At 39.2% G+C, this 288,358-nt stretch overlaps 1 protein-coding gene, 1 long non-coding RNA gene and 1 pseudogene across 6 annotated transcripts; 2 read left to right on the forward strand and 1 right to left on the reverse strand.

Annotated features, from left to right (window-relative positions):
• Nucleotides 1–35,100: 35,100 nt before the first annotated feature.
• On the reverse strand, nt 35,101–180,544 carry IRF2 (interferon regulatory factor 2). 5 transcript variants are annotated; one of them, XM_036763763.1, is made up of 10 exons: nt 180,264–180,448; nt 158,420–158,470; nt 101,455–101,547; nt 79,444–79,543; nt 78,566–78,742; nt 78,254–78,300; nt 70,018–70,135; nt 52,891–53,055; nt 38,603–38,649; nt 35,101–36,426 (listed from the first exon to the last, which is right to left on the reverse strand). In XM_036763763.1, the coding sequence occupies exons 3-10, from the start codon at nt 101,539–101,541 to the stop codon at nt 36,118–36,120; spliced, it is 1,050 nt and encodes a 349-aa protein (XP_036619658.1). In that variant the 5' UTR covers nt 101,542–101,547; nt 158,420–158,470; nt 180,264–180,448; the 3' UTR covers nt 35,101–36,117. The 5 variants fall into 5 exon arrangements, with proteins under 5 accessions (XP_036619658.1, XP_036619656.1, XP_036619655.1 ...); XM_036763761.1 differs by having other exon boundaries at nt 158,416–158,470; XM_036763760.1 differs by lacking the exon at nt 158,420–158,470 and having other exon boundaries at nt 180,264–180,544.
• Nucleotides 140,908–141,111, forward strand: LOC118853606 (annotated as a pseudogene).
• A 59-nt stretch (nt 180,545–180,603) lies between the features above and the next one.
• LOC118852869 lies at nt 180,604–183,902 on the forward strand. The gene is made up of 2 exons (XR_005010629.1): nt 180,604–180,862; nt 181,353–183,902. It is a non-coding gene; the product is annotated as an uncharacterized LOC118852869 (long non-coding RNA).
• Nucleotides 183,903–288,358: the final 104,456 nt, after the last annotated feature.

Here is a 288,358-nt window from a genome sequence, read left to right on the forward strand (position 1 = left end):
GATCAAGTGGGAAGATTCAAGGAGAATTCAAGGGTTCAAGGGGTTCCCAGAGACTGTGCCCTCATCAACCTTATGATAGGGAGATCATCTTGGACTAGTAGGAGAGTTGATACACATTTACGGACATGGCCAACGTGGGGATTTATCTTGTTTGATTATGTAACAATGGGTATGTCCAATTCATGTAACACTTATATGATGCAAGAGTTCTGTATTTTTTCTTTTTTTATTTTTCAAAAGGGGGGAAGGGTGAAATAGGAAGGAGAAAAAAAATCTTGATGATTGAAAAATATAAAACTATTTTAAAAAAGTTTTCATGGCTTCGCTGATTTTGATGGCTCTACCTGACAATCTTCTGGGCTCACAGACCCAGGATTCCCCTTGTTGCAGTCTGGTAGACCATATAAGACATGGCTTTTGCTTTCTCTTCACTGAGGGCTCCCTACAAACTCCTACCTCTCATGGCAGTACCACCTCCTCAGGGACTCATGTATGGCATACCTGCCCTTTTCTTTGTCCTTGTGAAATTTTTGTTTCAAAACATATCCACTTTTCCCTCTCTGTACTCACTAGTACTGCCTGAAAAATGTTTCCCAGATCCCTAGATTACAATTCTAATAGATGTGATTACCATGTGGCTGGCATTCACTAGCTGTACCCCTCCCCTTCCCTGGGACCATAGCTCTTCATACTGCTGCTAACGCAAGAGTTTAAGAGAACCAGGATTCCAAATGCTACCAATTCGCGTTTCTTTTCAGCTTTAGGGTTTCCAAAGCACTTTCCTCGCAACAACTCCACAAAGTACGCAATGTAAAATTGTATTAGTAGTCCCCTTTTCATAAGGATACTGTGTCTTAGATGAAGTGATCCACCCACAGTCACTGTGACATTTAAAAAAGTTAGTGAGACATAGTTTCTGGGTAATTAGCCATTTTATTAACAAAAGAGGTCATTAATAAAAAGAGGTCAGTGGCAGTACTGAATGCCAAAGACCCCTCATGGAGGTGGGCTCACAATTTATACGCCCTTAAAAGAGGAGGTATTCCCGAGGGTGGCAATCAACTTTGGTTGGTTAACAATTAATGAGAGAATGAATATTATAATGAGAGGTGGGTTATATTCCAATGAGGGTCTTGGCAGTATATGACTTGGATCACCCAAGTCTTGGTCAAAGCGACTTATCAATTTCCATGTCACCTGTCTGACAAAACAGAGAATCCACATTTTTCCAGACCTGTCTGAGTAAACTCAATGAGCAGGAATCCACCTATTCACCTAACTTAGAATTTCTTTTACTGTCTTTGATTAGATCTTATCCTGGGTAAGTCTTTGCCCAAGATTTCCCACGCTGGTTGATTTCTCAATGAGGAAGTAGAAAAGGGGAAAAACTTTGGTCCTATTGCAATAATAAATTATTAAATACAAGAGAGAAGTAATTATTTCTCTCAGTCACAAGGTTCATAAGGGGCAGAAAGGAGACTCAAACCCAGTTCTCCACTATTTACCAACAGGGTGAGCTTGGACAACTCAGTTCAAATCCTATCTTCTATAAGAGACATTTCCTAACACTACCACCTTCCCGCACCCCCACTCCCCAACCAGTCATCTAATTATACATATATATATATATATATGTGTGTGTGTGTGTGTGTGTGTGTGTGTATACATATATATGCATACAGAAATATGCATATACACACACATACACATATACAAACACATAAATTATATATATAATGTATAGTTATTTGCAAATTGTCTCCTCCATTTAATTCAAAATGTCTCCTCCATTCCTTGAGGACAGGGAAGATGGTTTTTGCCTTTCTTTCTAACACCAGCACTTGGCGCAATGCTTCGTATGCAGTAAGTCTTTAATAAATTCTTCTTCTTGATGTTATTGTGTAACCTCTCTGAGCCTCAGTTTCTGCATCAATAAGATGAGATGATATCTAAAGTCCATTCTCATCCCAAATATATGATCCTGTGAAAAACTTCCTAATAATTAAGCAGAGATGCCTAAAAGGAGAATGGGATGCCTTGGGTAGCAATAAGTCCCCTCCCACTAGACTTGATAATCACCAAGGGTCCTTTCAGCTCTAAGACTGTGATTCCATCTCTAAGACTCTGTGATTCTCTTCTCACCTCTGACACTGCCACCATCTTGGTATAGTTCCTCAGCACCTGACGTATGAATTATTCCAATAGATGGGTCTGACTGCCTCGAGTCTCTCGCCACTCCAATCCATCCTCTATTCAGCTACCAAAGTGATTTTCCTAAGTACAGGGTCCAACCATGTCAACCCCATACTTAATCAACTTCAGTGGCTCCCTCTCACCTCTAGTTTCAAATGTAAAATCCTCTGGCATTCATAGTCCTTCATAACCTAGCCTCCCCCATCTTTCCAATCTTCTTACGCTTTATACTCCCCAGCATGTGCTTTGGTCCAGTCACACTGGCTCCCTTACTATTCCACAAATAAGACTTCCCATTTCTCTGGCTGTCCTCCAGGCCTGAAATGCTTTTCCTCCTCCTCGCTACCTCCTGGCTTCCCTGGGTTCCTTCAAATCCCAACTAAAATCATACCTTCTTCAGGAAGCCTTTCCTGATACCACATACTCTAGTGCCTTCCTTCTGTTGATTAGTTCCTATTTTCCTGTATATAGCTTGTTTGTACATATTTGTTTGTTTGTTGTCTTCCCAAAGAGAACAGGGACTCTTTTGCCTTTCTTTGTAGCCTCAGGCTTAACACAGTGCCTGACACAATGCATGCTTAATACAGGCTTATTTACTGGCTGACTCTTTCCAGATTCAGGATCTCATCCCCATACCTTATAGCCTCTACAGGGGTAGCCAGGAGCAGCTAACTAAAGAGTTGGACTATATGACATTTCTTTGAAGCCCACTGACAAAATATCACCAACCCATCTGTCTAACCTTAATCAACGGTGCTGCCTAATTTTCTTCTTAACCTGGTATCTGTGAGCCTGTTTTTTATTTTTTTATATTTTGGTAAGTTGTATTTCAACATAATTGGTTTCCTTTGTAATCCTATATACATATATGTGTGTGCATATATATAGTATGCATTTAAAACCATTAGTAGGAAGGGCCAGATTAACTTGTTTTGAAGAGGAAAAAAAAGAAAGGATATTTATAGTATGATAGATAAGGAAGGAAAGAAGCATTTATGAAGCACCTACTACGCGACAGGCACATATGTTAAGCACTTTACAAATACAACTCATTTTATCCACACAGCAACACTGGGAGATAAGTGTTATTAGTATTTTCATTTGGCAGATGAGGAAATGAAAGACAGAGAGATGAGAGAAGGAGAGAGAGAGTAATCGATTTGCTCAAGGTCCCATGGCTAATGAGTGCCTGAGGCAAGATGAGAACCCAAGTCTTTCTTACTCCAAGTCCCAGCTCTACCCACTGTCCCATCCAACGCCATTAAACTCTTTTGATATAATTTATTATTGTGCAGTGGTGTTCTGAATTAAAACTCAGGCACTCAGCCACATTATCAGAGAGTAATACTGAAAATGCACTGCACCATCTTGCTATATTAAAAAAAATTACTGTGCTGCCTTAATGAGGGCAGGACTAATATTGATATCACTATAATTGGCAATGAATAAGGATTATTTATCAGAAAAAACTGGGTTAAGCACACAAATTTGAAGTGGACACTGTTCATATTTTAAATCATTGTATTGCTAAGAGTCATATACCCTGTAATAAAATCAATTAAAAATTTATAAAATTTATTAAAAACACAATTTTCTGAGAAGGAGCAGGGAAAGGAATAAGCATTTTTATATAGCATCTCCTGCGCAGGCACTGTGCTAAGGCACTTTAAAAATATTATCTCATTTTGCCTGTCTTTCAAAGGGATTCATGACACAAGAAATGTGGAGAACCCATGCTTTAGTTCAGTCTTATGTTTCTTTAAGTCTCTTGGGCTGGTCAGTACTTTCATGTCTAAACTAAGGGGGCTTACCTTACCCCAGGATGTGAATCTCTCACATTACTGTAACCTCAGAGTGAAACATAACCCCAGTAGCCTCCAGGATTGGAGGAGATTAACTCAATTTTTTAAAAAATTGTGTGGTTTGGTGTGGGGGTAGAGTATGTGGTTTGGAGGTGATTGTTTCTTCTTTTTCTAAACAGGGTGGAAGAGCAAACAGCATTTAAACGGCTGTAAAAGCTTTTTGAAAGCCAAGTCTCTCTGCTCTTCCTGCTTTCCCAGCAATGGTCTTACTTTGGTTTAGTCTGAATAAACAATGGCAGGTTCTTGAGGAGAGCAGCAAGTCCCCCAACTGGTTCCCCAGACCTAGGCTTGGCTGAGCTGAGAGCCCTGGGGAAAAATCACCCCAGCTGATCTTGGCTACAGTTGGCCTTCATGGCCAGGGTTGGCCCAAGAGCATAGGAAGACACCCAACAATGCCTTGGGAAGAAGAATCTATCTTCTCTTCCTCCCTTACTATTCAGTTCAATTCAACTGGACTCAATTCAGCCAGCAGTTATTAAACCTTGCTACGCACCAGGTACTGTGATAGATGATGGAGATACAAAGACCCTGCCCTCAGGGAACTTACACTCTACTGAAGAGAAACAACATATGCATACAAATAAATACAAACTATATGCAATGTGATTCCCCAAGGGAAGGTGCAGGTCTTACATGAAAAATAGTTTGTTAGTAATAGAACACAGGTACCACAGGACAAAATGGAAGGGCAGGAAGGAGTGGGATAGAGATGTTGGTAGAAGGGATTGGTCTGACTTGAACCGATGTCAGGGAATAGGGAATGATAATCAAAATATTACCTGTGCTTCTTTTGAAGGGTGTGACAATATATTACTTTTCATAGTAGCAAAAGGAATGTTGATTTGATTTTCATTACCAGAGAAAGAGGTAGGAATAGGGATGTGCTGGTTAATATTTAGCAGCCAGATATTCCAAAAGGCGGGCATTTTCTCCACCATTTTCTTAAGTCTAGAACCAACAAAATAATAAATCACACCCTGCTTTGTAGCATTTGCTGATTTAGTGAGGTCTAAATGCTCTCACTGAAAATTTAATGATCGGCTCCACATCTTTGGATAGGAGGCATACGCATGTTGGCAAGGAAGATACAGCCTCTTCCCCCAACCCCTCCAACTCCCTCCTCTCGCCTAATGGTCAAGGCAGGGATCGATGCAGTTTGGGGAGCAGACTAGTTATGAACGGTGAGGAGTGTTTGAGGTACTCACCCTAAGCTATGTCAGTTCTGCCCCAGGACTTACTCACTGGAGTCCCAAAGTAGACAGAAGTTTCCAGTTCAGCAGAACAAACATTAATGTACTCTGATATGTGCATCATTCCCCCAGAAATCCCTGTTGGGAAATGTGGCCATCCCCAAATGATGTGGTGGAAGCCCTGGAAGTAGAACACTTTATTGAGATGATTTTCCATGGAAAGTGAAAAATCCGAACCAAAACACCTTTTTAATTCTTCCTCAAGCACTGTTGATAAATTGTTGGAAGCATGACATAAGCAATACAGTACCCTCCCGAACGTAATAAATGAAGAAGCGCTAGGAACACTCAAAAACTCCTGACAGGTAAGTTGAGGTCCTTTGTCAGAGTAAGACAAGTAGTAACAAACCAAAGCCCCTATCCTACTGCACAAAATTTGAATATCGACTAGCCTCCAACTCCCCAGGAGTCTTTCCTCTCCTCCACTATCATGAACCAACACAAATCTCCAGGTCCAGGCTCCTCCCTCCCTGATGCCCTGCTGGACACAGATAAGAATCTATAAGAATCCATCAGACTTTACTGATCTGGCAGAGGGGGCACCCCATTGTCTTGGGAGCCCCAGCAGAGTACCCGATTCTACCTCCAACAGGTATGAGGGGATTGTTTCTATCTTCCTGATTGCCTTTTATTTTGTGAGTATTAATAAAGCCAGTCTACTTTATTGTCTTATTGTGAGTTCCATGTTTCCTTGTACTGGACAGATGGTGTGACAAACTTCTCTGAGTCTGTGTTAAGACACATGGAAAGTAAAGCACTCCACTTTTTGTCGTTCCAAGAAATAGAAAACAAAGTGAGTTCTTATCGATAGGGAAATTGTTGAACAAATTGAACAAAATGGTGAATAAGAAATAATATATTGGACTGTAAGTAACAATGAATATGGGAAAGACAGAAATATTTGTAAGATTTTTTTGCTTTTCTTTGTATCCCTCATGGTCAGCACAATGCTTAGCACATAAGAACTTAATAAATACTCTGGACTGACTGGCTTATTGAACTGATGCATAGTCAAGAAAGTGGAACCAAGAAAACGACAAACAACGGGGACATGGTGACTGGGAATCCTGAAAAAGAATGTTGATTTCTCTCAGTAAGAACTAGTAAATTAAATAACACTAAAAGACATCGGAATCTAGATTAAATGAAATGAACAACTTTGGTTCCAGGGGAAAGATGATGAAAAGATAGAGAAATGGTGACTGTGTATAAAGTGTTGAATATGATAGCCATTTTCCTCAATTTTTTCTTATAAGCTGGGGTTTTGTGGGAGTGGAGGGGTAGTTACTGAGAAGAAATAGAACGATACAAAGCAAAGATAATCAATAAAACTTGTTTTTTGCTCTGCCTGCTCCATTGGGTTCCCTAATCACCTAGGCTGCTGAAAGTCATACCCTCCCTCTTTTCCTTGGGAACAAATACTCATGTATCTCCTGTTGGAGGAATTTCTTGACCAGAAAGGAGTTGGTCTCCAAGGAGTATTTCACTCACCAGTGGTTCAACAAGCCTGGACATTAAATAAAAGTGAGTAGCCAAAGTGAAAAGAAATTTATTAGTGCACTAAGGAAGCAGGCTTGCTGGTAATGGCTTTGGCTCCCTAGCACACAATTCTTTGTTTATATCACATCTCAGTCCTTTACAGAGCCCATCAGCAAATAGGATTCAGACAGTCCATATAAAGAAGTTGGTCTGAAAAGCTCCTGGTTGCACTTTGGGGGAAACATTGGTGGGGTCATGCTTGTGTAATCAGTCTAAGCAGATTGGAGGTAGAGATTCAAACAACACATTCCACCCACTGCCCCTTCTTTAATTATGTCCCAATTTTCATGTACTTGTTGAGATAGTCATTGATTTAAAACTGCTGTTCATGGGCCCTACTAATGCTTCACTTGCAGTTTAATGACTAGAAATGCAAAGCAAAGGCAAATAAAATAAAATAAAATTACCAGCAACAACAATTAAGTAAATGATGTATTAAGCCCTCTCAGCACTCATTCTTAAAAGGCTGCTATCCATCTCCCTACATTTATACCCAAGGGGGTACAAGTCTCACTCCCAGTTAATCACTAGTCCACTCAACACAATGGGAAGAAAAAATTAGCCATTCATAGCAGATGCAAAAGACTCCAAATGGCTCCATTTTCTATTCGCTAATTCACTCCTTCCTCGGCTTGGTGCCTGGCTCCCTCTCCAGTCTCCTGTTGTTTCTGCTGCTGCCCCTAGTCTCTGGCAGGGCCTCTCTTTTTCTCCAGTTAGGCTACTGTTGGCCAGATTTACAGTTGTTCTACTTCTTACCTCCACTTCTTTGTTTCTAGTTCAGTCTCTCTAAGTGGTCACTCTCCTCCATCTGGCTCTCCCTTGAAATTTCTGTGAATCTTTTTTTTATTTGATTTTTGAATTTTTTTATTTTTATTTTTTTTCATTATATTTGTGTTTATTTTAAACTTAAATGCAAAATAAGAAAAGAACAACAACAAAAAAACCCTGCCCTGTACACAACAGAACATAAGAGAGGATTCAATATAAAGCAATAAATTTCCATTTCAAGAAAACTTATATAATAAATATCAGATATTATTTTCAAGGCTGTCCATCTTTGCTTTCTATGTTTTCTTTTGTCCTCTGCTGTACACTTTTTACTTTATTTTTCCTCTACTCACTTCCCAAGAAACAGATATATAGATATACATACACACATACATACATACATACACATATATGCACATACACAATCAAATGCATATATGTAAGACCCTATTGTGCTTATTTCCACTTGTTATCTGTTTCTCTGTTGGTGGATAGTATCTTCCTTCATAAGTCCAAGTCTTTCCATAATTTTATAAATCCAGGAGCTCATCATTTCCTACATGATCTGACTCAGTAAGATAATTTTTAAGTAATTTGATTGGGATGGTATTGCATAACTAGATTAGGTAAAATTGTCGTTTTTTTTTATTATATTAGCTTTACCTAGCCATGCACGATAAATATTACTTCACTTATTTAGATCTAATTTTGTTTCTATAAAAGATGTTTTGTGTTTATGTTCATATAGGTCCTGTGTCTGTTTTAGCAGATATATTCTCATATGTATATATGTGTGTGTGTGTGTGTGTGTGTGTGTGTGTGTGTGTATATACATATATATATATATGTATGCATAAGCACTGTTAAATTATTTTATATGGTCTAAAAAGCTGGGGGGGGGGTGGAATTTGGCTATGAGATTCCTGTAAGTTTTCCTCTGAGGATCTCTTTCAGGTGGTGATTCGTGGATTTTTTTTTTCTATTTCTACTTTCCCCTCTTGTTCTAACTCTTCAGGACAATTTTCGTTAATTATTCCTTGTATTATTGTATCAAGATTCTTTTTTTAATTGTAACTTTCAGGTAGTCTGATTATTCTTGCTTTCTCTCCTTGATCTGTTCTCCAGATCAGTTGTTTTTCTTACAAGATGTTTCACATTCTCTTCTTTATTAAATTCTTTATATTTTGTTTTATTATCTCTTGGTCTCTTATAACTTCACTGATTTCCCCTTGTTCAATTTTAATTTTCAAGGAGTCATTTTCTTCCTTAAGATTCAAACCCAAAGACCCTAGCTTGTGGGATAAGAACTCACTATTTGACAAAAACTGAGGGGAAAACTGGAAAATAGTATGGCAGAAACTGGACGTAGACCAATATCTTACACCATATGCCAAAATAAAGTCAAAATGGGTTCACAATTTAGATATAAAGGCTTATACTGTAAGTGATTTTGGAGAGCAAGGAATAGTTTACCTGTCAGATTTATGGAGAAGGGAAAAGTGCAAAATAGATAATTTTGATTACATTAAATTGAAAAGTTTTTTGTACAAACAAAGCCAATGCAACCAACATTAGGAGGGAAGCAGAAAATTGGGAAAGAATTTTTATAACCAGTGTCTCTGATAAAGGCCTCATTTCTAAAATATACAGAGAACTGAGTCAAATTTATAAGAATATAAGTCATTCCTCAATTGATAAGTGGTCAAAGGATATGAACAGGCAGTTTTCAGAAGAAATTAAAGAATCTATAGTCATGAAAAAGTGCTCTAAATCACTATTGATAAGAGAAATGCAAATCAAAACAACTCTTAGGTACCACATGTCTCTCCTGTCAGATTGGCTAACATGACAAAACAGGAAAATTATAAATGCTAGAGAAGATGTGGGAAAATTGGAACACTAATGCATTGTTGGTGGAGTTCTGAACTGATCCAACCATTCTGGAGAGCAATTTGGAGCTATACCCAAAGGGCTATTAAAATGTACATACCCTTTGACCCAGCAATACCTCTTCTAGGGTTGTACCCCAAAGAGATCATACAAGTGGGAAAAGGACCCATATGTACAAAGATATTTATAGCAGCTCTTTTTGAGGTGGCAAAGAATCAGAAATCAAGGGGATGCCCATCAATTGGGGGATGGCTGAACAAGTTGTGGTATATGAATGTAATGGAATACTATTGTGCTATAAGAAATGAGGAGCAGACAGACTTCACAATAACCTGGAAAGATATATATGAACTGATGCTGAGTGAGAGGAGCAGAACCAGGAGAATATTATACACAATTACAGACACATTGTATTTGTAATGACTAACTTTGATAGATTTGGCTCAGACTGAAGCAAATTATTCGCTCTCTCTCTTTTTTTTTTGTTTCTGTTTTGTTTCTCCTTTCTCGTGGTTCATTCCATTGGTTATAATTCTTCTTTACAACTTAACTATTGTGAAAATATGTTTAGTGTGAAGGTATATGTAGAACCTATATCGGATTGCATGCCATCTTGGGTAGTGAGAGGGAGGAGTAGGAGGGGGAGAAAATTTGGAACTCAAAAACTCATGGAACTGAATGTTGTAAATTAAAAAATAAATTTAAAAGAAAAAAAAAAGATTCTGGATCTCCTTTTCCAGCTGGTTGACTTTCTTTTCATACTCTTCTTGTTTTTCTTGGATTGTTCTTACTTTAAAAACAATTTCCCCAATCTCTCTTATATAAAATCTTTTTGTGAATTCTTTTTGGGCAGGTGAACATTTGACATTACCTTTTGGGGTGGGAAAGGATTTTTTGACTTTAGTATTCTCCTCTGAAAATGAACCCCAGTGTTTTCTATTCCCATAGTTACTGTCCATAGTTGGGTTCTTTCTCCTTTGCCTGCTTATTTAAAAAAATTTAGCAGCTTATTATTATAGTCACCCCTAATTCTGGAGTGTGGGGGATGGTGCCTCTGGCCTCAGGTCCTTCTTACTGTTATTTTTTTTTTAATTTTTGTCCTGGGCCCAACCTTTGCACTCCTTTCCCTCTCTGAGCCACAGCTAGCACCGTGTTCCCCACCCCACCCCAGTACACTATGCTGGAAATACTCTTGCTCCCTGAAAACCCTCCAGTGGCTATGATCTTCAGTTCTCCTCTCTAGCCTGCAACTGAGACCAAGAATTCAGCTTCCCTGTAAGTGCCCACAGCCAGCAGTGTCCCCGCCCCCCTGTTTCCTCAGACATTGGTCCTAAGCTGATTCCTTCTCACCCAGGACGATGTCTGAGCAGCACAACTATATGTGGCATCCCTTGTCAGCAGACGATCCCTCAATCTTACCCTGATCAGATGCCAAACTCCCCACACTATCCTGGAGGTAAAAAGTCTGTGAGTGAGGTTGAAGCTACCTTCCAACCCAGCTGCTCCCAGGGTTCACCATTTGCTGTTTTCAGTGGAGCTAGCCTGGAGGTGTTTACCCTTCACTCTGGCTGAACCTCCCTCCTGGGATCTTCCTTCTGATCTTCTCCAGTTGTCCCAGGAGGACCACTATTCTGCCCCAACTCTTGTTTATTTTTGCTGCTCTACAATGACCCTGCGGCACTATTTTGTCTTGTTTGTGGAGGAAATCTGGAGAGCTTGGAATTTTCTGACCTACTCTGCCATCTTCCCAGAATCCTTTCCCTGTGAATCTTTTTGGATGGATGTGCTAAAAGCTTCTGATGCACACAAAATCTTCTGGGAGATACAGTTCTGAGAAATTAACATGGCACCCATCTTCTGGGTCTGTCATATCATTGCATCATTTCATAGAATTACAGAGTTTAAAAGCTGGAATTACCTCAAAATCTGACTAATCCAAACTATAACTGAACAGGAATTATCTCTCCAATATTCCCAACAAGTTTTTATCCAGCCTGTGCTTAGGTCTTCAGTGATGGGAAAATCACTATCCCAAAAGCAGCCCATTCCACTTTTGGACAGCTCTAACTGCTAACGAGTTTTTCCTTGTAAATGGTTTTCCCTTTCCTTTCCTTTTTCAATGGGCAGGAGTAACAAGGAGAAAAAATAAGTTTTCGTTCATCGAAAGAGTCAAATAAAAATATTTTTTTTTAAAAAGTGTCTCCTTGTATCTAGCAAATTTAGGTTAGATGTAAAGAAAATGAAAAACTTCATAACAATTGGAGCTTTCTAAAAATTGGAATGGGAAACAGTGGGTTCACCCTTATTGGAGGCCTTCAGGTTGGATGACTATTTGTCAGATATGCTGGAGAGATTTAAAAAAATTAATAGTATTTTTTTCCAATTACATGTAAAGACATTTAAGAAATTTAGAGTTTAAAATTTTCTCCTTCCCTTCCTCCATACCCCCTCTCTAAGACTGTAAGCAATTTGATATAGGTTGTATATGTGCAATCATATAAAACACATCTTCTTATTAGTCGTGTTATGAAAGAAGAAACAGACCAAAAGAAAAAACCATGAACGTGAAAATAGTATGCTCTGATCTGCATTCAGACTCCATCAGTCCTTTCTCTGGAGGGGGATAATGTGCTTCATCCATCATAAATCCTTTGGAATTGTCTTGGATGATTGTATTTCTGAGAATAGCTAACTCATTCATAGTTGATCATCACTCACTTAACTTTACATCAGTTCATGTAAATCTTTCCAGGTTTTTCTGAAATCCACCTGGTCATCATTTCTTATATTCTGGAGAGATTTTTTTTTTGATGGGAATAAGAGCTGGACCTTATAGCTACTGGTGTTGCCTACAGTCCTGAAACTGTGTGAAAATCTGTATCTCTGCAACTTCCACCTATTACTTCTGCTTCTGCCCTCTGGGGACAAGCAGAATGAGCTGAATCCCTTTTCCTTATGATCCCCCTTTCAAAAATAGTTTAAGGTAGAATCACGCTCCCTCCCCACTCCCTCCTCCCCCAAGTCTTTTCTGCTACAAACTAAGGCTTCCTAGTACTTTGAATACTTGTAAAGTGCTTTGTAAACCTTAAGGTACTATACACATACATACATACATCTGTTCATACATACACACATGCATACATGTGTGCTTGATGTTCAGTCGTTTTTCATTCGTGTCTAACTCTTGACTCCGTTTGGGGTTTTCTTGGCAGAGATACTGGAGCGGTTTGCAATTTCCTCCTCCAGATCATTTTACAGATGAGGAAACTGAGGCAAACAGGGTTAAGTGACTTGCTTAGGTCACATGGCTAGTAAATGTCTAAGGCCAGATTTGAACTCAGAAAGACTCATCTTCTTCATTCTGGACCTGATGTTCTATGCACTGCACCACCTGGCGGCCCTGTTTCTGACATACTTGTTTCATAACCTTCATAACAGCTAGCACTAGCATAGTGCTTTAACATTTCCATGGCACTTCACAAATATTGTCTCATTTTATTCTCACAACAACCCTGAGAGGTAGGTGCTGTTACCCTCATTTTACAGATGAAGAGGGAAAGGTTAAGTGACTGGCGCAGAGTTAGACAGTTAATACATGTCTGAAGCTGGAATTGAACTCATCTCCTTAGTACTGGCCCAGTGCTCTATCCACTGCACTGTCTAGCTGCTTTCAAGGCATCCTTTTGTTAGAGAACACCATGCCTTGATTGCACATGTATAATCTATAACAAATTGCTTACAGTTTCAGGGAGGCGAGAGGTGAGGGAAGGAGTGAGGAATTTGGAACTCCAAATTTTTAAAAATGAATGTTTAAAATTGTTTTTACAGGTAAATGGGAAAAAATTAATTATTCAAAAGCCAAAAAAAAAAAAAAAGAAAAGAACACTGCTTTTCCATTCCCCGGTCACTGTCTATCCCGATCTGACATACTTAGAGATTTACAGAAGGTACTGGTGAATTGTGAGTGCTAAGACTGGTGTGATCTTGCAGGTTGATGAGATTCCTGGGAGCACCATGGAGAGATCCAAAAGCAGGCAGCCAGATGGAAAATGAAGAAAAAATGGATGGGAAAAATGAGAGTCAGAGCAAATAAGTGACTTGTCTGAGGTCACACACAGTGAGGACTCAGTCATGCTCCTGCCTCTTCACTGGCTGCTATGGAGCTTCCAATCACTGACAGCCATACAAGCTGTTGACTCTAATAGTCCTTCGTATGGATGATATCGTTTCAATGTATAATTATCTGCTGTTGTTTAACAAGAAGTAGAAGCCTATTTACTCCAGTCCAAGGTCATCGCTCCTTCCTCTAACGTCCTGTGACGGTTTTTGTACCTGTTATTCTGTTTTCTCATGCATTCTGACTAGTATGTATGCATATAATTTTTTCATCTCCTTCCCTAGCCCCACCCAAACCTATAGAACTGGGCTTCCCTCCAAGATGGGGGTGGGGGTGGGAAAAAGAAGGGTAGTCTCAAGAGCAGGAAGTTAATACACCCAGTGAGAAGGACAAAAAGAAGCTGTGGGGAATGAGATGAGAGCTGAGAGAAAGAGAAGTTAGGGGAGAGAGACAGACAGATTGACTGACAGAGACACAGATACAGAGAGAGAGACAGAGAGAGACAGAGAGGCAGAGACAGAGAAGTCATAGGTCATTAACAGGAAGAAAAGCAGAAGGGAACCAAAGAGCAGAGGGTACTGAGTCCAGCCTGCCACCTTCTGATTGTATGAGGGTTCTTATCAGACTGGGGCACCGGGCTACCACCACCATTGCAACTCTCCAGTTTGCTGAATTGCAGCTGCCAATGCTATTACCCACACGACTGTCGAAGTAGAAAGTGCACGTGGAGTCAAATGATCTCGGTTTGGAATCTGGCTATGCTTTTTACTACTTCTATGACCTTACAAAAGATATTTACCCTCTCTTGGGCCTCAGGTTCTTCATCTATAAAATGAAGGAGTAAAAAAGCAAAGGACCTCCAAGATACCTTCCCGCTCTAACAGTCTATAGATATGTTCCCTTCTCTCCTCCGATATTGCCATCATCGTGGTGTAGGGCCTCACACCCAAACTATTGTAACAACCTACTTGTGGGTCTGTCCACCTGGTGTATCTCCCTACTCTATCCTCCACTCAGCTTTCAAAAGGATCATCCTGAAGTGAAAGTCTGACAATTGTCACTTTCCTAATCAAAAACTTCTTGTAGTTCCCAATCAGCTCCAGGATAAAATATAAAATCCTCTGTCTGGTTTTCAAAGTCCTTTATCACTTGCTTCACCCCCTCCCAACTTTCCATCTTCTTACGCACTGCCCCATCCCCTAACCCCCAACATACACCTTGATCCATTGACATTGGTCTCTTACTGTTCCTTGAACAAGACACTCCATGCCCCTAATCCAGACATTTTCACTGGGGGACAGTCAGATTTTTCTGTCTCCTGGACACAGATTTTCCTCCCTCCTCATTTCTGCCTCCTGGCTTCCCTGGCTTTCTTCAAGTTCCAGTTAAAATCCCATTTTCTATAGGAAGCCTTTCTCAATCCCTCTTAATTACAGTGCTTTCTCTCTGTTGATCATTTCCCATTGATCCTATATATAGCTTGTTTAGTTTAATGTTGTCTCCTCCATTAGTGTGTGAGCTCCTCCAGAGCAGGGACTGCCATTTGCCTTTCTTTGTATCCCCAGAGCTTAGCACAGTGCCTGGTGCATAGTAGTCATTTAATACATACTTATTGACTGATATTGAATAAATGAAATCACTGCTGGACCTCCTCTGTCCCAGCTTCACATCCTATCACAGAGGACATCCTGGTTTCCCTAAAAAGCTCCTTTCTCCCAAGATCCCGTGGGAATTTATGTTACCCACTAAGGAGAGGCAGCCTGACCCTGGCTCTGTGAATGTGGAAGAATAGAGCTCAAAGAGAATCTAGATATTTCAAGAGGTAGGTCTGGGAAAAGTTGCTCATCCCAGCTTCTCTAGTATGTATGGGACATATTTATCCCCATCCAGGGATGAAGTTGGAAAGGGGTCCTGAGGCACTAGAAGAAGGATAGCTGTCAAGTCCCATGCTTCCAGAACATTTAATAAACCAACCTAATTTTCTATAGCCATGCCTTGCTTGAATCCACTGGTACCCTTTGAGTTCATTTCCCTGTAAAGCATGCAGGCAGATTTCTTAATGGGTATGCAATAGTACATGGGATTAACATTCACCAAGGCAAATGAAAATGGAGCAGAGGAGGGAAGAGAGATTGGTGGGGATCATAGGTTCAGATAGGGCCCAAGAAATCTTCTAGTCATCCCCTCTTTTAACAGATGATCATAAATAGACACGATATCTCTGAAGTAGAAATAGGGCCAAAGCATCCTGGGACACAAACCAATAAAGGACGGTTAGAATACCTGGCAGAGATTAATGACCCTGACTTAAAAAAAAAATTTAGGAGCTATAAACTTAGGATCCAAATTGAAATCCCCAAAGCAGTGACTTGACCAAAGGATTGTCTTAGAGATTGAAAAAACAACACAGCCCTTAGCAATCTGTCCCCAACCTCTCCCACCAGCCCAATATCACGTTACCATTCTGGCCGAACCAGCCTTCTTACTGCTCCCTGGATGTGACATTCCATTTCATTCTCATTGTTTTGCACAGGCAATAGTAGCTCATTTCTGAAATGCTTTCCCTCCTAATTTTATAATCTATTCCCCTCCTCATTTTGTAATCTCTAGCTCCCTTCAAGGCTTCTGCCAAGTGCCTGCTTGGGACTTTCTGATCGCTTTTCCCCACCCCCAGGTTGTTGTATCCAGAAATTTTAGTATATATCTTTGGATTTACTTATTCATGGACATGTTTCCTCCCAATAAAATATAAGATCTTTGGAAGCAGAAACTGTTTCATTTTATTTTTTGTCTTTTATATCTCCAACAGCACCTAGCCCAGTGCCTAGGTACCTAGAAGGGTGGTGGTTGTTTTTTGACTCTTCACGACCCCATTTTGGGGGGGGTTTCTTGGTAAAGATACTGGAATGGTTTGCTGTGTCCTTCTGCAGCTCAATTTATGAATGAGGAAACTGGGGTAAACAGGGTTAAGTGACTTGCCCAGAGTCAACAGCTAGTAAGTGTCTGAAGCTGGATTTGAACTCATGGAGATAAACCTTCCTCATTCCAAGCCCAGGACTCTATCCCCTATGCCACCTAGCTGCCCAGAAGGCTTGTAATAAAGCTCATTGGTTTGAAATGGATTATTATGAGCAGATCACCTCTCTGTGCATTGTCCTAAAAAGAAAAATTGCTAACATTTTTATAGCGCTTGAAGGTCTGCAAAGTGTTTCCCACTTATTTCATTTGATCCTCATAATAACACTGGGAGGTAGGTACTATTACTTCCCCACTTTTCAGATAAGGAAACAGGCTGAAAGAGGTTAAATGACTTACCCAGGATCACATAGCTTGTATGTGTCTAAGATAGGATTTGAACTCAGGTCTTCCTGAATCCAAGGTCATCACCCATCTAGATAGTTCTTCATCTATAGTAGGATATGCACTCTTTCCTCTCCACTACTTCAGTGGATACATGATCTGATCAATGTGAATATTCCCTTTGATGAGAATAATAACCTTCTTCACTTTCTTATCTTTGTCCATGTCCTCTCATAACACCCCACCACCACCACCACCAATAACATAGCCATTCAACTCACTGGAGGACTTTCTCTAGGTCTTGCTTCTTTTATGAGCATATGTTTCTTAGATGGCATCTTTTATAACACTTCTTTCAAGTTATCATTAATAATACCTTGTAGCCCTCTCTATTGCCCTTTGGGTATTCATCAGAAGGCTACATCACCATCTCAGAATGAAACCCATTAGCATTATACCAACAATCCAAATTGGGCTTTATTCCCATTTATTGGTATCACTAGTTATTTTTCATGTGTAAATAGAAATTCAATACATAAGCAAAGTTCCCATTCTCTCCAAGAGCCCTTAATCTTAGGTCAGGCCAAGGTCCAAGCTTAGTTCTTCCTCATAGCCACTGAAGAGCAGCCTTAGACTGAATCCAAAGAGCCCCAAGGCAGGGCAGAACCTTTCTTTCCTAATGAGAAGATGTCCATTGCTCTCCTAGAAAACAGAGTTCATTTTATATGACTTCTATACCCTTCAATAGTGAGTTCAACAGGGAGTTTCTAGACCATCATAGAGCTAATTGGACTAGCTTATATGACTATAGGGTCATAGTTATTACGTGTGTGGTTTATACCACAGTGTTTATGGGATGAGATATGCCCATTCTCTTGTATTCTCTTTAGCTCAAATTTGGATGTTCCTACATTCTCCTTGTGTATAATTTGCTTCAAGCCATTTCAATCCAAATTCCTCATCTATAAAATGAGGGTCTGGAGCTAGATCACTGCTGACGTTCCTTTGGCTCTAATGCTACTATTCTAAATCTGATTATTTCCTAGGTGTGCTCATACCAGTTAACCAGAACCAATTGTCGAATTTTCAGTGTTACCATTTACATCTTGGAAAACATCCAAAAAAATTAGGGCTTGATTTATTGTTTTGTTGATTGCCTAGATTTAAGAATATGGTGCTAATAAAGCAGGTTAAAATTGGGGCCAGGAGAAGAAATTGGGTTTAAGTGATTTACCCAGCATCACACAGATAGTAAGTGTCTGAGACTGAATTTGAACTCAGGTCCTCCTGACTGCCAGGCCAGTGCACTATCCACTGCATCACCTAGACACCCCTAAGCAGGTTAAATTTTTAAAATGTGTCCAGCTGCATTTTTTATCATGAGAACTGGCTGTTGAACCAGCATACCACTACCTGGGTTTCCTGTCTCCTGCCAATTCTTAGCCATTGAAATCCCCAACCCTTCAGGTCTTCTGTTCATGCTCCAGAAGAAAGCATAACTTAAAGCTTAATGTACAGTCAACCATGTAAAACGGCAGATGGAAATGCTGATGTGATCTTAGGTGGTATCTAGAGCCACCCCGTCCATGAGGGGAGTGATGGTTCCTCTGCTCTCTGCCCTAATCAGGCCACATCTGGTGGGCTGCACTGAGGTTCAACTGCCAAACGTAGGAAGGGCACTTATAAACTGGAGGGCAGACAAGGAGAGTGAAATGAACTGAGACCATGCTGTACTGGTTCAAGGAACTGGGAATGTTTAGTGTGGAGAAGAGAAGATTGATGGAGTTCATGATAGATGTGTTCACTTTCCAGATCGCTTATGGCTAGCTACTTTGACACACAGACCAGAAACCATGCCTGGGAGGATTTAACCCTTCTGCTGCCAGAAACAAACATCCTAGATCCTCACTGTCTTGACTATTCATTGCCCTCAGCCATCCACTACATCTAGTCCTAGCCTAGGCCAGCCTTCCCTTCCAGACATAGGGGGGGAACAGGCAGTGCAAAGGTGCGGTGATGAAAGATGGATTGCCTGTATGAGAACAGAGTGAAGGTCAGTCTGATTGGATTGCAAATCATGGAAGGTAGAGGCTGGAAAGATAGACTAGGGCCAGGCTGTGAATGTCTTTCAAAGCTAAACAGAGGAGTTTGCATTTGATCTTGGAGGGAATAAGGAGCTAGTGGAGTTTATTGAGTAGGAGAAAGACCATGGTCAGACTTGTGCTTAAATAAAATCATCTTGGTTACAGGATGGATTAGAGTGGGGAGGGCGGGGAGACCAAGATTCCATAACCTAGACAAGAGGTAATGGTGGCCTGAACAAAGATGGTGGTTTTGTAGGCAGATTCCAGACATGTAATGAAGATAGCGAAGGCAAGATTTAGCACCTGATTGGATATGTGGAATGAGAAAAAGTGAGGAATGGTTGAGAACATTGAGACTATAGATCTGGGTAGTGCCTTTAGCAGAGATGAGGAAGTTTGGAAAGGGGGAAGTTTCTTAAATCTAAACTAGACATTCGACAAAACAATAAATCAAGGTTTTTAGTGTTTGTAAATTTTTGAGGCATAAATGCTCAAATTAAAAATTTAACAATCTGCCCAAGAGCAGGTTTGAGCTGGTTATACCACACTGCTGAGGCAACTAGGTGGCACAGTGGATAGAGCACTGGACTTGGAGTCAGGAAGACCTGAGTTCAGATGCTGCCTCAGATACTTGCTAGTTGTGTGACTCTGGGCAAGTCATTTAATCTTTGCCTCAGCTTCTTCGACTGTAAGATGGAATGATAATAGCACCTACCTCACAGGGTTGTTGTAAGGACCAAATGAAATAATATGTGTAAGCACTATGCCTGGCACATAGTAGGTGCTGTGTAAATGTTTATTTCCTTCTCTTCCCCCCTTCCTCTTTGAACTCGCTTGCTTGCATGGGGAGACTGTTTCTAGACGTGTTATGGAAGGTCCTGATCTCCACTTGTGGGAGTGTGCACATACGTGTCTTCTGTGATTGTTTCCTATATGCTTACTTCATGGTAAAGAAAAGCCTTTTAATGGCTTGCTGAGTCAGAATGGAGGGTACATACAAAAGGGCAAGAAGAGACCAAATCTAGCTCTCCCTCCTGCTGGCAATCAAGAGAAGACGTTCAATAAGCCTCTGGGTAGAAAGAGAAGCTTGGGTCTTTATTTCCCAACTCAGGATGCTATATGGCTTTGCCCACAAAATACTGCTGGTTTTCTCTCTCTGATAGGCTTCATTCTTTTCTGCTTTTAGGTGAATGAATATAAGAGATGAAATGGACTAGGTTATGAAATGGAGCCAGCAGAGGTCCGGGAAATGGAGGCCAAACTGGATTGGGTAGCAGTCATGCTCCATGAGCTAATACGGCCCTGACAAGCACATCGTCTGAGCCAGCTTGGTGGTGGTCAGCTCAGCCATGAAGAAGTTATGGTCTGCAAGGAAGGGAGTGACTTCCTGCATTAGTCATGCTGTATTTGGAAGTGAACTTAATGGGGCAAATGCCTTGTAGCAACCTCCTAAAACTATGGTGGTGGAGGAGAGTACATCTCCTTTGGGGAGATGCATTTGTACTTTGGTTCTTGTTATGTATTTTCAGCAAATATCTCCTTTGTAAAAACTAATTGATATTAATTGATTATCAGTGACACTGAGGAGATTATCAATTAATTAAATTGATAGTAGGGCACTAATTACTGGTATTGATTATACTGAGGACAGATTAATTAGCTCTAGGTGATTGATTTTGGATGGAACACATCAGAATGGAGGTTTGAGTTGATAGCATGAGAAGAACCCCACTGCCCCACAAGGGGTACCCCTAGGACCCTGAGAGAGGCAGCAGCCATACTCTGGACAATCATCTCACCAATGTTCATGAAGGCTGGGAAAGTCAATCCAGAGTCTCACTACATGGACAAATAGGGAAATTCATCTTGGTGGCCAGACTTCCTCCCATTGCTCTGCTGCAGAGATCTCATTTGGCTCTTTTGTGCTCCCTCTTGTCAAGAGATTCGGATTTACATTCATAGTACAAGGCCCAATTTAGGAATTTGTTGTTGTTAAGTCATTTTTCAGTCCTGTCTGACTCTGTGAACCCATTTGGGGTTTTCTTGGCAAAGATATTGGAGTGGATATTGGCACTCTATCCACTGCGTCCATAGCTGTCCTCAAAAATCTGCTTCTTAACTGGTGCCCACAGACGGTATCATTTCTTTAGAGCCATCAGCAGTAACAGCTATTTTCCTGCTGCCCTAGCTCAACTCTCCTGCCTTCCTGACTGTGGTAAGACCGGCAAAAATAGAGAGGAGGGTGACCAGAGGGCAGAACTAAAGCAATGAGTAGAAATTGCAGAAAGGGAGATTTCAGTTCCTAGTAAGCATAGCAACTGTTCCCCTGCCCTGATTGTACTCCACCCTCCAAATGTTACTCCAATGTAGAGGTATGTTATATGTCAGGCCTATGTTATAGATATGTCAACATCCATTTAATCCAGCTCATAAGACCCCATCGATGTGTTTCTTGTACAAGACAACCAGAAGACACATTAACTTAAAGCATGAAAAACAGAAACACATTGTACTATATTAAATAGCATAAGATAAAAAAAAAAAAAGGTTTCTCCCGTATACACAGGGATATGTTCTCCCATAAGTTACCATACTTCCAGTGCAGTAGGAGACATATTTGGGCAACATGCATGACCAGGAAATACAAAGAATGGGGCATGCATGTTAAAAACACACGTGATTAAGGCTCATGTGTCTCTGGGAAAACTCATGCCTCTGATGCTGTAGAATAGCTAGTACTCTGGTCACTGTTTTTTTTTTTTAACTGAGCCAGGGTCCTCATTGCTTTGTTATCTCTGCCACTGTTTTCTGAAGAGTGTGATTGTTATTCCCATAAGGGGAAGGGTGTCTGCCTTGAAAGGACTTCATTTTCATCCCTTCATACTCCTTCCTGGTTACCATGAAAATCAGTTCAGAAGCAGCACTAAAAAGGACCAAGTTGAACTGATGACTTTTGTTCTATATTCCTCCTACCAACAAAATCACCATATTCCCTACACAATTTCCCTTATTTCTCTCTAGATTGCATTCGGGATTGGCTTTGTCATGCCTTGGGTCTTCATCCTGAAGCCCCACTCTACCCCTGGGAAGTAACCTTCACTTCTGTGGCATCTCCCTCTGACTGGATAGCTCTTTTCAGAACCACCTTTTAAGGAGGATGCCCAGACCAGCCAGGTCTCATTCCTCTCCATACTGTACCCCAGACTTCTACCATGCCCCATCCCCAATTTTTCAGCATTCTCTTATGTTATCTTTCTCCACTGGAATGTAAACCCCTTGAGGGCTGAGACTGTCTTTCTTTCCACTTTTATCTGAATTCTCAGCACTTAGCATTAACCTAGAACATAGTAAGGACCTAATAAATGCTTGTTGACTGACTGACTACAAAAAGAAAACCCACTTCCTGTTGATTTGAGCTATTGAAATGTGGAATGGGCTGGCTCTGTGGGTACTGAGGTCCCCATCAGCAGAGATCTTCAGACAGAACTTAGATGGCTCTGAGCATCTATGATTCTGGAGCTGACCCTGGTGTTCCTTCCCTGTACCACAACAACTGAACGACTGAGATGGAAAATGCTTAACAGTGCCTGGCATATAGTAGGTGTTTAATAAATACTTATTTCCTTTCCTTCTCTCTAGGGAACCTTCCATTCAATTTGTTGCAACTAGAGCACAGTATATAGTGTTGGGTACTGGGGAAGAGGAGAAGCTTCAGTAAGACATGCTGTGTAACTACGTAACTCAATTATTTGATTCCATTTGGGAAGTTTAGTTCTTTCCACAGATTCCTCAATGGAACCAGAACTGCTGGGCCATTGCCAATTGTCATGACTTATGTCTTGCCACTGAACTCCTGATAACTCCGGAGGAGAGAGCGAGGCTGATGAATTTGCACAGCTATGCTTCACGTAAATCCAATTCACTTGTAAGCCAAGACACCATCTTCCTGATGTTATTGGTTCTCTTTGAGAATGAAGGACAAACAAAGAAATCTGGAATCAGAACTCAAACCAGTTCCCCTTTCTTTACACCTCCCTAGCTCTACTAATCTAGAAACACCCAGCTCCAACTCCATCTTCCTGCAGTCTAACAACTGACATTTCTGGCAAATTTCAGTTGGCGCCTAAGATGACTAACATTTCAGTGGTGAGAATTTTTAGAAACCCATTTTGAGTTGCATTATTTTAAGTCAAACTTTCAGCCACAATATTTATTTTTAAAAGAATTTTTCTTTCATTTTTTAAAAACTAAATTTTATTTTATTTAGATCTGCATTCTCTCCCTCCCATTTCTCCCTCCCCTCACCTCACCAACTGAGAAAACAAGAAAAACAAAACCCCTCTTACAAACATGTATGGTCAAGAAAAACAAATTCTACCATTGGCCATATCCAAAAACAAAGTCTCAGTTCTTCTCTGAATTTCTTCTTCTGAAGACAGCCTATTCATGTCTTTTGACATTTCTTAAGTGGGAACTAGCCATAATATATCAAAACAACCACACAGTATAGTATATATAGTATTACTGCCTCCTCTGTACATCAAATGAGGTAGCTTGTATAGTCCATGCTTTCCTTCTCACATTTCCCAGGGTCCTGGCCATGACTTAACTGAGAATCTGGTTGTAGTTTATGTTTTTAATAAAAATCCTTATTAGCCCCAAGTGTGATTTTTTTTCACAGTCTGTGGGTTCTCAGCTAATTTACATTTCTAAGTATGAAAATGAAAAATGGAATAACGCCACATGCAAAGGATGGTTTCTGGGTCTGGAGCCAGAAGACCTGGGTTGGACATCTGGTTCTAACACTCACTAGCCACGTGTGACCTTGGGCAAATTATTTACCTTTTGTGCCCTTCAATTTCCCCATCTTGAAAAAAGAGGGAGGTTGACCTCAATGATCTCTAATATCCTTTTGAATTCTAACATTTTGTGATTCTGTGAACCACACACCTAACACTGTGCTTCAGGGTACAAGGGGAGTGTCAGACGAGACCCTCACTGAATTTGTAATCCAACCAGGGAAACAAAGGGCAGCGAGGTGGTGCTGTGGATACAGTGCTGGGCCTGGAGTCAAGGAGATTCATTTCCCAGAGTTCAAATCTGACCTCAGACACTAGCTGAGTGACCCTAAGCAAGTCACTTAACCCTGTTTGCCTCAGTTTCCTCATCTATAAAATGAGCTAGAGAAGAAAATGGCAAACCACTCCAGTATATCTGCCAAGAAAACCCCAAATGGGGTCACCAAGAGTAATACATGACTGAAATGATCAAACAACAGCAAGGGAGATAAAACTCACATAAAGGAAACGATGGGAGAGGAAATAATACCAGGGAGAATATAAGCCAAATGCTTAGTGAGGTGACTTTGTATCAGTGCCATAGCCACTCATTAAAATGAGGTCTCATCCAGTTTCCATCATTCTGTAGAGTTTGGCACATCTGTCTGAAGAGCGGCAATCCAAGCATGACAAATGGACAGCTCCCAGTGCTGGCTTCCCTGAACTCAACAGCCTCTCCCATACTGTGACTATGTATGAGCTTTTTCTAACACCTGAATATGCTCTTACCTCTGCATCTCAGAATGCTTAGCCTACTTCAAGGCTCAGTCCATGTGCCATACCCTGGGTGGTACAGCAGGTAGAGCTGGGGGGCCTAGAGTCAGGAAGACCTGAGTTCAAACCCTCCCTCAGACACTTACTAGCTGTTTGACCCTGAGCAAGTCACCTAACCTGACTCCCTTAGTTTCCTCAACTGTAAAATGGAGATAGTAGTCACATCTACCTGGCAGGGCATAATATATAGTATTATTACCTCCTACGTGCATCAAGTGACTTAACAAATGTAAAGAGTTTTGCAAATTTTAACTATGTAAATATCACTGTTGTTAGGACGATTATTACTACATCTTTGTTCACGTGGCAAAGGTGTGGAATAACAGCTAACCAGCCCAGGTGATCCACTGGCATCCTTCAGATTTCAATAAAGACCAAGGAAGGCCCTGAACATATTGGGTGACCCCCTTGTGGCAAACTTAGGGTAGGATATGAAAAGAATTACACAGGATGGGCAGCCATGAAGGGGATAATATCTGCATCATTGGAAGGAACATCGAAATCAATGAGGTCACAGATCCATCTGAGGAACTGGAGCAATCAAGGAAGCAACATGCATTTATTAAACACCTACTGCATACTAGGCCCCATGCTAGGGGCTAGGTCTTAAAAACAACAGTAACACAGTACCTGCTCTCAAAGAGCTTATGATCAATGAAGCAGACAACGTGTGTGTGTGTGTGTGTGTGCGCACAATGTACAAATGTATATTTATATTTAAATAGATAGGTAATTTGGGTGGAGAGGCACAAGGAGCCGGAAGGATCATGAAAAGCTTCAAGTGAAGTCGGGTCCTGGACCCCTTCAGCAGCCTGCTAAAACCTATGGACCTCTTTTCAGAATAATGTTTTTAAATGCATAAAATAAAATGCAGAGAATTACAAAGGAAACCATCTACATTGAAATATGAAATATATTGAAATAATGAAATGTCAAAATTATTTTAAAAAACAAATTCACAGACCCTACATTAAGCAGCCCTGATGGGGAAGGTGGTGGAGGGGAGCCAAACCTTAAAAGTAAGGATTCTAAATGGCTCCTAAGAGTACATAGATTATAATCTCCCTGAGGGCAAGAAAGTATTTTTTGTCTTTGTAGCCCTGGGCCTATTATTGCAGAGAATATCCGTTTAATAAATTTTCATTTGAATTGGAATATGGCACAGTCATGATTCTGGCCCCTCAGCAGCACTCAGGCTCTTTCTGTGTAAGACCAGAGAATCTACTGGTGTGGACAAATATACATTTAGAAAGCCTCTTTCAGAAAGCAAATTTTACTAGAAACTGAAACTAACATTTTTTTTAAAGAGTTCAAATGAAGAGTATCTTTAAGCGAATCGTAGCACCTGCAGGGGCGGTTGTGTTTGCCCCTCTCACTGTTTCTACCACCCAGGCTGCCTCGTCCAGTTTGTGTGTGGTTTTGTTCATGTTGTTCAAGAGGGGTTAACCAAGCTGCTGTTGCACAATCTTAGCAAGATAAATTCCACCCAGACAGGGGCCCTTGTTTGAACATGTTTATGGGCCTTGAGAAGCTGACCAGACCTGCAAATAGCAGCTTGGAGAGAGGAATGTTAGGCTTTGTGCTGTGTGTGTGTGTGTGTGTGTGTGTGTGTGTGTGTGTGTATTTTCTTCCCAAGAAATATAAACAGCTCTCCAAACCCTCTTGTCAGGAAATATGCTGCCGTCCTGGCAGCTAGGTCCAGGGTTCTTGGACAGACTAATTTTATGCTAAAACTAGCTCTTAAGCCTCACCACTTCCTTCCTTCCAGTCACTATTTTCAGTAGTGCTGTCGCAGAAACCCTGCACCTGTTGTTGGAGTTAGTTTGGCCAGAATAAGAGAGCTCTTCAAAAACCTCCCATTTGCTATAGAAGATCACAGAGTCCCTCTTCTATAGGGCGGGTGCATGGAGAGAGACCAGAGCTGAGCCAGAGAAACTGAGCCAGAGAAACTAAGCAGCTCAGTGGTGAGGGGACAACAACGTGGAGTCTCATGAGAATTCTTCCCTTAGGATCCCAGATGGAAGGAACCTCAGACACCACTCAGTGTTTTTCACATGAAGAAACTGAGGCTGGCTGAGAGAATTGAATGACTTTCCCAGGGGCACATTGTGTCCTAAGTATTAAAATAAACCTTGTAAATTTATTTTCCCCCTTTTTTCTTCCCTCCTCCCTCCCAAAGGAATAGCAAGTCATACATAATAGATTTGCAGTTTCATGTACAAGCATCTTTTTTATTATACAATGTTATGAAAATTTATTCCGTAAATTTAAAATAAATAAATAAATGTTTAAAAAATAAAGCTCGGTTGTGTTCATTAGCCATCTGTGCATGGCGGAGAGAAACAGGTGTGTTTCTATGTGTATCTGGTGAAGTCATATCCTCTCAGACTCAGTTTCCTTCTCTGAGAAATGGGGATAGTATCTACCTCCCAGGGTTGTTGGAAGGATCAAATGAGATATAAAGCAATTTGCAAATCTTAGGCTCTTCCCAAGGCAGAAATGGGGATGGTATACATTTCCACTTGATTTGATTTCTTTCTGTTACCTACATATCAGCACTGATGCTCACCTTTGAAGAGCCCAGATCACTCCACTATGACAGAATGGGAACAGCAACTGGCCTGAGAGGAGAGCGGCCTGGATTCTAGTCTTGGTTCCAATACTGCCTAACTTTTGGGCCATGGACAGGTCTTTCTACTTCTCGAGGCCCCAGAGCCCCAGGAATTGCAGTACCCCCTCCTCCCCCACCACTACAACTACAGCCATTGTCGATGAGAGCAACCCTTGTGAAGATGAGACCTGACAACTGACTTTGAGGGGGCTGCAGCCCCCTGCCGACCTCCTCGGCAGTTACAGCTACCACCAACCCCAAAAGAAAGCTCTGACCAGTAGAGTCCTTTGTAAACTGGTGGGTTGGTTGGTTGGTTGGTTGGTAGCGATGTCATTTGGGTCTTCTTCGAGAATGAAGGACAACAATCATCTTTGTAAACTAGTTCAACGTCAGAAACAGATACGGCTTTAATGATGGATGTGATAGTAAAGAATCGTTACCATCTGCTTTGGCTCCCTGCCCTGAGAACCACGGGACCTCCCCATCTGACCAGAAAGGAAGTGTCCGCAAGAGCTGGCTCCCACTGTTGAAAATAAAGACTGTCTTGCTTTTCAATTTTTAATCTCCAGGGCTTGGTGTACTGTTTATTGTATGTATATGAAGAATGGTGACTATTATTTAAATGACAATAGAGGAGAATGTACGGCAACAAAGCAAAACCCAGAAATATGTGTGTGTGTGCGTGTGTGCGTGTGTGTATTTGTATTTGTTTATATGAAAAGGAATGGTGACAATTATTTAAATAACATCAGTGAACCTATAATAACAAAGAAAAATCTACAAATGTGAGTGTGGAGATAGCAATCGATATACACATATTGACATAGACATATATGTATATGTGTGTATATATATATAATATGTTTGTGTATATGTATATACATATGTGTGTATCTATGTATATTTTTTAAAATTTTTTTTCCATCCAACTTTACGGACTCTCTGAAATCTCTTCCCCATGGACTTGTCTGCTGTCAATGGTGAAGAGATTTCAGAGAGTCCATAAATTTAGATGGAAAAAAAATGACTTTTTGTTTTTTCATAAAGTGCGCTGGCCCTAGTCAAGGAATCTAGGTTCCAATCCTGCCTCTGACAGTTGGTATTTGTCCAGTCTCACACAATTTATTTCACTTGCTGGGCCTAGAAATCCTTATGTGTCCAATGGACTGCATGATCTCGGAGGTCTCTTTCAGCTTGAGATCTATGACCCGTTGACCACACTTTCTTTGGCTAATGGAGATGTAGCTTGGGGTTGGATCAGGGAAATTGCCACACACACACACACACACACACACACCCCCCACCTCCAATTGAATCCTTCTTTCCAGTGCTCAAAAATTGAGCAGAAGTACCTGTACCTTATTTTCCCAGACTGGTGGAAAACTATCATTTTTAGGGGAAAAAAATCACTTTGTTTTTCATTCATTGATACTTTTCAAAGTTGTGCCAGTTTTTCAAGTTCTCACTAGCAATGGGAGAATTTCTTTAAACTATTTTGATTCTGCCTCTAAATTCCCACACCTGTGTGTATGTTTATTACATTTTCTCCACCGACAGTTTACTAGGACAGGCCCCAGCTGATGAAGTGTGGGGGGCAAACCGTCTCAGAGATGATGAGAGAAGAATTTTATCTGGAGTCTATTTTGACTCGGATGCTGGCCAGGAAGGGACCCGGGTGCTCCATTTGTGTGTGGGATTAAGAAGGAAGCGAGAAAGGAGGATGGGGAGGAGCTTCTTAACCTTGGGCAGCTAGACCAGCTTTCCCTGACCTTCCTCTATTCTGCCCACTAAAACCTACTGCAGGAGGTTTATTCCTTTCTCAAAACTTCCGCTACAGTGGCTAAGTTATATTCATTTTGCATTTTTCCTTTTTAAGTTGCACACATTTAAGTGGCCATTTTGTTCTTTTGGAAAATTATGCCCCTCTGATGCTTACTATCTGCATAACCCTGAGAAAGTCATTTAATCTCCTTGGGCCTCAGTCTGCTTACCTGTTAAATGGGGGAATCGGACTGGATGACCTAAAAGACGATATTTGCAAAGGGCTTAGTACAGTGCCTGGCACATAGTAGGCATTTAATAAATCCTTGTTCCCTTACCTTCTGCTACCTTTAATGCTTTTGAGCTATGATCCCATGGGTTTATGACTAGAATCAGGCAGGACTTCTCTATAGGTAGATAATAAGGAACTAGACTCCTCAATTTTGGAGCAAAAAGAGATTCTTAAAAGACTAGAGCAGAGGTGTCAGATTCTGCCTAGGTGGAACTAGATTAAAATGTAATTGGGAAATGTTTAACAAAATAAATAAAAATGCAATATGACAGAAATAATGTTAAATTGTGGTTTTCTAAGTCAATATGTGGCCTGTAGGGATCTGTTTCTATTTGAGTATGACACTGCTGGACTGAAGACTTTTTCCTCATTTTTAAAACCCTCAATGTTAGTGAAATTAAGTGAGAACCATCCCAAGGACCTACAAAGAACCTACTCATTGAGACAGAATGAGTATCCATGGGTAGAATTCCCAATCACAAGAGGCCAACCAATGGAATATTAATTTTTTAAATTTAAGGCTGGATAATTTAAAGATTGATATTATATATATATATATAATACACACATATACATATGTATATAAACATATATATACGTATACATGTGTATATACACCATTACAAATGGAGATAAGCAGTTAAAAAAAATAACACTTTGTACTTTCCACAAACATGCCTTTCATGAATCCTCTCAACACTCATGCCCCGCAGAGGCCCACCCTTGCATCCATGCCCACTCCCACCCTCACCCCTCAGAAAGAAGGAGAGACAGGTTTTATTTTATTTATTGACTTTACGGGTCAATCAGAGGCCTTCAAGGTTGGCTCCTGACTAGCCCAAGGTTAGTTAGTCTCCAACTCAGCAACCCTAGCAGATTTCCCAATCACATGGGCTTTGGAGGGGAGGTCAGTACAAAACAATTATTACTGTCTGTAAGCTAGGCTGGAAGGGGACAGCACTTCATTGAGGACAACAGATTTACTTAGATTTGTGCACAGTTGGGTCCTGAATCTTGCTTTTTTTTTTAAGTGGCAACTTTAAGTTTTATTGCTCTGGTTTTTTTTACATTAGAAATATTTACAGATTACTTCCACTTCATGGGAGATCTCTTCTGACAAAACAAAAGAGCTTCGTAAAGCCAATAATACAGTGACCTCACCTGAAAGTGCATGCAACATTTCACATCTGTAGCATTCCTTCTTTTATTTTTTTTTAATGAAAAGAAACCTATTTTGTCTCCCTCCCACTTCCGCACCATTGAAAAAAAATTCTCGTAAACAAATATGTTGTCAAGCAAAATAAATTTTCTCAATGGCTGTATAGAAAATATATGCCTCCATATTCACCCTAAATCCATCACCTCTGTCGTAGATAGCATGCTTCATCTTTGGTCCTGTGGAATCACGGATGGTCAATCTATCAATCATAGTTCCTACACCTCGCAAAGTAACTTTTTTTACCATGTTGTTATTGTTTAAATTACTCTCTTGGTTCTGTTCATTTGATGGTTTATCAGTTTATGTAAGTCTTCAAATTTGTTCATTTTTGTAACAATGATGCTGTGGTAGAAATTGTCTTCCTGGTTCTGCTTACTTCACTCTGCATCAGTCCATATAATCCTTTGCATTACTATTTGAAATCATCTGTTTCCTCATTTCTGACAGTACAATACTCCATCACATTCATATTCTACAACTTACTGAGCCAGTCCTCAGTTGATGGCCAGTCCTTTTCCCAAATTTTTCCTACCACAAAACAGCTATTATTGTGGGTTTTTTTTTTAACATAAAAGACTTTTCTCTTAAGACCTTTTTCTTTTTTTTAAAAAATTTCTTTTGAGCATAGTCCTAGCAGTAGTATAACTGGGTCAAATTGTGCGCGCGCGCGCACACACACATACACACACTTTAAAATGTATTTCCAAATTGCTTTCCAGAGTGGTTGTATTCATTACAGGACCACGCAGGGTGCACCAATATGTGTGCTTTGCCACAACCCCTCCAACATTTAAAATTTTCTTTTTTCTGTTATCTTTATCACTCTGTTGGGTGTGAGGTAGAATTTCAGAATCACTTTAATTTTCATTTCTTTAATCAGTAATGATTTGGAACATTTTTTTCATAAACTATAGATAGGCTGTTTTTTTTTTTTGGCTTCTAGAGCTGCATATTCATCTCAATTTGGAGATGGCTCTTTTTCTTCTACATTTGAGTCAGTTTCTTATACATCTTGGAAACGAAACCTTTATCAAAGAAACTTGCTGCAACATGTTTTTTTCCTCAGTTAACTGTTTCCCTTTTAATTTTAGCTTTATACAAAAACTGTTTTTATTTTATGTAATCAAAATTATCCATTTTTTTCTTTTGGAAGCCTCTCTATTCTTTATTATGTCATGAACTTCCTTCCTATCCAAAGAGCTGATAGTTAAATTTTTCTGTACTTAATTTTTTTTTTATGATGTGACCTTTTATATCTAAGGCAAGTACTCATTTGGGACTTATCCTGATGTGAGGTATGAGGTATTGGTCTCAACCAAATTTCTTCCATACTGGGTAATTTTCCCAGCACTTTTCGTCAAATATCCATACATTCTGTGTGCTGTGTACATATACATAATCTGTTCTACTGATTGATCTGTTTTTTAACCAGTATCAAATTGTTTTAGTAATACTGCTCTATAGTATAGTTTGAGATCTGGCAGTGCGAGGCCCCCTTCATTCCCATTTCTTTTCATTATTTTTCTTGAGATTCTTAACTTTTTTTTCTCCATATGAATATTATTATTATTTTCTAGTTCTTATAAAGTAGTCCTCTGGTGCTTTGATTGGCATGGCATTGAATAAGTAAATTAAAGAAACATCATTTTTATTATATTGGTTCATCCTATTGATGATTAATAGTCCTACTGTATTTCTGTAAACGGTTGTTTGTAATTGTATTTATATAGTTCTTGTGTGTGTCTTGGAAAAATAGACTCCCAAGTATTGCATACATTCTGTGATCATTTTAAGTGGAATGTCTTTATCTCTTCCTGCTGGGTAGTATTAGAATTATATAGACATGCTGATAGTTTCTGTGACTTTATTTTATATCCTGCACTTTTCCTAAAGTTATTCATTGTTTCAATTCTTTTTAGTTGACTCTTTAGGGTTCTTTAAGTATGCCATCCTATCATCTGCAAAAAGTTGTAATTCTGTTTCCTCTTCATCTATGGTTATTAAAAAAATTCCTTGATTTTTCTTGCCTCATTGCTATGGCCAGCATTTCTAGTGCTATGTTAAATAGAAATGGTGACAATGTGATTGGAAAGGATTCTTGTTTATTTCCATTACAAACGATGGTAGCTCTTGGCTTTAGATACACACTATTTGTCATCTTAAAGAAGAGTCCATTCATTCTTATTCTAGTGATTTTCAGAAATCAGTGTTGTGTCAAAAGTTTTTTTCTGAGTTTAATGAAAAAGTCACATGATCTTTGTTGATTCTGTTTTTATAGTTTTCCTAATATTAAAACAACCGTGCATCCTAGGTTTAACTCCAACTTGGTCATGATGTATGATCTTTGTAATATGTTGCTTTAGTTTCTTTGCTAATTTTTTTTTAATTTCACGTACGTTCATTGGTCTGGTTTTCTTTTTCAGTTTTGGTTCTCCCTGGTTTATGTATCAGGACTATATCTGTTTCCTAAAAGGAATATGGTAGGATCCCCATTTTAAAATTTTTTTGCAAGAAATTTATTTAATATTAGAGTTAATTATTCTTTGAATATTTAATGGAATTCACTTGGTCTTGGTGTTTCATCTTTCAAAGTTCACTTATGATTTAATTTCTTCCTATGAAATTGCTTTGTTTAAATGCTCTTTCTTGTTCTGTTCATTTGGATATGTTATATTTTTATAAATATCTATTTATTTTGGAGTTTTTGGTTTTGTTGGCGCACAGTGGGGCAAAATAGTTCGGCTAGTAATTTATGCACTTTTTCCTCAAATAACCAGCACCTAGTTTTGTTTGTTTATTCAAGGGTATCTTTTTGTTTTCAATTTTGCTAATTTCTTCTTTAACTTTGAAGATTCATATTTTGGTATTTCATTGAAGTTTAAAATATTTGGTTTCTAGTATTTTAGTTACATCCCAATTCGTTGCTCTGTTCATTCTTTCTTGTTATGAAAGTGTCCAAAGATATACTTCTTCTCCTAAGGACTATTTTGACTACATTCCCCAAATTTTGGAATGTTAGCTCATTGTTTTCGTTACCTTTAACTAAATGATCTACCATTTCCATGATTTGTTCTTTGACCCAACAATTCTGTAGGATTAAGTTATGTAGTCCAGTTGATTTTAAATTTTTTTTAGTGGCTCTTTATAGAATTTTTTTTTCATTGTATTCAATAAAGGAAGTGTGGATTTTTTTTTTCTTTTCTGCAGTTGTTTGTGAGGTTTTTATGCCCCAGGACATGATTAAATTTGTAAAAATACTATGCACAATTTACATGTATATATGTGTGTGTATACATATATATATGTATACACACACACACACACACAAGGGTGTGTATGTGTATGTATTTCCATTCAAAAAACATCAGAAAAATCATATCTAATTTTTCTAAAATTCTGTTTGGGGCTTTAGCTTCTTTCTTATTTATTTTTGGTTAGATTTATCTAAAGCTTGAAGGGGTAAATTAAGGTCTTTCTTTTTGGCTGTCTGCCTTTCAAAGAAGTGAGGCTGGGACATAAGGAAACCAGTAGGTTTTCTACAGTTCGAATAGTCTTAAAAACCTCACTGGTGGGTGAGGATTATTGTTCCCTCTTGTAGTTCTTGGTTCCAATTTCTCTTTTGGAGGAAAACAGGAGTTGTTTTATGCCTCTTTATGCTCCATTTAATGGGTGTCTACCTTAAAGGAAAAGGCTTGAGGATCCCTAAAAAAGCCTCTTCTGAGAATCCTGGTTAATATTCCATCAAATCTGGCCCATTTCTGATGGGCAGAGGCAGCTAGGTAGCAAAGTGGATACAGTACTTGACCTGGAGTCAAGAAGACCTAGGTTCAAATCCAGCCTCAGATGGTTACTATTTTTGTGACCTGGAGCAAATCACTTAATCTTTCGGTGCCTCAGTTGCTTCATTTACAAAATCAGGATAATAACAGCACATACCTCATAGGGTTGTTTCGACAATCAAATGAGACAACATATGCAAAAATAGTTTGCAAAACTTAAAGTTCTATATAAATGTTACTAGCTATTATCAATTAATATCGATATTAACTAATATTAATATTCACTATCTCCGAGTCCTGAAACAGAGCTATGGACCAGACCCTCAATTTTGTTGGTTTAAGGTATAAGAGGTCAGGAAATTCCTTTCACCAATTCAGGGTGGCACTTTCTCTCAAACATATGGTCCTACAGCAGTTCTTAACTGGGGCTCCATAGAAAAAGGGGTCCATGGAAAGATTTCAGAATGTCCATACACATAGATGGGAAAGAAAAATTACATCTTTTTTAAAATTACCTCTATCTGAAAAAAATCTGAAATCATTTTAGTTATGATTTTAAAAAATATTCTGAGGAATTTGCAAGTTTCATGAGACTGCTGAAGGCATTTATAACACACATGCGCGCGCGTTAAGAAGCTCTGTCTTAGAGAGATGCCTAGAGCATTGAGAGGTTAAATGACCTGCCCAGAGTCACACAGCAAATATGTATCAAAGGCAGAACTTGAACTCTAGTCTTTCTTTCCTGGCTTTCTGGGATCTCTCTCTATTCACTATGCCACGCTGCTCTGAAGCAGCCTATAAACAAAACCAGGCAAGATGCTCATTAAAAATTTAACTTTATACCATATTTATTTATTATCAATCCACAGGATAATTTGATTGCTACATGAGCTCATAAAAGCTATTTCACCTTTACAAAATTAAAAAAAATGTGCCACAAGGATGTAATAATAATTGCTGATAAACAAGAAAATGAATTTTAAAATTATAAATTTGCTGTAGAAAAGATAAAAAACAATTATATTCACTTTAGAATTTTTACCTTGAATAAAATATTCCCCTGTATAAAAAATTAAAAAAGCTTGCTCTGGTTAGAATTCGAGTGTTTGTTTTCCAAATCTGGGAATTTGCATAATATCCTCATGATAAGTTTATTATTGTACCGCGTGGCATTCAAGCATAGCAGATTAGAAACGTTTTTTAAAAGCAGTCTCAAAATGTGACATCTGTACAGAAAATCAGTATTCTTCCCCCCTCATCCTTATGGACATGTAGCATGAATAGACTTTGGGGGAGAAAAGGACAGGGAAAAGAGGGGTTCTGAATGTGCCATTAATTTAGAGCAAGATAATGAAAAAGGCCTATTTGTAAGTGCTTTCATCAGATAAGGTGCAGAAAGCAGACTGCAATATTGCTAGTACTGCATTATATACATATTCACAAAAAAAAAGATTCAAAAAATTCCAGCAAGTTCACATTTTCTCTTCCATTCCGAGGCTTTCCGTCTTGCCCTGGCCTTGACTATGAGAGACACAGCCCCCAAGCGAGGGTATTGATGGTCCTAGGAAGTCCTGAGACTTGAATGAGCAGGCCCAAAGTTCTGTCCTGGGAGATCCAACAGGCTTTAGAGAGACTTACTGATAGGCTGGGGTCCTGAGTTTAAAAAAAGCTCCAGTACTGGAGTAGGACATAGCAATTAATGTTCTATTGTCAAGGCTTTTTCCCCCTTCGATTTGTCTAAAATAGGTGTTCAAAGAGAAAAATAAAATATAAACGAACAAACAAAAACAAAAACAAAGAAACCCCCAATAGCCGTTGCCAAAATTCACAGTCAAAGGCTTTAACAGCTCTTGACTCTTGACTGGGTGATATCTGATGTTTTCTTGATGACGCTGGCCCGGGTCTCCTGGTCGGGTCGACTACTGGTGGGAGTCTGAGAGACTGAAGACGTTAGGGGAAGGTCAGCGAGGATAGGCCAGGAGCTGTTGTAAGGCATAGGATGACTTTCCTCCTTGATGGTAACCTGGAGATCCGGCTTGTTGGAGGTCACGAAAGTCGCCATGCTGGGCAGCAGGTAGCTGTTTCTTGTCCCCATATTGCTGAGGTACTGTTTGCCTTCAATGTTTCTTTTCAGCCAATGTTGCCGTCCCTTTCAAACAAAAGAATGATTTTAAGAGTTTTCTTTTCTACATCAGAAAGGTTTTTAAATTGTTTTGCTTTAAAATAAAACATTTTTTAAAATACTTTTATTCCTCCGGAGAATAAATATGTTGTTGTCAAATGCATTTTTTTTAGGAGTCACAGACCTAAAGAGTACTTTTCACTAAACAATATGTATGTATGTATATATATGTATGTATGTATGTGTGTGTATATATGTATATATATATATATGTATATATATATATATATATATATATATATATATATATATATATATATATATATATATATATATATATGTAAGCAAGGATTTCCCCTCACTTGGTTCCCATTCTCTGACTGTAAAAACAGAGATCTAGAGCAGAAAGGGACCTTGGAGGGCATCGGGCACAAACCCTTCATTTTATAGCTGAGGACACTGAGGCTGGCACAGAGTTGAATTGGGTCTGCCTAGGTCACACAGCTAATTAAGTGTCAGAGGCAGGATTTGAACCCAGATGCTCTAACTTTAGAGCAGGGCTTCTTAAGCTGTTCTGTGTTTGGACCCCTTTGATAGTCTGACGAAACCTATGGACCCTTTCTCTGAGTGTTTTTAAATGAAGTAAATAACACACACAGGATTACAAAGGAAACCAATTATGTTGAAATACATTTGTGTATGTGTGTACACATGTATGTACATATATATATATCTACACACATATGCATGTATATATATATATAAATGCTCAAAGCCCCCAGGTTAAGAATTCTTTCCTCTATGCCACACTAACTACTCAAAAACAAGACCACTATGTAATGGAGGAAAAGATGGTAGCAGATCAGTTTGGAGACTCCATCTTTCTATCTAACCCCAAATTAAGAATTATTAATTGGCCTTCAGGCTCATTATACTAGTAAGCTATGGCTACTCTGACTCTTACTATGAGCCACAGGCTCAGTGAAGCCCTGCTTTAGAGGAAATAAAATGAGGAACTTCTCAGCAGGCAGCCTTAATGTTCCTGTTGGCTTCCAAATTAATTCAAGGGAATCATCAATGCCTTCCAAGCATGTAGCTAGGATCCAGCCATGCATCTTTGAGGAAAACATGGTGAGATATTTGATCCCGAAATGTTCAGTCAGGATTTATATGCACATCTCCACACTTAGTCCTTCAAGTCCATGGGCTTTCCTTGAAAAGCATATTCCCTTCGCTCCTCTATCTCTGTCTCCCTCTCTATCTCTCTTTGCCCCCTCTTCCCTCCCCTCTCTTTCCCTCTGTTCTCCCTTCTTCCTTTTGCTGTTTCTCTTTCTCCCTTTTCTCTCCCTTTTCCTTCCCACTCCCTTCTACATCTTCCTCCATACTCTCTCTCCTTCCCTGCCTCTCCCCGCCTCCTTCTACATCTTCCTCTTCTCCCTCCCTTTCTTTCTCTCTCTCCCCCTCTCCCCTTCCCTGCCTCTCCCCACCTTGCTGTTTCTTTTCACCTTCTCCTTCCCACCTCCTTTTACATCTTCCTCTTCTCTCCCTCCCTCCCTCTCTCTCTCTCTCTCTCTCTCTCTCACACACACACACACACACACACACACACACACACACACACACACACACCAGTGAACTGAATCAGAAGGCTCTCTATCACCATTACAGCCATTTCCTGCCATTGTGTAATCACTGTTGGGAGGGGGGAAATCTCAAGGAGGCAGGCCCAGAATCAAGATAAAACACAAAAACAACTGCCTTGGCCCTGGATCATAGAAAAGGAGAGAAAATCAAACTATATGTAGAATGCCTGGCTCCTCTGTACGTTGGGTTTGGGTCATGGGGTCCTGGCCAGATGACAATTCCACTAATAACTTAAGGTTCCTTATGGTACTGACCAGGAGTTGCACAGGCCCCTCACTTTATCTTTTTATTTTGATATGCATTTTTTAGAAAGCATGACTTCTCTCTTCTACTTTCTCTACTCATTTTCTCCCATCTAATTCCAAAGGCCTGATTTTAACATCCGTGATGCTTGTTAGAGCAGGATGCAGCAGCCAGCCTCAGGCACGCCTCCCCACCCTCCCTCCATTCTCCTTATCCTCCAACAAAACCATTCTCTAACAAACGTTAAACCGAGATGGTATTTGGCAATGCTTTTCCCAAAGCGCCTCTCTCAGGGTTCAGCACCACCCACACTCACCTCTATGCTTTCTTCATCACTTGGCACACTGTCTGTTGTTTCGCTTTCTGTTAGAGAGATAAAAATAAAAACAGAGAAGACCGTAATTCCTGCAGTTCACAACACCACCGGGTTCAGACACCATAGAAACAAATGCTACCTCAGAAGGAGTAACGTGTAACTGAGCTAATATCCTTCCCCTCTGCAAAGAGAACACTCGATTGCTGGATCCCACAATCCAGTCAAAGAAGGTGCCACTTTCCAAGCAAAACTGGGGTTAATATTCTGTCGCCTCTAAAATCTTAGCTCTTTGAAGGTAGGGACTGTTTTTGCCAACATTTGTATTCTTGGAATGGCACAGTCCCTGGCCCAATAGGAGGTCCTTAAAAGTGCTGACCAACTGTATGGTGGAAATGGACCTGGGTTCAGAGTTGGAAGGCCTAGATTTGAATCCAGCGTGGGCGAGTGGACAAGTCACTGAATCCCTGAACCTCAGTTTCCTCTGATGGGTATAATTATGCTTAGACCACAGAAATGTTGTTCTAGGCAAAATGCTTTTTAACTGTAAAATGCTATTGGATAAATAAAGTTAGCAGCAATAAAAGCAGGGGAGGAGATTTCTGGGTACTCAGGCTCACATTTGGTTACTTTCCCACCCTCATCTCTAGCTATTTCCCAACATGGGTTGTCCATTCTTTCTAAGGCAACCTCCCTTCAACCCCCTCATGCCTTGTACATTCCTGTTTCTCTGACTTCGCAAAAGTAATTTGCATTATGTGAAATCTTACTTCCATCCCCTACAGTTCCCCAGTCCAAGCCCTTCCCTGATCTCTTAAGGAGTAGTCAACTCTCTTGCACATATCTGTGTAGCAAGTGTTGTCCAGCTGTTTCATTAATATACATTTGCTTTCCCCAGGTAGAGTGTAAGCACCAAGAGACAGAGTTGGATCTTGGATTTAAGTACCGATGATACGCTCACTTATCCCAAGGTGACTGAGGAAATCCTAAAAGAGCAAGTCATCAGACTCAGATGAACTCTATCTTTGGGTACAGCTGTGACTGCTGAGTGGCTATAAATGTTTTCTTAAAGCGTAAAGAATGGGAGATATGCCACAGGACTGAAAAGGGCCAAATGTCCTGATTTCAAAAACAGGGAAAAGAGTAGAGTCTGAAAACTATAACCAAGCTGTATCCCAAAGAAATCATAAAAATGGGAAAAGGACCCACATGCACAAAAATATTTATAGCAACTCTTTTCGTGGTGGCAAAGAATTGGAAATTGAGGGGATGCCCATCAATTGGGGAATGGCTGAACAAGCTGTGGTATATGAATGTAATAGAATACTATCGTGCTATAAGAAATGATGAGCAGGCAGATTTCAGAAAAACCTGGACTTATATGAACAGATGCTGAGTGAAGTGAGCAGAACCAGGAGAACATTGTACACAGTAACAGCCACAGAGTGCAATGACTAGCTTTGATAGACTTAGCTCTTCTCAGCAATGTAAGGACCATTCCAGAAGACTCACGATGGAAAATATCATCCACATCCAGAAAAAGAAATATGGAGACTGAATGCAGACCGAAGCAAACTATTTTCTTTTTTTATGTTTTGTTTTGTTTTCTGCTTTTCTTTCTCATGGTTACTCCCATTTGTTCTAATTCTTCTATACAACGTGACTAATGTGGAAATGTGTTTAACAGGAATGTATATGTAGAGCCTATATTGGATTGCATGCCATCTTGGGGAGGGGGAGAAAATTTAAAACTTATGGAAGTGAATGTTGAAAACTGAAAATAAATAAACATTAAAAAAAAACCTATAAGCCAAGGAGCTTCAATTCCTGGCAAAAGTCTAGAACATATTATTGAAGGGATGGTTTCTGATCCTTTAGAAAGGGAAACGGTGGTCATTAAGAAGGCTCCTTCAAAAACAGGTCAACTGATCAAATCAGTAAGTATTTACTAAGTGCCTACTATGTGCCAGGCACTGTGCTAGTAAATAGAAATGGCTCATGCTACATTCACTTCATTTTATTTTATAAAAAGGTAACTAGACTGGTAGAACAGAGAGATGCTATAGACCTACAGTATACCTGGATTTCACCAAAAGATTTAGATAAGTTCTTTCATGGTCTAGAGTTGTGGGCTTGATTATGGCATATTTAGGTGGATTTGGAAATGACTGAAGGACCAGCCCTAAAGAGTACTCTGGATGTCAACTTAGAGATATCTTAGTATAGTTTCTGAGAAAGCTATCCCTGGCTCTGCAGTATTCAACATTTTTACCAAAGACTTTGATGAAGGGAAACGATACAAGGTTGAAGGGAATAGGTAACATGCTAGAAGGCAGAGTCAGGATCTAAAATGATCTGGACAGATTAGAACAATGCCTAGAACCAAATAAGGTTCTATTATCAATATTAATGATAGAGATAAACATACAGTCCTAGACTTTGGTTGCAAAAAGTATATGATGCCTTTTTTGCACTATATTTGCAAAGATATGATAGGGAAAAGTTGTTACTAAACAATAGAGCATGGAGATGCAGGAATAGGGGTTTTATCAGACTGCAAGCTCAGTGAATCAATGATGACAGATTTGGGGGGAAGAAAAGCTCAGGTGATCTTAAAGTAGAGGGTAGGTCAAGTGAAGTGGCCAAGAAGCCAATCTGATGTCAGGAAAAATTTCCTAACAATGAGAGCCTCAGTAGGCATCTCATCCAACCCATATACAAAAGGAATCCCCACTATAACATTACCAATCCCCAAGAGCAAGTGGGGATTCCTTTCGTATATGGGTTGGATGAGATGCCTACTGAGGTCCCTTCCAGCTCTGAGATCCTATAATTCTGTGTTTAATACTTCTCTGCTCCATGCATTCACCTCTGCTAAGCCTAATTTCAACTATAAGTCTGGAATGACAAGAAATGCGTATTAGAAATGGTTTCCACATTAAAGCAAATTCAGTGACTATATCTATCATTTATCTACTATCATCCATATATCCATATCTATCATTTATTAATCACATCTATCTTTCCTATCAACCTACATCTACTATATATCATTTATCTCTAGCTATCTACCCATCTCTCTGTCTCTATATCTATCTTTGTCTATCTCTCCTTCATCTATCATTCTGTCATCTATCTCTGTTCCTATTTGTCGATCTATTCATCTCTGTCTCTATCACCTATCCATCCATGAATCTATCTTTATCTGTCATCCATCCATCTTTGTCTCCATTTATATCTATTTATCTGTCTCTATTCCTCTATCTATCCATCCATTGTTATCTGCACATCATCTATCCATTCTCTCTATCCATCCATTTATCTCTCTGAATCTATAATCTATTCATCCTCTCTATCCATCCATTTATCTCTCAGTATCTATAATCTATCTATCCATTCATCTTTGTCTCCATCTATATCCATTTATCTCTTCTCTATTTCTCTATGTATCCATTTTTACCTGTACATCAGGTGTCTATCCATCCATCTATTTCTCTGTATGTATCTATCTAATCTATCTATCTATCTATCTATCTATCCATCCATCCAACCATCTATCTCTCTGTCTGTTTCTCTCATATCACATCCTCACACTAAAACCCAAAAACCCTGAAGGCAGGGATTAGTATAACCATTTTGTAAAGAGTGAAATGAGGAAGAGAGATGTTAAGTAACTTGCCTTAGCTGTGCACTGAGTCAACAGGAGAAAGGGTGGGGGTGGAGAAGAGAGCAGATTAAAAAAAAAAAAAGCCTCCTTCCCTGACTTAGGCCCTCTGCCCAAGGACTCTAGTTCTCAAGCTGTTCTTGTTGTGCTGGCACCTCTGACCAAATTTCAAGATCCTCTTTTGATTTTTATACTGCAGTCTCCTGCTCCCAGATCAGTTTCCTCCTCCTTCCAAATATCTTCAAGTTTCCCCCTTCCCTTCTTGGTGCCATGTCCAATTGCCCTCCACAAATATTATCATCTTCTGTTCTTTTTCCATTAGAATTTAAGAACATATTTGTACGTACGTAGATTTAGAATGTATGTAGATTTATGGACATCTATTGTATATATGCATCCACACATATATACACACAGAAAGTGAAAGAGAATGTGAAAAAGTTTTTTGACTTGGGTCACATTGCTAGATCAAAGAAGTGATAATAAGGAAGAGCCAGAAAGGGACACAGACCAATGAGGGCTCTGATACTTGCTGGCTGTATGACCTTGGGCAAGTAACAATCTCTCTAAGCCTCAACTTCCTCAACCATGAAACGGGAATAATAACATCTGTGCTATTGACCTCATAGGGTTATTCTATGGAAAATGTTAAAACCTGAAGCAACAGATCACTGTGAACTGCTGGGAGGTGATGAAACTTGAAAGAGGTGGAGAATTAATTATGTATGTTGAGTAGGGAGCTAATGATATGAGCACAGGAAATGGGTGAACAGGAAGACTTCTCAAAAACCCTTTCCCCCTCTTCCAAAGTGCTCAGGGAATGAACATACTTTGAACTGCATCATTTAAACAAATAATAAATAGTCAGGTAGGTGATGCAGTAGATAAGAGTGCTGGGTCTGGAGTCAGTAACACCTGAGAACAAATCTGGCCTCAGACTCTTACTTTGTGACCCTGGGCAAGTCACTAACGATCTGTCTACCTCAGTTTTCTCATCTGTAAAATTTTAAAAACTGAACTAATAAATGATACTAGAAGCTGTTATTTTGAGAAAAACACTGTAGTGGTAATCAAGGTGGGGCTTTTTGCTGTCCTTCTCTTAAGTGCCTTTAATGATTCTGACCTTTGTTTGAATGTGGCAGGTAAAGTGGGTCCTTTTTTGTCTTGGAATGTTTCTCAGCACTAAGACAACTGGGAGTCATTGATTGGAAACCTGGTATATGGTGGTACTAGCGATTAACTAACTTTCCCACACCTAAATGGGACTTTTCACTGTTCTCTGTTTCAGTGTTTCTCAGCATCGAGGTAATCACATGCCCCAGGGCCCTGAGACAGGTATGGGTATATAAGATCCACGGTTGGCATTTGCCTTTTGGGGGTACACTCATTGAAAGAGTGATGTAATTGAACCCCTCCCACCCCTCCACCCCCGCTGGCTTTGTAACCCAGACAGATAGATGTTGGTGCTACTATGAATTGTAACTGGAATCAGACAAGGTCTGTCTGTTGATATTCGTAATTTCTGTTTCTATTTGCTCTAAGGTTCAGGGGGCTGATCTTTTCTCCCTGAACTAAGTGAACGATATGTGTATGTTTAATAAAACTGAGATTATTAACCCCCTAAAGTTGCTTTCCTTAGAAGAGCAGATGAAAGAACCTGTGCTGGCAGCCCTTCCCGTGTGCTGTTGTTGTTGGTCTTACACAGCCACAGTAGCTGCTAGCCTCACTGTTGTTACAAACCTAGTACAACAGAAGCTGATTTGATTAAAAATAAGAAAGAGGAAAATCAAATTAGCAGCATGAAAAAATGAAAAAGGAGAATCTACAACAAATGGAGAACTGAAGGACACTCATATAAACTACTTTTCCCAACTATATGCCAATAAAACTAGCCTAGATAAAATAAATGAATATTTACAAGAATATAAAATGCCCAAATTAAAAAAGAAGAGAGACTTTAACACCCCAATTTCAGAGGCAGAAACTGGCCAAGCCTTAAGTGAAAATAGTCATTTTTTGCAGATGACATGATGGTGTACTTAAAGAATCAACTAAAAGTATATTGAAACAATAAATATTGTCAGTAAACTTGCAGGATATCAAATAAGCCCATATAAATATAAGGATATCTACATAATAATAATACAACCTACTGAAGAGGAGAAGGAGAAAGTCCATTTAAAATTACTGCAGAACGTGTAAAATACTTGGGAGCTTACCTTCCAAGACATACACAAGACCTATATAAATACAACTGAAATCAACTGTTTACAGAAACACAGACTTTAATAAATGGAAAAACGTTAACTGCTCATGAATAAGAAGAGCAAATATAATTTTTAAAATGACAATACTACCTAAATTAATTTGCTTGTTAAAAGACTCACCAATCAAACTACCAAAGGATTACTTTGTAGAATTGGAAAAAAATAATAACGAAGTTCAGATAAAACTAACTAGCTATGCGACCCAGGGCAAGTCACTTAACCCGGTTTGCCTCAGTTTCCTCATCTGTAAAATGAATGACCTGAAGAAGGAAATGGCAAAATGCTCCAGTATTTTTTTTTCACTCCAGCATTTTTGTCAAGAAAACTCCACCTGGGGTCACAAAGAGTCAGACACGAGTGAACTACAACAACAACCCATCACTACACTGAAACTACTCTCTCAATGATATCTTAATCATCACATTGTCCTCATCCTCATTTTGAGGTCTCTGTTGTAGCTGACATAGTTGACCACTTCCCCTGGCTTCTGAAACATCCCACTCTCCAGGTTCTTGTCTTATTGTTCTCAACCCTGATGTTTCATTTACTAGCTCTTCATCTTCCCAACTCTGCAGGATTGCATCCTCAGCCCTCCATTTCTTCTCTCCATATTATCTCTTCTTTGGCCATCTTATTCGCTTCCATGTTATCAGCTATCACCTCCATGCAGATGACACCCAACACCTCTGTCTCTTAGTCCTAAACCTCTTTCCCTAGCTTGAATTGACATGAGCTTCCCCACTAAACATGCTCCTCCTTCTGACTTCACAAGGCAACTCGATAATCATTTAAAAAATGCTTACTGTGTGCCAGCCATGTGCTAACTGCTAGGGATACAAAGACAAAAAGAAAGGTGGGGGAGAGAGAGAGAGAAAGAGAAATAAAGAAAGGAAAGGAGGGAGGAAGGAAGGAAGGAATAGAAACAGGCCCTCCTTTCAAGAAGCTTACACTATACCAAAACAACTCTGAGGTACCACATCACACCTATCAGATTGGTTAACATGACAAAACAGGAAAATGATAAATGCTGGAGAAGATGTGGGAAAGTTGGAACACTAATTCATTGTTGGTGGAGTTGTGAACTGATCCAACCATTCTGGAGAGCAATTTGGAACTATGCCCAAAGGGCTAAAAAAGTGTGCATACCCTTTGACCCAGCAATACTGTTTCTAGGGCTGTATTCCAAAGAAATTATAAAAATGGGAAAAGGACCCACATGTACAAAAATATTTATAGAAGCTCTCTTTGTGGTGACCAAGAACTGGAAATTGAGGGGATACCCATCAATTGGGGAATGATTAAACAAGTTGTAGTATATGAATGTAATGGAATACAATTGTGCTATAAGAAATGATGAACAGGTGGACTTCAGAAAAACCTGGAAAGACTTATATGAACTGATGCTGAGTGAAGTGAGCAGAACCAAGGGAACATTGGGCACAGTAACAGCCACAGTGTGAGATGACTGCCTTTTGATAGACTTAGCTCTTCTCAGCAATGTAAGGATCTAAAACAATTCCAAAAGACTCATGATGGAAAATGCCATCCACATCCAGAGAAAGAAATATGGAGTCTGAATGCAGAGCCCAAGACTATTTTCTTTTTTGTTTTGTTTTGTCTTTTCTTTCTCATGGTTTCTCCCATTCATTATAATTCTTCTATACAACATAACTAATGTGAAAATATGTTTAACAGGAATGTATATATAGAGCCTCTATCAGATTGCAGGCCATTTTGGGGAAGGAGGGGTAAGAGAGGGGGAGAAAATTTAAATCTTATGTAAGTAAATGTTGAAAACCAGAGATAAATAAACTAATAAAAAAGGGGGAAAAAGACTTGAGATTTAAAAATAAACAGCTTACACTATAATTTCATTATGATAGTCTCTGGCACCATACTCATTTATTCAGTCTGCCAAGATCAAAACCTCATTGTTAGCTTAGACCTTTACCTCTCCTTCACCTTTCATCTCTAATCACCAACCAAGTCCTAACAGATCGGCCTCTCTTCTCTATTCCCACCACACAGTATGGGCTCACTTATATCACTGAAGGACAATCCTAATAAGTCCTTCTGCCACCACTTTCCTGCACTTCCAATCTATCCCTCTTGACTTACCTTCCTCATGAGCATTGGTGATTCATTGTTCATTTGTGTCCAACTTTCATAACCCCATTTGGGGTTTTCTTGGCAAAGATACTGGTATGGTTTGCCATTTTCTTCTCCAGCTCATTTGACAGATGAGGAAACTGAGGCAAACAAGGTGAAGTGACTTGCCCAGGGTCACACTGCTAGTGAGTGTCTGAGGACATATTTGAACTCATAAAGTGGAGTTTTCCTGACTCCAGGCCTGGTGCTCTATCTACTGTGCTACCTGGCTTTCTCCCTACAAGTTCTGAGCATATATCACTTCTCTGCTCAAAAGTAGTTTCCTATGGCTACCAGTCAATATTTCCAGTCTCTCCTTCACACAGTCCATATCCCAAATAAACTGGATTAATCACTTTATTGTGCATACATACATCCTGTACTTTTCTGCCTTTATGCTTCTGTTCATGCTGATGTTTATTCTTGGGATGTCCTCTCCCCCTTTTCTTATACCTGTTGTATTCCTGCCCTGTCTTTAAAGCCCAATTCAAGTGTGATTTTCTCCAGGAAGCTTTCTCTGATTTCTCCAACTGATAACCTTTTCCCTCAAAACTCACACTGTTCTCTTGACTATGTAATAGTTTTTTGCATTGATGTCTTGTGAAAAGGACAGAATCATGATGTGTAATCGTTATATCGCTAATGGCACGTATCACAATGCTGTGTTTAAGAAATGTTGGCTGAACTGAACTCCTGAATTCTCCTTCAAAATGAGTTTATTTCACTTGACACCATTTTGCTCCAATCATTCCTGCAGTGGCAGAAATATAGAGCACTTGAAGGGTACAATTTGGGAAAGCTGGGAAGTTTGTTAGAATTATACCACTTGTATCATTTTAGGCAAATCATTTCATCTTTCTAGGTTGTCATCTATAAAATGACGGTGTCAGGCTAAATGATCTCGAAGGTCCCTCCTAGCTCAAATATTCTACAATGATAATATACATGCAAAGATTTATACATGCTATCAAAACAGATAACTACAAAGGAGAAAAAGGACTATCCCATTTTACAGCCAAGCTCTAAAAAGCTAAAATTTTTATGATGAATTTTTCCTTTTTAAACCATATTCTTCAGTTAACTCTGGCCTCATTTTAAAACATATCCTTGATGTCTCTAAGTGACTCTTAGCCTTAAGGAAATAAAACTATGAAATATTCTCAGTGACATTAATACCTTGGAGGATGGAATGCGGAGGATTTTTTAAAATAAGCTTTTGGTTGATACGCATTCATGGTACAGTGGAGAGACAATATACCTTGGGAGGTGAGGAGCCCTGGGCCTGAGTCATGTCTTTGGGTCCATGGGTACCCATCTAACTTGTCAGGACTCCCTTTAGACTTTCCAAGTCTAAAAAGTTGCAGAACTAGTGTTATTCTGCATTGGCAGTAGGAATTTTCTTAATGGGAGCTCCATATGACAATGGAATCATAGGTTCAGTCCCCAAAACAAATATATATGCATATTACACAGAGATATATGTACACACACATACAAACTTTTAGTCATAGTATTAATAAAGTCTCCTATCTACCTTGTCCTCTCACTAGCTAGATCACTTTCTCTACAAGGTCTGATTAACAGGCACCAGTCTGGATCCTTTTGCCTCTAAAAAGACTATCAAGTATCACCCAAAAGAAAACTCGGAAATGGTTTATATGAAACTGCCTATTCTGCCTTATGGTCAACGAATTGCTATTTCCCTCTCATTTCAGAGGTTTCTCCTTTGCATCATAGCTGCCTCCCATTTTCTAGCCTTCTGACTCTGTCACCCAGGAAATAAAGACTGATGGATCCTCTTTTATTGTGCTTACTTTACTACAACTCAAATGACTGATAAAATGAGAGATTAGGCAACAGAGCATTTCTCGGCAGAGTTTAAAATAAATATTTGTTGAATTTAATTCAGATCCAAACATGCCCTGTACTTTCCTGGTCTTCCACCTTTGCTCACCCTGGTCCCTATGCCTGGACGGTCTCTGGTTACCACCTGCCTTGCCTGCTGAAATCCTTAAAACTCAACTCAAATACCACCTGCTCCATGAAGCCTTCCCTGAGCCCCACAGTCAACAACACCCTTGTCACTCAGCCCTCAAAGAACCTTGTTTCCACCTGTCCAATGTACAAATCCCGTATTATTGTGCATCATGATCATCTATGCATCTTTCTTGTCTTCTTACTCAACAATAAGTTCCACGAGGGCTGGAATCATTTATCTTTCCTACACTCCTTATGTCCCCCAGTGCCTAACACTGTTCATCGTCTGTAATATGAGCTTAACACGATTGCTAAACTGACTCAAGAATAGATAATTATCCTTGAGTGAATGAATGAAAAAGCATTTATTAGATACTTACTATGTACTGAGCACTGAGGTTAAAAATAGAAAAAGGAGATAGGCAAGCATCCTCACTGACCACCTAGGCCTGGACACTTAAATCAAACACACAGATGCCTGATGCCCTGGGACAACTCCACTTCAGGACAAACCCCCCCGGACAATGATAACTTACTAGAACTCATTGTTTAATGACCGACAGACTTCCACCTTGTCATTTCCCTCCACTCCCTGACATTCTGATTCCCTGGTTGCTGTTGTTCGAACCCTGTTCTCTACCCCCTACCGACTGTTCCCTTATTCCTGTCCCTCTCAACTCAACCTCCAATCTTAAGCTATCGGACCCATCCACTATGCTATACATAGCAAATTGTACTTCCTCTTACACTTTGTCCTTTCTCATTCCCTCAACTACAGGTTTTTGTTTTATAATCTCAACTGGGCTCTCGCTGTGTCACGGAAATCCTTTTATGCCTTTCTAATTAATTCACTATCCCATTCACCACAGCGGCTTTTGCCAAACTTCTCATCTCTCCTTAAACCTCTCCCAGCTTCCCCACCCCCACATTCTCAGCAGATTGTCTCATATTTCACTGAAAAAACTGAGGCCGTTAGCTGATAGCTTCCTCTTCTCCCCTGCTCCTCAGATGCCTTCTGCCTCCTTTACCCCTTTTTCACATGAAGATGTGGCCATTCACCTTACCAAGGCAAACCCCTGTACGAGCATGAGTGATTCCATCCCATCCTGTCCTCTTTGGCAGATTGCCCGCCCCCATCACCTGTATTTTCTCACTAATCTTCAATTGCTCCATCTACCAGCTGCTTCCCTATTGCCTACAAACATGCCCAGGTCTCCTCTATCCTCAAAAAAAGAAATCTCACTTGATCCAGCCATCTCTGCCAGCTATTGTCCCATATCCCATATCTCTCCTTCCTTTTGCAGGTAAATTCCTTTACAAGTCCATCTACGCTAGGGCCCTCTACTTCCCTTTCCCTTTCTCTCTTCTGAAATCTCTGCAGTCTGGCTACTGATCTCTTCATTCAATCAAACCTGCTCTCTCCAAAGTTACTAAAAATCTCTTAATTACCAAAATTCAGTGGCTTCTTCTTAGTCCTCATCCTTCTTATCTTCTCTGCAGTCTTGAACACTGTGGATCCCCCCCTTTTCCTAATACTGTCTTCTCTCTAGGTTTTCATGGCACTAATCTCTCCTAGTTCTCCTCCTACCTTTCTGATTGCTCCTTCTCTCTCTCTCTCTCTCTTTTTTTTTTGCTGGATCTTTATCCAGGTCATACCTGCTAACCATCAAAATTCCCAAGGGTCTGTCCTAAGTTCTCTTCTCTACTCTTTCACTTGGTGATCTCATCAGCTCCATTGGTTTTAATGACCATCTTGATGCTTCTGAAGGTCCCTTCCCACTTGAATGCCTTGAAAATAGATCTGGGTTATAGGATCACAGACCTAGATCTGGAAGGTACCTCAGAACTTCTTTATGACCTTTATTCTGGGGTGCTGAACTACTCCAGTATGCACATAGGAAAAAGGCTCAGAATTTACATCTGTCACTATTCCCAAACACAGGCAGCAGGACATGGAGGACAGAGTGCTGGCCTCAGAGTCAGGAACTTTTGAGAGCTCTAATACCACCTTTAACCATACTGGCTGGGTGACGTGAGCATATTTCACTTAGCTTCCCACTTCCCCAAGTAACTCTCTAAGACTTTCACTTAGCTTCCCACTTCCCCAAGTAACTCTCTAAGTTTTACAGCAGGTGATTATTGAATTGGGAGAAGGAGGTTCCTCATCAGGAGCTCTTTATATCAACATAATCACAAATCCAGTAAAAAAAAAATTCCCAAAATTCACCATCTTCATCTCCCTTAGCACAACTCTAGATTCTACCTTTGGGTCCCCTGGCTCTGATAGGTGACCTTTCATTTTATCTTGCCCAGAACTAGGTCTCCTCATCACTTCCTGGCCATCTTTACACCAGCCCTCCTCCCCCATACCTTTCTAGCTCCTCCTCTATATGTTGTCCCCCACTAGAATATAAGCTCTTTGAGGGCAGGGATTGTCTTGCTTGTATTTGTATCCCTAGTGATTAGCACAGTAGGTGGCACAAAGTAAACACTTAATAATAAATAAAAATAGGTCTGTCCATCTAGGTCTATCATTTTTCTTTCCATCTATCCATTTCTATTTTTCTGTGCATCTACTTCCATCTATCAGATTTCTGTCCATCTATACATTTCTATCATTTTTCCGTGCATCTATTCATTTCCATCTATCATTTTTCTATTTATGTTCATCATTTTCTATCTATCCATTTCTGTGTATCATTTTTCTGCCCATCTATTCATTTCTATCATGTTTTCTGTCCATCTATACATTTGTTTGTCACTTTTCTGTCCATCTATCCATTACTAGCTATCACTTTTTCTGTCCATCTGTCCATTTCTACATATCTATGTAGATATCTTTTCATCTACCTACCTCCCTACCAACGATAAGCTAGCTATAGTCTCCAAGCCTCACTGAAAGCAGAGATAATATCTCCCACCTCCACAAAGTTCATAGTAGGAGCCAACATGGTATAGCTTCAATTTTCGTTTCTATTGCATAGACTGTTAAGAATACTTTCTATCACTCTCTCCCCACCTCTCACTCATTCTGCCGGCCAGCTTGTAAACCTGGGATAGAGGCCATGCTTGGTGCACACAGATAGGCCCACCGGAGTTGACTGAAGGCCTGCTTATTAGTCCACAAGGTAACCTTACTTCTCAATAGCTTCATTAGCCAGCACAGCAAAGGAACCTGAAAGGGACCTCTTAACCAATTCTCAAATGAGTGGAACACGGGCTGATTCTTTGGGATTTGGAAATCATGTCTTTTATGCCTGGGAACAACACGGACTTTGTAGGTGTGTTCTTAAATGGAAATGTCACATTGAATCATGTGAAAAGCAGGTAGGGGGTGAGGCAGGGGAGGGGAACAGACAGAATGCCTTTGGAATAACGTAGTCACAGATCTTTTCCATGAGGATAGAGAAAACAATCGCATCAAATTTTCCTTCTATATAATTCTACAGGCCAATTCCTACAATTATGTGAGAGAATTAGAAAAAGACTTAATCTCCTATTATTACAAAGCAGCATTTAAGATTTGACATGGGGAAAGGTAGAGCTGAAAATTAATCTTGGAAATGCCCTATTGGATTTCTGACACTGTGCACACCCTCCTCCCCTCTGCCTCTTAGACAGCTTGGGTATCACCTTTTATATGAGATATTTCCATCTCTCTCTCCCCTCTTTCTCTCCCTCCCTCTCTTTTTCTCTCTCTCTCATTATCCCTCTCCTCCCCCCCCAATTATTTTGTATATGCTTTTATGTTTATTTATCTGTGTGCACAATGGACATTTTCCCAGGAGAATGTAAGCTCCTTGAGGGCAGGGGTTCTTTTATTTTTGTATTCCTAGAGCCATACCTGCTAGCACAGAGTAGGCACTTAACAAGTGTTCATTATTTTTTTTTTTAACTGAATGCAGTAATAACAAAAACAAGGTTATTCTGCCTAGCTACACAGAAAATCTTTATTATTCACAAGTCATACACAGGATGGGTGATGTGTCTGACATTTTATCAGAAGCAATGTAGCACACAAGTCTCATGGTTGAGAGGAAAAATAACCTAAATGCTGGTAGCTTTGAACAAGTCAAGCAAAATGAGTGCCAGGATCCAGGCCACTTATCCACGTGGACCAAAGAGAAATTCTCCACTTGGAGATGCTGGTTACTTTTAGACGCTCAAGTGATGGTATTATTTGTTCAGCCCAAGAAGGAATTTCCTTCCAACATTTCATTCCAAGAGAGACTTACCTGCGTAGGAAGAGATGGGGGAAATCTGCAGTGGGTAGAGTTCACTCATACTGACAGGCTGTTCGTCACTTTCTGTTGTTACCTCAACAACTTGGCAGATGTCAGGCGGGTTAGTGACAATCACTTGGTCCTCGATGTTGCTGTCAAGATGTGACTGTCCTACAACTTCAAAGAACAGATGTATCATCCACTGATCCAGGTAGGTTGGTTGGTTTGTTTAAATCTCTTGAACTTTAGTGAAAACACTCAATCTAGAAAACCTCCCCAGGCCAAAGACAGCTACTCAGGAACACAGAAATGATCTGTTGTAACCTGCAAACTACCGTGAATCCAGAAAGGAGCTTTCAGGCAAAGCTTCCAAAGCAGGGGCTGGTAATCTCCCAGCCCCCAAGAGCAGGACAAGGGTCGTCTCTGCTGGGCAATACGGTACAGGGAAATGAGCAAAACATGTAGAGTTCAAAGAAACTGCATTCAAATCCCAGCTCCGCCACTTATAACATAACAGGTCTATAGAAAAAAAGATGCTGGACGCTGCTAAATCCACCCCCTTCCCTTCATAGCTGGAGAAGCTGAACCAGCCTGCCTGGGATCACGAAGATACAAAGTATCAGAGGCAACACATAAACCTAGGTCCTCTGACTCCCAAGTCAGTCTTCCTTCCACTGTGCCTTCATGTCGGCAAGTTACATGCCCTCTCTAGGCCTTAGCCCCCTACCTGTCCCCCCACACCCCATCAAGATCTGACTCTACGCTTATCTCTACACTTGTACCCCATTTTAAAGCTCACTGATATTATGCTTTATGACCCTCTTCCCCCTTCCCATCACAGATACCTCTCTATCTGCACATCTCAAGCACTTAGGTGGTACTTTGTTCTATAATTACCTGTGTTTGGCATATCCCACCCCATCCCCAACGGACTTTAAGCCATAAAAGGGCTGGGATTATTTCTCATCTAAATTTTGTATTTCCCCCAGTGTCTAGTCAGTCAGTCAATAAACATTTATTAAGTGTGTACTATGTGCTAGATACTGTGCAGATACTGTGTATCTGAGGACACAAAGATAGGCATTGACAGTACTTTCCCTGAAGAAGTTCACAAGCTAATGGGAGGACACCATGCAGAAAAGACTCTGAAAAGGATGGGGGAGGGGAAGGGACTGAAGGCACCCAGCATGGGAGCTAGGTAGGCAATGATGAGCTAGCTGCCCCGAGTCTCCTGTTCTGTATACAGCAGGCACTAAGTAAACATCACTGTGCTAAACTGTTCAAGTGCATCTGATGAGATGAAAAAAAAATCTCCATGTTAGAAATAGAAAATTTCTAAAAATTTCTAAAAAATAGAAAACTAGTATGAAAATAATGATGGTGAATATAAATACAAACAAGGATATTATATCCTTTATTTGTATATACGGGACTTTTAACTTTTGAAATCTACGAGATTGGTGGGGCAGGTAATATCTTCAACTCAGAACTTCAGAAACTGAAAAAGAGAACAAAGAAGTGACTTGAACACAGTTACAGAGCTAATGGCGGAGCTGGGACTAAAGTCCAGGTCTCCACATGCCCAACTAGTCTGAATGTTCCTTCCGTGTGTGAGATATCATCTTCTAACCAACCACTTATTCATTCATTCATTCAATAACATTTATTAACTGCTTACTAGAGCCAGGAACTGTGCTAAGTGCTAGGGATAAAAAGGGAGTCAAAAGACAGTTCATACCCTCAAGGAGCATCCAATCTAAAGGGAGAGACAACGTGTGAACAAATATATACAAAGCAAGCTATGTACAGGATAAATAGGAAGCCATTAAAAGAGGGAAAACACTGTGATTTAGAAGGGTTGGGAGAGGCTTCCTGAAGAAGGCAGGATTTTAGTTAGGACTTAAAGGAAGCCAGGAAGGTCAGTAGTTGGAGCAGGGGAGGGAGAGTGTTCCAAGCATGGAGGACAACCAGAGAAAACGCCTGGAGCCAAGAGATAGAACAGCCAGGAAGCCAGTGTCACTGGATAGCAGAATACATGAGGAGTAGTAAGGCATAAGAAGACTGGAAAGGCAGGAGGGGGCTAGGTTATGAAGGGCTCTAAATGCCAAGCAGAGCATTTTGCATTTGTTCCTGGAGGTAGTAGGGAGCCACTGGAGTTTATTAGTGGGGTACGGTGTGGGGTGGGGTGTGTGACGTCCAGACAAACAGACCAGTGGGAGGCTAAGTAGCCTGGACAGAAACAGAAATAGTTAATTTAATACATAATTTTTGTTGAGCACCTATTATTTGCCAGGCACTGTGTACTTTACAGATTTCCATCATATACAAATTTTTTTTTGTGGTTTCTTGTGTTGGAATAAACAACAAAGTTATAGCGACAGCTCGTGGGCAGGGGGAAGGGGAGGGAAATGTCTTATTTGCATACTAGATGGAAGGTTGTAGTGGGGAAGTAGAATTTCAGAGTGCCTCTAAAGGCAGGGGAAGGGGCAAACTGGCCTGGGCACCGTTAGGCACTTCAAATGTTTTCAAAGGTCCTTTCCTCACAACCATATTAACAGTCAGCACTGTGGGTGGTTTTGTTGCTGTTGTGCAGTTGTTTCAGTTATGTCCAACTCTTCGAGATTCCATTTGGGGTTTTCTTGGCAAAGATGCTGGACTGGTTTGCTATTTCCTTCTCCAACTCATTTTAGAAATGAGGAAACTGAAGCAAACAGAGTTAAGTGACTTGCCCAGGGTCACAAGCTAGTAAGTATCTGAAGCCACACTTGAATTCACGAAGATTAATCTTCTCAACTCTAGGACCAGAACCTCATACACTGAGGGTATTATTACCTCCATTTTAAAGATGAAGAAACTGAGGCCAAGTAGGGAGCAGAGTCAAGGTTTTCTAATTCCAAAGATTTGGAATTGATTGGGTCCATGAACATTCATCAAAAGATGTACTTGGCAGAAGATAGAGGGAAAAGGCAGAGGATAAGAAGGAAAAACCCCAGAATGTTAAGTTGTCCAAGGCAGCTTGGCACTAGGGCATTTACTCACTAGAGATGGTTTAATGCCATATGCTTGGTACCTGTTGACTCCCCAATAAAATATAAGCACCTTGGAAGTAGGGACTGTCTCATTCTTTGTATTTGTATCCTGGGACCTGAAGATGGTGCTTAACAAGTGTTTATTGATTGACTGATGGGGTGGGGGGCGGGGAAGGCCACAGTAAGAAGAAGGCAGCCTAGTAGATCCTTGTAGCAGGGACTTGGTGAATTCTCTTAGCTACATTTCCAATCACTTTAATAACTCAGGTATTCTTTTCTCCTCCTTCCTATGTCCCCACTGCAAACCCTCTCATCCCAAATACTGAAGGTGATGTCTAACAGACTCTTTTATTCCTTCATTACTACAGGAAGGAGTCTCTTAGACTTGATGTACACGACCAAGTTCTCTGGAAGAAGTTTCTAGTAGGAAGGATTCAAGGGAATCATGTGAGAGTCATTTTGAATTATGGCATAAACATTTCATTCTAACCAAATCAACCAATTTTAAATGCTGCTTAATCCACATAAACTCAAATTCCTTTCTGTTTGATTCTCAGAAGTTCTAATAACAACAGGATACAAATATTTGCATTATCGGGTTTGCCTTCATAATGACAGACCAACCCAAGCCTGGAATGACCTCCTGCTTCCTCTCCTCATATTCAAATCCTATCCACCTCGTTGGGGCTCACTTAAAACCCCTTTGTTAGTCAATCTATCTCTCACCATGATCTCTCTCTCTCTCCTCTGACTTCCTACTGCTTACTGTCTGTGGTTGTTTTTCAGTCGTTTGATTGTGTCTAACTCTTGCTGACCATACTGTCCATGGGGTTTTCTTGGCCAAGATACTGGAGTGGTTTGCAATTTCATGCTCCACTGGATTCAAGTAAACAGAGGTTAAGTAACTCGATGCCCAGGGTCACACAGCTAGGAAGTGTCTTGGGCCAAATTTGAACTCAGGTTTCCTGACTCCAGGCCAAGTGATGCATTCACTGTGCCCCCTAGCCACTCCCTTACTGTCTATACCACTCAGCATTTAAATCAGTACACTGCTTTGTGACATCTCTCACCTTGTGCTTTCGTATGGCTAATGCTTGTGATATTAGTTTGCTTTTCCTGCGCCAGTCAGTAAGTTAATAAGCATTTATTAAGCACCTACTGCGTGCCAGCCACTAAGTTAAGCACAGAGGGATACAGAGACAAACAAAGAACAATCCTTCCTCTTAAGGTTCCCACGGTCTAATAGTGAGACGAAGCTCCTCCTCTCTAATCCTAATAAGTTTTATATGCCTGTGATTATGAATGAATGAATGAATGAATGAAGACTCAAGAGCTATCACAGTCCTTGCCTTTCAGAGTTGGTATTCTAGTGGACCACAGAGGAGTATGACAGTCAGAGATGCTGCCTGAGCCATGGAAATTTAACATTTTGCTTTTTATTAAGTCTTTTCAGAGCTTAAAAGACTATGCTGGCCCCCAGCCTCCCTTCTCATACTCCCTAAGAATATGGTAGGTAATTACTTCAAATCTGTTTCCTCCTCTATATGCCAAGGGAGCTGAACTAGAAGACAAGCTCTAGAAGGCTGAAATACTGACAAGGCCCAGAACACCAGGGGCCAGGATGGAAAGAAATGTGTTTGTGATTTTTAGCTTATGCTCTGGCTACCTAATAACAACTTCCATTTAATCTCTCTGAGGTCAAGTTACTCAAAGACTGTGTGCTACTTCACACACACACACCCCACATACTCCCTTGATGGACACGTCTCCCTTTTCTTTGCTGAAGCAGCTTTTGGAAGACATCCCAACTACATGTCAACAAACCCAAAAGGGTGAGTCAGATTTTCCCAGTGCTTGAGATGCTCTTGGCGGTATTTTCAGCTCTTTTAGAAGGTGCATTAATTCCTTCATCATTACTATTAAAAGGACTTATAATGCCCAGCACTGGGCTGGTTAGCGTAGGAGGTGAGGGAACTAAATGTGGCTCTTACGCCCTCTAAAATAACAGAGATGTGAACACACATAAAAATGGAGGAAGCTAGGGAGGGAGGTGGAGAGAACTCTGGGGCTACAGTCAGGAAAACTGAGGTTCAAATCTAGCCTCAGAAGCAACCTAGCTGTGTGACCCTGGGCAAGTCACGTCACTGCTGTCTGCCTCAATTACTGCAGCTGTAAAAAGACTATAATAATAGCATCTACCTTGCAAGGCTCTTGTGAGAATCAAATGTGATAATATTTACAAAGTGCTTAGCACAGTGCCTGGCACATAAGAGACACTTAATAAACCTTCCTTCCTACTCTTCCTTTCTTCTCTCCTTCCTTCCCTTCTTTCCTTTCTTTTTTCCTCCCTCTCTTCCTCCTCCTCCTTCCTTCCCTTCTTTCCTTCCTTTTTTCTTTCCTCCCTCCCTTCCTTCTCTTCCTTCCTTCCCTACTTTCCTCCCTTCTCTTTCCTTCCCTTCTTTCCTCCCTTCCTATTCTTTCCTTCTCTGCTTTCCTTCCTCCTTCTTATGCTGCCACATAAATAGCTAAAGAAGCATACAAATAGGGAAATTGCAAAAATCTACCAGCATAGCCAAGGTCCTAAGTTGCTGGTTTATTATATTAAAGGGTACTTAGGGAGTTAAGCTAATAATAATAATAATAATAATAAAAACTCGAATTTCTCTGAAAGCTTGTTCTCTGCCCCGTGACTATAAAACTACTAGTGTTTCACCTTCTCTCGAGACTCTGGGCTCCATTACAGCGATTTCTTTTCTGACATTATAAACAAGGTGTTGGCAAGGATTAGAAAAGACAGAAAGTGAATTTCAAGGAGGGCAAACCCACAGGTTTTCACAACCTGTGAGAAAAGAAAACATTGTTTATATAAACGAAACTGTATCTGAAAAGTCGCTGAGAAGAAATCATAATGATTCACATTTATACGGCACCTAGGATTCTCTCCTTCCTCATCTCTGCCTCCTGGCTTCCATCAAGCTCCAGCTAAAATACTACTTTCTATGAGAAATGTTTCTTGATTCCCCTTAATAGTTCTTTCCCTCTATTGATTATCCCCAACTTATCCTGCATATGGTATGTTTGTACACAGTTGTTTGCATGTTATCTCCCCCATTAGACTGTAAGCTCCTTGAGGGTAGGAAGTGTCTTTTACCTTTCTTTTTACCCCCTGATCTTAGCACAGTGCCTGGCACATAGTAGGTGCTTAATAAAAGTTTACTGACTGACTGGTTATTGTCCTTCATTCTCAAAGAGGACCAAAATGACATCACCATGTTGGAGTCAAGGTACGGTGTGTCAGATTGTGGCTGATCAGACCAATATGAGCTTGGAATGCTCTACCACAGGGTGGGCACAAACAGTCCATATGAACGCATGGAGTAGAGATGTCTAAATTTGTCCATCTCATGTTTCTTTCAAGCTGATGCAATTCTCTTTCACTCACAGAGCACAGAGCTTTCTTTGATTCAGGGACACCATGCTGAGTGGTCCTGTGCCAGTATCTCCCATGTCATGCAATCAATTCTGAGAGTCCTTGAAGGTGTCCTTGTATTGCTTCCTCTGACCACCAAGTGAGCACCTGCCTTTCAAGAGTCTCTCTCTAGAAGACTAATTGACTACTTTCATTACAAACTACTTTCTTACAACTACAAAACAGGGTAGGTAGTGCAAGGGTTACTACCCCAATTTTCAAATGAAGAGACTAAGGCACAGAGGTGGTAAGCAATGGGCCCATGGACACGAAGCTAGTAAGTGTGGGAGATACATATCTCCTGAGGAGATGGGCTGAACTGCATAGTCTAAGTCAGTTCTTAACATTCTGTGACTCCAAGTCTAGGACTTCATCTATTCTACCATACTGTCTCCAGACCTCAGTAACTAAATTTCTAAAAGGGTAACTCCTACTTTATCGGTAGTAGTTGATTTTACATGATACCCTGCTTCAGAAGGTGGAGCTTAACCACCATCTCATAAAGATCTACTATACCTGCTGCCATACACAATGAGGCCATCAGTCCATATGTACTTGCTAAGTACCACATTATGGCTCTAGTAGAGTATATTCAAATGGATTGACGATCACATTGAGGGGAGCCCCTTCAAAAATGCAAACCACAACCCATCCAGGACTGCCCATCCTACAGAACCTTTGCCCATGTCTTCCTCCACATCATCACAGAGAGTCCACTCAATATGCTAGAGGGCCATCCTTTTTTCCTCCTGACATTTTAATCTCTTAGAATCAGTGGACTGCACTAAGTAGCCCCTCAAAAGTTAAAGAGCTATAGACTTTCTTTTTTCACTCAGGCAGCAAGGTTCAATAAATGTGATTTGGTAACCCCATCACTGTAGGGAACCAACATCACTGCTCACTCTGTTGATGGTCTTAACTGGGCTTTGAATTTTTTATTTTCTATCAACTGGTTTTCTCATAATACAGAGCATATATTGCTCTGTCTACACAGTGGTCCCCATTGCAAATTATGTGTGTGAATGTGTGTGTGTGTGTGTGTGTGTGTGTGTGTGTGTATTTAAGACTGGAGTTTCGGGTTAGGAATGTAGTCTGTGGCATATACTCAGCCCTCCTTTCTAGAGCTCCAGTCCTAAATCTTCAACCATTTGCTTGATACCTCCACCTGGACAAGCATCTTATATGAAATATTTCTAAAAACAGAACTCATTCCCTTTCCTCCAATACCACCCTTCTCCCTACTCACTTCCTTATTTCTATTGAGTCACAAAAGCATGGCACCTAGGGGTCACTTGACTCTTCAATTTCACATACCTATCTAATCAATTACCAAATCTTTTTGATTTGACCTCAACATTTCTCTGGGATCCATCCCCTTCTCCCCACCTACACAACCATCACCCTAGTGAAGATCCTCAACATTTTTCCCCTAGATTATTTCAACAGCCTCCTAATTTATCTCTTTGAATCCATTCTCTTCCCTCTCTAATTTATCCTTCACCTAAATGCCAACCGGACATTATTAAAGAACAGGGCTGTCTATTTCATGCTCCTTCTCATGACCCATCAACCCATCACCTTGGCCTCTTTGGTACCATCATCACACTGATAAAATGGAAGGGATAAAGATAAAGTAATTAGTCCAGATTCACACACCTAATAGGTGGCAAACTCTAAGCCTAATCCTAAACCCTAATCCATCCAACACTGATTTTGGGAAAGTCCACTGGGTTATCCAAACTAAAACTACAACTGTGTCTTACAAAGAAAAAAACCTTTGTGAGAATTACATGACCTAGATCGGGGTGGGGAACCTGCGGCCTCAAGGCCACATATGGTTCCCTATCCCTGACCTAGATCCTAGTTCTAAGTTCCATCATTCCACACCAGCTGTGTGACCATAAGTAAGTGTATTAACACCCTTGAATTTAAATTTCCTCATATTTCAATGTCAAGAATAATACTTACTACCTGCCTCACAGGATGACATGGGGTAACAGGCTTAACTTTAGAACTGGAAAGGGCCTTAGGGAAAATTTAGTCCATCTCCTCAATGAAGAGACTGCGCTCTCCAACCCTCATCATCAAATCGGCTAGTGAGTGGGTACAGATGGAACTGACCAGAACCCAGGTCTGTCGTCTACCAGTCCAGTATTTTTCCCTTTTCCCCAAGCTGTATCTGTTAATGTACACAGAAGTTTTATGAAAACCTCACCAACATGTTACATATGCCATAACCAATGTTTACGTTCCTTCATTTCCCAGAGATGAAAGGATCATAGATTTAGAGACACAAGGGACCTCAGAAATCCTCTAGTCCAATATCCTCATTCTTCTGCATGAGGAAACTGAGTCCCAGAGAATTGAAGGGATTTCTCCAAGGCCACACAGATAATAAGAAAAGCTGGAACATGAACACAGGTCCGTTGGCCCCAAATCTGACCTATTTTTTCCATGTTGCCTCATAGATGGATGAAAGAAAAATGGCAGCTAGGTGGAGCAGCGGATAGAGTGCAGGGCCTAGAGTCGGGAAGACCTGAGTTCAATCTGGCCTCAGACATTTACTAGCTGTAAAACGAGCTAGACAAGGAAATGGCAAATCATTCTAGTATCTTTGCCAAGAAAACCTCAAATGGGGTCACGAAGTGTTGGTCACCACTAAAACAACTGAACAAAAATAACGATGTTTTAGGAAGGCTAACAAGTGCCATACACTTAAGTCCACTAATTAGTGTTGAATATCTTAATTTCAATGTGGGTCTACACAGTGAGGGAGAAATTTGTGGTCAATCTCTTTTCCTGGAGAGGCAGCTAAGGCTATTTACATAGCTTAATGAACTGCCCCAAGAAGTGTTGAGTTGTCCATCAGAGGAGACATTCAGGTGAAGGTCAGAAATATTGCAGAGGAGATCCCTGACCAATCAATGAAGGCCCATGGAAGAGAAATAGCCTATGACAGTGGTTCTCAGTCTGTGGAATGCAGACTATTGCAAGGGACCCAGCTTATTAAATGTCTACAATTATTATTAAAATGGGTCAGTTTAATGAATAAGCAAACATACTGTCTGGAGACAACAGTGTCATACACACACGCGCACGAGTGTGTGTGTGTGTGTGTGTGTGTGTGTGTGTGTGTGTGTGTGTGTGTGTGTGTGTGTTTGTGTCTATATCTCAAACCTTCTACTAAGGTGACCTGGACCAGTAGGAGTAATAAAATCAATGAGTTCACAGACCCTCAAAGTATTGCTTTTAAACCTCTGCGACTTGCACCAAAGCTCCTGGATTTGTTTGGTTTGTCCCGTTTCCCTTGTGTTCTGACCTTTGTTCACTAAAAATTTATCTTTAACTCAAGTCTTTCTTCAGTGAACAGGGAGAGGCAGGCAGCAGGAAGTACTCTCACTTGTCCTCAAAGAAGCCAGCCCAGCACTACAGGTGAGGGCTGGGGGCTGGGAAAAAGGCATGGCATCTTTGTGAGGAGGGTGTGAAGCCTTGATAATGAGTAAAGCTACCACAATGAGAGCACAGATCTGGGAGCTCAGCCAATGAGCATTTTTTGTGCTGCTGTTTGAAGTTCGATCGCTTATATAAACACTTATCTTACAGTTAGATGACTAGCATTTGACTCCCGGCAAAGATACTTTCTAGCTGTGAGACTCTGGGCTTGCCACTTAAACTCTTTGTGATTCAGTTTCTTCATCTATAAAATTGGGATAATAACACTACTAACACCTCATGTGAGGAAGGAATTTAGGAAACCTTCAAGTACTCTCTAAATGTGAACTGTTATTATTTAAAGACTAATTTATCAATCTTTTTGACAAACAAGTTTCTTAAAATAACAGCTAAACTCCACTCACTGAGCCTCCTAGTTTATCAAGGATGACTTAGCAACTTAATGCTGAAAATGTACGCTTATATACAAGACCAGGCTTTCTGATGAAAGTCAATCCTTCCAATGAAGTGGAAGATTTTAATTAGAAGAGTTTTAAAGTATGAATTCAATTATCGAAATGTAGTCAAAAAGAGAACCAAGTTTTTTTTTTTAGATGCAACAAACAAAGGAAATGTTGCCCTTGTGTTGAGCAAAGGGGCCCATAATCCTTCTGGTGGCAATGACTGAATGGGGGTGCTCTGCAGCAGGTGGACTTTCTCAGGTGGCGGGCATCCCTTTATTCTCTCAAGAGAGGAAAGGAGAAACAAAAGCTCTATATGGCTGAGATCTCACAAGTCCCAGCAGTGTGATGCATTTAGTGGTCGAGATGAGAGGTTACCCTGGGGAATTCAGGACCTCCAGGGGAAAGAAAAGGATATTGATTGGGGTCATCATTGTGGTTGTTTGTCCTTTATTCTCGAAAAGGACCGTGATGTCAGGAAGATGATGCCCTGACTTACAAGTGAATTCAATTTAAGTGACGGAGGGCTATGCAAGGTCACCACCCTCACTTTCTACTCTGGAGCCATCTGGGTCCAGTGGGCAGATATAGATCAAGATGATTGGAGATGGCCCCCGAATGGGGAGATGGGTAAGAGACAAAGTCAAACTTCACCAGTTAGTAAATGAACCCAATTCTGTTCAGGAATGGTTCTGACCCCCCCACTCAAAATCTTTCCATAGGTTATGCTTTTGATTGAAGACATCTGTTTTAGAATTACAATGCTGACTAAGCTCTAAACTGCCATTTAATTAAATCTCTTGTTCCTTCATGCCTGGAAGGCCCAGTGTGAGAAGAGAATCCACAATTGCCCTTGCCTTCCCTTATGAAATTGGGTTTTCCATATAGGGGGGAGGGCAGAACTAAGGTTTCATTGGTGCAGCATATTCCCAGTTTCTCAGTGAAATAACTCCCTTCATTATGTGAATTAGTATCTGACCTATAACTTAGAGGCTTAAGTAACTTGCCCAAGATCATGCAGCCAGTATGAGAAAGGACCCAGATGGAATCCCAATAATTACTAGCTAACAAAAATGATTCTGAGATAAAGAATTCAAACAGGCATTTTTTATGGCAGAAAAGGAATACTGTATGAGGGTCATTTTAGCCAGCCTAAAAAATCCAGACAGAATCCAAATAAATCCCAGTGTTCTATCAGCTTCACATATGGTCAATGGTTATTTCTTCCACTATTTCAATCACTAAATTCAACAAACATTAATTTCCTACTCTGCACATGGCCCTATACTAAGTCACTGGGGATACGAAAATGAGTTAGGATTATTGAGTCCTAGCTCCAACATTTAACTTCTCTATGGCTTGGTTTGCTTACTTATAAAATGAGGTTAATAGCACTTTCACTACTGGCTTTATGGGATTTTTGTGAGGAATACTCTCTGTAAATCTAGTTTTATATAGGCTTTATAAACCTAAAGTTTTATATAAAACCTACAGTTTTATATACATGTTAAAGTTTTATATAGATATATATATGTGTGTATACATATACATATGCACACACATGTATACTTTCTTACTGAAATGACCCATGATCTCCTATGTCCAAGCAAACCAAGGAGAATTGCCTTTGAGTATGTGTGTATATACAGATATACATATGTATGAAATATATATATATAATATACATATCTATATATGCACACACATAGCTATACACACATATATACCCACACACTTTATGACAGTGATTTATATTTTCAAAGAGGATATTCTGGATGAGGCTTTTAGTAGGGAATAGGCAGGTCTTCCTAAGTGATCTTTGATAATTGATGACATCTTTACTATTTCACGGTTATCTGAGAAACGCAGAGAATATGTGATCCCAATGTGTTTACTGTCCATTGATTATAAAGAAGCATTTGATTAAGCAGAACGAAAAGCCACCTTTTGGGGGGGCAAGTATGATGGAGTACAATAGCTAGTGGGGTTCATTTTATCCTAGTACCATTCATAAAAGATAAGCACGAAGACATCTGTAAATAGAATAAGTTGACAACCCACTAAATTCTCCTGCATACTCCTCCCTCCATGATATCCATACATCAAAACCATTCAGATGATTCATTATTCTTTGGAATATATGACAATAGAAATGTACCTGTTCAGTGATCCTCTGATAATAAACATCGGGGAAACATGACACAGAGGGATGTATGATCACCAAAGGTGTTTGCCTTTGGAGTACATATACCTTTGGCAGAACATGGACAAGGATGGGCAGACAGGGATGGGTTGTGATCTCCAACATTTGAGGAACCTTCTGAATCAATGAGATCATAGATTCATTGGAGTATTTTTAGTGTATATGTATTTGTACACACACACACACACACCCTGTTCTTGAGGAGCTTATAAATTCATAGAAGAGAAAACGTGCACAAATAACTATCTTTACAATGGAGAGTACAATCTGTTCAGGCAAAATGGTATTAAGAAATTTGAGGGAGCGATCACTTTCTTGTGGGAGACAGGCCGGTAGGGGGTTGGGAGCGGGGCTGGGAGTAATGAACAATCTCTCTTACTGCTTTTCAAACTTTCTTTTTACTGGGCAGTGGGTGGAGCTGCCTGTTATCTCTGTAACACAATGAGGCCATACAGTATGTCCCAAGTGAAGTCAGATAGAATGTGCTTAACTTTTCACCTCCGCACCTGCAGAATTTTTACACCAGACCAGGGAGAATTCAAGCATGGCTCAACAAAAGTGCTGCTATATTGGGCAAGATGCTGGCTGGGTAGTTTCAGAAATTTGCCTACCCACTTCCCCTTCCTCAAAAAATGAGCCATCCAGGGCTTAGCTTAACTTAAAAAAAGGAGTTGTTGTTTTTTAAACACACACACACACACACACACACACACACACACACACACACACTTTTTCTAGGGTCTGATGTGGACAAGTTTTTCCTGTAATTGCAACGCTTCACAAAAAAAGATTTGAAAAATTCTTCTCAATACTCAAAGGCAATTCTCCTTCTTGGTTTGCTTAGACATAGAAGATCGTAGGTCATTTCAGTAAGAAAGTATATGACCCTGGGTCGGAGAGTGAGGGAGGGGGAGATGGCATTCACAGGAGAACTTGGTGAGCTGTTTACATCTGTTGACAGATGGCTTTGTCCTTGTCTTTTCTCCTATGAATGGTACAAGGATAAAAATACACCACAATTGAATCATGCTAGACATCTGTTAAGACAGTGCTCACAGTGTCTAAGAGATGAAAGGCACCTCAGAGGTCACTGAGTCCAGTGAGAAGGAGCTCATTACTGCCCATGGAAGCCTGTTCCCTTTCTATACAGATCTGCTTATTAGGAAGTTTTTATAGGTTCTAGAAGGGACTTCAGAAGTTGCCTAAGTCCAGCCCCATTATTTGACATATGAGGAAATTGAGGCTCAGAGGGTTAAATGAGTTACCAAGGTGCATTTATCATAGCACAATAGGATTTGAAACCTAATTCTCCTGACTCTAAAATCTAGTACTCTAGGAACCACAATGCGACCTGGAGTAAATTACTTAAAAAACTCTCTTCAACATAATTAGAAGCGTTTTAACTCCAAGATAGAGGGGGCTAATGTAGGATCAAATGAGATAATTCTATGAAAATGCTTTAAACTCCGTAAAAATGTAAAGTATGATCATTTTAATTGTCCTTAATTTTCTCATATTTTGAATTCCTCAAAAACAGTGTGTATATAGTATGTGTGTATATATATGCATATATATGTGTATGTGTATCTATCTCTATATTATATATATCTACATAGATATATATACATACATACATACATATATATACACATATATGTATATAGTGTGTGTGTGTATCTTAGATCCGAGTCAATCAATAAATCAATGTGTCAGCACTGTGGTAGGGATGAGAGCCAGAGAGAGCCAGAGATAGAAAGACAGAGACAGAAAGGAAGGGAAAGAGACAGTATGAAAGACAGAGAGGGAGGGAGGGAGAGACAGGGAGAGAGAGTAAAAGAAAGAAAGAGGGAATAAAAGACAGAGAGAGAGGAAAAGAGGGAGTGAGAACAAGGGAAACAGAGAGGGGGAAAGAGAGAGACAGAGAGAAAAAGACGGGGAGATAGTGAGAGGCAGAGACAGAAAGACAGAAACAGAGAGACAGAGGCAGAGAAACAAAGAGTGAACTATGGAGAGACAGAAAAAGAGAGGGAGTCCGAGTGAGAGACAGAGACAGAGAGAGAGAGAGAGACACCCACACCCACGCCCACGCCCACACATACATATACACACGCACACACGCACCCCCACACAGAGAAACCCTTCTCTCAAGGAGCTGGCACTTTGGGAGCTTTAACAGCTTTAAATGACCCAGAGATGAGGCAAGAGACATCCCAAGTCATACTGAAATTTGTCATTTCGTTACTGTTACTGCCGTTCCTTACAGTCAGAGAATTGACCCCTGAAGTGAAACTGGTAGCCACATTTTTTATTTATCTTTGGCACAGAAGTTTATTGTTCCTGCCATATGAATCCTGCTATTGATGCCAATCATCCATTCATTCACCCACCTTCTGTGAAAGGTGTTACTCAGGGTGCTAGGCATGCAAAGACACACACGAAATAGGCCCTTCCCAGAACAATCAACTTTATAGTAAAATTTCCCTTTGGAGAGGTGAGACACATGAAGCAAATGCACTTACAGGTCTGTCTTCTTTTGGTTAGGGGTTTTGTCTAAGACTGAATTCGCTTCATAAACAGCGAAAACAATCCAACTAGACTAATGAGAGCCAAGCCCTTTAACAGCATGGAGAGGGCTTGTTTCAATGAAAGGGGTAAAAAGGCAGGGAAAAAGGAGATGAGGCAGGGACAGTCTGGTAAGGATGAACCAGATGAACTCAGTAGCCACAAGGATAACACTAGAATGAAGATGGCGGAGACAGGGGAGGCAAGAGGCAGATTACTACCTGTATGGTTGTTAAGGAAATCTCTTAGTCAGAAATGTACAAGGGGGAAAAAATTCATCATGACATTTGGGGGAAAAAAAGAAAATTAAGGAAAATCACACACCATCTATAGGGTGCATCAGGGACTGACCTTCCCCTCCAAAAGGAATGGAGAGAGAAAGGTGACAGCCCGTTCCCATCTAACTGTGCTTCTGCTTACTTACTGAGAAGCAGTGTGTTGTAACGAGATGAGAAGAGCCAGAGTCAGGAGATCTGGGTTCAAATGCGGATTCTATCACTGGTTGAGTTGCTTTACCTGTGTCACTTAAATGGAGGCCTCTCTAAGCACTGGTTTCCTGATCTGTCAAATGGTGCTAGTAACAACCTGCATGACCTACCTCCAATGGTTGCTACAAAGAAAGTGCTACGTAAATGAGTTATCATTCTTCCCAAGCGTCTCACAACAATCATTGCTTTTCTACTCCTATAGGAATTTACCCACCCTAAGGGAGAAATGAAAATACAACTATCTCTTAGGTAAAATCAGAGAATCCAACTACATGAGAAGTGAACAAGCATTTACATAGCACCTACTACTTGCCGGGCACTGTGCAAAGGGCTCTATTTTTTTTTAACCAAAAAAAAATATGTATGTATGTATAATCTCATTTGATACTCACAGCAACCATACAAGGTTTTATTTATTTAATCTTTTATTATTTATTTATATTTTATTTATTTAATCTTTTATTGTGCCCACTTCACTGTTGAAGAAACCGAGGCAAACAGAAGTTAAAGTGACTTGCCCAGAGTCATGCAGCCAGTAAGTATCTAAAGACAAATTTGAACTCAGGTCTTCCTGACTCTAGGCTGAGTGTTCTACCCACTGCACCACTGCCTTAGAAAAGACAGCGGCTGAGGTTTCCCCCAGCTCTAGATTTATGATCCTGTAATTCTAAATTGTCCCAGAGAGATAGCCCAGGATGGTTCATTGTGAGTGCCCTTAAGAGAAGCAGTCATAAGAACTGATTTGCTCCCTACCATCTAATTTACTGAAGACCATTTTGGTGTTCAGTAAATGAGGAAATTTAGAGTTAGTAAATAAGGAAATTTGGCTTTTGCTTTGGAAGTCTTCCATGACCTACCAGCCCAGGTTATCTGTCACAATCCAGCAGCTCTGTGTCTTAATTTTTTCATCTATAAAATGAACAAAATGCTTGACTCTTTGCTTGGTGCATGACAAACAGATGATATGGGGAGAAAACAGGAATATTTTTCTTGTTATCCTATTCTCAGAAGTGAAACGGAATCATTGAACAGGTACCTCGACAAAGTACACTTGAGAATAGTTCCTCTGGTGACATGGAAAGTGCAAATGAAGTGGGTCTCAGTACTGAAATTCTTTGAGCCTCAAGACTTGCAACTTGAAAATAGAGATAGCAATTCTTGACCAATGAACAAAACACCTAAACCTTGAAGAATCATGCAATTGTACATGACTGATATTAATCCACCCCCTTCAGACAACACATAGGGTGTACTTTGTTCAGTTCTGAGCACCATGCTTTAGGAAGGATGCAAGTTAGGCTACGCAGGACTCCCTCATGATGCCATATGAAGATGGGTAGAAGGAAATGGGAACATTTGTACGGGAAAGAGAAGATTATGCTATTTCAAGTCTCTCATTTCACTAAGTCGGATCCCTCCACTCTGGGGCTGGATGCATGCACTGTCTAGGCTTGTACCTTATGTGTACAAAAATGCAATGTCAAAGCCATCTTACCTATGATGTTGATCGTGCTATCCACTTCATTTTTTATAGTTGAAGTCAGGACCGCATATTCAGGAGAAAGCTCACTTATTCCATTACTAAGCCCAAACGACGACTCAACTGGTTCTTGCTAGGAAGAAGAGAAGGGGGGAAAAAAGAGTTGAAAATTAAAAGGAAATCCTTTTAATCCTTGCACTCTCCCCTATACCATTTTCTTAGTTCAAATCCTACTATCTGCCAGATTTCTTTAATGTTAGCATTGTGTTAGCCCAGTTGATGCTGTTCCTTGCCTCTGTAAGTCAGTTTGGATTGGATGAGCCTGAGCAAGGAGGGCATGGCTCGCTTTCTCACCTTTCCTCACTTATGTTCAAACTGTGAAATAATATTAGTGCCTTTGACCCACTTACAGAGGAAAAATCAGCTTCTGCAGTTAAGAACTGTCAGTCTAAGCAGAAACACGTAAGTCGGAAAGACTCTGAGGAATGCCTCGTGGAATCCAAGGCACCCTTTCTTCTAAAACAGAATGACCACCCACATTTAGGTAGCCCCTTGGAATTTAATAAGGTTTACCACATACATTTTCCCCCCACAATAGCCCTAGGAGGGGGGTCCTGCAAGGATTATTATTACTACTGATTCACAGACAAAGAAACACACTCAGAGAGGCTCAGCTATTTCCCCAGGATCATCCAGTTAAACAAATACGGACTCACATCTTCCAACTCTTAGCCTCTGACAATATTAAGTTACAGTCATGTAACACTTTTAAAGTCTGACAAGGGCTTCATCTCTCGCAAAAATCTCATGAGGTGGATAGCAGAAGTAGGATTATTTCCATTTTACAGATAAAAAAACAAACTAGAGGAGAAATCCAGCTATTACCACAGTGCCTGGAACACTTAATAAATGTTTATTGGCTTGGAAATTGGCTTGCCCAAGGTTGGTAAAAATAGAAAACAAGATTCAAACTCAGGACTTCAGACTCTCAAATTCAGGAACCCTCTACCACTCTTCATCGCCGATGACATGCCATCTTTCTAAGAGTTTACATTATGTAAACTTGTTCTAAGAAAGGGCCCTGTCTCCATCTATGACCCCAAAAGTAGAAACGAGCCTAAATGCAGGATTATTTCTCTGAGACAGGATTTACTGTTCTCTGAGGCCATCTCTGATGCTTTGATAAGTCTGGCATATCACCCTAAGTGTCTGGGAAATATAACATCGGCCAATAACTCTTTAAAGTAGAATTGGAGGGAGGGAAACAAGCCCAGAAATCCCAACACCACTAGATCGTATAAAAAGGCCTTCCTTACATGTGCTTTAACTTATTATACTTGGGCTGCCCCTTAAGGACCATACCTAAAATTAGGTCAATACTTCTAAGAGTCCATGATTTCATTTGTATGGTTCTTTCATCTGCCTGCTCATATTATAACCCCTCCAAACCTCAGTAGACAGTCACTATGAGTTGCTGGACAAAACAATTGATCACTTGGGGATCAACTTTGCGGTGATGAGCCAGTCTTTTGGAAACTTAGCTAAGCTGGTCTTCCAGTGAGAGGTACATTGGCTGGTCTGCCCTTATAGTATTTCCAATTAAAGGAAAAACTGCCGAAGTCTGTGCTCTGCTGACCTGACGTTTGAAAATTCAGAGTCACAACCTGTGTCATGACAGAGCCTAAAAGGAGGACTTCTTTTACGAATGAGAAAAAATGTAACTTTTCATATTTAAAGTTATTAATACTTGACTTAATCAAACACACCTGGATGGAGAAGTCTATCCTGAGTTGCTGTTTGGTTTTCAGAAGGGTTGGCTAGAAAACTGTTCTCCCAGGCCAATTCTTTGTTGTTGCTTTTTATTTATTTTTAGTTTTCAACATTCACTTTCTCCTAGGTAAATTTGGAGGGTTCCCCTCCCACTATGGCGATTGTATGACACATAAGAAAAACCATCATGGAACACATTCTGAAAACGGCAGGTATTTGTCAAAACAGCTGAGAGTGATATTTGTGTTTTGAAACTGCCCATGACGGAAATGTCCATTGGTGCCTTGAGGGGAATAGAGACCAATGAGATATGTTTGCTGCTGACTTTCAACTATTTTTTTTCAAGGTAAAGATGAGCATAAGTTGAAAATGAATTAAGTAGTTAAAGTAGATGCTAACCAATTGGCTCATGAACTTAAGGAGTTTAATCTACCCCCAGTGTGGGCGTATCCTCAAGATGGCACAATATATTTTTCATAAATTCTACAAAGATACTTGAGTTTTTGCACGCTGAATCATTTTGACTTAACATTTTACTAATTTCAGGTTAACTAAAATGTGGAAATTGTATAAGAGAAGAAGAGAGGGAAAGGGACAAGAGGGGGAGAAAAGAGATTGAGAGGGGAGAGATGAGGAGGGGATAGGCAGAGAGAGGGGAAATGGGGAGACGAAAAGAGGAGGAGCTTAAGGAGGAGAGAGGGAATAGAGGGTGGAGGAAGAACCAGAGGAAAAAATCCTTATTCTTGAGCTGCTTACATTCTAATGGGAAGACAAGAAGTACATTTACATATATATAAGTATATTCAGAATAAATACAAAGAGAATAAATACAAATTCATTCAATACAAGGTAGTAGTTTGGGAGGTGAAGCAAGAGCAGTAGGGGAGATCAGGAAAAGCTTTGTGCAGAAGGTGATACCTGAGTGGAGTTTTGAAGAAAAGAAGAGATCCCAGGAGGCAGGGATGAAAAAAGAAGTGTATTCCAGGCATGGAGGATGTCCAGTGCAAAGTCACAGAGACAAAGGAAGGAGTGTTGTGTGTGAGGAACAGAGATAAAGCCTGTTTGGCTAAAAAGGAGCCATATAAATAGGGATTTATAAAGTATTTCATGTTTATTTATACTATCGGTTAAAGCAATGGGGAAGAGAGGAGAAACATGAAAGAAAAAAGAAGGAAAGAGGAAGGAAAAGGAGGTCATAGGTCTGGAAAGGCAATGTGATCTAACAGGAAGACAGTGACCATAATCATGCATATTCCCTGCCCAAATGATCTTATGTTTGTGTATCTTTATACATGGTGCATTCTCTCATGGACTGCACAGCCCTTGGGGAAAGGGATCGGCTCATTTTTATCTCTGTATCCCCCATGGCTAGCATGGTGCTTTGCAAGCAGCATACAAAGAAGAAATGTTTGTTAAATTAAATCAAATTGAAAGAGGATAGAGCTAATGATCAGGAGACCTGAGCTATAGTTTCTGTTCTGCCACTTACTAGTTCTGTGACCTTTGGCAAGCCACTTAGGTTCTGAGCTTCGGCCTTCTCATACATAAAATGGGAGTGCTGATATCCATCCAACCCATCTATCATGAAATGAAGTAAGAGATGTGAAAATGAATCCAATTTGAAGACCTTACCTGCTCTTATGACTTCAAATCTCATTTCTTTGTAATGATTGTAAGTTCTCTATCTACTTTCTTCCAAACTCTTTCTTTTTTTTTACATTCATTTAAAAATAAATTCAGTTCCAAACTTCCTCCCTCCTTCCAGCCTCTCTCTCACCCACTGAGGAAGCAAGCAATAAGATATTCATCATCCCTGTCTTCTTTCTGTCTTTTTCCAATTGGATGTCACTTGAAGCTCAACACACCTAAAACTGAAGCTGCCATCTTCTCAATCTAATGATGGATTCAGGAAAACTGGCCTTATCTCTGCCTCACACACAACACTCCATCCACCATCTTGAAGTCTTTGCATTGGATATCTGCATGGAATGTACTCCTTCCTCATCCTCACCTCCTAGAATCTCACCTTTCCTTCAAGACTCAGCTCAAGCATTGCCCTCTGCATAAAGCCTTTCCTGATCCTCCTCAGCAACTCTCGCTTTTCTTCCCAAACTTCTGTTGAACAACTCTGTATTTACTGTGCATATTCTTGTAGGTTTTTATGCGCTTCTCTTCTCTCCTGTTAGAATATAAGCTCCTCAAGAGCAGGGATTGATTCATTTTTTTTCATTTGTCATCTCAGGTGATTAATAAATGCTTGTTAATTGAACAAATGATTGAGAGCCTTTCAGCTGACTTGCCTGAACCCAATCTGCCCTCTCCAATCTGTACTACATGCTACCACGAGATTAAGTGACCTCAAATAAACCTCTGTTGAAAAATGTTCAATGACTTCCTATTTAATTCAGGCAAAGAACCTAAGAATTAGAAGGTAACCAGGAAATTGTTACGTCTACTTTCTCCCAATGCAATCAACCCTTCACGACACCCCTAACCACCAATCTCCACCTCGCTAGTGGTAGGGCATGTAACCCCCACAACATTAATATTTTTGTTTCTTTTTTTTTTCATCTTTAATCCAATGATCTCTCAATCAGGCTACTGCCTTCAGGTTCCTATGCAAGCGTTTATCTTTCAAGGATGTTTCTTTTGAACAAGATATTTACCTTGCCAAGTCAGGAGCATCATCCCACCAAATCTCAATAATTATGATATTTACTACCTTTAGTTCACATTTCAAGTCACCCACATTCTGTGTAGTATTGGACTGACCTGTGGGCCATCTTGCACTGCTTATTATCATATCATATGTGTTAACCTTGAATCCCCAACTAAAATGCAAGCTCTTTTTAAGACCAACACCATGACTTAAACCTTGCTATGTCATACTGGTGAGCATTTAAATAGCACTTTAAGGCTCAGAAAGTACTTTACATCTATTATCCACCCTGCACTATTATTATCATCAGTATTTTACAGATGAAGAAACTGAGGCTAAGAGTGTCTTGCCCAAGGCCACTCAGTTAATAAATGTCCAAGGCTGGATTTGAACCCAGGTCTCCTTGACTCTAAGTCAGGGCTCCTACCCACAATGGAAGCTAGCACTGTGCTAAGTACCCAGCAAGTACTCAGGTACTCTGGAAAATTCCAGAGCTTCTTCTAGTCTTGGCCAGTGCCTCCCCTACTTATAGAACTGACAAGGCCTGAGTCAGTCTCAATGACAGGTGACTGGGGTTATGTTATGGGGGAAGGAAGATTGCTGCCACACATGTTGAGTGACCTAGATGGTGAGTGGTCAGCAAACCAGTTAAATTCCAAAGCTCGGCCCAGATGTGTTGATTGTCTGCTAATTATATTGCACAATTCACTCCTCGGAGGCCAGGAGAAGTTTGCCCCAGAAGCAGCTTCTCCTATTCACTTCAACACATACCAGATAATTTCCTTTTTGGCCACAAAATAATAATGTCACAATTACCCAGTGCTTTAATATTGGCAAAACATTTTGTCTGTTTAGATGTTTTAATATCTAACATGAGGGTAAGTTGTCCCACTTTCATTTAAAACTTTAGACACTTTGGGACCAAGACTATGAAAAATAGGGTAAAAATACGTGAAGGTCAAATTTCATAATGGTAAACGTTCAGGAGCAGTCTGATTTCCTGTGTTACACAGGAATTTTGTAGTATTTTAGCCTAACATGAGAGAACCATCAGCTCAGGTTTGGATGATTCTATTATACAGAGGCTCCACCATAATGGGGTAAGGGAACCTCTTCTCTCTAGTTTTACGTGAATACATGTCTAATTTTCAACTCCTCCCAGAGAGACCTTATGGTACAGTAGGAAAAGCAGATCTCTAGGGGTCTCTTCTAGCTCTAAGTGCTCCAAACAACCACCGTGACCATTTCCAAAGCACTGCCATAACTTCACTATTATAAGAGGACACACACAAAGTCTCTGTCAATTTGTAGTATCTATTCATTGCAGTGATCCCTTGTTTAATGGTCATTGAATATAGTAGGCACCCTGCAGGAAATAAGCAGCTGCTTAATAAATGCTTAGTGAATGCAACTGAATTAGCGGAAAAGATGTGTTCCAGGAGAGGTCATTGTAAAAAGAAATGTTACGCAAGTACAATTTTCCCAAAATAAAAATAGAGTTTCATTTCAATGGGGAAAAATGTAAATTGAGTATATATTTATAAAGTGTATATATGTAGGTGTGTATGTATGTGTATATATACACATATATGTATGCATGTATGTTTAACACATACATATATATTTATAAAATCAGAGTTTCATTTCAACGGGGAAAATATAAATTGAGTATATATTTATAAAGTGTATATATGTAGGTATGTAAGTGTGCATATATATACACGTGTGTATATATATGCATGTGTGTGTATTTATCAAATGTACATATATATTTATAAAATCAGAGTTTCATTTCAATAAGGAAAAACATACACTGGGTATATATTTATAAAGTATGTATATGTATACATATGTGAAAATATACATATATATTTGCAAAATTAGAGTTTTATTTCAATGGAGAAAAATGTACACTGGGTATATATTTATAATGTATATATGTGTATATGTGCATTTATAAAATATAGATATGAATTTGTAAAATCAGAGTTTCATTTCAATGGGAAAATATATACTGGGTATATATTTTTAAAGTGTGTGTGTATATATATATATATATACACACACACATATGTGAACTATACATATATATTTATAAAATCAGAGTTTCATTTCAATAGGGAAAAACATACATTTATAAAAATAGACATTTACAGTATAAATAATATATTTATAATATATCTATTAATAAAATAGATATATTTATAAAATCAGAATTTCCTTTCAATATGGAAAAAAAACAGACACTGCATATCCCCACCCCCACCTCCCAAAAAAAGCTGATACAGAGAAAAATGACAATTTTATAAAAATAAAACTAATAAAATGTTGATAATATCAGTAAAATAAGTAAGGAGCAAATATTAAAACAATGAATGTGAAATATGATTACAATACTAGAAAACCTGGGCAGAATATTTATCTATCTTACCCCATCTCATTTTTTTTTACCATTATAAAGATAACACAATTTTAGCATATATTTTTCACTAAACTCAAATGCCTTTTCATACCTTTAATTTCACATATAAGATAATTTTTCCCCATTTCTTTCCTTTAATTAAACTGGACCTTTTCTAGATATTTTTGCTTGATAATACCTATGTGATTTTTAAAGCTTCCTAAGAGAGGCAAGGCAGTATAGCAGATTCAAAATTCTCTTTGGAGGAAGACCTGAGTTCAAGTCCTGACTTTGACACATTCTGGTTGTATGTCCTCAAGTAACTTCCAAAGGACTGTAACTTATAAGAGCAGATGTTGATCTACATTGGGAGAGAGAGTCAGTCCTTCACTGGGCATTCTCTATGCTGATGAAATCACAAATCTCATATTAAAAAAAAAAAGTTTTTTTAAGCATCCTAAAGGGAAAAACCTAAAAAAAAAACTGAACTAGATATCAGGAGGCCTAGTCAAGCTCAGCCAGTAATTGACACAGTAATTTGGGGCAAATTACAAAACCCTCTAGGTCTCACTGTTCTAATCTGTACAATTTAAAAATAACATTAGATAACCTCTGCTGACTCTCATATTTATAGCTAGAAGCTGTAACTTTGCTTAGACATTTAATTTATCACAAGATCTTTAAGGGATTCGTGGCTACTGGAAACTGTGAGGGGCTTCAAACATCACGTCTGACAAGGCCAGGCAATGTACAATCAGTGTCTGGGCCCGTATTTTCTTTTCAGCCTAATGAGTTGTTTATTTAATTCGTGGCTGTCATCTTCATCTAGGGCTCTCAATAGAGAAGGATTCTATCTGCAAATCCAGAAACATACTAGTCATTATCAGAAAGAAAAAGATTGTTAGTCAAAATACAGTGCTGCCAAGCATTCCTACAGGCGGCAGTAGGAAGGACAGGAGGGAGACAAAAAGAGCTCAAAATTCAAAAGTCTGGGGGGAGTGTTTTTCTTTTTCACGGTAAATCCATGACTTAAAATAGTTTATTAGTAGGTCTGAAATTCTGCTATCAATTTTAAAGTAAGCAAGGGATATGTGGGTGTATTTAGATCTACAGTTATCTACTTTAAAAAACATTTTTATGAGACTGTGAGGTTTACAAAGCACTTTCCTTCACAACAATCCTGTGATACTAGTAGTACAAGTATTATTACGCCCATTTTAAAGATGAGAAAAAATGATGCTAAGAGAAATAAACCAACTCATCTGTGGTCTAGAGCCAGAATGTGAACCCACATTTCCTGACTCATGAAAAAAATATACATGGAAATGCACCATAGACATTCCAGTTACTTGTGGTCATGAAACAAATTCAATTAAAATGACTGTCACATTGTTCTTATATTTTAAACAACCAAAAGTTACCTTAATGTGCTTAACTCTGTCTTCTTTATCGGTCTTTGTTTTCTTTCCTGTAGTGACAAAAGGTAATTTTATTATAATCCAGGAAGGATTCAAGTACAAACATTTCCCTTGAACAGGTTTGGCAGTTCTCAGAGGACCAGATTCTTTCATCCGTATGGAGAGAGATTAAATAAAGGTGATTTTATATCTGCAAGTTAAGAGCAGAAGGTTCCGTATTTGGAACGGTTATGGAAGAAAGCTAGGGTGTACACACAGAGACTGCAAGCAGGTATGTAAGGGGTCCCCCGTGAGCCCTTGAAGAGCTTTCTCTACCTTTCTTAGACGGCCTTTCAGATAAGGGGAGCATCCTATAGACCCTGAAGGCATTGTTTCCTTTTTTTATACTTTTATCCTTCACTTCTTCGATATCAGGCAAAGAGTTCATCGCACATCGAAAATTCGCCTTCCATGTTTTTGGATCCGGCTTATCTACTCCTGGTTGGTGCTTTCCTAATGCAGTAGCAAAGGGGAAAGAAACGAACAAAATTAAATCATCGATAATAGCGAGCATTTATAGAGTATTTTAAGGTTTGCAAAGCACATTATATAGATTATTTTGTTGGATCCTCACAACAACCCTGTGAGGTAGGTACTGTTGCATCTCCATTTTACATGTGAGGAAACTGAAGATGACAAAGGTGAATGACTTGCCCAGGGTCACACTGCTAGTAAGGTGGGGTGTGATTTGAATTCAGGTCTCCCTGAGTTCAAGCCCGCCATTCTATTCACTATGCCACCTAGCTGCCTACATATGACTGCCTGGGATTGTAACCAATCAGGAATGTGTAAGAAATGTGAAATTTCTCATCATTTTTTTTTTGAAACCCAAGTTAAACTCGACATCATTGGCCAGGATGGATGACCTTTCTGATAGACAACTGTTGATTATGACCAGGGCACTTCAGCACTGGAGATTATGTGCAGTCTCTTTATAAGGGAATTTTTTAAGGGCTGAATGTAACATTCCTTCTGGGTGATGAAGCACATGCCCCTTGTAACTCTGAGGTGTCTGGGATTAGATCATTGCATTATTCACAGATATCTGCATGAGACCAAAATCTGAGCTATTTTGTGATTTATAATGATAATGGGGAACATAGCATATCATCCCCCTGGTCACACACCCCAGAAAATAAAGGGTGTTTTCATACCTGTGTGAATTGCCCAGTTCCTAAAGAGAGGAGCATCTTTCTCAACATCCCACCCATGTCGTGCAGCATGCATCCAAGGGATCTGAAAAATCTTCTTCTCCTGGAAATTAAAGTAAAGGACAACTACAGCCATCAATTTTGGTCCACAATTTGAACACTATCCTAAAATCAGAACTTGTTAAAACTCTCTATTTTTCTGAGAATCTCTTACTGTTCCTCTGGATTATTACTAGCAACCCAAACACTACTCCATACTGCTCTAAACACATGTGAGGTCCAGAACACATATTGCATGGACATTTCAGATGAGGATCAATGCTAGGTGGATACCGAATGTATGTCTGACAGAGTGGAATGCATTTCAAAGTCAAATACAAATGGTTTTTGGACTCTTTGATGTTCAGTGTTATCTATGTTTCCTTTTCTTTCCTCTAGCACACATCACTATATGATGGCCAAAATTTCGATTTATTTCATCAATTTGTCCCCAAAACCTGTAGAAAATCTGGCATGGGACCCAACTAAGCTCAATCATTCCAAGAGCACATAGAGACAGAAATCAAGAGGAGGCCAACAAATGGAAATGAACTGGACTCTCTCTCTGCCATTATTTCTATGACAATCTATTCTCATTGCTGGAAATAGTGGATCAATCCCATCTGGACTCTAGTATCTTAGCATCTGATGGGAAGCAGGAGGAAGAACTCAAGAAAATGAGTCAGGAAGAGCAAGTGAGGAGTAGAGAGAGAAGCACATACATACATACACACATACATCAATGCTGGCAGGGACACAATTCTAAAGGCACACAGGAATTCACTTTCAAAGATATCTCAAAGAGAGAAAGACTACAAAACAATGGAAAAGATCACAGATGATAATTACCAAACAAACTGAGAACTAAGTAAACACTGATACATGTGCCAACTTTCTCATCTGTACAAAATCTTTATGAGTTTTTGCATCTAATATAGCATAAACAGTGCTGGAGTCAGCCTCAAAGGACCTGGCTTCAAACCGTGACTCTTCCAATTACTAGTTGTATGAATTTGGATAATTTTTTACCTGTTTCTTCATCTGCAAAATGAGTGCATCGGACTACATGACCTCTGAGGTTCCTTCCAGCTCTAAATCTATGAGCCTATGTGTTTGATAAAAAGATGAGAAAAGAGTAAGCAGTATTCTGTAAATAATTCTCTAAATGGACCAGAGGATAATAATTTATTACTGTTCAGTCATTGTTTAGTTGTGTCCGACTCTTCATGACTCCATTTGGGGTTTTCTGGGCAAAGATACTTGGACTGGTTTGCCATTTCCTTCTCCAGCTCATTTGACAGAGGAGGAAACTGAGGCAAACAGGGGTAAGTGACTTGTCCAGGGTCACACATCTAAGTACCTAAGGCCAGATTTGAACTAAGGAAGATGATTCTTCCTGATTCTAGGACCAGCACTCTATCCACTGCACCACCTAGGCTTCCCAAGGATAATAATATTTAGGGCTAAAGGAACTTGGAGATTTATCTATTCTAATGTTTCATTTTATAGATGAAGAAATCAAGGCCCAGGCAGCTTAAGTGATTTTTCCCTAGGTCACAGAGGTAGTAAGAATTTATCATGTAATTCAGATGAAGTCACATAAGACATGCTTTCCCAAATAACAGAGACCAGGGAGGATGGTGAGGGCATAAGGGATGGAGAAGAGTTTACCCACTGCAAGACAAATTAGCCCTCAAAAGATCACAATGTATTGAACCAAACAAAATGAAATTGGACAGGGACACAAATAAAAACTTTCAATTCTATTTTTTAAAAATGCAAAAGTACAAAAATAGGGATTGGTAAAAGAAGTCCATGGGGGAAAAGGAGAGGGGTTTATTATCATTTATTTTTAACACTTTCTAATTTAAAAATTTTTTTAAATATTATTATTAAAAGTTTTGAGTTCCAAATTCTATCCTTTCTTCCCTCCTCCCTTTCTGAGATGGCACACTATCAGATATAAGTTATACATGTACAATTATGTAAAACATTTCCATTTTAGTCATTTTGCACGAGACTCAAATAAAAGAAAACAAATTGAAGAAAGTGAAAAATAGCATGCTTCAGTCTATATTCGGCCAATATCAGTTCTTTCTCTGGAGGCAGATAGTATGCTTCATCATTAGTCCTTCAGGATTGTCTTGGATCATTGTATTGCTGAGAAGAGCTAATTCATTCACAATTCTTCCTCGAACAATATTGCTGTTACTGTGTACAATGTTCTCCTGGTTCTGTTCACGTCACTCAGCATCAGTTCATGTAAGCCTTTTCAGGTTTTTCTAAAATCATCCTGTTTGTCATTTCTTACAGCACAATAATATTCCATCATAATCACATCCACAGCTTGTTCAGTCATTCCTCAGTTGATGGGCATCCCTTTGATTTCCAATTCTTAGCCACCACAAAAAGAGCTGCCATAAATATTTTTGTACAAAGAGGTCCTTTTTTGGATGTCTTTGAAATAACAGACCCAGCAGTGGTATTGCTGGATCAATGGGTATACATAGTTTACTAGCCCTTTGGACATAGTTCCAAATTGCTCTCCAAAAGGATGGAATGGGTTCACAACTTCACCAACAGTGTATCAGTGTCCCAGTTTTCCCACATCAAAGGGGAAGTTTTAATTAACTACAGTCTCCATGATGTGGCTGCTAGGAGAAGCTTATATAAACTTTATGTCTCCTTTAAAGTAATCCTGTGTTACTGATGATCTTATTACCTCCTCAGATTTAGAGCTAAAAGGGACTTTGGAGATCACTGAATCCAAATTATCATTTTACGGAGGAAACTGCAGCAAGTTCACCGGGCTCAAACCTACTCTGCCTCTGTCAGACAACTTGGAGCCAGTATATCGTGAAAATAACCTTTAACAGACGGATCCGCCCTTTCCCTTTGAATTTTCACTATAACATTACCATTATTTTATTATTCTTAATTTGAATTGGTGAAGAAAATTTGCTATAATGAAGAATTCACATATAGCACATTCTTTCTGTTCTACAATATATATGGAAATGCTTGTTTCATTAAGTTTAGATTTTTTAATTAAATTTTTTTAAAAGAATTCATTAGTGAGTAATTTCCAGTGTGTGCCTCAAATAGATGATGGATCTATAACCATCCTGGGATATACTCTGAATCCACTCTCAGAACAGCAGCTGCCCATGTTCCTTCTTTCCTGTCTCACCATCCCCTTTAACACATACAGGAGGTGCCCAATCAATGCTGTTCAAACCATACCAACCAAAGCCTTAATCAGTATTGGAAATCTAAGTAGGATCTCACTGCCTCCAAATTCTATGTTTTCAGGACCTCTACAAGACAATGGAAGCCACCCTTTCATTATTTATCAACCATTGACTACTCAACCACCGTCACACCTAATGTTCAGATCTCAGCTTTTAGAGGTAGTGGGAGGGGGAAGGTAAGTTATGAGGTAGTATTAACAGTAGTAAGGGAAAAAAACACAGGGGTCTTTATAGTCATTTGACTGAGAGATGGAAATACGAATGTGAGATTTTGTTCATTTGGTTACCAAAAAAAGCAGTTGACTTGGTAGAACAAAATATATTCAGTAAATGTCTCATTCACTGAGGTGGGTCCGAGGCACTTGTTAAGATCATGGAAGAATACTTAACGGATTCTTCCACAGAGATGACTTTGTTCAATGGGGCTGTGATTAGTGGTATCCAACACAGCATTGGCTTGCCAAAGGTCTGTCCACCACTGTCAGAGAGGATGTCCAAACAGGAAGGGAATTCCGGTGAGGTTTTATCTGAATAATTCTGATTTATGGCCCATGTGGTGACCAAATGCACAAGGCCCCCCAAAGATGACAGGATCTCCTCAATGACATTCACACCTTCAAAAAAGATTGGTCTGGAAATAGGATTCTAAATTTAGAGCTGGCAGGGACAACAGAGGACCATCGAGTCCAGCCTTCTCATTTTACAGATGAAACCAAATGGATAAATTAATACAGCCTAGATTATGAGGTTTGTCTGAAGAAATACTGTACTAAGGGGCTGATGACTAGAATGCTTTCTTTTGTGTCGCCATCAGGGACAGTATATACATATATACATATATATACACACACACACATTTACATTTTTATATATACACACTTACATATATACATATGCACATTTACATATATACACTTTCCATTTACAGTTATATATATATATACACACTTCCATTTCCATACATATATATTTGCATATATTTTACCAGGCTTGTAACTTCATGAGTATAGGCAGCTCCTGATAAGAGACATCCTCTACTAATACAAATCAGCCCCTTCTCTTCAGCTTATGGCTTTCTGGGATGGTTTGGACCAGTTAGCAATTAAGGCAGCTAGGTTGTGCCGTGGATACTGGAGTGAGGAGGACCCGAGTTCAAATGATCCAGTTTGCCTCAGTTTCCTCATCTGTAAAATGAGCTGCAGAAGGAAACAGCAAACCACTCCAATATCTTTGCTAAGAAAACTCTAAATGAGGTCAGAAAGAGTTGGACACGACTGACTGACTAAATGATAACAACTACTTAGTGATGAAGTTCCTTGTCCAGGGTCACACAACCAGTATGTGTCAGTCTTCTTAGCTCTGACACTGGTGAGCTCATGATCTATTACACCACAGCTGCCTGATGTGAATCCTACCATATGCTCATGAAATCCTCTAAGGACTGGAAAGGGCACAGGTCTATTAATCAGAGGCCTTGAAGTCCAATCTAAATTTTGATGCTTACTAGCTATATAACCTTGTATAATTTATTTCACCTCTCTCAGAATCATCTGTAAAATGGAGACATAAAATTTACATTATCTACTTTATAGCAAAACTATCTGTAAATTTCAAAACTCCATAAAAATGTGTTACAGTTATTATTGTCCAAAGAATACAGACTAGCCAGTATAACATTTCTGAGGAGACTTCATCTATTTCTCATGATACAATGGAAAAAGCTCCGGATTTAGAGTCACATCACCTTGGTATAAATTCTACCACTGATATCAATTATCTGTGTAAAATTAGGTGAGTAACATAAGGTCACTGGGACTTAGTTTCCTCAAATGTAAAATGAATAGGCCATACTAAATCATTTCTAAGATGTTTTCCAGCTGCAAATCTATGATGATCCTACCCTGTATACTTTGGAATGCAATAAGAATTCCAAACTTGTTTGAGCCCATGGAACTAGATGTGGAGATAATAAACAGATAAAACTGGCAACAAATAAGATCACAGTGCAAAGTGGAAATAAACAAAATTGTTATCAGTCAGCTCCTCTGACAACAAGGGAAGGCTCAAGGGAAGTAATTAGGCAGCTTTCTTTTATTCATTCTGTCACATATATCTGAATAAACTGCCTCTTTCTCTATCCTGATCCCCATCTCTGTCTACTAAATCTTTCTCTTTCTTCAGGGCCCAGATTAAGTGATACTTCCTTCCCACCTCCCCCAAATACTCTCTATCCTTCGATTTTCCATAGCTTGTTTGAATTCCTTTTTTCCACAGAATCTAACAAGGACAGCTGGTCACAGAACCACCTGCTACTATGGGAAACCCTTCCTCCCCTCATCCCCTTTCAACACCTGAAGCCAAAACAGAATCCATTTGCGATTGGAATGGGGGGGGAGGGGGGGTGGGGCGAGGAGTGTGAAGACCTACTACCACTACCACCACACCAAAGGGGTCATCCTTTCCACCTTGCCCTCTCCCCTAACACAGGCAGCCTAAAACCTTTGGGGTTGTTTGACAGTTCACGGGGCTTGAAAGAGATGAGAGGTGCCAATCCTATTCCATCTAGTATGATGAAAGACACCTAGGACTTAACATCTGTCTTGCCTCTATACCCTGAAGACTCCTGGCACAGTTACCTGACCTACTGACGTAACCTAAGGATGACTGGGCTTTATTATCTTCCCTTTGGTTGCACCCTTAAGAATTTGGGGATTTTTCATCCACCCTGAAGCAAAACTTTCTTTTCTATGTTTTCCTTCAATTAAAGTGGGCACTCCTTGAGAGCAGGGACTGTCTCATTAGATTTGTATTCCCAACATTTAGCAAAGTGTTTATGTTATAGATCATGTGTGTGTTTATAATGAATGAAAAATATCAAGTACTTCCTATATATGCATAAATATACTCACTATATATGCATATTTGCTTTGTACATGTACATATTTTAATATATGTGCATATATACTTTGTATGCATATACATATTTTAATATATGCATATATACTTTGTACATGTATATACATATTTTAATATATACATGTGTTCTTTGTACACACATATTTTATATGTGCATATATACTTTGTACATGTATATATTTATATATGTATATATAAATTCTAAAATTTCAATATTTTAATATATAATTTAACATTTTAATATACATATATTCATATATAGTAAGTACTTACTAAATTTTTTTTGTTCATTCATTGTTCCAGCACTTAACAAGTGTCTGGCACATAGTAGGTACTGTAGAAATGCTTATTCCCTCCCCCTTCCCTTCATTCAAGATATGTTATTTATGTATATTCCTTTCCCACTATTAAATCATAAGCACTGTAGAGCAGTATTTTTAATACATATTTTTATCAACAGTATCTAATATAAGTGCCTTACACAGAGTAAGTACTTAATAAATATTTGTAGAATTAAACTGAAGGCGGTCAACAATTCAAGTGTTCTAGGCATGAGGTATACAAAAATGAAAAAAAGTAACAGTTCCTGGCTTCAAGAAGCTTTCAATCTGACCGGTCTGCGTACACATGATAGGGGCAAAAGAGAGGAAGACACATTATTCTGAGAAATTTACATCATAGAATCATAAAATCTCTGATTCAGTTAAAAGGAACTTCGGGGGTCAAATGGTCCAACATGTACCTGAACAGGAACAGGAAGGAAAGATTATTTTCACCTGGCTGAAAACAGTGAAGAATTCATGGAGGAGATTTTCAAACAGGAGTTACTTTAACAGATGGGAGAGGCTACTGGGAAGCATGGGGGATGGGATTAGCAGAAGCACAGAAACCAGAAGGGCAAGATAAGAACAAGGAACAGAGAGAAGTCCATTTTGGCCAGATTACAGAATAATTAAGAGAATGTACGAGGAAAAAATTCGGATAGATGTGCAGGACTTTGGATGCCAGGATCAAGAGAACTCAATCAGGTGGGCGATGGGGAGCCATGGAAGATTTTTTAATATAGACAAGATATGATGATTGTTGTACATTAGGAAGATGATTTGGGCAACTCTGAGGTAGATGGATTGGAAGGAAGATGGACTAGAGACATGGAAACTTTTAGGAAACTATTAATAATACTCTGGGCAAAAAGAAACAGTGGCTAAAGTGGAAGTGGAGAAGAAAAGCTACATATGAAGTATATTGTGGAGGTGAGCAAGGTTGTATGAAAAATCTTAAGTATTGAATCTCTTTCTTTTTGATTTCCTATCATTATGATTTAAATTAAGTTTCTAAATTTAAGTAACCCCAGCAGGAAGGAATCACCTTAAGGACTAACGTGAAACTGACAGACTTTGGCTCTAAGAAATGAAAAACAAAACAAAAAACAAAATCTATGCACTAAGAAAAAATTTACTTACTCTGGAAAAAAAGTGGGGGAAAAACCTTCAGTCAGGCTGAAATTGGATTTTTTTTAATTGTGGAAGAAAATGATCTTAATATCTCTCATTTTTTCCCCTCAAGGAGATGGCCTCAATTAGGTCTGTCCCACCAGAGGAGGTTTTCCCCGTACTTAAGTGAGAATTAAAGAAAAGGTTTTTCTTCCTCTTTTTTCCTCCTCCAAAGGAAAGGGAGTCAAGGCTGATCACGGAAGAGGAGAATTTTCATGTCCTTTTGAAGGAGAAGGAATAAAGAAAAAACATGTCAGGGTAAAAGAAAGGTCCTCTGCTTGATCTGAATCCCAGAGTAGGGAAGATCTAAGAGTCAACTCCTACAGCCTCTGCAACAAGATAGAAAGAAACAGAAAGACAGACAGACAGATGCACAGATGGATGGATGGATGATAGAGAAGGAGATAGGGGATAGGGAAATATATAGTCAGATCAATGGATAGATGGATGAGGGAAGGAGATAGATGGATGACAGAGAACAGACAGGGAGAGAGGGAGATAGGCAGATCAATAGAAAGAGAGGGTGATATGAAGATAGACAGACAGATGGTAGAGAAGGAGATAGATAAATGATAGGGAGATAAATAGAGAGATGACAGGAAGATACACAGATAGATAGATGGATGATTGGAAAGGATATATAGATGATAAAGAACAGATAGGGAGATAGATAGGCAGATAGATAGCTAAGATAGAGGCTAGATAGGGAGAGAGAGAGATAAAGGACTTTATGATTTTAATTTCATAATTCTTTTTATTATTAATATTTTTAATTTTCAACACTGATTTCCACAGGATTTTGTTACAAATTTTCTCCCCATTTCTACCCTTCCTCCCACCCCATGATGGCATATATTCTAATTGCCCCTTTCCCCAGTCTGCCCTCCCTTCTATCACCACACTCATACCCCACTGCCTGTATATCTTATTTCCCAGTTGCATGTAAGAAAAAAAGACAAATTTTTTTTGAACATTTCTTTTTAGAACTTTTGAGATACAAATTCTCTCCCTTCCCTACCTACCCACACTCCCCTTGGGAAGGCAAGCAATTCAACATAGGCCACACATGTATTGTTATGCAAAACACTTCCATAATAGTAATTTTGTGAAAGACTAACTATATTTCCCTTCGACCTATATTCTCCTCCTTTATTCAGTTTTCTCCCTTGACCCTGTCCCTTTTCAAAAGTGATTGCTTTTGACTACCTCCTCCCCCAATCTGCCCTCCCTTCTATCATCCCTCCCCCTACTTTCCTGTAGGGTAAGATACCCTGTGTGTTATTCCCTCCTTAAGTCAAATCCAATGAGAGCAAGATTCACTCATTCCCTTTCACCTGCCCCCTCTTCCTTCCATTACAACTGCTTTTTCTTGCCACTTTTATGTGAGATAATTTACCCCATTCTATTTCTCCCTTTCTCCTTCTCCTAATACATTCCTCTCTCACCCCTTAATTTTATTTTTTTAAGATGTCATCCCTTCATATTCAACTCAGCCTGCGCCTTCTGTCTATATATATATATATATATGTATATGTATATATACACACACACACATATTTATATGTTCCATTCAACTACCCTAATACTGAGAAAAGTTTCCTGAGTTATAAATATCGTCTTTCTATATAGGAATATAAACAAAACAGTTCAACTATAGTAAGTCCCTTATGATTTCTCTTTCCTGTTTACTTTTTCATGCTTCTTTTGATTCTTGCAAATTTCCTACTCAGTTCTGGGCTTTTCATCGAGAAAGCTTGAAAGTCCTCTATTTTACTGAAAATCCATATTTTGCCTTGGAGCATGATACTCAGTTTTGCTGGGTAGGTGATTCTTGGTTTTAATCCTAGCTCCTTTGACCTCCAGAATATCATATTCCAAGCCCTTTGATCCCTTAATACAGGAGCTGCTAGATCTTGTGTTATCCTGATTGTTTCTACAATACTCAAAACAATTGTTTGTTTCTAGCTGCTTACAATATTTTCTGCTTGACCCGGGAACTCTGGAATTTGGCTACAATATTCCTAGGAGTTTTCTTTTGGGGATCTTTTTCAAGAGGTGATCAGCAGATTCTTTCAATTTCTATTTTACCCTCTGGTCCTAGAATATCAGGGCAGTTTTCCTTGATAATTTCTTGAAAGATGATGTCTAGGTTCTTTTTTTTTTTTTTTTGATCATGGCTTTCAGGTATTACAATAATTTTAAAATTATCTCTCCTGGATCTATTCTCCAGGTCAGTGGTTTTTCCAATGAGATATTTCACATTGTCTTCCATTTTTTCATTCTTTTGATTCTGTTTTATAATTTCTTGATTTCTCATAAAGTCACTAGCTTCCGCTTGTTCCATTCTAATTTTTAAGGCAGTATCTTCTTCAGTGGTCTTTTGGGCTTCCTTTTCCATTTGGCTAATTCTGCCTTTTAAGGCATTCTTCTCCTCATTGGGTTTTTGGAGCTCTTTTGCCATTTGGGTTAGTCTATTTTTTAAGATGCTATTTTCTTCGGTATTTTTTGGGTCTCCTTTAGCAAGTCATTGACTTATTTTTCGTGATTTTCTCGCATCACTTTCATTTCTCTTCCCAATTTTTCCTCTGCTTCTCTTACTTGATTTTCCAAATCCTTTTTGAGCTCTTCCATGGCCTGAGAACAATTCATATTTTTCTTGGAGGCTTTTGATTTGGGCTCTTTGACTTTGTTGACTTCTTCTGGCTGTATGTTTTGATCTTCTTTGTCACCAAAAAGATTCTATAGTCTGAGTCCTTTTATGCTGGCTGCTCATCTTCCTAGACTTCTGACTTTTGAGCTTTTGGTTAGGGTATGACTGCCTTCAGAGTGGAGAGTGCTTTGTCCCAACTTCAGGGGTGTTGTGCTTCTGTTTTCAGAACTATTTCTATTCTGAAGTGGTATGACACCCCTCTCCTGGCCTATGCTCTGGTCTGGGAGTGCAGGTACTCCTTTCTGCCATGTAACTACCAGGAGGATACCCTCTCCACAGTCACCACAATCTCTGCCACACCAGTGCTCCTACCCCAAGAACTGCCAACCAGGACCATGACCCAGATCCAAGCAGGGCAAAGCAAGAGAACCTTGCCTCAGCACCAGCAAAGCTCTCACTGCACTCCCTCTCCAATCAGCTGCTTGATTCCTCCCACCAGGTGGGCCTGGGGCTGGAAGCAGCCATAGCTGGAGCTCTGGAAGAAGCCACAGGAGCTTCCTGCTGCTGCCACCACACCATCTCCATTGCCCTGGAGCTGGGGCTGCATCGTGCACTTCTCTCACCCAGATCGAGTAGTTTTCTCACTGACCTGCTCCATTGTCTTTGGCATTTGTGGGTTGAAAAGTCTGGACAGTGCCACAGCTCAGTGATTCAGGGCCCTGAGGACTACTCCACCCAACTCCCAGTATGGTCTGTCCTGGTACAGCCTATGGTGGGCTGTGCTCTGCTCCCAGTATTATGAGATAGACCCTTCCCAATGACCATCCGGGCCGTCTTGGGCTGGAAACTTGTTTCCCTCTGTTATTTCATGGGTTCTGTAGCTCTAGAATTTGTTTGGAGTCATTTTTATAGGTGTTTGGAGGGGTTTGAGAGAGAATGTAAGCGAGTTCCTGTTTTCAAGCCACCATCTTGGCTCCGCCCCGACTTTTATGATTATATTGGGGATCAAGGCACAAACCCAAAAGAGAATAACTCAAAAACATCTATAATAAAAACATCAAAGGAAAAAAAAACTTGCCCACAAAACAACTAAAATCCCCCAAAGAAATGATGAAAAGGGTGGTCAATAGTCCAAGCAAAGGAGGGAGGGCATTTTAGGCATGGGGACAACTAGAGAAAATTCCCAGAGCAGAGAAATGCAGTGTCTTGTTCATGAAACAGTCAGGAGACCAGTGTCACTGTATGGAAGAGTACAAGTGGAGAATTAAGGGGTAAAAAGACCGGAAAGGTAGGTGAGAGCTAGATTTATAAAGGGCTTTGAATGACTAACAGAGTATTTTGTAATTGCTCCTTGAGGCAATAGGGAGCCACTACAATTTATTGAGTTGGGTGGGCCTGGGGGTGGTGGTGACATAATCAGAAGTGTATTTTAGTAAAATCAATTTAAGTGGCTAACTTAAGGGTGGATTGGAGTGGGGTGAGACTTGAAGTAAGCAGACCCACCTGTAGGCCATTACAATGATCCAATACCAAGGTGATGAGGGTGTGCACCAGAGGGGTGGTAGTGTCAGAGGAGAGAAGGGGCGTATATGAGAAATGCTGTCAACATGAAATTGACAGGCCTTGGAAACACCTTGGATATAGGAAGTGAGAGATAGTGAGGAGTCCAGCACGACTCCTAGGTTTCCAGCCTGGGGGTCTGGGAGAATGCTGTTGCCCTCTACAGTAATAGGAAAGGTAGGAGAGGAGAAGGATTTAGGGAAAAAGATTATGAGTTCTGTTTTGGACAGTTGAGTTTAAGATTTCTCCTGGATATCCAGTTCGAATTGCCTAAAAGGCAGTTGGAGATACAAGATTGGAGATCAGAAGAGATTGGGACAGGATAGAGACAACAAGAATCATCAGATGATATTTAAATCCATGGGAACTGGTGACATCACCAAGTGAAGTGGTATAGAGGGAGAAGAGAAGAGGGTTAAGGACAGAACCCTGAGGAGTACCTCCATACACAAGATTAGAAACTATGACCAGGCTGGAGTTATACCAGAAATGCAGGGTTGGTATAATATTAGGAAAACCACGAACTCAATGAACCATATTAATAACAAAATAAGCAAAGATTATATAATTCTATCAATAGATGCAGAAAAAAGTTTTTGACAAATTGTAATAACCATTTCTGTCACAAACAAATCATCAGAACACACAGGAATAAGTGAACCTTTCCTTAAAATGACAAATAATATATTTTTAAAAGAGCTATGACTATTTGTAATGCAAATAAACCAGAATTCTTTCTATTCTAATCAGGAGTGAAATAAGGATGTCCATTGTCATCACTTCTATTTGACACAGTACTAGAAATGTTGGTATAGCGATAAGGAGAGAAAAAAGGAATTATTAAAGGGAATGACCATAGGTCTGAAAGAAACAAAATTTTTCTTTTTGGAGATGACATGAAAGTGTACTTAATGAATCCTAAAAAGTCAACTAAAAACCTAAAAGAAAAATGAATAATTTCAGCAAACTTTCAGGATATAAAATAAATCCACACAAATCATTAGCATTCCTAAAAAATACCCAAAAAGCCAGCACTACACGGAGACATTCCACTTAAAATTACTACAGAAATACATAAAATACTTCATAATCTTTCTTCCAAAATACACATAAGAACTATAACTAAAAACAACTGTTTAGGGAAATATAGACCTTAATAATTGGAAAAACATTAATTGCTCATGGGTAGAATAAGCCAATATAATAAAAATGACATCGCTACCTAAATTATTTTATTCAAAGCCATACCGATCCCCACCAAAAGATTTTTTTTAAGAGAAGTAGAAAAAAAAGATCCCAAGTTTCATTTGGAGAAGAAAAAGTTCACAAATCTAAAGAGAAACAGTAAAAAGAAATAGGAACAAAAAGGACCTAGCAATGTCAAATCTCAAATTATACTTCACAGTAGTAATTATTATAGCAATTTAGACTGCTTAAAAAACAGAGATACATCAGGTAGAATGGGTTAGGCATATAACAGATAGAAACCAATAAATTTAAAATTCTAGGTATTTGATAAACAAAAAGACTGTAGTTAATGAAATAAGGATTCACTACTTGAGAAAAATTTCTAAGGAAATTAGATTTAAACCAACACTTGGATTAGCTCTAAATGAGTATACTACCTAGATGTAAAATTAAATAAACAATTTAGAGAAACACGAAAAAAAAAACCTATGGAAAGAAGAAAAGTTCATGACCAAATAAAGGATAGTACCAAGGATCACAGGAGATTAAAATGGGTCATTTGGGTTATATAAAATGAAAAAGGTTTTACAAACACAAATCTACTAAAGCTAAGATTAAAAGGGGAACAATTAACAGGGGGAAATTCTTTGCAAAAAAGTTTCTTTAATAAAGGTCTTATTTTCAAAATATGTAACGAACTGATTCCAATTTAGATGGAAAAATAGCCATTCGTCAATTGATAAATGGTCTGAGATGAAGAGGTCGTTCTCATGGGGAAAAAAGTCAGGCTATCTATAGCCTTATGGGGGAAGAATGCTCTAAATCCCTATGAATTAGAGAAATGCAAATTCAAGCACTTCTGAGATTCCACTTCACATTCATGAGGATGGTAAAGATGACAGAAAAGGGAAATCATGAATGCTGGAGGGGCTGTGGGAAAACAGGCAGATTGGTACATTGTTGGTAGACCTGTAAATTGGCACAACCATCATGGAAAACAATGTGCAATGATATCCAAAATGTTACTCAATAGTGTAAAGATGTACTATTGCTAGGCCTATATACAAAACAGATTGTTAAAGAAAGAGGAAAAGGTCCTATATACACAAAAATATTTATAACAGCTCTTTTTGAGGGGGCAAAAAAAAAAAAACAACTGGAGATTAAAGGGATGCCCTTCAGTCGAGGAAGGGCTGAATGAGTTGTGGTATATGAATGTGATGGAATACTATTGTCCTGTAAAAAATGAAAAAAAAATACATTTCTTCAGACACCGAAATACTTTTATGAACCGATGCAGAGCAAAGAGAGCAGAACCAGGTAAACAATTTGTACTCTAAGATCAAGAATATCATAAGAAACAATTTTGAGGACTTTTATAAACTGATGAAGAATAGAATGAAGAGAACCAGAAAAACGATTCATTCAATAACAACTCTATGAAAAAGAACTCCGAAAATTGTAACAATTCTGATCAATATGATGATCCTGCATCATTCCAGAAGAGTGATGATGAAACATGTCATCTATGACAGAGAGCTGATGGATTTAGGGCGCAGAATAAGACTTATCTACTTTTATGTTCAGCCACTGAGGGAATTTGTTTTGCTTGACTACAAATACTTGTTATAAGAAATTTGTTTTTCTTTTCTCTCCTTTCTTTTCCTTTCCTTTTCCTTTTTCCTTTCCTTTTCTTTTTTTGCCAATAGTGTGGGGGTGGGGACATGTGAGAGAGAAAACATTTATTTTAATTTTTAAAATGTAGAGTGGTGGCAGGGAGGCCACAGATGTGAAATGTTGCATTTCTTTTCAGATGAGATCACTATATTATTAGTTTTTACTTAGTTGTTCTACTTTGTATGAGACTTCTCATGAAGTAGGAGGAATCTGTGTTTATAACGTAAAAAAAGTCAATGAAACTTTAAAAAAAAAGCTTTTTAAGTAACAGACAATATGGGACATATGGTAGTGGGCACAAGGTGAAGCAGAGAGCACTCTTGCCATCTGAGGAACAAGCTATGCCATCATGCAGAAAGTCCTGGACCACCTTTGGAGCATCTCTTTCAAGAGGCTTAGCCACCACTGGTGAACCATTCCATGAAAAGTCAGTTTTAACTAAAACTATTTCAGGACATCTCAGAGTTTCCCAAAAGCTTTTGAGGGGAAAATCTGACTTCACTTCAACATTACAACAGTTGGTAAAGAAGCACCAAAATTATCAAAGTCTTTGCAAACTAATCCTTGGTTATTCTATTTTAAAGTCCACGTATTTCAAAAGGAAAAGGCACAATGTAGGAAACAGAGGGCAAAACTGCCCACTGTACTTTTAAAAACATTTTACAGAGAGAGAGACAGAGACACAGACAGAGAGACAGACAGAGAGAGAGACAGAGAGAGGGAGGGAGGGGGAGGGGGGAGAGGGGAGAAAAGAGAGAGAAAGAGAGAGAGGGAGGGAGGAAGGGAGGGAGGGAGAGAGAAAGATATTAAAGGAACTTTCATGAAAGGGCTTATTCTTTGTGCGTGTGTATGTGCCAGAATTGGCCTCAAAACACCCAGTGCCTAAAGATATCATGTTTATTATAGGTGCCAACTTTCAAAAGAATTTGTTCTATGTACTTTGGCAAGAACAGTGATACTATGACTATAAGAGAAGTGAGTGAAATATGGAAAACCTCATGTGTGGACATGAGTTTCTTTGGAGAGCCTGTTCCCACTTGGATACAACATCCAAGGCATGATGCCATGAAGTGATGTCTGCTCTTCAAAGAGGTTACTTCCATTGAGGGGAAAAGACCAAAATGACAAAAGAAAAAAGAAAAAGAGCATTAACATATAGTTTGTTTGTTCCTCATAATGGACTTATGGCTAGTCTTCAACCACAGGACCAGCACTCTCCCCTCCTGTGAGTATCCATGAAATATTTAAGCTTACAAGGGAAGTGTTGATTAAGGGACTTTGGTCAAGTCATATCACTTTTCTGAGCCTCAGTCTCTTCACCTGGACAATTAGAGTATTTATAAGATGACCCTGGGCAAGTCACTTAATTTCCCTTGGACTCAGTTTCACCATCTTATAAAACGAGGAGGTTGGATGAGATCGTCTCCAACTCGAAATCTAATGGCCATTTCAGCTTTAAGAGCTAATGATTCTGGCTTTAAAAGAGTCTATGATTCTGGGTGTTTAAAAAAAAAAGTTTGGAGAAGGCTTATTTTGAATGAAAAAGTGGTCCCGACCAGAATGAATTTTAGCCCAGGTCACAATAATTCACTCTCATATTCAAAAGAAATGATGCTAATGAGGGTAGATGGTTCTACAGGTGTGTGAGGATGATGTTTTTTCATAAATGAAGACAAAAAGCATTTATTAAGCACCTACTGTATGTCAGACAGCGCTAAGTGCTGGGGATACAAAGAAAGTCAAGTACTGTCCCTGCCCTCCCGGGATTCACATTCAAACGGGGGAGATAATATGTAAACAACTAAGTACAAACAAGACATGTGCATACAGGGTAAAAATTAGAGGTAACGTCAGAGAAAAAAAAAAACAGCGGTGATGGAGGAAGGGAGGAAGGAAAGGCCTCACTACTGTTGGCCAATCCATCCAAGTATCTAGTGCAAATGCTAATGTTGAATCTTCTGTGTAAGATCAGGGAAGAAACAAGCATTTATTAAGTGCCTACTGTGTGCTAGGAAATTTATATGTTCTCATTTGATCCTCACAACAATCTTGGAAGATAGAGGCTATTATTATCTCCCTTTTACAATTGAGGAAACTGAGTCAAACAACGGTTAAGTGACTCGCCCAGGGTCACACAGTTAGTAAACGTCTAGGTTCACATCTGAACTCAGGTCTTCCTGACTCCATGCCAGGGATCCATCCATTGCCTACCAGGGCTGAGAAAGCCAGTGTAAAACCAGAACCCAGCATACACCAGAGCAACAAGGACCACTACTTGTAGTTCTTTGAGTCCGATACAGGCCCAAAGCAGAAACCTGTCCATTCGGAGATGGAACAGATGGGCCCTGCCCAAGTTTAAAAAACAAAACAAAACAAAAACTTTCATTTAATAGTCATTTAACTCTGCCTAAAACTAAAGAGAATAAACACCCCTGGGTGTGAACACATTCTGCCACCTTCCTCTAGTTTTCAAAGGCAAACGCTGAATATTTAGCAATTCCTTTCAAACAGGTTGCCGGTTTTGTTAATTCTAGTCAGATCTGTCAGAGGAAACCTGCTATTTGCACGACTGTTTCAAAGCGTATTGATTGGGTGGGTCTGAACATCCCTAAATGACTCTATGCCCTTGGGTAGAGTCCATCAAGCTATGTGCAAACACAGACAGATTTCCACTATGAGTCATGGTACCTTGCCCATAGGAGGTGTTCAATAAATATTCATTCACTTGAACCGATTCCCACATTACAATAGCTCCCAAGGACTTCAGAGCAACAGAGTATTCACAGACCCTTCTACTATGCTACCCTTCTCCCAGGGACTGACTGAGGCCAAGGTCCATTAAGGGTGAACAGCATCAGGAGAGCAGTTATAACAGAGCAACAGTTGAAAAATAAGGAAGGCAGGGCAGCTAGGTGGCATAATTTGAATAGAGCACCAAGCCCTGGAGTCAGGAGGACCTGAGTTCAAATCTGATCCCAAACACTTGACACACTTACTAGCTGTGTGACCTTGGGCAAGTCACTTAACCCCAATTGCCCTGCCTCCCCCCCTCCAAAAAAAAAAAAGAATAAAAACAAGGAAAGAAGAAAAATGTTGCTCAAAACCACCATTCCGGAGAATCCATAGACTCACAGGATGGGAGAACTGAAAAGGACCTTTCAAGTTCATCCTTCTACAGATGAGGAAAATGAGCCAGAAGCAAGAAGTGATATGTCCATAGTCATCCAACTAATAAGTGGCAGAAATGGAACTTGAAACCATGTCTTAATACTTGAGCCAAGGGGCAGCTAGGTGATACAACGGACAGAGCACCAAACTTGGAGTCAGGAGGACCTGAGTTCAAATTAAGCCTCAGACACTTATTAGCTGTGTGACCTTGGGCCGGTCACTTAACCCTGTTTGTTTAGTTTCCTGTAAAATGAGCTGGAAAAAGAAACGGCAACACTCCAGTATTTTTGCCAAGAAAACTCCAGTCATCCAAAGGAAAAAAGTCCCTTAATCACTTTGTGAACACCCTGAAAGCAGAGATTTGGGACGGTGGGCGGGGGTAAGGAGATGCTTTCTGTGAATCCTCAGTACTTATTACAGCGCCTGGCACATAGAAACCCCTTCACAAATGCTTGTAGGCCTGACCTTACTATACCATGCTATCTGCAAGAGAATACTGTAGGTGGGAAGATTGAAACTACTGCTTGATTGTAGGTGGGAAAGTGGCAGGGGGAGGTTGGGCCACAGAGGAGTTCACGTGAGGGGGAAGCCTCAGTATGGAGGCAAGTCTATCATCCAGTCCTGTTTTCATTTTTTAACATTTTCTTTTTGAAACTTAATTATTAACAAACACAAATATTTGAATGTACGAAAAAAGAACGAGAGGATTGCATAAGGAACTATTGACTTCTGACACACACACACACACACAATTTTACAAGGCAGTGACAAAAACAAAATTTGCCCCAACAAAGAAGCTCACAAGATCCTGTTTATGTCAGATTTATACACAGTCCTGCCCGGCCTCCCCTCAAAGCATGACAGACCTAGAATGGAAGAGACCCTAGAGACTATCTGGTCAAACCCCTGCCCATTTTACAGGTGAAGAAATCTGAGGCCCAAAGAGGTTTGAGTGATTTATCCAAGGTCATGTTAGGATTCACATTCAGGTCCCTTGACTTCCAATCTCTTTCTCTCTTTCTTTCCAATACCTTGAAAGGCTATTTTAACCCTTGATGGCCTTGGAGCAAGACTGCACATACTAGATGGCCCCCGCATGCTCAGTCGGGGTGACCCTCACTTCCTGAATTCCATCCCAAAGGAGAGAAAACTCTGGAAGGTTTGTCCATCCTGGGAAGGCTTCAAAGTATGGTCCCAGTAACAGACTGACTGTTTCCCTGAGGACCAACCTAGTTAGTCACAGAGGCACATCACCTGTAGACTGACCACCTGGAGATGACTTTTTTTTTTCTTTGCCAGGACAGCCTATGATGAGAGAAGTCCCAGGGCAATAATTTCTCCAGCCTCTCTCCCAGACTCAAAGAAATAGGAAGGTAGATTTAGAGCTGAAAGGGACCTTAAAGATCATCTAATCCAATCCCCTGATTGTACCAATGAGAATTTGAGTGACTTTGCTAGGGGTATACAGGTAATAAAGGGAAGCAATATTGTTTTAAGAGACAAAGTCATTTAGACTACTGCAAATACCCAAATGAACTACAAAAGACCTATGAAGTAAGACACTATCTGCATCCAGAAAAAGAACTGACAAATAGAAGTACGTATAGAAGGACTTTACATATGTGTGTGTCTGTGTATATGTGTGTGTATTATATACATATATATATATATATATTTGTGTCAAATGGGAAGAAAAAAAGGAATAAAAAGAATGTTACATGATAACTTTATCATATATTTGAAGGGAATAACAAGTTGTATGTAATAGATTTGCAGTTTCATATACAATCATCTTTTTAAAAAAAAAATTCTACTACATTATAGAAATGGTTGTTTTATTTTTTAAGTTCAAAATAAAATAAACAAAATTTTAAAATTAAAGGAAAAGAAACAAGCATTTATTAAGCACCTACTATGTGCCAGGTGCAGTATAAGCACCTTTTTACAACTATTATCTCACTGCATCCTCACAAGAACCCTAGCAGGTATGCACTATTATTATCCCTATTATACAGATGAGGAAACTGAGGCAGGCTGAGGTTAGGCGGCTGGCCCAAGGTCACACCACTAGTAAGTGTCTGAAATCAGATTTTAAGTTAGGTTTTCCTGACTCCAGGTCCACTGCTCTATCCACTGGGTCACCTAGCTGCCTGACGATAATAACTTATGCTTACGTGACACTTTAAAGTTTAAAAAACACTTTATATGAATTATTTCAATGGATTCTCACCACAAGACTGTAAGGTTGGTGCATTATTATCACCATTTTACAGAGAGTAAAACTGAGGGGATCTCAAAAAAAAACCCATTAACTCAGTAGTACTAAGGATTACTCTAATTTCAAGAGGCACAGTAGGAAGTGAAAGGGAGGTAACAGCAGCCGCACTATACTCTGTCCCAGTCAGAGAACACTGGATTTAGTTCTGGGTCATGTTAAAGTTGGGATTTGAAGCTAGATCCTCTCATTTAAAAACAATTTAAACAAAACAGAAGCATAATGAATACTTTTATTGCCAACAGGTAGGCATGGGGCACTGCACAAAGAAAGGGTACAATAAACATTTATTAATTGCTTGTTTAATATGTACTTATAATAAACTCAGATACAATGTATATAATAAAGGAATACAAGCATTTTGTTTAAGAGATGGAATTATAACTAGCACGGGAAAGGTGGCGTACTACACCCACCCATTTGGAGTTTAAAGGGGTACCCTTGCGCTTCAAAAAATAATAATAAGGCAATGTTTACTATGTGACATATACAACATGAGGTGTTAAGGTACAGTGAAAAGAACAATGAATTTTTCCATTTGGTTTAAGCTCCCTGAGGGTAGGGATTGTCTTCGGCCTCTTTTTGTATCCCCAGCACTTGGTAGAGTGTCTGGCACACAGTACGTGTTTAACAAATGCTTATTGACTGATTAAACTGGAGTTGAAACCTCAGCTTTTCTATTCTCCATCTACATGATCCAGGGCAAATCATAACCCTCTAGATCTCTATTTTCTCATTTGTAACATGAAAGGTCTGGATTAGATGACCACTAGGTTTCCTTTTGCCTCTAAATTCTATAATGCTGGGTCTTGGAGAAATTTCATTGATCATAAAACTTAGAACGATGAGGGCACTACCTTAATTAAACTGCTCTAAGTGATGCCCCATAGGGTGACCACAAGGCTACTGAAAACCTAGCAAGGAAAGGTCCCAGGTCATTTAAAACAGGAGGAGAAAGGTTCTAACCTAACCCCAGGCCAGACCAGTGGCACACCACTAGTGATACCTACCCCACTGGGCAGGGGACGCTTCCTTGTATGACTCAAATATGCTTTACGCCACACAGCTGCAGGCCTCATGCCCTGGCTCCAATGTTCTTCAAAAGGTCATTTCAAAAGCAGGCAATCACTCACAAAGGAGACTGCTAATTCCAGGCAAATAACTCCCTATTTCAACCTGGCTTACAATCCATTCAAGCAGAAACCATGCCCAGGGTTACAATGGGGAAGTAGGGTGGTATGGTGGAAACAGCCCTGGATTTAGAGTCAGAAATCTGGGGTTGAATCTCTGCTCTTTGAGTGAATTAATCTATCTCTGGGCCTCAGTTTCCTCAAATGTAAAATAACATTCTCCAATGTTAAGTTAATGTTAATCTAAGTTATAAAAAATAACTTTGATGAAGTCTAAAGGTCCCTCTGAAATCCTGTGGAAACCTTTCCTCACCTTTTCTGTCTCAAGAAGTACACTCTGGTAGGAAAGGACACGGGGGGAAGGAGCATCAGAAGGATGATGAGGCATGCAAAAAGGAGTGGAAAGACCCATAACTATAGAGGAACACTTGGCAAACAAAATGGTCATCCCAAGACTAAGAAGCTCAAGTTAGTAAGAACTAAAAAAAAACCCCAATCACAGCAAGACACATATGCCTAGCTTTCTATGTTTGAAATCAGCGAGCAATTGAGTTTGTCTCTTTTTCTGAAAATGTGGACATCAGGCTTCCTCTGATTTTCATCTGACCACATGCATTAGCTCACACGAACACACACCCTCCCACGCACACAGAAACAACCAGCTTACCTTGCTTAACCATTTTAGCCCTGGTATTGTATTTGAGTTTATTTGTTCTTCCAGCCACGGGCGCATTCGCATCCTTTCCACAGGCATAGTTCCCTTTTAAAGAAGGAAAAAGACCACATCAGATGGGTTTGCAGCTAGATTCGCAGTTACAGAAGAAAGTTCTGCGTCTCTGATGTCTACCTCTATCTCCAAACGTATCATTTGCAGAAAAAGTAAATTCAGGCTCTTTGTCTTGGAGACACTCATTTATCTTCCATTTCAGGCTCAAAATCCGCCTTTCCCTTGAGTGGGAGAGGGGACAGCATCAGTCACCTGGTCCATTTATATCAGCTGTCAGGTGGGACTGCCAGCTGGATCCCCCCAAAGACAGATGCCTAGACAGAAAAATCCCCTAAAACCAATCTATTCATCTCCCTTGAGGCATTACACATCACACCACCTTCACACAGAGACAACTGCAGACACTTAGCTTGTGTTTTATACCAGATAACCAGTCAACTTAACAGATATTTTTAAATATCCCATTTCTACACTTCAAAGAATGGGGAGATGACCATTAACGGCATAACTAGGATGAGGAGGGACTGTGGTATTATGAAAGACCCTCTGGCTCTAAGCCAAAGGACATGAGTTCAAATCTCACCTCTGATACTAGTTGTGTAAGCTTGGACAAGAAACCTAACCTCCTCTGCTATATGTAAAATGAAGGAGTTGAATTAGATGTCTCTTCTATCACTAAATCTGCGATGCTGCAATTCTGGCAAATATCTGGAGCCTTTATGGTCATTCCAATCCTTTTTGGTATCTGAAGTACCGTATTTGGTTGTTGTCATTCAGTCATATTTGACTCTTTGTGACTCCATGGATCACAGCACACCAATACTGTCCATGGGGTTTTCTTGGCAAAGTGGTTTGCCATTTCCTTCTCCAGTGGACTAAGGCAAACAGAAGTTAAGTGACTTTCCCAGGGACACAGAGTTAGTAAGTGTCTAAGGACTTGAGGTCTTCCTGACTCCAGGCCCAGTGATCCACCTACTGAGCCACCTTAGATACCTCATATTGTAAATATGCTCTAAACTGCTAACATGGCATTTTGAAACCCTAAATTAATCATTCATTTTAATTCTCATGTGTCCCTTTGACTTGCCACTATATTGGAGCAAGCGAGTACGTATAAACACTCCTAAGTACTGTATCTAGCCAGCCTCAGACCACATCCTGTCATCTTCCAGAAGACTTGGGCCCACCCGGACAAATAGTTATCTGCCCCATCCTCACCTTTGCCACCTCTTCCCCTCTCTTTTCCTTTGCTCTGGGAACAGCAGTCAAATCAATTTGACAAATTGCTACTGGAAAAAGCATGACAACCTTTTGACCTATGGATCCACGTACAGGCCCTGTGTCATCCCAGACCAATACTCTCTTCCTTCTCCATTACATAGATAATAGATAGAAGGACAGACAGATTAGAAAGATAGATGGATGGATGGATATGGGGGGGGAGAAAGAGACTGATAGAGATCAATATACAGGAAACAAAATAGAGATAGAGATTGATTTATCAATATACATAAAATATGATATAGATATCTATAGATAGATCTATCCCATGTAAACCTCTATCTCTATATAGATATACTGACATATATCTATATATCAATCTCTATTTTGTTTCATACACATACACACACATATGTGTATATATAGATATATATGTACACACATAATTTCAGAGAGAGTTTCCTCTATTAGAATGTAAACACTTTGAGAGGTCAAGGAATGTCTCCCTTCTGTATTTGTATCCCCAGCACTTAGCACACTGCCTAGAACATAGTAGGTAAATGTAGTAAATGCTATTTTTCATTGATTCATTCATATATCCTAGATAAAAACTGTCCACTTTCCAAGTTCTCTAGTATTCTGTCACCCTTTTTGCCTTAATCAAACATTCTCTGTTGCTTTCTCTCTTTCATCCTATCTCAACTCTACAAATTCTTTTATACCTAGAAATTCCCTTCAAACAGCCGACACAATTCTCTCCTTCAAGATTCTCTTTTAAAATTCCTTTTTAAGAAGTCTTTCCTGATCTACCTTCAATAACTAGTAGGTTTTTAAAATTAAAAGTACATTTCTGATTTCTGGGGATTCTCATCACTCATCCTGTGTCCACACAGGGTAAAAATGAGCAAGCTGTAACACATTACAGGCAAAAAAAATAACGAAAGAGCAGTGATGTATAAACAAAGTCGTCAGAGAAGTGTATAAACAGGAAAAAAGATGGCTCATTCACACAGAGAGAGTGTGGAATGACTAGTGGATAGCCACCCACACGCTCTATTAGTATCCACACAAAGTTGCAGGAATGAGAGGAAGGTCCCAAGCACATTAAGTGGATCCCCTATTGCATGGAAGACATGGAAAAGATTTGTACAGGATGCATAGACAGTGGATGAACTGTCATCTGCCTCATTGGGTGGAGTTCCCACATTGATGAGATCACAAATCGAGTGGATATCTGAGTAATAAAATCTAACCCAAGACGTAAAGGCAAAGATGATGCCTGACTTGTTTTTCAACAAATTCAACATCCAAGGTAAAATAAGACTAACATATTTCAGGTAATTTTCCTCCCTTTCCCTTATAAAAATTAACCCGCTCAGCATTGGAACTCCTGCCCTGGGGTTAAGCTAAACCGATTGGTAAGTAAAGGAGCACAAAGCCACCTAAACCACTCACTATGTGGTCCCACACTAGAACATACTTCACATCTCATGCAGTCATCTACACAGCCATCAATCGGCTCCCTGTAACAACCACCTGTAACTCTCTGAACCAAAGCACCCTTCTCTGGACATTACTCCCTTATACTTGTTATTTCCTCCACTGGAATGTAAGTTACTTTACTGAAGAAACTATTGTCTTCCATTTCTGTATTACTCCTGTCTAGCACATGGCAAGGTAGATATTTAATATATGCTTTTTCATTCATTCATTCCTCTTCATCATCCCATTTTCCAAGTCTAGATTTTCAAAAGTTGGCTCAGATTGAGCTGTGCAGCACCTGACAACCTGGACTTCCAATAGTTATCACTTTTTCAAGGATACATGCTTCCCTTCTTACAAAGGATATCAATCAACACATACTAAGCTTAAAAATCCAACATGAAGCCATTTAAAAGATTATTAAACCAATTAAAGATATAGTACAGATTATCCCTCACATGCAAGATTTGTGACTCAAACTTACTTTTTTAGTATTCTCTCTCATTACTCTACTCCAAAACCAATCACTTCAGACCAATAGGTCTTCTCAAGACGCCCCCAAACTACCTTGCAGTGGCCCACAGCCATGACTTCCCTTCCCACTTGAAATGACCCTCTTCTCCTCTCAGCCTAGCTAATACCCATTCTTCAATATCCAGCTCAAGATTCACCTCCTACCTGTGGAATGTTCCTACACCAATCCAGCCCTACTTCTGAAGCCTGAGATCATTGACCTGGACCATTAAAATCATAAATTTAGCAATTTATTCTGTATTAACTTATGAAATTAGCTTGGGAAATCTTTATTGTTCTTTATTATAGTGCTACTTAACTTATTTAACTTACTACTATCTCAGTGTTAGTAACATAGCAATTATAATATTAGCAAATAATAGTATTATTATCTGACATATGTATTTTTTATCCTGTCTCCCCAACTAGAGGAGAATTGCTACTTAAGAACTAGAATTCAATCATTTTTTTTTTTTTGCAGGAAGCCTCTAGAGGTGACTGAATATGGGAGCCATTGGGCCAGACCTCAAGATAAAGAGCCAACTCTTTGTCAGAGACTGGAGAAGAGGAGACCTTGGGACATTATGTCAGCATTCTGAGAGGAAGACAATGGGAAAAGGAACTCATGTCACATGGCCTCGATTTTCTCAGTTAAATAAGAGTCAAAGGGGAGAGGGGAGGTGTGGAAGTCTTGAGGAGGGAAATGAATACTTCATAGCAACACTAAACCATTTCATTTGTTACTTACGTTTAATTTTATTTAATTATGAAATTTCTTATTATGCTGTACTTGATAGATATCAACAAATGCAGACAAAGCACAGAATAGTAAGACTGGATAGCAAACTGCAAATCTCCATTCTATCTACCTAGATTTTTTTCTAAGTATATAATAAATTCAGCTTGCTAGTTCCAGAACTGTCCTTGTCTGTATTTCACTCTAAAAATATTTTCTGTTATCTTCTGGCATTTAAAAAATGTTTCACAGACACACTAATATTTCTTCTTTTCTTTTCCAGCACTACTATCACTAGCCCACCTTTGCTCTCTCAAACAGTCCCTCTCAATTTTTTTTTTTAAAACTTCCCTTGTGATAAACAAGCAGAACCAAGCATAAACAAACTCCACAGTTTGGCCATGCTTGACAATGGCTGTCTCATGGTACTGAGCTTCAAGTTAAGAACCCAATTAGGAAGAGTATAAGATCTTTGAGGGACTATCTTTTGCCTCCTTTTAAATCCTTAGCACAGTGCTGGCACATAGTAGGCACTTAATAAATGTGATTTTTTAACTAATTGAATAATATTTTTGGTTCTACCAATAAATGTTTATTGATTAACTTAATGATACATTTTTGTACTCATACTACTACCAATAATACCAATAATAATTATCAGAATTTACATAGAATCTTAAGGTTTGCAAAGTTCTGTACATATGTTATCTCCTATATTTCTCACAGCCCTGGGAATTAAGTGAATAAAAGTGATGATGCTATAGTGATGATGAGCTTTCAGCTGATTTAATTTGAAGTGTCAAATGAAGTTTAGTGTGCTGGAAAATAAGGTTGGTGTAGTAGAAGATTTGGAGCCAAAAGTCCTGAGTTCAAATCCCGACTCTCCTAAGCCTCAAACAAGTCATTTTATAGCTGTGTGTGTGTGTGTTTCCTCTTATCTAAAAATGAGAGGTGGGATTAAATGGCCTTCTAGGTTTCCTCTGATTCTAAATCTATGTTTTTACCTTCTAAAAAACAAGGTAACATTACTAACTCCAACCATCCTGAGTAATGCTATTTGCTGATTTACCCACACTATTTCCTGTGCATAAATAGCATTTTCTGACAAAATGAACTTACTGCATCAGACCTATTGTCTCTACAAGCCCATACTATCTCATGCATAAATGTAACAGCCTCCTATCAGTCTTATCTCTTTCCTACTTTTCTTACATGTGACTGGTAAGTTAATCTTCCTAAATTAATGTTTTGATAACATCATTCCCCTGTTTAGAAATCTTTTAACAGTTACCCACAAAAAACTCCTTGGCTGAATGAATAAATTAAAATTTATTTTAAGTGTTTACTATGTGCTAAGTATGGGGAGAGCCCCCCTACCCTACCCCACAGGCACGTCAAAGAAAGGAATCCAGTCCCTCCCCTCAAGAAGCGCACACTCTTAACCGAAGGAGACAGGATATAAAAGAGAGTTCAGCTATAAGATGGATGAAAATACCCAGAAGACCTAAGGGTTCTGTGGCAGGGCAGTTTTTCAGTTACATTGATAGGTCAGATGATAGTGCCCCAGAGTCTGCTGGGCATAGAAACAGAGCAGGTGTTAAGGTTTAGAGAACATTAGGATGCAGTAGCAGAAGTGGTAAAGCCCAGTGGTCCTCCATGCCACCAGCATAAAGATAGCACCTCTCATCTCACTCTACTCTTTCTATCTGCAGCTCTATTTGACTCCAACACCAGAGATGAAGGTGCCCTTCCAGGATAAGCTGATATCACCTAAAATCTCCTCATCTTGCTGTTTAACTCAGCCTTGGAACCTCAATACTTTCCCAAATTTCTGTCTCCTCTCTCCTCTAACTGGAAGGCTGGAGGCTGAAGCATTAAATTCCTCTCCTTTATAGTATAAGGCAGGACCTGGACTTTCCCACTAACTCTCACATGCATGGTGTTCCTTCCCCCCACCCCCATTCCAGCTTCCTTTTATATGTTTTCTTCTCCCATTAGACTGTACGATTATCACAGTGACTGGCACATAGTAGATATTTAATAAAAAATTATTAAATTGAATTGACTCCTAACCCATCCAAGGGATGTGAGCCGTTGAGCAGACTGGATGGGTCTGGTCAGTCTAGGGCCAGAGGAAGGGGGTGACAGGAAGGCAAGGGAGAAGGGCATTCAAGGCCTTTTATGCTCCAAACCTGTTTTTCCTACCTTTTCTTCTGTTATTCCCAAAAATGAAAGCTCTAGAGTCTAGAGTCTAACCAGGCTAACAACCCCAATATAATAAAACTTTTTTAAACTAGGCAACAAGGTTGAGGTAGGATTATCTGGAACTGGTTGGATGATACTGATGGCAACCTAATGTTAGAATGGGGCTTGGCTGAAAGGCACCATTATGTGGGGTATGCCTACTTATGATCAGATGGTAAACTCCCTGAGGGCAGGAATTACTGGCAGTCCTAAAGCTGGATCTCCACTTGTCAGTTATGTTGTAGAAGGGAGTATTTTTCAGGTATTGGTTGACTATGGATGGCTACTAGAGTCCCTCTGAATTCTAAAATTCTCTGATTTTATTTATCTGTATTATATCCCTCCATGGTAACCGTCACGGTGCCTATTACTTTGTAACTGATCTCATGGAATTTTAGAGCTGGATGGAACTTTAAAGATCATCTTTTTCAAATCCCTCATTTTACAGATGAAGAAACTAAGGCCAAAGAGTATAAGTGTTTGCCCAAGGTTACACAACGAACTTTGCATAACTGGAAGTACACGTACCTCCCACTTCTAGGTCTCAAGCCAGCCCTTTTTGCTTGGAGGCTATGTTGAGCAGATTTCAACATACCTCATTTCATCAGGAATGGAAAGCAAATTTGCATCGAATTCACATTCTAAAATGTGAAAACCGGAAATATTGCAAATAGAACTCAGTTACCTTATCTGTAAATAATAATAATAATAAATAATAATCGCATTGTACTTTATGCTCTCTAAGATTACTTCCAGTGTTCTGTTTCTAGGATTCCATGAAATCATAAATCCATGCTGGAAATCAGACTGAATCCAATCAGGTTATTAAGAGTTTCTTGGCATCACTGTCACTCCTAGTTTCTCAATGAAGGGTTTTCTCTTGGTTTTATTAGAAGGAATTGTAATTAAAAAAAAAAAGCCCTGTTTCACAATATGGTCTACTCTGGTGCCCAGCTATCATTGCTACCAATAGAATTCATTTTTCAGTTTTAATTGGGCAGAGTAATTGATATGGAGCCTGCTAGGGTCCTCTGCTTAACACAAGTGAAATGTCAATGGGGAAAGGAAGGGAAGCGGGAAAGCATTTATATAGTGCCTATTATGTGCCAGGCACTGTGCTAAGGACTTTTTACAAATATTGTCTCATTTGAGTCTCACAACAACCCTGCATGGGAGTGGATTACAGCGGTGGAAGTTTAGAAGTTCTGATTTGGACTGAATGAAAATACTTAACTCACTCTACATAGCTAGTCAAACTCAGAGAACACCTCATCTCATCCAGCCAACCAGACTGAGCATTTTGCTTGCTCAGTGTCTCCTTAGGCTTGAAACTGAATGGGCATTGCCTTACCCAAAGTAAGAACGTGAAAAGACCTTAGTTTAAAAAGGTCAAGGTCTCCCACTGAATCCTGGGTCATCTCTAGTTGTTGGGATTGATGTCTGGCCAGAGCCCACATGGCTCTGGAGGAGAAAGTGAGCCTGGTGACTTTGCACAGCCTTCCCTCACTCAAATCCAATTCAACTGCAAGTTCTGTCACCATCTTCCTAATGTCATGGTCCTCTTCGAGAATGAAGGGCAAACCACAAGACTTGGAACAACACCCTCCAGAGACCATGTCTCCCTTTCTCTCTCTAGGAGAGTCAACTCATTCAACTTTGGAACTCCCATCCTACAGCTAAGTGGCCCTGCTTGGTGAGACAGTAAGTACATACTCAGCTCTCCCAATAAGCCTTCTTCTACTTTTCTCCCTATTGCTTTGAGAATAGTAACCTCATCAGTACTACCACTGCTTCTGGAGAGGGTTTGACAATAAACCACCTTATAGCTCTACTCACCATCTTTGGAACACCTAGAACACAAAAACTGATTTCTCTAGCAATCATTCCCCTGTAGCCTGCCTCTCCCTTTTAGAATGTGAACTGCTGAGTGAGCAGAGCAGAGCCAGGAGAACATTATACACAACCACAGATATATGGATTCTGTGAGGACCAACCCTGACAGACTTCGCTCTTCTTAGCAACACAAGGTACAAAGACAACTCCAAAGGACTCATGATGAAGAATGCTGTCTACATCCAGAGAAAGAACTATGAAATATGAATGCAGATTGAGGCATACTTCATGCTAGCCTTCCCCCTCCCTTTTTTTTTCTTTTTCTCTCTTTTGTTTTTTTTTTTTGGTCCTGTTTCTTCTCTCACATGATTCATTTCACTGATCACAGTTCTTCTCCATAACTTGACTAGTGTGTAAATTAATTCAATGCGAAGTTATACGTGGAAGCTATATGGGATTCCATGTAGTCTTGGGGAAGGAGCGGGGGAGGGAGGGAAGAAAATCTGGACCTCAAAATTATGTAGAACCGAGTGTTGTAAACTGAAAATAAAAAAAAAATGCTATATATTAAAAAAAAAAGAATGTGAACTCTTTGAGATCAGAGACCATCTATCCCCAAAAACCTGTGTAGTACCTGGCAAATAGCATGTGGTTAATAAATGCAGTTTTTTTCATCCATTCATTTGTTCTTTCATTTATTTATATAGCTTTTACAAGGCACAACTGATTAAAAATTAAGAACTAAGCTTTCTTCCTCTCATGCTACTCATGATATCTCTATCTGAGCCTCAAATTCCACATAATAGTAGCACATTTTGGTACCCACTAATTTGACCAACAGGAAGCTAGCTTGGCCTTTGATTTTTCTGTAGTTGACCAGTCAGAAATTAGAAAGTCAGATTTCAAATTCAAAAATACATGTTCCTTAGAAAGGTATTTTCTGACATTGCCCACTGTCAAGGTTTTTAAATTGTTTTAGATGAAAGAAAGAGGAAAAGTGCTCATGTGTACAAAAATATTTATAACTGTACTTTTCATAGTAGCCTGAATGGAAAACTAAGTGGGTGCCCATCTACTGGGAAATGGCTAAACAAATTAAGGCACAAGAATGTAATGAACTGTAACTATGCCACATAAAAAGACAGGAAGACCTCTTGAACTGATGCATTGTGAAGTGAGTAGAACAGTATACACAATGGTAACATTATGAGGAAAAACTCTGAAAAATGTAGAACTCTGATCAATGCAATGATAAGTTATGAGTCCAAGAGGACTAAAGATGAAACATGCAACCTACTTCCTGCTATAGAAGTGATGGATTTAAAATGCAGTATGAAATATGCATTTTTGGACAGGAGGAGATGTGTTTTGCTGCACTATGCATATTTGTTAGGAAGATTTTTTTTAAATTATTCAATGCGGGGAGGGTTAGGGAAGAGAGAGAAAATGTTTGTGATATTAATATAAAAAATGAAAGTGTAGAGGTGGAGCCCAGATGGTGGAATAAAGGCAGGCACTCACCTGAGCTCTCCTCCAAACTCCTCCAAATACCTTTAAATAATGATTCTAAACAAATTCTAGAGCAGCAGAACCCACAAAAAGACAGAGTGAAATAATTTTCCAGCCCAAAACAACTTAGAAGGTTGGTAAGAAAGGTCTGCTACACCAGAGTGAAAGAGTCCAGTACAGGCTTCATCAACACATACCAGGCCCCAGCAAATCAGTAGCAGAAGTGGTGGTTTCCAGATCTCTGAACCCACAGCCGGTAAGGGGGTTGGACAATGGGTCAAAAGGAGATTTACAGGAGTCCCTCTGCTGGCACCAGGGGTAGGACTCTGTTGCATTGCCTGTATTTGGATCTGGGTCACAGTCCTGGGTCTAAGTCCCCATGTGAGGAGAAGCACTAGCACAGCAAAGCTTGCAGCTGTGGAGGAACAGGGACTCTGGTCACAGTTCCAGGGTTGAAAAGAGTTGCTTATGGTTGCTCACAAACCAGTGCATAGTACAGGAAAGTACTAAACACACCCCTCTATAGATCATACTATCTTAGAAGAGCCAAAAACTTACAGATCCCCAGAATTACCTCTGAAAATAGCTACACTAAAAACATGAAGCTTGGGACAGTGCCCCCTCCACTTGGGAAGCAGAGTCCTACTCTGCATAGAATTAAAAATCAAGAAATAGGCTGGAAAATGAGCAAACAATAGAATAAAAAATTCTGACTACAGAAGTTACTATGGTGACAAGGAAGACAAAAACACACACTCAGAAGACACAACAAAGTTAAAATTCCTACATCCAAAGCCTAAAGGAAAAATATGAATTGGTCTTAGCGCATGGAAGAGCTCAAAGAGGACTTTAAAAATCAAGTAAGACAGATAGAGGAAAAATTGGAAACAGAAATAAGAGTGATGCAAGAAATTCATGAAAAAAGAGTCAACAGCTTGGTAAATGAGGCACAAAAAACTACTGAAGAAAATAATACCTTAAAAAGAGAATAGGTCAAATGGTAAAAGAGGTACAAAAATCCAATGAAGAGAGGAATGCCTTGAAAAGCAGAATGGGCCAAACGGAAAAAGGATATACAAAAATTCACTGAAGAGAGGAACTCCTTAAAAATAGAACTAGCTGAGTAGAAAAGGCAGTACCAAAACTCACTGAGAAAATAATTCCTTAAAAGTCAGAATTGGGCAAGTAGAAGCTAATGACTTCATGAGACATTAAGAAACAATCAAACAAAGTCAAAAGAATGAAAAACAGAAGAATATGTAAAATATCTCATTGGAAAAATAACTTACCTGGAAATAGATTCAGGAGAGATAATTTAAGAATTATTGGACAACCTGAAAGCCATGATCAAAATATGAGCCTAGACATCATCTTTCAAGAAATTATCAAGGAAAACTGCCCTGATATTCCAAAATCAGAGGGTAAAATAGAAACTTTAAGAATATACCAATCACTTCCTGAGAGAGATCCCAAAATGAAAACTTCCAGGAATATTATAGCCAAATTCCAGACCTCCCAGATCATGGAGAAAATACTGCAAGCAGCCAAAAAAACAAAAAACAAAAAACAAAACTAATTCAAATATTGTGGAGCCCCGTCGGTTTAACACAAGATTTGTCAGCTTCTACATTAAAGAATTGGGGGGCTTGGAATATGATATCCCAGAGGGTAAAAAAAAAAGCTAGGACTACAACCAAAAATTACCTACCCAGCAATACTGAGTATAATCCTTCAGGGGGGGAAAATAGATATTCAATGAAGTAGAGGACTTTCAAGCATTCCTGATGAAATGCTGGATAGAAAATCTGACTTTCAAATACAAGATTTAAAAAAAGCATAAAAAGGTAAATAGGAAAGGGAAATCATAAGGGATTTGATAAGGTTAAACAGTTTACATTCCACCTTTGGAAGAGGATATTTATAACTCCTAAAAAACTTTTTCATTATTAGGGCAGTCAGGAGTATAGAAATACTCCTGAGATATAAAGCAGAGGTGTGAGTTAAATGTGATGGTATGATTATCTAAAAATAAAATTAAGGGATGAGAAAGAAGAATGCACTGGGAGAAGGGGGAAAGGAGAGGTAAAATGGGATAAATGATCTGACAAAAGAGAGGCCTGAAAGAGATTTTACAGTGGAGAGGGGATTGGGGGAAGCAGGAAGGGTAGCATATGAACCTTATTTTCATCGAAATTGGCTCAAAGAGGGAATAATATACACACTCAATTGGGTGTAGAAATCTATCTTACCACACAGGAAAGTAAGAAGGAGAAGGGGTAAGAAAAAGGGGGAGTGGAGTTGACAAAAGGGAGGGAAGTTTGGGGGAGGTAAAAGTCAGAAGCAAAACACCTTTGACAACAGACAGGATAAAAGGAGAGATAGAGTAGGATAAACAGGAGGAAAACAGGATGGAGGGAAACACATAGTTGACAATCATTACTGTGAAAAAAAAATTTACAATGACTTTCTCTGATAAAGACTTCATTTCTTAAACATATAGAAAATCAAATCAAATTTACAGAAATAAGATCCATTCCTCAATTGATAAATAGTCAAAGGATATGAACAGGCTGTTTTCAGACAAAGTATTCAGAGCTATCTATAATCATTAAAAAAATGCTCTAAATCACTATTGATGAGAGAAATGCAAATTAAAACAACTCTGAGCTACTACCTCACATCTGTCAGATTGGCAAAAGTGATACATGTTGGAGGGGATATGGGAACATTAAAACACTAATGTACTATTGGTGAAGTTGTATACTGATTCAACCATTCTGGAGAATGATTTGGAACTATGCCCAAAGGGCTATAGAACCACACATACCCTTTGACCAAGCAATAACACTACTAGATCTGTATCCCAAAGAGACAAAAAAACAAAAAGGGAAAAGACCTATGTGTACAAAAATATTTATAGTAGCTCTTTTGGTGGTGGCAAAGAATTGGAAATTGAGAGTATGTCCATCAATTGGGGAATGGCAGAACAAGTTGTATATGATTGTAATGGAATACTATTGTACTTTAAGAAATGGTGAGTAACATGCTCTCAGAAAAACCTGGAAAAACTTACATGAACTGATGCAAAGTGAAATGAGCAGAACAAGGAGAACACTGTACACAGTAACATCAATATTGTATGATGATCTAGGACGTTTGATGAAAGGTGCTGACTATTTCCAGAGTAAGAACTGGTAGAGCCTGAATGCAGAACAAGGATACTTTTTTTAAAATTTTATTTTTCTTCTTTGGTTTTATTTTTTTGGTTTGTGTTTTCTTTCACAGAATGACTTACATGGAAATGTGTTTTGAATGACTACACGTGTATAACCTATGTCAAATTGCTTGCCTTCTCAATTGGGCAGGAGGGAGAGAATTTGGAGCTCAAAATTTGAAAAAAAAATTACATGTAATTGGGAAAAAATTAAATATTAAATAAGATTTTTAAATTGAGAGTGTTCTTATGCAGCAGGATACATCTATGTTATGCGACATTTTTCACATCAAATAATACCACAAACTTGTTGTGGCTGGGAAATTAAAGTTATTTCCTTGAAATGTCTTTTTTTTTAATTTTCAAGAAAAATGCTGAAAAGATAAGTTTTAAAGTGACTTGATATTGTCATTGCTTGAACTTTTACCCAAAAAATGCCTTTAGAAGAGTTCACAAATGGAAAAGATAACATTGATCTCTCATCTATTGGAAAAGAACAAACATTTCTTAAAGTCCTCATTACATATTGGCTTATACGTATCCGAAGTGGATTTTACTCCATCGCCTGACTGCACCTTCCTCCAGAATACAAAGCCAATTCTCTACTTTGGAGCTTAGCTTAAATATTAACAGAAAAGACCAGCAGAAGCAGAAAGTAATCCCCTTTTGAAAATCGACTTTACTCAATTAAAATTTGTACTCAATTTCAAACTACATTTATGCAGTGACATGAAGTTAACTGTGTCCGTGTCCTTCAAAACAAAACAAAAAATATCCATTTATTTAAGACAGTCAGCTTTGAGGCATCAGTATGTATCTAGAAATTTCCAGAGTAGTTTTGATCCTTTGAATTAAAGTCCTATAAAATGATCTGTCTGTCTCTGTCACTGTCTCTCTCTCTCTCTCTCTCTCTCTCTCTCTCTCTCTCTCACACACACACACACACACACACACACACACGCAAAAAAAAAAAACCCAAACAAACCCTAATATCATCATCAACCAGCGAGAGATGAAGAGTTGTCTAGGGTTGAAGCATTCCAGCTTGTAATCCCCACTGAGTCCTAGGCATGAGCACATATTTCAGAAGATCTAAGTTCAAACTCAATGCTTATTACTTATGAGACCTTGGACGTATCATTTAACCCCTGGAGCCTCACTTTCATCATCTGTAAAATGAAGGAACTGAACAAGATGGCCTCTGAGGACCTTCTTGTTCCAGCTCTATGATCTAATGATGTACTAGGTAAACCAAAAGTCATAAGCAACTACGTTAAGCCTTTGAAAAGGGTGGCAAGGCCCACCACTGGGCTACTGTGACAAAGGTAGATGGCTCCCACAAACTTTTTCAGGAGGCACATGAAGATACAAGAAGAGGGGTAGGAGCTCAATGGAGATGGAAGCCTAACCTTGGGCACAGGTATTGTGTTTGCTGAAAGAATACACAAGTATCTGCGAAAATAATTGTCCTGCACTTGCTATGGGGTCAATTACTGCTAAAATGTATGGTTAAGATTTAGTAACTCCAAGATTTTTTGTAGGGAGAAGGTCCTATCAGGTTGGATGATCCTTGGGGCATCCAGGTTCAGGTTTTATAGCAGTGCATCTGTCTGCTTATGGCAACGTCCCAGAACATAGTCGATCCTCAACTTTCGCAGGAATACCGTTCCTAGAAAACGGCGGGCACAAAAGTCGAAAACGCAAATGTTGATACGTTGAGCCCATGATAAATATGGGGCTAGATTCCTTCAACCACCAAAAACTGTAATCTTTTACTAGAGACTGCTGAAAATACACTTTTCTGCATATAATCCTTTGCAACAAAACATTAATTCTGATAATATGTACTTTTCCTAACACAATGACATGAAATAACCCACAAAGTTTTCATTTCATAAAAATTCATTTTATGGAGAGAACAGACAACAAAGCACCAGACAGAGAAGGTCAGGGGCAGCAACGTAAGAAGACCCTCGAGCTATAAAAGAGAAAGGGGCAACACCTGCCATCTGGAATCTCCCTTTCTGCTCTGTGTCCCCATGAAAAGTATATACCTTGAGATGAGTCTCGGTCCCTGTGCAAGTCTGAACTCCTGCCTGAGGCAGCTTGCTGTTCACTGGGGAGACCCTTGCTTGGCCCCACAAGCACTGGAGAGAGGGCAGGAGGGATCACCCTCTCATATACCCACAAACTTGGCCGCTTTTCATCATGCACTTGAAACCTTACTTTAGCACTTTCAGGAGCAGATTCACAAACACTTTTACAAATACTTTCCTCTTTTTTGCAGCATAGCATCAAGTCTGTCATTTTTTTTCTTTACTGTACATAGCTGTGAATGTGCTCTGTTGTCAACATGAAAGTGAAAATGAGGTTACTAATAAAACCACATGAATGCTTGAATTCACAAAAATTAAACAGACGGATGCTGAAGGATGATTGTAAATGGCAGCCAAGTGGAACCAAATGAAAAATGGCACAGTGTCAGGGAGACATCACATTGACTGAACCACCAGGTAAGGTGAAGGCTCACTATGTGGACAACAGTAAGGGGGAAGACCCCCTGAGATGGTGCTTCCATGCTTCAAGTAGGATTTTGACTGCAAGCAGCCCCTTTTCCCAGGTCATGGTTATATATTTTCTGCATCAGTCCACTTGCTGGAAAAGAGTGTACAGAGCTGGTGAGTAGAGAGGTGTGAGCAGTGTGGGCCAGGTGAGAGCAATACCATGCTGATGATGCATGTTCCAGTCTCCAACATGAACTTTTTGCAGCTCCAGAAGCATGAAGGCAGGGGCTGAGATAAAACAGTTTTTCATATCATCAAATGCCCCTTCTTCACCTGTGTCCACTAGTAAGCTTTTGAGTCTTTTGTTACTGCTATTGTTTTTCAGTCATTTTAGTCACACGCAATTCTTTGTGAACCCATTTGGGGTTTTCTTGGCAAAGATACTGAAGTGGTTTTGCTATTTCCTTCTCCAGCTCATTTTATAGATGAAAAGACTGAGGCAAACAGTGTGAAGTGACTTGCCCAGGGTCACACAGCTACTAAGTGTCTGAGACTGGATTTGAACTCAGGAAGATGAATCTTTAGCAGATCCATAAAAAGACACAACCTAGATAAAAACCTAGGGATTAGAAGCAGTAATATCCTGCAAAGTCTGCATCTTTTATGGGGACAAGGGTCACCCAATGCAGTATAATCTCCACCAACTATACAAGTTCACGTGCTAGGCATTGTATCTCCTTTTATCAATTAGGTTTTGCTTTTTTTTTTAACCTATAGAAATTAAAAAGATAGGCAGCTGGTGAGTGAGATCATTTCCTTCTACATGAGTCCTTGAACTGAGTTTTAAAAAATAAGGTTGGAATTCGTTATAACTTATGACTGATTAAACCAGAAAAGCTATTTTTAGACTAGAATGTAAACCAGCAAAATCCAACATTACTATATTTTAATATTAACTGCATAAGTCAATATTTAATATGCCACAAATGTACTAAAATGCTTATTCTCAACAAATATATTTGTTGATCTGAAATAAACTGAAATATTTATAAGATAAACACTGAAAGCCAATGCAATTTAGATTGGATTGGGAGGAAGGAGACAAGATTTTGTTTTATTTTTCCCAGGTCTGCCATTAACTAGTTTCACTACTTTGAGTATTTCTCTTTCCCTTCTTTGCCACCCCTAGCTACATAACGAGAGGACTGAATTAGATGATACAATTAAAACAAATAAACACACAAACCACTAAGTATGAAACCTAAAAATAAGTAAGCCAAAACACGAGGGATAGAGACATAACCCCCTGGAAGAATGGTGCACTTTAATAGTAAGTTGGTAAAACTAATGTCTTCCATTATAAAGGCATTTTGTTGCTGACTGTCTTCATTAGTGCAGCTATAGTCAGTATGTGTTTTACTTTTCTGGATCTGCTTCATCCATTTCGTACCACTTCATATAAGTCTTCACGTATTTCTTTAAATTTTTTGTATTTCTTATGGAACAATAATTTTCCACTGCATCCATATACCACAAGTTGTTCCACCACTCCCTAATTTTTTTCATTAAAAACACTGCTGCAAATATTTCTAGCCAATATTTTCTCAATGTCACTCTAAAAATGTAGGACCCTCTGAAACAACAATGTTACTTGCAGCTACTGTGGAGGTGTAAGGCCAATAACACCAGCACACAGGAGGGCTGCTAGCACAAGTTCTTTGATCTGCTTTTCTAAGGAAACCAACTTAAAGGGGTTTACAATATATGTGTGTGTGTGTATGTATATATATATATATATGTATGTATGTATGTATGTATATCATTGACTTAGTTCAGGAGGAAAAGTCAGCACTCTGAACCTCAGAGCAAATACGAACAGAAATTACAAGCAGAAATTATCAACACAGCAAAATAACACAAATCAACAGACAAGGTTCTATCTGTCTAACAATAGCAACACATACACAATTGCCAGAGTGAAAGAGAGAGAAGCACCAACATCTGGGTTTTCAAAGCCAAGGGGCTCTTTGACAGCTACCCAGAGTCTCCATATCAACAGTCTTCCAATGAGTGAGCCCCAAACAAAGTGCTAACCTCAGAGAATATATATATACTTCTTCAGGGTCAGAGTGCTTCACACCTCTCCTGATCTAATTAGCAAAAGGGTATGGGCCTTCCTACAAACAAGGGCAAGATTCAATCAAAGGGACTTGATTGCCTTAGTGATGAGAAGGACTCCAAAAGAAAAAATAGAAAAAAGTCTGATTGTTTGCCCTTATACCCACAAAAAAACACTTTTTACTCCATGCAGAACATAAAATACAATGAATCATTATCTAATTATTTCTGGTTTCAAAATCTTATTTGTTTTATTAAGGTTGTACTTGGGGCCAGATTTATATGTCAAAGGCCCTAGTCAAAGCTGCTCTCGGGGTCTCTCTCTCTCTCTCTCACAAGAAATTGTGGAATTGTTTGTAATAAAAACCTACCATTTGTTTTCTCCATTTTTGCCAGATAACACAATTCTAGCAACCATCAGTTTATTTGCTTTCTGATATACAGACATAGAGCTATCAATCCAAATTGCTTTAATTTCCCACCCTCAATGAGAAATGCTGTGTAAGTCAAATTAGTGCTGTTTGAAATGTGATTTGTTTCTTTCTACCTGTTTATAAGATGCTGTCATTGAAGGGCTGAAATTTGGCAATCAAATTTCTGTGTGAGTTAAATTTGAAATTCCTTTCTAATGGTATCCTATGGAATCTAATGACCGACACTTTGTCCTCAGTTTTCAAGACTTTCACAAATTATTTCCTAAAATACAGTTTTCAAACCCTGCTTCTTCATATTTTTCTGAGAGACCAGCAATTATCAATTTACCTTGCCTAGCCTTGTGCCGTAGCTCCATTACTTTCATTTTCAGAGATCACAAGTCTACTTCCATTTGTTTTAGTAAGTTTTATTAAATTCTTTTTTGGTTTGTTCTGCATTATTTTTTGTCTTCCAAGTGGGCCCTTCTATTCCTTAGAGAATCCATTGATTAATTAAGATTTTCTACCAACCGTTTCAAGCTATAGTCTCATATTTGGGTGTTTTTCCTCAATAGCATTTTCATTGATCTTATGTCAGTTTCTCTTACTGTGTTCATTAATCATTCTGAAGATTACAGTTTTACTTCTGTATTGTGTTGTTGTTACTTTATTGCTCTTTCTCCACAGAAATTTCTTCCTTGCCTTCTCTAACTCCATGACATTTATTCATTTATTTAAGTCACTTTTTTCTTGTTTTAATCACTTTTCAGTTTTCTACAAAGATTTTTTTTTCCTTTCTTTTATTGTTGTTTTTAACTTTTGGGGGAATATTTCCTCCTTGAGACGATTAAGTTGAGTTGGGCTTAGAGATAACCATTTACAAAAGCATCTTATCAGCCACTCCAATCCCCAATCCAATTTAGTTAAACCCATATTAAGTGCTTGCTTCGTACAGAGCACACCGGAGATACAAAGATAAATAAGAAAAGATTCTGATGGAGCTTATGATATAATAGCTGGAGGTGGTACAAAAGTGGTTAATTTGGCAAATCTGTGACCTCTTCAATATGGGTACTCCTTATATTGATATAGATGGAATCTCTACCATAGATTTTTATAATGTGTAATTTACACTCATTTCTTCCCATATATCATCATCAGAATATTGAATGGAGGCCTTATTCTGCTTCTTTGAGTATCTCAGGGGTACCAACAGATATACCATGTTATCTGTCCAACCACTGTTTCTCATTTGTGCTATGGTCTATCTCCTTTTTCTAGCTAAACATGCTTTTCAATAATGTCTCCTCTTGGATATGGTACTTTATAACATAAAATAATATACACAAATAACCACAAAACAAATCATGATTAATTACATAAGAGAAGCATAAGCAGGATATTATAACAAGAAAAGAAAGAAAAGGAGAGAGAAAGAAAGAGAAGAAGAAGAAGAAGAGAGAGAGATCTTAGTTTTAAAGCAAAAAGGTGGGCCATATCCCCAAGAAGGCACTGCTATCATCAAAAAGCAGGTTGCTAATCTCTCCTATATCTCTGTGACCTTATGACAGAGAAGGAGATTACAAGGGATCTCAGAGACCCTAAAAAGGAAATCAGAATGCTGACCTGTTACAGTCTTGTGAACTCTCTAATATTATAAGGCTTATTTGAGTATTGTGGAAACACAATCAGGATGACACAAGATCTGGCAGCTTCTACATTAAGAGATCGAAGGGCTTGGAATGCGATATTCCGGAGGTCAATGGAGCTAGGATTAAAACCAAGAATCACCTACCCAGCAAAACTGAGTATCATGTTCCAAGGCAAAATATGGAGTTTCAATAAAATAGAGGACTTTCAAGCTTTCTCAGTGAAAAGACCAGAGCTGAATAGAAAATTTGACTTTCAAACACAAGAATAAAGGGAAGCATGAAAAGGTAAATAAGAAAGAGAAATCATAAGGGACTTACTAAAATTGAACTGTTTTGTTTACATTCCTACATGGAAAGATGATGTATGTAATTCATGAGACCTCAGTATTAGGGCATCTGAAGGGAAAATATATATATATGTGTGTGTGTATATATATATATATATATATATACATATGTATATATATAAAAGAGAGAAAGAAAGAGACAGACAGACAGACACAGAGGGCACAGGGTGACTTGAATATGAAGGGATGATATCTAAAAAAATACAATCAAATTAAGGGATGAGAGAGGAATATATTGAGGAGGGAGAAAGGGCAAGATAGAATGGGGTCAATTATCTCACATAAAAGTGGCAAGAAAAAGCAGTTCTGTAGGAAGGGAAGAGGGGGCGGGTGAGGGGGAATGAGTGAATCTTCCTCTCATCGGATTTGACTTGAGGAGGGAATAACATACACACTCAACTGGGTATCTTACACCACAGGAAAGCTGGAAGAAGGAGATAAAAAAGGGGGGATGGTAGAAGGGAGGGCAGATGGGGGAGGAGGTAATCAAAAGCAAACACTTTCAAAAGGGACAGGGTTAAGGGAGAAAACTGAATAAAGGGGGACCGGATAGTAGGGAGCAAAATATAGTTAGTCTTTCACAACATGAGTATTGTGGAAGGCTTTTACATAATGATACACGTGTGACCTATGCTGAATTGCTTGCCTTCTTAGGGAGGGTAGGTGGGGAGGGAAGAGGGGAGATAATTTGGAACTCAAAGTTTTAAAAGCAGATGCTAAAAAAAAAGGTGTTTTTGCATGCAACTGGGAAATAAGATATACAGGCAATGGGGCATTGAAATCTATCTTGCCCGACAAGAAAGTAAGGGGAAAGGGGATGGGAGGAGTGGGGTGACAGAAGGGAGGTCTGACTGGAGAACTGGAGAACGGGACAACCAGAATACACGCCATCTTGGAGTGGGGGGAGGGTAGAAATGGGGAGAAAATTTATAATTCAAAATCTTGTGGAAATCAATGCCGAAAACTAAAAATACTAAATAAAAAATGTAGATACTATAAACAAATAAATGATTAAAAATAAAAATAAAAAAATAAAAAATAAACCCACAAGTGACACACAGACTTTCTTAGTACCATAGCCTATAGAATGTGGTTATGTAAACTCTTTCCCCCTTTCTTCTGTCTCCTGCTCTTCCTCTACTCTCTCCCCCCCTTCCCTCTTTTTCTCTCTCCCTCTTCTTTTTTCTCTCCCCATCTCTGTCTCTTGCTTCCCCTCTTCCTCCTCTTCTTCTCTCTCCCTCCCTCTTCCTCTCCTTCTCTCCCTCTCTGTCTCCTTGCCCCCATCTACTGCACCATGCTGCCTCTCCTGTGTTTCAAGGGGTGGTCAAAATCAATCTAACAAGGGCTCCAAGCAGGACTAAATAACAGTCTATGCCTTTCAGGAAAGAGCTATACAACCTGGAGGAGGTTCATAAGCAGCAACTTAAGAAAGCAGGGTGCAGGACCAATGGATGCATGACAGAAAGAGAAAGGTTTCTTTATCAGCAAAAATAAGGGGTTGGAAAGGGAATTTTTCCCCTTGGTGGAGAGGTAGCAGGATCCCTCTATACAGAGGAAAAGCTCATTCTGGAAAACATTAGATAGGAAAACCAGAGTTGTACCTATTTTATCTGGGGATGAGGAGGAGCTAAACAGCTCAATCTAAGCAAGCATGCTCAACTCCGGAAGATTCTCAACTCTTTGCCATGTTTAACAAATTACTCACCATCAGTTTATAGCTCAACCAGACACTGAGGCTTTTTTCAACACAAAGAGCAATACACACACAGGTGAATTTGTGCACTCGTGCGTGCGCACACACTCACACACACACATGCATTTTCTGAGTGAAACCCCAATTGAGTGTCAAATATCCAGGCAAGGAGACCTGAGTTTTCCATGTAGGTGAGGAGCGACAGGCCATAGTTCCTTTAAAACATGAATTCTCCCTCTCTGTGTGGAAACAGTGGCTTAGAGAGGTACAAGGAGTCCTCATGAGTTTTGCAGAGATAGAGTACATTCTCTTCATGGGATAACGACAGAGATGGCTTTTTTGTTTTTTTAAAGAAATAAAGATGATTCGCCTCCAACTATTCTCTTCATGGCCACTTTTCTAAATGCTGCATTAATTGATAATTGCATGCCACACTGGGAAATTATAAAAAACTGAAGGGTGGGTCCCAAAAAGTATTGCATGAGCTCTTTGCCTGGGGGAACACTAAGAGAGAGTTCAGAGAAATAAAATATGCAGCCTGAGTGACAGTGATTTAAACATCCTGTCTCTGGAGTCTTTAGTACTCCACATTCTTTGGCAGGACACAATTGAAGTTTTCACCAAAGCCCCAAAAGTTGGCATTCCCAATACAGTTTCACTTTCTGTACTGCCCATATTCCCTTTTCTCAGTCAGCCAGAACTTTAATTAGCCCAAAGGTACAACAAACAGCTTCAGCAACTTAAATGAACTTTTTTGGGCATATCTTCAGCAAGTGGTTCCTTCCAACGCCAGCCTAGGTACTGATTTGCCTTTTCCCTAAAACATCAGTAAGAAATATTTGCCCCAGAACATGATAAGCACTTTGAATATTGAAAATGTTCCAGAGAAAATGAAAACATCACTAATAGAAAGTGAAAGTCCATGGAAGTACTTAGGAACGAGAATGGCAGAGTGGGGAAAGTGCCGTTCAGGAAGTGCCATCCTATCACAGACTTAGACCTAGGAAAGACCTTGGAAGGCATTGGAAGTCCAATCTCCTCATTTTATATGTAAGGCCCACAGAGGTAAAGGGCTCCTCCGGCTGACTTTACTATTATTACTATTAATTCCTATTATCATTACTAAACTCCTTCTGCAGGAGCACCCTTCAACTAGTTTTCGAGGTGTTTATAATGGCGGGTTTTCTTTGCTTCTTTCCTCTCCTTCACCTCTCATATTTCCCATAATTGATCAAATCTCATTACTTCCATCACCACCATATCTCTCATGTCTGTTCCCTTTTCTCTATCCTCTCAGTCACCACCTTAGTACAGGACATAAGTCCTACTCACCCGAACTACTTAAACTTCCCAACTTTACCATCTGTCTGCTTGTTGTCTCCCTGGGATATTTAATCAGCATTTCAAATTCAACATGTTGAAAATAGAACTCTTTATCTTTCCTCTTATAAACCTAGTCCTCCTTCACATTCCCCTTTTTTTCCTTTTTACTACTGTCCCTCAGAGAACCCAGAAATAATCATGGGCTCTTCCCCCTTCTTTCAATCCCTATATGCAATGGGTTGCTAAATTCTGTTGATTCTACCTCTTCATGTGTCCCATCCAATCCTCATCTATGTACTCAAACCACTACTACCCTATTTCAGGTCCTCATCCCCTCTGTCCTGAACTACTGCAATGGCTTCATCACTGATGTCTTTGCATTTACCACACAGCTGCCAAAATAATCTTCCTAAGACACCGGTCTTACCATGATACTCTCACACTCAAAAATCATCAGCAACTATTGCTTCTGGGATAAAACGCAGACTTCTTGGTTCACCATTTAAAGTCTTCCTCCATCTGGCTCTAACATAGGTTTTTCTGCCACAATTCACATTACACATCCAGGCATAGCAGAAATAATAATAATAGCTAGCACTCACAACCACCCTGGGACCACAATTATTATCTCAATTTTACACAATAGGAAATGGATTCAGACAGAAGTTAAGTGACTTGCCCAGGATCACACAGCTAGTAAGTATAGTCACTCTTCAACATTCATGCATTTAACTTCAGGCATTCCCATGATTTCACCAGTAACTTCATTTTCACTTTTGCGTTAGCAACCGTGCACATGGGCAGTAGAAGTACAAAGGGTGCAAGTTTGTGGAGTGGCCGTATTCCAAGACCCGTAAGGGTCTCAAACAGAGCACAAAGCAGATGCTGCTGACATATTATTTCAAGCTGGATGGGCAATCTTCAATGCTATCCACCAACCGTGAACATCAGTGGCATAGGTGTTGTCGAGACCTGACCAGTTTGCAACCTCTCCCTTGGTTTTCAGAGGGTGGTCAAGGTAGGTAGAAAGGTTTACAGCAGTATAGCATACAGCACAACACCCTTACAACACCATCTGACACAATGAAAAATAAGACTTAGATTAAAAAAAGTTTTAGTTTTAAGAATTCTATTTGCTGTACAGTATTTATGGTACCGCAGATTCCATGTGTTATCAAAAGTGAATACTGTCTGAAATCAATGTCTTTTTAATTGAGATCTTAGCATGAAAGGTCCCAGAATTCTAGGGAATTACTAGTGAGAAAAAAATGTTTTACATGACTCATTTTATTTTATATACTGTATTTTATGGGTTATTTCATGGTTACTGTGTTAGGAAAAGTGCATATTATCAGAATTAATGTTTTGTTGTAAAGAATTATTTGCAGAAAAGTGTATTTTCAGCAATCTCTGGCAAAAGATTACAGGTTTTTGGTGGTCATGGGAACCTAACCCCCTATTTTACATAGGTTTAATGTGTCAGCATTCATGTCTTTGACTTTTGAACCATTTTCTGGGAATGTTAACCACATGAAAATTGAGGACTGACTGCATCTGAGGCAGGATTTGAACTTGAGTTTTCCTGACTCCAAGTCCAGTGTGCTAATCCCCCATACTATCTAGCTGCCTAAAAAAGGTAGAGATAGAGTCCGAAACACTTGCATTCAAATCCTGCTTCTAATATTTATCTAATCTCTATTTTTTATTTAATTTATTTTTATATATTATGTATGTCATATATTATATAATTTAAATTTTATTTAATTTATCTAATAAATATGACACTTGCAAGTTGCTTAACTTTTAAGAGTTTCCATCTCCCAGTCTATGAAATGGAGGTAATAAAATTATTAATAGGACCCCTTTATGTCATGAACTCCTTTGGAAGTCTGGTAAAGCCCATGGACCCCTTCTCAGAATATGCTTTTTAAATCCATAAAATAAAATATATAAGATTTCAAAGGACACCATATATATTATACATATACACATATGTACATATATGTGTTTGTGTGTGTATGTATCTACGTTGAGCGTTATTTTTTAAGTTCAAAAACCCTAGGTTAAGAAATTTTGATCTAGAGGAAGGCTCCGTTTGAGTGGAGCCTTTATAGAGGATAGGGAGGCGACCATGGGCAAGAGTCACATAGGATAAGAATGTGTGGGTGGGCTGTGAGCTATACTGTTGGCAGGAGCCAGCCTTCTTATACCTTATTCCCAACTTCCCTTGACATACTCTAGAATTTAGCTGCAGTGACTTCCTTACAGTATTCCATTCTCCATCTTGCCTTTTCATTGGCAATTCATGCCTCAAATCCTCTGCCTCCTCACCTCCAATGGGCAGGACTTGAGAGTATTGTGGGCTGCGAATGGCCTGCCATCTCTGTTCTAGAATATCTCGTAAAGTCCAAACTTTCATTTTACCCATAAGGAAACTTAGGGCCAGAGAGGATACTATGGTTTCTCAGGCTTCCTTTGGGACTCAATTCAAATCCCACCTTCTGAAGCAAGCTGTTTGAAGTCCACCCAGATGCTAATGCCTTTCGCTACCCTTCATTCCTTTCAGACCACCTTCTTCTAATTATTTACATGCTGTCTCTCTCATTAGACTATAAGTACCTTGAGAATAGAATAGGGTTTGTCCCAATACAGTGCCTGGTATATATTAAGTATTGAATAAATGATTGTTGACTAATATGTGTGTGTGTGTGTGTGTGTGTGTGTGAGAGAGAGAGAGAGAGAGATATAAAAGAAAAGAACATTTAAGTAATCAAATAATAAGGCAGATGCTCTCCTACAAACTCATCCAGCCTCTTGAATGACCCCCAGGGAAGTGATGCTCACTTACTACTTCCTCAGACATGAAGTGAAGCAGATATCCAGAGGTCTTTTCCAACTCTACTACTATGAATTGTGGTATGGAGGAAGAAGCAAAATAAGAGGAAATATGGAGAATTCCTATTTGGGATGAGGGATACTTAGCCTGGAGGATAAAAGATCTGGCAGAAGGGAATGGAGGAGGGGAAGAATGCTTTCTTTAGGTGTTGGAGGATGGTCATAAGGAAATAGTATCACAGTCGGTCAGTCATTTGTTAAGCAACTACTATGTCCCAGGCGCTATGTTGAATCCTGGGGATACAAAGAAAGGCAAAGGGCAGTGCTTGTTCTCAAGGAACTTACTTTAGCCTCAGAGGGCAAAACTAAAACCAAAGGGGAGAAGTTGTAAAGAAAAAAATTTAGGCTTGACATCAGGAAAAATTTCCTGGAAATGAGAGCTGTCCCAAAGTGCACTGGAATACTTTGGGGAGTGGGGAGGCTTCCCTTCACGGGAGATCTTCAAGCAACAGTTGGCTGGACACTTGTCAAGGATGCTATAGATGGAATTCTTCATCAGGTATGGATTAGACAAGGTAACCTTCAAGATCCCTTCTAACTTGGTGAATCCATAACTTTCTAGATAATAGAATCATTGAATTTAGAGAGAAAAAAAGACTTTATGGACCAGTGACGTCAAACTCAAATAGAAAAGGGAGAACAATAAATCATACATAAGGATCCTTGTGAATCACATATTGACTTATTTTTAAATGGTAATATTATCTATGTTTTATTGTATTTTTATTTATTTTGTTAAATATTTCCAATTACAATTTAATTTGGTTCACTTGAGAATCTTGTGGGCCACATGGAATCTGTGGACTACTTGTTTGATACCTCTGTTATGGGCTACAGAGTGGAGTCCAACCATTCATTTTACACATGAGGAAACAGGACTGGAAAGGGTGAGTTATCTGTGGTCACATCACTAAAGAAAATGGACCCAACATGCAAATGTAAGATATTAACCTCACCACCTTACTTCATGATTTTCCTGACTTGTGAAGCTAGCATTATATTAATGTCATACGTATCATTTAGCACCCTGTAAGAGCAAGGATGAAAATAGCTCCATCAACAAATCTATGGATCATTAAATATTAACTCTGTGGATGTGAATATTATGCATTCTAAGAACTTAAAAGAAAAGCACATTTCAGATGCAGCTTAAAGAATATTTGATAAAGGTACTGTAGTTTTTCAGTCAAATCATTTAGACTCAGGATCACAGATTTAAAGCTAGAAAAGACCTTCGAGGCCACCCTCATTTCCCAGTGTAGGAAACCGAAGAAGGAAGTAATGTGCCCAAGGTTACACGTGTAATAATACAAATGACAGGTGCGATTTGAACTCAGGTCCCTTGATTCCAGAACCAGTATTCTTTCTGGTGTACCACACTGTCTCCTCCTCATGTTATTAGTCAAAGGGGAAAACATATCTTTATAAGCTTAAAGGGAAAAAAAAAGGAAAAATAGTTCTCAAATATTATCCCACTCACACCTCTGGAAAGTCCTGTTCTTCTGAACATCAGAAGAATTCCCTTTCCATTTCAAAATAACCACATTTTTCTCTAAAAAAAAAAATTAGTGTAGGCATTATGAGTATCTAGCTACAACCTTAGAACCAAAGAATGTCCAATGGGAAGAATCCTTAGAGATCATTTAAAACCATTCTGGTTTACACTTGGCAAAACTCTCAACAAATCTATAAGATGCAAGGTGGAAATAGTATTAACCCCAATAAATGGATGAGCAAACTGAGCATGAGAAAGGTGAAGTGACACAGAAATGTTGGAGGGAGGGAACTCTAAGCCAGGTGGTCTGGCTTCACCTCCTCATTTTACAGATGAGCAAACTGGAACACAGAGAGGTAAAGATGACTAGACCAACATCACCGAAGTTAGTGGCAAAGTCAGGAAAAGAATCTCAGTTATTGAAAAATGTACTTAGAATTCTCCTCTTCCCAAATGTACCCTTTTTTGCCTTCTCAGAACCATCTTGTGTTTTGATATTCTAGGATGAGGATATAAGCTATTTTTACTCCCCAACACTCTAGGGTCTGCTTGACCATGTGCCAGGATTACTACTATTTTAGGCAGTACTGGTTAGATGGAGGGTGTGTCTCAATTCTCTTCTACAATTTGACAATTGCATTTCACCACATGGCTTGTGAAAAATATGCATGTATGTGTAAAAGCTGACCGAGTGTTTTTGAGCTGGGTTATCATGCAAAAAAACTCTCCTAAAATTTTCTTCCAAGCTATGAACTGATACAACCGTTCTAGAAAGCAATTTGGAATCATGATAAGAAAGTGACTAAAACATTAAGACGAGAAAAAAGAAAATGTTCAATATAGGCAACGAGGAAAGAAAATTATCTTTTTTGCTGATTACATGATAACACAGTTAGAAAAATCTAAGTGATCAGCAAAGAAACTACATGAGACAACAGCTTCAGCAATTTGCTGACTGAAAAATAAATACACAAAATCAACATCGTTTATATATAATAATAACAAAATGTAGGCATCAATAACAGAATGGGAGGTCCCATTCAAAATAACTACTAATTGCATAAAATATTTGGAAATCCATCTATCAAAGCACGCTCAAAATCTGTATAGATACAAGTACAAATGATTCTTTTAAAAAAAATAAAGAACTTAAAATGCTGGAGAAATATTCAGTGTTTATGACTGGTTCAGGACAACATAAGAAAAATAACACCATCAGAAAAATCCATTTATACATTTCATGCTGTATCAACCAAACTACCAAGGGGATAATATATATGGCTAGGTAGAAGAATTTTTTAAAAGTATTTGAAGGTCAAAAAGATCTAGAACATCAAGGAAAATAATGAATAAAAGCACAAACAGGGGAATAGCACTTCCAGACATAAAACTGTATTATAATGCAGCAATAATCAAAGCAATGTGGTACTTATTAAAAATGAAAAGTAGATCAATGAAATAGATTGGACAAAAGAAGAATGTAAGTCAATAACTAGTGCTCGAGAAATCCAAATTAGACATTACCTAGAAAAGAATTTCCTTTTGGACAAAAACTAGAAAAACTGGCAGAAATTGTACATAATATTTATTCCACAATAAATTCAAAATAGGTAATAATCTGATTAATAAACATCATACCACAAAAAATTAGAAAATAAGCAAATCATACACCTTTTGCAGATATGGATGAGGAATGAATTCTTAACCAATAAGGAAGAAGAGCTAAAATGGATAATTTTGAAATTACATGAAGTTGAGAAGTTTTTGCACAAACAAAATTAATGCATCTAGGAAAAGAAAGGAAGTGGTTAATATTGGGGGGGAGAAATATTTATATCAAATATCACTAATAAGTGCCTGACATCCAAGACAACCCACAGAAATACACAATACCAAAAGCAGTCAAAGGATATGATCAAATTGTTCTCAAAAAAATTACAAACTGTTTGAGAGAATGTGCCATATCATTAATAACAGTAGAAATACAAATAGAACAATGTGTCTGACAACCAAGATTTCTCTATCACTGACAGAAGGAAAGGAAACAAGCATTTATTAAGTACCTACTATGTGCCAAGTGTAACTACTGTATAGTGAAATCACCAATTTTTTGAAATACTGAAGTACTATTGCAGACGTCTAATTGATTGCAGAAAGGATCCAACTCTTGGCACTTATGTATAAAAATAGAAATTCTCTGAGAAACAGAATCCTCCTACATGGGCCATTAGGGAGTCTCAATTAATGCTGGAATATACAAATGGTTTCCAAACTTGTTCAGACAGTTGCCTCCTTACGCAAGAAAGGTCCTGTGTTATAATAGAGAAAATACTGGAAACCTGGATTACTGGCTTGCTTCTAACACTAGCTTTGTGATCATGGGCAAATCAATCATTTAATACCTCTAAACCTCATTTTTTTTACCTATAAGATTTTTTTTTAACCTATAAGACTACTTTCCTCAAAAGAATCTTCAAAAGTGTTATAGAAATATGAGTTCTTCTTAGTAAGACTATAAAGAACCTAGAAGAGGTATCCAGGATGTAGGACAGAGAGTTGGCTTTAGAGACCAGAACACCTGGGCTCAGGTCTCCTGTCTGACACATATTGACTGTGTGACCTCAGGTGACTCCCTAAGACTAAATAGTTGAGCAAGGGCCCATCTGTATAAATAGAGTGTTCCCAAAACAAATTAAATCAGACATCCTATTCAAGGAGGGGGAAAAAAAGAAAAAAGAAAAGAACCTAGGACAAGCTAAAAGAAAAAAAATACTGCGAGGAGAAAATAGGCCATTTCGCCTATGCTTTTGGCTCTCCATCCTTACTCACTTAGTACTACTTAGGTACCTAAGTAACTCAAAGGGTGGGGTTGGGGGGAGGGTTGTCTAGTAGGGATACAAGAGAAAGCAAATGAGGCAACTACAACTAGGCCACAAAGAGGAAATCACGAGGCCTTAGTGTTCTATTGAAGAAAACAAACACACATTCCTTGCCTAGGGATCATTATAATTCAGGGCAATTCCAACTACAAAGATAAACAGCTGGTCCTAAGTTTTCCATGCTAAACTAATGTTGACAAAGGAAGAGCAATCCTTGCCAGAAAGCTGAAGGTCGCTTCCCCCAACACTGTGGGAGTTTACTTTAGGTGACAGGATGTCAGTAAGGTATATCGAAAAGATGTGGGGATTTGTAGGTAAGAGACCTGGGTTTGAATCCTGACTCAGCTAAGACCCTTACTAGCTTTGGGATCATGGGCAGACCACGGGTGAATCAAGCACAACACTGACCCTCAGTGTTTTTCACTTGTAAAACAGGACTAATCACACTTTATTACTTCACATTGTTGTTATTCAGAGGTAAGTGTAAATCATATGGAAAATACTCTAGAAATGTTGTTTAAGCTAAACCAAAGTCAGGGCTACCCCAGAAAATTCCGGATGGAGAGACACTGAATCCTTTTAGACCACCAAAGCCCTTAATAAGGTCTTAATCCAAATTAAGAGATGCAGAGTGTACAGAGCAAAGATTAGAATCTCCATGGTATATGAAGCAGCCTTTGCCCATGAGAAACTTATGATCAGATGAAACAAATAATAAATGGAGTGATCGCAATACAAATTAAATTAGAGATCCCATTCAAGGAAGGAAAAAAAGAAAAAGTGCCTAGGACCAGCTAAAAGAAAAAAAAAATGCTGCGAAGAAAAAATAGGCCATTTCCCTATGCTTTTGGACACTCTGTCCTTATTCTCTTAGTACTACGTTTTGTACTTATATATGTATGGGTTGGGGAGAGAAGTGTCTACAGAAGAAGGAAATGCAAACAGTAATTGAAGGGGTGAGGCCCTGAGATTAGGTCAACCCTACAGAAGATATACTACTCCTAAGGCCACCACTCCTGTTGAGGTGAGGATGGCCTCTTTCCTAGACTACTGTAAAAACTTCCTAATTTGTCTCCGTTTCAGGTCTCTTCCCAGCTCCTATCTAAGAAAAACTGAGGAGGCATGAGATAGATGCCCTGTGCGCCACTCATGTAGTCACTATCAGTACAAACTCTGATGAAATCTAGCCTGGCCCATTGCAACAGCAACCTCTTGGACCTCCCTCTTCTCCAGCCCATCCTCCAGACAGCTGCCTAAGTAATACTCCTAAAGCATGGTAGCACTGACTGTATCATTACCCCTGCTCAAAAAGCTTCATGACTTCTCTATTGCTCTAGGGGAAAATACAAAACTCCTCAAAAATACAAACTTCTCAGTCTGAAATTCTAAGCCTTCCACAATTTGGATGCAACCTGTCTTTCCTAGCATATTTCACATGCATGTTAGAGCCATGCAGGCCTCCTAGCCTTAACTAGACTCAGCATCCCATCTTCCATATGCACACGTTCCTGCAGATTGCTCCCCATGCCTGGGGCTGCACTCCCTGCTCATTTCTACCTCCTGTATTCCTTAGCTTTGTTCAAGGTCCAGTTTAAGTACTACTTTGCATCAAAAGTCTTTCTTGAAACTTCTAGCTATCAATTCTCTGTCTCTGTCTCATATTGGGAAAGATGGTCCTCTTCCAGAAGGAAGGACAAACAACCACCACATAGGGTATCAACCACATAGGGTATCATACCCTTACCTTCAGGTGATCTGGCCAAAGGAATGTAAATTTTGGTCTCTGAAACCTTTTTTTTTTCCTTAAGGACCCTAAGTTAAAGCCAAATCACTCTAGTTCTCATTGATGGGTCAAGCCCCACTTGGTCATTGTTTGGGTCCATAAAATATACAGGCAATAGGGTATAGAACTCTATCTTGCCCTACAGGAAAATAGAAGGGAAGGGGATAAGAAAAGGGGGCGGGGAATAATAGAAGGGAGGGCATATTGGGAGAAGGGGTAATCAGAATGCATGCTCTCTTGGGGTGGGGGGAGGGGAGAGATGGAGAGAAAATTTAGAACTCCAAATCTTGTGGAAGTGAATGCTGAAAACTTTTAAAAAGTAATTAATGAATGAAAAGGAAAAAAGAATGAAGGACAAACAACAAAAACAACATCCACTGGGAGGGATACAACAGGACCCTTAGTCTAGAAAGATATACTGGAACCAGACCTTGAGGGCCAAGTTGAAGATTTAGCTACCCTCCTTGAAGAGAAGTCATGCATTTCAATTTTATTATGAGTGCTACTTCAAAAAGCTTGTTGTGTTATTATAATATATAGTATTACATCTTATCATTATAATAGAGTATATTAAGCTATGTCAAATTGTAGAAAAGCAAAAATGGTTCAAGCACCATTCAGTAACTTCACAGGGCTGGGATTATGGGACCACAGGATTGAGTTACTCAAAGGAACTTAAAAAATAATCGAGCCCAACCCCCTCATTTTATGGATGAGGGAGCTAAAACCAAAAGAGGGAAAGTGACTTTTTGAAGGAGGGAGGAAGGAAGGAAACAAACACTTATTAAGGGCCTACTATTGACATTTGATCCTCACAACAACCCTCTGAGGTAATGGCCATTATCATCCCCATTTTATAGACGAAGAAACTGAGACAGACCAAGGTAAAGTAGCTTGCCCATGATCACACAGCTAGGAAGCATCTAAGGTCACATTTGAACTCAGATCTTCCTGATTCTAAGCCCAGGGCTCTATCTACCTAGCTTTCTCCAGATGAGCCAGCTCCAATAAGTAGTAAGTAACAGAACTGTAACTTGAACCCAGACACTCAGCCTCAAAATCTAGTGTTGGCCTATTATACCATGTTGCCTCCCCGCCCCCCATACAAAATATAATAAAATAAAATATAATCTCAAAGTAACCTTCTAAATCCTATGATCCAATGAATTTCTCAACATCTTCCTTTCCCCCACCCCCAACCCCCCGCCCCCGAAAGGAACTGTTTTAGTTTTTCATTGAATTCTAATAAGGCAAGAAGTAAAAAAGCGAGCTGTCCTTTTTTTTTTTTTTGGCAAGGCAATCAGGGTTAAGTGACTTGCCCAGGGTCACTTAGTAAAGTGAATTCAATTTAAGTGAAAGAGGGCTGTGCAAAATCACCAGCCTCATTCTCTCCCCAGTAACTATCTGGGTCCAGTGACAAGACTACAGATGGCTCTGGATACAGTGGGAAACTTTGGCCTTTTTAAGCTAAGGTCCTTCCCAGCTTAGTAAGTGTCAAAGGCCACATTTGAATTCAGGTCCTCCTACCGCTGCTTTATCCACTGAGCCATCTTAGCTGCCCTACAGGCTGTTTTTTTTTAAAAGTATTCATTCTTAAATTTCTAATCCCATTATGATCACAGCTGAGGCAACGTAGGGTAAATAGAAGAAAGAGCATTGGATGTGGATGGAGTCAAAGGACCAAAGGTTCAAATCCTAGCTCTGTTTACTATCTGGGTGACTTTACTCAGAATCTCAGTTTCCCCATCTGCAAGATAAAAAGCTTGTACCAGATGACCTCTAACGTCTCTTCCATTCCCAAATTTTATAATCCTATGAGCCATAAGATAGCAGAAATTATAAATGTGTTACAAACAGCTCTTAGGATCTGATGGCATTAGATTCTGCAATTCAGCAAGACCAGAGAGAACAGAACACAAATTCTAAGACAGATGCACTCAAGCACATAGTATATTTTTCAAGCATTCTTTCCATAAGGTAGAAGGGGGAAGGAGGGAGAGAAAGGCACAATTTTTTCCTTAATAAGCATTTCTTCCTAACGATGCTTTTGCAGGGAGTGCAGCAAAAATATAGCACTTCTTTTTTTCCTCGTAAATGCTTTATTGATGCTTTTTTTAAAAAAAAAATTGTCACTTTTCAATGACTCTTCTGCCCCTAACAGAACCTTCCTTTCTAATAAATATGCAAAATCAAGCAAAAAAAAAAATAAAACAACACACCAACCATTTCTTATTTTATACCTATAGTCCATCACCTCCTTGAAGAGAGATGGGAGTCACACTTTACCACTGGTCCTCTAAAGTCATATCTGGTCATTGTATCAGAAGACTTTAGAATAAAGTAGGAAAATTTCAATATATTGATTAGTATTGCTGGCTTTTTTAAAAAAAATCTTTTTTTCTCTATTATGTTGTTTTGTTGTTCTTCCTGCTTGAAGAGGACCAAAATGTCATCACTATGTCAGGATCAAGGTACAGTGTGTCTGACTGTGGCTGATCAGACCAATACAAGCTCAGAAGGCTCCACCACAGGTCAGGTACAATTAGTCCATGTGAACCTTTGGAGTAGTTATCTCTAAACTGATACCTCTCAAGGTTTTTTTGAGCTAGTGTACACATCTCACATTTCTTTATCATAAGTACAATGGGAAAGATAGGTGATATAAAAACAAAAATATCTATTTGTAAAATAAACCTAATAGGTCAGATTTGAAATTGAAAACACTTTACTCTATTGTGGTCATTTTAGTTCTGCTCACTTAGTTCCCTGAATCAGCTCATACAAGTTTTCCTAAGTTTCTTGGACTTCAGATAAATTGATCTGGGGGCAATAACACTGCATTACATTCATATGCCCCAATCTGTTCAGCTACATTCCACAGGTACCCACTTCTCTTCCAGTTCCAAGGCACTCCAAAAAAAGTGCTGCTAGAAATATTGTTGTGTATCATGGGACCTTTCCTTCTGTCCTTTGACATCTTTGGGATAGATGCCTAATAGTGGTATTGCTGGGTCAAAGGTTATGTACAGTTTAGTAACTTTTTTTAGTATAATTTTAATTATCTTCCAGAACAGTCAGACCAATTCACAGCCCCAACAACAGTGGCCTTTCATTCTTCATTGAAAGCAGCAAGCATATTTTAACAGGCTGAACAATAGGCAAAATGTAAAAAGATGAAATTTAATAGGGACAAATCTGAAGGCCCAGACCTGGATTCAACAAGTCAAACACATGGGTATGGGATGGGAAGGCATGGCTAATCCACAGTTCATTTGAGAAAGAACAAGTGGTTTTGGTGAACTCCAAGCTCAAAGTGAATATACAAAAGATAGGCAGTCGAAAACGCTACTGGCAAAGATGAGGTAGGTGAAGAAGTGGGAGGGAAGAAAACATTCAGAACCACAATCTCAAAAGTTACTATTTCTTATCCTGTTAGAGTATTTTTCACATGGAAAGTGTGGATTTTTAGAAAGACTCCTAAGAAACCTTGTTTGCACAAATTTTCTGAATTGACAACAGAGAGGTTCCATGGACACCAGATTGGCCAGCCCTTCCTCAAGAAAAAATGTCTCGTAGTAATAGTCTATGTCCCCATGCAGGGTGCTTCTCATAGAAGAATTATCTTTTCCATCAGTTAAAAATGAGTGACATCCCTCTCCTCCAGGTCCACTCATTACATGGGCTCCGTCCCTTCTTGAAGCGAACTTCTTTTCACCAAATGGCAGACCTAGCCTTTAAGTAATGGCGAAGAGGAGGAGGGAATCAGCATCTTTTAAGTATGTGCCTGGCACTGTGCTAAGTGTTATTACAAATATTATCTCATTTGATCCTCACAACAGTCCTGTGAGGTGCTATTATTATCCCCATTTTACAGAAGTGGGGAAAGAAGGGGATGAACACTTATTAAATGTCAACCATGTGCCAAGGACCGTGCTTAAGCATTTTACAAATGTTATTTCAGTTGATGCTCACAACTCTGGGACATAGGTGCTATTATTATTTTACCTTTTTACAGTCGAGGAAACTAAGGAAGACAAAGGTTAAGTGGCTTTCTCAAGGTCACACAGCTAGTAAGTATCTGAGGCCAGATCTGAGCTCAAGTCTTCCTGCTTCTAGGCTCAACGCTCCGTCCTCCGCACCACATGCCTGCCCATTGGATGGAAAGAGTCTTGGGCGAGGGAGTAGAAGACTTGAGTTAGGGGTACAGATTCACGATGTGAGCTTAAGCAAGTTTATTAGCCTCACTGTCCTCAATGATAAGAGGACAGAATGCTCGCACTCAAAGGATTATGGTAGGGAGCAAATGAATCAGTCTATAAAGCGTTTTGTTAATATAAAGTGCTATTTATCTAACTGGATTATTTTGAGTATAGGTCACACTTTTATCCAAAATCTAGCTTATAAAAACTTAAGTGACTTCTATAATCTCCCTCTTAGATCCATTTATTTCTCATAACCACTGCTTATCAAAGACAGTGATAACATAAATAGATGAGACATAGAATCAGAAAGTTTCCTAAATCTAGAAGCTCAAAGGGATTTCATCTAAGACAAACCCTCTTACTTCAGAGAGAGGGCAACTTGACCAAGATAGAAAGGGGCAGAGCTAAGATTTGAACCCAGGTACTCTGACTCCTAATCCAGTGCTCCTTCTACTATACAATGAATTAAAAGAAATGTTAAGAAAAACTTTAATTATTTTTAATATGGTTTAACTGTGGAATTGTTTTTCAGATTTTATTTTTCCTTTCGAAGAGATCTGATTTCAGTGGTATGGTTTATATTTGGAGATCATTAATGCGTTATTATTAAGAGAAAGAAATGGCAAACCATTCCATTATCTTTGCCAAGAAAACCCCAAGTGCTGTCACGAAGAATCAGACATAACTGAAAACGACTGAGCAACAACAAATTATTGTTATTATTAATGTTAAGCTGAAATTCTCCACTCAATGTTTCAAGAGATGTAAAACTCAACTTCAAAAAAGTAGAAAGCCAGGCATTATGTTTAATAGACAGTAAAATATATCTGTTTACTATATATTACATCATATTATATTGTATTGGACTATGTTATATTACATTATATTGGACTGTGTTATATGGTATTTTATTACATTACATTGTGTTATATTATGTTACATTACATTACATTATGTTGTATTACACTATATTAACTTAAAAACAGCCAACCAATTAAACTCACTAAGCTCAAGACCTAGTCCCAGAGGTGTCACAGGATTTGAGGACAGGTAAGTGGGCTGTTTGACAATGGTATTGTGGAAGGTTAGCTCTAGCCAGTCACTTGAAAGCAGGTATAAGGTCCAAACCAGAGCTGTCTTCATACCATCCAATAAATGTGCAGCCATCCAGATCAAGGTGACTTGGTCTTGCTGTGGTCTTCAAGACTGGAAACGTCCTGTGACAAGTCTAGACTTACTAGAGTTGCTCCTTTCTATCAATGGATCCGTATCTGAAACCAAAGGTTTTGGTAAGAAGCAGGCTACCCTCCAATCACGGTATCAAACAGCTACTGGCCACTCCATACTCATTCTTTACCTGACAGCCCTCTTCCAAAATGAGTGAATAACAGATGCTTGACAGCACTGAGTTTAGAACCAACGGGAGTCTCCTTCCTTCCTGATGCTCTTATCTATAGAAAGGAAGCTCCTTCAAGGCAAGGACTGTTTAATTTTTAACTTTGTATCCTCACCATCACAGAGTAGAAAACAGATAGTGAATGCTTATTGATGAACTGAATGATCTACTTCCTCAAATGAAGAAATGACAGTAATATAAATGAGGAAAACGTGTACAGAGAAGATGAAAAGGGGGACAGATAGGTAGAAGTCACGAAATAAATAGTAATGTATCAAAATTACTTCATTTAAACCTAGTTGTGGGCCCCTCCTGACCCTGATAACTAATAGTGGTAGGGTTCTTTTACAGTATGCCTTTATCTCTGATACACTAAGCAATCCACCCAATGCTTAGTCAAGTGCTATACCCTTCAAAATCATCCAATAAATGTGACCATCTGATGAGAGATGCTATCCAAATTGTCACTTTAACAACTTCCAGTCTCTGGAAAGAAAGTGGGGAAACCCGGGCTGAATGGACAAGAGGGTACATCCTGTGGACTTTATTCTATTTCAATGTTCTGATTAGAACCTAGTTTCCCTCATCCTGATTTAAACCCAACAACTTTTTCAGAACAATGGCAAGACTGAAAATTAAAGCATTGAGTGATAGCAGCTTCTAACCATGATCTTAACAGATAGGAAAAAAAAGGAACAGAAGGTGATGCTTTGGTCTCTTTGACAGGGCTGATTTTTGAAAGAAGTTTTCATTCTACAGCCCTAAGCACCCGTTATTACTATTTTGGGTTAAAATTAATTTTGTTCTGAAAAAGGGAAAAAAAACTATTCTGATTTACATTGACTTCTACAGAGAGCAGTAACCACCTGGACGGTAACTTGCTGAAGGCACAGAAGTAACTTAAGAAAAAGAGTCCAAAACACAGGGTTATGTAATTCTTATTTCCCCTGCCAGTAGAACTCCCTTCAACTATTTCTTACAAAATATGTATTAAGTCTTATCAATTTCCAAATGGTAACCGGAAGCCTAACGGGAAAACTGTGACATATCACCATTCACCCTCTTTTCCCTGAGCCCTGGTCTTATTTTGTCTGTTTCTGTATATATAACCATGTTTGTTTCTCTTGATAGCACCTAAGGCTCTGGAAGGCAGGTATTTCTTCACCTTTGTGCTTCTAACCATAGTAAATAAATTAACATATATAAAGCTTCAAACCTTAAAGCACTGCAAAAATGCTAGCCATCGACGCTGTTGTTATAACACGTTTTGATTTATTGTATTATACTTGTAATTATTACTACAATGTTATTATTACCACTACAAATTACGAATTATTGGTGCCTGCCTGCTTCTTCCCCCTCCATCACCTTCCACTGACTACTACCTCCAACTAAGGTCACATCTAAGATCCAGTCTTGGAATTGGAAGGTACCTGGTACTTCCTCTTCCCAAATCCTAAATCTCACACCTCTCTGCTTTGTCTCTCCCTTATTTGCCCTGCACTATCTGGTAGAAGAAACAGGCTGTTTTCTTATCTAAAGGGCAGCTCCAAAATTTTTATTAGCAGAACGAGGGAAAACTGATCATAATTATGCATTTACTCTTGATTTTCTAGAAAGAAGACAATGTAGTGGAAAAGCAGAGGGCTAGGAGTCAGAATCAAGCCATGGTTGCTGTTGGCTTTGGGTCAATTCCTTTATCTTCTATGAAACTCAGCTTCCTTAACTACAAAATGAGAGAATTAGATTGGGAGATTGCTACGGTCACATCTAGCTTTAATTTTCTGTATTTCTGTGATCTTAGAGTTCAGAATAAAGAAAAGCACGATCCCTAACAAGAAGGTAGATCACAATGCTTAGAAGACTGTTAGAAAGTACAGCTCTCTTTTTTTTTCACTCATCCAGCCATCATGGTAAGAGCTTGGTTATCATCTCATCATCATGTGCTTTCAGAAGACATTCAGAATTAAGAGGTTTCTGGCCAAGAAATGGAAGTATAATCATCCCATTCCTGAACAAATTTGAATGAAAATGAAAATAATCATCCCATTCCTCAACTACTTTGAATGAAAAGGGAAAACGGGTCATAAGATCAGGTACAGCTCAAAGAGAGGACACTGGAGAAAAATCAAGCTGGGATTATGATGGCCAGGGGGAGAGACAAGATGATGGAGTAAAGGCAGAGACTCACTCACGCTCTCCCAAATGCCCCTCCAAACAACTTTACAATGATGCTTCAAAATGAATTCTGGAGCTGTAGAACAAACAAGCATGGGGTGAAACAATTTTCCAGCCCAAAACAACTTAGAAGGTTGGTAGGAAAGGTCTGTCTCACTGGGGTAAAAATGGGGTACAGTCTAGGTTAGGCCCAACCTGGCAAGCCAGCAGCAGGCCTTCTAGACAATTGAATTAGCAGCTGCTTCTGGAGCTCTCAGCCCACAGAGAGTTAAGAGAGTCAGACAACTGGTCAGCAGGCAACTACTAAGGACCCCTTGACTGGCACTGGCTGCAGCGCATTGTTGAACTGCCCATACAAAGTTCCAGGTCACAGTCTCAGGGCAGGGAAAAGAAACAGCACACTAGTGCTTATAGCCCCAGGGGAGGAGGGACCCTGATCATAATCCCAAAACAGAAAAGAGAACTTGTAGACTCTCACAGACCAGAGCACAGGCCAGGAGATCAGTGACCACATCTAACCTTAGATCATACCACTTTGGAAAAACTGAAAATTTACAGGTCCCCAGAACTACTTATGAAAGCAGCAGCACAAAAAATCTGAAGTTTAGGACAATATCCCCTCCACTCCAGGAGCAGAACCCAACTTTAACATAAAGTTAAAAACAAAGAACCTGGCCACAGAAGTTACTGTGGTGACGGGGAATAGTCAAATTACAGAGTTCCCAGGTCAAGAAGATAAAACTGCAAGCAGCCAGAAAGAGGCAATTCAAGTATCATGAAGCCACAGTCAGGATAACACAAGATTTAACAGCTTCTACAATAAAGGATTGGGGGCTTGGGAGATGATATTCCAGAGGGCAAAGGAGCTAGGATTATAACCAAGAATCACCTACCCAGCAAAACTGTGTTAATCCTTCAGGGAAAATGGACATTCAATAAAGTAGAGGACTTTCAAGAATTTCTGATGAAAAGACCACAGCTCAATAGAAAATTTGACTTTCAACTACAAGACTCAAGAGAAGCATAAAAAGGTGAACAGAAAAGTGAAATCACAAGGGATTAAATAAGGTTAAACTGTTTATATTCCTACGTGGGAAGATAATACTTGTAAGTGCTAAGAACTTTATCATTATTAGGGTAGTTTAGAACATGTATACATAAACAGACTGATGGTTGTGAGTTGACTGTGATGAGATAACATCTAAAAAAAATTAAAGGGTGAAGATGAAGGATGTACTAGAAGGGGAAAGGGAGGGATGGAATGGGTAAATCATCTCATGTAAAGGAGGCAAGAAAGAGCTTTTACAGTAGAGGGGAAAATGGGAGAGTGGTAGACAACACTTGAACTTTACTCTCACTGAAACTGGCTCAAAGAGGGTATAACATAAACACTCAGCTGGATGTGGAAAATCTATTTTGCCCTACAGGGAAGCAGGAGGGGAAGGAAAGAAAAGAAGAAGGGATGGTGACAGAAGGGAGGGCAGATTCGGGGAGGCAGTAGTCAGAAGCAAAACACCTTTGACAAGGGACAGGGGGAAAGGAGAAAAAAGGATAAACGGGGGAAATAGGATGGAGGTAAATATACAGTAATCATAATTGTAAAAAAAAATTACAGGAAGTTTCTCTGATAAAAACCTCATTTCTCAAATATATAGAGAACTGGGTCAAATTTGTAAGAATACAAGTCATTCCTCAACTGATAAAGATCAAGGGATATGAACAGGCAGTTTTCAGACAAAGTAATGAAAGCTATGTATAGTCATACGAAAAAAAAATCCTCTAAATCACCACTGATTAGAGAAATGCAAATTAAAACAACTCTGAGCTACTACCTCACACCTGTCAGATTGGCTAATATGACAGAAAAGGAAAATGACAAATATTGGAGGAGAAAGGAAAAAGTAGGACACTAATATACTATTAGTGGAGTTGTGAACTTGTCCAGCCTTTCTGGAAAATAATTCGGAACTATGCCCAAAGGGCTATAAAACTGTGCATACTCCTGGACCAAGCAATACCACTACTAGGTATGTATCCCAAAGAGATTAAAAAGGACCCCTGTGTACACAAATATTTATAGAAGCTCTTTATGTGGTGGCAAAGAATTGGAATTTGAGGGAATGTCCATCAATTGAGGAATGACTAAAATTCTCATATAGGATTCTGATGGAATATTACTGTGCCATAAGAAATAAAGAGAAGGATGCTTTCAGAAAAACCTGGGAAGACTTACATGAACTGATGCAAAGTGAAGTGAGCAGAACCAGGAGATAGAGTGTACACAGTAATAGCAATAGTGTACAATGATCAACTGTGACTGACGTAGCTATGCTCATCAATACAATGATCCAAGACAATTCTGAAGCAATGATGAAAAATGCTATCCGCCTCCAGAAAAGGAGCTGATGGAATCTGAAGGCAAATTAAAGCATATTTTTTTAAACTTTATTTTTCTTGGATTTTGTTTGGTCTGTTTTCTTTCACAACAAGACTAATATGGAAATATGTTTGGCATGACTGCACATATATAACCTATATCAAATTACTTGCAATGAGCGGGGAGGAAAGGGAGAGAAAGAATTTGGAACTCAAAAAATTTTTAAAGGAATGTTAAAAATTATTTTTACATGTAACTGGAAAAAAATTTTTATGTTTTTTAATGGCCAGCACTATGAAAGAAATTCTAGACCAAGTCCAAACTACCACTCCTACTATGCCATCCCTCTATCCATCATCTATCCATCACCCTTTTCATCACCCCACTGCCCCTAGTATAAAGTAAATATCACTTCTGTCTTCCCATTTTGGAAGCTGTCTGCTAAGGTGAAAATATTTTTTCAAAAATTGCTTTTGAATTTGTTCTTGCCCTTAAATGTTTTCACAAATTGCATTCATGTGTTTGGTAATATGCATGTTTATGAGGTATATTTGTTTTGTTTTGTGTTCTGAGGAGTTAGAAGAGAGCACCTACCTCACAGGGTTGCTGTGGGGATCTAAGATTTGCAAGCCTTCTCTGTAAGCCTCTAGTGCTGCTAATCAGGAGCTGTCTCAGCCAGATTATACACAGCTAACTGTGCCAATTTATCAAACTCACAGTCAAAAAAATAATGCTTATTCCATAACATAATCCATAACAATAAGCCCATCTTCATTCTTTTGTTGGGAGACTGTAATCAAATGTTGGAAATTTAAAAGTTTCGGTTATTTGTGGGTTCAGGAAAAACACAACCTTTGTAGGAACTAGACCTGCTCCAGATGAATGGCTTCACAATGTTTTGAAGATGCAATCCCCTTAATAAAAGGACTTCTACCAAAATAAAAAAAGTGCAACCAGCACTTGTTCATTCCTGAGCATCTGCCTTACATGAGATGCCATCTAGAATAAGACAGCTATCACACGGCCTCCCTTCTAGGCCAGGAGTTCTCCCCCTTTTTGTCTAATGAACCCCTCTGGCACAATCATAGAGCCTATAGACCCATTATCAAAATAACATTTTCAAAACATCAAATAAACCACATAAGCTTACAAAGGGAACAAATTAGATTGAAACACAATTATCAAAATATTCAAAAACAAAGACCCCTGGCTGAAGGGTTGGATAACACGGCTCTGAGGTCTTTTCCATTTCTAAGAACTTCAAACTCTAAGATTTTTAGTTCTCTATGATTCTGGAAAGAACCAACTTCCTGCTGAGGGTCCTCCAGAGGTAAATCTACGGGAAATGGTTCCCAAGCCCAGACCTTGCTGTTCTTCCTGTTTCCTGAGCAGGAATAAGATGTTTGTCCCCATCTCTGGAAGCAGGTGAGTCCCTATAAGGACACTATACATCAGGAGTTCTTGTCTTCAGGTCCATGAACTTTAAAAATGTTTGTTTTGATCAAACTTATTTCAACATACTGGGTTTCCTTTGTAATCCCATGTATTTTACTGCAAGCATTTAAAAACATTATTCCAAGAAGAAGCTCATAATTTCACCAGACTGCCAAAAGAATCCATGCCACAAAAACTTGTTAAGTGCCACTGTTGTCCAGGGAATTCAGAATTTTGTGGAAGGGTGAAACCAGGGCAGTAAAGGGAAGCAGGGGACAGTATGTATGCAACACAAGATCTCATAAAACTGGATGCTATAAAAAGGAATGAGTTCCCCTTTTCCCTGGGACCTTTCAAGTTGATGCCTGGTGAATATCTGTCAAGAATTATGGAAAAAAGATTTGTGCATTAACAGGGATACTGAATTCCATGACCGACTAGGCCAATGTTTACTGATCCTTTATTCAGCAAAAGGAGCACATGTATATAATACACATTAGTACGAGCTTGACAAGTGTTTGCTGAATGAATGAATATAAAGAAAAGAATAACAGAGGAAGCCAATATTGGCTGAACTTCAGAATTTCTAAACCTTAAGAGTCATCCTCACCCTTCCTGGCTCCTTGAACTCACAGACCGTCCCAGAGTTTATCTTTATATCCTACAGAGTACCTAGTACCCTGACTTACATTTAGGAGGGCCCAAAAAATGTGTCGAATGAATAACTGGCATTGAAGCAATGTGTCAAACTCAAATAAAATTAGGAGACAGAATAGGAAACGTTGGTGGCTGTTGGACACCTCTGCATTAGAACACTTAAGACAAATTGACCAAATCTTAATTATAGTTTCTGGACTTCAGAGTCAAAAGTGATGTTTATGATGAAGCTCCACATCCACAGTGACCATATTCTATAAAGCAAAAAATCAGACCTATAATCTAAGAAAAAGCATATTGTTTTGTTTTCGCGGGGGAAAGTCTTTGTTAAAAAATAATCTTTTTCTCTTGAAATTGAGTCCTACAGCCAAATGGTAACTGGGATAGGGCATCTGAAGGAGGTATGAGGCTTAGGGCCTCTCTCTACCACCGAAGAAGCATTAGGTAATTACTTACCAAGGCAAGAATCAAGGAACTCACTATCTTTTCGGAAAGGCTTTGGACCCCATCACAGATCAAGATCTTATGAAAAGGGCCTGGGACTGAAGGCAGAAGACTCGAATTTTTGTTAAAGATTTTCTACTAGCTAGCTAAATTTAGCCATCTAAGAAACTGAACTTTCTAATGAACTAAAGATTTACAAAAGAGGCTCAGGAATCAGATAAGCCACATGACGGTTCTATGCCTCAATCTCTTCATTTATAAAACAGAAATCAGATCTGGTCCACTTTCTTTACAGAATGAAAGAAAAAATTAATAATGAAATGAGTACATAGATTTTTAAATGCTCTCACAAGTAAGAGCCCTATCAGGAGGCCCAAAGCTGAATGAGATAGGCCCAAAAAACTTCACAATGCTGACAAGTTTTCTACACACTGAAAGTTCTCCATGGTAGGTAGGCATTCAGAAAACTGTGCCAACCCCACTTTACAGCTGTACTATTTTATGTCACTGTGGTCTTACAGATTCAGCCTCTATTTCTCATTCCTCTATTAAAAGTTTATTATATTTGTTCTTCCATCAGGGAATATTTCCTGAGATTCCACAACATTATGATTAAATGCTGATAGAAGGCGTTCCATTTGAGAATTTAATTCCAATGAATTATATTGACAAGAAAGGTCTTTACTACTTCAAATGGAAATATCCTTGGCTTTAGTTTTTAACCTATTATATGTGCCTTATTTTTTTAAGACAACAGTAATTTACAGAAATACCTTTTAAAAACATAATGGAGAGAGTGCATTGCTTCAATGCTTGTATAGGATAACAGAATCACAGATTTAGAACTGGAAAGGACCTCCAACCCCATCACTGTTAGTGACAGGGAATGAGGAAACTGGGTCTCCAAGAGAGGAGGGGACTTGCCCAAGGTCACACAGGTAATAAGTGACAGAGGCAGGATTTGAACTCAGGTTGTCTGACTAGAGAGCCAATGTTCTTCCTACTTTACCACTTCAATGAGTGTGTGATCTCTTCTGCTGGCACTCATCCCAATGAAGCAGGCTATAACCCATCCAGGCGTGTCTTTCCATCCTGTGTCTCAATTCTCATTCATGTTTTTCCATAAATAGTCCAATGAGGTTCTAATTAGTAGTCACACTAGGGTTTTTAATATGCCATCAATCCCATTCATTATCCCTCACTCTCAAGGCACAATTAGCCCTCCTCCCTGCTATACATAGCTTCAATGCATGTAAGAGATTAGATCAAGGACCTCTCCAGCACACATCTTTATATTGTCCCTTATTTCATCTGCACTTCTTTCTTCATTCTCCTCATTTTCTTCTCTTCTTCTTCTCTGTATCCTTCTTTTTTTTACCCCAAAATTGTCTTTCCCTATTTTACTCAAGATGATAGATGAACACAATAGGCAGTCCATCTGACTTCAAGTCAACTGGGCAACAGGAATTTTTGATCCACTTGGCTCTTCCTGAGCCGACTGTCAGGCTGATTTGCTCTGATCTGGGAGGGGCCTGTAGCATTCCAAAACTCAATACAAAAGCACAATGCCCACTGCAAAAAGAGACATGAGGAGAACTCCACTACTGTGAATCCTTCTTCCACTTAGGTCATGCTTGAGATGCCTTCTAAGATGCTGATGAACATTTTGAATAAACCAAAGTAATAAAATAAAAATAACCAAACTGGGCTCAGTGCCCAGAAAAATAATCAACAGACACTATAAAGTTAAAATGAAAATTTCAAAGAAAAAATTTTAATGAGATGCTGGAATATTCAAAGACATACACCAAGATGAATTTAAAGCCGGGGAGAGGTTAGAGGGAGAAGGGAAGGAGAGCCATAAGTCTTCGGACTTTCAGCTGAGCACAAACCATGTGCCACACAAAAGATTCAAGTTATGATCAGCAATGACTGTAAGGTCAAACAAGATGAATATCTCTATTCTCCAAACACAATTAGTGGAAAGTATGTAATTCCACTCCTATCAGGGTTGATCGCTAATCCCATCACTCTTTCTTTGTGTCTCCCAAACATGGAAAATATACCTCATTATGCCACTAAAAAGCCAAGTGAAGAACTGAGGAAATCACTTGAATAACCCAGCTTAATAATGCCCAGATGATTTATTTGTATTTGCTGCCTATATTTACTAAAAATAGTAGTTCAGCAACCCATTTCACTATAAACATGCAGAAGTCCTAAAAGATATTTATTTGAAATGGTTTTTATATTGAATTATCATAATTCAGCTGTTGAATTATGCTACACAATTTAATTTTAATGAGATCTTCAATAAAGATATAAGCATACTGGTAAAAGAAGTGGGAAGATGAGCAATCTAATGAATTCATTCAGTTTAGTCGAATAATCCAGAGATTGACAGTCTCCAGCTCTGATAATGGAGGTACCTATTTTTAATGATTCTGGTGCGGGATGTGCATGACTAGTCCACTGCCTGGGGCAGAAGGCTTTAGAGAACCATAGAAAAAACAAAAATTTGAAGGAACCTTAGAAATCATCCAACCTTGGTACAAAACATGAATTTTCCCTATTCCATCCTTGACAAATGGATGGTCATCTGGTCTCTCCTTGAACACCTTAAGTAATCGAAAACTCTCTACTTTGTGAAATCTATCTCCTCTTAGGACAGCTGTAATTGTTAGGAAGCCCTTCATATTGTGACTACATCTGCTTACCTGAAGTTTCCACCCTGTTGGTTCTGGTTATGCCCACAGGAAAAACAGAGAATAAAAACAATCCCTTTTCCACATGATGAGCCTTCAAATATTTCAAATAAACTATTATACTCCTAACCTATTCTTTTATGACATAGTCCTTAGATTCACATCTTTCTAGACAATGGAGACTCACTTAGAATCTACCATTGGTATCCAAATTATTACAAATTTCCCCCATCTGTGTCATTCACAAAAACAAAAGGTCAATGACAGATCCCTTTAGATCTATTCAACCTATTCTGAATCTAGATAGCTTGTGTGATAATTAACCTCACCTCACGTCTCCACATCAGTCTAGTAAGCCTGTCCAAAAAAGAAATGAGACCGAATGGTTCTAACTTATCCTTATGATACCCATGGTGATGCCTAGTGATCACTGATTCCCTTTCAAATTGTTCAAAAAACATCATCCTAATAAGCTATGCTAGAATTTTGCCCGGTATAAAGCAATAAAGCTCCCGTTCCATAGCTTAAAAAATCTATGCTCTTCTTCTTTGATGACCGAAATAAATAAAGGCCCAACTCTTTTCAGTCTTTAGCTTTTATCACTACACAGGAATATATTAATCTTTAATATCTTTTTTATCTGTATCCCTAAGGAATCTTACATAAGCATCTTTTCTTCTATCACATAATCACCGAATTTTCAAGGAAGAAGAGAGCTAAGCCAGTCCAACCATGAGTCAGTCACAAGGTATCGGCAAGTCTTTGCTTATTTTACTCAAAGTATCTGGTGAATCTCTAAGTCATTCTCAATGAATAAGTCCCAGTGGCATCAACTAACAATGTCCATAAGAATTGTCTGTCTGATATGATAGCATCTCAGTGAGTCACCCATTCATAGTTTATGCAAATGGGGTTTTCTCAAAGCTCCTTGTCCTTTTCACCCTTATCTTTATTCTGTATTAGATTTCTTGCCTGAATTATACAGACCATACCTCTATCACGCATGTTACTTGTCACCACTATCTTAAGAGAATAAAACAAAATAAAGCAACTACTCATTATATTTTTGTTTTTTGTCCCCTCATACTTTCTCTATGTTTAAAACTGCTGACTGTCATTCTCAAATACAAATCTGGATCTTTCCAAAGGCGGCAGTACCACCCAAATGCTAGGCACTACTGAGGATTAATAGGTACCTTTCCCCTTCTATCAAATCTTGCTGTTCAGCTGAGCATTCAAAACCTTTGAAATGCCTTCCTTGGGCCAATGATTTTTAAAATGTATTTATCGACATAAGTATTTAGAAGAGGGCCTCCAGTTAAAGAATATGATGTTTAATTATGTCAGAATTGGTGAGCGAAAACAGTAAAGGATTTGGAGCCAAGAGGGCTTGGTTTAAATCCTGCCTCTGCTACTTACTGTGTGAACTTGGGAATCCTATTTAACCTTCCCGGGTCTCAGTTCCCTCATTTTTAAAACGAGAGAGTGAACTAGATGATCTCTAAAGTCTCTTCCAACTCCAAATTCTATGTGTTCTCAAAACACTGTGGTGCTTTTAACTATAATTTAAAAAAAAAAAACTTTGCTTAAAATACTTTTTTTAACCGTTCTTTTTTTTGACCTGTGTTTTCTTTTGCAACATGGCTAATGTGGAAATGTTTTACATAACTGCACATGTATAACCTGTATCAAATTGCTTGCCCTCTCAAGAAGGAGGAAGGGGAAGAAGGAAGAAAATTTAGAACTCAAAATTTTTTTTAAAAAGTTTTAAACGTTTGTATACATGTAATTGAGAAAAAATAAAAATAAGTAACATATGTACTTTTAAAAAATCTTTGCTTAAAATAGAGGAAAACCCATTTTCTGCATTGTACCACTGCTTTAATTTAGCCCTTTTAACTCTAAACTTCTTTTTTTCTATCACTAACCACAGTTTGTCTTAACCACTCTCTACGCTCTGTAAGCCATCCTCCCTACCAGATTAATCTTCTTTATGCATAGATCTGGTTAGGTCACTATTCTGCTCAAAATCCTCTCTATGGCTATTGAGCAAAGTTGAAACTGCTCTACCAGAAATTCTAGGTCCTCCATGAAGTAGTACCATCATCTTTCTAGCCTTATCTCATATGTCTCCTTTACATTCTCAACTAAAGTGGTCTACTTTGTCTTCTTCCCACACCCAACGTGTCCAGTGCCTTTGCTACGTCTTATGCAGTCTTCTTTTTCATTTTATCACATATTGAATTTGCAGACATCCCAAGATGTGGTTGCTGTTTATCAGTCACTTTCAAAGAAGACCAATGATGTCATGAGGTTGATGTTTTAACTCATGGGTAAATTAGATTTAAGTGAGGCAGAGTTGCATAAAGTCATCAATCTCTCTCTCTCTGTCTCTCTCTCTGTCTCTCTCTCTGTCTCTCTCTCTCTCTCTCTCTCTCTCTTCCACAGTCGCTGAAGTCCAGTGGCGAGACAAAAGTCAGGCTAACTAGTGATAGCCTGGGATTCAGTCTATGACCTTAGCACCGTTGATACCTGACCAAGCTCTAAGTGCTCCACAGTGCTTGCTTCAGCCACCTTCACATCCAATGCAACAAACTGTTCTCATCCATCCATTTGGCAGAAGAAGTCTTTACATGTGCGGGGTAGACATGCCCCTAACTCACCAACAGGTCTGAAGCCTGTCAGTGACCCCAGTTGGGGCCGTCTGCTGAAACAGTTTTATCAGGGTGTGGCCACTGTGCATGCCACATGCTTCTTAGAGCCACAGGTGAAAGGTGGACACCAAAGGTCGATGAGCAGCAAGCCCTCACACCAGAGGCGCTAGTCCTCCTGGAATACCCCATTCACCCCAGGCATCCCATAAACCCTAACTCAAATGTCAACTTTCACAAAACCTTCTCTCATCCCCTCAGGTTGCACAAAGCCGTCTGGGGGAAGAGGGAGTATATCCTACACTTTCCCACAATAATTCTTTATTCACAGTATCCACTCCATCTGGAATGCTCTCCTCTTCAAGTTCCCCTATCTGTCTTTTAAAGGCCCAACTCAAATGCTACAATGTCCAGGAAGTGACTACAAAGTCACTGGCAGTTACCTCCAGAACTGAATCTCTTAGCATACGCTATTACCTTTATGCATTTATTATATGCTAATTTGTATTAAATTACCTATGAAAATAAATTATTTCCTCTACATAATTATAAACCACTTGAAAGCAGGGACAACTTATTTTGTATCTCTCCCAGTCTCTCAGCTTATTACTGACAGTACGCATAGTAAATCCAAATCAAGAGACATTTATTAAACACCTACTACATAGCAGTATGATACAGTAGAGAGAGGGCAAGCCTTGAGTGTTAAGAAGATCTCAGTTCAAATTCTGCCTCTGACACATACTAGCTACATGACTATGTTTCTCCTCAATAATATTTTTCCTTCACTTCCCATATGCAAGTCACCCTTACCAATGTGCTACAGCCTACTCAGGCATTTTCCCTATTTGGTTGGTTATAACTTTTGATTCCTTCCAGAGTGTGGTGTACAATGCCATGTAGCACTGCCATAAGAATAAGAGTCGAAAGATGAGCGTAGCCATATGCCTCCACTTAAAACAACTGCACAATTCCCCAAATGTTATCCAGTCTGATCTTTTCCTCCTACTTGTGTCTGGAAATAATGGTATTTTAAAAACCAAACAATATCCCGACTCTCCCACTGAAGTCACACAGGGTAAAAGAATGTGCCCTCAAGTTTTGTGAGGAGAATATTTCCCAGTAAATACTGCCATAATGAATGAAGTTGAATTCTCTCACTTTACAAAAATCCAGGAAAAGAACTAGAATGAGATTTTTTTTTAAACTGTGCTTCTGAGACTGTCTATACACAATAAAGTGGGGCACCAAAGTAATCATAGGGATTGCTGAAGCAAGAAAATCTATTATAAAAGAGAAAAAATTGGCCCAAATTATCCAAATTGGCTTTTTGTGTTAAGTGAAATTCACTAAATAAGTACTGAGCCCTCCATTTTATATTGAACTTATAGATGGTATCTTTAAGCTCACAAACAAAATAGAAAAAAAACATAGTAAGAAAATATGCATTTTGCGGGGTCTTTTACTATACCTGTTAGTTGCCACAAGGCCATTCCCCTCAAAACCAACTGGAGCCAGTGTGTTTCAGAAAAAGAACATAACTAGAAGAGCTGACAAGGGGATGGAAACAGTGAGTCATGATAGCCGGGGGGAGCTAAAACAGGCTCAAGTTAAAAAGGCTTTCTGAGTTGCAAAATTCACCAAATTATTTAATTCCCTGCTTTACTTGACCATGAAAATTGGGCCACTTTGTCAAATCAAAAAGTATCTATTAAGCACCCACTCTGTGCCAGCCACTGTGCTATGTGTTGGGGATACAAAGAAGGGCAAAAGGCAGTCCATGCTCTCAAGGAGCTCATGGTCTAATGGAGAAGACTACATGCAAACCACAATAAGATACATATATGATAAACTGAAAATAATCCAGGGCATAAGAACAATCCAATAAAAATGGCTAAATGCAAGTTCTATGCCCAATGTAGGGCTGAATGAATGGAATGAGTTAATGAATGAATGGAACGGCCAAAATGAAAACTTCTTTTTCTCCTTCAAAGGAAAGATTTTTTTTTTTGCTCTAATTATTTGTCATTCATTCAATAAGCATTTACTAAGCCCCACTGTATGTAAGTCACCCAGGTAACAACGAAACAGTATCCTTAATGAGTGTGCCTTCCATTGGAAGCAATGAATGCATTATATTCCCAAGTAAGAATAAATCAAGGTCCTGGGTGATAGAGGCAAAGGAGAGACCCAGATCAAATGCCTTCTCTAAGCATACTGGACTGGGGTGGGAGGGGAGAAGAGAATGCTTAGGATCACGTGGTTAGAGCTCCTACATTACTTTACAAATGAGTCCCAAAGAGCTCATGAACAATTTGCTCCAAGTCACATAGTTAATAAGCAACCAAGCTCAGATTCCAATGTAGGTCCTCTGACTCCAAGTCCCATGGGGATCAGAGAATTAACAAGAAATTATCCAGGTATTATAACTCCCTCAAATTTCTGCTTCATTTTATCTTCCCTTAATATGTTTTTGTTATGGATATAGTCCAAAGAAGCTTATTAAGTGCTGTTAGCCACAATTTATTTAAAAATTCCCAATCATCATTTGGAGATAAGCAAATAAAAGCTTTTAATTATATGGAAAATCCCTGTAATAGCTACTTCTCTCCAATGATAAATATTCTGACCTCCTTCTAGTCTCCTGGTACTTTGGTATGCCTCCAATCACAAATGCTGAGCAGAATGTGGGGAACAGAAGCAATATCATAGGGATAGGGTCTTGATCTAGAGAGCTCAGGCAATACCAGATGGGTCTGTGACTTGTGCAAATGCATTAGAAGATCACAGATTCAGAGATGAGACAGTCATTACAAGTAATCTACTCCAACACCTTCGTTTTACAGTTGAGGAAACTGAGGCGAAGGTGAAGTGGTTTGGCCAAGGTCATATAGCTAAGTGGCAGAGCTGGGATTTGACTTATCCTCAGACTAAATCAAGCACTCTTTCCAGTGCTTCCCACTTTCGATTAATACCCAGTTCTCCTACTTGAATATTGATAGCTACTGTAAAGAACAGAATAAAAAAAATAGAGAACATTTTAGTCTTTCTTGAAATCAATCACTTTTCCCCAAAATCTGAACCTCCTCCTAACTTCCCTATTCCTGGCAAACGTGTTGCCCTTTGCCCTGGACACACTCTTGGAATCTCTATGATTTTATCCTTCTCTCCCTTATGAACTATCACAACCATTAACTCTAAATCTTTTCAATTCTCTCTCTTCCACCTATCTTCTCCTTTCCAATCCCACTGCCCACACACTCGCTCAGATCCAAATTACCTTTCATCTGGACCACTGTGATAGCCTTCTAATCAACCTGCCCGCCCCCATTTCAATTCATCTAATACACCTGTCAGATTAATCTTCCTAATACCCACATCTGAACACAGTTCTTCAGAGTTCAAACATCTATAAATGAATCCTCAGTACCTGTCAATATACAAGACCTTCCACAATATGCTATAATTTATATCTCCCTATCTGGTACCACTGCCAACCTTCATGTACCCTATGCTTTTGTCAATTAATAACCAATTCTCAAACAAGTCCCATGCTTTCATCACTTCCATCTGTCTAAAACTGCTCCCTCCCAAATTCTGTCTATTGACATCCTTCAAGACGTTGCTGAAACACCATCTCCTCCACGAAGCCAATTCTGATCCCTCCAGCATAAGAGGCTAGCTCCCTCCTCCTGAGTTTCCTAACATGCTGAATCACCCTTACAGTTATTTTGTATTAGTTATTTACATGTATCATCTCCTTTCATCAATAAGCTTTTATAAAGCACCCACCATGCGCTAGGTACTATGCTAGAGGTCAAGGATACAATGAAAAAAAAATTAAACATCCTCTGCCCTCTAGGGGCCTACATTCTTTCTACGAGATTATAAACTGTATCTTAGCAGTGCTTTACATGTTGTAAGCGCTCAATGATTTTTTATTGACCTGAACATGAGCAATTAATTTAGTTTTTAAAGTCTTCCATCCAAAAGACTTACACAAACTGATGCAACGTGAAGTGAGAAGAACCAGGAGAACGCTGTACACAGTAACATCAATATTGTATGAGGAAGAATTGTAAATGACTTAGCTATTCTCAGCAATACAACGATCCAAGACAATGCCAAAGGACTCATAATGAAGCATACAATCCACCTCCAAAGAAAGGACTGATACTGTCTGAATACAGATTGAAGCATGCTATTTTCACTTTCACTTTTTTTTATTTGAGTTTTCTTGTACAAAATGACTAATATGGAAATGTTTTACGTGATTATGCATGTTTAAACTATATCAGATTGCTTATCATCTCAGGGAGGGAGGGACAGAATTTGGAAATCAAAACTTTTTTAAAAAATGTTTTTTAAAATTGTTTTGACATGTAATTGGGGAAAATAAAATATTTTAAAAGAGACTAACTGAAAATAGAAAAAAAAATATTTTATCCAAGAGAAAGGCTAATCAAAATTTCATTTTAGAATTGGTGGAGGGGAGGGAGAGGAAGGAATGCATGAAATTTTTTTAAATTTTTGTTAGTTTTAAGTTCTTTATCTACCAGAAGTCCTTAAGAACTAACATGTAGTGTTTATGTTGGAAAAATACAATTAAGTAAGCTCTGACACACCGAGCAGCTGGGAATTTCTCTGCTGAAGGATTGGTTTATTCTTCATTATTCTAGCTTCTGGCCTTGTTAAGATGATTCATCTAACTCTGCAAGAAAGACTACCTAAGCATTTTTTAGTTCTTGCAAAAATAGGCTATTTCAGCTATGGGTACATAAATCTTTACTTTCTAACAATTAAATTCAAGCAGATTGCCTTTTGCACAGTAGGCACTTAATAATGCTGCCTGAATCGAATCTGCTTGTCAAATAGGAAGAATGAAGGCTATTTTACAGGGTTATTTTGATCATGCTAGGATTTTATAGACAATTCACTGTCACAGTACAGACAAAAAGTTATTGTATAGACAATTCTCCGTCAAAACCTATCTGGCACCGTCTCTCATTTTTCAACCAATTCTTGTTCACGTCCTTCCATAAATTCTCCACACAGGAGGTTTTCTCTCTGGCGCCTTTAAGATCTAAGGTATATGAGTATGTCTCTTGAGCTATCCATGAGTTGTCTTTCCAACTCACCACGTAACTAGTCTACCACATTTTCTAGGCATATGTGCCTCAAAAATTCCCTTTATTTCATTAGCAAGTCCTCACTGGGAACTCACAATCATTTACAAAAACTTCATCTTATAATAATATACTTCATTCCACAATTCTACAGTAATGTCTATGTTGTTAATGATACACATTAAGTCAAATCCCTGTTTCCGTCTGAGTAGCCCCTCTCCTTATAGCTTAACAGCTTATTAATTGCACTTATTAACTGCTGTTACTCGTCTCTAGGTAAGTTAGTATACCAAAAGATAGGCTGCTAAATCATTATTTTGTCTGGATTTTTTTTAAATGCTGGGACAGGCTCAAAGAGAGAATAACATATATACATAATCAGTTGGGTGTAGAAATTTATCTATTCCCTACAGGAAAGGTAGAGGGGAAGGAGATAAGAGAAGGAGATGGGGGCTGATAGAAGGGAGGGCAGATTGGGGGAGGTGGTGGTCAGAAGCAAAACATTTTTGAGGAGGGACAAGGGGAAAGAAGAAAGAGAGAAGGACAAAAGGGGGCGGGAATAGGATGGAGGGAAATAAACATTAATCATAACTGTGAAAAAAATTTTATAGCAAGTTTCTCTGATAAAGGCCTCATTTCTCAAATATATAGAGAAGTGGGTCAAATTTGTAAGAATATAACTCATTCCCCAACTGATAAATAGTCAAAAGATGTGAACAGACAGTTTTCAGATGAAGAAATCAAAGTTATCCATAGTCATATTAAAAAAAACTCTCTAAATCATCATTGATTACAGAAATGCAAACTAAACCATCTCTAAGGTACCACTTCATTCCTATCAGATTGGCTAATATGAAGGAAAAGGTAAATGATAAATGTTTGAAGGGATGTAGGAAAATTGGGACACAAAGCACTGTTGGTGAAGCTGTGAACTGATCCAACCATTCTGGAGAACAATTTGAAACTATGTCCAAAAAAGCCATTAAACCATGCAATATCACTACTAGGTCTGTACCCCAAAGAGATTTTTTAAAAGGACCTATTTAAACAAAGATATAGATAGCGGTTGTTTTTGTGCTGGCAAAGAATTCAAAATTGAGGGGATGGCTGAACAGTTGTAGTTTATGATCATGTTGGAATTATTGTGCTGTAAGAAATGATGAGTAGGCTGATTTCAGAAAAACCTGGAAAGACTCACATGAACTGATGCAAAGTGAAGGGAGTAGAACCAGGAAAAGAGTGTACACAGTAATAGCAATATTGTATGATGATCAGCTATAAATGACTTAGCTATTCTCAGCAATATAATGATTCAAGACAATTCCAAAGGACATATGATGAAAAATGCTATCTACCTCCAGAGAAAGAACAGTTGGAGTCTGAATGTAAACAGAAACATACTTTTTGTTGAAACTTTATATTTCTTGGGGATGTTTTGAGGCGGGGGGGGGAGGTTTGTGTTTTCTTTCACAATATGACTAATATGGAAATGTTTTGCATGACTACATATGTAATATCAAGTTGTCTTCTCAATGTGGGTAGAGAATTTGGAACTCAATTTTTTTTTAAAAGAATGCTAAAATTGTTTTTACATGTAACTGGGGAAAATATTTTTTTTTGAAAAAACGCGGGGACAAAAAGCAAAGGCGATCATAACTTTTTGTATGCTAAATATCTCTCATGCAGAACAACAAAACCTAATCTTCTTCAATAAATAAGCCACCATGTTCTTAAGAGAAGGTAGAAATGTACTAGGGTTTAGTTGTAATGTATAAAATTCTGGCACATGGTATGGTTGATGGTTTTGTGGGAAGGTAGAAGAAGTAGTGAATTTGGAGCCTGAGGATCTAGGTTGAAATCCCAGCTCGGCTACTTACTAACCAGATGACCTTAGCCAAGTAATTTCACCTCCATGGGTCTCAATTTCCTCATCTGAAAAATAAAGAGGTTGGAGTAGATGACTTTATGAGGAATATTCCAAATCCAGATCCTATCTAACTGATGCTCAGTTATTATATGATTTGAATATAAAATTAGATTATATATAATATATATTAATTAGCTATAATTAATATATATTATATATTTTTGTTTATATATTTTATATTATTTTGTATATTTACATATTATATACAATATATTATATACAATAATTATACATTATATTTATATTATAATTAATTATGATTATAAATTAATTATAATAATTAAGATGCTAATTATATATGACATACATTATATGTATATATAATTGATTTGATCTGAAAATGAAATTAGAAATATGCATTGAGTGCTGAGATACTCTTCCTACCCTCAAGGAACTTAAAAGACAATTTTTATGCATAGCATTATGCCAGGCCCTTTGAAGATAGAAAGTATAAGACACTACCTTGAACCTCCAGGAATTTTCATCTTTCTCTCAAAACGTGTTCCCCCTTTCAATTTCCCTATGTCAGTGGCAATTATCTAGTCTTAATGGAAACCTTAGCGTTATCTCCTACTGTTCATATCCAGTCAGTCAGATTCCAAACGTAGCTCTCCAATGCCCTCATCTGCTCCCACTGCCTTCACCATCCCTTGGCCAAACCTCCTTAGCACTAATTACTCTAGGACTCCACATCTTCCCACCTCTAGCCTCTTCCCTCTCTAATCCATGTGTTAGCCTGCCTTCTACACAGATTTTTGTTGTTCAGTCATTTCAGTTGTGTCTGACTTTTTATGACCTCATTTGGGACTTTTTTGGCAAAGACGCTGGTGTGATTTGTCATTTCCTTCCCCAGCTCAGTCTCCTCTTAAAATCCTGCAGTGGTTCCTAATAAAGTTCAAGGTACCACACATGCCCTTCCATCCTTATCTCCCTCTACCTGCCCTCCAAAAAGTCTACACTTCAGACAAAATGGCCTCATTACCATCCCCAACAAAGAATTTTGTCCCTTTGTGCTTCAGCAACCCCTCACCCCCAAGCTCCATCTTTTGAAGCCCAATTTCAATGTCATCTCTCCCACAAACCACATCTGGTATCTCCAGGAGACGATTCTTCTTTGCCCCTTGGGCCTCACAACTATACTTTGGACCTCTCTCAGGTACTTAGGTCTTATTTTGTTTTAAAGTTATTGGTCTATGTGTTCTGACCCCCTATTTAACTGGAATCTTCATCAGGGTAAGGACTAATTCTTAATTACCCAAAATTGTGCATTATGTATTACAGTCACAAATTTTTTTGGTATTACTGACATGAAAGTACTTATAATCTTTTAGGGGGAGATAATCTATCAATTGGCTTCAATTCAATGACAGCTTACTATGGGTTAGGTATTGAAGGAAACTGAAAGGAACTAATGTGCCCCCTCCCACATGAGGTCCAACCTCTTCTCATTAGTTATTGGCATGTTCCCCATCTTGAAATTACTGTATGTGACTTTGTATATACTGTGCATTTACTTATTCCTGAACATGTGCTCTCCTAAACACAGCAGAATGTAAACCCCTGCAAGGCAGGCACTTTGGGGAGGGGTGTCTTTTTTTTAATTGAATTGAATTAGGGAAAGGGCAGAGGACCGGCATCCAAAGGATGCCTAATTAACAACTCTTTTTAGGTCCACGACTACGTACCCTGTAGCAAGAGTGGGCTTATATTCACTACAATATAACCCAAAGCATGAAAAATAGAACTCATCTTTCCATCCAAAACCACTCTTCTTCCAAACTTTCCTATTTCAGTCAAGGACATCATTACCCTTCCAAGCACCTAGGTTCACAAGCTCAGGGTCATCCTCACCACCTCATACAATCTCACCCCATACATGTACCTGATCTTTTGCCAAACCTGTAGATTCTGACCTACGCGACATGTCCTATATCTGTCCCCTCCTCTCCATTCACAGGGCCATCACTAGAGTTCAAGTATTGATCCTCCTGCCTCACGTCTCTCCCCTCCCCAATGCATCCTCCACACTTCTGCCAAAGCACCAGGTCACAGCTCTACTTCATGATAAACTCCAGGGGCGTCCTCTTACCCTTAAAATCAAATAAATGCTTCAATTTGGCATCCTGATGCCAACCTATCTTACCTTCCTAGCCTCATTATACATTACGCCCCTTCTCATACTCCACAATCCTGCCAAATTAGCCTCCTTGTTATTTTATACACATTCAATCTCTCATCTCTTGAGTTCTGTTATCTCCTATCCCTGGTATCAGACCTGAGTTCAAATTCGACCTCAGACACTTCCTGGTGTGACCCTGGGCAAGTCACTTAACCTCTGTTTGCCTTTATCCGCTGGAGAAGGAAATGACAAACCACTCCAGTATCTTTGCCAAGAAAACCCTACAGATAGTATGGTCCACAGAGTCATGAAGAGTTGGACACAACTGAACAATCCCTAGAATGTGCTCTCTCATCATCACCATCTCTTAGAATCTCTTCAAAATTCAGCTCAAAATACGTACCACCTCTCACATGAAGTCATTACTGATCCCACAATCTGCTAAGTTCTCTCCCAAAAAACTTAACTTTAATCTCCTTTGCATACACATGTTGCTTCTTCAGACAGACTGTAAGGGATAGGATGGAAGTGGAGGGAAGGAATAAGCATTTATGTAGTGCCTACCATGTGCTATGAACTTTTTATAAATATTATCTCATTATATCCTCATGACAACCCTTCAAAGTAGGCTCTATTATTATCCTCATTTTATAAAACTAAGGCAAACAGGGTTAAGGGACTTGCCCAGGGTCACACAGCTAGTAGGCATCCAAGGCTAAATTTGAACTGAGGTCTTTTTGACTCCAAACCCAGTGTTCTGTCTGCTGTGGCACCAGCTGCCTTCCTCTAAGCTCCCTCAGGGCAGAGATGACTTCATTTCTGTTAGCATTCCCAGTGCCTGGCACATACTAAGCAATGAATAAATAGTTGTTGATTAAAAAGTAGTTGTGAACTTTTGTTACGGCTTGCTCTTCAGGGTCTGGGGGTGTCCTTTACCCACTCAAACTACAAATATTTACTAAGTGCACATCATCCCACGGTGTGAAATAAAAAATTACTTCCATTGCAACTACCTATCATAATCAAACAACCGTTTAATATACGCAATGCCTTCCCTTTCTTCTCCCTCTCCTCCTGAAATCATATAAAAATATGGGCTTAATCATCCATGGAAATCTTCCCAGAATGAGATTATTTATAAACGGTTGCTGAGAAACTTTATCTCCCAAGAAGCTACCAAATCTAAATGTAAACTACTGTAAAATGAACTGTAATCCTGGAAACTGTAACATGTGAATATCAAATACAAATGGAAAGATGATGGTTTACACAGTCAAGGAAAAGGGGTGTGTGGGGAATTGGAGAGCAAAAGAGTTTTTTCAGTGTTCCTACAAATCTGTTCAGGAGTAGGGGAGCTCTGATTTCTAATGACTAAACCAGTAGCCTAGGGGGAAAAATTCCTACAGTGAAGAAGGATGCTACTCTATGGTACATTAGCTTTATGTCAATAACCTTGCAGCAATCTCTAAATTGTTTTTTTCCCCCTGATTATATGATCATGAAGCAACTTTCTGATTCGTTTTGCTGTTTAGATCTATCCCCACCCCTCGAAAAAGATGGGGTAACATTTACAAATGATGGCCACAATATCTTATCCTATAAAGGCATTCTGGTTAGCATAAATCCATTTTCTAGAACTTTATCATGATCCATATTAAGTTGATAAAATAAAGTTTCTGTATCTGAAAATTAGAGGACATGAGAATGGAGATTGTAGTGGAATCCCTGGATTCAATTTAAAACAGCTTGTTGGCATCTACCATCTTCAGTTAAAACACTGGTGCCCAGAATTCAGGACTGGTTCTTTATGAAAGTGAATTGCAGGCTCTTCGCAATCTTTACCTCACCTTATGCTCCCAATAAGGGCAGCTAAGTGGTACAGTGGATACAGCCCCATGCCTTAAGTCAGGAAGATTCACCTTCCTGAGTTCAAATCCGGCCTCAGTCACTTTCTAGCTGTGTGACCCTGGGCACGCCACTTAACCCTGTTTAACTCAGTTTCCTCATCTGTCAAATGAGCTGGAGAAGGAAATGGCAAACCACTCCAGTATCTTTGCCAAGAAAACCCCAAATGGGGTCAATGAAGTGTCAGATACAACTGAAAAACAACTGAACCAACAACAAATGCAGGGTTGAACTAGATGGTCTTTATGGCCCCTTCTGCTCTGAAACTCCATAATGCAATCCTGTTCAATTCACTAAAGTTGCATCAAGTTTTCACTACTTGCAAAGCACTACAGGATGCTAAACCACAGACTGCTCTCAAGCTTAAATCTAAATCATGGAGAAAGATGAATGTGGTGGGTATATGAGACCTATAGCTCTTTACCAACAATGATTATGTCATCATGAATGTGCGTGAGTTAGAAAAGGTGGGTTGGTCATGTTGTGAGAAAGAAACAAGACAAAAACAAATACCTAAACCCAACAAGAAGCAAGAGACTTCCAAATTTTGGCCAATGATTCACTTATTTTAGTGTGGCGCTTCTAGATCTAAATATGGCACAAAGTGGGAGGAGGCAATGTCAGCAGTCTGCCACAGCTTAAAACTGCACTAAGACTTTTGAGACACCCTGTATAGGAAATGAAATAATATGTAAAGCACTTTGTAAACCTTAAAGGACTACACAAATGTTAGTTATCATTATTATACTAAGATGTGGTCTAGAAATTTGAATATTTGAAATCTGAATTTCCTTAATTACTTCTTCTCTTTCCAATCAACCTTTCTCTTCTGGAGCTCCTGTGACCCTTACTTTATCATTTCTAGGAATATCTTCGGGGCTCCTTTTAGCAGCATCTTGTGTCGTCCTATGTATCAATCAACATTTATTAAGTGCCCACTATGTGAGGCACTGTTCTAAAAGTTGGGGATACAAAAGAAGTAAAAAACCAAAACAGTCCCAGCCCTCAAGGAGCTTACAATCTAACGAGGAACTTAAAATGTAATAGGCAGACATCCTCTTGTTTAACAAGTCTCCTTCTGAATACAATGTTTGGAATACAGCAGCCTTCTCTGTGGTTCTTGTGGGCCAACATAAGTCAACCTCAGTATCCCTGGTCAAGGAGTCCCTAAGCACCTTAGCTTCTCAGATCTCCACCTCTTTCCTAATGGATTAATCACACCATTGTTCCTTGGAACCAAAAAACATTGCTTCCACCTGTTAGGGTCTAGCTACACCTTTTCAGGGGAAGCTTTTAGCCTATTTCAGATAGAAGCCTTCAGCAGCAATTCCCCTTCATTTTCTGGGTCACATCCTTCGAATCTTCCAGTCTCCTGATGCAGATTAGGATTCACCCCTGCCTCTTCTGAGTCTCTCTCTCTGAAGCACTTTAACCCTTCCCTCCCCTTTCCTCCAATCTTTCAAAGAATTCTTTTTTCTCCCTGACATCCTGAAGTATAGAGGGGTATTTTCCCAGCTTTTTCATTTTCTCCTCTGGTTGAAGGCAAACTTTCACTCTATACATATATAGCTATTACTTTTCCACTGGAAAACAAAACAACACTGCCATCTCTTCGGGTTATTGCAAAATTCTCTTTGCCTTCCACACCTGCTAGAATAGAAGGACAAGCTTCCCACCCATTGTCATTTTGTGTCTAACTGTGTGGCAAACTGCCATGGCCCACTGCCTCTCTGCAATGCATCCCTATTGAGGAGAGAGAGGGCTCACTTGAAGGAGGCTTCACAGTAGGCCTGTTGGACTGTCTCAATATTACGGATGCATAGTGCCTTGCACAGGGAGTGTGGGTTTAAGCCATCAATACAAACAGAATCTGTTCTCAGCTGTACTTTTCCTGAGATTCGCCAGCAGAAATCCAATTATCAGTCACATGGCATCTTTTTTCTATTTCTCTTGCCCATCAAACTTCATTCTGTGCCATATTCAGATTTATATGTAATAAACTAAAATAAGTGAATTAGGGACCAAAACTAGGAAGTCTATTGTTTCTTGATAGGCTTGGGTTTCTGTTTTTGTTTTGTTTGGGGTTTCTGGTTTTATATTTCTGTAATGTACTTTGTTCACACCTCAGTTTAAAGTTAAAAAAAAAAAAGAGGTTAAGCTCCAGCTGACAGTTGATTTAAAAAAAAAAAACTCAACTGCCTCAGAGAAAAAAAATCCCCTGAGGGACCAAGGTAAAACCGACAAACTTCACTATTAAGGTTAAAAAAAAAAAAGCCCTCAGTGTAGAGAGAGGGGAAAGCTTCCCTTCAGGCTGAATTAAAGAAAAAACAGACTGTGGGAGAAAAGGACATTAATTTTTCTCCTCTTTCCCACTCAAGAAAAAGCTCTCAGCAAAGTCTCTCCTACCAAAAGAGGGCAAACCCAGATTTAAATGAGAATTAAATTAAAAGTTTCTCCTTCCTCTCTCTCCCCATCCAAAGGAAAGGACTTCATTCAACTAAAAACAAACAAACAAACAAAAAAAACATATCCATAGTCGTCAAGACAAAAGCCTAAAGAATACAAGGTATAGGAAAAGGTCCTCAAACTGATTTTGATTCCCCAGTATGGGAGACTTAGATTTCAACTCCAGAGGTTCATCAACAAAAATGAACATTAAAAAAGAAGGAAGAAAGGACTTTTGTGATGCCAGAGATGAAAGCACAAACAAATCTAGAAGAGGATAACTCAAAAAAATTTATAATCAAAAATAATTAGAATTCTCTGAAGAAATGATGGAAAAATAAAAGAAACGATACAAAAGAAATGAAAGCTACAGAGGATAGAGTGCAGAAAAAGATCAACAGTTTAACAGAAAAGGAAAAAGACCTTACCAAATAACAAATTCTCTAAAAATCAGACTGGACCAAATGAAAATTAATAGTTCCAGGATGCAACAAGAATTCTTAAAGCAAAGTCAAAGGAATGAGAAAATAAAAGAAAAACAACTGAACTGAAAAACAGATCAAAGAGATATAAAAATCACAGGATTACCTGAAGTCATGAGGAAAAAAAAAAAGCTGGCTATCATATTAAAGAAAATTGCCCAGACATAATTGTACTGTTAATGTATTTCTGCTCAATTTAAACATCTTCCCATCCTTTAATAGGCCCATGTGACCTACTTAAGTCACATGGAAGCCTAAGTCACATGAAGCCTATGGGGGGGAGAAGCTTGTTCAAAGTGTAGGACAGGAAGGGTAGAAGAGGAAGGGTGGAACAGAACAAAGGAAGTTGATGAGAGTAGTTGGAGCAGAGGGAGAGAAAGGAAGCAGGCGGCTAGCTGTGAGTGTTTGTGGGAAGGCCCAAGCAGGGGGAATGCTTTGGGATGGTGGAGCCTCCTGCATTGTTATTGTGTACGGACTTCTTTGTTGCTGTGATGGATTTGGCTTTCTGGTGTTGGGATGTGGCTTTCTGGTATTCGAATAAATGTTTTGGTTCTGTCTTCCATATAGGAGGTCTGTTATATTTTGCAATTCAGAACTAAGCCAGCATATTCATAGTCACTGTCAGTGCTGTGAATATCACATTAGCGATACAATATCAGAACAAGGAAATGTGAAAATAGAAAGAACCTACCAAATACCTCCTAAAAGACACCCCAAAATAAAAACTCACAGGAATGTCACTGTCAAAATCCAGAACTCAGAATGAAAAAAAAAATACCATAAGCATCCAGAAAGAAAGAAATCAAATATCAAGGAACTACAATCAGGATCACATGAGATTTACCAGCTATCATTTTAAAGGAGCAGAGAACATGGAATGAGATATTCCAAAAGACAAAGAACTAAAACTAAAAATAACTTACTCAGCAACAGAGAATAATCCTAAGAGAAAAATGAACCTTCAACGAAACAGAAGATTTTCAAATGTTCCTGATAGAAAAAAAAAGACTGTGTAAAAAGAAAGTTCAAAATATAAATATAGAAGTGAAGAAAAAAATAAAAATGCATCTATGAGTAAACAATATGAAGAGATTTTATAAGGATGAATTGTAAAAGGGTTAATGTCACAAGTGGTTATTGAAACAGACATTGAGACAGAAGTCCTATAGTTCTGTTATATTTTGAAGATATAAGAAAAAAAGAAAAGGGCCTGGGAAGGAAGGATACATTAAAAGAAAATGGGAGACTTTGTTAAGACACATAATTGGGTTGTGCAAGCAGAACTACAAGCACACAAGGAAGGAATATAAACAATTTGGTGTAGAAATACAGTAAAATTCAACGGAGATACTGATAAGAACAGGAAGTGGGGAAAGAAAGATGTGACAGAGAGGGTAGATTCAGGAAAGGATTAGTCATAAGTAAAATAAACCTTACGCTTGGAGAGGGAATAGTGAAGAGAAAGTTTAAAGGGGAAAAAAAGAAAGGATAATAATGAACCAAAAAGGGAGAAAATAGTATAGAGTAAAAAAAAATTAAGAGAATGGAGACACATAAACTATTAACTATCATAACTGTGAATGTGATTAATTCACCCACAAAACAGAAGAGGTTAGCAAAATGCATTAAAAAGCAAAATCCAATAATGTGTTCTTTGTAAGAAACACACAACATAAAGACTTACACAAGATTAAAATAAAGGGTTGGAGCAAAAGCTATTATGCCTCAGCTAAAAACAAAAGAAAAAAGCAGAGGTGGCAATGATAATTTCAGACAAAGCAATGACAAAAACAGACATAATTAAAAGAGATAAAAAGGAAAATTACATTTTGCTAAAATGAAAGCCGGAGAATGAAGTTATTTCAACACTTAACTTATATGTACCCTGTAATGTAGCTTCTAAATATTTAAAAGAAAAACTAGGGAAACAGACAAACTATAGTGATAGGAGGCCTCAATTTATCCCATTAGCCCTACATAAATCTAACACATACACACATGAGCTTGCGCACGCGTGAGTACACACACATACACACACACACACACTAAATGAGAGAAGTTAAGGACCTGAATAGACTTCTAGAAAAATTAGATATGATAAAGCGCTGGTGATTGTTGAATGGAAATAGAAAGAAATGTACATATTTCTCAGCTGTACATGTTTTACAAATTCAATCATGCTTGAGAACATAAACTCACACAAACAAATACAGAAAGCAGAAAATTATATTAAAGTTGGCCACTAAAAAGATTAAAAAGCAACTGGAGACTAAATAATTTACCTTAAATAATTATTGGTTAAAAGAACAAATCATAGAAATGATAATTTCATTAAAGATTATGACTGCAATTAGAAAATATTCCAAAGTTTGGGGGATACAATCAAAGCAGTCCTTATGGGAAAATGAATATTCCTAAACACATTCATTAACAAGACAGAGGAAGATCAGATTGATAAATTGAGAATGTAAATAAAAATACTATAAAAACATCAAATTTAAAAAAAACAGCTAAACATCAAGATAGAAATCTTTAAAATCAAATAAGAAATTAACAAGCAAAATTTAAAAAGAAAAAAATATTAAAAATTAAAGTAGAGGGCAGCTAGGTGGTACAGTGAATAGAGCATCAACCATGGAGTCAGGAGGACCTGAGTTCAAATGTGACCTCAGACACTTGACACACTTACTAGCTATGTGACCTTGGGCAAGTCACTTAACTGCCCTGCCTTCTCCCCTCCAAAGAAAGCAAAAAAAATTAGTGAGGGGGTGAGGTGTTAAGGGGAAAAATAGAAGAGATAAACCATCAGTTTTTTGGTTTAAAATAAGAGGAAAACCAAATTACTAGTATCAAAAATGAAAAAGGAGTTTACAAATTAATAAGAAATAAGGCATATTCAATATAATTCAAAAATAATTCAAAATACTAAAACTATTTTGCCCAATTATATGCCAACAAAAAAAGCTACATGAAGTAAATGAATATTTTAAAAAATATAAAATACCCAAATTAAAATAACAAGAAAGAAAGAAGTTAACCTGATTCCAGAGAAAGAAATTGAAGAAACCATTAAGGAACTTTCAAAAAAAAATTACAACACCAAACGGATTCACAAGTGAATTTGATAAAATATTAAAAAAAATAATTGTGATATTACATATATAAAACCATACACACACAAAAATCCCAACAAATTCCCACTAGGATACAAATATGATCTTGACACATAAACCAGGGAGAATCCAAACAGAAAAAGAAAAGTATATCTCTAATGAACGTAGATGAAAACATTTTAAGGATTACTATTAGCTAAGAAGCTAAAACAACACATAGCAAGGATTATGCACTATGACTAGATTAGGATTATATGAGGAATTCAAGGTTGGATTTAATATTAGAAAAACTATAAACTCAATAAACCATATTAATCACAAAATGAAAAAAGAGCTCATTTTCAAAATGTGCATAAAACGCTTCCGACAAAATATAACACCCACTTCTGTTCAACATGATTAGAAAACACAGGAATAAATGGATCTTTCCTTAAAATGATAAATAGTATATATTTCAAACTAAGAGTTACCATTGTTTGTAATGGAGATAAACAAGAATCCTTTCCAATCAATTCAACTGTGAAACGAGAAAGTCCATCTCTCTTCCATTTGACATAATACTAGAAATTCTGGCTATAGAAATAAGAAAAAGAAACTGAGGGAATGACAATAGGTTAAGAAAAAACATAACTGTCCCTTTCTGCAGATGATAAGATGGTATTCTTAAAGAATGTCATATAAATTAAACTACCACAAAATTACTTTATAAAGATCTAGAAAAAAATAATACTGAAACTGATATGGAGGTTAGAAAAGGTCAAGAATCTCAAGAGTGATAATAAAAAGAAATGGAAACAAAGGGGTCCTTAAAGTGCCAGACCTCAAACTACACTAAAAAGCAGTAATTTTTTTTAAAATTTGGTTAAAAAATAAACAGATCCATAAGTGGAACAGATTAGATATGTACACAACATAAAGAAGCAAATATATCTTACACCCTAGTTTTCAATAAACACAAGGACTTCAGCTACTGGGATAAGGATTCGGTTGACAAAATGTACTGAGAAAATTAGACAGCAATATGGAAGAAATTAGATTTACACCAACGCTTCATACCTTATAGCTCCAAATAGGTATCTGACCTAAATGTAAAAGGCCATATCAAAATCAAATTTGAGAAATACATAAAAAGTTACCCATTTGATCTGTAGGCAGGAAAAAATGTTTTGAAAGCAAACAAGGAAAAGAGAATCACAAAAGATAAAATGGATAATTTTATGAATGAAGGTTTTGTCCAAACAAATCTAATAAAGTGAAGATTAAAAGGGAAATGACTAACTGGGGGGGAGAATTTTGCAGCAATTTTCTCTGATAAAGGTATCATTTCTATGATATAGATAAAGATACAGACAGATAAAGAGAGATAAAGATATAGATATAGACAGATAAAAAGAGATACAATACTCTGTGTGTGGGTATGCGTACACACATTACACATGAAACTGAATATGTATCCATGGAACTGTTCAAATTCATAAGAAAAAGAGCCATTGCCCAATTGATAAACTGTCTGTGGAGATGTACAGGCAGCTGTCACTAAAAAAAAAAAAACCAGGCAATTAATGCTCTAAATCACTACTAATTAGAGATTTACAATTTAAAACAATTCTAAGATTTTGCCTCACAACCATCAGGGTGGTGAAGATGACAAGAAAGAAAAATGGTACATTTTGGATGGGGACTATTGGAAAAGAGTTACTTTGTTGGTGGATCTGTGAATGGGCACAATCATTCAGGAAAGCAGGGTAGAATTATACTCAAAAAGTAATTCAATAGCGGGTACTCTTCAACCCAGTTAATATATCACTGCCAAGCCCATAGCCAAAAAAAGATCAAGGAAAGAGAAAAGGGTCTTTTATGCACAAAAATATTTATAACAGCTCTTTTTGTGGCAGCAAAAAACACCTGGAAACTGAGGGGATGACTATCAGCTGAGGACTGGCTAAATACGTTGAAACAAAGAAATAGGTGATTCCAGACATAGCAAGATTTATATGAACTGATACAGAGTGAAGGAAGCACCACCAGGAGAACAATTCCTGCTATACCTTAAAAATGAACCATTTTGAGGACTTATATAAATTGATGAAGAATGAAATGAGCAGAACCAGAACAATTTATACGAAACAACACTTTAAAAGACAAACTTAGAAAGCTGTAAGAACTATGATCAATAGAATGGCAATTCATGATTCTAGAGGACTGATGATAGAACATTTAACCACAACAGAGAGATGATGGATTTACGGTTCTTTTTATATATATATATATATATATACATGTGTGTGTATACATATACATATATACATATATACACACACATACATGTATATATATGCATATATGTGTATATATGTGTGTGTATATACACATACATATATACACATACATACACACGCATACATATACATATACACATATACATGTGTGTGCATATGTATGTGTACATATGTACGTGTATATGCACATATACATATATGTATCTGTGTATGTGTGTGTGTGTGTACACACACACAAACACAAACAGTCATTGAGAGAATGTTTTGATTGAATATTTATTACCAAAAAAATTTTCCTTTCTTTTTAAAAGTGCACAATGGAAGGAAGAATAAATGGATTTGTTCATTTTTTTAAAATAGAGAAATGGGCAGGGGATAGGTGTGCTACAGACGGGTGTTTCATGCACTTTCAGATGCGGTCACTGCATTACTAAATTTACTTAGCTGTTTAACTTTGTTATAAGACCTCTCACAAAATGGAAGTAATCTGTAAATGTTTATAATGTAAAAACAAAACAAATTAATTTTAAAAAAGTTAAACCTCAGCAACACTACAGAACATTGAAAGTTGGAACTGAAAGGAAACTTAAGAGCATGGTATGTCAGAGTCAGGAGCCTTGGAACAAAGCAGAATGACAGAATTTAAAGGGGCTTCAGAATGTAGAATGTCAGAGATTGAGTGAAGAGACTTCTAGAAACTTAGTTGCAACAGACCTGATATATAGAGTGTTAGAGCTCAGAAGATCTGAGACAAGCTCAGAGATACCAGAGAACATAAGATTTTAGTCAGAAGGGAACTTATGATATGATGATGACAATGATGATGATGATAGCTAGAATTTATTAAGATTAACATTTGCGCATTAAGATTCACAAGGCACTTCACAAATATCTCATCTTATACTACCAAAAAACTCTCAGGGGTAGGCGCTATCATTATCTCCAGTTGATAGATGAGAAAACTGAAATACACAAAGGTTTAGTGACTTGTCTTAAGTCACACAGCTATTAAGTGTTAGGATTTGAAGAGCATTTAGAACAATAAATACTCAAATAGAGAATGTAGATGTTAGAGCTACAGAGGACTTTAGAAATTACCTTATCTACCTGCTCATTAAAAACAAAAATCTAAAAGAAAAAAGACATTTGATCTCCACATCTTTTCTCTGGATCTAAATTCAGGTGTGAACTTAAGAACACAGATGACAAATCTCTCTTCTATCTTTATACGTGGTCTGTCACAGCTTCAGTATTTAGAAATGGAAGGGACCTTAGTCAATGAAAGACTTAGGCACCAAAATGTGCCATGTAAAGTTGTCACCTCTAACCTAGCTCCCAACTTGGTCCAAGTCATAATAAATATCACCACGTTCCTAACTTACAAAAGCTTATGGATAATCTCTTGGTCAGGAGAATCATTATCACTACATAAAAGCATCCTGTCCAAAGGGTCTTGGGAGCAAGGCTATTCCAAATCAGCTAGTCATTCTCTATTTCATAGTAACAAGGTTATTTAAAAATAAAAAGCATAATTTACTTAAGAACAAGAATAAAATGTCTCGTTGCTAAAAATAATTAGGATGATTTTCAGGGATTCATTGATATACAGGTAAAAGATGTTTCACCACTGGCCTCCTCCACCAGAGACCTCTCTTAATATGGTTCATCCTAGTGTGGAGGGGGCCATCTCTTGTCACCCTGATCTAAATCTTGCCACTAGATCCAGGTGGTTCTGGAGAAGAAAGTGAGGCTGGTGACTGTGCACAGCCCTCCCTCACTTAAAATCCAATTCACTTGCAAGTCATGACATCTTCCTGATGTCATGGTCCTCTTCTAGAAGGAAGGACAAACAGCAACCTGTGAGGAGGAGTAGCTGCCCTACTGGGAACCCAATTGGCCAGTTCCAGTTGGGCAATGAAGCTCACTCCTTCCTTCCTTTCTTTTTTTCTGTCTCTTCCTTTCTTCTTTCCTTCCTTTGATCCTTCTTTCCTTCCTTCCTTCCCACTAGATTTCTTTTTTATTAACCATGCCTTAAACCCAAATCGCTCTGGCTCCCAATGACTATCCAATAATAGGTCCCAGCTCAAGCCTCACTTGGTCCTAGTTCAGATTCTGATGGCTCAGAGTGAGTGTAAATAGCAATTGTTTCTATTTTGGCCAGAAATCCTGAGGGTCTTCCCCTCTCAGATTGATTTTTTTTTTTGACTAGGTAAAAAAAGCCATTCTTTGCCTCATTTTTACCTATTTTATCTGATTTTGCATCAGATAAACTGAGACCTGGGAAAGACCTTAGCTTAAAAGGCAGAGGCCTCCCAGTGCAACCAGAGCCATCTTCAGTGGTCCTGATCTGTATCTTGCCACTGGGGCCAGATAGCTCTGGAGGAGAGAATGAGGCTGGTGACTTTGCACAGTCCTCCCTCACTTAAATCCAATTCACTTGCAAGTCATGACATCTCCTTCCTGATGTCATGGTCCTCTTCAAGAAAGAAGGACAAATAATAACACTTCAAATTAGCTAGTCATTTTCTACTTCATAGTAACGACAATTCTCATTTAGTCATTTTTGTAGTACCTTAAGGTCTCCAAAGACTTTCCTCATGACTGCTTATGTTCTGAAATATTCTGATTTTATCAGTGAAAAGATCAAGATCACCAGTTCTCACCTTGTAAGATACTTGGGGAACCCTTTTCCCATTGGAAGTTTCTCTTGGAACCTATATTTTGTGGAAGTGATTGGGTCAGGGCTATAATACCATCCATATCCAAGGTAGCTTCCTTTTCAGCCCCTCTTACATGATGGCTTTTTCCATTACAACGCACTGTCTTTCATTTTTATTGTACTCGTATCCTCAGCATTAAGCACAGTGCTTGGCACACAGCAAACATTTAATAAATACTTACTGACTTAACTGGACCACTGACCTAAAGCCTATCAGTCTTTCTACTAAACCAAGCTGCTTTAATAATTTTCCCTTGAGTAAATGTGCCTACTTGCTAGCTTATCTCTACATCCCCAGCATTAAGGAGACATCATTTAACTTATCCACCTGGACTGTGGATATCTTTATTTTCTCAATCTGTCCCCAACCACATTCCCTCTTCCAGGTGTCAGAAAACCTTTCTTCTTTGTTAGCTTTTCTCCCTCTCTCCATAAATCCATTTTAAGCAGGGGAAAAAGCATCTCAAAATTGCAAAGCATTTGACAAAACGCAATGTTGTGCATATGTACAATTACTGTATATCTGTTTAAGTGCTTGGTCCTTTGGGCCATATTCTAGAGTGTGTCTGGTCCGATCAAATGTTTATCTTGAATTGCAAACTATGAGCTCAGGAAAACAATAGCCTGCAGACTCAAAGAATAGAAATATCATATTCCCAAAGTGTGGTCCAAGGGATACCCTACTAGACCCTTTCAGAGGGCCTATGAGGTCAGGACTATTTTAATTTCTACAGCATTTTAAGGCTCACAAAGCATTTTACCTCATTTGAGCCTCACACTATCCCTCTGAGTATTATCCTTATTATCCTCACCATTATTATTATTTTTTATTATCCTCATTTTATGGATGAGAAAACTGAAACTGACACAGGTTAAGTGACTTGCCCAGAGCTGCTAGTAGGTATCTGAGTCAGGAATTGAACTCAGATGTTCCAGACTCCAGGCCCAGTGCTATCTACTGCACCACCCATCTATCTCTAATAATGCTAAGATGCGTTCCTCTCCAACAGCGTAACTATAAACACAGGTAACCCACAAAAACAAAAGCTTTTGGGAGGCTGTCAATAATTTTCAAGAGTGTAAAGGGCTCCTTGAAAACCACTGATATACTGCCTTTCTTTTACAATCCCTATAGGCCTAGCAGGATGCTAAGCACACAGTAGGCTGTTTAAAAAAAAAAAGACAACCCTCAATTTACTCTAATTGAATTGAGTCAAATCAAATTGAACATACAATTATTCCTTTTATTCAATTTGCTGTATAAATACAACAATACAGTAACAACGGTGAGAACTCTATAAAGTGCTTTATAAAGTGCTTTAAAGTTTGCAAAGTTGAGATTGTGTATATTACCTCATTTGAATCTCACAGCAACTCCGTGAGGTAAATGCTTAAAGGTACTATTATCCCCATTTTTCAGGTAAGAAAACTGAGGCTTAAAGAGGTTAAAAGTAACTTGCTAGTGGTCACACGGCTAATAAAATAAAAATAGTTAATAAATTAATAAAATAAATTAAAAAGCCAGGTCTTCCTGACTCCAAGCCTAGCACTGTATCCACTTTGGAAGCAGAGTAGATATCATCTACAAAACCATAACCAATACATTTTTTTTTCCTGAGCCAAACAGGTCTCACCGTTAAGACAGGTCGAGTGAAAATTCAAGTTGTACGGGGGAATGTCACCGTCCATTCCTCCCACTGACAGGTCAAGCTGGAAAGCACACCGGACCTGAGACATCGATGTAGACAAAGAGGCTCCTCACTCCACCCTTAATTTTCGGGTGTTTTGGGAGTTTGAGGCTAAAACAAAGCAACAGCAATGACAAAATAGCTCTCTTCACAAAGAACCAGTCTCACAAAACAAATTCCTTCCTGCTGATCCTTCTGAACGGAAGAGCCAAAATATCCCTCTCTGCCACCAGAATATCTTCTTTGCGAGGCAAGTGAACCAACATTATCGGAAACTGGTTCGTGATGTTTACGCATCAATTATTTAAATGATCAAGGGTTACAAAACCAGAAAAGGATGAACTTCTGCATTGGTTTGACAGTACACACACATAACCAGGAACAGACCAAGGTAAATGCGAGCATTTAGGCATGCAACATTCGCTCAGGGAACATCTCATCTAGCTCTCTTATTTTGTAAATAAGGAAAGGAAAACCCAGAGAAGTTACATCATTTCACTGCTGTCACAAGGCAGTTATTGCAAGATCAGGGCTAGAACCCAAGTATCCAGACTCCAAGATCAGTGTTCTTTCCCGATACCGTATTTTAAACAGTGTCCACAGTAACTTGACTAGTCTGTCCAGTAGGCTTTGTAAAATGTCAAGTTCCAATGAGTCTGATTAGGAATAATGAAATGATGATGGTGATGATGATGATGGGGACCCCTCCCCCAGCTCCTATTCAAGCAGGAAGATACCTAAGCAAAGGCACAGAGGTGGATGTCATCTTTTAACATGAAAAAATTCAAATAGTACTATTTTTCATAATTAAACATTTCCCTTGATACATTTACATTAAACACTTCGTGTTTAATTCTTTACTGTCTATATTTACTCAAGAGCACAATCCTTCCAGTTCTAAATTTTATGTTCAGTGCTATAGCCAGGGAAAATAAGCATTTAATCCAGAGCAACATTTCTTTTCCTATGGTCAACAAGTACCTGGATTTGTTACTTTAATGATACCCAACAGGATTCTTTAAAAAAGAATTTAAGGAATTAATTCCTTTAAATAAATAACTATAAGAAACCAAACCCACTAGGCAATGAGAAAAAAATAAATGCAGATCAAATGCTGAGCTCTCCAAACTTGAGGAAGCCAGTTTGTATTAATCTGTAATTAGTGGTAATGCTTTATGATATTTACCAACTAAACCAAGTAGTTCAGATGACAGAGCAAGGAAGAATGGGGACAGTTTTTATTATGACATCATTGTTCAGGAAACTGAAATCCATAGGCATGGTGTACATTGCTATCATTTCATTGTGACAACTCAATTTTCTGCCATGGCTTGCCTCAGGTGTACCTGAATGATTATGATGGCATTTCTAAAGTTAGTCCTGAAGTATAGAATGATTTCTTTATTACTTCCAAGCCCAAGAAAAAGAGTATCATGTGGAAAAATGAAAACCATAATCCAATTTTGTTCTAATATAAAAGTTCTTATTATAGCAACACACAATACAGCATATATATTATATATTGCTACATTTTAGGACTGCCATTGCACTCAACTTCTTGCACAACAAACTAAGCTATAGGTTATAATCACTCACTAATTAATCACAGTTAAGTCCTGGTCTTTGCTATTGAAATCAATAGCTGTTTTTCCTAAGATTATCAGTTTAAGCTGTAAAGATTTAATTCGTTGGAGTCCTCCTAGAAAAGGTACAAAGGTAAATTTAAAATGAAATGTCAAACATCCAGTTTGCAAACTTCCTTCATGACTGTACAAGAAGCTAGCTCCATAGTCACTGATTGGTCCATGTTTGGATGATACACATGAAAAGATACCATTTTTAATTGGACAGGTCACATTTTTTTGAATGCCAATCACAGACTTTTTTTAGCTCAATGAAAAGTTGGGACCATTTTCAAACTAAAGAGGCTAGTCTCCAAACAAAGGGCTCACAATAAGAACCAGTCAGTTTAATAACATACATATTTTTAGGCAATTATTAGAATGTTGGTATGTAAGAGCAAACAAATCAAATACGAAACAGCTCTTCATATAGAACTGGTGACTTTTAAACTAGGATTTTTGTCCTAGAAAACAGAATAACAACAACAAAAACAATAACCAGGGGATGGGAGATCATTAAAGATACTTTTCTAGCTCTTAACATTCCATGCATTCACAAGTTGGACAGTCTGTACCCCAACCCCTTTTTTGTGTATAGATCTGGAATTTCATCCCTGCGAGAATTCTAATGTGGAAATTCCTTCCATCAATGTGGATCAACTCTTCTATAACTTAACAGTCCCAGGGAGTTGCCTGGGGAACTGTAAGGATAATTGACTTGTCTATGGTATAGATCAGAGATAGCACTTGAACCCAGATCTTCCTGTCTCAGAAACCAACCTTCTAAACCACATCAGACTGCCTCCCTATGCTCTATGTTGATTGTCATATGAAAAGTATTTCACGTGTCCAGTAGAATGCCAATTCCTTGAGGGTCCTTTTGCTCTCTAATGCCTTGCACATAGCAGAATTAAAAAAAAAAAGTTTGCTGAATTGACTTGTCTAATGGTGAGGAAACCACCTCTCAGCAACATTGTTTTTCCTATTTTGTTACAGCCTTCTCCCATTTTGGGAAAGGACCTCAGACCAGCCATTGCATCCTTCACTCTCTAGACTTCCACATCTCCCCTGATCCTTGACCTCTCCTTTTTCCCTATGGCCTCTGCTTTTATGAATGTCTTTGCTGGTCCACACACTGAGGGCAGGGATTGTATTTTCCCCTTGTAGTTGTACCCCCAGACCTTAGCACAATGCCTGAGACATGGTAGTGTTTAATAAATGCTAGATTATCATTCCTCATACAAGTTATACCTCCATCATTCCTGGAAGTCTGTTGTAGTGTGATAGCATCTGAATTCTTTGAGAGTGGTGAATTTCATTTATTGTGTTTTTATTCCCAGTGACCAACATGTAAATGTTTGCTTTGTTTTCTTAGAGATTTTTTTTTGTATGAGTATCTCCAGCATGCACCTGATCACAGCAGACATTTAATAAATGCTTACTGATTCACTGATGATATAGCAATGAATTTGGAATCAGAAGACCTTTATTCTGCAGTGGCATTCAAAAGCACTGGCCTTGAGTTGGAATCCTGGATCTGCCATCTTCTCTATCATTAGCTAAATTCTCTGAGCTTCAGTTTTATCACCAGCAAAAGAGGTTCTTAACCATTTTGCGTTCCATGGACTTCTTTTGGAAATCTGGTGAACCCTATGGATGCTTTCTCAGGATAATGCTTTTACATAACTGAAGGAAATGCTAAATCCAATTCGAGTGTTAGTGAAATTAAAGATGTAACTTCTTCCCATCCTGGTTCTCCGGAAGGGGAAGGGTGGCCCAAGGACCCCAGGATAAGAATCCCTAGACTAAATGATCTCAGGTCGCTTCAAATTCGAAAATCCTATGATCCCAAGATTCCAAGGTCATAGGATTTTTTTTAAGGAGTTGACAGGGATCTTTATTACCAAAACATTAGACCATTAGGTTCCGAGAAAATTAATGGATAACTGAAAGCCTGACCACAACCTTACTAATTCCTGAAAATCAACAACAGGAAATCCAGCTGTCCTCCACCCTCGCTCGCCATTCATCAAAAGCACATCCAATCTGATCGGCACTTACAGAAGGAAGAGGCAGCCAGCCAATGCCTGGGCCACTCTTAATTAGACTAGAAATGCCATTGCTTTCCTAAACCGAAGGAGCTTCATTTAAGCACGGGAAATTCCTCTTTCCCCTTCCCCACCTCTCCGCAGCCCTAGGGGTACTACCCTGGGGAGGCAGAAGAGCTAAGCAGAATGGGTTAAATTTGGAGAAAGTCTCTCTTTTCTCATGCTGGAACTAGGGCAGGGGCAGCGGGCTGGGCACTGCCCCTCACCTCCTCAAGCAGGCTCCGGTCCCGCCGCCAGGTGTCCCATGCCTGGGGGGAGCTGTTGAGTACCCTGCTGCCTTGCCCGGTTCCTCTGGGGCCGGCCTCGGCTCTGGCTCGCCATTGGCCCGCGGGGCCACCTCTCCCGGCCCGCCTGGGACTAAGCGGGCCCGGGAGCGACGCCCCAGCAAGCCGAGAAGCAGCAGCAATGGCTCTGGGCTAACCAGCGCACCAAGCCGCGCGCGCGGGGCCAATGTCAAGTCCCCCGCACCCGCGCCCCCGAGGTAGCCTGGGCCTGTCCGGACTCTGGTCCCTGGGCACCAGACAGGCTGCGCCCCACGCGCGCGGCCGGGCCTAGCCCCAGGGGCCCCGCGCCTCCCCTCGGTCCGGGGGCCTGCAGGCCGAGCTCCCCGTCGCCGCTCAGGCGGCCGAACCGGGTCCGGGCTGACCCCCGAGCCCGAGGGCAGGGCCTGGGGGAAGGACGTGGAGTCCTCTCCCCGGGAGCCGGGCGAGCAGAGGCCCAGGACGAGCCCCTCCGGCAGGCGCACCAACTATCCCAGGGCGACTCGTCCTCTCCCCGCCCGACTCTCTGGGGTGCCCAGGCCTGGGAAGCGACGACCCCCGCCCCGCTCGGAGCCTCCAGGGCAGCCCCGGTAGATGTGATAGTCGGCGTGGCCCCGGCCCAAGGACACAACCCCACGGCGGGGACGACAGGCGGGGACGCGCGGCTCAACCTCCGTGTCCAAGGAGTCACCTCTCAGCGTCTACAAATCCAAAAGTGAAATTAAACCAACACCACCACCTCCAGCCTCCTCCTCCTCCTCTTCCTCCTCCTCCTCCGCCTCCTCCTCCAAGCACCCCGGGGAGCGACTGCAGAGGCAGCAGCTTCCCCTAAAATGCAGAGGATCCACCTTCGAGATAAATATTCCGGGGCCAGGGCGTCTAGCGCCAGAAGAACATTGTCAACCCCCTCCACCGCTCTCCCCCCCACACAGAGACACAGACCCACGTATATGTCTTCAGAGACATGCCCCCTGCGAGAATACCCCAAACACCAGCACACAGAGAGCCCCCTCGCAGAGACACAACCATTATCTGGAAAATAAATAAATAATTGTTACCTCTCTCTTTCTCACTGTGTGCTTGGTTGTTCAATGCTACCCGTGTAATCCCTGCACAAGGGTTGCTAGGGTTGTGTAAAAAATGGAAAATGAAAACCCGTCAGTGGAAATAATCGCAGGAGCAAAACTAAAAGTTACTCCCTCGGCTTGCCTGTGAACAGTCCAGATCGAAAGCAAAACAAGGAGAGGAAACTGCAAAGACCAGAGGCTGGAAATCCCCCTCTTCCCTCCTCCTCCCTCCGCTCCCCGCTCTCCGCCCTCCGCCCTCCTCCCTCCGCCCTTCCTCCTCAGCCCTGTTTGTTTCGCCTTGTGCAACCGGGGAGGTGGGGAGAGGGGGGCTGGGACGGGGGAGGGGAGGAGGAAGAGGGTGGAAATCAGTCGGCGCTGGGAGAGGTGCGGAAGTTTGGCGGCGCATCTCATTGGCCCGCAGGGCTGCTTTCATCATTTCTCAGAAAAGTCAATTTCATTTTCACTTCCTTTCAACCTGCAACTGCAACACACTGGAGGGGGAGGGAAATCGAGAGGTTTCCACTGAGGCCACAGCCGAGAAGCTGCGGCAGAAACCACCCGGCATCTCACTCCCTAGCTGAAGTGACAAGGTTTGAGCAGAGGGTGATTTGGCGGAGAGGGTGATCTGGGTGGGGCCTAGGGGAGGCCAGAGACTATGGAATTTGGTGAGGATACTGGGAGTTCGGTTTGTTTTTTGTAAAAACAGCAGGTACTTTCGTATTTGGTGGATGGGCATTCCAACCATGGCCAGCTAGCAGCTCCAGCCTTGCTCCTCCTGTGGATTCTAATCCATCTTTTCCCATAAACCCTTCCTGGGATTTTTCCTAACAGGATGATTCTTTTCTTATCTCCTGGCTACAAATTTACCTACCGCTTGAGCTGTGCATCTCTGGTCTCTCATTCATGCTACTTGACCAGTGAATGCACCTACTTTCCCATCTAGATATGCCTTTTTTTTTAATGCTTTTTAACTACTTCTGGGGGCAAATCGTCTTTAGTATCTAATTATAGCCTATGTAAACATTTTGTTGTGTTCAGTTGTGTCCGATACACCGCAGTAATTTGCCGTTTCTTCTCCAGCTCATTTTACCAATGAGGAAACTGAGGCAGAAGGTTAAGTGACTTGTCCAGGGGCACAGGAGTGACCGTCTCAGACCACCAGATTTGAACTCAGGAAGATGAGTCTTCCCGACCCCTAGGCACCTTTTCACTTCTAACGCTGATTCTCCTTTCATGGTTTGCAGTCGTATGGAAACGCCTGAAGGATTTTGATGTTGAGATGGTGGGGTTTTTGTAGTCTTGGGTAGTTTGGAATCGTTGGAAGCACCTTGCAATTCGAGGAGGCAGCCCTGAGCACTGACTCTGATGTCAGAGGATCTGGTTTCACATTCTGTGATGCTAATTACCTGTGTGAACTTGGGCAAATCACTTAACCTCCCTAGGCCTAAATTTCTTCCTCTGAACAACGGGGATAATAGCTCCAATCTCACAGGGTTGTTGTGAGCATAAAATAACATATGCAAAGTGCTTTGCAATCCTTAAGATACTATATAAATGCTAGCAATGTATTATTATTGCCCATTACTGGAGTAATATGATGGGCTACTGACCTAGATGCAAAACACAGCTTGGGCAGTTTTTTCTGCCATCTGTTCCCCCAATGTGGATGGTAAGACCAAATTTTTTTTTACATTCCTGTTAATTTTACTGACAATGACTTTGTAATGTTCCAGATCTCAATAGAATTTGCAATGCAAATAGGAGGATTTGAAGAATTTCTCCATCAACACAGAATCCTGTTTAGGACAAACAATAGTAATAATTATAATAGCTCACATTCATGTAGAGCGCTTTGAGGTTTGCAACATGTTTTATTCCATTATTTCATTTGATCATCTCAGAAACCCTGTGAAAAAGATGTTATTATCCACATTTTACAAATGAGGAGACTGAGGCTGAGAGGAGTTAAATGACTTTCTCGCATTCACACAGCTAGGAAGTATCTGAGTCAGAATTTGAACTGACTCCAAAGCAAGAACTTTTCACGTATGATGCCATGCTCCAAGACACCGGCAAACAGTGTAGATAAACATGCTTCTCCCTCTTTGATACATCACTTGATCTTGATATTAGGTGAATCATTGAACAAAGTCATCTTTGTAGTTATATGTATCACAGAGATTTTTTTATGATTATGATGTACCCATGGGAGGTACCTTATCTAGTCAGAGCCTTCAAGACTGTGTTTTCTTTGCTGAGTCAAATGCTTTCTTAAAATTGATTAATAAAAAACCTGTGGGATCTTTTATCCTCTATATCAGCCTATTGTGTAATTGTAAAGATGTTAATTAACTGCTGTAGAAAATTGTTCACAAAAGTCTGTGCCTTTCTAATGTTTTCATTGAGAATACTCTTGGGGTGGGGAACCTTCAGGCTTGAGGCCACATTTGGCCTCCTGGGTTGTCAAGTTCGGCCCTTTGACTGAATCCAAACTTCACAGAAAAAAAAATTTCATTCTTACGAAGATTTTATAGAGGTGAAGGAATGGAATAGTCACTGTTGAAATGGTACAGCCAGTCTGGATCTCAGTATGGAATTATACCAAAAAAATAGTTAAATTGTCCATATCCTTTGTCCTAGCAGTCCCACAATCAGTCGTATACCTGGAAGAAGTCAAAGACAGAAAGCTCCAGTATACACCAAAATATTCCTAATAGCACTCTTTGTAGTAGCAAAGATCTAAAAACAAAGTGGGTGCCCACAGATTGGGAGAATAGTTGGGAGGGGAAGAGACCTATGGTATATGATGTTATAGAATATTGTTGTGCAGCAAGAAATGATGAATAGGAAGAATTCAGAGAAACATGGAAGAGTTTTCATGAACTGATACAGATTGAAATAAGCAGAACCAAGAGGCCAATGTATACAATGACTTGTAAAATGTAAATGAAAAGATCATTGAAAAAAAAGTTTAAGTCTGAGTAGAAGAAAAACCTGTGAAGGTCTCAAGGAACAGAAGAGATCTATCTCCCCTTCACATCTGAGAAGCAGGAGACTACTGGGTCAGAATATTATCTATCTTATTAGATGTGATCACTGGACTGAATGTCCTTGATTTGTTGTTTTTTTGTCACAAGGCTCAAACTGAGAGGGGGTAGGAAAGGGGTTGAAATGACTGCAATAAGGTGATAAAAACAAAAAATTAAGAAATGACTACAATGTGAAGACAAAAGACATCAAAATATTTTTCAACGAATAAAAGGAAAAACAATGGCAGGAATTGGGAGGGAAAGGAAAGGTTTTATAAAAATGAGAAGTTAGCCTACTCAGTTCCCTTATTTTGTCATTAAAAGTACTGTCTGTGATCTTAAGTTTCTTTCGGAATCGTTATTTTCCCTTTTTGAGGTATCTTGAGAACTGATCCCAGAATAATTTTAAAATTAAATCATCTCAGCCCAGATTTCTTCTCTATATATTTGATCTGGATTTAGCTGTTCATCCTGATTTCATGTTCTTAAATTACCATTGCTACTAAAGTGGTAGGGTACAACTGTGTTAATTATATTACCATTGCCTATGAGAGAAGATTGCCTAAATAGGAGTTATCACTATTAAAGTGCCAAAAATCTGTTCCCTTTTGTTTTCCTTCTGAATTCACCTATGGAATAATGTGGCTTGGCTGCATCTCAAATCTAGCTCCCATTGTTTTTAGATTAATGTATTTATTTTTAGTTTTCAACATTCCTTTCCACAAGATTTTGAGTTCCAGATTTTCTCCCACCTCTCCCCTCCCTCAGACCCCAAGATGGCATGCATTCTGATTAGCCTTTTCCCAGTCTGCCCTCCCTTCTATCACCCCACCCCCACCCCTTATCTTCTTCCCCCTCACTTTCTTCTAGGGCAAGATAAATTTCTATAACCCATTGCCTGTATATCTTATTTCCTGGTTGCATGTAAAAACAATTTTTAACATTTGTTTTTAAAACTTTGAGTTCCACATTCTCTCCCTTCTTCCCTCCCCACCCACCCTCATTGAGAAGGCAAGCAATTCAACATAGGTTAGGTGTGTGTCATTATGCAAAACACTTCCATAATAGTCATGTTGTGAAAGACTAACTAGATTTCCTGCCATCCTATCCCGCCCCCCATTCATTCTATTTTCTCCTTTAACCCTGTCCCTTTTCAGAAGTGTTTGCTTCTGACTACCCCCTCCCCCAATCTGTCCTCCTTTCTATCACCCTCCCTTATCCCCTTCCCCCTACTTTCCTGTAGGGTAAGATACCCAATTGAGTGTGTATGTTATTCCCTCCTTCAGCCAACTGTGATGAGAGTATAACTCCCATTTTTCTAAAGAGCTGGAGGACTGCTAGGCCTTACCAGCAGTTCTGCCACTGCCTCCTAAAATCCTCCAAAACTTAGAATCTGCCTTGCCCTGCAGGACCCCTGAGACTGTAGGTTTAATTCCTTATGTAACCTAAGGATCTTTTGGTCTTACCATTTCACCAGTGCCACCTTTAGAATTTGCTGGCCTTTTCCATCTGCTGTACAGCTGAGCTTTCTTTGATAAGTTGTCTCCCTCAATTAGACTATACAAGGAGAAAAATTGAGACATGCCTTCCTTGAAACCAAGGCATGTCTCAATTTTTCTCCAGCACCTAGCACAGTACATGACACATAGTAGGTGCTTAAGAAATGTTTTATTTCTTTATTCCTTTGTTCATTGCTGCCTCTTTGACTACTTTTCAGGAGGGTGTGTGTGTGTGTGTGTGTGTGTGTGTGTGTGTGTATGTGTGTGTGTATGTATGTGTGTGTGTGTGTGTGTGTGTATGTGTGTGTGTGTGTGTGTGTGTGTGTGTGTGTGTGTGTGTGAGAGAGAGAGAGAGAGAGAGAGAGAGAGAGAACCCTGCTACTGTTCTTTAATTCTGCTCAGTAATGTTTTATAAATGAGGTTGTACTCGAAATTAGTGTCACTCTTGACTGCCAATGTAGTGCCATTTGGCAAGGAGAATAAATGTTTTCTGGCTGAGGTGGTTTCTCAATGCTTTCAGCATCTACCACATAGTAAATGTTTTTTATTCATTTAACTTTTACAAAAGGACAAAAGAGTTCTTAACCTTAACTTTTGTCCATTTCCCATTTTTTCAGAGTTGGCAGCTTGTTTTAAAAGGTTGGGCTGGAACTGCTATAACTTGAAGCAGTATTCTCTTATCTTCACCCATTCTTTTAATATGGTCCCTTCTTGAACCTCTTCTCTTACCCTCTGATGATCTGAACACATGGCATTTTGAATGACTGAAGTGTTTGTGTTTACAGATTATTAGGAGATTCTCAATTTCATTTTATGTCACCACAACCGGCGATTTTTAACTTTATTTTTGTAAAAAAGTATTCATGATGTAGACATCAATCTGCAAATGTTTGGCTCTCGTCCGCTTTCATCCTGAGATGAACTTTCCAAGATGTCTTGTGCTGACCTCCCCAGGCCTACTTTCACGTTGAAGTCATATGTTGAATAGCTTAGAACACCTTGTCAGATTCATCACAGAACTGTTCTTTTTCATTTCCTGCAACTGCTGTTGGTATTTATTCTTGTTCAGTTGTTTCCCGTTATGGCCCACCCTTCTTGACCCCATTTGAGGTTTTCTTGGCAAAGATAATGAAGTGGTTTGCCATTTCCTTCTCCAGCTTATTTTACAGGTGAGGAAACTGAGGCAAACAAGGTTAAATGATTTTGCCCAGGGTCACATACCTAGTAAGTGTCCCAGTTCAGATTTGAACTCAGTAATATGAGTCTTCTTGGTTCCAAGGCTCGGCACTCAGCACTACGGCACCACCTAGCTGCCCCAGTTTCAGTCTTCTCCAACTCTTCTCAATCCAGTTTGGTGTCTTCTTGGTAGAGATGGTGGAGTGGCTTGCCATTTGCTTCTCCAGCTCATTTTACAGGTGAGGAAACTAAGGAAAACAGGATTATTTGACTTGCCCAGGGTCACACAACTAGTAAGAGTCTGAGGTCACATTTGAACTCAGGTCTCCCTGACTCCAGGCCCAGCTCTCTGTCCACCTAGCTGCACCCTAGTCTGTTGGATGTCCAGGACTTGAAGCCCTTCCAGCCTGGTAAGAACTTACACTCTGCTGTCACAGCCCTTAAGAGCCGCTGGAGTATGTCTTTGGTAAAGATCGAATAATAGGATCTTTACAAAAACAATTTCCAATTATGATTAAAATACAGCATTCTACATCAAACTACCTACAACTAATGGAGGAGAAAACCATACAAAATACACTTAACTGAAAAGACAAGAAAGTATCGGTTTGGCTGTACACAAAGAGTGGAACAATATGAGTTCTTTACTCTTTGTTGCTACAGTACTGCCCGTTGCTGAGAGGGCTGAGAGGCAGGCAGTGCAGGGCCAAGAGTACTGTATCGATTCCAATTCTTACTGGCTGTGTCTACTTGCCAATTCTGGGACCATCGACAGGCAAGTCATGTGACCTCTCTAAAGCAAGGCTGCTTCATTTGTAAAATCAATAACCGTTTATTAGGAGCTTACTGGTGCTCAGGGACAGACACTGGAGATAAAAAGAAAGACAAAAACAATCTCTGCCCTTGAGGAACTCACATGGGGGAGATAAACATGAAAATAAATGCATACAAGAAATATAGTCAGTCAGTAAGTATTTAATGCCATCGAGTGTATGGCGTATTCATGGAGGGCTAACACCTCTGGTGTGAGGGCTTGCAGAGCCTCTTGGAGGCTGCTCATCCACCTTTGGTGTCCGTCTGTCACGTAACGTTCACCTGTGGCTCTAAGAAACTATAACGTAAACAGTGGCCGCACCCTGTGAACTGTCTCCACAGATGGGTTAAACCAGGTTGAGTATAACCCACAAACCTCAAACCTGTGGGCGAGTTAGGGGGATGTGAAGACTTCCCCCAGTGGAATGGGTGAATGAGAATCATTTGTTTCAGTGGCCATGAAGACGGCTGAAGCAGGAGCTGTGGAGCACCTTGAGCTTGGTTGGTTATCGAAGACACCAAGGTCTTCCACTGTATCCCAGGCCATTGCCAGTTACTCTGACTTTTGTCCGGTCACTGGACTTTCATAACTCTGAAAGAGAGAGTGAGGCTGACAACTCTGTGCAACTCTGCCCACTTAAATCCAAATCATGCACGAGTTAAAACATCACCCCCTGATGTCACTGGTCCTCTTTGAAAATGAAAGACGAACAACAGTAGGCACTTATTAAGTGCCTACTATGTGCCAGGCACTGTGCTGGTTATAGCTCAAATGGGAGACAGAAACATGAAAATAACTAAATACATACAATGGCCTCTTCTCCTCAGAGATGTTATGTTCTCCTGGGGGCAACAATCTGCTCACAGGAAGGAACACACACACACACACACACACACACACACACACACGCACACGCACACGCACACGCACACACATGCATATGCATGTGCTCAGGACAGTTGCCTTGAGTGTAATAATTACTTTGTTATAGGTAAAAATATTAACAAAGTTGCAAATTATAGAAACTGAGAGGAAATTATAGGTACACAAAAATCAGCATCCCACATTGTCCAGGTTAGGAGATAAATTCCACTTCTAGGCCCCTTGGTTCTGAATATATTTGTCCAGTTGCCAGAGACCATTCCTGTGCCAGGACCTATTCTCCCTGGATATGTAAGAAAAAAAGTCTTTGTTCTCTTTCTCTTTCCACTCTACTTTTAACCCCTAAGAAGGAAGCAAGGCTTTTTTCTCATTTTCCTTTTGTCAATGAAGCTCAAGGAAATCAGTAACTCTTGTCCTGATTTCACAGTTCCTGGGGAACTTCCAATCACTTAGCACCTCTTTCTTTTACTCACAATGCTCTGCAGGATTTGCTTGCTCTAGAAGTCAACCTGGGCTACTTCCTATTCCATTTGCCATGAAGTGATCATAGGGAGGCCAGAAAATCCTTAAAATATCCCCCCCACAGTATCTAAAAGTCCCACTATTAGAGATTCGATAATCTTTTGTGTTATCATTGTTCTCTATTCTGTCAGTCCTCTTTTTAAATGCAAATATTCTTAAGATTAGTACCACAGGTCATTAGCATGTTAGTGTGAATTAGTTTCTCAGATCCTCCTGCAAAAAGAAAGACAGAACACATGATAGCACTGAGGATCTAGGAGAGAGCTAGGCAAGGTTTCCCTGTGTACTTGTACCTGAAATTTTTCTCAGGAATTTTTTTTTGTTTAATTTAAGGCTGAAATTCTTAACCTGGGGTCCATGGCCTCCTTCAGGGGGTAGAGGAAAATGCTTCTTTATTTCACTGCAATTTGTTTCCTTTATATATTTTATTTTATGCATTTAAAAAAACACATGGACTTAGGCTTCACAGGATTACTAAGGGAGTCCATGACGTGGAAAAGGTTTTGTACTCCTTGGAATATAAATTCTCCTTGAGCAAAACAATATCTTAAGTTGTTATCAGCCATTTACAAAAATTCATATTTTTTCATCCGCAGCAAAAGGACAACAGGGTGAACCCAGAATCGAATATGAGGAAGAGTGGGCTGGCTTGCATTTGGGAAATTACACAGTGCTTTTAGTCATCCTATACTGTTCCCAGGAGAAAGAGCCTCTCTTCAACATGAACATTCTTCCCATGATGCTCCACAGTTGTGAATCACAGAACAATAGCATCTGAGGAATCCAAGTTTCAGGTGACCCAAATGGACCAGTGTATTTCTAAGAGTGATCTCCGCCCAAATAAAAAAGCATTCAGGATAGCATTGAGGAAATGTCTCATCAGAAAGAGGGAGTAAGCCAGTCCTGTGGCAAGAATAAGGTATAAAATAGACAGTCTGAAGGCTCAGCTGGCACCCACAAAATGTACAAAGTTCATAGGATTATAGCAGCAAGGGACCACTGAGTCCAACCCACTTATTTTAAAGCTGAGAAAACTGGCCAAAGAGGCCAAGTCACTTGCCCACGGTCTTATAGTTAGTATCTGTAGCAGGATTTGAACTCAGGATTTCCTGACTGAGTCCAATGGCCTCTCCTCTACATTACCTTCCTAGAAGAAGGCCACCAACAAAAGAGATCATATCATAATCCAAAAAGAGGCAGAACCTTTAGACCTCTCTGATACCTGTAGTCTCACATAAGCCTCTACTCTAGACACTAGAAATGCGTTCCCTTCCTAATGCCCACACCCCGCCAGGCCCTGGAAACTTCCTGGCTTCATGCTTGTACTTCCTCTTTGATTCGGCAGGACCCCCCCACCCCACCCCCAGCCAATAGTACCTCTGTGACTGATTTCAGAAATGGGGAACCAAGCAAATTTGCCTAAGCAGGAATCTGCCCCTCCTCCCTATAAAACCCATGAACTTCAGCTGCCTCAGGGAGCTGCCACAAGGTCAAAGTGATTGCAACTCAGGCATCCCACACCCCTACTAAGAGAAATAAATAAGGATCTCAGGGGAGCTGGGCATGCTGGCCAAAAGCAGCCTAGCTGAAGGGCCATTAATGAGCCCCCTTCCTCCTGTTGCCTTCGAAGACCCACACATTCAAAGTCCCAATGACTGACTTAGTTTAATGTTTTTGTCTTTGCCACTGTTGTCTCCCCTCTGGCCTCCCTCCTGCCCTGCCCCTCCCCATCCCCCCTTTGCGCCTCTCCCCCCCCCCCCCCCCCCCCCCGTTTCCCCTTTTATGAATTAAAAGAAATAGTAAAAGGCCTAATGCTTCATTCATCACCACTCTGATTGTTTTTTCCTTGAAGATCCCTCTTAAGTCCCCAAAGATCCCTTTACCATGCTGGCCCTCCTCCCCCTGGTAAGTTCTTTCCTAGGCCTTCATTTTGGTGATTGGCCTAAGCTGGCCATGCTTCCATTCCCCTTCCCTGCTATGCTTTTAACTCTCTCTGGACTTCTCCACCAAAGCTCAACTGCCTTCTCACCCTGGAATTTAACCTCAGCACTTGGCATCTTCTCACCCTGGATCATCCCTCTCCCCCCAACATCCCACATCTCCCATTGGTGTGTTCTTTCCAAGGCCTCCATTTTGGAGATAAGACCACGCAGCTATGCTTCCTTCCCCTCCCAGCTGTGTTTCTCTCTAGATTTCACCAACATGTCCAGTTGTTTATATTTGTATCCCTGTGATCTACACATACCTGGCACATAGTAAGTGCTTCATAAATGCTTGTCACCTTGTCTTGACTTGCAAATAACCATTGCAGACAGTTTCCAAGTCTGGTTCCCATGTGTCTGCCCCCTACATGTTCTTCCTTTCGGTTCCGGCAAGGCCCCCACATGGCTAGCCCTAGCCTCTTTGTGTTCCTCCACCTGCTTGCTTCTCTGTCCTAGCCCCATGTGTGCCAGCCCCTTCCTCCCACAGGCAAACGGTCCCTTTCCTGTCTCCCTTCCCCACCTCCACAGCCGCACTTGCATTTCTTCTTTACCTGGAGGTCTGCAGAGTGGTCCATTTAGGAAGAGCTAAAACTGTCTGTATTAAGGATGGGGACAAGGGGTGGTTCTATGAATTATCTATAGAAAAACATTCATAGAGAATGTAAACAAGTGGGAAGAGGGAATTGTGGGAAGATGGCAGAATAAGGCAAGAAATTACCTGGTTCTCCCAAATTCCCCCAAAATAATGCCTCAAAGTGAATTTTAGAGTAGCAGAAATAATTAAAAGTTGGGATAAAGCAGTTATCCAGACTAAGACAACTTGGGAGTATGTTAGGAAAGATCTGGCCTGAGTGATGGTCTGGACAGGAGTGAAGTGCATATACCTTCCAATAAACAACAACAAGCAGCCCTGTTGAGGGGTGAAGGGGAGGCAGCTGTGTCAGGAGCAGCCAATGTTTTGAAAATTTTCTCCCCACAGGGTATGGGGATCCAGTGGTGATCAGGGGAAGATTTGGGCAGGGGGGAGACCTCCACTGGACATGGGGCTGAGAGGCATTGGTCAGGCATAGTCCCAGGCTGTAGCTGTAGGTAAAGAGGAGTGAGCAGATACCAATGAGTGAAATCACAAAGAGGCAAGGGGCATGCTAGTTGTGGTCATTCCCAAGAGAGAGGAGTCCCTGATTTCAGTTCCAGGGCAGAGGGGTAGGCTGACACCTGCAGTCAGCTGAGGGACCACAAGAAGCAGAAGTGTTTGTGGTGGCAGCCATACTAGGGGCTCTGGTCATGGCTCAGGGGAGAGAGGAGTACATGAGGTCACTCATTGATCAGGGCACGAGCTAGAAGAGTAGGGACCACACCTGGCCTTCCTGTGCCTCAGCGCATTGGAAGAACCAAAAAGTCAAAGACCCCCAAATAGAGCTCTGAAAACAATAGCATAAAAATCCTGAAGTTTGAGACATTATCTCCCACGTACTGGGAACAGAGCCCAACTGTAACATAAATTTAAAAGCCAAGACATAGGCCATTGTTTACAAATGAGTAAATGACAGAAAGAACCTGACCATAGATAATTACTATGGTGATAGAAAAGATCAGGGTTCAAACTCAGAAGAAGACAATGAAGTCAAAACAGCTACTTATAAAGCTTCAAACAAAAATGTTTAATGGTCACAAGCCCAAAAAGAGTTCTTAGAAGAGCTTTAAAAGGATTTTTAAAATGAAATAAAAGAGGTAGAGGAAAAAATGGGCAAAGAAATCAGAGTAATGCAAGAAAATCAAGACAATTATGAAAAGAAAGTCACCCAATTGGAAAAAGAAATCCAAAAACTTACTGAAGAAAATGACTCCTTAAAAATTAGAATTAGGCAAGTGAAAGCTAATGGCTTCATAAAACATCAAGAAATAATAAAATGAAATCAGAAGGGTAAAAAACAGAAGAGAACATTAACTCTTTCATTAGCAAAACAGACCTGGAAAACAGATCAAAGAGAAATAATACAAAGAATTGTTGGACTACTTGAAAGTCACAATCAAAAAAAGAGCCTAGACACTACGCTTCAAGAAATTATTAGGGAAAATTGCCCTGAAGTTTTAGAACTAGAGGACAAAATAGAAATTGAAAAAATCCACTGATCACTGCCTGAAAGAGATCCCAAAATGAAAACTCACAAGAACATTATATCCAAGTTTCTCAGGGTCAAAGAGAAAATATTATAAGCAGCTTGAAATAATTCAAATATTGTGGAGCTACAGAAAATACAAGATTTAGCAGTTTCTACTTTAAGAGACCAAAAGGCATAGAATATGATATTCCAAAGAACAAAGAATCTGAGTTAGCAAACAAGAATAACCTGCTCAGCAAAGCTGAGTGTAATCTTGCAAGGGGAAAAATAGATATTTAATGAACTGAAGGACTTTCAGGTATTCTTAAGGAAAAGACTAGAACTGAACAGAAAATTTTATTTAGAAATACAAGAGTCTGGAGAAATATAAGAAGGTAAACATAAAAGACTCATCACAAGGGATTTAATAAGGTTAATCTGTTTACTTCCTATATGGGAAAATGATATTGTAACTTTTAAAAATGTTATGATTACTAGGATAGTTAGAATATACATAGATAGAGGGCTTGGGGTTGAGTTGATTATGATGGGATAATCCTAAAAAATAAAATTGTGTAGGAAGAGGTAAAATGGAGCAAATTATCTCATGTAAAAGAAGGGTGAATGGAAGAACCTTTATCATGGAGGGGAGGATAGGGTGAAGGGTAGGTAGCTCAGTAACCTTATTTTCATTGGAACTGGGTTAAAGAAGGAATAACATATACATCTAGTTGGGTATAAAAGTCAACTTACAGAGAAATAGAGCAAGGGAATAGAATAAGGGAGGAACTCTTAGAAGGGTGTATGGATTAGGGAGGCAGTAGTCAGAAGTAAACAGTTTTTGGAGGGAAAGGGTAAAAAGAGAGAGAGAAGAATAAACTTGGGAAAAACTGGATGGAGGAAAACACAGCTAATCATTACTATGAATGGGAATAGGAAGAATTCACCCATAAAATGTAAATGGATAGCAGAATGGATCAAAAACTAGAACCCAACAATACATTGTTTACATGAAACATATTTAAAAAGTGAAAGACACACATAGAATAAAAATAAAGGGCTGCAGTAGAATTTATTGTGCTTTAGCTGATATAAAAAAAAAAGCAGAGGTAGTAATCATGATCTCAGACAAGTTAAAGCTAAAATAGATTTCATTAAAAGAAATAAGCAGGGAAACTACATTGTAGTAAAAGATATAATAGATAATGAAGTAATATTAACAGTAAACATATATGTACCAAATGCTATAGTATCCACATTTATAAAGGAAAAGGTAAATGAATTACATGTGGAAATAGAAAGCAAAATTATGACAGTGGGGGACTTCAACCCTCCCCTCTCAGAGCTAGATAAATCTAACTGAAAAATAAGAAGTCAAGGTGATTAATAAAATCTTAGATAAGCTAGATATGATAGACATCTGGAGAGAACTGGCACATTATACTTTTACAAAAACCCATTATGTACTAGGACATAAAAATTTTGTAGTCAAAAGCTGAAATATTAAATGCATTCTTTTCAGATCATAATGCAATAAAAATTACATTCAATAAAAAGCCATTGAAAAATATATTAAAAATTACTTGGAGGCTAATCTTAAAGAATGAGCCGCTAAAAGAAAAAGTCATACAAACAATAAATAATTTCATTAAAGAGAATGATGATGATGAAATAACATGCCAAAACTCATGGGATGCAGCAAAAGCAGTAACCAGAGGAAAATTCATATCTCTAAGTGCACACATCAATAAAATAGAGAAAGAGCAGATCAATGAATTGTTAGCAATTTTCTAGAAAACTAGAAAAAGAAGAAATTTAAAATCCCCAGTTAAACACCAAATTGGAAATCCTGAAAACTCAAAGTGAAATTAATAAAATTGAGTGTAAGAAAACCATTGAATTAATAAGTAAAACCAGGAGGTGGTTTTACTGGGGCGGGGTGGGGGGGACACAATAAAATAAATAAAACATTGGTTAATATGATTTTTAAAAAGAGAGAAGAAAGCCAAATCACTAGAATCAAAAAGGGTGAATATGCCACTAATGAAGATGAAATTAAAGCAACTATTAGGAGTTATTTTGCTGTAATTTTGCTTTTTGCTGTTCTCTTAAATGCCTTTAATGATTCTGGCCTTTGTTTGAATGGGGCTGGTAAAGTGTGATCTTGTCTTGGAATGTTTCTCTGCACTAAGGCAATCAGGAGTCATTGACTTGTATATGTTGTGATACTGGGGATGGGGAACTTTCACACACCTAGTCTGGGTAAGGTCAGAGCCCTCAGGGCTCCAAACAGGATATAATTGAGGGGACCTTGGTGTTTGACTTTTGGAGCTCACACATGGAAGGAGTATTGAGACTCTGGCCAAGCCATTGTAACTGGCCCCCCCCCCCCCCCCCCCCCCCCCCCCCGCTTTGCTTACCCAGACCCATTGGTTCTTCTCTGGTAACTATGAATTGTGATTTGAATCAGACAAGATCTGTCTGTTGATATTTGTAATTTCCGTTTGTATTTGCCTTGAAGTTCAGGGTGCTGACTTTCCCCACCCCGCAATGAAGTGATTGATTTATGTATGTGTAATTAAACTGAGATTGTTAACCCCTTAAAGTTGCTTTCCTTAGAAAAGCAGATCAAAGAGCCTGTGTTAGCAGCCTTTCTTTGTGCTGGTTGTTGTTGGTTTTACACAGCCACAATAGCTGCTAGTAAGATTGTTGCTACATTTGCCTAATTATATGCCAATAAATTGAACATTATAAATGAAATGGAAGAATACTTACAAAAATGTAAACTGCCCAGATTAACAAAAGAGGAAATAAAATATCTAAATAAACTTATTTTAGAGAAAGAAATTGGACATGCTATAAATGAGCTCCCTAAGAAAAAAAGCATCAGGACAAAATGGATTTACAAGTAAATTCTATCAAGCACTTAAAGATCCACTAATTCCAATATTAAATAAATTAAATTGAATTACAGGCAAAGGAGTCCTACCAAACTCAATTATAGATCAGTTTCACTAGTGAATATGAATACAAAAATCCTAAATAAAATATTAGCTAGGAGACTACAACAGTATATCACAAAGATTATATATTTTAATCAAGTGGGATTTAGACCAGGATGGTTTCAGGGATGGTTCAATGTATGAAAAACTATTAACATAACTGATTACATCAATAAAAAAATCGACAAAAGTCATATGATTATATCACAGATGCAGAAAAGGGTTTTGACAAAATATAACACTCATTCCTATTTTTAAAAATTTGAAAGCATAGGAATACATGGATTTTTCTTTAAAACTTTAAAACCTAAAGCCATCAGCAAGCATTACCTGTAACAGGGATAAGCTAGAATCCTTCCCAATAACATCAGGAATGAAATAAGGATGCCCATTATTATCAATATTATTCAATATTGTACTAGAAATGCTATCAATAGCAATATGAAAAGAAAAAGAAATTGAATGAATCAGAATGGGTAATAAAGCTATTTCTTTTTACAGATGATATGATAGTATGCTTGATATTTGACTAAAAAATTTAGTTGAAACATTTTTAGCAAAATAGCAGGAGATAAAATTTTAAACCCACATAAATTGTCAGCATTTCTGTATGTCACCAACAAGGCTCTGCAAGAAGAGATATTAAGAGATATTACATTCAAAATAACCATAGACAATATAAAATATCTGGAAATATACCTGCCAAGACAAACCCAGGAGCTATATGAATATAATTATGAAACACTTTTTATGCCAGTAAAGTCAGATTCAAATAATTAAAGAAATATTAATTGTTCATGGGTGGGCTGAGTTAATACAAATAAAAATGACAATCCTACCTAAAATAATCTACTTATTCAGTGCCATCTCAATTAAACTACCAAAAGTTATTTCATTAAGGTAAAAAAAAATAACAAAATTCATTTAGAAGAACAAAAGGTCAAGACTATCAAAGGAATTAATGGGGGAAAAATATAAAGGAAGAAGATCTGTTAGGACCAGATCTTATACTATGTTGTAAGACAGTAATTATTAAAATTATTTGGTACTAGCTAAGAAATAGAATGGTGAATCAGTGGAATAGAATAGGATAAAATACATAATAGTAAATTATTATAGTACCTTTATGTTTGATAAACATAAAAATTTAGGCTTTTGAGATAAGAACTCACTATTTGATAAAAATTGTTGGGAAAACTGGAAAGCAATTGACTGAAACTAAGTATAGACCATTTTCTTACACCATTTACCAAAATAAAATCAAAATGGATACATAACTTAGACATAAAGGGAAATATAAGTAAAATAGAACATGAAATACATTACTTATCAGATTTATGGATAGGAGAAGACTATGAATAAACAAGAGATAGAGCGCATTGTGGGATATAAAATGGATGGTTATGATTATATCAGATTTAAAAGGTTTTACACAAGTAAAACCAACATCACCAAGATTGAAAGGAAAGCAGAAAATTGAGGAAAACATTTTATAGACAGTTTCTTAGCTAAAGGCCTCATATCTCAAATATATAGAGAACTGAGGCAAATTTATAATATAAATCATTCTCCAGTTGATATTGGTTAAAGGATATAAGCAGGCAGTTTTTAGAAGAAGAAATCAAAGCTACATATAATCATATAAAAATGCTTGAAATCATTATTAATTAGAGAAATGTAAATTAAAACAACTTTGAGATATCATCTCACACCTACCAGATTAGCTAAAATGATAGAAGGAGAAAATGACAAATGTTGGAGGGGATGTGGAAAAATTAGGACATTAATGCACTCTTGATGGAACTGTGAAATGGAATTATGCTCAAAGAGTTATAAAACTGTACATACCCTTTGACCTAGCAATACCACTGTTAGGACTGTTTCTCAAGGTGATCAGGGAAAAAGGAAAAGAATCTATACGTTCAAAAATATTTATAGCAGCTCTCTTTGTGGTGGCAACAAACAGAAATTGAGGAGATGCCCATCAACTGGAGAATGGCTGAATAAGTTGTGGCGTATGATTGTGATGGAATACTGCCGTGCTATAAGGAATGATAAGTAGGTTGGTTTTAGAAAAAATGTGGAAAGAGTTGCATGAAATAATGAAAAGCAAAATGAGCAAAACCAAGAGAACGTTGCATATAGTAACAGCAATATTGTTCAAAAAATAACTGAATGACTAAAAGTTCCAAGTAACATGAACATTCAAACTAACTATGAAGGACTTCTGGAGGAAAATGCTATCCACCACCAGAGAACGAAAAACCTGATATGTGCAAATATGCGTTGTATAGTTTCACATACATATCTGTGTCAAGTCTTGGCCTTCTCCAGTGGAGGGTCGAGAGGTAGGGAGAGAGACAGCCCAGAACTCAAAATGTAAACCCCCCCCCCAAAAAAAAATTAAGAAAAAAAGAAAAACATGCATAGAAGTTAGAAACAATAAGAAGGCTATGGGATTACCTACCTGGAATTGAGTGCTACATAAAACACTACATAAATGCTAGCTATTATTATGGATGGGCTCACATGTCCACAGAAGTATAATATCCCCAGCACCAAGTAGAATGTCTTAAGAACAGTAGGTGCTTACAAATATTAGTTGTAAAACACTTTAGGAAAGAAAAAAAAACTGAAATACTTATTAAGCATTTACTATGTGCCAGGCATTATGTTAAGGACTTTACCAATATTATCTCTGATCCTCACAACTTCTGTGAGAGGTAGGTGCTTTTACCATACCCGTTTTATAGTTGAAGAAACTGAGACAGACAGAGGTAATTTACCTAGGGTTACAATTCCGAGTATCCGAGTCCAAATTTGAACTCAGGTCTCCCGGACTCCAGGCCTAGCTCACTATCCACTGTGCCACCTAGCTGTTTTTTAACTATTATATAATTTTATCCTCACAACAACCCTGGGAGGTAGGTACTATTATTATCCCCATTGTCCCTCATTTTTCAAACAATCACCAAAACTCAGAACTGAGGTGACTTGCCCCACGGTCACATTAGGTTGAATTTAATTTTATTATGAAAGGGTTTCAGCTCCTCCTGGGAAGCAAGTTTTCACACTGGGCAGGATAGAATAAAAGTAGTTAATAAGGAATTAAAATTGCAATATAGGTGAGAAGTTGGTAAGAAACAGGTTCAAGAGACCATGCATGCTACAATGAATGACCTACCCCTAGACACTTAGATAACCAGCAGATGTGATGGTTGAGCTGTTATCGGTGGTTTTTCCAAGTTCAAGGAATGGAAACAGAAAAACAATGTTCTGATTTTCAAAAAGGGGCATCAATTTATATATGAGGCATGGAAAGCCCTGAAAATGATGCTAAAGTGTGCTATGCTCTTCTCCCCTTGCTCAGGGATCCAACACCGTTAAACCGAGAGTTTAAAGAAAGAGTTTGAAATTGCTGATAAGACTTGAAGTGGGGCACAATCTCCCATAAAACCATGCACAACATTTGGAAGAACGGGCTCAAGCTTAAGAGGATACACTTCTGGCAAAGGGGACCTCCCGACTCTTTCTATGGCCCAGACTGGAAGTGCTTTTATTCTTTGTAGAGCCCTTACTCCCTTCGGGGGCAGCATCTCTGCCAAGCAAGGCATTCAACTGGGCTCCCTTGAATCCATAGTATCCCATTTCTGTGCTACAAGGTGACACACTCCCTGAAATGGCTTCCTCTGTCAGATGAGTATCTCTCTGTATCCATGACCATCCTTGGGTGTGTCTATGCTCCTGGGTAGAGGCATTTCTTTTTGTCCAGTAGTTCCAAAAACATGTTCAATGGTGGCAGGGTTGGGAGGAGGAGTGGAAAGTCTCTTCTCTTCCTCACTCCCATCTTCTCTACAAAATATTCCCAAACTTGAACACATCAACTCTACAATTGGAACCTAAACTGCTGAAATTCATCATTATTTAAAGCCCCCCAAGGTGTGGCTAACTTGTTTGCTCAGTCAGTTGGCTAAACAAAACAACTAGTTCAAGAGTATGACTTTAGACACCAACAGATGGAGAAGATGTGGAAAAGTTGGAACACTAATACATTGTTGGTGGAGCTGTAAACTGATCCAACCAGTCTGGAGAACAATTTGGAATTATGCCCAAAAAGCTATAAAATTGTGCATAATCTTTGATTTAGCAATACCACTATTAGATCTGTATCTCAAAGAAATCTTTAAAAAAGGGGGGGGAGGGAAGATCCACATGTACAAAAATATTTACAGCAGCTCTTTTTGTGGCGGCAAAGAATTGGAAATTGAAGAGATGCCTTTCAGTTGGGGAATGGCTAAACAAGTTGCAGTATATGAATATAAGGGAATACTATCGTCCTATAAAAATTATGAGAAAGCAGATTTATGAAAAACCTGGACTTACATGAACTGATACTGAGTGAAGTAAGCAGAACTAGAAGAACATTGTACACAGTAATGAACACCAACAGAAAAAAGACAATTGGTTACGCTGTTAGGGGGTCTGGGTCTGGAAGTACCTAGTGACTAGCTCCCCAAGGGATTTTGCTAAACTCATATTCAGCACAAATTCCTTTGCTTCATCCCAAGATGGCAAGACATGTTGTGAAGTTAGAAGGTTCTTTGCATTGCAAAGTATGCTTGGCTCCTGGTTGAGCCTGGTGTCAGAAACCCTACTCTTAGACTGGGGCCTGAGTCTCTGATCTAGTCAAGGCCCATAGAGAAAGAGGCCTAGTATCTGGGTGCTTAATGGTTATTGGGGGGGGGGGTGGGCATCATATAATCATGCATCCAATTCTAGAAGGGAGCCAAAGAGTTCCTCTTATACGACCTTTACACTCCTCCAATTATATTCCCAGCACTTAGTCCTGTGCTTGGTGCATGGTAGTCACTTAATGATTTGTGGTTGACTGGGCAAGCCATTTATCCTCCCTTGGGAGGCCAATCATATGAGGAAGAGCTTCTTTGGTCAGTTGTGACTGGGTGGCCAGAACTAGGTTGTGCTTAGAAAGTGCTAGTTGACCAGAAAGTATCCTTCCAAAGGTTCCTGACAACATTCTAGTGAGAGAAGGAACACAGTGCTGTAGAATGAGAGACCTCAGAATATTTGAGATCAACATATGATTCCTTGCCTCAGAGTTTCTTCTTTCATTTTTTGGTGAAGGATATTGGAGGTTATGACCTTGTATTTTGAAAGGTCAGGAGATCTAGAACTGGAGCCCATGCAAGCTTTACAGAAAGGAACTAGATATCAGGTGGTAGTTGAAATCAGGGCTTATCCAGCAATGCCGTCTCATTTGGACATGAACTTGGCAGGACCAACACTATGTCGAAACTACATTAAGTTTAGCTCACTCTCCCCAGGGACCAAGGTGGCAGAGAGAAGAGTATGCCCCTGAAATGTTGAGGGATGGTGCATTGGTAACTAAGGTGGGACTTTCTTACTGTTTTAGAATGATAAATTAATTAAGTCTCTTTGATTGAGCCTTACTAGGTGCTAAACCCCCAGGTCACACCCTTTTACTACTAGGTACAAAGCCCCAGGCTGGTTAGCAAACTAGTTCCTGGTCTGAGAGAGGCAGGAAGCCCCCAGGGCCCTAAGGGGAGTTGCTAAGACCAGAGCCAATAGTAGGAGCCTAAGTTCTGGTTGCTCAGATGACATTTGATGTCCAAAGACTGTATCAAAAGAGAGAACAGAGGTATTTGCTGGAGGCTCTCACTCTTGGAGGAATGTTGATGTGGATACTCTGGGCAGCTATAGTTAAGAGCTGTCCAGCTTGCAAATCCAGATGTTGATACCTTCTTGGTAACTATGAATTGTATTTGGCCTGTTTATAATGTATCTTTGTAATTTGTATTTGCACTGTAGTTCAGGGTGCTGGCTTTTTACCCTGAACTAAGTGAATGATATTTGTATGTTGGATTGAAATAAGATTGCTTTCCTTAGTAAAGCGGATCAAAAGATCCTGTACTGGCAGTGTTCTTGTTGTTGGACTTGTGTTGATCTTTGACCCCCACAGCAGCTGCCAGCCAAATTGTTGCAACACATGGGGAGGACAGAAAATGTGTGTACGTTTGTGCTTGCTCTAGCTTCAAAATAGAATCTAATTGGGGTTAGGTAGTGAAATGGAACTAGGTGGTTAATTGCTGGTACCTAACAGTGAGAGAAACACAGTAGAATGGGACTTAAAGCTAATACTCCAACTTTAGGACCCTGAGAGAGAAATCTACCTTGGTCTGGGAAGAGTAGAGCCAAAATAATCCCTACAGGGGCAGCTAGGTGGCTCAGTGAATAGAGCACCTTCCCTGGAGTCAGGAGGATCTGAGTTCAAATTTGACCTCAGATGCTTGACACACACTAGCTGTGTGACCTTGGGCAAGTCACTTAACCCCAATTGCCTTTCCTCCCCAACTCCAAAAAACAAACAAACAAACAAAAAGCAAAATAATCCCTACACTATAAAGGTCTTCATGAATTTTAGCCAAAAATAATAATCTTTTGAAGGTGTTCCCAATCTTGGCTAGGATGGTCTTTGACAGGTCATCCTTGAGACCTTTCCAGTAGAAGATGTTCTGCTAAACCTTGTGGTCATATGGCCTAGTCTTCAAGAACCCGGAATCCTCTCATGTCATAAATGACGCAACAGAAGAGAACTTTTTGTGTAAGATATGGAGGAGAGTAATAAAACGATGTAGCCAAGTTGTAAAGATTCAAAGGCTGAGGGAGCTAAGTGTGATAATAATCATTGACAAACTAAGGAAACCTTCCAAGACAACTGCTCTAAAAATGAAAGCTATAACTGGAGCAAACAAAAGACATGAAATTCTAGTAATTAATCCCATGTTTGCTTCTTATTTATTGCATGCCATTTGGTAAGAAAACACTTCCTTTGTTATTTATATTCATTGTAAACTTGAATTTGTAATGAGTATAATAGTCATATTTTTTTAAATCTGTTCAATACTGGCTGGCCTCCAAGTGATGAATTCTTGTGGTCACACTAATTTATAAAGTATGTCTGTTGAGACTGGAAGGGGTTACATTCTGCATCAGCAAAGGGACTACCCACACTGATTAAATCATCCATCCTTCAAAGGATCAAAGTTAATAATGTAAGTAACGACGTTTGGTGACCATGTTTGCAAAACCAAAAATTGGGCCGCATGGCTTAACAAAGGCTGTACCCTTTGCAGAACTTCATTAAAAGCATTCTGTTTCCTTGAAATTGGAAAGCCCAGGAAAACGAGACATATGGTTGCTGTATCCACGTATAACTTAACAGTGGTAGTAATACTAATTCATTCTTAGAATTCGAACACATGGATATGAGATGTAATGTATCTCATACAGTTACAGTAGATTTGTTCTTTTTTCCATATTTTCTTCTCTCTCTTATTTTTCTTAAGAATATCAGCTCTTTTTTTGCTTAGTTCTCAGTGACTCTTAAAGCTTGGTGAAAGAGACAGTGGATAATGGAAAGAATATCTAGTGTGAGAGGATCTAGGTTTAGATTTAGGCTTTGCTACTTGCTACCTGTGTGACCTTAGGAAATTCACTAAATCACTCTGGGACTCGGTTCCCTCTTTTATAAATTGGTCCTCATGTGGACCACATCATCTCTAAAATACTGTCCAACTCTGATCCCATAAACCCCTATTGTTGTTTAGTGCTTTTCAGTCTTGTCTGACTCTTCATGGCACTCTATTGACCATGCCACCCAGCCGACCATAAACCCCTATTACTGTAACTTAAGATGACGGTCTAAATTCTTTCATTTGTTCCTAGATAATTATAATAAATGTTACTCAAAATAAGTTCTAAACCCTTATTGTTAATTGTTTGTCTCATGAGGTAATGAGTTCCCCACTAAGGAAGGTGTTCAAGTGGCATCTTCTTGACTAGTTGTCCAGAAAGACAAGACAATAGCCAAGTTATACTTTAGATAGGAGTTAGACAAATGACCACCATGCCACACTTGCCTATCTTATAAAGATATATGTTTTTCAGTCTGCACCTGTTATTCTCCTGGTGTAGGAAACTCCATTTACCAATGCAGACCAGCAATTATTCTGTTCATTGGTTTCAGTTGTGTTGGACTCTCTGTGATGCCTTCTGCGGTTTTCTTGGCAAAAATACTGAAGTGGTTTGCCATTTCTTTCTCCAGCTCATTTTACAGATGAGGAAACTGAGGTAAACAAGGTAAATGATTTGCCCAGGATCACACAGCCAGTAAGTGTCTGAGGCCAGATTTGAACTCAGGGAGATCAGTCTTCCTGATTGCAGGCCTGGCACTCTATTCATTGTGCCCCTAGCTCAGACGTTAAGTGTGTCCAGGATCACAAGGCCAGCATGCTACAGAGGAAGGACTTGAATGGAGTCCTTCTGACTCTAAGGCCAACTCTCTATCAAAGTTATCATCAATATGTATGTGTTGAGGGCCTACTATGTGCCAAACACCAGGGATATAAAGGGCAAGAAAGATAGTCCCTGACTGTGTGATACAACACAAAATAGATACAAAGTAACCTCAAGGGCAACTAGGTGGCACCATAATGCATAGAGCTCCAGGCCTGGAATCAGGAAGACTCATCTTTCAGAGTGCAATCTGGCTGGACACTTAGTAGCAGCTGTGTGACCCTGGGCAAGTCATTTAACCCTGTTTGCTTCAGTTTCCTCATTTGTAAAAAAGGAAATGACAGATCATTTAAGTATCTTTGCCAAGAAAATCCCAAATGGGGTCATGAAGAGTCAGACACAACTGAAATAAATGAACAACAACATTACAGGGGACATTAAGAACAAGGGAGGAAGAGAAGGTGGGATTAAGAAAGACTTCTTTTGGGAGCAGCTAGGTGGTGCAGTGGGTACAGCACCAGTCCTGGAGTCCGGAGGACCTGAGTTCAAATCCAGCCTCAGACACTTCACACATTTACTAGCTGTGTGACCTTGGGCAAGTCACTTAACCCCAAGTGCCCTGACTTCCCCCCTCCAAAAAAAAAGGCCTCTTTAGAAGTACCACTTGAGTTGAGCCTTGGAGGAAGCTATGAATTTATTCTAAGACAGAGGCAGAAGTGGCAAAGGATTCCAGGCTTGAGGAAGAGCCTTGCAAAGCCACAGAGACAACAAATGGATGATGGGTACGGGCAACGACAAGTTAGCCAGTTTGGCTGGAATACAGACCAAGCCTGGTGCTCTGGACTGTTTCTCACTCAGGGCAATCCTCTCCTAGGCTCAGCTCAAAATTGAGATAAACTGAGACACTGGTGGGTGATTCAATAGTCAACCAAAAGAGATTTTGGGTATATCATGAAATAATCACAGAATTTTAGAGTGGGAAAGGGCTCAGAATTCACTTGTTCCAACCACATTAAAGTGGAAGAAATTAAGCCCCAGAGGGCTTACATGACTAGCTCCTGGTAACTAATTGCAGAGTGAGAACTGCTTCCTCCCTCCTAGTTGTGTGTTCTTTATACTATTATGATCTGACTAAGGCAATTCCCTATTTGAGTTTGACTAAGATTGTCTTAGTCAATTAGGTTTTTGACAACTCATTTCAGGGGGGCACATGTGCAGAGACTCCCATATTAAAGGTTGCTGTTAGCCTTGAGTGTTCCTTCACACTGGAGAAGTTACAGCTCTCAGTGCATCAGCACCCTATCGCACAATGAATGATATCACCAATTGAATTTCATAGGGTCATTTTCTCAGTCTTTTACATCTCACCCACAGCTTTGTGTGGATCCCATTTTTAAGACAAAGGAGAAATTTATTGTATAATTTAACGTGTTTTTATCATTACCATCTGACAGACAGAAAATTTTAAATCCCAGAATGGCTTATTATAAGATGGTGAGCTGGAAGTGACCATAGAGATCAGCTGATCCAGTGTGACGTTGCCACTTACAAGTTACTTAATGAGGCATTTCAACTTCATCCAGTAAGCAATGGGAAGCCAATGTGTGTTCCTGAGCAGAGGAATAGCATTATTAAAGTGGTGTTCAAATAAAACTAACCTGGTGGTGGTGTATAGGATGGATTGGACAAGGGAGAGACTAGAATTAGGGAGTCTAGTTTATCCTTGGGCAATAAATTTAACCTATTGGCCTCAGTTTCTTCATCTTTAAAATGGGGAGGAGTTGAACAAAAATTATCTTGCAGTTCTATATAGTACTCCAGTTCTATATTCTATTCTATTCTATATGGTATAATGCATTCTAAACACAAAATCTGCTTGTCCCTTGGGACCTTTAAGATAAAAAGGACTTTGGAGGTCATCTAGTCCAACTCACCAATTTTACAGATCAGTCACTTAATAAGCATAAGTGCCTTTGGGACAGCTAGGTGACAAAATGAATAGAGCTCAGGGCCTGGACTCAGGAAGACTCATCTTCCTAAGTTCAAATCAGGCCTCAGACACTTACTAGCCATGTGACCCTGGACAAGTCACTTCACCCTACTGGCCTCAGTTTCTTTATCTGTGAAATGAGCTGGAGAAGGAAATGACAAACCACTTCAGTATCTTTGCCAAAAAAACTCCAAATGAGGTCATGAGGAGTTGGTCGTGACTGAAGTGACTGAACAACAACAAAGTGCCTACTATGTGTCAGGCACTATGCTAAGAGCTGAGAATACAAAGAAAAGACAGTCCTTGCCCTTGAGGAGTTCAAAACTTTATACAAACAACAAGCTATATACAAGCAAGCTATATATGAGATAAATAGATAATGAACAGAGCAAAGAATTAAAATTAAGATGAGGATGAACAAACAGAGACTCAAGAGAGTTAAATGACTTTCCCAAGATCACAGGGCAGAAAGTAGCAGAGCTGTGATTTGAATGTAGGTCCTCCAAATGCAAATCTAACCCTTTTTTCCATCCCACATTATTTCCAATCTAGTTTCTGAGTCATGTTAGGGGTTATAGATCAAGAGCTGGAAGAGACTTTAGAGATCATTGAGGCCAACTCTCTCATTCAACAGATGAGGAAACGAAGGCCCAGAGAGTTTAATCACTTTCCCAAGGTCACAGAGGTAGTAAGTGGCAGAGCCAGGATTCAAACCAAGATCCTCTGAATCCACATCTAGCCTTCATGCCGCCAATGTACCACATTGCCTCCTTATTGAGCACCAACACAGGCAGTATCTGAAATATGAATATGTTACTTTAAAAAATGTACTTCACATATAAATTCCTACCAGAAAGAGGAAGTCTTCCACTTCCCCCAAGGACAAGCACTCTCTTCTTACCAGAGCGGTGCCAAAGAAGAGAGATCCCACTTAGATGCATATTCAAATGTGAAGCTTATTATCATTCACCAAAAACCTCTTCCACATTCTAATTTCATCATTCCTCTGTTGGCACTGCTATTCACCCTGTCTCCCACATTCATAAATTTGCAAATGTCCTTGACTCCTCCTCCTTCCTCACAGCCAGAGTTACTAAATCCTGTGAATTCTATACCTGAACTGTCCCTCTCTCTACCTCTTTGTCCCCTCTGCCACCATCCTGGAATCTAATGAAATCATATTTGTGAAGTGCTTAGCACAGTGCCTAGCACACAGTAGGCATGATATAAATGTTCATTCCCTTCCCTTAAGAGAACCACCACTCACCTGGACTACCTGTCCAGTCTTGTCTGCTCTCTTCCCTAGTCTCTACCCTCCAGGTACGTTGAATGATTCTCTGAGTCACAGTGTCCCTAATGAGTGAAGTAATTGTCCCTTAGGACTCTGCCCTGGTTAAAACTAGTGTTATGTTAGTTCTGAGTACCCCATTTTAGGAAAGACAGAGATGAGTGGGAGTGTGTCCAGAAGAAAGAGTCCAGGACAGTAAAAGAAATGGAGGTTATTCTATTTGATGATTTCTTGAAGAAAGTAGGGTTTTTAACTTGGAGAAAACAATAGCCTGAGGATGGGGAGGGACAAGATATTAGTCTTCAACAGTCTGACAGTCACTTGGAAGAGGCAGCCAAGTAGTCTCAATGAATACAGTGCTGGACATGGATTCAGAAAGACTCAAGTTCAGATTCAGCCTGAGACACTTAAGAGACTGTGTATTCTTGGGCACTTTATCTGTCTCGTTTTCCTCGTCTTTAAAATGGGGATAATATTAGCACCTGCCTCCCAGGGCTGTTGTGAGGATAAAATGAGATAATATTTATAAAGTGCTTTGAAACCTTAAAGCACTATGTAAATCTATCTGTTAGAATGTGGATGATTAGGCATTTTCTGCTGGGCTCCAAAGCAAAGAACTGGGGACACAGGACAGAAACTGGAGATTTCAGCTGGCTCTAAGGAAAACTGTGAAAAGAGCACTGGCCAGGAGATGCAGGGGCTACCACACTAGAGGCTAGGAGCCCCCTCACTAAAACAAATGATGGTCTTTGATGATACAGATGAGATCTTTCAGGTGAAGGCTAAATTAGAATAGGGTCTCTGCCTTTTTTGTGTCCTAGACCCCTCTGGCAGTCTGGTGGAACCTATGTGCCCCTTCTTGAAATAGTGTTCTTAAATGTATAAAATAAAATGCATAAGATTATAAAGGAAACCAATTATATAGTTATAAAAAAAAACTTTTATAGGCAAAGCCCTGAACTTGATGGTGTCTAAGCTCCTTTCTAATCCTTGGATTGAGTGATTCAGTTCAGCTGTCCAAAAGGCCATGGCCCTGGCTTCTACTCAGACTTAGTTCTCTAAGAAAAAAGGAAACTTGAAGGATAACTCTGAGAAGAGAAAGGAAGAGCATAGTGACTTGTCCCTCCCTCTGGGAGACCCAGCTCTGTAGAAATAGCAGGGCTGAGAAGCCCTTAACTGGTCCTACTCTCTGATGACCAGGGCTCTGAAGGATCCAAGCCAGATAAAAAGGATCCACTTCTACATGAGGTGCAGAGCAAGGGTGCACAAGTCCCAGATCTGCTATGTCATAGTCACGAAGCCAAGTAAGTATCAGAGGTAGGATTTGAAGCCAGGTCTTCCCACCTCCAATTCTAGTACTTAACCTACTATGCCATCCTTAAAGTCATTAAGACATACTCATTGCTTTTAAGGAAGATTTAATATGAGTCCTTTTCAGATTATAATGCAATAAAATTATATTTAATAAGGGACCATTGGAGAATATGCAACCTAATCTTAAAGAATAAATGGTTTGAAGAACAAATCATAGAAACAATCAAAAATTTTATTAAGGAGACAGCATACCAAAACCTTTTGGATACAGCATAAACAGTAATCAGAGAAAAATTTACATCTCTAAATGCTTACATCAGTAAAATAGAGAAAGAGCAGACCATTGAATGGGGTATGCAACTAAAACAACTTGGAAAGGAACAAATTAAAAATCCCCAACTAAACAGCAAATTGGAAATCCTAAAAATTAAAAGTGAGATTAATAAAATTGAAAGTAAAAATATTGAGTTAATAAATAAAATTAGGAGCTGGTTTCATAAAAAAAAAAACAATAAAACAGATAAACTGTTGGTTAATAAGATTAAAAAAGAAAAGAAAACCAAACCACTATTATCAAAAAATGAAAAGAATTAATATACCACTAATGAAGATGAAATTAAAGCAACAATTAGCAATTATGTTGCTCAATTATATGCTAATAAATTTAACAATTTAAATGAAATGGAAGAATATTTAACAAAAATATGAACTGCCTAGATTAACAGAAAAGGAAACGATATTTAAATAAACATTTTTTCCTGCTACAACAAAATGAACTTTATTTTAAAATAATTTTTTACAGACATAGATGCATGGAAATGTTCTTTAGTTGGCTATGTATGGGAATGAAAAAAATTAATAAATAACATTAATATAACAGACCTCTAAACATTAACAATGCATTGGCAAACAAAGTAGACAACCCAAAATGAATCTTAAAGTGCTGCTAATTATTCTCTGCAAGAGTATTTATCTTCTGTTTCTTTACAGGTAAGAAGTGATTAAATAATGCTAATATAAACTTCATATTAAAGACATATACTTTTTAAAAGTCCATGAAAATTTTTTCTGAGTTTTTTTAAACACTGATATACAAACTGGGATTCTTCATTCTGAAGAAAGTTACTGGTTTGTCTCTCCAGCTCCACCCATATAAAGAGTTTTGAAATGAGAAATAAGTATGAATGAAAAAAATAACCTTTCTATCTCCCAATCCTTTTGTTACTTACAAGTAGGGTGAAAATAAAGAGAACAAAATAGAAAAAATACCATCAAGTAGAGAAAAACTATCTTCTTTGCTTTAAATAAACCTATTTTAGAAAAAGCAATTGAACAGACCATAAATGAGCTTCCTAAGAAAAAAGCATCAGGACCAGATAGATTTACAGGTGAATTCTACCAAATATTTAAAGATCAACTAATTTGCCCTGAAGTCAGGAGGACCTGAGTTCAAATCCAGCCTCAGACACTTACTAGCTGTGTGACCCTGGTCAAGTCACTTAACCCTGATTGCCTCTCCCTCTCCCAACAAATAAAGATCACCTAATCCCAATATTAAATAAATTATTTGGAATAACAAACAAAGAAGGAATCTTACCAATCCTCTTATGAAACAAGTATGGTACTCATACCTAAACCAGAAAGAACAAAAACAGAGAAAGAAAAGCATAAACCAATTTCACTAATGGATATGGATGCAAAAATCCTAAATAAAATACTAAGAAACTACAAGAATATATCACAAAGATTATACATTATATTTATGCCAGGAATGCAGGGATGGTTTAACATAAGGAACACTTAACATAATTGATTATCTCAATAACAAAAGTAATAAAAATCATATGATCATAGCAATAGATGTGAAAAACTTTTGGCAACATAAAACACTCATTGCTATTAAAAACACTTGAAAGCATAGGTATAAATGGATTTTTCCTTAAAATAATAAGAAGCATCTACCTAAAACCATCAGCAAGCATTATCTGTAATGGGGATAAACTAGAAGCATTCCCAATTAGATCAGGGTGAAACAAGGATGCCCATTATACCCATATTCTTCAATTAGTTTACTAGAAATGCTAGCAACAGTAATAAGAAAAGAAAAAGAAATCAAAGGAATCAGAATGGACAATGAGGTAATAAAATTATCTCTTTTTGCAGATGATGTGATGATATGCTTGGAAAATACTAGAGATTCAACTAAAAAGTTGGTTGAAAGAATAATTTTAGCAAAGTAGCAGGAGAAAAAATAAACCCACTTAAGTCATTAGGATTTCTATATATCACCAACAAAACCTTGCAAGAAGAGATAGAAATATAAAATAATTTTAGGCAGTATAAAATACCTGGGAGTATACCTGAGAAGATAAAATGAGGAACTACATAAACATAATTATAAAACATTTTTATACAAATAAAGTCAGATTTAAAGAATTAGAGAAATATTAATTATTCATGGATGGACAGAGCCAATATAATAGAAATGATAATTCTACCCAAACTAATCTACTTATTCAATGCCATCCCAATTAAAATACCAAAATAAATATTTTATTGAGCTAGAAAAAATAAAAATAAAATTCCTTTGGAGGAATGAAAGGTCAAGAATATCAAAGGAATTAATGAAAGACATGTAAAAGAGGGGAGTCTAGCAGTACCAGTTCTCAAACTATATGATAAGGCAGTAATTATCAGAACTATCTGGTCCTGGCTAAGAAATAGAAAGATGGATGAGTGGAACAGAGTATACACATAATACAGAGTAGTAAATAACTATAGTAACCTTGTGTTTGACAAATGTAAATATTTAGGTTTTGGGGATAAGAATACACTCTTTCATTAAAAAAAAAGCTTAGGAAAATTAGAAAGCAGTCTGGCAGAAATTGAGTATAGATCAATTATCTTACACCATTTACCAAGATAAGGTAAAAATGGATACATGGCCTGGACATAAATGGAAATATCATAAGAAAATTAGAAGAACAAGGAACACATTACCTATCAGACTTGTGGTTAGGAGAAAAATGTACAAATAAAGAAGAGATAGAGCATTTTGAAATGTGAAATGGATAATTCTGATTACATTAAATTTAAGACATTTTATACAAATAAAGCTAATGTAGCCAAGATCAGAAGGAAAGCAAAAAATGGGGAGAAGTTTTTATAGACAGTTTCTTGAATAAAGGTCTCATATCTCAAATATATAGAGAACTGAGGCAAATTTGTAGAACATGAATCATTCTCTAACTGATAAGTGGCCAAATAGAGCAGGAAGTTTTTCAATGAAGAAATTAAAACTATATAGTCATATAAAATGCTCTAAATCATTATTGATTAGAGAAATGCACATTGTAACAATTTTAGATATCATTGCATACTTATCAGATTGGCTAAAATGATAGAAGAGGAAAATGACAAATGTTGAAGGAGATATTGTAAAATTGGGACATCAATACACTATTGGTGAAACTGTGAACTGATCCAACCATTTTGGAGAACAATCTGGAATTACAACCAACAAGTTATAAAAGTGTATATACCCTTTGACTCCCCAATACCACTATTACGTCTGTTTCCCAAGGTGATCAGGGAAAAGGAAAAGACCCTATATGTTCTAAAGTATTTATAGCAGCTCTTTTTGTGGTGGCAAAGAACTAGAAATTGAGGGAATGCCCATCAATTGGGGAATGGCTAAACAAGTTGTGGTATGTGATTGTGATGGAATACTACTGTTCTATAAGAAATGATGAGGATGAACTGGTCGATTTTAGAAAAACATGGAAAGATTTGCATGAAATGATGAAGAGTGAAATGAGCAGAACCAAGACAACATCATATACAGTAGCGGCAATATTATTACAAGAACAATAGTGAACAGCTATATTATTTTGAGTATGACAAATACTCAAATCAACTACAAGGGACCTATGAAGGAAGATGCTATCCACCTCCAGAGAAAGAACTGATAAGTACAAGTATGTATCGTAAGTATATGGTATACACACATATGGCATGTGCATGGTATACATATATAAATATATGTATATATATATATATATATATGTATATATACATACACATGCACACACTCTTGGTGTTGTGTGTGTGTGCGCCAAATGTTGGCCTTCTCTAGTGGGGGGGGGGCGGATAAAAAGTGTACAGCAAAGAACAAATGAAAACTCAGAAGAAGCATAGAAAAGTAAGTAGTTTTGAAAACAATATGTAGTATTTATTATATAGTTTTTTTTAAAAAAAGCAAACTGCGAAACAGAGATACATGGTTTCACACTTGAATCTTCTTTTTGTGTTGTGCTATATACACAGAAATTTTTTTGATTTTTTTGTATTTAAGTTCAAAATGAATAAAAAACTAAAAAACCAAAGAATATAATGTTAGGAGCAGATGTGTGATTTCATCCATGTACTAAACTCCCAGTGAGGAAATTCTCTCCGTAGGTGCCAGTGTACACCACCCCTGCAACAGCTTACTGAGTTAGTTACCCAGAGCAGTGAGATGTTAAATGACCTTCCCAGGTTCAACAGTTGAAATGTTTCAGAGGCAGGGCTCTTACTTCTAGACCAAGTTTCTATCCACCATGACTGTAATGCTTTCTCTTATGGGCAAGAGACCATGTCCTCTATTTCTTTCAGGAAATAGGTAAAATTTTCAGGAAGTAGGTAGTCAATATTTGTTTGAAATCTCTCTTGATATTGGATTATCCTGTAGTTTTCCTCTATCTACACTATAACTGCTTCTCATGTAAGTAATACAACATAATTTTGATATATAGGGTTTCCCTAAAGTCTGGACACATAGGCAAAAATGCGTATTTTGAAATATTTGGAATATTAACAGACCTTATTCCCCTTGGCTTCTTTTTCTGGGGTATGCTAAAGGAGATGTACTCAATAAAAATCACAGATGCAAAGCACTTGATTGAACGCATAAAGAGTGAATGTGCTAAAATTGATGGCAATGTGGAATTATAGCATTGAGTTCACATGACTCTTGCAAAGCACATCAACCTTTGCATCACAAATGATGGAAATCATATTGAAGATGTTATTTGTTAATATCCAATTAAATAAAATGTTGAAAATTTCATTCATTTCTTGAAAATATGCATTTTTGCCTATGTGTCCAGACTTTAGGAACACCCTGTATATTTGAATGTGCCAAGTACGTAGGAAAAGTGCACTTAAGAAAAGGTCTAGAAGTTCAAATGAGGACAAGATCACTGATTGCTTGGGCCTATTAAGGAAAGCTTTAATGAAACAGGTAGGTGAATAGGCTCAGTGGATAGATAGCTGGGTCTAGAGTAAGCAAGTCCTTAGTTCAAAATTTGCCTTCAGATACTTAATAGCCATGTGACCTTGGGCAGGTTAGTTAACTCCTTTTTGCCTCAGTTTCCTCCACCGTAAAATGGGGATAATAGTACCCACCTATCTCACAGGGTTGTGAGGATCAAATCAGATAAATGTAAAGAGCTTAGCACAGTGCCTTGTACATAGTAGGTGCTGTACGAGTGCTAGCTATTTATAATTATTAGTGTTATTATAAAGCATTATTTGAGCCTTACAGAAGAAGTGACCTCAGAAAGATGGGTAGAATTTCAGCAGTTAAAAGGTGTCACTCATGAGAATGCTATTATACCAAACACTGTGACAAAGAATAAAAATAAAATTAAGGCAATATCCAAATGTTTGTTTTATCATAAACAGGGTGTTTCCAAAGCCTTAATTCAGTTTTAAAATTAAAGCTTGAAACTACACTGAAACTTTGGGGATATTCTAGATACAAAACACTTGGCTATCTGATTAAAATTTTCATCCAGATGTTTGTATAGGTGCAGCTTTTTTTCCTGTCTTGTATCTACTACCAAAAAGCAATTCAGTAGACACTGAAAACCAGCCCACATCAGTTTAGGCACTACCAGAACCATAGCCATGGAGCTGTTATCGACCCATGCATGGCAGGCCCTCTTTGCTTCATTCCCAATTTTGTACTTTGTGCTGACATTTCCGTAGAGAGTTCTGTGATCTTATGGGGGGAGGAGGGTGGTACTTCCTCTTTTCAATGAAGATCTCATGCCTGCCTTGCCTTCTCATCCTGTGTGGTTTTTGTCTGTTTTTGGTCAGTCTTTTCTAAAGCTTCCACTCAACACATGGGCAGCCTATGTGTGGTCCTTCTGTTACTATTTTGTGGATTCTGGTACAATACTCAGACTATTACCCATGTCTCTGTATGGTCAGTCTACCTCCTGTCTGTCTGCACTCATCACTAAAGATGATTTTTTTTATACTACTCATATTCATGTCACCTTCCATAATATGCCCAGTTTTTATTTCCCATTCAATTTGGGGTCTAGCTCATTGTCCATCTGCAGCACCTCTGTAAGACCGATTAGTAATTTAAGATTCCTGCCTTTGGTGGGTCTGCCAAAACCTACCTATGCAACCTTAGTTGAAGCCATTTCTCTTTATTAGGATTCACTTTCTCACCTGGAAAATGAAGGGATTGACCTAGATCAGGATTTGTTATCCTAGGGTCTGTGAACTCGATTTTTAAGAGTATTTTGGGAGCAGCTAGGTAGTGCAGTGTATAGCCCTCTGGCCCTGGAGTCAGGAAAACCTGAGTTCAAATCCAACCTCAGACACTTGATACTTACTAGCTGTGTGACCTTGGGCAAGTCACTTAACCCTAATTGCCTTGTCTTCCCCCCCTCAAAAAAATATTTTGATAACTCTATTCCAATGGAATTAATTTCCTTTGGAACCACTTGAATTTTATTTTAGGTGGCACAGTAGATAGAGGCCTGGTCATAGGGTCAGGAAGACCTGCATTCAAATCTAATCTCAGAGACTGAATAGCTGTGTGTCCCTGGACAAGGCTGTTTGACCTATTTGCCTCAGTTTCTCCATCTATAAAATGGAGATCATAATAGCACCTACCTCCCAGGATTGTTATTAGGGTAAAATGCTTCACAAACCTCCTATCATCATAATTATTACTGTTATTATTTTATGCATTTAAATCTGAGAAGGGATCCATTGGCCTCACGAGATAACCAAAGGAGTCCACAATGCCAAAAATGTAAAAAAAAAAAAAAAAGACTCCGACTCCTGGCCTAGATGATCTCTCAGGTCCCTTTTCATACTATCCATTGGGTTTATCAATCAGTCAGTCAGTAAACATTTACTAGGTACCCACTATGTCACTTTCCCAAGGTCATACAGACAGTATGTGTTAGAGAAAGAATTCAAACCTAGGTCTACTAATTCCATCATTCTGATCCATATCCAGATCTTTTTCTGTTATACCACAGAATAAGATCTATAAATGAAAAGCTATTAGAAAATAATTCCAGGACAGCATATAAACAAGGAAGGAGATTATAGATATTATAGACATATGTGTATATATATATATATATGTATATATATGTATACATACAAACATATACACGTGCCAAAGATTTCCTAAAATTATTTCCTACCAAAGGAAAACCCCCAAGAGCTGCAGTGCTTAATTATTTAGGTGGATCACCAAGTTACACTGTTTGCAGTAGGAAGCAAAGAAAGGAAGCCAAGCATAGTGTCAATAATTCAGCACTTCACACTTCAAAAGGTCTGTAATGCCATCCATGTGTGCCCTCCTTTCACTGCAGCACATCGGACTTTTTTATGCTTTACGAAATGCCATAGTGAGTTGCTGTTCCTTTTTGTGGTCAACGAATGAACTCCTCCAGGGATGAGCCTATCTGAATCCAGCTAAGACTGTCCTCTGATAACAGATATACAAGGGCATTAGAGATTTAGGCCTAGAAGGGACTTTAAAAACTTAATGAGTGCCATCCCCTCACTTTACAGATGAGGAAATGAGAGCTCTGGTCATTTGCCCAGTGTTACACAGCTAACAAGTATCTAAGGTGGCATGTGAACTCAGTTCTTCCTTTGTGTTTGTTCATCTTTCCCTTCCAAGAGGACCAACAACTTCACAAGGGTGATAACTTGACTTTCAGATGAATTGGATTTAAGTAAGACAGTTGCACAAAGTCATCAGCCTAATACTCCCTTCCAGAGACATCAAAGTCCAGCGACAAGACAAAAGTCAGTGCAACTGGTGATAGCTTGGAATGCAGTGGAAAGCCTTGGTATCTTTGATGTCTGACCAAGCTCTAAGTACTTCACAGCACCTGCTTCAGCTGCCTTCATGCCATTGGAACAAATTATTCTCCTCTGCCCATTCTGCCTTGGGAGAAGTTTTCATATGCTTGGGGTAGACATCCCCCTAACTCACCAACAGGTTTGAGATCTTTCCGTTACCCTCAACCTGGTTTAAGCCGAATAGTGAGACGGTTTTACCAGGATATGGCAGCTGTGCATGCTACAGCTTCTTGGAGCCACAGGTTGAGGGTTGAGTGCCAGGGAGACACCAAAAGTAGATGAGCAGCCTTGAAAAGGGCCCCACAAGTCCTCACAGCAGAGGATCTAGTCCTCCCTGAACACCTCATACACCCCTCAAGTCTTCCTGTTTCCAAATTTATTGGCCAGATGTTGTTAACTCTATATTCAAAGTCTCTCCATTTTGGTAGGACTTGCCAGAGCTTACAATCTGCTGGTACAGCCTCTGGGCAATGAACGCTGATAAATGCTCTACTTTCATTTCCCAAATACTTAAAACAAACTTCTGAATTATTTTTTAGGACCCCTCTGTTCTCAGCTACTATCCCACTGGAAATTGTTGAGTGTAAGAAGCAGGGGAAGCAGTTTTGTTTCCACAGAAGTTGAAAATATCCCTCTCCTCCTCCCCTCCCACCAGCTTTAGCATAATATGTCAGGTGACTGATTTCTAATCAGAGCTCTGATCTAACTGACCAGGCTAGAAGGTTTATAGGATTGTATGCATTCATAAAGGAGTCATTTGAGGAGGGCGTAGGCAGTCAGTGGTTTGCATCTGGCCAATGAAGAGCCTGGCAGGAGATTTGAAGCAGCGGGGTGGGGGGTGTGGTACAGTCAATAAAAGGACTGGCGTCCATCTGAGTCCTTTGTACTCTCCCATACTCTGTTCTGGGGACGTACCCATTTATTCAGGAAGAATAAATCTAAGACATAATTAAAACCTTCTTGGCCTTCCAATGAGTATTGTTTATTCCTAGACAATGTACGTTTCTAACATTGAGGATTCACCTATCCAATTTCTTCTGTGGGTCATTCACCCCTCAACATCTGAGTTAGAATCTGAGGAGTAAGAATTGATGCTGCAAATGTTTAAAATCCTATCAGGTTGTGTTATTCATCAATGGAATTCAGAGCAGCAGCCCAGCACCGTGGAAATGTGACAGGGGTAAGGACCAGGTCAGGGTGTTGGTTCCAATCCCAGTTTGACCACTTTGTGCCTGTGTGACATTGGGTAAGTCCCTTCATCCGTCTCAGTTTTCTTATCAACTCAGGTCCTTTACGGCTCTAATATCTACGATCTTATGAACTCTAGTTAGAATGGCCTAATTTAAGACTAAGACTTCTTAGGATTATAGATAAGTCCCTTACTTAGAAGCAGATGAAGTTTCATTTCAATCCTGTGATTCTATAATTATAATGATTTCAGCGATGTGGGAGGGAGAGATTTCTGGCTAGAAAGTTAAAGAGGATCTTCTTTCCTGGAATGTTTCAAAACTTGCACAAGTGTGGGAATGAACCGGAGAGAAAACCACAAAGTAGATATTTGGTGACAAAGCCTTGGCCAAGTCTTTTCAAGTCACTTTGCAAATCTTCAAGTGCTATTTAACGCTAGCTAGTATTATGCTTGCTATTATTATTATCATATTGCAGTCAATGCAGAACCAATTCCTATCATATTGAGGGATGGGATTCAAATGGATAAACCCGCAAGTTTCCCCTTAACCATTTCAACTCTCCCCATCATACCTCCAACCCTGTCATACTCTCCCCATCCCAGTGATTCCAAATTCCCCCAATGCCGCTGTACGGAGTATGATAAATCAAAAAATAATAATTTGCAGTCCTTGAATCTGACATACATTTATGGACAGAATATGCAAAAGGAATACACATTTTTTTCAAATACACATGGAACATTTACAAAAACTGTTAATACAGCAGGATACAAATAAATGACAAAAGGCATAAGTTAAAGATCATATTATCAGATAACAGATACTGTATCTATGACTTCATTGGTAAGGAAAACTCCTCTCCACCACTGCAAGTTGGCACCTTCTCTACATCTTACAGTCTTAGAGAACTGGCTAAACCAAATATGCTAAGTGACTTACTCAGGGTCAGATAGTATATCTCAGAGGTAGGACCTGAACCTAGGTCTTCCAGGTCATACTAATAACTATCTACTATATACCAAAGCTTCTCGTATCAGTTAAAAAAGAAATAAAAAATTATCATAAGAAAAGAGCCAAAAGATGTAGGCTTCGCTACAATCTAAAATTATGTTAAATAAAGGTTTACTTGCAAATAAAATTACAGAAATAAATTTTAAATCATATTAAAGACATTGATAAAAAATATATAAAATTTACAGAATACAACCAAAATAGCACTGAGGCTATTTTAAATTCTTGAACAATTATATCAATGTTCATATACTATATATGCCAGGATGTATATTCTTTAAGTAAATTTTATACTTCAAATAATTTTTTAAAATATACCACATAAATTTTTTTTTAACAAACATGATATTTTACCTGATTCTTTCAATAATGTAAATATGGTCCTGATTCCCAACCTCATAAAGCTACAGCAAAAAAAGAAAACTAAAGACCACTATCATGATATCTGTAAAAATATGGAAATACTGTAAAGTAAGGTATAACTGTGTATCATTATGATTAAGTATAATTTACATTAGAAATGCAAGTATATTTTATTAGAAAATTTTTTTATAAATGATATCAATATTAAATATGAAAACAACATGATATATAAACAGAAAAAGCCTAAGATACATCACCCATTAATATAAATGAATTTTTCATTCATATGATTTTTAAAGCATTTATTTGACTCCAAAAGCTAGCAGTATATGTGAGGCCAAACATTAGAAGTTCTCCAACTATGAACAGGGTTAAAGCAAAGTTATCTACTTTCACCATCAGCTCAGTTTTAGTAACGTTGACATAATTTAAAAAAAAAAATAGGAGAACAAGCATAGACAAGGAAGAGGTTGAAACACCTATTATTTTGGAACTAGAGAGGCAGCTAGGTGGCACAATGAATGGAGTGCTGGTTTGGGGGCCACAAAAACCTAAGTTCAAATCCTGCCTCAGACACTGATTTAGGGGAGTGACAATGGACAAGCCACTTATTTTTTTTTACCCTGTTTCTTCATCTGTAAAATAGGAATAACATTTACTTTGCAGAACTACTGTGAGGTTCAAATGAATATATTATATATGTGCAATACGTAATAGATTTGTGATATATTCATAATATATTAACACATATGGTCATTTATATATGCTCTTTGCAAAACACCTGACATCTATTCTCATCTGAAAATCACAATACTGCAAGGTAAATGCTGTTACTGCCCCTATTTTACAGATATTACTTGATATTAAGTTATATTTACATATAATTTAAATTATATTTACATATAATGTCACATACATGAAAATAAATAAGGTTATATAAATAACTATAGTGATATAAATGTTAAGTATTATTCTTTTTATTTAGAGATATGATTTATTTCGAAAACCAGAGAGGAAAAAAAGAACACCATAGAGAGAAAAAACGAGAAGAAAATCAATAGGGGAAGGGAAGAATAAAAAGAGGAAAAGGAAACGGGGGGAATAATAAAGGGAAGGAAGAAGGTAAAATCCCATCCTTGACCCACTTACTTTTTCGGACCCCTCCCCAATCCTCGTGATGAGCCCGTCCTTTTCTGCACAACCCCCTCCCCTAGGATGAGCGCATCCTTTACTGTCCCTTCTTTCCCTCTTCCTTCTGTTGAGCTCATCCTTTCCAACCCCCAATTCCAAAGGTGCGCCGCCCCTCCCCCATGCCTCTGATAAGCTCATTCACTTCTGGCACAGCAACCCCTTGTCTGACCCTGCATCCCCAAGATGAGTCCATCTTCTTCTTCCCCCACCCCGATCCCTCTGATGAGCTCATCCTATTCTAGCCCCCTCCCCCTCTGTTCTGTTCCCCCATCCCAGTTTTGAGCCTCTTTTCCTGCTCCCCCTATCTCTGTGGTGAGCACGCCCTTCTACCCCGCCCCCCCATGAGCTCATCCCCTTCGGGCCCCGTCCCCCACCCCAGGTTCGGGTCCATCCTCTTCCGCTCCCCTCCCCCATCCCTGGGATGAGCAGCTTTCTGCACAGGGCACCCCTCACGTCCCTTTCCTTTCTCGGAGAAGAGAGCCCATGCATCCCCGCCGGCAAGGTGCTCGGGCCGAGGCGGCACAACGCGCGGAGGCAGCCGAAGGCCCGGGAAGCGTGACCAGCCGCGCTCCCTCGGGGCGCCGCCCAAACTCCCCTCGCGCCCCGTGTGCCCGCTCGAGAGCGTGGGAGCATGCGTGCACGTGCGTGCGCGTGCGCTCGACCGGCCTCCGTGCGTGAGGGCGAGCGCTACGGCGCGTGCGCGCCACCCCTTTCTTTCCCCGCACCCCCCCTTTCCTCCCCTCCCATCTCCCCCAGGAGCAGTCCCGGACTGCGAACGCCAAGCGGGTGGAGCCGAAGGCCCGGCGCCTCGCTTGTCCCTGGAGCCCGGGGGCACCTCGCACGGGGCAGGAGTCCGGCCTGAACCGCATAGCGCGGGATCCGCTTTCTCTTCCTCCTTTTCTTTGACCAGTGGCGTCACTAGTGTTTTGTCCATTTGTTGGACTTAGAAAGAAAAACTTACTTTTTATGTGTTCTGCTCACAACACCCCCAGTGTGAACCATTAACAGGGCGTGACAGCAAACTTCCCCGGATCACCCATGGCGCCCCAAAACGAGCCCTTGTCAAGCAGAATCCGGGGGTCCCCGAAGGTAGTGTCCGAGTTCCGGGATGAAGTTGGTCCCCTCGACTCTTCCGGTCAGCCTGGGCTTGGTTCATTGGACCGAGAGAGGCGTATGCATATATATGCAACTTCCTATATTAAATTGTATGTCTGCTATGTATTATACGTATCTGTATATCGATCAGTATTTATAGTGTGTGTATATACATACACACCTGTGCACATATGTATGTATGTATGAATATCTGTATATGTATGTGTGTATTGTGTATGTATATGTATCTATGTGTGTATAGATGTAAATGTGTATATACATGTATGTGTGTATCTGCATATGTGTATAGATGTAAATGCGTGCCTAGATGTATATACGTGTATATAACATGTTAATATCTTATATCCATATAACAGATGTTTACAAACGCATGTTTATTGTTACATTGTTACGTGTGTCTGTATATGAAAACACGTTCAGTTATGTCCAACTCTTCGTGACCCCGTAAACAGTATGGTCTGTGGGGTTTTCTTGGCAAAATTACTAGAGTAGTGTGCCAATTCCTTCTCCAGTGGATTAAGGCAAACAGAGGCTAAATAACTTGGCCAGGGTCACACAGTAAGTGTTTTAAGCACCAATTTGAACTCGGGTCTTCCTGAGCTCCTGGCCCAGCACTCCCATTTAGCTGCCTCTGGTATGCATGTGTGTATATGCACACATATATCTACACACATACCATATATTTACATTTCTATATGTAAATATATAGGAGATATCTTGGTATCTACATATCTGTGCATATCTATGTATATAAAAGAGAACAGGGTAATTAGAAGTTAGAAGAAGCCTTTTGACCTCAAAAGCAGGGCCCCACCTTAGATCTAAATACAATAGATATGTAATACATACATGTTGTATTATATATACATATAACTATATTAAATATGCTGTTAAATATTTTCTATTTCAGCTTACTAAGACTTTTGGGATATGCTGTACATATCTTTTTCCTTCAGTGTGTATGTGTATAAATATAGATATCTGCATATAAAATATAAATATTCATAAGATACATAGACTACGTAGAGGTATATTTTTATGTATCTCTAGCTCTATATCTACAGAGAGATATCTGTATATAGAATATATCTACATATATCAAGACAGCCATAGCTAAATAAATATAGAGTTATAATTTAAAATATCTTTAAACATATCCTTATATACCTAGACATCTCTTCATATATCTAGATATATAAATAAATATATTTCGAAATGTAAATGCATAATAGATACATAGTATATGTTATGTCTAAATAGTATAATGGATGTATAGTTTAGATATACATTATAAATATGTTATATCTAACATCTAAATCTCTAAAATGGATATATAATAAACATAATTAGAATATATCTACATATAATATACATTATAGGTATATAACAGATACATATTTTTATATCTATAGATATCTAAATATAGACATATTTAGACATATTCTATGTATTAATATCTAGATATATATCTCTATGCATATACATACACATAAACATAAACCTTTTAAAAGATTTTTTCCATTTTTGTCAGTTTGTTGCCCTTCCATTTTTATCCTTTAATGCTCTTAGGTTAATCTGGCTTAATTAGTTCTATCAAAAACATTTCTTTAAACTTCTGTTTTCCTCCACTACTTTTTTCCTCTTCAACTTTTTTTCCTGTAAAACTGTTTTACGAAGCTATAATCTTGTAGGATCATCAATCTAGAGCTAGGAAGGATCTCAAGAGGCCCCTGTGAGTCCAGCTTCCTCATTTTATAGGTAATGAAACTCAAGGCCCTCAGGGATTAAATGACTTGCCCAGGTCACACAGATAGTAAATCTCAAAGGTGGGATTTGAATCCAGGTCTTTTCATTCCCAGGCCAGGGCTGTTCACTTGTATGTACCGTGGTACTGCAAGTCTATAAGACAGCTTAATATACTAAACTGGTATTGGCCTTGACTGCCATGTCTCTCTCTGACAAATTTAATCAATTTGTTTAAATGTTCACATTAGAGTTCCCTCAATTGTACGTCATATTTTTTTTATTTTTTCTAGGTTGGAATTGATTTTTATTTTTGGTCTAACAAATTAGTAGTACAGATAGATGTACAGATAGATGATTAAAAATTACCCATGTCTCTTAACTCACCATTTTCTGTCCATTAGACTATAATCGGTTTCATTTTTTTGTGTGTGACATCGTGTGATCCCACTGGGGGAGTAGAACGAGGATGGCTCTGGAATCAGAGGGCCTCGGTTCCATATGGGTGTGGGCGTACACACATACACACACACACACACACAATGATGTGGGTTCTTTTTTTTTTAATGGCTTTGTGAACTTGGAGTCGGGAACATCTGGGTTCTAATCACTTGTTGCCCGTGTTATCTTTGGCAGGCCTTGACGGGCCTTGGTTTCTTCATCTGGAAAATGAGAGTCGTGCTGCATCAGTGGTGTCAAACTCAAATAGAAACTGGAGTGACTAAACCATACATCCACCCAGAAGGCCACATGTTGACTTAGAAAATCACATATTAACATCGTGTTCCATTGTATTTTTATTTATTTTGTTAAATATTTCCCAATCACATCTTAATCTGGTTCCAGCATGGTCTCTGTACTGCATGAACTCTGACGTCTCTTCCAGCTCTAAAGCAGTTTTCTCTTTTTGTAAAAAAGTATCCATGATTTATACAGGCTTAAGATTTACAGTCTACACGCCTTAGCCTGTCACATTTCTTATTACTGAACCATGTTTCCCAATTTATTTTTCACCATCCTATATCCTATATACCTTTGTATAAAAGTCCATGTTGGTTTCATTTGGAGCTTATCATTGAGCTCTTCCTAGAATTCCTATGCCTTCTCATTCTCTGCAATAAGTCTTGGTGCACAAGCAGAGATTATTTTCGTATTTCTCCATTTAACAATGCTCATCGTGAGCCCCACTTGCAAGTTGACTATGAAATGATGTTTGTTCTTGTCTCTGGCAGCCTGAGAAAATCACCTCTGCTCACTCCTTCGTTCGCCTTCCCTGTCGCAACTGATGAGCCATCCTTCTTGTTTCTCTTCTCTACAAAACGTTTCTGAGAACACTCCACACACGGTAAATGTAGCTTTGATGAAGGCATAAGGAGAGAACGGGTAGGCTTTCACAAATATTCTGCAGCAGACATCTTTATTTTTAAACTTAAGTATGGAAGGAAGGAAATCAAAGCATTGGGAACACAACTCTCAGGAAGCTGTCAGAGCTATGTTGAGGGTTTTGTAGGGACTGTTTCCTCAGTTGGCCAAGGAAATGGAGATCAGCTTAGCTTGGGAAAGAGTCAGTGACTGAATAATCCAGATTTCCAGGATCATTATTATAACAGAAGTCTTCTAAATTAATTGATTACAGTTGAAAAATTCTAAGTTCTTATTTGAAATAAGTTTTTATTGCTTCATTTCTTTCCATTACTATAATTTCTCCCAGTCCTTCTTCCCATCCCCCTCCCAAAGAGCTATCCCCTACAAGAAATAGTATTTTTAAAGAAAAAAAAGGGGGAGGAAAAAAATCATCACGTAATTTATTTTTTAATAATCTGCTCTACTACATAGTTGGCTCTACCATATAATTCTTTTTAATTTGTTTATTATTCCATATAATTAAAATTTTATAACTTCTTATAAATTATAAATATTTTAATCTCATTTTAATCTAATCTCATCTCAATTGTTGCTATGCATCTGAATAAAAACTTGGGAAAATTGGATAACAGTATGTTGGAAAGTGGGGTTAGCTGAAGATTTTACAACATGTATCATAGGATCATACATGTGAAGCCAGAGGGAACCATATAGACAGACAAGGAAACTGAAGCCCAGAGAGGTGACTTGGCCAAGGTCATATAGGCAGTAAATGGCAGAGACAGTACTTGAATCCAGGTCCTCTGAGTCCAAAGCTAGTACCTTTCCACTGTGTCATAGCACCTCAAGGTAAACCATCCTAAATTCCTACTGAATTAATGAGAAAATAATTATAATAAATGACATTTATATAGGACTTTAAAATTCTCAAAGCATTTGCATACATATTCTCATGTGAGCCACACACTTTACATTTGTACAGATGTAGAAACTGAGTTTTAAAGAGGTTAAATGATTTTTCTTTGTTTATGCAGCTGCCGTCAGAGGTAGGATTTGAACTCATGTTTCTGGCTCCATTTCAGCATATGATCAAAAGTCCCATCATAAAAAGGACCTGATAGACTGTCATACTTGACCTAATGTTGGCAAGGTAAGAGACTTGGCTGTTCTATGGAGCAAATAAGATAGTGTGTGTGAAGAATCTTGTAAATCCTAAAGTCCTACATAAATGTTTATTGGGGGGGCGGGGGGAGGGGGGGAGTGGTTAGGGAGAAGAGAGGGAACAAGCATTTACAGGTTGCCTGCTGTGTACCGGGCACTGTGCTAAGTTTGTTACAAATATTTGGTTTGATCTTTGGGCAAATCATTTTACCTCTCCAGGAGTTAGTTTTCTCATCTGTAAAAAAGAGAAAGTTGGACTAATGACCTCATAATTTCCCATCTAGGTCTGACTATAATTTTAATAAAGAGAAAAAATTAGAGGAGATGGAATAGATGCATTTTATGTTACAGAAATTAAGACCTTTTTGCACAAGAAAAAAGCAGCGCTTTCCAAACGAGAACTTGAGAAACAAACTGGGAAAGAGATTTAAATAAAATTGGTTAAATTTCTGATAAAAATCTGACATTCAAAATTTCAAAGGAACTGATACAAATTTATTTTGTATAATTGGGGACTATCCATTCCCTAATGCATAACTGGCCAAAGGACATGACAAGCAGTTTTTGAAAAAAAGAAGCAACTTTGACATATCACCAACTTGCAACCATCAAATTGGCAATTTTTTTTAATGATAAGTTCAGTGCTGGAATGACTGTGGGAAAATAGAGATATTTTTGCCTTTGAGAGAATTGTGAACTACTAGTCTTTTTTTTTTTTCAATAACAGAAAACAATAAAGATCTACAAAACTGTTCATGCTCTTTAAATCAGTAATCCCCTTGCTAAGGTAGTATGCCCTAAAGATGTTATTACAGAAGAAGAAAAAAGACTAATCCATGTGAAAATATTCTTTGCAGCATTATCCCACTATCAGCAATAGCAAAATCCTGTAAACAACTATGTATTCAATGATTTGGGGATGGCAGAACAAATTATGGCATGTGACTATAATGGAATGCTGTTACACTCAAAGAAATTTTAATGAATGAGTGAAATAAAAAGTATTTATTAAGGACTTAACTGTGTGCAAAAGTACTAAGTGCCAGGGATGCAATAGAAAATCAGGATAACCCCTGCTCTCAAGTAGTTCACATTCTAATGGGGGAGACTACACTTAGAGACGGTTTCAGCTGCAAGTCACATGGAAAGATCCCACGGTCCTTTAGGGTTCATTGGCAAAGCAGGTGGTCATGCATCTTTTTCAGTGTTATTTCCACTGGTAAAATCATAACTTTAAATAGCAACAAAACTTAGGTAAAAAAAAAAAAACTGGACATTTTTGGTATTATTCTTGGGGCATATAATCATCCTTTCTTTTAAAAAAATAGAAAATGAGTTAAGTTTAAGCTTACTAAAAATGTATGGTTCCATGTATCATTAGTCACAATTGCTCCTTTGTGTATGTAGTTTTACTTGGCTATTTGTAGGAATTTTTCCATTATAGGGGAATTGACTGGAAGTATATTAGGGGCTTGTATGATGCCAAAACAATGTAAATATTTTGGCTAGATAAACAGCCATGGAAAAAAAAAAGTTTTCACTGTAAAAGTCCTTGGTATTGTCAAATGATTTAACAACAGAAGTTTTTTTGGTGGAAATAACACGAAAGAAGATGTATTATTATCTGCTTTGCCTGAAGACCAGTGGGCCTTTCGTTTGACTTGCAGCTAAACCCTCCTAAATGTGTTGCCTCCTTCTGGAAGGTGAGCTTCTTGAGGTCAAGGACTGCCCTTCTTTTCTATTTGTGTCTCAGTGCTTTGTACATAATAAACACCACACACACACACACACACTCTCTCTCTCTCTCTCTCTCTCTCTCTCTCTCTCTCTCTCTCTCTCTCTCTCTCTCGGCAATATTTCCAAGTTCTTCATCCCCAAATATCAGAGCACTGAAGTTATATAATGTCAGAGCTGGGAGAAAGCTTAGAGGTTGTTCAGTGTAACCCTTAATTTTGTAGATGAGGCCAAAGATGCGAAGGAAGCGCTCACATCTAATTACTGGCAGAACTGAGGCTAGAAATGAGGCCCCAGTGCACAATACTGCCTCCCCAGGCATAATCAGTAAATTCTTATTTCAGAAAAAATAAAATAGTGATAGTATCATATCATAATTAATCTCTAATTGACTAACTTTGGAACTAAGTAAAGAATACACGTGGAGCAGGCCTAGAGGATACTCCAGGCCCTTAGCTGACTCTCCCAACACACTGGAAGGACCAGCTAAAGATCCAGGGGGCATCTAATTACTGCTTCCTTCAGGGTACAAGGAGTCACCCTGAGGCATAGGAGGTGGTTTTCTAATACTGTTGCTCCTGAGTACCCATCCATTGTGTTCCCCCCAATATTTAATCAGTCTATCTCCCTGATATCAATTAGCCAAGTCAGTCAATTAACTTTTACAAAGGGATATTTACTGGGAAAGTTCAGCAGAGTCTGAATACAATAACCGGGCCTAAAAACAAAGGAGCACTCTCCCCTCTGTACACACTCATCCCCTATGAAGAGTATCCTAAAATAGAGAGCTCTCAGATTGGCTAGTTAAGGAAGGGGACCCAAGGCAGACGCCTGGTCATTTCCCATCTGGTTGGTTGTTCACCTGAACCTTACCATTGTCTCCAGAAACTCATCTTCCTGCAGGATCAAATCTCCTCTGAGACTCTTACCTTCTCTGCGCTTCCTAGCCCTGGGGCCCTTTCCTCCCTGGGATTGAAGAGAGTAGAGGGCTCCTCCCAGATCTTCTCTAAGGAGTCAGCCCAGGGTGCAGACAGCTCCTCATCATTTCCCACCAGGCTGCCAGACTTCCATCAAGCCCCCAAACAGGGTACTGTACTCCATTCCTTCTTCCTTCCCCTTCAACTACTCTTTCTCTGTTGTCTTCTCCCCTTAGATTTCGAGCTCCTTTTGCCTGTCTTTCTGTCCCCATGGCTTAGCACAGTGCCTGGCACAGAGTAGGCACTTAATGAGTGTTTACTAACTATGGAGTGAGCTCAGATTTAAAAGTGATGGGTTCACAACATTCCATCCCAAACAGCTGACCCACCCACATACATAAGTTTCTTGGTAGACCCACACTTGAAGCACAAAGGTATTGAAACCAAGATACTAGGAGTACATGTGGCCAAGAAGGACTTCGTGACTCTGGGAGTCTTTTTTTTCCACAATGCAGTGTCCCATCAAGTTCATGTTTGGGCCTGGCATACCCAAAGGATGAGTCATCCTGTTGCTTGGCTGTGGATTCTCAATCAAGCAGATTACTTCTCAGGCCTGGCTCTTCAACCAATTTGCCTGCTGGGCTCCAGGCAGACTCATTACTGTCTCTGGTTGCAAGATCTCTAGTGTTGCTTCTGACTTTATAAAGCTCACAAGGTTGCTAACCTGGTCTATTCTGTTTCTGGTTATTCATTTACCTAAAACTGTCTTTTGCCTCTTTTTGTATCCCCAGCACTTAGCACAGTGTCTGGCACATAGTGGATGCTTAATAAATATCTGTTGAATTTATTGAATCAGGACAGAATAAACAAGCGCATGTATTTATAGACACATTGTTGTTTGTCCTTCATTCTCAAGAGGACCATGACTATGTGATGCCATGACTATGCTGAATGGAGGAGAGGCTTCTCTCCATGGGCCTCCTGCAGGGGTGGTCCTCTCCGCCCTGCCCCTGCCCATCACCAGGAAATAAGTTGACAGAAAATTGTCAGAGGATACCAGTATGTACTCTGAAATGGAAGAGAGGGCCCTTCCATTACACATGCCCAGAATCAAGCTCCCCAACACTCCATGTGGGTTGGAATCAAGCAGGTTATGCTGTCCATGCTCTCAGGGTTAGACCCTCACTAAAACTAACAACCCAATGCCCTTATCCACCAGACTTGGGTAGACATCTTGTTTCTCTTGGCCAGCAACCCTGAGGGTCTTCCCCTCCCAGTTTGATTTTTTTTTAACTAAAGGAGCTGTCCCCTTGACTCACTTCTTTAAGAGGCCTATTCAATGAATGGGTGTTACCTCACTCAAAGTGAGAACCTGAAAAGACCTTAGCCTGAAAGAGCCAGGGTCTCCTAATGCATCCTGGGTCATCTCCAGTCATCCTGATGAAAATCTAGTCATTGGACCCAGAAGGCTCCGGAGGAGAAAGTGAGGCTGGTGACCTTGCACAGCCATGCCTCACTCAAATCAAAGTCAACTGCAAGTCATGTCATCATCTCTCTGATGTCATGGTCTTCTCTGAGAGCAAAGGGCAAACATAACAACGACTTCCACTCCCCAACACATATACATATTTCCTTTCATTTCACATCATGCTTCCCTCACCTCTTCCTCTTCTGGTACATTTCTTTTCTTCTCATCCCTTGTTTTTCCTCTTTCTTCCATGCCAATGCTTTGGGTCTGCCAATGACCCCTAGGTTTGGATCAAAAGGGCTTCAGTGCTAAACACAGAAGTATTTAGTACTGTAGTAATTGAAATTTACATAGTGGTTTAAGGTTTGCCAAACAGTTTATATCCATTATCTGTCTCATTTGAGTCTCACAACAATGCAATGAGGTGAGGACCAGTGCCTTTATTATTCCCATTTCGCTGTTGAGGAAACTGAGGCTGAGAGGGTTAATGATGTGCCAGTGGTCGTAGAGTTTAACATGTGACAGAAGCATGGCATCATGGTGTCTCTATGCAGGAAAACATGGATGTAATCCACAATTAAAAATCAGGAAGATGTGTTAATTCATGTGGTTTTGGTCATTTTTAGTCATTATCACACACAGGACAGGTGATCCTAGCTGGAACAGCAGGAGATAGTAGCTACCAGGTGCCTGGGAAGTCAAACCACCTCCACTACCTTGGCCACATCTCCTCTCAGACATTAAATAAAAGAAGAGGCATTAACATCTCCTTTGGTGCATCCTAAGGACCATGGGTCATCTCCATCTCAATTGCAGCTGAAACCTTCTCTCTGCCTTCTATTTCCCCTTTGGGATATGAGCCCCTCGGGGCTGTCTTACTTTTCTAAATGAAGCCCCAGTGCTTAGCACTGTCTTTTGCACATAGTAGGTAGTTGTCCTTCGTTCTCAAAGAGGACCAAAATGATATCAATCTGCTAGAGTCAAGTCATAGTGTATCCAACTGTGGCTGACCAGACCAATACCGGCTCAGAATATTCTACCACAGGTCGGGCACAAATAGTCCACGTGAACATTTGGGGTGGATTCTCTAAATTTGCACATCTCAAGTTTCTCTTGAACACTTCAATTCTGCTTTGCTCATAGAGCACAGCACTTTCTCTGATGAGGACACGCCATGCTGAGTGGTACTGTGCCAGGGTCTCCATAGCACACAATCAATTCCAAAGTTCTTAAGAGAAACCTTGACAGTGTCATGGCTTCTTCTGACCACCATGTGAGTGCTTGCCCTGAGTAAGTTTTCCATAAAAGTATCTTTTTAGCAAGCATATGTTTTGCACATAGTGCATTATGAATGCTTCAATCATTCATTCATTATTCCTTCTTTGTACCAAATAAAACCACAATAACTTTTCTTGGGGACAAAGGAATAAGAAATCTCCCCTCAAATGGGAGAGAGATTAATCTGGTCTCTCTGTGCTTTATAGTTAAAGCTGCCCTGCTTTGCATTGTTGCGGGGGAGGGGGAGGTGATGTCTTAATTTTCTTTTCAGCCAGTATCTCAGCTGAAACTTTTTCATATAAGAATTTTTTTTTGGTGGTACAATGTATACACTGCTGGGCCTCAAGTCAGGAAGACCTAAGTTCAAATTCAGCCTCAGATACTTACTTGCTGTGTGTGACCTTGGACAAGTCACTTCAACTTTATCCAATTCTGTTTTCTCAATTGTGAAATGAAAATAACAGTGTCTCACAGAGTTGTCATGAGGATCCAGATATATGAGATAATATTTGAAAATAATATTTGAAAAGCACTTAGTTACCCGGCACACAGTAGAAAAAACAGAGTCAAGCATGTTACTTGTTTCACAAGCTTCGTCACCATTTGTCTTTTCCAAAGCAAAAGCAGGCATTTGACAAGTACAAGTTTTGTGTTTGGTTAGGAGAGAAAAATTTTAAGCCCTGCATAAATAAGAATGAAGATGTTAAATGGCATGATTGTGGCATATTTTATACAGCGCCACAGTTAGGAAGGGTAACAATTCAGAGATCATCCTTTGCAGGAGCCAATCTCCTTCCTGTCACATGGAGTGCTTTGCCACTGGCCTAAGGTGTGGGAATGAAATGCTCCATTTAGAATATTTCCTAGTTCGTTTGCTTCCTCACTACCCAAAACAGAGTCTTAGAACAGTCATGTGGGGAGCTGCCTTGGGCCCAAAGAAAAATATTTTTTATTTTACAGCATAGGCTCCAGGTAAAGCCAGCCCAGGACTGAATTTAGATAAAATATTAAACCTTAAGAAATGTGGAAAATACTAGTAAGTATAGGGAAATATTTCAAGTAATGCAGAGTAAAACTAGAATCATAAAAACATGCAGAATGCAACCATGCAAAAATATAATAATAAAAATTATAAATCACAAGATAGAAATTATACAGAAAAAAAGAACAGGAGGACATGGAAACAAACAGGAAGTGATTGATAAAATTTTGTTAAAATTAATATACATCCTTTAAAATCGTAATATTAAAGACTTACAGGTTTATGTTCAATCATTTAGCATTTGTTATTAAGTTTAGGATTTTTTAAAACTAGACACCAGATTTTCAGAAATCATCCTATGTGGGAGAAAGAAAAATTGCTATTTCAGCTTTGTTGCTGCCTGAATCACCTTGGGCAAGTCACTTCACTTCTCTGGGCCTCAGTTTCCTCATCAGTAAAATAAAGGGGTTGGGCCAGATGGTCTCTAAGACCCCTTTTAACCCTGGATCTAGGATCCTGGAACACTACGATCTCTAAGCAGCCTTTCCCTTCACCCTGACAAGGTTCTCTGGAAACAATAGCCTTATGCCGCCATTCTGAATCAGGAAACATCTGCACCTGCGGGTGGGTTGGTGACTGTCTCCACTTCTTACAATCAAAATAAGAGGGGGAAAAACTTTGTTACCAAACTGCCAAGTATCTCAGAGTACCGAACAACTGAGTCATAAACAGTATCTCTCACTTGTGATGTTAAGACTTGTTTTCCAAAGATAATTCCAACAAGGCTGGCTCAGAACATAAACTTGGATGCAGACAATGGTTTCTTCTATGTGTGTTTTGCCTGATAGACTGAACCACAGGAATTTCTCAGACAGCAAAATTTCATTTCAGTCTCTGCCTGCACAGTGAGGTGCATTCATTTCCGTCTGTGCATGTCAGTGACAGATTGTGCTTGATGCCGACCACCATGTTTTGTTTTGTTTTTTTTTCAAATCTTATTGGTTCACACATGTTAAGATTAGTAAGATGTCAGTTGTTTGCCCCAGATCCCCACAACACTAAGTGTGAGTCCCACACAACAGAAGTCAGTTTTATGTCAGACACAACTTGTGGAGGAGAACTCAGTGATAAGTGAGCAGAAAATAAAAAAGACAAGAAGAAAACAGGCACAGCTTTCATCCCTTCAACTCACCCTTTCACCCCCTTTGTTTCTAAGTTGTTATGAAATACAGGCAGAGAAATGAGTTTCAGCTCAGTGTGGTCTTGCTAGGCATATCTAGATATTAAATGTTACTATCAAATGCATTATTTCAATGACATTCTTACCCAAGGGTACGTGCACATTAAGTAAGTTTTGAGGAAACCTTTCACTTTTTCAGAGAATCTGAAATATCCTTGACCTGCTAGTCCTTGGGACTCGTTATAAGTCAATGTCCCAAAAGCCTTGAAGGCAGGCAATCAATAGTGGCCACCTTCCTCCTATACTTTATTAAGTCTGACTGCCCCAGCCTGAAGAAGAACCCTAAGCTTCAGTGGATTTCTGTAACATTGCATACTCCAACACTAAAGTACTAAAATATTTGTTGCAGACAACAAATTTCAGACATGTAAAAAATTATATTTTCTTTTTCCCTTTTAAATACTGGGTATTAATAATAACTAGCATTTATCACTTCGAGCTGTGCAAAACACTATTCAAATATTATCTTGTTCAATCCTCCCAACCTCAGAGGTTATTTTCCATTTCGCAGATGAGAAAATTAAGTCACACAGATTAAGTGACTTGTTCACACCTCATAAGTGTCTGAGGCTGAATTTGAACCTAGGTCTTCCTGATTCCAAATCTAGTGCTCTATCCACTAAGCCATCTGACAATGACTGTTTGTATTACCTTTATGCTAATGGTGTTGGAGAGACATGAATACTTATGTACATGAAATATTACTGTGCTGTTCGAAAGAAACAAAACACGTCATTCAGAATTTTCAGCTTAGAAACAATGAAAGCTAGGTGGCACATGGATAAAGTGCCGGGCCTGGAGTCCAAAAGAATCATCTTGCTGAGCTCAAATCTGGCCTCAGACACTTACTAGCTGTGTGACCCTGGGCAAGTCACTTGATCCTGTTTGCCTCAGTTTCCTCATTTGTAAACTGAATTGGAGAAGAAAATGGCAAATTACTCCAGTATTTTTGCCAAGAAAACTCCAAATCGGGTCACGAAGAGTCAGACACTACTGAAAACAATCAAACAACAAAAAATCTTCCTGATGGATTTCTCTATGTCATTCCTCCACTAAAAAACAAATAAACCTTCAGTGGCTCTTCATTGTTTCCATATAAATTGCAAGTCACTTAAAACTGGCATTCAAGTCCAGCCACCATCTGACACCAATATCCCTTTCTGGTTTTATTATATACTAATTTGTTTCAAGTATTCAATGTTCTAGCCCAGTTTAATTACTCTGAATTTATCATTTGTGGGGAGCCTTCTGTCCACATGCTTTGGCTGCCTCCTATAACTCCTCCGTCTCTATTTGGTAGGGTTTGGGATTGTTTTTTTTTTTTGGTTGGTTGGTTTAGACTGGGTCTCTCCATATCACCCGGGATGGAAGTATAAGGGCTGCGCATGCAACCAATCCCACAGCTAATCAACACCAGAGCACTGGATGTGCTTTGTTTCTTATCTGGGCCAATTTACCCCCTGGTGGTCCCTTGCTCCCAAGGGTTCACACTATCAATGTCAAACATAGCGGATACCTGACTGACCTAGACCAATGGAGCTCAGAATTCCTGAGGTCACCTCAGCTTCCCTGGGGCTAGGATTACAGTGTGTACCACCTTGCCCAGCTGTTTTTGGATATTATTTTTTTTAATATGCAAACTTGTTCCAACACCCACAACAAGCTCTCAATCAGATGGGCATACAGGACAAAGAGGCATCTGGTAACTCAACCAAGAAGGAGGGTATGATTTTTGACTGGTAGGGTGCCTTAAGTAGTTTAGAGGTCTTCCTATTTAGAAACAATATTTCTTTGTCTCCTTTTTCCCCCTACAACTTGATTTGCCAACAGCAGCAAGTCAGTAGGACTTCCTCTAAAGAACTGTAAGTGACTGTCCTTGTTTGAGATTCTTGAATATGACTGAGGCTATGGAGAAATTCCTTTAATGTGTAGATGGTAAATCCTTAACAATCATGTTCTTTTCCTTCTTTTTGCCTCATGATGTAAATATTTTCTGATGACATTATTTGTCCTACTTAAGGGGTTCTTAACTTTTGGGGACCATGACCTTCTTCATAGCCTGCTGAGTCCTATGGACCTCTTCTCAGAATAATGATTCATTGCCTACATTCATAATTTCAATTTTAATTAGAAGTTGGTGAAAATAAAGATGTAATCTTTCTCCATCTGAGTTCACAGACCGCCTCTCATCTCGTCCACGGACCCCGTGTTAAGAAACCCTGCCCTAGACAGTAGTTCTAGTAAAATGCAGCAACAATTATTTTTTCAATCTATTCCCTTTATTAACTCATCTTAATTCATATATGATGCAGCATGGCATAGTAGATAGAGGCATGAGAAAGATCTAGGTTCAAGCCCTTCTCTGACACTTACTGGTTGTGTGACCATGGAAAAATGACAACCTCCTAGCACTCCCTGGAAACTGTCTAAACCTAAAAATTAGAGACAGTGGCTGATTTGCACAGGTGTAGAAATCTACACATTGGGAGTTCTCTACACTGATGAAATCACAGATCTAAATTTTTTAAAAGGAGGAGACTCAAATGAGAAGCCTACAACTCCCAGTATGCTGTGTAGCGGGTACAGGACCATTTATGAGAAACTACATTTCCTGTGAGGCCCAGAAGCCAAGACCCAGGTTTTTTGGCAGAGGGCCAAGATCGAATTCTCAAGGGACACCATGTGAGTAGTGATGGGATGTCATAATGATGAAGAGATGGCCAAAAACCAGTTAAATTGAAGGCAAACAAGAGGATGGCAAGGGATTCCAGTTCTTGAAGTTTACCAGAACTGGAACCAAAGACTGATTGGGAATATAGCTTAGAAACAGAAGGGGATTTAAAGTCAGCCAGTCCAGTTTATTTTACAGTTGAAAAAACTAAGACCAAAGAGGTCTGACTTGCTCTACTCTGCAATCCAGTCAAACTGTCCTTCTCTCTGTTCCCCACACATGACAATCCATCTCCAATCTCCTTCCTTGTCATTTCACTGGCCATCTCCCATGCCTAGAATATACTCCTTCCTCAATTCTGCTTTGTAGAAATCCTCTTCAAAATACAGCTCATGCATAACCTCCTATATCATCTTACCTGACCCCTCAATTGGTAGTGCTCTCCATTCCAACTACCTTCTATTTATTTGTATTTGCCTTATTTTTATTCTGTGGATGCTTTTGTGTGTACTGTTTTCTTCTGGGAGCACACTATCTAGGAAAGGGTTGATGTTGATGCTTGTAGTGTCATTGGATTTTTTTTAAATTTCTTTTTCTTTCTATTTAAATACTTTCGCTAAGTCTATGATGTTTTTTGCCCACAATTCTATTATCATGATAATAAGCATATCTAGACCTGTATTGGTTGCTGTCAGAGTTCCTCAGTTCACCCTGAGAGAAGGGTTTGAGCCATTTGAGTTATATTTAATGGAAAACATACCTCACATAGGGTTGGTGTTGGCTGGAACATGTGTGTACTCTATTGTGAGAAATTATCAAGCTTAAAGGTCTACCTTTGAATCTGAAACATAAGGAACTATTCAGCTTAACTTCTTTGAAGGTTATTGGATTTTAAAACATGGGTTATTGTTGACCAATCCTTCTGCTATGGTTTTCCTATAGTCTTAATGTTTCTCCATCTTTGAATTCCTGAGTAGGCATCTGTCACAGAGATGTGTTTCCTTAAGTGGCTTTCCCTATCAGAACTGCCCATCTCTTACCTTTTCCAGGCACATGCTAGGAGTTTGCATTGATTAGTTTTCTGAAATGTTTGGACCTGTGTACACAGCTGGCCAGGATGAGCTGTTTCTGAAACATTGAACTGTGATGACTCATCCGTTCCCTGGCCCGTTAGTTTCCCACTCTATTTTCTAAACCTGCTACTCCTCTCATTCTGACTGCTGCAAAACCCACTTATTTTCAAATTTGCTCAACAACCATTACATACAAACTAAACCTAGTTCATACACAGGATGCTAAAACTGTATATTCAGTGAGGAACAAGGATTAAAAAAGAGATAATGATACAAGATGTTTTCTTGGATGCTACTTATGTAGAGAGAAGACACCCCACAAGTCTAGCTGCCAATAAAAGTAAATAAAATATTCCAATGTGCACCATCATTCCAAATTAAATTAGGGGTATCCAATCATTCTAATTGATGATTTTTCAGTAAAATGTGTCACATTTTAATTTCAAGATACAACCTAGCATGCGACCAGTACATTCTTAGGAATTAGAGAGGGCAAAAATCTTAGAGCTCATCTAATACAACCCCATTATTTTGTAGGTAAGGAAACTGAAGGCCAGAAGGGTTATCTGATTTACCCAAGGTAACAAAATTAGTAAGTAGCAGAGGCATGATTAAAACTCAGAGGAAATGCAGTGCCATAGAAAATGTTTGTCTTTGGAATCAGAGAATCTGGGTTCACATCCTTGCTCTGACACTTTGTGGGAAGGTTGTTTATCCCCACTGGGCTTCAGTTTCCTTATCTGAAAAACAGAAGGGTTGGACTAGATGGCCTCTGAGGTCCCTACCAGGTCCAGATCTATGATCCTTTGACTCCAAATCCAGTTCCTTTTCCACTCTACCCTTTGGTCTGCAGTGGTGTTTTTCAAACCTTTCTACCTTGTGACCCTTCTATGTCCCAGTGCCAAGATCATGGTAGTCAAAGCTTCTACTATCACTTTCATCAAAAATCCTTCACTGTGCCAAAAATGTTTTGAGACTATGGTGAATGCAATGTAGAGGAAACATACAAATCTTCTTCAAATCTAAATTGTTATTACACTTAGAGGGAGGCATTGGAGTCACCAGAAGCAACCAAGAGGACCAAGTCTCAACACTTCCTTTAGTAAGAACTGTGCTCCCAGAAGCATGAACATAATTATGCCAAGTCACCCAGTCACCTTACATAAAATCTGTGTCTTGAGCCCATTAGTTTCCTAGTCTGTGTTTGGGCCCACTGAAGTCTTCATAGCCATGGAAATACATGAACAGAACCAGTGGGCATGGGAAGAGTAAGGAGACCTTCTCCCACTAAGGATTATGAGCTCTGTGCTCACAAAAAGATCGGGTTGAACCCTAAGGGAGCCTCTCCTCTGAAGAGAAGGATCAAGCTTTTCCTCATAGTCTTGACTGTTTATCAAGCCCTGGGGAAAATTCCTTAAAAGCTGAAGTTTCACTCAGGTCTTAATATTAATTCAGTTCAGGTATTTTTGTTGTTGTTGTAGTTGAGTCTTGTGTCTGATTCTTCCTGACTCCATGGACTATAGCACTCCAGACCTTTCTATCTATCGTCCATTATCTTCCAAAATCTGTCCAAGCTCACATTCATTACTTCCATGACACTAACTATCCATCTGGGCAGCTAGGTGGCACAGTAGATAGAGTGACAGGCCTGGAGTCAGGAAGACCAGAGTTCAGATCTGGCCTCAGACACTTATTAGCTATGTGATCTTGGGCAAGTCACTTAACCCTAACAGAACAAAATACAAACAAATTACAAATATCAACAGACAGACCCAATACAATTCATAGTTACCAACATCTGGGCTTGGCCCGAGAGCAAGGGCTAGCCCAGAGTCACGCTCACCACTGCTCCTGTGCCAACTGGAAAAGGAAAGAGGAATCTTCAAGCCATTTTCTCCCCTCTTATAGAATTTTTGACATCATCAAGCGCTGCCTGAATGACCAGGGTAGATTGGTTCTTGAGTTGGCCCCTCCCCCTGGTGTAGACTAGGTTAAAACCCAGTAGGGCATGGCTCCGGAGTCAACACCTCCCCTCAGCCAGCCCCATGAATCATCACACAGGAAGTTCTCTGCTCCCAGGCATGGTCTCTGGGCTTCCTGCCCCGGAAGAGGTGCAGCAGGCCCAGCGCCCAGCAAGGCCCAATGAGATAAACTGAGCCACCCAAAGAAAACAAAGGCCATTCTGGTCACATGTGTGCTCCTATGAGATTGTTCTTATTTCTCCTGGCAACCTTAATTCTGGCTTTTGATTCATCCAACCTGACATTTCACATGATGTACTCTGCTAATGAGATAAATAAATTCAGTGACAATATACAGCCTTGTCATACTCCTTTTCCAATCTTAAACCAATCAGTTCCATGTTCAGTTCAAACTGTAGCTTCTTTACCCAGGTAAAGGTTCCATAGGAGACAAGTAAGATGATCTGATATTCCCATCTCTTTGAGGACTTGCCACATTTTGTTGTGATAAGCAGAAGTAGGTATTTTTTCTGGAATTCTCTTGCTTTCTTCATAATAGAGTGAATATTGGCAATTTGGTCTTCCTCTCCCCTTTAAAAACCAGCCTGCACTTCTGGCAGTTTTTGGTTCACATATTGCCAAAGGCTAGCTTGCAGAATCTTAAGCATAACCTTGCTGGCATATGAAATGAGCACAGTTAATTAGTAATTTGAACATTCTTTGACATTGCTTTTTTTTTAGGATGGGGATGTAAACTGATCTTTTCCAGTCCAGTGGCCACTGTTGGGTTTTCCAAATTTGCTGGTATATTGAGTGCAGCACTTCACTTATTTTTTGGTGGTGGTGGTGGGAAATATTTTAATATAATATTTTATTTTTCATAATTATATGTAAAAACAATTTTTAACATTCATTTAAAAAAATTTTCAGTTCCAAGTTTTCGCCCTAGCTCTCTCACCTTCCTCCTTCCAGATATGGTAAGCAATTTGATATAAGTTATATATGTGCAATCATGTAAAACATATTTCTGTATTAGTCATGTTGTGAAAAAAAACAGGCAAAAGAAAGAAAACCATGAAAAAAGATGTGGATAGCATTTTTTATCATGAGTCCTTTGGAGTTGTCTTGGATCACTGTATTGCTGAAAATAAGTCATTCACAATTGATCATTGTATAATACTGCTATTACTACATACAATATTCTCCTGGATCTGCTCACTTCACTTTGCATCAATTCATATGAGTCTTTCCAGGTTTTTCTGAAATTAGCCTGTTTGTCATTTCTTATAGCACAATAGTATTCCATTACAATCATATACTACAACTTGTTCAACCATTTTCCAATTGATGGGCATCCCCTTAATTTCCAATTCTTTGCCACCACAAAAAGAGCTGTTATAAATATTTTTGTACAAATAGGTTCTTTTCCCTTTTTTAAAAAATCTCTTTGGATTACAGACCTAGTTGTAGGATTGCTGAATCAAAGGGCATGCACAGTTTGATTGCTATTTGTGCATAGTTCCAAATGGCTCTCTAGAATGGTTGGATCAGTTCACAACTCCACCAGCAGTGCATTAGTGTCCCAGTTTTGCCACACGCCCTCCAACATTTATCATTTTTACTTTTATGTCATAATAGCCAATCTGATAGATGTGAGGTGGTAGAGTGCAGCACTTTAAAAGCATCATCTTTTAGAATTTTAAATAGTCACCTCCACTAACCTTATTGTTAGCAATACTTCTTAGGGATATAACATTAAGGCAGAATTCATGACTGCAAAGATAACCTTTGCCTGAATGAATGAATATGCCTGAATGATCCAGAATCACAGGATATAAGGAATTCTCTAAGTAGAAGGCAGAGGAGTTAAAGCATTTATTGAAGCTCCAAAGTAGCAGACCCACGGACCAGTGCCCCCAGTTCAACATCCTGGCAAGAACCTTCCAAAACCAGTATGCCCATCTCACAATAATGACCAGGAGGCCACAGAAAAACATTATGGCAGCAAGCCAGACCATACTGGTGCTCCCCCCCCAATGCCAGGGCCCACCAGCAAGAAGACCACCCATTGGCCTCAAGCCCCTGCTTAGCACTCTCTGGTTTGCATGAGGGTCAGTCTTGCTTTTTGTAGCGCCTGCTGCCTTTGCCGCCGCTTCTGCTGCTGCCACTTCCACTGCCGCTGCCTCGTCCCAATCTCCAGCTGTGTTCTCTCCCCTCACACAGTCGCCAGATGTCATCACATCCACCAGAACATCATCCAAGTGACCAGAACTCAGGTGCCTATCATTGGCTGCAGTCCTAGCCACTCCCCCCAGGACCCTGAGAGCCCACTCAAATGGGCAGGAAAGATCTTCCCATTCACTGATTGCCTTTACAAGGACTCACTTGACTTCATTCTCCAGGATGTCTGGCTCTAGATCAGTAACCACATCATCATGGTTATGGGTGATATTAAGCTCTTTCTTGTATCATTCTGTATTTTTGTGCCACCTCTTCCTGTTCTCTTCTACTTCTAAGTCCCTATCATTTTTGTCTTTTATCATGCCCATTTTTGCATGGAAAATTCTCTTGATATCTATTTTTTAAAAGAGATCTCTTGTCTTTCCCATCCTATTGTCTTCTTCAATTTTTTTTTTTTGCTTTGCTTATTCAAGAAAACTTTCTTATCTCTCCTTGCTAATCTCTGGAATTCTACATTTAGTTGGATCTGTCTTTCCCTTTCTCCTTTCCTTTTCTCTTTCCTTCTTTCCTTGGCTATTTGTAAAGTCTTATCAGACAGCCATTTTGCTTTCTTGCTCTTCTCTTTCTTTGGAATCTTTTTTTGTTGCGTCTCCTGTATCATATTGTGAACCTCTGTCCATAGTTCTTCAGGCACTCTATCTGCCAGATCTAATCTCTTGAATCTATTCATCACCTCCACATAAAGAATGTTATTTAGGTCATATTTAAACAGTCTGATGCCTTTCCCCTACTTTCTTCAATTTAAGTCTGAATTTTGCGATAAGAAGTTCATGATCTGAGCCATAGTCAGCTCCAGGTCTTGTTTAACTCATCGTATAAAGCTTCTCCACCTTTGACCGCAAAGTATATAATAAATCTGATTTCAGTATTGACCATCCAGTGATGTCCGTGTGTGGACTTGCCTTTTGGGCTGTTGAAAAAGAGTGTTTTCTATGACCAGGGAGTTCTCTTGACAAAACTGTATTAGTGTCTGTTCTGCTTCATTTTGTATTCTGATGCCAAACTTGCCTTTTATTCCAATTATCTTTTAATTTCCTACTGTAGCATTCTATTCCTCTTTGATGAATGTGACATTTTTTTGATGTTTTTCCTAGAAGAATATGTATGTCTTCATAGAACTGAGCAACTTTGACCTTTGGCTTTGGTGATCCATTGTAGAAGGAAAAGACAAACCACTCTAGTATCTTTGCCAAGAAAACCCCTTGTATAGTATTAAAATGATAATAGATACAACCTGAGAAGATAAACCCCTATAACATTAAGGCAGAATTCATGATTTCAAAGAAAATCATGAATATGCCTGAATGGTCCAGAATCGCAGGATATAAGGAATATTCTAAGTAGAAGGCAGATGAGTTAAAGCATTTATTCAAGCTTCAAAATAGCAGACTCATGGACCAGTGTCCCCAGTTCAATATCCTGGCAAGAACCTTCCAAAAGCAATATGCCCATCTCACAATAGTGACCAGGAGGTTACAGAAAAATATTATGGCAGCAAGCCAAGCCATACTGGTGCTTCCCCCAATGCTAGGGCCCTCCAGTAAGAAGATTACCCACTGGCCTCAAGCCCTTGCTCAGTGCTCTCCCATCTGCACAAGGGTCAGTCCTGCTTTTAGTAGCACCTGCTGCTGCAGCCGCCGCTTTCTGCTGTTACTGCTGCTGCCACTACCGCCACTTCTCCTTCTCGTCCCTCCACTACATCTCAGTCTCCAAGCTGTGTTCTCTCCTTTTATATAGTCACCAGACGTTATCCTGTCAACTAGAACATCATTTGAGCTACCAGAACTCAGGCGCCTACCATTGGCTCTGGTCTTAGCCACTCCCCTATTCAGATGGGTGGGAAAGATCTTCTCATTTACTGATGGCCTTTACAACCCCTCGGGTCAGAAAATGACCAACATCTTCCTGGGGAAGAGTGGAAGACAACTACAAGTATATCCAGAAAGAATGAAGTGGCTGGGCCAAAGCCAGAAGGAAGCTCAGCCATGGATATGTCTGCTGCCAAAAGGAAAGTTTGATGCTGTAAAGATCAGTTTTGTAGGGGAACCTGGAATGTAAGATCTATGAGCCAGGGTTAGTGGTCAAACAGGACATGGAAAGTTTAAAAATCGACATCTTGGATGTGAGTGAGTTTAAATGGACGAGAATGGTTGAATTTAATTCCGGTGATTATTATTTACTGCTGTGGGCAAGAATCCCTTAGAAGAAATGAAGTAGCCCTCATAGTCAATAAAAGGGTCAGAAAAGCAATTCGGGGGTGTAATCTCCAAAATGACGGAAAGATCAAGTATAGGACAGCTATTTATTTTCTTTGCACATAAGAAATTCTGAAAACACAGAAGACTCATAAGTATGAACTGACAAAAACATAAAAACATGAAGTAGTAAGCCATTATACTCTCCCAAGAGGTTGATATTTAAAATATCGAAACATTAAATATTGTATGGGATTGCTAAGCAGTTGTTTCACCTCCATCTAGGCTCTGCCCTGCCCAAAAAACTCCCTCAAGGTCCATGTATTCTGGCAAGTGAAGATAGGACTTGTACCCATCCTCTTGCCAGTGTCCAACCTCTCTAAGAAGTATTGTAGTTGTGGGAAGCATGTCCCACAGTACAGTTAGCACTGAAAGGTATCTAGGAGCTTCTGATTTGTGGGACTCACGAGGCTGCCTCCAAACTCAGTATTTCTGTTCAGTCACCTGTGTTCAGGGAAAGAAAGGGCAAGAACTATATTGTTTTTTGGTATTTGTATCCATATCATCTAGCACAATACCTTTCATATAGTAAGGGCATAATAAATGCCTTTTTCATTCATTCAGAGGCAGCTGAGGGAGAAAGAGGGGATAGAGTCAAGGTTTGCTCAGGCTCACTCAGACAACATCTAACTTTTAGGGGTGGGGTGGGGAGTGGTATCACTCCCCCAATGGCAAGTCTAAGAGATAGGTTTACAAAGTTCCTACATACTAAACATACAAGAAGAACACTAGAGGAGGGAACCATTTCTTTTAAGAAATGAGCATTGAATACTCTACTCTTCCTAGCTTGATGGGCAATCCTCTTTGACAAAGCAGAGTGTCCTGGGGACTGTAACAACATGGGTCATGTGCATCTTTCAGCAAGGGGCTGAAATCCCTGTCCTGTCCCCAACATGGCCAAAGTATACACCCCAGTGAGATTATCTGTGTTACAGGAGGAAGAGAGTAAAGGATAGGACCCACTAGATGGAGAAGGAAATCTCCCTCCAGCCTCCCTAATACAAGCCCTCATTACCAAGGGACTATTATAATAAAATCCTAACAAGTCTTCTCTTACCTTCTCTTTCCCTCCCTAGTGCATCAAAGCAATGGTTCCAGCTAAACTTCTTCATGAAAAGATCTTGTCATTTTACTCCAGAATCTTCAGGGGTTCTTGATTCAGAGTTCAGACCTTTTGCCTGAAATTCCATGCTCTACACAACCTAGAGCCTTTGTCTTACTCCTCCCCTCCAAGCCATCTTAGCTGTAGCCAAATTGGACAACTGTTCTCTGAAGATTCCCAGTGCCTGTTCCCTCTCTATATTTTCTCTGGCTTCTCCTTATGCTGGAAAGGCCCTTTCTCCCTGTTTTTGCCTGCTGGACTTCTGCCCATCCACTAAAGCCCAACTAAAAATGTTCCTGTTTTTAACCACATTCCTTAAGTAGCCTCACACCTCCCCTAGCACTTTGTTTTATGTCTCTGGTATTTTTTCTCATGCATTGTTATACAGCATAGCTGTTTGTGCATATGTTTCATCCTCCTGCATCTTAGACTGTAGCTCCATGAGGGCAACGTATATGTCTTACCTAAACTTTGCATCTCTTCCAGTGCCTCTACACAAAATGGGTGTTTTATCAAAGTAGGTTGAATTGAAGTGAAATATGAGGAATGGGACATTGGTAGCTCAGAAATTCCAGCATGGGAGACAGACTGATGGATGAAGACTATACTGTTGAGGGCCTCTCATATAGGCATAGCTTGCACTTCAATTGGAAACATCAACTCGTGTGTGGATGTGGGTGTGGGTATGGGTGTGACCATCCTTTTTTGGAGGGAAGGATGAGGGAGAGGATAAAAATTAATACCTGTCATTCTGAGGCAAAATCCTCATCATTATCAATCAATGAGATACTTTCATGAACAAAAACTAGAGGGATCAGGAAATAGTACCTTCTCCTTTGTCAGAGGGGGAAAGAAGACTTAGCCATATCACTGTACTAATATGCTTCACCCATGGTGGCAATGGTCATGAAAATTTAGGTTTCTTTAGCCAAAGGAGAAGTAAATGTCCTTTAGCTCCATTTTAAGACTCTCTACCAAATATGGGGTTAATTGTATTATTAGTAAGAATAAAATTAAAATCACTGTCAATTCATTATCCCCCTAGAAAGTCTTAGCCTATATATTCTGTGAAATTTGAATCCTCCTTTTACACTCTCAGAAAGCAAATTGAAGTCATATTCCTGAAGACTACTCTTTTATCATGATTGAAGTAGAGTTAACAAAAGTCCCCCTGAAAAAGTGGAAAGTCAACATAAAGGGAGTAGAAGACTCTAGGGTTAGATCTCCATCTGGAAGGGCAGAATAGGGGAAAACTGAGAGGAGAAAGAAGGTGCCCCTCACCTGTTTGGCTTCAAAGCTGAAGGAGAAAAAGCCACTCAAGCCCTTTCTCTTCTTCTGATTGCTGTCATCCCAGCTTCCTGGAGTGGACAAAGACGATCAGTAGCCCTAAGCATCCTGTGTTCTTCTCTTGACTCCATTACCACTGCCTCCGGTTCCCTCCCTGCTAATGTGCTTTCCCAGCCCATGCCCTGTTGCTCTAGCTCCATACAGCTGCAAAGTCTCACAAAGTCTGATCCCAAATCAGAGACCAGGCGATGAATATATGCCAATAATGTGATGCCACCACAAGAGACAAAAGAAAGGGAAAGAACAACCAAATCTGGAATGTGCTAGATTCTCCTGAACACAAATGAAATGAATCAGCAATGTTCTAATGGGAGGAGGCTTAGTAAGTAGAAGTAAAAGCCCCTCTGAGGCAGTGGGAAGATGGAATTAGTGAGCATGTGCCACTGCCATCTTATATTGCCATGTGGTCAGTAGCTTTTAGTAAGGTTTTTTCTTTTCTTTTTTATTTGTTTATTTATTTTTTGTTTTTTTTTTGGCAGGGCAATTGGGGTTAAGTAACTTGCCCAAGGTCACATAGCTAGTACATGTGTCAAGTGTCTGAGGCCAGATTTGAATTCAGGTCCTCCTGACTCCAGGGCCGGTGCTCTACTCCCTGTGCCACCTAGCTGGCCCAGTAAGGTTTTTTAAATGGAGTCACCCAGACAGATTCAGCATGAATAACTGACTTCCCACGATCCCCCCTTCGGTGCTAACCATACTCATGGTGCAGCACAGCACTTGGACTTATATTGCTCCTCTATCCTTAATTGAATCATCCTAATCTCTGCTGCTTATGTCAAATCAACTTGAGTAAACAGTGACTGTAAGCTAGGTTAAATTTACAACAGGAAACAGGTGTAGTATGACCATGAATAACACAAAAACCATAATCCCATGTTTCCTTCAATGTTATAAAAGTTGAATATAATTAAGTAGAATCATGGTCCTCAGCATCCCTTAAGGAGACAAACCTTAGTAAATAAACCCTGTAGGTAAACTAAGTAAAGTTACAGATTAATCTACATTTAAAAGGCTCATGATGGACTAATTTGAGAGAGGAGATTACATATTACCAGTTAGCTAAGGTAGCTGACAACAAATTAATTCATTTTGGAAAGCTCAAACTTTCTCTTGTCAAACAGTTGATATTATTATTCCGTCATTCAGGTTTTGGTCAGATATAATATAAGCAGAAGACTTTCAATTGACCAAAAAAATGGAGGAGAAATTGCCCTGATACCAAAACAATTAATAAAAGGAATTAGGGCATAACTCTCTTCCAGGCAAAACATAAACAATATGGGAGAAAAAGCCCGAAAGTAATATAGTTATGATCATCAATATTAAATAACATCAAATCTCCTTGTAACACACTCCCAATGTCCATGTAATCAGTACATTTTGACTCTCATATGTTGCATGTAGTCATCAGGTCCCTGGAAACATTGTCCTTGGGCATTCTGGAATAGGCTTTGCTTTCAGGGCAGCTATGAAGGGGTTCCTCCTAGCAGATCAAGTCCTCTAGTTCCAAGTCACTTGTAGAAATTCCTGTAACAACAAGGCTGCTTGCAGCTGCTGTGGAGGTGTAAGGCCAATAACAGCAGTACACAGGTTCTTTGCTAAGACAGGTTCTTTGATCTGCTTTTGTAAGGAAAGCAACTTTAAGGTGTTTACAATCTCACTCTAATTAAGCATATATGTGTGTATATATAGATAGATAGATAAAGATATAGATATAGATGTAGATATATCATTCACTTAGTTCAGGGGAAAAAGTCAGCACCCTGAACTTCAGAGAAAGCAAAAGCAGAAATTATTTAAACAGAGCAAATAACGCAAATCAGCAGACTTGGCTTCTGCCTGTCCATAGCAATACATACATAGTTACCAGAGAGAGAAGCACCAGCGTCTGGGTTTTCAAAGTTGGGCTCAACAGCTACCCAGAATCTCATCTGGCCAAATAACACAAACACTCTTCCAATGAATGAGCCCCCAAACAAAATGCTAACCTCAGAGTATATATACAGTTCCTCAGAGTCAGCCCACAGAGGGCGTCACAACCACGTGACTCAAACTCATGTGACTTAGGCTTTCTTGTGACTTAAGCAGGTCATCAAAGACTCTTGATTAATCAAAAACTATTGATTCAAACAAAGGCAAGTCTCAATCAATGGCACTTGATTACCTTAGTGCTGAGAAGAACAAGAACTCCAAAAGAAAAAAGAGCAAAACAAAAAGTCCCACTTTGCTTGCTATTACAATTCCCTAGACAATTCTCCTAAAATCTGTCAGTAACAAAACTCAACATAACTCAACTTTCTAAATTTGGTTTTTCTAGTAACCATGTGGTGAAAATCAGCTCAAACCTTATAGATTTAATCCTATTAATGGCAGAGCTATAAGAAGAACATCAGACTAGGAATCCATAAGTAACCTGAAACTTCAGAGAATTTCAGATTTTGTATACCACATGTTCTTTCTGTCTTTACATGATCCTTGTGCCTGATATGAACAATGCCATCAACAGGCTAAAGGAAGAATCTCTGGAAAAAAAAAGATCCATGAGGGTGTGACTTGTAAAATGAGTCTTGTCTCTTCATGTTTTCAGAGAGAGACTGCAAAACGAGGGGTGGGGTGTGTGTGTGGAATGATTTGAAAATTCTTTACAACTATTAATGCAATTTGTATGTGAAATCCTTAATCCAATTTTTGAGAACCTATTACTAAAACATTACTCAAGGTCTATATATCCCACTAGAAACATTTGGAAGCCAATTATATACATATATGTATATGTATGTATGTATACACATACACACACACACATCCTAGTTCTTAGTGAAAACAGTCCAATCTTATTGCTTTCTTGAAGTTTACTACTCCATTATATTTTAAAAACTTTTACATCTTTGCAGAAAAGTTGCACATTATTCATACGGTTCCATAGCCAGGCTCAGAATTTGCCAGGTGGGAACATTTCCTATTCAAGAAGGAAACAGCACAATAGGAAAACTGAGTCAAGAGACTCCTACCTTTGTTTATGCAAAGTAATCCCTCAACTTTCCCAGGCACAGACATCCACCTGTAGCAATTCTCAGATAGTACTCCCTTTGAGCAACACATTCCACTTGAATGGTGGACTATTGACTAAATGACAATTCAGACAATCATACCTGAAATAAAAACTTATTTTACCTCAAATAACAAATTTTACTAGTCACAGCTTAGGGTTATATTATTATTATTTTCCTTATGTTGCAATAACAGTCAACAATGAGCACATCTTATTTATCTTTCAATTATAAATGAAGAATAATCATATTGTAGAGTTTTACACATATAATGAATATTTGATAGCTCACTCAAACCCCCCAGAAAAATACTGACTACAGTAAGTCTCCAGATCAACATATCTTTATGCCTGTTATCCCCTAAGGTATAAATGAAATCTTTGAATCTAAGGTCTATTGTTACTAAGTTCATTCAAAGATGTAACCTCAATACATATTATTTATTAGTGGATGGAGAAGGAAGTGGCAAGCTGCTGTAGTATATTTTCCATGAAAACCCCAAATGGAGTCATGATGAATCAGTCATGACTAAAATGATGCACAAAAACAATTTCATTATTTTTTATAAGTAATGGTCATATAATATCAATGCACTCTTTATTATAGGCAAATTTGTAAGTTTCCCCAATTTGACTAAGAGTGGTCCTAGTTTCTCTAACTTCATTACCTTAGGCTGTCAATAGAGCTGATAAGATTTTATCACCTTGCCCAAATAGAAAGTCTCAAGGGACCACATAGATAAGGATAACTAAAGAGGTTTTTGCTGCTTTTCTCCCAACAGTAACATATTATCCATTTTAAAGCAAAAAGAAAAACCTCATTAATATTTAACAGTTTTAAACATTTTGACCACATTCTTTTGTCATTATTTATAATCTAGCAGCATCCAGATTAAAAGATAAGTTACTTTTCTAACAACATTTCTAATACAATGATTTCTCCAAATTTTGCAATATAAAAAAATTCAGAAACACAATAATAACATATATACTATCATGTCTTCAGACATGAAACAGAGCTTATTACCAGTCAGATAATATCGACTCAGTTGAACGCAGTTCCAAATTATCTTACATAGAAAATCATTCATTTTATAACTTTTGGCATTCAATACTGATTGCATTTCCGGACTAATAAAGAGTATTTACATTTACTAACACTTATATAGTGCTTACCATGTGTTAGGCACTGCTTTAAGCACTTTACATTATTATGTCATTTGATCATCACAACAACCCTGTTAGGTGGGTGCTGCTATTATATATACCAGGAAACTGGTAAACACAGCTGAAATAACTTGTTTAAGGTCACGAAGCTAATAGAATTCTAAGATCAGATTTTAACTCAAGTTTTCCTGATCCCTGCATTTTCCCAGCATATTGCCTTACTACCAAATAGCAAATGTATTTTGCATTAAGTTCTGATTATCACAATTATCCTAATAGGAAAATGCATCTTATTGTAAATGAGATCACATTATAATTTAGTTTCATGACAAACTTCAACCAAATCAAATCTAGATTTGCAGTCACAAATGGTAACATTCACAATTGCTATTTTCCCAAGGGCCAACACTCCAAAATTCAGAGCCTCCTGGTTTCAGTTAGCTCACTTTCAAAGATTCCTGATGGCACTCCCACCTCCCCATAAACCTTTTTGATTCCTTTAAAATCACCCAGTGAGCCAAATCAATTCTTTTGTGTTCTAACCAACCTCTCCCACACACCATAAGAAGGTAGATAAAGTGTACATCTCACCTACTATTCTTTTCCATTTTAAACCCTGGGGAAGGTCTGAGAGGGGCTCCAAGTGTGAGTCTCAAATTCCCATCCCCCTCCTTTGGAACCAAGAGGTTAAAGATTGGGGCACACCCTGCAGTGGTCCTTCAAAGACAGAGGTTTTTGTATGCTGTACTCAAATAATTTTATGCTGCCAATTTATTTCTGTGGTTTCCATTTGTTAAATGTCATAATTTGATAGAATACTGTCCATCTGAAATTGCTAACAAGCAGTCTCTCAAAGGTTTCTCATTTCCTCCTTAGTTCAGTAAAATAAACTAAAAAGAAAAACACTTCAAGAGTCTTTCCAAAAAACCTTTTATTTCACCTTACTCTCCACTCATATGGTCAGTGCAAAGGGACTCCACCTTTTTTTTTAAACATTCCACCTGTTCTCCTCTTATCTCTATTTGCTTAAACCTTCTTTCAAAGTTTACATATGTGTATGTGTGTGTGTGTATAATGTATGTATATATGTGTGTGTGTATATGTGTATATACACATATATACATGTGTGTATGTGTGTGTGTGTGTGTGTGTGTGTGTGTGTGTGTGTATCATCCTCCAGGAAGGGAAAGAGGTGTGCACTGTTTACATTCAATCTTAATCCTAGCTGTAAACATCCAAAAATCCCCTAAGATGTTGTAAGGGCAAGCAAAGTGGGACTTTTTTACTATTTTTTATTTTGAGTGCTTCTCAGCACTAAGGCAATCAAGTGCCTTTGATTGAGTCTTACCTTTGTTTGTAAGAAGGCCCACACCCTTTTGCTAATTAGGTCAGGAGAGGTATGAAGCCCTTGAGAGGTGGGAAGCTCTCTGACCCTTGAAGAAGTGTATATATATACTCTGAGGTTAGCATTTTGCTAACTTACTCACTCACTGGAAAAAGTGTAGTGTGATTTGACCAGATAAGACTCTGGGTAGCTGTTGAGGAGGCCTCTCCCCCTGCCCTTTGAAAACCTAGATGTTGGTGCTTCTGTCTCTGGTAACTATGTATTGTGATTTGGTCAGACAGATAGAAGCCTGTCTGTTGATTTCTGTTATTTTGCTGTTTATAATCTCTGTTTGTAATTTCTGTTTATATTTTCTCTGAAAGTTTCAGGTGCTGACTTTTTCCCCTGAACTAAGTGAATGATATATGTATATTTAACTAAAGTAAGATTGTTAACCCCTTAAAGTTACTTTCCTTAGAAAAGCAGATCAAAGAACCTGTGCTAGTAGCCCTCCTGTGTGCTGGTGTTATTGGCCTTACACAGCCAGAGTAGCGGCAAGTAGCAATGTTGTTACAGATGTTTTAGCAGTTACAAAAAATATTTAAATAGTAATTTGGAAATTTTCAGTAGAGATTATACATTTTTTTTTTTTTACAATTTTTAGCCTCTAGTTTGTAATGCCATAAATTTCTACAAACCAAGAAAAAGATTTCCATCCTTTTCTTGTCTGTCTTTATTTTTTCAATCTCCAACCTAACTAGGGTTATGAAAGCATAAAGAAAGAATTTCACAGTTTTCCCTCCTTGTTTCCCACTGAAAATCTAATCAAAAAGCAGTAAAAATGCCAACTCAATATTATTGACAGCTGGGAGAACCATTTGAGACCTCAGTCTTTTTCACCCTCTAACGTCCCCTTCTGTGCCATCTCACCACAGCTTTTTATGGGTGACAAAAGAGCTCCCCTCCAAAATTCTCCAAGGTAAAAAGACCTTGTGCATGTTAATGAACTTTTGAAATGGAAGCCCCTTGATGGGGCTCACCTCCCTGCCTGCATCACTGCCTTCCTGGGGCCCATTGAAATCTCTACTTCCTTCTCTGAATGTTTCCCATAAAAGTAATTTCTTAAGAGAACTATGGACTTTGCTTTTTACCTGCTTTTCCCCCAGGCTCTAGTTTTTCAAGTCTGGTCTGCTCAGCTAGCAATAGTCAAAGGTCTCATGTTTATCTGGTCTAATTTGTTTCCCACAATTATAAACCTCAGCTACCAAGTCTAGTCCATGTTGGACAGTCCTGGTTGAACAAGCAGTCTTTTCCTTTTCCCAAGCTTTTAACAGTTTGCCTAAGCAGAAGTCAGCAGGAGGCTTATTCTGTTGGTACTAGTACTTCTTTGACTTTTCTGTTCTTGGGCAACTTAGTATTGGGTAAGGACCCATATTCACCATGCTCATCTTATGCATTCGGCTTATTTGTGCACAAATAAGAAAAAAAGTCAAATTTTGAGTATGGGACTCATTTTTTTCTTATCCTTTCAGAGTCTTGAGAGTTTTTCTCTAACTACTTCGTGGCTGGTTAACCACTAGGGGAATCCACTCAGACTTGTGATCAAACAAAAGCCTGAGTGCTGGCTCATCGGATTTGTTGAAAGGTTAGAGTCTCACCCTGATCAATTAAGGCAAACTCACAAAGTAAAAGAAAAGGAATTTATTAACACACCAAGGCAGCACGCATTGGTGGACTAGCCAGGATTCAACCTCTGGGCTACTTTTTATAGGCAGGAGTAAGCAATTTTCATATAACAGAAAGACAATCTTGATTGGTTTATCTTTCAAATGAGGAGATGGGACTAGGGTCACCTCAGCTTCTCCATCATTACAATATCATGGGGAGATGGCAGGTGCCACCACCGTCTCATACTGCCACATACTCAAAAGTTTTTAATGAGGTTTTTAAAAAGGAGTCAGCCAGACTGATGACCCAAATAGCTGACTTCCCACGGCACTTTTATAAAAATTGACCCTTTGCTAGGGCATGACAAAGATAAATATGGAAAGGTAGAAATATTAAAGAAATAATTAAAACATTCTTTACAGATTACAACATAAAAAGTATAATCACTGGGGGAAATGGGAAGAAAGTTAGAGACTAACATTGCAATCCTGAAGAATAAATGATCAAAAAACAATCATAGAAATAATAAATAATTATATGAAGAAAATGATAACAATAAGACAACATGCCAAAATTTTTTTGTTTGGAGTCAAAACAGTTGTCAGGCAGAAAATCATTCTTAGATAAAAATTTTTTTAAGTTAAAAAAAAACTATTGCAGTGAAGTGTGTGTGTGTGTGTGTGTGTGTGTGTGTGTGTGTGTGTGTGTGTATCCAACAAAACCCAGCAGGAAGAGAGAGAAAAAGAAATTCCATTTAAAGTAACTGCACACAGTATTAAATACTTGGGAATCTACCTGCCAAGACATATATAGGAACTATATGAACACGATTACAAAACATTATTCACACAAATAAAAACAGAGCTAATTAATTGGAGAAATATTAATTGTTCATGGATAGGCTGAGGCAATATGTAATAAAAATGACAATGCTACCTAAATCAACTTACTTATTCAGTGCCATACCAATACAACTACCAAAGATTTTCTTTATAGAGCTAGAAAAAATTATAACAAAATTCATCTGTTAATGCTTCCTGTGAGCCATTTATGTTTAGCTTTACTTTTTTAGATAGAAATAAATTACTTGTCTTAAACCTGATTTATAATGTACAGCGAATACTTTTAATTCCCACACCCCACACCCACCCTTTTTTTGGAAAGGCTTTAGATAAGAGCCATAAATAAAATCATCTCAGGAAGAACCATATTGGGGCCCTTAACAAGCCAAAGACTGTGACAAAAGGAAGGCCCCTCTCACTTTACGGGCCAAGTTCCCTAGGACTGAATTCAGTCTAATATCTACCTAGGGACAGAACTGGGAGTAATAAATGCCCTAGCCCCTAGAGATGAATAGCAGTTCTTCAAGATTAGATAATAAAGCTAACAGTAATAAGTCTTTCCCTAACTTTGGGAGTCTGAGTGTCAAAAAGGCATGAGGACCAACACAGTTCTATGCTCAAGGAGATGAAGATTTCTGAAATCCCTTTCTAAATTCACTCATCGAGGGTAAGCGGTAAGTCATGAGGGACCTAGATAAAATAAACACAAAGGTTAATAGCATTCCTTTGGTGTCAGGGGCTTCAGCTAAAGACTGATGGGTCATTGCAGCTGCTTCTGTTTATATATTTCCCCTCTGTCCTCTGAGGAGAGAGGCCTCATCTGTCTAGATTCACCCACAGTCTGATTTCCTTCAGGATTGGTCTAATTTCTTCTTAGTCAGGCACATATCATAAAGTCATAGAATACTGGAACTAGAAAAGCACCTCAGAGATACTGCCGGGGCTTCTCAACCTGAGGTCTGTGAACTTGTTTTCTTTTTTTAATATTTTGATAACTATTTCAAAATAGATATTCTCTCTTGTAGTCTCAAATATTTTATCTTAATCATTTAGAAATATTACTTTGAGAAGGGGTCCATAGTCTTCACCAGGCTCCCAAGGAGTCTATGACACACAAAAAGATGAAAAAACCCTCATCTAGTATTGGGCAGATAAGAGGTTCAGTGAATAGAGCCCTGGGCCTATGACTTGAAATCTGGCCTCAGACACTTACTAGCTGTGTGACCCTGGGCAAGTCATTTAACCCTATTTACCACAGTTTCTTCATTTATAAAATGAGCTGGAGAAGGAAATGGCAAACCACCCAAGTATCTTTGCTAAGGAAACCCAAAAAGGGGTCACAAAGAGTCAGACATGACTGAGAATGATTGAACAACAGCATCTAGTGCAGGCCTGTACAACATCTGGCCCTCCAGCCTCTTGCAACAGGCCAAAGGATTTTGGGCAGCCAGAGAAAAATGTAGAATTGCCCCCGTGTGCTCTCCTGTCTGTCACGTGACCCAACCAAACATCATCAGTCTGACTGCAGTCTAACCTATCTGCAGCCTGAAGAAGTTTAGCCTATTTTAATTTTGGCCCCTACCTACTGGCAAGTTGTGCAGGTCTGATCTAGTGTTTATTTCAGAAGTGAGGAAACTGAAGCCTGTTCATCCTCTGTGCCTTGACCATGCCTCTGCCTACATGTGTTTTCTCACTCTTCACTCTGGATGCTTCAATGTGGTCGCTGGATGTCCTGTAGCTTATTAACGCTGGAAAGTGATTTGGGAGATAGTTGGCAAGAAAAGAGATAACAGCACCTGGAAAGAAATCTAATATTTCACTGGAATTCTCATAGTTCCAGAGTGCTAGATGTTCTATGCCTGACTGCAGCTGGTCCAGCTTGCATCTGGGTTATCAGCTCCCAATAGTTAAGATCCACTACCATTTGGCTCTGCACAATAGTCCCAGCATCTGAAAATGATCTCCTCTTCCATTTTACCTGGAGTGCTTGTCTGGATCTTCCCTTTGCCCTCATAGTTTACACTTATAAAGTGCATTTAAGATTTACAAAACACATTGCCCATGCCTCCTTTCATTGCACAGCCCTGATAGGGAAGCACTCCAGCTACTTTCTCCTTTTCTGACAACCAAGTGTCATCCATGGGGCAGGCAAGCCAACCCAGCTGAAGCTGCAGGGCACCCTGAGGGAGAGACAGGAGGCAGCATGTGCCAAGGAAGTAAGAATACCACCACAACTTTGTCCCATCATCCCCATTCAAACCCAGATGGAGACAGCTCAGAACCCTGAGCCCAAGATCCTTGAATTGTTACCACAACTCCTTGGAAAGGAGTTAATACATGAGACATAAGGGCCTACCTGTGCAGCCCCAGTGACTCAATTATTTAACATTTCTCTGAGAGGAAGTGTACCCCCTTCTGTTGTGAAGAACCTGTTTTTCATCGTTTTCTTGACCAAACATATTTGAGAATAGGTATAGATCCTGACTGTGATGACCTAGGATGGAAATTAATATTGAAACCCTTATGCATATGAAAATAGCATAATTTATAGGTCACTTGGAAAATAATGCTACAACTCACACGGATGTAATGATTTACATTTACAAAGTGCTTTATCCAGACTGAAGACTGTGTCTTTGACATGGAAAAGTCTTTTTTTTTTTCCTCCAAAGACATTTGGTAGGTAGATTCAAGCTTATGACTTAAAATAGGAGATCATTTTAAAGTCATCAGATTGCTCCCCACCAGCTCCATTCATATCCTGGAATAAGTTTCTTCAGATAGGTTTGCAACTCATTTGATATGAAAATTTCTCTCATTTTCCCACAAAAGCCTCAAAATAGAAACATTCTCTGTGTACAGTGGACTTCCTCTGCCTGTCCCATGGTATGGTAGTATTTACTCAGCTTGGCAACCTACATTTTATTGTTTTACTATATGAAGAAGGGAAATAAAAGATCCTGTTTCTTCTAAGGTGGGTAAATGGAGGGTCCATGTGTTATCTTTTCCAGGTATTCAGCCAGTGGGAGAGGAGTCTAGAGATAAAATGGGAGTTAGAACTGCCAGTCCTGTCCTGGATTTAAGAGGGGTGCTGGCTATGAACCTGAGGCTGGACTTAAAAAAAAAGTCCTATGTTTTCAGACTGTGATCTGAAGTCAGAAAGGTCTTTCCATGGCCCATGGACATCGAGGAAGTTCTTTAGAGTGAACTTGTCATAGGAACACGAGGCATCAGAGCTCGGCAGGACTTTAGAAATCAGTTCATTTGGCACACTCCTTTTACGAATGGAGTGTCTGTAAAGTAGAAATACAGGGTAGTAAGGGCATCTCTGGACAGAGCCTGAACACCAGACTTTGAGTTCCGGTTCGGCCCCTTGCTGACTCTTAGATATTGGGCAAGTTACTCACTGCCCTTGTTGGTAACAAAAGGGGTCCTGTGCACACGGCTAACAAGGGCTGCGGCAGGAATGTGATCCTCCAGCTCATTAAGCCACTGGTCATCAATTCCAGTCTCTGGTATAGCAGAAAGGAGACCCCAGATTTTGGAATGAGAGGAACGAGAGGAACAGGGCTCTGATACTTCATGGGCCTATGAGCAATTCACTTAACCTCTCTGGTGATAGAGTATTAGATCCTTAAAGGCAAAACCGGTTTTCATGTTTGTCTTTTTATCTCTAGCATCTACCATGATGCCTATCTTTTAATAAGTGCTTACTTATTATATTTGTTGATTGATTGATTCTGCTTTTATTTCTTCATCTGTGAAATGAAGTTGATCTACCTAGGTGATCTCTAAGCTCTCATAATCCGGTCAGGAAACCTGAGTTCTAGTCCTGGCTTTGCATTTAGAGTTTGTTCTGTGACTTGAATCTAAAAAATAGCAATGATACAGTCCCCACCTGTCTGCTGGAGTCTTTGGAAACATCAGATGAACCTCATCTATGAGAGTGACTCGGGGGCTTGGGAGGAGGGGAAGGAGAGCTAGAAGCTACCAGTGGTATTGCAGCAATACCAACAAGAGTTAAAAGTATTTATTAAACTCTTAGCATTTGAAAGGCTCCAGTCTAAGAGCTAGGGATACAAAGGAAGGCAAAAATGTGCCTCTGCCCTCAAGAAGCTCATATTCCAATGGGGGAAAACCATGTAAATAACAGTAATTTTGGATATTCACAGAGCAGACTGAAGGTAATCTCAGAAGCACTAGTGGCTAAGAGGAGTGGGAAAGCCACTTGTAGAAGGTAAGATATGGATTGAGATTTTAATGAGGTCAAGGAAGACAGGAAGGCAAGGTTGTTCCAGACATGAGGGGCAGCCAGTGAACCAGTGAAAAGACATGGAGACTGGACTTTCATGGTCCTGTGCAAGTAATGACCAGAAAGCCAATGTCACTGGATCCTAGACTAAGTAGAGGGGAGTAAATGAAGGGCACATGTTGTGAAGGGCTTTAAAAGTCAAAAACAGGATTTTATATTTGATCCTGGAGGTAATAGGGAACAGAAGTAGCAAGTAGCACAGTGAATAAAGCACTGGGCCTGGAGTCTTGAAGACCTGAGTGCAAATCCAGCCTTAGACACTTACCAGCTGTGTGATCTTGAGCAAGTCACTTGAATCTCTGTTTGCTTCAGTTTCCTAAGTTGTAAAATGGGGATCATAATAGCACCTATCTCCTTGCAAGGCTCAAACAAGATAATATTTGTACAGTGCCTGGCACATGGCATGCACTATGTTTGTGCTAGCTATTAGTAGTAGTAAGTTTGAGGTCAAAGGTAACAGTCACACCTGTGTGTTAGGTGGATCACTTTTTCAACTGAGTAAAGGATAGGCTAGAGTGGGGAGAGACTTGAGGCAGGAGACCAACCAGAAAGCTATTGCAGTAGCCCCATCTTGAAATGAGAGCCTACATCAGGTGGCAATTGTGTTGGTGAGAGAAGAGGGCAAATGCAAAGCAATTCAATATAGGTTATACATATGTAGTTATGAAAAACACTTTCATAATAGTCATGTTGTGAAAAACTATCCATCCTATCCTGTCCCCCATTTATTCTATTCTCTCCTTTGACCCTTTTCAAAAGTTTTTGCTTCTGACTACCCCTCTACCAATCTGCCCTCTCTTCTATCATCCCCCCTTCTGTTATCCCCTTCCCCCCTACTTTCCTGTAGGGTAAAATACCCAATTGAGTGTGTATGTTATTTCCTCCTTAAGCCAAATCTGATGAGAGTAAGGTTCACTCACTCCCTCTCACCTCCCCCCTTTTCCCCTCCATTGTAAAAGCTTTTTCTTGCCTCTTTTATGTGAGATAGTTTACGCCATTCTATCTCTCTCTTTCTCCTTCTCCCAGTATATTCCTCTCTCACCCCTTAACTTTATTTTTTAGATATCCCTTCATATTCAACTCATGCTGTACAAGATATATATATGTATATATATATATATATACATATATATATATATATATATGTATGTATGTATTCCCTCCAACTACCCTAATACTGAGAAAGGACTCATGAGTTACAAATATCTTATTTGCCATGTAGGAATGTAAACAGTTAAACTTTAATAAATGCCTTATGATTTCTCTTTCCTGTTTACCTTTTCATCCTTCTCTTGATTCTTGTATTTGAAAGACAAATTTTCCATTCAGCTCTGGTCTTGACATCAAGAATGCTTGAAAGTCTTCTATTTCATTGAATGTCCATTTTTTTTGGAGGGGGGAAGGCAGAGCAATTGGGGTTAAGTGACTTGTAAGTAAGTGTGTCAAGTGTCTGAGGCTGAATTTGAACTCAGGTCCTCCTTACTCCAAGGCTGGTGCTCTACTCACTGTGCCACCTAGCTACCCCGAATGTCTATTTTTTCTCCTGAGAAATTTACTTTCTTAAACCCCTCAATAGCTTTTTTTTTTAATTTGCATCATTTCAAAAATATATAAAATATTTTTAAATGATACATCTTAAATTTAATAATTTATTGTAAATTTGTGGAGAGTTTCCTTCATTGGAATTTTGATGGTGCAATATTGCATCGTGTAAACCATATAGTATTGTATTGTAAACAAGTCATTACGTGCACACATTCCTGTCAATGCATGCTGGACTTGCCAACAATGCACAACATGTTTACTTGCCAACATTTGCTTGTTAAGACCTGTCTTCAGACTTGACTACTAATTGGTTATAATTTGCATTTTGTTTGTTTACTTGGAAAATAATGTAATCACTATGACTTTAACTCTGTCACATGACAGATGAAACTTGTACAGTTTTTCGAAAAAAAATTTCTTCTCTTCTTTCCTTATGCTTCCACCACCCCCTTACTTTTATTCAGTGCCACGCAGCTGCTCCCTTGGATCATTCCAGTACCTGGTATCACCCATTTTGGGAACCTATGGGAGAGAGAGAAGTAAAGAGCAAGTGGGATAGAACCTTGGAGGATGCCTACAGTTAGCAGGTATGACCTGAATAAAGACTGAAAAAGAAGACAGAAAGCAGTCAGATGGGTAGGAGGAGAACCAGGAGAGAGCAATGTCATGAAAACTTAGAGAGAAGAAAGTATCAAGGAGAACAGGGTGAGTGACTATATTAAAGGCTATAGAGAAGTCAAAAGAGAAGAAGCTTGAGAAAAAGCCATTAGATATGGCAAGAGATCTTTGGAGAGTCAGTTGAATGATGAGATTGGAAGCCAGACTATGAAGAGTTTCCAAGAGACTGAGAGGAGAGGATGCCGAGGCACAGATTGCAGACATTTTCTCAAGTTGTTGAGCCTGAAATAGGAGAATAACTAACAGAGATAACAGATCAAGTGTTTTTGAAGGATATGGATAACATGGGTAGGTATATATTTATATTTTTATATATTTATATATATTTGTAGGTAGCAGAGAAGCCACTGGTGAACAGGGAGAGACTGAAGATAAGTGAGGGGATCACTTGTGCTTGGAGAGGGGTTTGCCCTAGTAAGGAGAAGGAACACTAATTCATGGGAGACAGTAGTTTAAGCTGGCTGAAGGACAAAGGAGGCATCAGTGGACATAAGCCTTGTAGATTGTAGTAGAAAAAAAAGTAGAATTGTAAATCAAGAGTAGCAGTAAGGGATCATGAATAGGCAAAATTACAAATTTCCATCCCCTTCCCTTCCCCCATCTTCCTTGAGAATGCTCATGAATGTCACTGTTCACTGTCAATGGAAATACTGAAAAACAAGGAAGATAAGCAAAAAATTAATGAAGAAAGATGAAAGGAGGCAATGAAAACATTTTTTGCTTGTCTTCGTTTTATGTAAGAACAATAGAAAGAAGCATTGTGGATATAAGGAGACTCTAGCAAGTTGAAAAAAAGGCGGGGGGGGGGGTAGAGATTTGTACAAGACAAATGACTTAAAAGATAACATCCAGGACTGGTGTGACTGGATAATGAGGTGGGCCTATCACAGAGTGAAAATGAAAGGTGGCAGAGTGACGGCTCCATCGCTAACTGCTTTTGAGATATTAAAAGAATTAGAAGAAGGCCCCCAGCATATTGGATGGGATCTCTCTGCAGAATTTAAGGGGAAATGAATATAAGAATCTCACAGGGAAGGAAGGCAAGAAGGTAAAAACTACCCTAATGAAATCACAGATTTATCAAAGCTTCCAAAAGGCTACAGAAGGAAAGAAGAACAGAAGGAAGAGAAATAGATGAGAGACAACTTGGCAGCCTTTGAAAGGAGGAAATAATGGTAAGCATCCTTCAAAGGGAGGTTTGTTTTGAGAATCCAGAAGTAACATAGCTGCCTACCAAGAGACTCTATTATATGATGATTGTGATTCTTCATTCAATTAGGAAAAATGCAGAAGATATTTTCATTAACTCTAGTGCCAGGAAGTAGGGAATTCAAAAGCCTTGACCAAGGCATGATGTCATTGTAATTGGAGGATTTTGGTTATCTTGCCTCTTTTGAATCTTTCTCTCTGTCTCTGTCTCTCTCTCTGTCTCTCTCTCTCTCTTTCTGCCATAAACAGATCAGTTAATAATTCCTCGGGTCACTTTAGTGATTTAATAGGTTCATAGATTTATTTTTTTATTCCACATTTTCTTTTTACATTACAAACCTTTATAGATTACTCTCACTTAGTGAAAGATCTCTTGTAATAAAGTTAAACAGGTAAGTAAAACTAATAATACAGCCACCTCACCTGAAAGTACTTGCAATATTTGACACCTGTAGCATCCACCCATGTAATGCCAATCATGGCAGCACACCTGAGGACTGCTGCTGTGAATAATTTCAAGGGTCTAATCAATAGTATAATGAACTCTCTATTTATTCAGCAATAAACTAAAGCATTGTTCAATAAAGTAAAGCATAACATTCATAACAACATTCTTATATGTATGTATGTGTATATATATGTATATATATATGTGTATATATGTATATATATACCTTAAAACACTCAGCGTGTCATATGGCGTGTAGCATATAATATAGCATTCAGTAGCATTCCCCAAAATACTTGTTTACACAGTCAAGGGGCCCCAGGATAAGTTCTTTTCCTAGCACAACACATCCTTAAGGAGTAGCAGAAAATACCACTCCATGCACCCCTAGATCACAACAAGAACAGTCTTCTTAATCAATAACAAGCATCCAAGTAAGGTCCTCTTTCATCTTGACTCGAGGTTGACTTCCAAGTCCCATCGCTCTTCCTCTGTGGATTGACTGCTACCGACTCTTGCCTGGATTCACATCTCCACTCCTGCTCCATGTTTCAGTACACGGGACTGCTTCGTTCAAAGCTCTTCCTGCTCCTGCCTGACAGCAGGCTCCAGGGGTTCCTGCCTGAAGCTTCTGCCTCTGGGAAAACAAAACTTAACAGGGCAACAACACACACTACCAGTGCCACCATCTCAATTCACCTCCAAAATCCAGAGGCTCTGTGATAACAGCTCAGTTCACTTCAACAGCTCTGGGCTTAAGCTAAACCTCTTTACCACAGTCAGGTTTCTGCCCTATGGTTCTATTTGTTTTTACATCTCTAAAGTTCCTTCAGCAAGTCTTTGCCACCAAAGGTCTTCTCTTTGCTCTCAGAGGACTTCTCTTTGCTCTCAGAGGTCTCCTCTCACCTCAATGCTCAAAGCTCATTCTTCTTTGCCTCTTCTCTTCTTCTCAACGCTGGCTCACCCTCTCGATGCTGGCTCTCTCAATGTCTGCTTTCTCTCAACATCGGCTCTCTTTATACACAGTTCTAGTTGGCATCTGATTGGCTGAAACTCAATGCACATGTCTGATTGGTTAGTACTCACATACAAGTCTCTGACTGGCTAGAACTCAATACACATGTCTGATTGGCTAAAGCCCACATACAAGTCTGATTGGCTAGAACTCAATCCAGCAGAAAATCCTGTTGCGGGGCCGAGTTAGAGCTGAGCCCTGTCCTCCTCGGACCTCCAGGCCCAGGGGCCTGCTGAGAATAAACTCGGGGCTTTGGGATGTGGGTGGAGCCAGGAGGAGGGGTCTCGCCTTTGTTGCCTCCCTGGCAATTCCAGGTCTTTGCCCGGACCTGCCTGAGCACATGGAGCTTCCGGCTCTCTGTCCCGGCTTGCCAGAGCACGTGGAACTTCCGGTTCTTTGCCTGGACTGCCTGACTGCAGGGAGCTTCGGGTTAGTGGGAAGAGAAGGGGAGGAGAGTAGGCGGAGTCGGGGCGGTCCTAGGACCCAGGTGTATTGATTTTTACCTGTCCTTCACCCATGTAACCAAAGAATGTACCTACGTCACTAAAGATATAAATGTGCTGCTTGCTGAAATAATAAACGGAGTCCTTCACCATCTTTCGGCTCCCGCCTCATACATTGTCCGCGAGATCAGGTCCTTTGCTAGGCAAAGGCCTGGGGCTTGGGGGGAACCCCGAGCATAGTTGTGAGGCTTCGGGAGCCCGTAACAAAATCCTACTTTGCTTGCCATTACAACCTATCTCTCCATTTAAAAAAATTTACATAAGTCTAATTTTTCTTCCTCCAACCCTTTGGAGAAAAAAAAAAAGCAAATTTCTTAAAAAATACACATAATCAAAAAAATTCCCTCAATTGTTGTATATAAAATATATATATTGCTCATTCTGTACCCTAAATCTATCACCTCTCTGTAATGGGATTTTTTAGTCCCCTAAAATCATGGATAATCATCATATTGGTCAGAGCTCTCACAGCTTTTAAAGTGGTTTATTTTTACAGTGCTGTTATTGTTTAATTTGTTCTCTTGGTTGGGTTTATTTCATACTTAATCAATTTATAAAAGTCCTCAAAATTGTTCATCTTGTAATATTCATGGTATTGTAAAAATTGTTCTTCAGGTTCGGCTCCTTTCATTCTGTATCAATTCATACAAGTCTTTCCATATCTTTTTGACATCATCTATTTCCTGTTTCTTTTTTAGTACTTTATGATATTCATATGTAACATTTAGCTATTCTTCAATTGATGAGAATCCCTTTTATTTTTTGCAATCTACCCCCACCCCAAGCTGCCATAAATATATTTTTTTAATATACAGGACATTTTCTTTTTTCTTTTATCTCTTTTGGGTATAAGCCTAGCATGGTATAGCTGGGTCAAAGAATCACTGGTGAGTAATTTTTGGAATATAATTCCCAACATCTTTCCAGAATGGTTGTACCATTTCATAGATCTACTAATAGTGCATCGATGTGCTTGTTTTCCCACAGCCCCTATAACATTTATCATTTGTCCCAAATCTTGCACTCTGATAAATGTAAGGTGGAATCTCAGAATTGCTTTGATAGAAATTTCTCTTAGTTACTAGTGATTTGGAGAATTTTTTTCATGTTTACAGATAGACTGGGTTTCTTCCCTTGCCTGTTCATCTTCTTAGATCATTTACCAATTGGAGAATGGCTCTTTTTCTTATAAATTTGCATAAGTTCCATATATACATCAGAGGAGTAAGACTTTTATCAGAGAAACTTGCCACAAAACTTTTCCCTTGTTAATTGATTTCCTTTTATTAACTTTATTAGATTTATTTGTGCAAAACCTTTTTAATTTTATGTAATCAAAATTGTCCATTACATCGTCTGTAAAAATCTTTATTCCTTGTTTGATCATGAGCTTTTCTCCTACCCACAGATCAGACAGGCATTTTTTTTGTTTTCAATGTGACTTTTTATATCTAGTTCATATCTGTTTGGAGCTAATCTTTGTATAAGGTATGAGGTATTGGTGCAAATCTATTTTGTTCCATCCTACTGTCCAGTTTTCCCAACAGTTTTTGTCAAATAGTGAGCCCAGTAGCTAGAAATCCCCTGAAGGACTAAAATGAAACTTATAGACTAGGGGTAGGGAACCTTAGGCTTCAAGGCCACATGTGGCCCCCTAGGTCCTCAAGTCTGGCCCTTTGTCCCCTTAATAAAAATATTTGTTCTGTAAAACTTGGACTCAGTCAACAAGCCACACCCAAGGACTTAGAAGGCCACATATGGCCTTGAGGCCGATGGTTCCCTACCCCTGTAATAGACCTTGGTGATAAGATTAAAAAAAATACTAACAAAAAAAACTCCAAGTGAAGGAAAAAAGCCTCTTTGCTCAGGCTGACAATTGATTTTAAAAGCTTTACAACTGAATTAACCCAGTAGCAGAGAGACTGTGTCCTATAAGCAGAGGTAAGACTTTTCTATTGGCTATGTCACACCTAGAAGTAAATTTGGTAAAATTTGCTAAATTAGTAGCAACCACTAGTTTTGAGTCCACTCTTCCCAGGGACCAACGTGGTAAAAGACAATGTACTCAGTTTTGGAATACACACACACACACACACACACACACACACACACACACACTTCAGGTTTTGCTGTATCTTTTCAGTAAATATACCTTTGTAAAAGTTAATTAATGTTATTTGTCAATGAGATATCAGTGGGTAAGTTGATGTTGGGGTTGCTAATCACTGGTTAGATGATATTGAGGAGATGGTAAAGGGTTGACTGATATTGAAGAGAGTATACCTGATGGAGGCTAGAGAACAAATATATTAGAGGCAATCCCTTGGGGTTACCAGAGGACTCTCAAGGGAGTATAGATAGCCTTGCTCTGGACACCTGACCTGCCATGTCAAGTGGGGCTTAAGAGTATGAGCTCAGAGTCTATGTGTGCTATGTTTCCCCAAAACAGAGCCCCAAACCTTCTTTGATAGTTAGTATGTACAGGGATTTCTGAGCTCTTCTAGAACCTGGAGCATGTCTTAATCATTCTAGGCCCTAGCTTTTCACAAACGAGTTTATCAAGTACAAGAAACCAGTTAAAAGGTTCTCTTGAGCTCTTTTGTCTGTTTGCATAAGGATAAGTGAGTATATCATACTACTCATTCATATTTGTGTCTTAAAGATCACAAGGTTTTTTCTGTGACAGTTATTGAAATTATTATTACTATTTTCCCATTTTACCATGACTAATCAGAGGCTCTAAAGGACCGACTGGTCCATTATCACAGATTTTAAGTTTCTGAGGTAGTACCCAAACTCTGGTCTCTTCACTTCATCCTGTGCTCCATCCACTATGCAGTCCTTGCTTTTGAGGTTTTTTAATATTTTCTGCGGAGAGGTAGGCTTGAAGCACCTCCAGACAACTTGGCCAACAGGGAAGGTCTGTATTCAGAGGCAATGGGTATACTGGGAAACACACTGGCTTTGGTATCAGAGGATCTGGCTTCAAATACTGCTTACTAGTGCAAATGATACTCACTACTTGTGTGACCTTGAACATGTTGTAAACATCTCTTGAGCTCACTTTCTTCATCTATAAAATGAAGAGGCTGGACTATACAGCCTCTGGGGTTTGTTTCAGCTCTAAAGCTATGATCTTTATCTCTAATTCTCCCCATTCTGAATATCATTTTGTAATACTCTGACCCACTAAATTTCCCTATCAGATTTCTCTGTCCAGCTTACTCCTAAACACACACACACACACACACACACACTCTCTCTCTCTCCCTCTCCCTCTCCCTCTCCCTCTCCCTCTCCCTCTCCCTCTCCCTCTCCCTCTCCCTCTCTCTCTCTCTCTCTCTCCCCTCGCCTCTCTCTCTCTCTCTCTCTCTCTCTCTCTCTCTCTCTCTCTCTCGGCATTCTCTTCTGGACATTTATCAGCTGATGGCCCACTCCATCTGTCTTATCTTTGACTTGATAACCCTCTCAGCTGTTGGCTGTTCTACTCTTGACCTAAGACTACTATCAGTCATTGGCTATAATCATCCTGAGTAGTTTGCTGGCACAACATAAAGCCCTTTACCTTCTCACACAGACTGACCTAAGAATTCCACAAATTCCCTCTAATTCCACTAAAACCCCCAAATTGGATTGCAATAAATCTCAATGGGACTTTGGCCTCAGAAATTAGAGATAATAATAGGTACGTATGTAGGCACATTATTACCTGTGCTAAGTCTTCTAAAAGCAGAATCATAAAACATATTTCTCTATTGATGACTGAACAAATTACTGTATTGGGTCAAATATAATCCATATACCTCCTCCTCACAAAATCTGTCTCACAAATAATTTGAATGTGCCCCATATTAATTTATTTTTCATTGTATAACTATAGGTTTCTCCATTCCTTCTTTCCAAAGAAATCTTATTTTAGGGATCTGGCTTCAGGAGCAACCTGTAGTTGGACAAATATGGTAGTTCACATCACTTCATGGACCTATGTAAATCTTTTCACATTTTATAGATTCCAAGGTTCTCTCTACTGAAATCCAATAACTCCAAGTATCTTGATGGACTGGAACCATAAGGTAAAACAAACACAATGTAAATTACTAGTCTTAACAGGCATATATGCCAGCTAGCTAGACACCCAGGTGAAGCATTTCTGTGTAGACAACATCCCCAGATTCCCTTACAACATCCTATATCCTGTGTCCATGAAGTTCTGACCAGGAGAGTTAGCTCAAGTTTCTGTAGCTCTGTAAACCCTGAACTAATTAACCACATACTTGAGTTTTAGGAGGTGGGATGATCATGAACTGATATTGATCTCTACCACCTAGTAACTCTGAGCTCATTACTGGGATTTTCTGGACTTCATCCAAAAAAGTATTTTTGACTTTGAAAGAATCTGGGTATCAAATGGAATGTATAGGTTATCTTATAGGTGAGTAATACTTTTGCTTTTATTACCTTTTATCTAATATGATTAAATGCATTACAAATAAATAACTTTGCAAGAGGTGAGTCATCAAGGTACACAACCTGTTATATGACAAAAAGCAAGGGATGAATAGATGGGAGTAATAAGCTGAGGAATCTGATTGGTAGAAACCCTAAGGCGGATGAGAGAGTAGGCCATTCACACAGAGGCAGAAGTGAAAGTGATTCACACCAGCTACCTGAGATCCTGACTGAAAAACAGGCAGGTTGACTAACTCCCACAGCAACCCCTGGGGGAGAATAGGTCATATTATAATACGAATAAATGCAAAGTCCTTCGAGGGCTTGAAAAATCAAAAGTATGAGTATAAAGTTTGGGAAACCAGGTTTGAAAGGTCACAGGCAAAGAGACTTGGTGGTTTTAGAATCATAGATTGAGCAATAAAAGGGACCTTGTAAGTCATCAAATCCAAACCCCTCCCTTTACAGATGAGAAAGCAAAGGCCCCGAGAGGTTAAAGTCCCACAAGTAAGTACCTGAGCTAATGTTCAGACCCAGGTTCTCTAATGGTGGAGCCATTTTTCTTCCCAGTGTACCATTCTGTCTGTGGTTGAATGTAAGTTCAACCCACATGGCGTGGCGGCCTAATGCCACCAGAGGCTACGTTAGTAGAAACACAGTGTCTAATACAAGGCAGATTATGTCTGAAATAGTGCTTTTATTGGACTGCCACATCTGGGGAGGGAAATTGACAACTTGCCATGTATTCAGAGAAACGAGGACAAGATTGTGAAGGAAGAGAAACTCGCAGGTGGAGGGCCGACAGTGGGAGAAGGCATAACAGCTGACTTCAGTGATTTTAAGAGCTTTGGTATAAATGGATGATCCAACATTCTGAGTATCTAAAAGGGCAGAACTAGGACCAACAGCTAGAAATTGCCAGCAGACAGGTTGGGGCTCAATAAATTTTTAAAAAACAACCACAACGTCTTCCCAGTACTTTGAGCTGTTCACCAGTGGAATGGCGTATCTCACAAAGTCATGAACTTCCCCATCATGAGAGATTAGTTCAAACAAGGCATGGGTGACTGACCACCCATCAGGGATGTCATAGGGGAGAATCTTGAGTAGGGTGGGAGATTGAACCAGAGGAGCCCTAAGGCCCTTCCAGCTTTCATAGTCTGTGATTCCAAAACAATACCTCGCTGGTTGTTGTCCTTTGTCTTCTAAGAGCACCAAAATGACATCACTATGCTGGAGTCAAGTTTCAATGCATCCAGTTGTGGCTGATCAGACCAACACAAGCTCGGAATGCTCTACCACAGGTCGGCCACAAATAATCCATGTGAACATTTGGGTTAGATTCTCTTCGTGCATCTTGCATGTCTTTTGAGCTACTTCAGTTCTGCTTTGCTTATAGAGCACAGCACCTTCTCTGATGAGGGCATGCCATGCTGGGTAGTCCTGTGCCAGTGTCTCCCATGGTACACAATCAATACCAAAGTTCTTAAGAGAAACCTTGACAGTGTCCTTGTATCGCTTCTTCTGATCACCATGTGAACGCTTGCCCTGTTTGAGTTCTCCATAAAATGGTCCTTTTGACAAGCGTACATTTGGCATTTGAACAATGTGGCCAGCCCATCGGAACTGATAATGAGGTTGATGCCCACGTTGCCACAGCTAGCTTAATGTTTGGGAGGCTTCAAAGGAAAGTGTGGGTGAGAAGAGGATTAGACTGAATACCCCACTAAGTAAATATAAAACATTTCAGGAGGCACAAAATTTGATACAAATTATTGAAGAGTCTGGAAATGAAGAGAGATTAAGAGGGATAAGGACTCTTCTGCTTTTTAATCACACAGTTGGACATTTTGTTGAATATTTTGAGCACTAAGACTCCTCTGGAAGGATATAATGGGAAAAGAACTACCTGCCACATCAATATTATTTAGCCTATTGAGTCACTGTCACTACTGATGGCTTGTGGTAAGAAACAGAATTCTGACAGCAGCTAGGTGGCCCAGCAGATAGGGTACCAGGCCTGGAGTCAGGAATACCTGAGTTCAAATCTGGCCTCAGACACTTACTAGCTGTGTGACCCTGGGCAAGTCACTTAACCTCTGCCTCAGTTTCCTCAACTGTAAAATGGGGAAGAGAAGAGCACCCACCACCTAGGGTTGTTGTGAGGTTCAAATGAGATATTTGTAAAGCACTTAGCACTGTGCCTAGCACATAGTAGGCACTTAATACATGCTTATATCCTTTTTTGTAACTGGGTTAAGATTTTGGTAAAACTGCTTCCAATTTCCCCTCCTACTACTGTGAATTTTCTGAAGTTTTCCTTCTTATGGTATCAGACTCAAGTGTGATCTGTTGATATATTTACTTTTTTTTTTTAACCAACCTGTGACTTGATCAGTGTAAAGAGCCTTTGGCGAAGTGTTTTCTCCATCACAGTAGATCTGCAATTTCTATGCAACATCCAACCTTGGAGAGGTGCCTGGAACACTGAGAGGTTGTGACCTGCTCAGGTTCACATAGTCAGTGTGCATCAGAGACAGGACTCAGGTCTTCCTAGTTCCCAGTCCAATTCTCTATCCGCTATGACATGCTGTCTAGTTTAATTCTCTGGGATGTGACACAGCTCCTCCCTCCAAACTCTAATCTAATGCTTCCTCGGGGCATAGAGATGACTCTTGGTTCTGGAAAGCCAGCCTAGAGGAGCTATACAAATTCTGGAAGATCTTCTCAAGCTGGAGAGGTGTTGAGAACAGACCTGGTGAGAGACTGCATGTCTGCCTTCAAACACCAGCTTAGCTTTGAGGAGAGACAGCACCAGAGAGTTAGTTGGTCACCAAATGATGAATTTCTTCAGGCCTGGCAATTCATGAAGCGACATGGGAAGGCACAGAGTGAGCTATCAGCAGGGGGAGTACTCCTAAAAATAAAATCATGAATCTCTTGAAATATTTAAGCTGCACACAGATATCATGAAGCTCCTGTGTCATTTGACTCTGCTTTTACTCTTGGGCTCATTGTCTCTACTGATTGCTTGTGGTAGAATACAGGTGCATGAGATCTTTTTATCCAGCCTCGAGCTCTCTCTTGAGTTCTAGTCCCACAACAGAAATTGCCCATTGGACATTTCCAATAGGGAATCTGTTTTATTTGACTATGAATACACGTTGTCAGGAATTTGTTTTTCTTTTCTCTTTTTTTTCAATGGGTAAGAGGTGGGAAGGAGAACAAAATAATTACAATTAATTTTTCTTTTTTTATTAATTTTTTTTGCAGGGGGGAAGGCAGGGCAATTGGGGTTAAGTAAAATTAATTTTTAAATGGATTAATTAGTGATTAAACCAAATAAAAGTAGAGAGGTGAGGGAGTGCTACAGATGCAGAATGCACTTTCACGCACTTTCAGATAAGGTTACCATATTGCTTTACTTATTTATTTTCATGATAACAACAGCTAGGATTTATGCAGCGTTGTAAGGCTTGCAAAGTGCTTCACAAATATTATCTCATTTGATCCTCACAACTACCCCATGAGATTCGTGCTATTACTATAGGTGAGAAAACTGAGGCAAACAGAGGTTATGACATGCCTCAGGTCACACAGCTAGTAAGTATATACTACTGGATTCGAACTCAGATCTCTTGACTTTAGATTCAGCGCTCAATCCACCATTCCACCTAGCTTTGCCATAAGAGACTTGTCCCAAGGGGGTGGGGTGGGGTGGGGCGGAGCCAATATGGCAGCTGGACTTGTATGAGCTCCCTGCCAAGTCCCTCCAAAAACCTATAAAAAATGGCTCTGAATCAATTCTAGAACTGCAGAACCCACAAAATAGCAGAGGGAAGCAGGGCTCTAGCCCAGGACAGCCTGGATAGTCTCTGGGTAAGGTCTATCCCGCACGGAGCTGGGAGCGGAGGGGAGCGGAGCTGAGCAGAGCAGAGCCCAGCATGGGCGGCGTGGACCAACCAGACCAGCAGCCGGGTGGAGCGTGCCCTAGCGCCCTGAATCAGTGAGCTGCAGCAGTTACCAGACTTCTCAACCCACAAACACCGAAGACAACAGAGTAGGTTAGTGGGAAAAGCTGCTGGGGATAAAGTTTGCGGTTCACCCACTGCCCCAGGGGCAGCAGAGGTGGGGCAGCTACAGAACTACAGCTGCAGTTGCTTCCAGCCCCAGGCCCACCTGGTTGGAGGAATTAAGTGGCGGATCAGAGCAGGAATGAAGAGCCTGCTGAAGATCTAAGTCCAGTCTGGGTTGGGGGTTCTTGGGGAAGGAGGAGTGCTGGTGTGGCAGAGCTGGTGCATCCCCCCAAGCTTGGAACTCTTTAGTCTACAAGCAGTCATACCCCGCTGAAAAACTCAAGGGTCAAGTAAGTTGGCTGGGAACATGGCCAGGCAGCGAAAACACACCCAGATTCAGTCTCACACTTGGGAATCCTTCTTTGGTGACAAAGAAGACCAAAACATACAGCCAGAAGAAGTCAACAAAGTCAAAGAGCCTACAACAAAAGCCTCCAAGAAAAACATGAACTGGTCTCAGGCCAGGGAAGAGCTCAAAAAGGATTTGGAAAAGCAAGTTAGAGAAGTAGAGGAAAAATTGGGAAGACAAATGAGAAGGATGTGAGAAAACCATGAAAAGCAAGTCAATGACTTGCTAAAGGAGACCCAAAAAATACTGAAAAATATAATGAAGAAAACAACACCTTAAAAAATAGACTAACTCAAATGGCAAAAGAGCTCCAAAAAGCCAATGAGGAGAAGAATGCCTTGAAAGGCAGAATTAGCCAAATGGAAAAGGAGGTCTAAAAGACCACTGAAGAAAACACTACCTTAAAAATTAGATTGGAACAAGTGGAAGCTAATGACTTGATGAGAAATCAAGATATCATAAAACAGAACCAAAGGAATGAAAAAATGGAAGACAATGTGAAATATCTCATTGGAAAAACCACTGACCTGGAAAATAGATCCGGGAGAGATAATTTAAAAATTATCAGACTACCTGAAAGCCATGATCAAAAAAAGAGCCTAGATATCATCTTTCAAGAAATTATCAAGGAGAACTGCCTGATATTCTAGAGCCACAGGGCAAAATAGAAATTGAAAGAATCCACCGATCGCCTCCTCGAATAGATCCCAAAAGGAAATCTCCTAGGAATATTGTCACCAAATTCCAGAGTTTCCAGGTCAAGGAGAAAATATTGGAAGCAGCCAGAAAGAAACAATTTGAGCATTGTGGAAACACAATGAGAATAATCCAAGATCTAGCAGCTTCTACATTAAGAGATCAAAGGGCTTGGAATACGATATTCCAGACGTCAATGGAGCTAGGATTAAAGCCTAGAATCACCTACCCAGCAAAACTGAGTATCATGCTCCAAGGCAAAATAGAGGACTTTCAAACTTTCTCAGTGAAAATACCAGAGCTGAATAGAAAATTTGACTTTCAAACACAAGAATCAAGAGAAGCATGAAAAGGTAATCAAGAAAAAGAACAAGGAAAAGAAATTGCAAAGGACTTACTAAAGTTGAACTGTTTTGTTTACATTCCTACATGGAAAGATGATGTGTATGATTCATGAGACCTCAGTATTAGTGTAGCTGAAGGGAATATGCATGTATATATATGTTTATGTATATACATGTATATGTGAGTGTGTACGTATGTGTATATATATATATATATATATATATATATATATATATATAGAGAGAGAGAGAGAGAGAGAGAGAGAGAGAGAGAGAGGGCACAGAGTGAGTTGAAGATGAATAAGGGATGAGAGAGGAATATATTGAGAGAGGGAGATAGGGAGAGATAGAATGGGGTAAATTATCTCGCATAAAAGTGGCAAGAAAAAGCAGTTCTGTAGGAAGAGAAGAGAAGGCAGGTGAGGGGGAATGAGTGAATCTTGCCCTCATCAGATTTGACCTGAAGAGGGAATACCATACATACTCAATTGGGTATCTTACTCCATAGGAAAGAATGAGGAAGAAGATAAAAAAAAAAGGGGGATGATAGAAGGGAGGGCAGATGGGGGTGGAGGTAATCAAAAACAAACACTTTCGAAAAGGGACAGGGTCCAGGGAGAAAATTCAATAATAGGGGATAGGTTAGGAAGAAGCAAAATATAGTTAGTCTTTCACAACATCATTATTGTGGAAGGGTTATACATAATGATACGCAAAAAAAAAGACTTGTCACAGAGTGAAACTAATCTATAAATGTAATGTAAAAACAAAATACATCACTAAAACTTTTTTTAAAAATGATTGTGGATTAATGGGTTCATTGATTGATATGGTTCCTCTTCCTTTGAGTTTGAAAACCAGAATCATCAGTAATGAACGAAAACAAAATGTTCTCCAACAACTACTGTGCCCTATGGAATAGATACTATACAGAGAATTAGGCAGACAGAGGGTGTTTCCAGGAGGCATCACAGCATCATTGTCCCAAATGTACAGGACCACTCCATGAAATGAGGAGTTATCTTTACAGAACTTATTTTTAGCATTATTTCTACTTTCAAGGTTCTCCATCTTCTCCATCTCATTATTCCATGAAGCATCCTGTAAACCTTGATTCCTCCTCACCCCCCGCCCCATACTCACAATCTTCCATAAAGATCATGAAAATCAGTATTTCAATAATTATATTAATCAGAAAGCTCATTCCTGTATTGCCCTAGCACCATCTGCAATGACAAAAACAAACAGTCCTGATGCCATAGCGGTTGCAACAGGGAGAACAGAACAAACTGGAAGTAGAGGGGACAGGGAGTGGAAAGTACACCATGAAAAAGATATTGAACTCCTGAACAGCACTGAGAAAGAGAGGACCTGGCATCTAGACCCAGTGGAGGGCAGCATTTCAACATTCCTCCAGTGCCAAACAGCCTCTGCTTCTTAGCTGGTGTGTAGCACTCCATGTGTGCCTGCATCAAAGAGGGCACTGTGCTCTATGAGCAAAGCAGAATTGTGGTAGCTCAAAAGAAACATGAGGTGTGCAAATTTAGAGACATCTCCTCTCCAAATGTTCATATGGAATATTAGTGCCCAACTTGTGGTAGAGCCTTCTGAGCTCGCATTGGTCTGATCAGCCACAGTTGGCCACACTGTACATTGACCCAGACATCATGATGTCATTTTGATCCTCTTCAGTTACAAAGGACAAAAGCCAAACCAGCACCCCATGGGTCTATTTGCTAGCTCGTTCCTAGAGCCCTAACAATGTATATGTTCAGAACAGGAGAAGGGAAGAAAAGACCCACTTTTTCCATCAGCAGGCTAGCCAGCTTATACCCATGCATCAGCTTGGTCATCCAGCCTTAGCTCCTGACTGTTAGCTGGTTTGCTTCTGGATGTCACTTCTCCCAGGTGGTCTAGAGGAGGCTCCATAGAGGAAACATTTGGTTCTGATTTTCTACTTCTTTTTGTCCTACCCCATTTTCAGAGAGTTGGGACCCACAGTTTGAGAAATACCACCTTCTTCTAAAGCCTATGTCTCATATCCATCTGGACAAAATACATCATTTAATTAAGTTTCCATAAGAGAGCTCTGTATTCATTTGTAGACCCAGAAACCAAACAAGAGTTTATTGAATCTAGTCATAGAAATCCACATATCTGTTTCTACCATTTTGCTGAGTTATTGTTGTTATATATGAGTCTGATAGGGTGAACTTTACCCAGAGGCAAGCTCATGGTACAATAAATTGCAAACCCTTAGGCATTATCTAACGTGTTTGTTCCAAACTACAGCATTGCCTTTTACAGCAACAAACAATCTGGGTAATGTTGCTAGGAGTGGCAAGTTATTGTGACTGTTTTTCCTTACTCATTTTAACTTCCTTTTTTCCTTCTAAGTTCATGTTTATAAAGAAGAGAATCACAAAATTATAGCACTCCAGAGCTTAAAGGAACTTCAGATTCCATTTAATCCAAGAGAAACTTCTGATTTAAATTTAAGTTTATTTGTCTTCTGAATATAACAGACATTTTTAAAAGGGCATTTCTATATACATGGGCAGCTAGGTGGTGCAGTGGATAGAGTGCTGGGCCTAGAGTCGAGAAATCTCCTCTTCCTCAGTTCAAATCTGTCCTCAGATACTTGCTGTGTAGCCCTGGGAAAGTCACTTCACCCTGTTTGCCTCAGTTTCCTCATCTATAAAATGAGTTGGAGAAGGAAATGGCAAACCATTGCAGTATCCTAGCCAAGAAAACCCCAAATGCTGTCCCAAAGAGCTGGCTATGACCGATATGACTGAACGATAATTTCCATATACATAATAGAGAAGAAAAAGAAGATTGTACGTGAAACTCTTTATTGTGTCTAGATTGTTTTTCTTTTTAAGTATATAAATTCAACCAGTGGTTTTCAAAGCTGTCCTGTTTGTCTGTGCTTCTTTCTAACTTTCTTGAAATACGTGAGTCTTGTAAAACTTCACCAATAAGTGGCCATGCAGCCTCTGCTAAAAAATAACCAATGAAAGGGATCTGCTTACCTCCCAAAGCAGCCTGTACTTTACTTTTGGGTAGTTATAATTATTGGACAGTTTCTCTTTTACATCCAGTGGTGATTGACCTTTCTGCAGTTTCTGTTCCACCTATTGGTCTTTTCCTCTGGGGCCAAGCAGTGAAAGTAGTTCCTCTTATATATACCATCCCTATGATTTATTATGGGAAAGGCACTGTGTTGAGCATTGGAGATATAAATGGAAAAGTATGACAGTCTCTGTTCTCAAGGAGCTCACATTGGAAGCCCTGGGGAGTAGCAGTGAGCAAATCAATGTGGTGCCGGAGCAGCCACACTCAGGCTCAGCCAGTCCGGGTCCCAGTGGGCCCTGGGGGATGTCAAGAAACCAGTCAACAAGCATTTATTGAGCTCTTACTTTGTTCCGGGCATAATGAGAAGTGCTGGGGATCCAAAGAAAGATAAACACGTGGTCCATCCCATCAAGGAGCTCAGAGTAACAGTAACAAGTCCAAAGTCCCTGGATCAGAGGACAGGAGTAAAGTCTGTCAAAACTGGAAGGGAAGAAGTGACCAGGATGGGCTTTAAAAGCTAAACCAGATTTTATATTTGATCCTAGTGCGTAATAGGGAGTCAAGGTGTAAGGGTGTTCAGGGAAGACTAGTAGCTCTGGTACAAGGGCTGCTGACCCCTTTTCAGGGCTGCTCATCCACCTGTGGTATCCACGTGATTCACCCAGTTCTTACCTATGGCTCCAAAAAGCTGTAGCATGCACAGCAGCCACACCCTAGTAAACCATTTCAGCAGATGGGCTAAACTAGATTCAGGGTAACATCGGCATCTCAAACTGGTCAGTGAGTTAGGGGGGTGTCTACCCCAAACATGTGAAGACTCCCCCCTGCAGAATTGGCAGATGAGAACCACTTGCTCCAATGGCCATGAAGGCAGCTGAAGCAGGCGCTATGGGGCACTTAGAGCTTGGTCAGACATGGAAGACACCAAGCCATCATTAGTCATCTTGATTTTTGTCTTGCCACTGGACTTTGATGACTCTGAAAGACTGAGTGAGGCCAACAACTTTCCTCAACTCTTCCTCACTTAGATCTAATTCATGTGTGAGTCAAAAGGACATCACCCATACTGTTTTACCATTTTTACCTACCTCAAAGTCCTATGGTAAAAAGAGAGTGACAGGGCACCAGGTGTGGATACACTGGAAGCTGTAGTCACAATCATGCACACAGACAGCCCAGATCACTGGACTGAAACAGCAGTGGGATTTGGCAGCACTCTGTCTGAGCAGGCTTTTTTAAGGACTATACCGCTTACCCCCTGGCATGAGGAAGGGGCTAGAAAAGGCGCCCTAAAAATTATCCACTTCACCTAATCTAACTCTGCCTGCTTACAGCGGCAGGCAAGGATCCTGTGGTCAAAACACAAAAAAACAAAAAATACAAAAACTTTTGCAAAGATGATTTCACTCACCATTGGTGCATGGAATGTGCACATGCTTATGGACAGCATGAACCCCAGTAGACCTGAAAGACTAACAGCTCTTGTTGTGAGAGAACTTAGCAGATATCACATCCAAATAGCAGCCCTGAGTGAAACAAGGCTGGCAAATGAAGGCCAGCTTACCAAAGTCAGAGCTAGATACATGTTTTTCTGGAGCAGCCACTGTGATCAGGAGCAACATGAAGCTGGCGTGGGTTTGGCAATCAAAACCGACCTAGTCAACAAGTTTGTATGCCTCCCAAAAGGAGTGAATAATAGGCTCATGACAATGTAATTGCCACTTGCAGGAAAGCTCCATGCCACCATCATCAGGGCTTATGCTCCCACTATGGCAAACCCTGATGAAAGCAAAGTCCTGGAGACCCTCATCATCAATGTGCTGAAAGAGGACAAGCTTGTAATTCTCAGTGACTTTAACACCAGAGAAGTCAGAGACTATCAAATATGGCACAGAGTCCTCGGGAGGAATGGAGTGAGAGACAGCAACAGCAGTGATCACTTACTTTTAAGAACTTGCATGTCTCATAGCCTTCTCATCACCAACACTGCCTTCCATTTACCTAAATGCAATAAAGATTTGTGGATGCACCCTCACAGCAAACATTGGCATTTAATAGATTATGTCATTGTGAAGAGAAGAGACAGACAGGATGTAAGAATGATGAAGGTGATATGTGGCACAGAGTGCTGGACCAATCATGTGGACTTTTCCTCTCCAAGCTAAACATTGGCATTCAACAAAAGCGGAGACCTGAAGGCAAGACTTCAGAAGACTTCATGTCAACAGATTAGAGCACTTCCATGAGCAGGAACAGCTTGTTGCCAACTTAGAGGTCAGGTCCCTAGAACTCTGTTCTGAGATACTAGTGGGCTCAGAAGATCTAGTACTGTGAACCTCAAATATCCAGAGAGGAGAGGAGACCTAACCTAGGGAGATGGACATCTGCACAGGAGCCCAGGTGACCCAGGGTGAGAAGAAGCAGGGCTGATCAACCCACCCAAAAGTACAGCTGGAGACAGAGCCTGGACCTGGCACAAAGCCTCAATAAAGGAACAAAAACAGGAGAGATGAATAAGACAAAGTAAACACTAGTCAGTATAAAAAAAATTGTAACTCTAGAAATCCCTTCAAGGAAGAAGAGAATAACTCCAGATTGTTGTTTTTTGTTCTTTGTTATAGAAGAGGACCAATGACGTCAGGAGGGTGATGTCTTGATTTGCAAGTGAATTGGATTTAAGTGAGGCAGGGCTGTGCAAAGTCATCAGCCTCATTCTCTCCCTCAGGGCCATCTGAGTCCAGTGGCACAACTTAGGTGAGGAAAACCAGTGATGACTGCAGATGTGGTAAGAGACCTTGACCTTTTCAAGTCTTTCCCAGGTGTGTTTGTCTGACGCAACACCCATTCTGTGATTTAAGGTGAGAAGTGAGGCAAGAAATGGCCTAGTTTGCCTGCTCAAAAAAAAAATCAGACTGGGAGGGGAAAGACTCTCTGGGTTTCTGGCCAGAATAGAAATAATCACTCACTCTGAGCCATCAAAACCCAAACAATGAACAAGTGAGGCTTGTGCTGGGACTTATTATTGGCCAGTCAGTGAGAGCTAGAGTGATTTGGGTTTAAGGTGTGGTCATGCAGCTCCATTTGAATCTCAATGGGCTTTATGAAAGCCTGTCTTTTCAGCTCAATTTCAAGTAATCATAAATGAAACTACTTGGGACAGAAGAGTTAGTTAACAACTACAATCAACGACTTAAAAGGAAAAATAGATTTTCCACAAGAAGTACACAAATAAAGAAAAGAAGCAAGGGTTAAATAACTAAACAAATGCACTGGAGGAAAGAATTAGAAGGTAATGAAATAGTTTAGAAGAGAAAGTGCCAAATTTTAAACAAGGAAAAAATTCCTTAAAACCAAACAGAAATCTATGACTCCATACTAAAACAAGAAATATCAGAACAAAGTCAAAAGATTACAAAAATAAAAGGAAATTTAAAGTATCTGATATCAAAAATAGCTGACCTGGAAATAGGTTAAGAAGAAATAATTTGAGTATTCTTGGACTTCCTGAAAACCATGATTAAAAAAACAATCCTAGATATTCTATTTCAAGAAATCCTAAATACGAAACTTGTCAGACCTATTACTACAAGAGGACAAGATGAAAATAGAAATAATTCAGCTTCTGAAAGAAATTCCTAACAGAAAAAGCCCCAAGGATTTCATAGCTAAGATCCAGAGCTGCTAGTATTGAGAAAGAAGTAATTCAAGTCCCAAAGATGCTTAGTCAAGATCATTTAAGACCTAGCAGTTTTTACTATAAACAAAAGATTTTGGAATAGAATATTCCAAAAGGCAAAAGATGAGAGCTTACAACTTACTCTGAATAGAAAATATTAAAATTTAATATAGAACCATAACTTACCCTGTAAATTTGAGTATAGTTCTACATAGGAAAAGAAATGGATCTTTAATGGAATGGAAGACTTTCAAGTAAGTTTTATCTTCACTAAGACTATGGATTCACCCATTTGCCTACAAGAGGGATTAATTTTTCTCTTTTGTTTTTGTTGTTGTTCAGTCACGTCTGATTCTTAGTGACCTCGTTTGGGATTTTTTTGGCAAAGATACTGGAGTAGGTTGCCATTTCTTTCTCTAGATCATTTTACAGATGAGAAATTGAGGCAAACAGGGTTAAGGGACCTACTCGGGGTCACACAGCTAGTAAGTACCTGAGGTCATATTTGAACTCAGGTCTTCCTGACTCCAGATAGAATCCAGCATTCTGTACCACCTCTCTACTCTTAATTTTCCCTACAAGACAATAAATCTGTCTCTGGATAGGATTGGCTGCTGCCTCCTTTGACACAGTTTCTTGGTCACCTAAGGACATAAAAAGTTCCACCCATGAGGAGTCAGGGTCCCTGACTTGGTGGATGTCTGAAGACTAAGGAAGTCATCATATCGGGCAATATTGAGCAGATGTATTTCTATATGAAGATAAGAGTGGCTACATCCATGAAAGATGCTCAAGACTGTATTGTTGTTGCTTATCCTTATTGTGTCAGGACAAAATAAACCTCCTTTTGTTAATGGCTCAGTAAGTTACAAGTGCCTCATGTCATCTCCAAATTAAAACTGAACAGCGTATTGTTGTCAGCCCCTGACACAGACATTTCTGATGAAAAAACCAGTGCACAATGGGAACTCTGAAATGCAAATGTAAGAACCCAAAGAATCCTGGAAAGGCAAATTTTTTTTGAGCAATGGGAAGGGACTGTTTGATAATGTGGTGCTAACATTCAAATAGAGGGAGAAGAGAAAAATGTCTCTTCAGAACTTTCTTGTCTTAAAAGGGCATTGAGGGAGTTAAAGCTCTGTGTGTGTGTGTGTGTGTGTGTGTGTGTGTGTGAGAGAGAGAGAGAGAGAGAGAGAGAGAGAGAGAGAGAGAGTTCTTGGGAGTAAATTGGTTCTGTTCTGAGGGTTTTAAAAAGAGGAAGAGAAGGGAAGATTAAAGGAATATTCTAGTGTAGAAAAGAGGAAGAAGAAGGTGGACCTTTCAATTTCTCATAATATGGGTGCATAAATGTGTACAACAACATGGAAGAAGGTGTGGGAGGAGAAAACATCAGATGGACTTTCAGTCTTACTTGAAACAGAGGGGAGAGAACACACACAAGAACAGTTTGTTTTAGAAATACATCAAACTTGGAGACCGAATGCAGATTGAAGCATACTTTTTTTTTATTTCTTTTTTTTCTTGTTTTTTTTTGCCTGTGTTTTCTTTCACAACATGACTAATATAGAAATATGTTTTGCATGATCGCACACTTATAACCTTCATCAAATTGCTTGCCTTCTCAATGGGGGGGAGGGGACATTATAGAGAGTGGGAAAAATTTGGAACTCGAAATTGTAAAAAATGAAGGTTAATTGTTTATTCATGTAATTGAAAAAATATTAAAATTAAACAAAAAAGAAGCTTACATCAGCTGATATTTGCACATATAAGTATATGCAAAATATATTTTAATTCTATAAGGTATCTTTTGGTGGGAAGGAAATACTAGCTAACTGTCTTATAATTAACCTTACCTCAAAAAAAAAAGCTTGTATAAGTACAAATAAAATGAACTTAGAATCCACACTCCCCCACACAAAAGAGAAATATGTCAAACTCACAAAGGAAATTAGCAGAAATGGGGATGGAGTCTCAGGGTGGATGGTGATACCAGGGAGCGAATATCCATAAGACAAACACACTTGCTGATTATGAAGAAAATGGTGGGGAGGTGGGGGTGGGGAGGAAGAAAAAAGAATTAAAATCTAGGGGATGCCAATCAGTTGAGCAATGTCTGAACAAATTGTGATATGTTGATGTAACGGAATATTCTTTTGCCATAAAAACTGATGAAAGTGACTTTCAGAAAATTCTGAGTAACATAAATTGTCACAGAGTGAAGTAGGCAAAACCAGGGTAATAGTTTGTCCAAGGACAACAACATTATAAAGAAAAACTATTTTGAAAGACTTAAGAACTTAGATCAATGCAAGGATCTCCAGAGGACCTATAAAGAAACATGCATGTTTCCCAAATCCTGAGAGATGGATGATGGATTCAAGGTGCAAAAGAGAAATATGTTTTTGGACATGGCCACTGTGTGGATTTGTTTCATTTGATTATGTTTATTTGTTACAAGTGTTTTTTTCTTTCAGTTTTTTAATTGGAGTGAAGAGAATGCTGGAGTTAGCATAGTGTTTCCCCCAAAATAAAGGGCTATTACAACTTTTTAATGCAGAAAAGAAAACAGAAGCACAGACAAACTAGAAAGATTTGAAAATAATGTGGAATTTTTTCATATTATTTTTAGTCGGTGATATGAAATGGAGATTGATGATTTCACATTCATTCTTTTTGTGTTCTGCCACAAATATAGACTTTTTTGTTATTTTAAGTTTAGAATTTTAAAAATATGATTAGTTTAATTTTTAAAAAGTAGAAAAAACCAACAGCCACCAGTAATGGAAAAACAGTAAAATCCTTTCCAGTAAGAGCAGGGGTAAAGTGAGCATGTCCATTATCACATTTGACATAGTTCTAGAGATGCTAGCTATAACAATAAAACAAGAAAAAGAAATTGACAGAATAAACATAAGCAATAAGGAAATAGAATTATTACTTTTTGCAGATGACATTATGGTCTATTTAGGAAACTTTAGATATTCAACTAAAAATAATTGAAACAACCAAAAAATTATCAAGATATAGAAACCCATTGAACTCATTAGCATTCCTTTATATTACCAACAAAACCCAGTAGGAAGTAATTGAAAATTAATTTTTTAAAAATAAAAAACAACAGAACCAGAAAATATATGGGAGTCCACCTATTAAGACACACAATAATCAGCTACCAAATAGTCTTTAAGGAAATAAAGACAAATCTAAATACCTAAGGCAATATTAATTACTCATAGTTGGGCCATGTAATAAAAATGAAAATACTTCCTATATTAACTTACTTATTCATTGCCATCTCAATCATACTTTCAAAGGATTACTTTATAGGACTAGGAATATAATACATGAATTCATTTGGAGGAACAAAAAGATAAGAATCTCAAGGAAGATAATGAATAAAAAGATGGGAAGAAAGATAGCCCAGTAGTATCAGATGTCAAACTATATTACAAAGGAGTAATAATTAAAATGATTTGGTACTGATTATAAAAGAGAGTGTTCAATCAGTGGAAGAGATTGGGTATATAACATAAAGAAGCAAATGAACATAGTAGTGTAGTGTTTGATAAACCGAAGACCCCCATAATCTTGGGGAAAGAAAGGGAAGGAAATGAGTATTTTGGGGCTAACCACCTTTTACAAATATCTCATTTTCCCCTCACAACAACCCTGTAAGGTAGGTGATATTTTTATTCTCATTTTACAGTTGAGGAAACAGAATTTTCCAGAGTCCCTGAGGTAGTAAGCATGTGAGGTTAGATTTTCTTCCTGACTCCAGGGCCAGCACTCTATCCACAGTTGCCTGTCAACTGATAGAAACTCAGTATTTGACAATGCTGGGGAAGCTGGAAAGCAACCTGGCAGAAATTAGATTTAGAACAATACTTCACACAAAATACCAAGATAGGCCTTGCATGGACTTTTGACCAATATGACCTATAAACAAAAGAGAAGAGAAGGGAAGAAAATATATTTCACAACTATTGATAGGTGAGTTCTTCACCAAACAAAAGATTGACAGGAACATAAGAAATAGAATACATAGTTTTGATTATATAAAATTGAAAATCTTTCACAAAAACAAAATTAATACAGCTAAAATTAGAAGGGAAACCTGAGTTTCCTGAGAAAAATCATTATGGTAAGTTTCTCTGAAAAGGGGTTTGGTATCTAAAATATATTAAGAAACTGATTCAAATACATGTAACAGCAATTCTTCCCATAAATACATTGTCAAGGAGATGAATTGGTGGTTCTAAAAACAATCGAAATGCAACTATCAAAAACCATATTAAAAATTCTCCAAATCACCAATAATAAAAGAAATGCAAATTAAACAATTCTAAGTTTCCACTTGACTCAGAATGGCAAAGATGGCCAAAAAAGGGAAAATAAGAATTGTTGGAGTAGCTGTGGAAGAACAGACACACTAATGCATTATTAGTGGAGTTATGAAATGGTATAGCCATTCTGGAAAGCAGTTTGGAATCATGCCCAAAAAAGTTATAAACTATGCATACCCAGTGATGCTACAATTAAGCATATAGCCTAAAGAGATAAAAGAAATCAGGAAAAGACTTTTCTGCACAAAAATATTCCTATTAACATCTTGTTTTTTAAGCAAGGACTGGAAAATAAGGGGAAAGGTGTGTTGATTGGGATGTGGCTGAACACATTATGGTATACGAATAGAATGGAATATTATTGTCCCATTTCATATAATGAAAAGAGGCATCATGGCCTAGTGAATAAGATCTCTCAGTTGAGAAGACCTGGGCTTATTTAAGTCTTGCCACTAACACATACGGGCTATGTGATGGGCAAGTCTCTCCACCCCTCAGTGTTCCAGGTGAGTCTGTAAAACTGAAAGTTATAGAAAAAGTTTCAACCTGAAAGAGTTTTCTCACCTGGCAGTTCCCTTTAGCAATGAAATCACGGGTCAAGTCCCTATCCCTAAGAAATGATGAAAGGGATAATAGAGTCAGAGAACAGGAAGAGCTTTTCATCTTGCAGAATTAGGGAGGGAGGGCTGGTGATTGTGATACCCTCTCCCCAAAAGAGATGAAAGAAATGAGTATTGAGCAAGAATTTTAAAAACTGAAGAAGGGAACAGAAGGAAGACATATACAAGCAGGACATTTTAAATTTATTACTTATGTTTTTTAAAAAAGCTGTAATAGAAATCCACAGCTACAGACACAATCTTCATTTGTACAAAGATATTTGGGGGGGGTGTCATGTTCAGAATAGCAAAAATTTTTAATAAAATAAAGTTCTAGAATGTTTCTCAGAAATGAATTCAAACTCATTCTTGTGGTTTACACACTCCACCCTCCTCCCTTTTTGGAAAATCAAAATATTTGCCACTTTCCAGTTCTATGGTACCTCTTCCATTCTCCATGCTCTTTCAAAATTCACTAACACTGACTCAACAGTCCTACTCCCTGGTATTTCTAGTACTGTGGAATGAAGTTTATTTGGGACAGGGAGGTTTATTTGGCACAGTTATGATGTGACTTGAGCACATTAAGAGCAAAGAGCTGTCCCCTCACTTATCTTGTGTTTCAACCAGCTATTGACAACTTGTTTTTCTAACCTTCTCTATACAAAGGTTATTTTCCTTTGAAGTGAAATCAGAAGCAAATTGCATTATAATGGCCTCTTTTTGTTGTACATTTTCATCTTCCTATTTGCTTTATGTAGGAATCTCCATGCCTTCTTTGATTTTTCTGTTATCTTGTATATACTTTAATAAACACAAAAAAGTCATCAGCCTTAGTGACATGGAGAGGTTTCGGGTCATAACATGAACTCCTATAACTTTTGTCCTTTCTGGGATAAGAAGACACAGGGAAATTCAGCATAAAGAACTGACTAATATTATTATCACTTTTTAGAATTAAAAAAGATTAACTGCATTATTAAAGCAGCTGGAGATTGGTTTAGTCAACTATGGAAAAATGAATTGCATGGAACATACATGACCAACATCCAGGGAGGTAGCACTTGTGGAGAAGGGACCAGCCATCCCTCCCAGCTGCCACCCAAAGGGCAGGCAAGTCAGCCCAGCTAAAGAAGCAGGGCACTCTGAGGGAGGGACAGGAAGCAACATGGGCCAGGCCACTATCCCCACCACCACCACCACCACCACCTTGACTTCATCCCCCCTCAGACCCTGATGGAGTCAGCCCAGGACCCTGAACACAAGAGCCCTGAGAAAAGCAATTCTTCCATCTCAGTGTCTTTAATCATCATCTTGGGAAGTAACTTCTGTGGAGATACAGCCTGGACACCACTCCTGCAGGTGCCACCAAGGAAAGAAAGCTTTTGCCACCAAAGTCTTTATACTGTCAAATTGTGAAACACCAGAAGCCATGATTTTCTTAGTGGAAAGGTCATTAAAGAAGAGGCATTACTACTTTGAAGGGGTTTTGCTGCTGCACCCTAAGGATCATGGGACCTTTCCATTTGACATGCAGGTGAAATCTTCCTCACATGTTGTTTCCCCTATTATAATGTGAGCTCCTTGAGTGTAGGGACTGTCCTTTGGATTTGTATACCCAGAGCTTAGCACAGTGCTTTGTGTAGAGTAAGTGCCTAACAAATGCTTCATTCATTCATTCATGGAGAGAGTATTCTGCCTATCTTGGTGGCTTTGATCAGGTTTCAAGAAGGTGAACCTATGTTTGAGACTTTGGAGGTTGTGGTTGTGTTCATTTGACACTTTATGCAAAAGGTTAAGGACATCTTCTGGCCTTGGATATTTGTGTGCTGTCACAACTCGTTGACCTTATGAGTCAGTGATCAGCTGTCGTGTATCATAGCCATTCCCTTTGTAATGAATCTATTAAAGGGAATCTTCTGGACAGAGTTGGCTTTCCGGCTTAGAACTGAAAGAACTATTTACAGACCAGTGAACCACAACAGAGCTGAGAATGGACCTGGGTCCAGCAAGTGGGTGGGGAAAGCCTTTGCATCTGCACAGCCTTTCCTCTGGGAGCTACTAAGGGCAAAGGAACATTGTCATCCCCATTCTCTCACCCATGTAGTCTAAGAGGGGGTGGTGAGAAAGAATGGCAGTGTCTCTGAGCATTGTAGCCTGTGGAGAGGATGGAACATTTGCCATAGCCTCCTGGGAGGAGGGATTTCCCGAACAATGCTGAGCTCCCGGAGAGTTGTGAGATTCAGGTGTATTAGAGAATGAAGGAGGCACTGGACAGTTCCAGGCTCTTAGAGAAAAGAGGATGGAGCACGTGGCCACAGAGTTGAGTTGACAGCTAAGGACTAAGTCAGGATACAGAGGAGCAAAAATCTAGATTTCACTCTCTGCTCCTACCCTGAGTTATGTGGACAGCTCAGGTCCAATAAGGAAGGAAGACTGTATTTCCAGCAGTTGCTAGTCAGTCTTTTCAGTCATGTCCACTCTGTATGACCCCATTTGGGATTTTCTTGGCAGAGATATGGGGTGGTTTGTCGTTTTCTTCTGCAGCTCATTTTACAGCTGAGGAAGCTGAGACAGAGCTAAGTGATTTGCCCAGGGTCACATGGTTAGTAAATGTCTGAAATTGGATTTGAATTCAGGTCCTTCTGACTCCAGGCTTAGCATTCTCTCCTTTGAGCCATTTAGCTGCTGTATCTCTAGCAAATCCAAATTCATTGTCTTCTGGGGAGAGTCCTTCTATGGTAGTACCTCAAGTCTGGATCTTGGGATATAGGTGGGTTCAGCAGAATGCTGTTCAATAACATTAGTTGCTTAGCACTGCCAAATTAATTTCTCTTCTCAGGAGAAATACAATGTTCTCTATAGTCTAAATGACTGTATAGCTTCATGGGGTGTGGGAGGATTCCCTGGAGAGGGAAGAGAGTCATATCTATTGTTTATGGACTATGGTGGGTCCTTTGTGTTTCCTGCATTCTATTTGTGGAATAAAATAAAAGCCATCATATGTCCAGGATGCACTGTTACCTTTAGTATATAACTTACACTAAGTAGTAACTGATACTTAGATTTGAATTTTCTTCATAGATTCTCAGGGGAAACAAACAAACAAACCTCTGACTGGGTATAGGGGGTGACTGAAAGATAAAAGTTGTTTGTTTTTTTTTTAAGTCACAAAGATCAAAGGTGTTCTGTATAAGCCCA

This window comes from Trichosurus vulpecula, chromosome 6 (assembly GCF_011100635.1).
Source record: "Trichosurus vulpecula isolate mTriVul1 chromosome 6, mTriVul1.pri, whole genome shotgun sequence".
NCBI classification, from domain to species: domain Eukaryota; kingdom Metazoa; phylum Chordata; class Mammalia; order Diprotodontia; family Phalangeridae; genus Trichosurus; species Trichosurus vulpecula.

What these genes read in the sequence shown, in the direction of transcription:
- IRF2 (XM_036763760.1), bottom strand. Translation starts at nt 101,541, where the DNA reads ATGCCTGTGGAAAGGATGCGAATGCGCCCGTGGCTGGAAGAACAAATA. An exon ending in ACAGAGTTAAGCACATTAAG is followed by an intron (nt 70,136 to 78,253) that starts GTAACTTTTGGT and finishes TCTTCTTCCTAG; the next exon opens with CAAGAACCAGTTGAGTCGTC. An exon ending in TAGCACGATCAACATCATAG is followed by an intron (nt 53,056 to 70,017) that starts GTAAGATGGCTT and finishes TGTTCTTTGAAG; the next exon opens with TTGTAGGACAGTCACATCTT.